This window comes from Macaca nemestrina, chromosome 13, assembly GCF_043159975.1.
Source record: "Macaca nemestrina isolate mMacNem1 chromosome 13, mMacNem.hap1, whole genome shotgun sequence".
NCBI classification, from domain to species: domain Eukaryota; kingdom Metazoa; phylum Chordata; class Mammalia; order Primates; family Cercopithecidae; genus Macaca; species Macaca nemestrina.
Window position 1 is genome coordinate 47,945,854 of NC_092137.1, and position 288,358 is coordinate 48,234,211.

The window sequence follows — 288,358 nt, forward strand, 5'->3', positions numbered from 1 at the left end:
CTGCACTCCAGCCTGGGCAACACAGCAGGATCCTGTTTCTAAACAGGTGAATAAAAGAATTAATACAATCAAGAAAGAAAAAACGACCAGGCGTGGTGGCTCATGCCTGTAATCCCAGCACTTTGGGAAGCCTAGGCAGGCAGATCACAAGGTCAGGAGTTTGAGACCAGCCTGCCCAATATAGCAAAACCCCGTCTCTACTAAAAATACAAAAATTAGCCAGGTGTGGTGGCATGCGCCTGTAGTCCCAGCTACCCAGGAGGCTGAGGTAGGAGAATCATTTGAATCCGGGAGGTGGAGGTTGCAGTGAGCCAAGATCGTGCCACTGCACTCCAGCCTGGGCAACAGTGTGAGACTCCATCTCGAAAGAAAGAAAGAGAGAAAGAGAGAGAGAGAAAGAGAGAAAGAAAAAAAGAAAAGAAAGAAAACACTAAGGGCAGCACTAAGAGGCAACTCATTATTAAAACCAGCCAGGGTGAGTCCCTTTCTGGTGGGGAGGACTGGTGTGAATCTGCTTTTCAGTCGATCGGGTTGATCATACAGGGTCTACATGTACCCCTTCTGGGACACATTCCTTCCCCAGACTTTCACTGTGCCCTCCTGTGCCCCAGGATATTAAGTTCTGAAGGTGTGAAGGTTGTGTAGGGGAGAAAAAGTTATCTTCGCCTCACCCATCGTGAAGTTCATGCCTATAACAAAAGACATTAACTAGAGAAAGGCATCATAAATTTTTGTTGTTGTTGTTGTTTTTTGAGACAGAGTCTCACTCTATCACCCAGGCTGGAGTGCAGTGGCGTGATCTGGACTCAATGCAACCTCTGCCTCCCGGGTTCAAGAGATTCTCCTGCCTCAGTCTCCCAAGTAGCTGGGATTACAGGCATGTGCCACCATGCCCAGCTAAGTTTTGTATTTTTAGTAGAGATGGGGTCTCACCATGTTGGCCAGGCTGGTATTGAACTCCTGACCTCAGGCGATCCACCCACCTCAGCCTCGCAAAGTGCTGGGATTACAGGCGTGAGCCACTGTGCCTGGCCCATAAATTTATTTAACCAAAGTTTTAGTGACATGGAAGCCTTTGGAATGAAGGCCTGAAGGCCAGGGAAGGCCGGAAGTCGTAGCTCACACCTGTAACCCCAGCACTTTGGAAGGCCAAGGCGGGCAGATCACTCGAGGTCAGGAGTTTGGGACCAGACTGGCCAACATGGTGAAACCTCATCTCCACTAAAAATACAAAAATTAGCCGGATGTGGTGGCGAGCATCTGTAATCCTAGCTACTTGGGAGGCTGAAGCAGGAGAATCACTTGAACCCTGGAGGCGGAGGTTGTGGTGAGCTGTAATTGCGCCACTGCACTCCAGCCTGGGCTATAGAGCAAGACTCTGTCTCAAAAACAAAAACAAAAACAAAGACCAGGGAAATCTGTCTATTTTTATGCCACGGTTTGATGAAAAACAGTCACGTAGAGACCAGGCACGGTGGCTCATGCCTGTAATCCCAGCACTTTGGGAGGCCGAGGTGGGCAGATCACGAGGTCAGGAGATCAAGACCATCCTGGCTAACACAGTGAAACCCCGTCTCTGCTAAAAAAAAATACAAAAAAAATTAGCTGGGCATGGTGGCAGGCACCTGTAGTCCCAGCTACTCAGGAGGCCAAGGCAGGAGAATGGCATGAACCTGGGAGGCGGAGCTTGCAGGGAGCCAAGATCGCACCACTGCACTCCAGCCTGGGTGACAGAGCGAGACTCCGTTTCCCGAAAAACAAACAAACAAACAAAAAAAACGGTCACGTAGAAATGTGATTGGACAAAAGGGGGTGTGACCTAAGAGTAACAGATTAGGAGGAGCTCAGCTGGGCCTGTTCAAATTCTTTTGTGTCTTTGTATGATGTTCCTTCTCTCTAGGTATGGGGGAGGACACCTGTCACAGGAGGATCTTCAAGGGAGAAGGGAGGAGGTCAGAGAGTGACCTTGCTAGTTTTTATGGTTTGTTTCCAGGAAGAGGAGTTCTAGTTTCTCTGACCCACTTCAGGAGAGAAAGGGGAATGGGAGAAAGGAGGGCAAGGCAGTTCAGGAGGGCAAGGCAACTTCTTGCTTCTGCAGCCCTCTCAATCTCCTGAAGCTCAAAATACCCTACATTCCAAGGTACCATACTTTGGGGCGTCATGTTCTGAGCCCAGACAGTGGCAAACATGATCCACATGGGCCCCATTTTCTTGGGGCTGTTGAGGAGACAGGGGTGGACAGAAACGGTCACACAGGACCGGGCACAGTGGCTCATGCCTGTAATCCTGGCACTTTGGGAGGCCGAGGTGGGCAGATTGTGAAGCTCAGGAGTTCAAGACCAGCTTGGGTCGGGCACGGTGGCTCACGCCTGTAATCCCAGCACTTTGGGAGGCTGAGGCAGGCGGATCACAAGGTCAGGAAATCGAGACCACGGTGAAACCCCGTCTCTACTAAAAATACAAAAAAAATCAGCCAGGCGCGGAGTGGGTGCCTGTAGTCCCAGCTACTCAGGAGGCTGAGGCAGGAGAATGGCGTGAACCCGGGAGGCGGAGCTTGCAGTGAGCCGAGATCACACCACTGCACTGCGAGACTCCGTCTCCAAAAAAAAAAAAAAAGAAAGACCAGCTTGAGCAACATGGCAAAAACCCATCTCTACAAAAAATACAAAAATTAGCTCGGCATGGTGGCAGGTCCCTGTAATTCCAGCTACTCAGGGCGCTGAGGAAGGAGAATTGCTTGAAACTGGGAGGTGGAGGTTGCGGTGAGCCAAGATCACACCACTGCATTCCACTGGGTGACAAAGTGAGACCCTGTCTCAAATCAAAAACAAAAACAGTCACACAGCACAGAGTGCCAAAGAGGCGTGTCCCACCTCTCACCCCAGGGCCTAAGGAAACCCACCTGCTGGCCCTTTCCTCTGAGAACTGCTGAGGCCAGATTCCTGTAGGATGCACAGTTGGTCTTCCCAGGGCCCTCCTGTATCAGCTGGCTTTTCATCCTCTTTGTTTGTGTGCTTGGTGCTGGACGCCTCACTGGCCATGCCAGCTTGGTCAGAACTCACCCAGCAGTCTCTGTGTATGGCCCAGGGCCCTGCAGAACGCTGAAGGCCCAACACATGGTCCCTAGGATGCTCACCCCCCTTCTGCCCCGCCATATCCACTCACCCTGCCATGGTGTTGGGAAGTGGGGACCTTTTGGGAGGTGTTTAGGCCATGAGGGCTTGGCCCTCCTGGATGGATTAATGACGACTGGATTATAAAAGGGTTTGACAGAGGGAATTCATCTCTTTTTGCTCTTCCACATTCCTCCCTGTGAGGACAGTGTTCCTCCCTTGTGGAGGACGCAGTGTTCCAGGCACCATCTCAGAAGCAGAGATTGGACCTTCACCAGACAATAAACCTGCTGCTGCCCTGATTTTGAACTTACCAGCCTCCAGAACTGTGAGGGATACATTTTAACTGTTTATAAATTAGTCTCTGGTATTCTGTCACAGTAGCACAAAATGGAGTAAGACATAGTGGCCTAAAATAATATTTATTGTTGTGCATAATTCTGTAGGTTGGCTTTATGGTTTCTCTAGTCTCAGGTTTGTTTGTTTTTTTGAGATGGAGTCTCCGTCACCAGGCCAGAGTGCAAGGGCGTGTTCTCAGCTCACTACAACCTCCGTCTCCCAAGCTCAGATGATTCTTGTTCCTCAGTCTCCCTAGTAGCTGGGACTACAAGTGCCTGCCACTACACCTGGCTAATTTTTTGTTTTTGTTTTGACACAGTGTCTCACTCTGTCACCCAGGCTGGAGTGCAGTGGTGTGATCTCGGCTCACTGCAAACTCCGTCTCCCAGGTCCAGGAGATTCTTGTAATTTTTGTATTTTTTAGTAGAGACGGGGGGGGGTTGTCATGTTGGCCAGGCTGGTCTTGAACTCCTGGCCTCAAGTGATCCTCCCGCCTCAGCCTCCCAAAGTGCTGGGATTACAGGTGTGAGCTACCACACCCAGCTGTCAGGTTTCTTATTTATGTGTCTCAGCTGCAGGTCAGGCAGATGGCTTTGCTGATCTTGGTTGGGCTCCTTCACACATCTGAGGGTCAGCTGCTCTGGATGTGCTCTGCTAGGCTGACTCAGATCTCCTCCACATTCCTCTCCCGTTTCTCATCCTTCCAGCAGACTAGTGGGCATGCTCTCATAGCAGTGGCAGGAGGCCAAGAAAGAACAAGCCCAATTGTGTGGGAAGGCAAGAGGGAGCTCACATGTGCTTTTCAAACCTCTGCTAACATCTTATTGGCCAAAGCAAGTCACATGGCAAGCCAGAGACAAAGTGGGAGGGACTTACAAAATTATAGGAAGAAAGAAGGCCATTGAATTGGGGGCCATTAAGGCAATCAACTTGCCATAAGGGCTAAGTATACACAGGCATTGTTCTTGAGTGTTGAGTGTACAGTGGTAAACAAGCCTTTAACACCTGAAGTGCAGTAGAGAAGAGCAATACACAAATAAACAAACAACTAAGTAAAATTAGGAAGTTGATTCCACGAAGAAAAAAGTGTGATTGGTGCTCAGATGAGAGTAACAAGTGAGGCTGGGCCTGGTGGCTCACGCCTGTAATCCCAGCACTTTGGGAGACCAAGGCGGTGGATCACATGAGGTCAGGAGTTGGAGACCAGCCTGGCCAACATGGTGAAACCCCGTCTCTACTACAAATACAAAAATTAGCTGGGCATAGTGGTGGGTGCCTGTAATCCCAGCTACCAGGGAGGCTGAGGCAGGAGAACCGCTTGAACCCAGGAGGCAGAGGTTGCAGTGAGCCAATATTGCACCACTGCACTCCAGCCTGGTCCACAGAGTGAGACTCTGTCTCAAAAAAAAAAAAAAAAAAAAAAAAAAAAAAAGGGGGGGTGGGGTGGGGAGTAACAAAGGAGATTTACTTTAGATTACCGAAGATGTGAAGGTTGAGAAGGAGCCAGTAATGTAAAGTCAGGGACAGACAGCACTGGACAGAAGGCAGAGCCAATGCAGAGGTTCTGAGATGGGAAAGAGGCTCTGAGCCTGGCTAGAGTACCATGAATGAGGAAAGTGAAGGCATAAAATAAGATTGGAGAAGTAACAGGGACCAGCAGTAAGGCGTTTGGATTTTATTCCTTATGGGTGAGAATCCACTGGGAAGTTCTAATGGGAGAGAGAAGTGACACCATCTGATGTGTGCTCTGGCTGTTGTACAGAAGATGGATGAAGGCCGGGTGTGGTGGCTCACACTTGTAATCCCAGCACTTCGGAAGGCCATGGTTGGAGGATTGCTTGAGCCCATGAGTTTGGGACCAGCCTGGGCAACATAGTGAGACCCTGCTTCTACAAAGAATTTAAAAATTAGCCAGGCATGGTGGCTTGTGCCTGTAGTGCCACTACTTGGGAGGCTGAGACAGGAGGAATGCTTGAGCCAGGAGTTTGAGGCTATAGTGAGCTATGATTGCACCAGCCTGGGCAACAGAGTGTGACCCCATCTCTAAAAAAAATTAAAGATTAAAAAAAGAGCCAGGTGTGGTGGCTCATGCCTGTAATCCCAGCACTTGGGGAGGCCGAGGCAGGTGGATCACTCAAGGTCAGGAGTTCGAGACCATCCTGACCAACATGGTGAAATCTCATCTCTACTAAAAAGGCAAAAATATAATCCCAGCTACTTGGGAGGCTGAGGCAGGAGAATTTGCTTGAACCTGGGAGGTGGAGGTTGCAGTGAGCTGAGATTGAGCCATTGCACTCCAGCCTGGGTAACAAGAGCGAAACTTAGTCTCAAAAAAAAAAAAAAAAAAAAGAAAAGAAAATGGAGGAATGTTAGTAAGATGATAGCAAAAGCAGAGAGCCATGTTAGCAGGATTCTGTGAGTAATGGGAGAAGAGAGGAGACAGTTTTATTCTGTGTGTGGAGGTGGAACTGGCAGACATTGCTGAGGCTTTGCATGTGAAGGGCAAGGGAGAGGAGGTATCAAGTCTGACTACTTGGTCTCTGGCTTGAGCAACTGGATGAATAGAGGTGTGTCACTCCTAAGATGGAGAAGATGTGGAGGACAGATTAGAGGAGGGGAGACAAGAGTTCATCTTAAGGCTGGGTGCAGTGGCTCACACCTGTAATCCCAGCACTCTGGGAGACCTAGGTGGGTGGATGGCTTGAGCCCAGGAATTCAAAACCAGCCTGGGCAACCTGATGAAACCCTATCTGTATAAAAAATACAAAAACTAGCCGGGAGTGGTGGCATGCAGCTGTTGTCCCAGCTACTTGGGAGGCTGTGGTGGGAGGATTGCTTGAATCTGGGAGGCGGAAGGCAGAGGTTGCAGTGCACTGAGATTTTACCAATGCACTCCAGCCTGGATGACAAGAGTGAGACCCTGTCTCAAAAAAAAAAAAAAAAGTTCAGCTTAGAATATGTTAAAGTTGAGAAGTTTGAGATGCCAGAGAGATAACCAGGCAGTTGGATCTAGGGGGGTCTGGAACTACCTTCCCCCTCCATGTCATTTGAGGTTGGGTCTTGCAAAGAAGGAAACTAGTTGGATGGGGCAGAATTCATGACATAATGGATTGGTGGGGGTGAGTCCAGCAAGGTAAGGAGCAGATATTTCCTGGAGCAAGCAGCCAAATTATTTTTGTTTGGTCTTCAGTGGTTTTTTGTTTGTTTTGTTTTGTTTTGTTTTTTGAGACGGAGTCTTGCTCTGTCACCCAGGCTGGAGTGCAGTGGCGCGACACTGCAAGCTTCGCCTCCCGGGTTCATGCTATTCTCCTGCCTCAGCCTCCCGAGTAGCTGGAACTACAGGTGCCCATCATCACGCCTGGCTAATTTTTTTTGTATTTTCAGTAGAGGCGGGGTTTCACTGTGTTAGCCAGGATGGTCTCGATTTCCTGACCTCGTGATCCGCACCTCGGCCTCCCAAAGTGCTGGGATTACAGGCGTGAGCCACTGTACCCGGCCTTAAGTATTATTTAATACAGGGAGAAGAAAGTATGTTCATTTCAGTTCTTAATTTTTTTGAGACAGAGTCTCGCTCTGTCACCCAGGCTGGAGTGCAATGGCGTGATCTCAGCTCACTGCAACCTCTGCCTCTGGGGTTCAAGCAATTCTCGTGCCTCAGCCTCCTGAGTAGCTGGGATTACAGGTGTGCACCACCATGCCTGGCTAGTTTTTGTATTTTAAAAATAGAAATGGGGTTTTGCCATGTTGGCCAGGCTGGTCTTGAACTCCTGACCTCAGGTGATCCACCCGCCTTGGCCTCCCAAAGTGCTGGGCTTACAGGCATGAGCCAACGTGCCCGGCCTCATTTCAGTTCTAAGCTTCATTAACTAAGTGTTCTCAGGCAAGAATCTTTTCTTCAGGCAAGCACCCTTTAATAATAAAAATAATGATTATACACTGCTTACTCTATGTCCAACAGCTCTGAGCACTTTATGGGCATTAACTCATTTGATTCGCACAACCCCGTGAGATGAGTACTATTATTTGCCCAATGTCATAGATGTGCCCAAGCACAGACAGGTTAAGTAATCCATTCAAGGTCACACAACTAGTAAGTGGGAAATCTGGGCCCCTCCCTCCCTCACTTAGCTGCTTAACTTCTCATTTTCTCCTTATATTGAAGGGGTTGGCCCAGAGGATAAGGGATGTTGGGGAAAAAGTTTTCCTTTATACTCTTAAGTTCAAGTACTGGATATTTGCAAATTGAACTGACAAAAGACAATTTTGCATATTTGTTTAGACATGCAATGCCCTTAGGCACAGGAGTGCTCTATGATGCACAGCTCAAAGGGCTGGTTAAAATTTGTGGCTTATACACTGTAGTGGGGAAGTGGAAGGGGCAAGAAAAGGCTCCTATGGGAAGAATGCATAGGTTTCTTTATGAAACACAAGTGAGTTTTTAGGAAAACGAACTGGAGAGAAAGTTTGTGATAACATTTGCTTATGCAGGGGCCCATGGTCTTTCTATTATCTCTTCATAGCCATGAAATTCCCCTAGAGAGGGAATTCGAAGTAGGTTTATTCTTGGTCTCTTTCCTGGTAGCTTCTGGAAGAAGAAATACATAGCAGTCTTCATTTCTCAAAGGTTTCTGCTTTTCTTATAAAAATTAGCCTGCACTTGGCTGGGCATGGTGGATCACGCCTGTAATCCCAGCACTTTGGGAAGCCGAGGCAGGTGGATCACTTGAGGCCAGGAGTTTGAGACCAGCCTGACCAACATGGTAAAATTCCATCTCTACTAAAAATACCAAAAATGAGATGGGCGTGGTGGCGGGCACCTATAATCCCAGCTGCTCGGGAGGCTGAGGCAGGAGAATCCCTTGATCCTAGGAAGCAGAGGTTGCAGTGAGCCGAGATCACACCACTGCACTCCAGCCTAGGTGATGGAGTGAGACTCTGTCTCAAACAAACAAACAAACAAAAATTAGCCTGTACCTGTACCTCTCTCTGTCTATTGGGGGTGGAGGTGGGGTGCTGAAGTGGGAGGATGGCTTGAGCCTAGGAGGTCGAGGCTGCAATGAGCAATGATTGTGCCACTGTACTCTAGCCTGGATGACAGCAAGACCCTGTCTCAAAAAAAAAAAAGTTTCTTCTGCTTTTAGTCAGATTTAGGAAGCTCCGAGAAGGCTTCTTTCTGCATCTGTTGAATCTCAAATGTCTTCAGCCTAAAATAATCTTTATACACCAAATCAGGGATTCTGAGTGGGTCCCCACAGGGCTTATCCAGTTCCATCATACTTTGGCTCATTGTGAAATGGCAAAGGGGGCAAAAGCAGCCTGAGGGGAAGGGAAGGATTTATATTTATAGTGCATACATTAGACACCTGACAGCAGTTTTTACTTCATCTCATTCCATCCTCCCAATACCTCCATAAGCAAATATTAGTGAATCCCCGTTTATCAGGAGACCAAGGCTCAAGTGCAAAAAATTTACCCAGGGTGCCCAACATGTACCCAAGGTTGCCAGGATTGAGAACAGGTCTGCATGGCTTCAGAGCGGGGCTGATTCCAGAACAGTGAATGCAGAGGGCAGGAAGGGCCAGTCATTTGGGAAGCAAGACTGGGGCCATACTTTGGAGATCAGAGGCTGAGACCATATTAGGAAAGTACTTGGCAATTCCACCCAGGATGGCTTTGGAGAGTTAGAGAAATGCTGGTGCTAGCCCTCCCCATCTCTCTATCCCCCAGGGCCATTTATGGTCTGAGATAATGGAAGTTTCCAGCCAGTTAGTCAAGGTGGCTCATGTCTGTAATCCCAGCATTTTGGGAGGCTGAGGTGGGAGGATTGCTTGAGCTCAGGAGTTTGAGACCAGCTTGGGCAACATAGGTAGACCCATCTCTACAAAAAAAATTTAAAAATTAGCCAGGCATGGTAGTAGCGTGCCTGTAGTCCCAGCTACTCTAGAGGCTGAGGCAGGAGGACTGCTTGAGCCCAGGAGAGGTTGAGACTGCAATGAGCCATGTTCGCAGCACTGGTGACAGAGCCAGACCCTGGCTCAAAAAATAAAATAATAATGGATGTTAGCCACTGGATGGAGAAGATAGCTGGAGTGGGGGAGGGGAGTGCCTCCAGGCTATGGAAGCCCTCAAGCCCATCTTCCCTTTTTCCAAGTGAATTCTGAGCCTGTCTTCCCCCAGCCAGTCTCCCAGAGCCTCCACCACACCTTGGTACTTAGGGGAGTACACAGGAGGCTTTGATTTCTGTACCCTTGCTAAACAAAGGCAGACTGCAAGTGCTATTTCTTTCCACCTGACTTGCACAAAGTTTCTCCCCTCCTTTTTCCTGAGAATTGAGAAAGTTAAAATAAGCAAGGAATGAGAAATCTGAAACATTCCCTGCTAGTCTTCTGGCTGGGATAACAAAGATAAAGGCAGCTACAAAGTTCAACAGGAAACACAATCTCTCCCAAGGATAAACTGCCATCCCAAAGCCCAAAGTAGCATAAGGAATACTGTTTTTTTACACTTGGCAATTTCAGAAATCTTGTTCTCGAAAGTCATAGGCTTTCAGAAACTTTGCTGGCTGAAATTATTGTTATTATTTATTTATTTAGAGACAGGGTCTCTGTCTGTCACCCAGGCTGGAATGCAATGCTGTTCACTGCAGCCTTGACCTCACAGGTTCAAGTGATTCTTCCACAGCCTCGCCAGTAGTTGAGACTACAGGCATGTGTCACCATGCCCAGCTGGTATCTTTTTAATTTTTTTTTTTTTTTTGGTAGAGAAAGGGTCTCACTCTGCTGCCTAGGCTGGTCTTGTACTCCTGGGCTCAAGCGACACTCCCACCTCAGCCTCCCAAAGTGTTGAGAATACAGGCGTAAGCCACCTCTCCTGGCCTTGCTGTTTGAAATTGTATCAGCAAAAATGAAACATCCCACTCTTGCCTGGAGTGTCTTACTTTGACACAGAAACAGCTGTGATTTACAACCCAGGTGTATAACTTTAGATAAGGGATTTGTGGACACCATTCTACATCTATCTTAACTTTGTTGTTTCCAAGGAAATGGGACCTTGGGTGGACTGCGTAGTCTAGCTTTGTCTTTACACACAGCTAGACTTGAGCTTGCAAAACACTGTTTCAGGTAAATTTATTCTAAACTCCACCCTCCCCCTCCCTTTTTTAGTTTGGTGAGATGCCCCATGGTTCCTCTGCTGTGGAGGCTCCCGCCTTGCAACTACCAAAACAAACCCTTACTTTGGCAGACTACAGGCTTGTCCCTGGTGATCGTGAGCTGCTTGGGCTAGTATGGAACCCTCACAAAACATGCCCCTCCTTTCTTCATCCTTCACTTTATCTCCCAAGGCCCAAGACAAAGACATAGATTGTTGGGTCACGCTGTTCCTTGGACAGGCAGAGAGGGGAACACAGGGCACTGTATTCTTGAGAATACTTGTTTTCTTCTTTCTTCTTTTTTTTTGTGTGTGTGTTTTGTTTTTGTTTTTTTCTGAGACAGGGTCTCAAGGTAGGAGTGCAGTGGCCTGATCATAGCTCACTGCAACCTCAAGCTCCTGGGATCAAGCAATCTTCCTACCTTGAGCCTCCCAAGTAGAGAGTAGCTAGGACTATAGGCACGCACCACCACTCCTGACTAAATTTTTAAAATGTTTTTGTAGAGAAGGGGGTCTCACTATGTTGCTGGCTGGTCTTGAATTCCTGGCCTCAAGTGATCTTTCTGTCTTGGTCTCCCAAAATGTTGGGATTATAAGTGTGAGCCATTGTCCCTGGCCAGTTGATTTCTTTGTATAACTGTCCAATTTATTGAATATGTATGGTGTGCCAGGCAATGGGCTGAGGGCTTCATAATGTCCTTTCACGCAATCCTTAGCACAACCCCATGAAGAAGGTAGTGTTAATATCATCCCTATTTTACAGATATAGAAAGTGAGGCACAGGCTAAATAACTTGCCCAACAAGCACATGCAGTTTAGTAAGCAGCTCAGCTGGGATGCGAACACAAACTTTGAATACAGAGCTCTTAACCAGTAGGCCAGAGGTTCCCAAACACCTAGTATATTTACTACCTTAGTACTTTCCTGCTAATCTCCTAGGCCAAAACAACTCCACTGATTGTTATGCAATTTATTAAGTGTAGCCATTTGAAAAAAAAAAATACATATAAACTAAAATAAAAATATTTTTATTCAATTTTCAAAATAGCCCATATATAGTCATGGAATATACGTATTGGTTGGGCACTGCAGACTAAAGATAGTTTAGGGCTAGGCACGGTGGCTCACGCCTGTAATCCTAGCACTTTGGGAGGCCAAGTAGAGAGAAGAGCTTGAGCCCAAGAGTTGGAGACCAACCTGGGCAACATAGCAAGACCCAGTCTCTACAGAAAATAAAATTATCAGGATGTGAGGATGCACACCTGCAGTCTTAGCTGCTTGGGAGGCTGAGGCAGGAGGATCAGCCTGGGCAACAGAGTGAGACCCTGTCTCAGAAAAAAAAAAAAAAAGACTTTTATTCAGATATGCATACAGGAGTTCAAAGAAAAAAAAATGTGACTCCAGGAGGCTGTTATTTGGCATTTATACATTTTTTTTTTTTCTTGAATCTCTGAATCTACTTTATATATACCATTTAATAGGGGGAAAGGAGGGAGAAGAAGGCTTCTATGGGAAGAACAAACAGGTTTCTGGGGAACAAATGGGATATAAGAATGTTTGTTTTTGCAGGTGCAAGTGGTCTTTGTCTTTTTTTTTCTGGCCACTAAACTCCTCTAGAGAGGAGATTTATGGCAGCTTCACTCCCAGAAATTTCTGCTGTTAGTCACATAAGGGAAGCTTTGAAAAGGTGTCTTTCTGCATCTGTTGGCTCTCAAATGTCTTCAGTTCCAAGTAATATTCATGCCAGTTCTGGGGGTCTGGGTGGTCCCCACATAATATATGTGTTCTCTTGTCTCTTAGTGAAGTTTGTGGGAGGCATCTAACTGTAGCCTCCAAAATTTGGCCCACAGGAACTACTGTCCTCATCAAAGACGAGGAAACAAATTCAGAGAAGTATTAATACAATTGCTGCGAGTTATCTGCTTGGTCAGCTAGCATCAGAGCTCAGTTCTTCATTTAACCCAAAGCACAGGCTCTTAACCTCTTAGAACTGGCGCATCCCCTCTGAACCTCCATTTCCTCCCTGTAAAATAATAATGTCGGCCGGGCGCAGTGGCTCACACCTGTAATCCCAGCACTTTGGGAGGCTGAGATGGGCGGATCACGAGGTCAGGAGTTTGAGACCAGCCTGGCCAACATGGTGAAACCCCATCTCTACTAAAAATATAAAACTTAGCCGGGTGTGGTGGTGCCTGTAATCCCAGCTACTCAGGAGACTGAGGCAGGAGAATTGCTTTAACCTGGGAGGTGGAGGTTGTGGTGAGCCAAGATCGCTCCATTCCACTCCAGCCTTAGTGACAGAGCGGGACTCTGTCTCCCCCGCAAAAACAAACAACAACAAAAAGAGAATAACGTTACATTCAGTTGAACCAAAACGAATATTAATATTTGTATTTCAAAAAAGGTCCAGCTTGGCTGGGAGCAGTGGCTCACATCTATAATCCCAATACTTTGGGAGGCCGAGGCTGGTGGATCATTTAAGGTCAGGAGTTCGAGACCAGCGTGGCCAACATGGGGAAACCTGTCTCTATTAAAAAGACAAAAATTAGCCGGGCAGTAGTGGCGCGTGCCTCTAATCCCAGCTATTCGGGAGGCTGAGGAAGGAGAATTGTTTGAGCCTGGGAGGTGAAAGTTGTGGTGAGCTGAGACTACACTACTGCACACCAGTCTGGGACACAGAGTAAGACCCTGTCTCAAAACAAAACAAACCAAAAACCAAAAAGGTCCAGCTTGGGCAACATAGTGAAACTTCATCTCTACAAAAAATTTTTTAAAAATTAGCAGGGCACCAGGCACAGTGGCTCACACCTGTAATCCCAGCACTTTGGGAGGCTGAGGCAGGCGGATCACTTGTGGTCAGGAGTTCGGGACCAGCCTGGCCAACATGGTGAAACCGTGTCTCTACTAAAAAACAACAATTAGTTGGGCATGGTGGCGGTCACCTGTAATCCCAGCACTCGGGAGGCTGAGGCGTGAGAACTGCCTGAACCCGCGAGGTTGCAGTGAACCAAGGTGGCGTCACTGTACTCCAGCCTGGGTGACAGAGTAAGACTCCTCAAAAAAAAAAAAAAAAAAAAAATTGCTGGGCATGTTGGTGTGGGCCTGTGGTCCCAGGTACTCAGATTGAGGTGGGAGGAATGCTTAAGCCTGGGAGGTTGAGGCTACAATAAGCCAAGATAACGCCACTGTACTCCAGCCTCTGTGACAGAGCCAGACCCTGTCTCAAAAAAATTTTAAAAAGGGCAAATTTTGGCAATTTCATATTGTTCAACCTAGTATAAGTTGGTTGTAATAACTAAATGAGATAAAATGGTGTTAAATTGGAAGCATTATAGTATTTATGTTAACAACATAGGGCTCCAGAACCAGCTTCCTTGAGTTTAAATCCAGACTCCACCATTCTCTAGCTATGTAGTCATGGGCAAGTTACTTGACCCATCTGTGCCTCACCTTCATCCATGACAATGGAGATACAGGATAAACAGCCTCTTCGTGCAATTCTGAAATCCAAAAAGCTCTGCAAAGCTTTTGGGGATAAATTTATTTGGTAGCACATTTTGACCTGAGGCTATTTATGGTCTATATTCTGTATTCTTTCTACTTAGTATGAATAAGCATGTAAGTTTTACTGCATGTCTGATTTCAGGGTATTCCCCCAGACTCTCTGGGGGTGTTACATAAAACGGTGGGGGAAAGAGACCAACTCTCAAATATTACCTGAAACAGTTGGTTTCACTGTGCTTGCTTGGGTAGCACATATACCAAAATTGGAATGACCCCTGCACAGGGATGAAATGCAAATTCGTGAAGTATACCGCATTTTTCTTAGCACACACCATCTTTGGCAATTTTTTTTTTTTTTGAGACAGAGTCTCCCTGTGTTGCCCAGGTTGGAGTGCAGTGGCGCGAGATCTTGGCTCACTGCAAGCTCCGCCTCCCGCATTCATGCCATTCTCCTGCCTCAGGTACAGGCGTGTGCCACCATGCCCAGCTAATTGTTTGTATTTTTAGTAGAGATTGGGTTTCACCATGTTAGCCAGGATGGTCTTGATCTCCTGACCTCGTGATTCGCCCGTCTCGGCCTCCCAAAGTGCTGAGTGCTGGGATTATAGGTGTGAGCCACTGCGTCCCGCTGGGTTTTTTTTTTTTTTTAGGTTGATTTTATTTCTTGCCTAGCAAAGGAGAACCTTCTGGCAAAACAGTCTCCACGAACAAGGCAAAGAACTAATCTTACATAGGTTTTTACCAATGCACAGCTGTTGGTTGGGACTGGTTTCCCGCAATCTGGATTTCATATTTATTTACAGCTTGGGATAAGGGGACAAACAATTGTCTGTCTTCCACTTTCTTTCTTGAATTTGAAGATAAACTTTTTATTCTCATAGTCTCTTAGCTTTCTTTCTTTTCTTTTTCTTTCTTGAGACGGAGTTTCGCTCTTGTCGGCCAGGCTGGAGTGCAGTGGCGCGATCTTGGCTCACTGCAACTGCCGTCTCCTAGGTTCAAGTTATTCTCCTGCCTCAGCCTCCCGAGTAGCTGGGATTACAGGCGCCCGCCGCCACGCCCGGCTAATTTTTGTATTTTTAGTAGAGATGGGGTTTCACCATGTTGACTAGGCTGGTCTTCAACGCCTGACCTCAGGTGATCCACCCGCCTCGGCATCCCAAAGTGTTGGGATTACAGGCGTGAGCCACCGCGCCCGGCCTCATAGTCTCTTGCTTTCTAAAATTTGAAAAATCCTGTAAAGACACACCTGGGTCAAAGGGCTCAGATAACGGACTGTGGCCCTTAAGTACCTACCTCACAGGTTATTCAAAGGATCGATTTAGTTATTAGATGTAAAATACTGGGATCAGTGCCTGGCAAAGGAAAGCTTTGTACAGCTGCAGGTTTTTACCATACACAAGAGTATCGCTAACGAATGCTATTACAATATTCATTTAGCATTTACCAAGTGCCTACTCTGTACGAATCTTGAGAATACAACGTGAAGGTGAACTGCTGACTAAACTTTAGTCCCCATCGCTCCGGCTCCTTGCGAAAGTGCTCTAACGACAGGAGGTCACGCGAGCGCCGGACGCGTTTCTCCCCGCGAGCCCCTTTCCGCGGCCCTTCGGGTCCCCCAGACTACCCGCGCCCAGGCGGTGAGCGTCCCCGCTGTTCCCGCTTCCGCTCCAGAGAGGGAGGGCTTTCCGAGCCCGCTAGCCCCGCAGCCGCAACCAACCTCGGGTCGGAGTGTTCCGGCCCGGCCAGCCCCGCAGGGTAAGGGAAGAGACGCTCAGCAATTCCCCGCGCGGGGCCCAAGCGTCGGCAGCAGCGCTGGCCCCTCCCCGCCAGCGTGCCAGCCCCGCCCCTCCCTACGTTGCCGCGCGCCCGGGGGCGGGGCCTGGCGCGCACGGCCGGCGCACGGCGAGGCGCCTGTTGATTGGCCACTGGGGCCCGGGTTCCTCCGGCGGAGCGCACCTCCCCCCAGGTTTCCCGCCAGCAGGAGCCGCGCGGTAGGTGCGGTGCGTTTCGGCGCTCCGTCCGACAGAACGGTTGGGCCTTGTCGGCTGTCGCTATGTCGCGACAGAGCACCCTGTACAGCTTCTTCCCCAAGTCTCCGGCGCTGAGTGATGCCAACAAGGCCTCGGCCAGGGCCTCTCGCGAAGGCGGCCGTGCCGCCGCTGTCCCCGGGGCCTCTCCTTCCCTAGGCGAGGATGCGGCCTGGAGCGAGGCTGGGCCTGGGCCCAGGCCCTCGGCGCGCTCCGCGTCGCCGCCTAAGGCGAAGAACCTCAACGGAGGGCTGCGGAGATCCGCAGCGCCTGCGGCCCCCACCAGGTAGCGGAGTGGGGGTGGGGTCGAAGGCGGGGGCATAGCGGCGGGGCGCTCGGAACCCGGGGAGGGGAGACTCGCACAGGAGGTTGGGGGCTGCACGGCCTGGCCCTGGGATCGGAGGAGGCGGGACCGCAGAGTTGGCTTGAAGGAGTGCAGGGGTCGAATCTGGAGCGTTTGGGGGTGTAGCTTGTAAACAGGGTCGGAGGAGAAAGGCTGTGCAGGAAGAAGGCTGCAGGGGAGACGCGGAGAGTCCGGGCCTTTTGGAAGGAGGAGACGCGTCCCGCCAGGTGGGGGTGCTGGGCGAAGGAAGGGGCGACCCGCGCAGCTCCGGCTGGGGCGGGGGCCCGGGAGGTGGGAGCACTGGGGGTGGGGCCAGAAGGGGAAGGCGCCGGGCCCGTTTGGTGGGCGGTGCGGGGGGCGGGGTGGCGGGAAGGAGGAATGCCTGCGGGAGGGCGAACGCCGAGAGCCAGGTGATGTGGGGTGCAAAAGGAGGTTCCTCGGCCGGCGCAGAGACAGTGAGTTGGGGCTCCAGTAGTCGATCGAGGTAGACACTTCTGGGTAGTTAAGAGTCGCTGTCGCCTAGACGCCTTGGGGACGGTGGGCCTTCGCCCTAGGTGAGGGGCCGCCGAGGGGGTGGGCCAGGAGCTGTGAGCGCGGGGGGGTGTGTCACCATGGGGACCGTGGGGCCTGATTGGGCGGGGTGCGGGCGGGGCGGGGCCGAGGGGAGCCGAAGTGCCGGGATCGGGCTGGGTCCTGCAGTAGGTAGACCACGTGCACCCACACAAATGAAAATAGAAGCTATATTTTGACGCACGTGGAAATTCGTGTCGAGTGGAAAATACTTTATTTTATGAAACAGTGTAATTTTTATGGGGCATTGTAATTTTTTCGAAGTTGAGGGTGAGTTTTTAGAGGCCTTAATTGGGCCCTGGTCAAAGATGTGTGGACGCGACTCTGGGGAAGCCGGCCGGGAGTTGTCCTCACGTTTTGGGCAGTTCAGTGCTTTTTTGTTTTTCCTTATTGAGACGGAGTTTCTCTTAAGCCCAGACTGGAGTGCAATGGCGCGATCTCAGCTCACCGAAACCTCCGCCTCCCTGGTTCAAGCGATTCCCCATCTTCAGCTTCCCGAGTAGTTGGGATTACAAGAATGCACCACCACACCCAGCTAATTTTGTATTTTTAGTAGAGACGGGGGTTTTTCCTTGTTGGTCGGGCTGGTCTTGGAATTCCCGACCTCAGGTGATCCCTCCGCCTCGGCCTACCAAAGTGCTGGGATTACAGACGCCAGCCACCGCGGCCGGCCTGTTTAGGGCTTTTTATCCGGGCAGCGGGAGACATTTTGAAAAGCTCGCTTTTTGTTTGCCAGATACATATATATATATTTTGAGACGGAGTCTTGCTGTGTTGCCCAGGCTGGAGTGTAGTGGCGTGATCTTGGCTCACCACAACCTCTGCCTCCCGGGATCAAGAGATTATCCTGCCTTAGCTTCCCAAGTAGCCGGGACTACAGGTGCGCGCCACCACGCCTGGCTTATTTTTGTATTTTTAGTAGAGACGGGTTTCACTACGTTGGCCAGGCTGGTCTCGAACTGCTGACCTCTTGATCTGCCCGCCTCTGCCTACCAAAGTGCTGGGATTACAGGCATGAGCCACCGAGCCCGGCCGTTGACCAGATATTAAACACAAAGTTTAATGGTAGCTATTTGGCTATTTGAACAAATGAAGAAATAGAGGCTCAGAAAAAATAACTCATTTAAGAGAGCCAGCTAGTGTTTTTTGTTTTGTTTTTGTTTTGAGATGGAGTCTCGCTCTGTCGCCCAGGCTGTAGGGCTGTGGCGCTTTCTCGGCTCACTGCACCCTCTACTTCCTGCGTTCAAGCGATTCTCCTGCCTCAGCTTCCGGAGTAGCTGGGATTAAGGAAGTGAGCCACCGCCGCCCGGCTAATTTTTCACCATGGGATTTCACCATGTTGGCCAGGCTGGTCTTGGAACTGCTAACCTCAAGTGATCCACCAACCTCAGCCTCCCAAAGTGCTAGGATAACAGGCGTGAGCTACCGTGCCTGGCCGCTAGTTAGTGCTCTTGAATAATGGATTTCAAATCCATTTAAATCCAGTTTAAAGTGTCTTAAAGGAATTCTGAGATTTTTCTAAGTGTAATTATAGTGTTACTCTTGTTTAAGCGACCGGTTCCCGCAGTTTAAATATAGGTAGTTGTACATGAGTAGAATCTGCTTGTGGGGAACAGAGCCAGCATCCGCAATAACAAACTCATGGTTAGAAAAGCATGATGTATTGTTTACCTGAGCATGAATTGATTGTTGAATCCAAACCAAATGGGTCTATTTATTGTAAGGCTGTACTTTACATTCATATTGAATAGCACATGTTATTTGTTTCTTGAGGTTTGAGTTTAAGATACTTGTAAAAATAAAACATTGTATATACTTCACCTCCCATTATGGAGAGGATTCCAGGGTATTCAAGAAAGATGGGCATTTGATACTAGGTTTCTAAAGAAACTACAGTGTCTAGATCATTGCCGAGCCCAGCATTAGGCATTATGGATCCTGGATTCAACCATGAACAGGACAAAGCAAAGAGGCAATTCTAGACTCCCAAGTGGAAAGGGGACGGAGAGGATGTGGGTCAGGCTAGGCTCTCAGCTCTGTAAACCGAAACCAGAAGGACAAAAATAGGGTTAGACAGATTATAGTGAGAGTGGGAAGCTGGTTCAGGAAGAGGAAGGTCTGCAAATGGTGGGTAGGATGAAAGGAGGAGGAGGGAACATTGCAGAAGTTAAGCAGAGATCCAATCATGAACAGTCTGATGAGCTACAGAGACATTTGGACTTGCTCCCTGAATCATTTAAGCCTTAAAACATGTTGAGCATCTTTTTAATTTTTGAGACGGAGTTTCACTCTTGTTGCCCAAGCTGGAGTGCAGTGGTGTGGTCTTGGCTCACTGCAACCTCTGCCTCCCGGGTTCAAGCGATTCTCCTGCCTCAGCCTCCCAAGTAGCTGGTATTACAGGTGCCTGCCACCACATCCAGCTAATTTTTGTTTTTATAGTAGAGATGGGGTTTCACCATGTTGGCCAGGCTGGTCACAAACTCCTGACCTCAGGTGATCCACCCACCTCAGCTTCCCAAAGTGTTGGGATTACAGGCGTGAGCCACCGCGCCTGGCTGAGCATCTTTTAATGTTTGTCATTTAGATTTCCTCTTGTGCTGAAGTGTTTGTCTTTTGCTGTTTCTTTTTTTTCCTAGTTCTTTGTCAGTTGTGTGTGATGTAAATGTCTTCTTCTACAATGAGTTCTTTCATTTAGTTTATAGTTTTGTTGTTGAATAATAGAGGTCTCACTATGTTGCCTAGGCTGGTCTTGAACTCTTGCTCTCAAGCGATGTTCCCACTTCAGCGTCCCAACCTGTTGGGATTACAAGTGTGAGCCACCACACCCAGCCTTATGGCATCTTTTTATGAACAAATTATTGATTATAATGTGGAATTTGTCCTTTTATTTTCTCTGTGGTTAATGTTTCTATAGGTTTTAAGAAATCCACAGGAAGGCTGGGCGCAGTGGCTCATGCGTATTTAATCCCAACACTTAGGGAGGCCAAGGCAAGCCAACATGGCTAGACCCTGTCTCCAAAAAATATGAAAATTAGCCAGGCATGGTGGCGTGTGCCTGTAGTCCCAGGTCTTTGGGAGACTAAGATGGGAGGATCACTTGAGTCCAGGAGGTTGAGCCTGCAGTGAGCCAAAGAGATCATGCCATGCACTCCAGCTAGGGTGGCAGAGTGAGATCCTGTCTGCCAAAAAATAATTAAAAAAAAAAAGTTGGTGAAAATGTTGATTATATATTTTAGGAACAACTAGTAATTGACACCAAAATTATGGACTAAAGAGAAAGCAAAAATAATGTAATTTTAAAACAAAATTCAAAAGGTCTGTTTAGTGTATATTTAGACAAGGTCATTACTTATTATATCAAAGTTTTTACATTTATTTTCTGACCTGTCAGCTGTTCCTCTTAACATTTTTCCCCAGTGTCTTTAAAAACCCCAAGAATACCAGACATTTAAGACATCACTTAAAGCTTTAAAAGCACTTGCAAAATCATAAAATCATAATTTAAGGTGTTTTTAGAGGGCAGGAGCGGTGGCGGCAGGCAGTGTTTTGCTCTGTTGCCCAGGCTGAAGTACAGTGGCAGATCTCAGCTCACTGCACCCTCGATCTATCCAGCTTAAGCGATCCTCCCACCTCAGCTTTCTGAGTAGCTGGGACCCCAGGCGCACACCATCCCATACCTGGCTAATTTTTAAATTTAGAGACAAGGTTTCCCTACGTAGCCCAGACTGGTCTCAAATTCCTGGGCTCTCAAGAGATCCTCTCAAAGTGCTGGAATCATAGGTGTGAGCTGCCACACCTGGCCTGTTTTGGCATTCTTGAAAACTGCAGGATTACCACAGATAAAATTTTAAAATTACCTTTAAAGAATTCAAGTTTACACACAAAAAAAGAATTCCTTTGCTAGCATTGAGTGAAGAAAAATTTTGAGAAATGTTTAAGATTTTAGTTTTGTTACACAATACATTTTACTATCTGTTTAATTATCTTTTTTGGCTTAGAAACCACTGTTTCCTGGGCCCAAGATGTTCAGTAGTACTCTTTTTCTTCAAGCTTTTTAGCATTGGAGGAACTGCATATTACTAAAATTTTTAGTCTTAGCATTTTATAGCTTACTGCTATTCTGCTATTTCTTTTCTTTTCCTTTTTTTTTTTTTTTTAGATGGAGTCTCGCCCTGTTGCCCCAGGCTGGAGTGCAGTGGCGTGATCTGGGCTCACTGCAACCTCCACCTCCTGGGTTCAAGGGATTCTCTTGCTTCAGCCTCCCGAGTAGCTGGGATTACAGGCACCTGCCACCATGCCCAGTTAATTTTTGTATTTTTTAGTAGAGACGGGGTTTCGCCATGTTGACCAGGCTGGTGGTCTTGAACTCTTGACCTCAGGTGATCTGCCTGCCTCATCCTCCCAAAATGCTGGGATTATAGGTGTGAGCCACCACGCCCGGCCCAGCATACTGCTGTTTCTTTCTTTCTTTTTTTTTCTTTTTTTTTGTGAGATGGAGTCTGTTGCCCAGGCTAGAATGCAGTGACATGTTCTGGGCTCACTGCAACCTCTGCTGCTTGGGTTCAAGTGATTCTCCTGCCTCAGGCTCCCGAGTAGCTGGAGATTATAGGCCTCTGCCACCACACCTGGCTAATTTTTGTATTTTTAGTAGAGACGAGGTTTCCCCATCTTGGCCAGGCTGGTCTTGAACTCCTGACCTCGTGATCCACCTGCCTTGGCCTCCCAGAATGCTGAGATTACAGGCCTGAGCCACCGCACCTGGCCCATACTGCTGTTTCTTAACAGCAGAGAAATTATATGTGAAATTCTGTAACTATAATGGTAATAAAGGATAAAATGATGTTGAAAAGCAAAATTTTTTGTTTAAATGCTTATGTTTCTAATAACATTTTATTTCAAAAAGGAATTTATTTCAAAACTGATAATGGTTGGATTCAGCTTTTCACACAAACATTTTTTTCCTAGTGAGGATACACATTTATCTTGTAAACAAATTGAAGACATAATTTTTTTAATTGCTTGCTTAGAAATGAAGTAATTCTTTTCTAGTGATCTTTTATTTTATTATTATTATTTTTTGAGACGGAGTCTTGCTCTGTCGCCCAGGCTGGGGTGCAGTGGCCGGATCTCAGCTCACTGCAAGCTCCACCTCCCGGGTTTACGCCATTCTCCTGCCTCAGCCTCCTGAGTAGCTGGGACTACAGGCGCCCGCCACCTCGCCCGGCTAGTTTTTTGTATTTTTTAGTAGAGATGGGGTTTCACCGTGTTAGCCAGGATGGTCTCGATCTCCTGACCTCGTGATCCACCCGTCTCGGCCTCCCAAAGTGCTGGGATTACAGGCTTGAGCCACCGCGCCCGGCCTTCTAGTGATCTTTTAAAGCATGATACCTCATACATCATTTAAAACAATTTGTACTGCATTTTACACATGACAGAGTTCTAAGGTAACAGCCCTTTTCTAAGACTAAAGTTACAGTTGTCCCTCCTCCCTTTGTATCTGAGGGGGATTGGTTGCAGGACCCTCCTGTGAATACCCAAATCCTTGGATGTCCAAGTCCCTCATGAAATGTAGTATTTGCATATAACCTATACACATCCTCCCCTGTACTTTATCTCTAGATTACTTACAATGCTTAATACACTGTAAATGCCATGAAATCAGTTGTTCAACTATATTTTAAATTTTGTATTTTTTTCCCTTTTTTTGCGACAGAGTCTTGCTCTGTTGCCCAGACTAAAGTGCAGTCCCAGACTAAAGTGCAGTACAGTGGTCACATCTCACTGCACCTTTAACCTCCCAGGCTCAAGCTGTCCTCCTGCCTCAGCCTCCCAAAGTGTTGGAATTACAGGCATGGCCATCACACCTGGCCACTATTTTTTATTGGTTTTAAATTTTTGATTTAAAATTTTTAATCTAGGTTGGTTGAATCTGGACTGGAACCCAAGGATACGTTTGTTGAGCCTACTGTATTTACTTTGGAATAAAACTAGAATGCTTAACTTATATGTTAAAAATACTTTATTTGGCTGGGTGTGGTGGCTTATGCCTGTAATGCTAGCACTTTGAGAGGCCAAGGCGGGTGAATCACTTGAGGTCAGGAGTTTGAGACGAGCCTGGCCAACATGGCAAAACCCTGACTCTACAAAAAAATGCAAAAATAAGCCAGGTGTGATGGCACGTGCCTATAGTCTTGGCTATTCAGGAGGCTGAGACACAAGAATCGCTTGAACCGGGGAGGTGGAGGTTGCAGTGAGCCGAGATAGCGCCGTTGCACTCCAGCCTTGGCGACAGAGCAAAACTGTCTCACAAAAAAAAAAAAAAAAAAAAAAAGAAGAAGAAGGCGGCTGGGTGTGGTGGCTCACGCTGTAATCCCAGCGCTTTGGGAGTCTGAGGCAGGTGGATCATTTGAGGTCAGGAGTTCAAGACCAGCCTGGCCAACATGGTGAAACCCCACCTCTACTGAAAATACAAAAATTAGCTGCAAGGTAGTGATGCACGCCTGTAATCCCAGCTACTCGGGAGGCTGAGACAGGATAATCGCTTGAACCCAGGAGGCAGAGGCTGGTGAGCCAAGATCACGCCACTGCACTCCAGTCTGAGTGACAGAGTAAGAACCTGTCCTGCCCACCGCCCTCCCCCACCCAAAAAAAAGAAAACTTGATTACATATTATAGATATAAAACTTTTAAAATGAGGTCCTTTTTGCACATGCCTTTCAGGTCTCAGTCAGAGACTTGAGTTATTTTATTTTTATTATTAGTTTTTTGGAGATAGGGTCTTGCTGCAGTCTGAACCCCCTCAGGCTAAGGTGATCTTCCTGTCTTAGCCTCCCTAGTGGTTGGGACCACAGGTGCATGCCACCACACTTGGTTAATTTTTTTTTGGATTTTTTTGTACAGTCGAGGTCTCACTATGTTGCCCAGGCTGGTCTCAAACTCGTGGGCTCAAGTGATCCTCCCTCCTTGGCCTCTAAAGTAGCTGGGACTACAGGGGTGTGTGCCACCATAACCAGCTATTTTTTAAAATTTTAAGTAGAGACCATGCCTTACTACATTGCTTAGACGGGTCTTGAATTCCTGGTCCCAAGAGATCTCCCTCTTGGCCCAAATTGCTCACATTACATGCGTGAGCCACTGCGCCCAGCCTATACTTACATTTTTTGAAGAAAGGGAGACTTTATATTTCATGATTGGGTCAAAATCATGTGGTTTCAATTGGCTAATTGTTATTCTAAAATGTCTAAAATGTTCTTGTTGTGTGCCTCTTTTAATTTTGAAGTTATTCAGTGAAACCTTTAAGTAGGCCTAGGTATCTAATACTTAGGCAGGGATTATCAGCAGTTTGTGGCCTCTCCATCACTGACGGGCAGCTCTTCTGTATTTTGTTAGATTCCTCCCCCCTACCCCTGAAAACTCACAGGGCTAAATCTATTTTTGTGAAGATTCAAAATCTGTTTTTGATTTTGTAGCAATATATATACTCTGGCACGTTAGGCACTCACTTGTTGACTTGAGTTTTTCTGCAAAACTAGTTTGTAGGGGGAGGGTAATAGAGTGTTAGGTAGCTTTCAGAATACATAGGATGGTAAGTGAGAAAGATTCCAAGCAAGTCTAATGAATTAGATAATTTACTTAGTAAATTATATAATCAGTATGCTTTATAATAATATTGTGAGTTAGATCCTGTTTCTGATATGTACATACCATATTGTGTAGGAGCTATTAATTTGGAGAGCATATACAGTGAGTCCATGCCTTTTTCCTGCCATCAGCATTATACCAAAATTCTGCCATGGTTTTTAAACTTTGATTCTGAGTAAGTTTCTTACCCTAATAACATAACTATATTTGTGTTTGTCTTCATAGTTAAATATTCACTATGATATCAGCTTGCTTACGTTTTTAAAATGACTTGAATGTGTGACTTTAAAAATTATTCTAGAATTTCTGTGCTTCAATATTAATGCCAGAAGACTTCAAAGGAGTCTTAATGATACCTTTCTTGGAATTGTTTATTTGTAGGTAACTGCCTTTAAGGAAACTTGACCAAATATTAACTAAGTTATGTATTTCCTTTTGGCAACAGTTGTGACTTCTCACCAGGAGATTTGGTTTGGGCCAAGATGGAGGGTTACCCCTGGTGGCCTTGTCTGGTTTACAACCACCCCTTTGATGGAACATTCATCCGCGAGAAAGGGAAATCAGTCCGTGTTCATGTACAGTTTTTTGATGACAGCCCAACAAGGGGCTGGGTTAGCAAAAGACTTTTAAAGCCATATACAGGTAAGAGTCACTACTGCTGTGTGTGTGTGTGTTTGTGTGAGAGAGAGAGAGACAGACTTTTTTCCATATGGTGAAATTAAGTGTATTTTACCCCAGTAAATTGCAAGGGTGGTAGTTGTGAAAGCTTCTGGCATGGGAAAAGGATATAACGTGATCTTTAGCTGTTTTGTTTTGTAGAATGGAATTTTTATTTCTGTCTTTTGAGTGACTTACAGCAGTATTATACCCTTAATATAATAAGGGTAAACTAAACTGTCCCCCCATCTTGAAGAGTCCAAGATAAAGTTAATGTCATTAGGATACATAGCCTATAGATCAGCGACATTCTCTAGGAAAGATGGAGATGCACACTACCTGGCCTCCAAACTATTCACTCATGAGCACATCTGAGTTGAATTTCACACTGAACTCCTGGAACCATAACTTTCTCTTCCCAGGTCTAGTCTTATTTATCACAGACATCAACAGCCCTGCACGTTTAGCTTCACTTGGGCTAGGTGCACCCCATCATCTCTTGCACAAATTCTTTTTTTTTTTTTTTGGAGACAGAGTCTCACTCTGTTGCCCAGGCTGGAGTGCAGCAGCTCGATCTCGGGCCACTGCAACCTCTGCCTCTGGGTTCAAGAGTTTCTCCTACCTCAGCCTCTCGAGTAGCTTGGGATTATAGGCACATGCCACGTTGCCTGGCTATTTTTTTTTTTTTTTTTTGAGATGGAGTTTTGCTCTTTTGGCCCAGGCTGGAGTGCAATGGCGCAATCTCAGCTCACTGAAACCTCCACTTCCTGGGTTCAAGTGATTCTCCTGCCTCAGCCTCCCGAGTAGCTGGGATTACAGGTGCACGCCACCATGCCCAGCTAATTTTATGTATTTTTAGTAGAGACGGGGTTTCACCATGTTGGCCAAGCTGGTCTTGAACTCCTGACCTCCAGTAGTCCACCCACTTCCCCCTCCCAGAGTGCTGGGATTATAGGCGTGAGCCACTGTGCCTGGCTGCCCAGCTAATTTTTGTATTTTTAGTAGAGATGGGTTTTCACCATGTTGGCCAGGCTGGTCTCCAACTTCTGACCTCAGGTGATCCGCGCACTTCGGCCTCCCAGGAGTCTCCAGTCTAGTACGTTGTTGAACTCAGTGTTGTAAAATCCGAACAAGGGTCAGTTTCCCACATAACTGGGAAATTCCCAGAATCATACTCTTTCATCATAGTGCTCATCCTACAAAAAAGGGTTGGGGACATTTTGTCTAAAATTAAATCTAAATGGTGATCTGACATACAGGTGGAAAGAGGATTGGGAAGTTTTGTTCTCTCTTCTACCAACTTGTCATATAATATTGGCCAAGCAAAGTAACTTGTTTTTTCTTTTAATCTTTTTAAAAGAAATAGAGACAGAGTTTTGCCATGTTGCCCAAGCTGGTCTCAAACTCCTGCCTGAGCTCAAGCAGTCCGCCCGCCTCAGCCTCCCAAAGTGCTGAGACTATAGGCATGAGCCACCATGCCCCCGGGCTCAGCCAACTTTTTCGTTTTGTTTTCAATAGATGGGGGTCTCACTTGGTCACCCAGCCTGGAGTATAGTGTTGGGATCATAGCTCACTGGAGCCTTGAACTCCTGGGCTCAAGTGATTCCCCCCTGCTTTAGCCTCCTCAGTAACTGGGACTAGAGGTGTCTGCCACCATACCTGGCTAATTTTTAAATAGTTTTTTTTTTTTTTTTTTTTTTTTAAAAGAGATGAAGGTCTTGCTATGTTGTCCAGGGTGGTTCTTAGCCTCCAGTGATCCTCCTGCATCAGACTCCCAAGTAGTTGGGTGATCTGGCTAAAGTAACTTATTTTCTGATACCGTTTACTTGTATTTAAAATGAATCTCATTGGGGTTGCATTGGGGCTCGGCATAGTGGTTCACACCTGTAATCCCAGCGCTTTGGAAGGCCAAAGTGGGCAGATGACCTCAGGTCAGGAGTTCGAGACTAGCCTGGCAAACATGGTGAAACCCCATCTCTACTAAAAATACAAAAATTAGCTGGGCGTGGTGGCACATGCCTGTAATTGGGAGGCTGAGGCAAGAGAATCGCTTGAACCCAGGAGGTGGAGGTTGCAGTGAGTCGAGATCACACCCCTGCACTCCAATCTGGGCGACAGAGCGAGACTCCGTCTTTAAAAAAAAAAAAAAAAAAAATGTCAGGTGCAGTGGCTCACACCTGTAATCCCAGCACTTTGGGAGGCCCATGCGGGTGGATCACGGGGTCAGATGTTGAAGACCAGCCTGACCAAGATGGTGAAATGCTGTGTCTACTAAAAATACAAAAATAAGCTGTAATCCCAGCTACTCGCGAAGCTGCGGCAGAGAATTGCTTAAACCTGGTAGGTGGAGGTTGCAGTGAGCCAAGATCGCGCCACTGCACTCCAGCCTGGGCAACAGAGTGAGACTTCATCTCAAAAATAAATAAAATAAAATAATAAGTGAATAAAATATAAAATGATCTCTTATTGAACCAGATGATATGTAAAGTTTCTTCTAGGACCAATTTTGAGATTTAAAAAAATATTTGGCAGAACGACTTTTATTTTTTTTTGCAATAGAGTCACGCTTTATCACCCAGCCTGGAGTGGAATGGCACAATCTCAGCTCACTACAATCTCTGCCTCCTGGGTTCAAGCGATTCTCCTGCCTCTGCCTCCTGAGTAGCTGTGAATATGGGTGCCCACCACCAGGCCCTGCTAATTTTTGTATTTTTTAGTAGAGTTGGGGTTTCACCATGTTGGCCAGGCTGGTCTCTAACTCCTGACCTTAAGTGATCCGCCCACCTTAGCCTCCCAAGTGCTGGGATTACAGGCGCGAGCCACTGGGCCGGCCCAGAATGACTTTAAAAAGAGATCAATAAGGCCAGGTGTGGTGGCTCATGCCTGTAATCCCAGCACTTTGGGAGACTGAGGTGGGCAGATGACCTGAGGTCAGGAGTTGGAGACCAACCTGGCCATACATGGTGAAACCCCGTCTCTACTAAAATACAAAAATTAGCTGGTCATGGTGGCGCGTGCCTGTCATCTCAGCTACTCAGGAGGCTGGGGCAGGAGAATTGCTTGAACCTGGGAGGCAGTTTCTTTTTTCTTTTTTTGAGACGGAGTCTCACTTTGTCACCCAGGCTGGAGTGCAGTGGTGCAATCTTGGCTCAATGCAACCTCTGTCTCCTGGGTTCAAGTGGTCCTCCCGCCTCAGTCTCCCTAGTAGCTGAGACTACAGGTATGCACTACCACGCCTGGTTAATTTTTGTATTTTTACGAGAGACGGATGTCACCATGTTGACCAGGCTGCTTTTGAACCCCTGACCTTAAGTGATCCACTCGCCTTGGCCTCCCAAAGTGCTGGGATTACAGTTGTGAGCCACCATGCCCAGCCCTAAAGTTGTATTTTGGTGGAACGAACTGTTTTGAGAAATAAATTTTAACGCATTGAGTCTGAATGGGGCTACTCTTTCAAAATGTGAAGGCCCCTTAAAGTAGCACATTGGTTGGTTATTCTTTTATGTATTTAGATTTATCTGATCTAGTTGTCTTTGGGACAGACTCATATTATCATAGCTGCATGTAACTGCCAGTGTAGTCTTTGTCTTCCTGAAGTGTTTTTTTATTTGTTTTTATTTTTTATTTTATTTTTATTTTTGAGATGGAGTCTTGCTCTGTTGCCCAGGCTGGGATGCAGTGGTGCAATCTTGCCTCACTGCAACCTCCGCCTCCTGAGTTCAAGTGATTCTCCTGCTTCAGCCTCCCGAGTAGCTGGGACTACAGGCATGTGCCACCACACCCAGCTAATTTTTGTATTTTTAGTAGAGACGGGGTTTCACCTTATTAGTCAGGTTGGTCTTGAACTCCTGACCTCATGATCTGCCCACCTCGGCTTCCCAAAGTGCTGGGATTACAGGTACGAGCCATTGTGCCCAGCCAGTAAATTTTTAAGAAAGGTTCTCAAACCTCTTTTAAATCTTCTGCCTCACTTAAAGAGGTATGCCCTACCTGTTTTGGGCTGTACACCCAGGTCATTAGAAGAGAGACTAAGTCCTGGGTGACCCCATAGGGCACCTTCAGGGAAGTAAAATTGATGATTTTAGTTTCACCAGTAGTTTTTCCCTCAATATGTATTCCTTGTATGCTTTATTGATCTATCTATATCAATAAAAAGTAATGGGGCATTACAAATTATACTTAATTGTTGTCATTCTTGTTCATTAGGGCAAATGTTGTAGGTTGAGTCAAGTGTCCACAAGTTGTGTGTGTGTGTGTATGTGTGTATATATATATATATACACACACACACACACAATTTTTTTTTTCCATTGAGACAGGGTCTTGCACTGTTGCCCAGGCTGGAGTGCAGTGGTGCAATCTCGGCTCACTGCAACCTCTGCCTCCCAGGTTTAAGTGATTCTCCCACCTCAGCCTCCCAAATAGCTGGGGCTATAGGTGCATACCACCACCTTCGGCTAATTTTTGTATTTCTTTGGTAGAGATGGGGTTTCACCACATTACCCAGGCTGGTCTCGAATTCCTGACCTCAAGTAGTCTGCCCCCATAAGCCTCCCAAAATGCTGGATTACAGGCGTGAGCCACCGTGCCTGGCATATATATATTTTAAGATAGAAATGGGGTTTGCTATGTTGCTCAGGCTGGTCTTGAACTGCTGGGATTACAGGTGTGAGCCCCTGTACCCAGCCCTTATTATTTATAAATACATTTCTTTCTAGGTTCAAAATCAAAGGAAGCCCAGAAGGGAGGTCATTTTTACAGTGCAAAGCCTGAAATACTGAGAGCAATGCAACGTGCAGATGAAGCCTTAAATAAAGACAAGATTAAGAGGCTTGAATTGGCAGTTTGTGATGAGCCCTCAGAGCCAGAAGAGGAAGAAGAGATGGAGGTGGGACAATTGCAAGCATTCAGTTGTTATTTATGTTAGGGTGATGGGGGAAGAAAGGGGGAGGGTGGATGAACAAGATACCTTGTTTTATATATGTGTGTATATGTTTTTTTTTTTTTTAATGTATTTTTATTATTTATTTATTTTTTGAGACGGAGTCTCACTTTGCCACCCAGGCTGAAGTGCAGTGGCATGATTTAGGCTCACTGCAACTTCCATCTCCCTGGCTTCAGCGATTTTCCTGCCTCAGTCTCCCAAGTGGCTGGGATTACAGGCACACATCACCATGCCCGGCTAATTTTTGTATTTTTAGTAGAAATGGGGTTTCACCATATTGGCCAGGCTGGTCTCGAACTCCTGACCTTGTGATCTGCCCACCTCGGCCTTCCAAAGTGCTGGGATTACAGGCATGAGCCACTGCGCCCAGCTGTATTATTTTATTATATATACATGCATACTTCTGTACTTCCCTGGACTGTAGGATAAGTTAGGTTACTTAGAATCTCAACAGCTAGCATCCTTTTTACTTACGTTTTCTTTTTTTTTTTTTTTTTTTTTTTTTTTTTTTTGAGACGGAGTCTCGCTCTGTCGCCCGGGCTGGAGTGCAGTGGCTGGATCTCAGCTCACTGCAAGCTCCGCCTCCCGGGTTTACGCCATTCTCCTGCCTCAGCCTCCCGAATAGCTGGGACTACAGGCGCCCGCCACCTCGCCCGGCTAGTTTTTTTTTTTTTTTTTTTGTATTTTTTTTAGTAGAGACGGGGTTTCACCGTGTTAGCCAGGATGGTCTCGATCTCCTGACCTCGTGATCCGCTCGCCTCGGCCTCCCAGAGTGCTGGGATTACAGGCTTGAGCCACTGCTCCCGGCCTTTACTTACGTTTTCAAACCTACTGGCAGGGTAAGCAAGAAGTAGTACCATTTTGGTAAGAAGTAGAGAGCTTGGGACAGTAAAGATGGAGTAATACATATATAAGGGTATAGTCAGGCCCTAGAAATTAATTATCCAGTTTTATGCTTTTTATAAAAAAATTGAGATGGGGTCTCGCTATGTTGCCCAGGCTGGTCTCAAACTCCTGAGTTCAAGGGATATGCCTGCCTTGGCCTCCCAAAGTGCTGGGATTACAGGCGTGAGCCCCAGCGCCCAGCCCCAGCTTTATGCTTTTAATTCTAAAACTTTTTTTGTTGTATTTTGCATTGGTAAGAATAGATGTTAAATAAACCTTGAAATACACTTGGCTCAAACCTTAATGGTCATGGATAAAGTGAATTAAAACTTGTTAGGGGCCAGGTGTGGTGGTTAATGCCTGTAATCCCAGCACTTTAGGAAGCTGAGGCAGGTGGATGTCTTGAGGACAGGAGTTCAAGACCAGCCTGGCCAACATAGTGAAACTCTGTTTCTGTAAAAAATACAAAAATTAGCTGGGCGTGGTGGCACACACCTGTAGCCCCAATTACTTAGGAGGCTGAGGCATGAGAATTGCTTGAACTTGGGAGGCAGAGGTTGTAGTGAGCCAAGATCGTGCCAGTGCATTCCAGCCCAGGTAACAGCAAGAAGACTCTGTCACCAAAAAAAAAAAAAAAAAGTTATGGAAGTGAAAAAATAATTAATTTAGAACAAGCTTGTCCAGTCCGTGACCCAGGACGGCGTTTAAATTGGCCCAACACAAATTCGTAAACTTTCTTAAAACATTTTGTGATTTTTTGTTGTTGTTGTTGTTTTTTAGCTCATCAGCTATCGTTAGTGTTAGTGTATTTTATGTGTGGCCTAGATAATTCTTCCAGTGTGGCCCAGGGAAGCCGAAACATCATTATTCTCTGATCTATCAAATTAATGAGCTACATCCTAAAAGACATTCATCTATAACTGAGCTCAGTTTCAAGTTTTGTTCCTCTTTCAGTAGATGAAATAGGGAATAAGCAAGTTGATAAAGTGGATATTTTAATTTTAAGGTTGAAACTAAGGATCATAACGTTATCAGAGGTTTAGAACTGGATGGCAGCTACAGAGATCATCTAGCCTAATACTGGTTTAACAAATGAGGGAGATCATAATAGGTGAATGTGTTAGGCCTGAGTTGAGACAGCCAGTTATGGAAGAGCAAACACTAGAACCAGTATAAGTTGCTTACTTCTTTCTTATGCTATTAATGAGGACATCACCTCCTGATATTTATGATATATGGTCATGCCAACAGCTTTGTCATAAATAGAACTCCCATGACAGCAATCACTTAATCCTGTAGTTAGAGATGGGGTCTCACTGTGTTGCCAGGCTGACCTTGAACTCGGGCTCAGTGATTCTCTCTGCAGGCACCTGCTACTGTGCCCGGTGCAGCACTTTGTGTTTTTGAACATAACCTCAAGATGTTATTGTCTTCATAGTAAAACAAAAGATGAGGCTTAGAACTGGATCATTTTGCCTTCTCTTCTTACCTCCTCCCAGTTCAAAATGCTTGCATCTCTTAATAGCATTCCCTTGGAATCGCACTTGAACTCAAACTCAAGCCTCAGCGCAATCTTTTTTGTAGTTTTAGTCTTTTAGCCAGAGAGTCGACTTACCCCCATACCCACTCTGCTTCCTTCATAATGCTGCTTTCAGTGGGCAGAGAATCCTTACCCTTCTTGTATTATGTCACTTTGTGGGGTGGGGTTGGCGCCTGCCACACTTACAGCAAGTCCAGAGAGTTTTTTCCCACCATGTTTGCAGGAGAACTATTGGCATGGAAAATGACAATTGTTTTAATGTCAGGTGAAACTGAAGTTGATGTTCATTGAGAAGTTTCTAATTTCTGGAGGTGGGTTCTTTTTTTGGTATATGAAGTTGCAGCATATTAAGAGAATTTACAGTAGTACAGATGGCTCCACAACTTATGATGGGGTTACATAAACTAAAAATGTGTTTAATACACCTACCCCACCAAATGTTGTAGCTTGGGCTTAGCCTAACCTATCTCAGACATGCTCAGAACACTTAAATATTATCCTAAAGTTGGGCAAGATCATGTAACACAAAGCCTATTTTATAATAAGGAATTGACCATGTCATGTAATTTATCGAATACTGTACTAAAAATGAAAAACAGAGTGGCTGCATGGGTGCCATTATAAAGTCAAAAAATCATAAGTCTAACTGTCTATATTATGGTTTTCCAAATTTTGATTTGTTTTTAAATACTCCTTCCTTTCCTGGCAGGTAGGCACAACTTATGTAACAGATAAGAGTGAAGAAGATAATGAAATTGAGAGTGAAGAGGAAGTACAGCCTAAGACACAAGGATCTAGGCGAAGTAGCCGCCAAATAAAAAAACGAAGGGTCATATCAGACTCTGAGAGTGACATTGGTGGCTCTGATGTGGAATTTAAGCCAGACACTAAGGAGGAAGGAAGCAGTGATGAAATAAGCAGTGGAGTGGGGGATAGTGAGAGTGAAGGCCCGAACAGCCCTGTCAAAGTTGCTCGGAAGCGGAAGAGAGTGGTCACTGGAAATGGCTCTCTTAAAAGGAAAAGTTCTAGGAAGGAAATGCCCTCAGCCACCAAACGAGCAACTGGCATTTCATCAGAAACCAAGAATACTTTGAGTGCTTTCTCTGCCCCTCAAAATTCTGAATCCCAAGCCCACGTTAGTGGAGGTGGTGATGACAGTAGTCGCCCTACTGTTTGGTATCATGAAACTTTAGAATGGCTTAAGGAGGAAAAGAGAAGAGATGAGCACAGGAGGCGGCCTGATCACCCCGATTTTAATGCATCTACACTCTATGTGCCTGAGGATTTCCTCAATTCCTGTACTCCTGGGATGAGGAAGTGGTGGCAGATTAAGTCTCAGAACTTTGATCTTGTCATCTGTTATAAGGTGGGGAAATTTTATGAACTGTACCACATGGATGCTCTTATTGGAGTCAGTGAACTGGGGCTGGTATTCATGAAAGGCAACTGGGCCCATTCTGGCTTTCCTGAAATTGCATTTGGCCGTTATTCAGACTCCTTGGTGCAGAAGGGCTATAAAGTAGCACGAGTGGAACAGACTGAGACTCCGGAAATGATGGAGGCACGATGCCGAAAGATGGTACATATATCCAAGTATGATAGAGTGGTGAGGAGGGAGATCTGTAGGATCATTACCAAGGGTACACAGACTTACAGTGTGCTGGAAGGTGATCCCTCTGAGAATTACAGTAAGTATCTTCTTAGCCTCAAAGAAAAAGAGGAAGATTCTTCTGGCCATACTCGTGCATATGGTGTGTGCTTTGTTGATACTTCACTGGGAAAGTTTTTCATAGGTCAGTTTTCAGATGATCGCCATTGTTCGAGATTTAGGACTCTAGTGGCACACTATCCCCCAGTACAAGTCTTATTTGAAAAAGGAAATCTCTCAAAGGAAACGAAAACAATTTTAAAGAGTTCATTGTCCTCTTCTCTTCAGGAAGGTCTGATACCTGGCTCCCAGTTTTGGGATGCATCCAAAACTTTGAGAACTCTCCTTGAGGAAGGATATTTTCGGGAAAAGCTAAGTGATGACATTGGGGTGATGTTACCCCAGGTGCTTAAAGGTATGACTTCAGAGTCAGATTCCATTGGGTTGACACCAGGAGAGAAAAGTGAATTGGCCCTCTCTGCTCTAGGTGGTTGTATCTTCTACCTCAAAAAATGCCTTATTGATCAGGAGCTTTTATCAATGGCTAATTTTGAAGAATATATTCCCTTGGATTCTGACATAGTCAGCACTACAAGATCTGGTGCTATCTTCACCAAAGCCTATCAACGAATGGTGCTAGATGCAGTGACATTAAACAACTTGGAGATTTTTCTGAATGGAACAAACGGTTCTACTGAAGGAACGCTGCTAGAGAGGGTTGATACTTGCCATACTCCCTTCGGTAAGCGGCTCCTAAAGCAATGGCTTTGTGCCCCACTCTGTAGCCCTTATGCTATCAATGATCGTCTAGATGCCATAGAAGACCTCATGGTTGTGCCTGACAAAATCTCCGAAGTTGTAGAGCTTCTAAAGAAGCTTCCAGATCTTGAGAGACTACTCAGTAAAATTCATAATGTTGGGTCTCCCCTGAAGAGTCAGAACCATCCAGATAGCAGGGCTATAATGTATGAAGAAACTACATACAGCAAAAAAAAGATCATTGATTTTCTTTCTGCTCTGGAAGGATTCAAAGTAATGTGTAAAATTATAGGGATCATGGAAGAAGTCATTGATGGTTTTAAGTCTAAAATCCTTAAGCAGGTCATCTCTCTGCAGACAAAAAATCCTGAAGGCCGTTTTCCTGATTTGACTACAGAACTGAACCGATGGGATACAGCCTTTGACCATGAAAAGGCTCGAAAGACTGGACTTATTACTCCCAAAGCAGGCTTTGACTCTGATTATGACCAAGCTCTTGCTGACATAAGAGAAAATGAACAGAGCCTCCTGGAATACCTAGAGAAACAGCGCAACAGAATTGGCTGTAGGACCATAGTCTATTGGGGGATTGGTAGGAACCGTTACCAGTTGGAAATTCCTGAGAATTTCACCACTCGCAATTTGCCAGAAGAATACGAATTGAAATCTACCAAGAAGGGCTGTAAACGATACTGGACCAAAACTATTGAGAAGAAGTTGGCTAATCTCATAAATGCTGAAGAACGGAGAGATGTATCATTGAAGGACTGCATGCGGCGACTGTTCTATAACTTTGATAAAAATTACAAGGACTGGCAGTCTGCTGTAGAGTGTATCGCAGTGTTGGGTAAGACTTTGAACAAGCTTGTTCCTCAGGCTTTCATACGTAGTGCTCTATGCCAGCTGTGTATTATCTCTAAACATAAGTAACAAGGTATATATGGTACATATTTTGACATGCATATACATATTTGCATCCTGACTAGGCTGCCCACAGCAATTTTAAGTTACTCACCTGAAACTCGCTTTTATCTTAGTAGCCCTTTGGCCTTTCTTCAGTCTTGAGACGTGGTCTTGCTCTGTCACCCAGGCTAGAGTATGGTGACACAACCACGGCTACTGCAGCCTTGACCTCCCAGGCTTAAATGATCTTTCCACATCAGCCTCCCCAGGTAGCTGAGACTACAGATACGCACCACCATGCATGGCTAATATTTAAACGTTTGTAGAGAGATGGGGTCTCACGGTTTGCCAGGGCTGGTCTTGAACTCCTGGGCTCAAGTGATCCTCCTGCCTCGGCTTCCCAAAGTGCTGAGGTTACAGGCATGACCCATTGCGCCTGGCCCTTTCTTCAGTCTTTAATTAAATTGAATAAAAGGTTTTTGTTTTCAGACAGTGTCTTGCTCTGTTACCCAGGACAGACCTCTCATATCTACCTCCTAGGTAGCTAGGATTTATAGGTAAGCACTTGCCTGCCTCGCTTTATTTTTTTGGTGGGGGAAGGGAGATGAAGCTTCCCTATGTTGCCCAGGCTGGTCTCAAATTCCTGACCTCAGGTGATCCTCCAGTCTCCCAAAAGTGCTAGGATTACAGGCATGAGCCACGGGGCCTGGCCAAAAGATTTGTTGTTTTTAAGATGAAGTCTCGCTCTTGCCCAGGCTGGAGTGAAATGGCACGATCTTGGCTCATTACAACTGCTGCCTCCCAGGTTCAAGTGATTCTCCTGTCTCAGCCTCCGAAGTAGCTAGGACTATGGGCATGAGCCACCACGCCCAGCCATTTTTTGTATTTTTAGTAGAGACAGGGTTTCGCCATGTTGGCCTGGCTGGTCTTGAACTCCTTATCTCAGGTGACCCACCTGCCCTAGCCTCCCAGAGTGCTGGGATTATAGGCATGAGCCACCGCACCTAGCCCAAAAGATTTTTAAATGTGTTATACTTCATGAGACAGACTTTATTTTAGATGAAATTTTATTTTTAGTTGAGCTTTTTATTATTTGGTGAATACTGTTTCAAGGTGCTTTGTTACACTATCTGTTGATCCATCATTTTAAAATTTCATTTTATTACAACCCTTGTATTTCAGTGAGTCCATCTGCTTACAATTTTAAAAGGTCAATCGTTCCTTTTTTCTTTAGCCAAATTGTCGAAGATTCTTTCCTGCAATTGATTTTTCAAAGCCCTGAGTTAGGAATTTACAATTTGGCAACCATCTCAACTTCATAAACAATTTTGTTCTTTAAATGTCATGGCCAACATTACCTGGAACCATTGCTGTTTTACAGTTTAGGTTTATGTTGTATATGTTTTTAAAATTTTTTAGAGATGGGGTCTTGTTCTTTTCAGACGAGTACAATGGGATGACTAGCTCATAGCAGCCTCGAACTGCTGGGTTCAAGCAATTCTCCTGCTTCAGCCTTCTCAGTAGCTGGGACTATAGGTGGTCATCACCACACCTGGCTGATTTATTTTTGGTAGAGACAGGGTTTTTACCATGTTGGCCAGGCTGGTCTTGAACTTCTGACCTCAAAGCGATCTGCCCACCTTGATATCCCAAAGAGCTGGGATCACAGGCATGAGCCACTGCGCCCAGCCCTGTTTTTGTTTTTAAATAACTGTAGTTTACCTGAATTTGTAACACAGTAATACAACACTATTTTGATCTGAACACAAGTATCCAATGGAACAGAATAATACACTTCCTTTTAGTGTGTTGCATTTAGTTACTGGGTAATCTAAAATCCTTCCTCAGCACAGGCGTTCAAAAACCAGTCTTCAGAGATTGTTTTAATATCAGTGTGCCAACTTTGGCACATTCTGCTAAGTAAGAGGCTTAAGTGTAGCATGTCTCTCTGCTTTTTTTTTTTTTTTTTTTTTTTTTTTTTGAGACAGAGTCTCTCTGTTGCCCAGGCTGGAGTACAGTGGTGCGATCTTGACTCACTGCAACCTCTGCCTCCCAGGTTCAAGTGATTCTCCTGCCTCGGCCTCCTGAGTAGCTGGGATTACAGGCATGTGCCACCTGTATTAGGCACCGCTAATTTTTGTATTTTTAGTAGAGACGAGGTTTCACTGTGTTGGTCAGGCTGGTCTCGAACTGCTTACCTCGTGATCTGCCTGCCTCAGCCTCCTGAAGTGCTGGGATTACAGGCGTGAACCACCGTGCCTGGCCTCTGCTCTTTTAGCTTTCCCTTGGCACTTCTCTGGTCCAGATGTTAGACGTATTTTGAGGGGGCAGATCTTTGGACTGTAATTGAAAGTTCTCTCTCTTATAATGAAACGTGTTATGAAGACCTGTAAAACACTTAGGCTGATAAAACCTCCAAAGATGAAGCCTCACTTGTTACCCTCTCTTTTAACAGATGTCTTACTGTGCCTGGCTAACTACAGTCGAGGGGGTGATGGTCCTATGTGTCGCCCAGTAATTCTGTTGCCAGAAGATACCCCCCCCTTCTTAGAGCTTAAAGGATCACGCCATCCTTGCATTACGAAGACTTTTTTTGGAGATGATTTTATTCCTAATGACATTCTAATAGGCTGTGAGGAAGAGGAGCAGGAAAATGGCAAAGCCTATTGTGTGCTTGTTACTGGACCAAATATGGGGGGCAAGTCTACACTCATGAGACAGGTAACTGCTTCTTAAGGTTTTGTTATCAGAAAGTCATTTGTGACATTAGGAACAACATACTTAGGTGATCATTTTCCAAACACAGTTACATAAAATTCAGCCAGTGACTTAATAGAAAGCAAAGGGAAATACTCCCTGTGTTATAAAAGTGAGCATTTACCTGAAACATCTCTGCTTAATGTTAAGGGGAATATATGTTAAAAAGGGGAAGGAGGTCAGTCATTCAGGTCTTGAGACTCTTTGACTTGAATTCATTTCCTCAGAAGGTAGGTATAGTCATAATGAACAAAAATACAAAGGCTGTATGAAAAGATGAAATGTTACAGGTTTATCCTTAAAATTAGACTCATTTGCAGAAATGCTTCATGTGAACAGCCTATGGCCAACTTAGGTAAGAAAGCAAATACAGTTCATGACCTCTAGCAACTGTTGGAAACTGCTCTTTAGGGATGACATGCTGGCCCTTTTTTTTTTTGTTGTTGCCAAGGCTGAAGTGCAGTGATGCCATCACAGCTCACTGCAGCCTCAAACCCCCAGGTTCAACCCATCCTCCTGCTCCCCAGTAGCTGGGACTATAGATGTGCACCACCATGCCTAGCTCATTTTTTAAGAAAATTCTTACGGCATTGTATTTATCTTCCCTTTATAACCAGGGGTTGACCAGCCACAGAACTTGTAAAGTTTTTTTGTATTTTTAAAAGGTTGTAAGAAATAGAGGTAGTAATTGGCTGGTCCCTGCTGCTCTCCTGCATTATAGTATACTTCTGTTCACCTAGTTTGCTAGAGAGAGGCAGAATAGTGTGTATAGTGATTTCCAAATTTTTTCTTTAAATCAGAATCACCTGTGACAATGTTTAAAAAAAAAAGGGTGCAGAGATTCCATCCTGAAATGGATTCTCTTGATTGGAATTGATTCTAGGCATCTCTAGTAGTTTTAAAGAGCTCCTAGGTGATTCTATTCTGGCCGACGTTGAGAATCACTAGGGTAGTGAGGTTAGTAAGCAGGCTCTGATGTTTTAAAGGCCAGTGAGGCCCTATGCCTCTTGTCTCTCTCAGCCTCAACTTTCTCCATTTTAGCAAATGGATTTCAGAATAGAACCAACCTACACAGGATTGTGAAAATTTTTTTAGAGTGCCTAGCTCTTACATAAGGGTTCATAAGAAAGATAAAAGTTTATTGTCTATAAAACTCTTGCTAACAGTCATAAAAGACCTTTTCCTCCCTCATCCACAGGCTGGCTTATTAGCTGTAATGGCCCAGATGGGTTGTTACGTCCCCGCTGAAGTGTGCAGGCTCACACCAATTGATAGAGTGTTTACTAGACTTGGTGCCTCAGATAGAATAATGTCAGGTGAGTTTTTTGTTTTCCACCTAAGTTCTCATTCATTCATTTAGATATGATAAAATACATTTGCTTCTTGTATGTGAGCCTTTTAAATCTAATGTTTGATTTTTCTGGTGTTACTTTAAAAACACCACTTTTTAAGAATTGCATAGTCTCTTTTTTTTTTTTTTTTTTTTTTTGAGATGGAGTTTCGCTCTTGTTGCCCAAGCTGAAGTGCAATGGCATGATCTTGGCTCACTGCAACCTCTGCCTCCAGGTTCGAGTGATTCTCCTACCTCAGCCTCTCCAGTAGCTGGGATTATAGGCGCACGCCATCACACCCAGCTAATTTTTTGTATTTTTAGTAGAAGCGGGGTTTCACCATGTGAGGCTGGTCTCGAACTCCTGACCTCAGGTGATCTGCTTGCCTTGGCCTCCTAAAAGTGCTGGGATTACAGGCGTGAGCCACCGTGCCCGGCCAATCACTGTACAGTCTTTAATGAGATTTAATATTTTATACCAGTATGTGTAGCTCATGATAGCTATATAACCTAAAAGAAGAATTTATATAATATGATTTGCATTTGTGATTTTTTTTTTTTTTTAGGTGAAAGTACATTTTTTGTTGAATTAAGTGAAACTGCCAGCATACTTATGCATGCAACAGCACATTCTCTGGTGCTTGTGGATGAATTAGGTAAGACATTAAACTTTTCATTTGAAGGCTATCTTACAAACATTTGTCCAAAGAATTTTTCTACAAGATTATCTGAAGGATATCTAAACAATATGACTGTCTTTAGAGCATGCACTCACCATTATGGCACAGACCCATAGTTGCAGATAAAAGGTGATATTGTGAAAGGCTTTTGATTATCCATTAATTACTAGGCCTTACGTTGTTCAATTATAATAAATTATAATAAAACATAATACAGGGATGAGAACACTAATAGGAGGACTCACGAAGTTTCTGACCTTGAGCGATACTGTATTTAAAAGAAACCTCACTCCCCATGGGCTGCTAAGCAGACTTGTTTAGCTAAACAAGGTCTATTTATAGAATGCTTTTAGACATGGATATACTAACAGATGCTATTTTTCTGTCCTAGCATTTTTATTTTAATTCCCTTGAGTTACATCCTTATGCATATTTTACTTTAACAGGAAGAGGTACTGCAACATTTGATGGGACAGCAATAGCAAATGCAGTTGTTAAAGAACTTGCTGAGACTATAAAATGTCGTACATTATTTTCAACTCACTACCATTCATTAGTAGAAGATTATTCTCAAAATGTTGCTGTGCGCTTAGGACATATGGTATGTGCAAATAGTTTTTTTCCACAAATTCGGTTTTTTGAGAGGGCCCTTCTGTTGCTAGCACATGTATCGCTAATATTTTTCTTTCTTAAGGCATGCATGGTAGAAAATGAATGTGAAGACCCCAGCCAGGAGACTATTACCTTCCTCTATAAATTCATTAAGGGAGCTTGTCCTAAAAGCTATGGCTTTAATGCAGCAAGGCTTGCTAATCTCCCAGAGGAAGTTATTCAAAAGGGACATAGAAAAGCAAGAGAATTTGAGAAGATGAATCAGTCTCTACGATTATTTCGGTAACTATAATGGAATTATAACTGACCTTAAGTTTCATAAAAACAGTAAAAGTGGGAGGGATGGATGCACTATGAAAAACAAAAAAAAATTTTTTTTTTTTTTTTTAATTTTAAGGGAAGTTTGCCTGGCTAGTGAAAGGTCAACTGTAGATGCTGAAGCTGTCCATAAATTGCTGACTTTGATTAAGGAATTATAGACTACATTGGAAGCTTTGAGTTGACTTCTGACAAACTTGGTAAATTCAGACAACATTATGATCTAATAAACTTTATTTTTTAAAAATGACCATTTTTCCATTTTCTTTCTAGGAAATTAAACCCTTTTAATTCTTATCTACCTTCTACATAATGGTTATTGAATACTCCACAATATATTAAGTCTAGATGTTATGGTACATGCATACACTTTCAGGCTGTTTTATACCCACTGTCACCAATACACATAAATGGGGGAGGGAAAGCTAGGAAACTGTATAGGGCTGTATATATACTTGTCTCAGCTTAATGCAGGAAATTGTTTTAATTTCCAGCAGTTTTGTCTAAACTGTTCAAAAAAAAACTATGAACAGAGTTCAAATACAGGACTGTTTTGAAGAGACTTTCTAAAGTGTACTTTAAAACATAGTAGTTTTTTTACCTTTCACAAAACTGAGTTACAAGAATACTTTTGTTTTACAGTGCATCCCTTCCTAGGAAGTCTCATTAAAACACTCACTTTTTCTAGGGGTGATTTTGAATGCTGCACAGGGAAGGGAAGAAAATAATAGTCTTAACTTTTCTTAAAGGATACCAGAAACATTGCTGGATATAATTTAAGATTAGTGTTTTCTCTTTCATAGAAAGAACGTACATACTGGGACATGAGTACAGTTACAGCAAGTCTAGGTGTGCTAACAAAACAGGGCACATTCAAGTACAATAAGATTTTGCTTGAAATTAAAAACAAACTACATGAGATTAAAGCATTAAAATCATATTTCTCAATCTGAATACATGTTAAAAAAAAAATCAAAAGGAACGCAGAAGTGCTAGCTCACATTTTTACCATATTACAAAAGCAATTGGTACCCATGTCCATAAAGGCAGCAACAAAGCTGCTTGTCTATTGAAGATTACTACTGCAAATTGGACTGCATTCAATGCTAGTTGTAAAAACACCAGCTTTTCAGAAGTTGGTATCTGTACAAAATTGCAGCTTATTTTCTTCACTTCTGTCCCTTCAAGTCTTTACACAGTAATGCTAAAACACCCAGCTTTGAGATCCTGAGTCAATATATTGCCACTTTCTTTTTGGTAGCTTGAGCTTCATAGTGTCAACTGACCTTGTGTATCCATTTTTAATACAGTCTCTTCCTGTAGCATGGGCAAATATGTTAAATCTTTTTCTTCCAAAAAAATGTTTTAAGTTATGATGTTACAATGGCAGGACTTTTTCTTTAGGGAAGGAATTCAGTTGTGCTGCAATGTATTAGATTCTATAGGTGGAGCAGAGTCATATAGTGTATCTGTATCATGTGTAGGCTCACCAGCTAATGTACAAGGATTAGACAGTGTTCCAGCACCACAGTCACAGAAAAACCTAAAGCAAAATAAAAACTCAATTAGAAACGTGAGGGGGAAAGTAATTGGGTAATATAGCAAGCAAGTGTGCTACATACCTATCATGTCTAATAAACTCTACATCATGTCCCTGATGGCACTTCTTAATGCAGTTCACACATATGGCATTTCGATCTGTGGTGTTACAAGTATGACATCTAAAAAGCAAAAGCTTAAATTACTTTTCTCAAACATGTCATTAATGCAAAACAACATTCCATTCTGTTTATATATTACCCTATGACCTTTGGCTTTAAGAGGACCAAAACAAAATTCTTTGTGGCTCCAGCCCAGATTAATTCTGAAAAGGAACTTTAATGGAATAAGTGATATTCCTGTCTTTGTCTTCTGAGGGAAGAGGGATGATTTGTAAGTTGTATAAAGGCAGTTCTTTCCACTTTAAAAGCCTCTCAAATCTTTCTGGGCTGAATCAATTTGGAGGAGTGAAGAGTCAAAACTGTCATGGTGATTGCAATATATCAAACACTTGACATCTTTACCCTGAAATTTCTAGGAAAACAATACGTTACACAACATAAGTTACATGACATCAGTTACTGTAGTATTAGGTTTTTCCAGTTATGGTCTTTGTTTTGTTTTGTAGAGACAGGGTCTCCCTATGTTGCCCAGGCTGGTTTAGTGCTAGGATTACGGGCATAAGCCACCACGCCTAACCATAGTTACAGTCTTAAACACACGATATTTAAGTAGATTGATTATAAAATTTTCAGTTATAGTCTCAACACTGGCAAATAGCCAAAAATGCTAGGCACTGCTAATTTAAAAAGGAAATCAGTCTTCCTCTTTTCAGGACTCACAATATATTTCTAAGTTACCTGTAGAAATCATGCATGGGATAGCTGGTATAACTTGATATTTTATATAAACATTGGCCTCTACTAACAGCCTTTTCTATGGCATCTTGATTGTTCATTATTTTGTTATCTGTAATAAAAAAGAATAAGTAAAAATCCAGAGGACTGTTAATATTTTAAAAACTAAAGATTACAGGATTATTCTAACAGAAGAGCCACTATTTTTAAGAGCTTTAAATGAAGCTAACCAATGAATTGTAAGAAATCAGCTAAGAATAGAATTTTCCTTGTATAAGATACTTCAACCATTTAGAACCAAAGCTCTGTTTTCTTTCAAAATCTCTTAAATTGTTGCTAACTTGGGGAGTGACATAAGGAATCAAGTTGTAAAACGGCCTCTGATATCTTTCATGGCGTACTGCATATATTTATAGGTATAACAGACTCCAACATACCTTTCATTGTCACATTAACACCAGATGCTAAAAATAAGCCTCCAAATCGGTTGTTAAAAATCTGATTGCCTTCTAGTGTTGCAGTTGCGTGATTTGTAATTTCAATACCTGAAGTAAAATTTACAAACAAGTAGATACATCACTTTATACTGCTTCTTAAAAACCTGAAATTAGCATGCAAATGTAAACTGGTTCTTTTATAAAAGTACATTAACCCTCAATGTCTACTGAATAAAATGTAGATATTTATTTCAACCACCAACAGTAACATTCACTTATCGATTATGGTCAAAAGCGCAATTTCGCACTAGCCTGTCTTAAATACATGATACTTGGATTTCATTTGCATCCATTTTAACATCTGTGTTTCTGTTGCAGACTTAAATTGGTAAATTCATCTGAAGAATTGAATTTATCTGTATTCCTAGTGGTAATACAAGCCTGCATTTATTCTATCCCAATAAATGTTTCATAATCATGACTAAGCAATAACAGCAATATTTCTTAGGAGTCTGGCTTATAGTAGAAGAATCCAGAACCTGATTGGGTGCTCTCGTAAGTGAATGAATAAATAGGCATTCAGCCACTTCAGCAGCACACTTTACACATTTTAGTTAATAAGCAAAACAATGAATATACTCCACATCAAACACTTTGCAGAACTATATATAAGCCACAGGTAAGAAAAGAAAATACAAACCTGCAGCAAATCCATCAAATATTCTGTTTTTCCTTAAGATTGGATGACTATTAGTGCTGATGAGAACACCTGCTTGAGCATTCCTGAAAATATCATTTTCTTCAAGGAGACCTATAATAAAATATTTCCTTAGATTAAGGCTAACGCATATAACAGACTCTACTGGCGTTTTTGGGGGTATTTAGGTTTGCTTTTAGTTTCTTATTTAACTGCATTGTAAAATTCACAGGGCTATTTTTTCAGCCAAAAACAGTTTATTATCAGAGGTATTAAGGATCTAACAAAGTTGCTAAAATGACAGGTAAGAGCATTGTGACCAATCTGCCATCTCCATGATGGCAGGGACCATGTCTAAGTTTACTCACCACTTCATCTTCAGTGCCAGGTACACAGTTGATTCTCAATGAGTATTGCTGAATTAAAGTTAATTCCTTTGAAATATTGCTAGAACCTCTGTATCCTCTGTTTTTAGCTCAGGCAAGCAAGCCCTTATTTCTGGCCTTTATTACTATAATCATTTCCTGATGAGTTTCCTTTATTCCAGTTTCATCTGCCGCATAGGAGTTGTAGTTAACTGACTGGGAACTATCTTGCCTTTCTCTCTAACAAACTACTTTCAGAATAAAGTTTAACATCACCTTGCCTTTCAAAATATCCCTCCTACTTGTTTGTCTTAATGTGAGACATGGTTTTATTTCTGTAGACATGTGACCCCTCTGGTATTTCACATTACTGACCTAAACTTTCCCCTGGATGAGTGGGAAAAATCTGACTCAGGGACTTCTTGGGGTCCATTCTCTTCACTCTCTGGGTATTAATATTTCTGGGTTCTGTCCCTCTCATTTCCCTCTGCATACTCTTTGGGTGATCTTACATCTTGCAACTATTACAACACACTGTTGCTTTTTTATTTTTGAGACAGTCTCACTCTGCCACCCAGGCTGGAGTGCCATGGTGCGATCTTGGCTCACTGCAACCCCCGCCTCCAGGTTCAAGCAATTCTGATTCAGCTTCCCAAGTAGCTGGGATTACAAGCACCTGCCAATTTTTTTTTTTTTTTTTTTTTTTTTTGTATTTTTAGATTTCACCATGTTGGCCAGGCTGGTCTCAAACTCCTGACCTCAAGTGATCCACCCACCTGGGCCTCCCCAAAGTGCTGAGATTACAGGCATGAGCCACTACACCCAGCCACTGTTGCTAATTCTTGTATCTATTCATTTAGCTTAGTATAATTAATCACATTCTGGTCATAACCAATTTGGATATTCCAGAAGACAACCTTGGATTCAATGTTTAAAAACTGACCTTACTGTTTTCCAGAAACCATCTCCTATATAACTTACCTCAGTGAAAGGTAGTCACCCAAATCAGAATCCCAAGTATCCATCATATTTCACTTTTCTTTCAACCCCCATATTAAATCAATGACCCAGTCCTGTTGGTTCCACCCTTTTTATAGAGATAGGGTCTTGCTATATTGCCTAGGCTGGTCTCCAACTCCAGACTCAAGTGATACTCCTACCTTAGCCTCTGGAGCAGCTGGAAGTACAGGTGTGAGCCACTGTGCCCAGCTGGTTCTGTCCTTTTAAATATCATTAACATGTTCCACCACCCCCAACCTTTTCATACCCTTATGCTATCATTTTAGTTTAGGCTCTCATTATTTATTGCCTGAGTTATTCCAAGCCCCTGTCTCTAATCTTGATTATTTTCACTACAACCTCAAGTGCTATTGCTAAAATGGAGTCCAAACTCCTTACTGCATATAGAAAACCTCATGATTTGGGCCTTGCCCCTTCTCTAGCCTCAACTTTCAGTACCTCTTCCCTTGTGTTCAATTTCCTCTAGACTTTTGTTTACAATGTGTTCCACTCCATCACACTATACATTTTATGGATGTAGTGCTGTTTCATATAGCATTATATCTCTAGCATCTGTATGACAGTGGTTGGTACAGAGATTTTAAATCAGTATTTAAAGAATAAAAGTGAAATAACATCTGGAATGGTCTGTTCACCTCTCCCACACCCATTTACCAGTAAATATCTACTCATTTTTCAAGACAGCTCAAAAGTGATTTGACTTGCATGAACCGTTTCTCAACACCTTGCAAATAAACCATTCTGTATTGTGTCTTCACTATATTTTGTAAAAACTATCTATGTTACTTTACTGAATTACTAGATTGTAAGCTCCTGGAGAGTCTGTCAATGGATCATCACTGCTTGGTTGTAGTATTAAATTTTGTTCATTAAATCTTGGTATGTTAGAGTAATAACTAGCTATTCTATGTAAGATAGGTACAAATGTTGGGTTATTGACATTTCAGGAACAGTGACAGATTTGCATTACGGCAGCTCTGTGAATCTCTGTATACATGCCTCTGTAAGGGGCAGCCACTATGGAACTTTTGCCTTAATGCAAAGTGAGTTGACCTTTATGAATACCAAACCAGGCACATCTTGGCTTCATTAATTCCATTCTCCAACAAACACAGGTGAAAGCAGTTACAAAAGCAATACCCGTTTACTAAAGACATTTTCAAATATTTACAAATCAATTAATTTCTCACACCTATTTCTATAACTTGACTTTGAAGTTTATTATAATCATATTACTATTCTGAATAAAAGGTCCAGAGAATGTAAACAAATTCTATCTTTAAAAAGGCTTACTGACAACTGCAGACTCAAAGTGTCTACAAAAGGAAAAGTATTGTAAACATTTGTCTCTTAACACTAGGCACTATCTCCTAAACCAGCTCAACTTGATAACAAAAAAGACTTGAGATTCACTCATTTATAACTTAGTTAGCAATGTCATTGATCATTAGAGATATGGAAGAATAATGGAAAATTGGATTTTTCACTAATGCAAAATTAACAACAATACCTCGACCCCCATTAAATATACAGATGCCACCATCTCTTCCATCATGGATTTTATTTCTTCTTAGTGTAGGATTACTATCTGTCTTAATCCAGACTCCAGCCATTGCATTGTCAAATATTTCATTGTCTTCTATACAGCCTAGACCTATAAATGCAAAAATGTAGGTTATCTAGAAGGTATATTTCTTTTTTTTTTTTTTTTTTTTTTGAGAGGGAGTCTCACTCTGTTGCCAGGCTGAGTGCAGTGGCGCGATTTCGGCTCACTGCAACCTCCGCCTTCCGGGGTTCAAGCGATTCTCCTGCCTCAGCCTCCCGAGTAGCTGGGAATACAGGCATGTGCCACCATGCCCAGCTAATTTTTGTAATATTTAGTAGAGATAGGGTTTCACCATGTTGGCCAAGCTGATCTTAAACTCCTGACCTCAGGTGATCCACCCGTCTCGGCCTCCCAAAGTGCTGGGATTACAGGCGTGAGCCACCGTGCCCGGCCTAGAAAGTGTATTTCTAAAGTCTATTAACACAGAGAAAAAGATGACAGATAAAACATACCAGAATTATAAACTAGAATTCCACCATTCTGTCCTCCCCAGATTTTGTTGCGTCTAATTTTGGGGTTGCTTCCAGTCCTGTGAATAGAATAGAAAATAGTATCATTTCAATAGCTTCTACTCCCATATCCTCATGTTACGTGAGGTAAACAGTGGAGAAATCCACGTAAGTCATATAGTAAGAATTAACTATGCAATAGAGTCCTTCAAGATGCCCTAAGAAGAAAGTGGTTTAATTTTGCTTAATCCTGTATTTCCCACAGAACATAATTTACTACAGATTATTATAGTTTCCTAACATGTAAACTAAATGGGGTTATATTAAGTGACTTATATATTCCCCTCATACGTAAAATGAAGGAATGAATTACAGGCATACCTTGGAGATAATTGCAGGTTCCGTTCCAGACCACCATAATAAAGCGAGTATGGCAATAAAGAGAGTTGCACGAATTTTTTGGTTTCCTAGTGTGTTTACATTATATTGTAGTCTATTAAGTATGCAATAGCATTTCATTAAAAAAAAGTACATACCCTAACTTAAAAATACTTTATTCCTAAAAATGCTAATAATAATCTGAGTCTTCAGAGAGTTTACCAAAAAAAAAAATAGATGGGGTCTTGCTCTGTCACCCAGGCTGGAGTTGCAGTGGCATGATCATAGCTCACTGCAGCCTCGAACTCTTGGGCTCAAGCAATCCTCCTGCCTAAGCCTCCCGAGTAGCTGGGACTACAGGTGCATGGCACCATGCCCAGTTAATTTTTGTATTTTTTGTAGAGATGGGTTTTGCCATGTTGCTCAGGCTGTTCTCAAACTCCTGGGTTCAAGTGATCCACCTGCCTCAGTCTCCCAAAGTGTTAGGACTACAGGCATGATCTACTGCACCTGACCAATTGGCAATCTCTTAAAATAAGACAAATTTGCCACATAGACTGATTTCCTTTCATGGAAGATTTCTCTGTAGCATTCCTACATGCAATGTTGTTATAGCATTTTGCTCACAGTAGAATTTCTTTCAAAATTGTCAATCCTTGCCAACCCTGCTACTACTTTATTAACAGGCTTATGCAATATTCTAAATCCTTTGTTGTCATTTCAACCATGTTCACAGCATCTTCAACAGGAACAGACTCCACCTCAAGAAAAACCACTCTTTGCTCATCCGTAAGAAGCGACTCCTCATCTGTCCAAGTTTTATCATGAGGTTGCAGCAATTCAGTCACATCTTCAAGTTCCATTTTCTAATTCTACTTCTCTTGCAATTTCTACCACGCCTGGAATTAGTTCCTCCACCAAAGTCTTACACTACCCTAGTCACCCATGAGGGTTGGAATCAACTTCTTCCAAACTCCTGTTAATGTTGTTATTATTATTTTTTTTGTCCTGGCCATGAAAACCTTTATTTTTATATTTAGGTTTGATGAATGAACAGCCATGCAGAAATGTGACTGGACACAAAGGATCTGGCCTAACGGTGATGGATGGAGTGGGGAAACCCAGCAAAGTCACTCTGTACAATTCCCCTTCCCCTGGGTATGGGGCAGGACCCCCTTGGGAATGAGGATCTTCCAGGGAGAAAGGAAAGAGTGACCTTGCTAGGTTTTATGGCTGGCTTTGAGAGAAAAGAATTCTAGTTTCTAAGACCTGCTTTGGGGAAAAAGAATTCTGGCTTCTGGGACTCAATTTGGGGGAGAAAAGGGGGCAGGAACCAGGAGGGAAGGACAAAGACCTGGCTTCTGAGGCCTTCCAGTCTCCTCTGGGTCAGAGTAGTCTGTATGCCAAGGTGCCATACTTCGGGGTTTAATGAGCCCTGACAGCAGGTCCTTGCAGATTTCACAGGTAACTTGTGATCCAAGTAACTGGCTTTCAGTCCCCCAATTTCACAGAACTTTAGCAAAGCCTGGCTGACATTGGCCAAGTGTTAGAAGAACCTCTTCAAAGCTGAAATTCATCGAGTTCTTCAGCTGAGGGCGTTAAGAATCCCAGATGTAAGGTTAGCAAGAGTTAGAAGTTCTGGAGTTTTCCCTGCACGCCCCAGCTCTTGAGCATCAACAGGCCAGAAGCTCACAATATCTGATCCTCCTGTGGCTCAGCAGGGATGTGTTTTAGAGCAGCATGTTCAGAATGAAACTGGCGCACTTAGTCGAGCCTCGAGGACCTTTTGAAGTCATGCGTGGCCCATGCTGGCCTCATGGGAACACAGGTGCTCCAGCACCCGATGTGTTCAGGACTAGGTGGGGGGGAAACTTCAGCCCTGAAAACATCCCCCTGCTGTCTAGACCAGCCTGCCCCATGGCCAGGGGTGGTGAGAACCCTGGCCACCCCTTGGGTTGCACCCCTGCCAGTACTAGAACTTAGCCCTTTCTGGGCAGAAAAGCTCAACATTTAGCTCAGGGCATAACTGGATTTTTTTTTTTTTTTTTGAGACAGGGTCTCACTCAGTCATCCAGGCTGAAGCACAGTGGTATGATCATAGCTCACTGCAGCCTCGACTTCCTGGGCTCAAGCAATCCTCCCACCTCAGCCTTCTGGGTAGCTGGGACCACAGGTGCATGCCATCATGCCTAGCTAATTTTTTCTATCTTTTACAGAGACAGGGTTTCACTATGTTGTGCAGGCTGGTCTTGAACTCCTGGCCTCAGGTGATCCTTCCACCTCAGCCTCCCAAAATGCTTGGATTACAGCACTTTTTCAGATCTCCTCCCAGGAATCATGAATGTTCTTAATGAAATCTGGAATGGTGAATCCAGAGGTTTTCAATTTACTTTGCCCAGATTCATCAGAGGAATCACTATTTATGGCAACTACTGCTTTCTAAAAATAATTTCTTATATAAAAAGACTTAAAAATTGAAATTACTCCTTGATCCATGGACTGTGGGATGGATGCTGTATTACCAGGCATGAAAACAACATTAATCTAATCTCCTTGTACATCTGCATCAGAATTCTTGGGTTACTGGGTGCATTGTCAATGAGCAGTAATATTTTGAAGTATTTTTTTCTGAGCACTAGGTCTCAATAGTGGACTTAACATATTCAGTAAACTGTACTGTAAATTCATGTGCTATCATCCATGATTTGTTGTTTCCTTTATGATATGTTTTGTGGACTTAACATATTCAGTAAACTGTACTGTAAATTCATGTGCTATCATCCATGATTTGTTGTTCCCTTTATAGAGCACAGGCGGAGTCAATTTAGCATCATTCTTAAGGGCCCTAGGGTTTTCAGAATGGTAAATGAGCACTACTGGCAACTTAAAGTCATCAGCTGAACCAATCCTTAACAAGAGATTGGCGTGCCCTTTGAAGTCAGGCATTGACTTCTCCCCTCTAGCTATGAATGTCCTGGATGTTTCTTCTTCCAATATAAAGCTATTGAGTTTACACTGAAATCTGTTTAGTGTAGCCACCTTCAACAATGATCTTAGCTATATCTTCTGGGATAACTTTCTGTAGCTTCTATCTCAGCATTTGCTGCTTCACCTTGCACTTAGTTTTTTTTCTTAAACCTCACGAATCAACCTCTGCTAGCTTAAAACTTTTCGTCTGCAGCTTCTTCACTTCTTTCAGCCTTCGTAGAACTGAAGAGAGTTGGGGCCTTGCTCTGTATTAGGAATTGGCTTAAGGGAATATTGTGGCTGGTTTGATCTTCTATCCAGATCACTAAAACATTCTCCATATCAGCATAAGTCAATTTTTTTGTTGTTTTATTATTTTGCTTTGAACCCTGAGAAACTAAGCCAATAAGGTTGTTTTGCTTTGCTTTCTTATCATTCGTGTGTTTACTGGAATAGCATTTTTAATTTTTTTCTAGGACTTTTCCTTTGCATTCACAACTTAGCTAACTGGACAAGAGGCCTAGCTTTTGGCCTATTCAGGCTTTTGACATACTTTCCTCACTAACCGTAATCATTTCTAGCTTTTGATTTAAAGAGAGAGATATGCAACTCTTCCTTTCACTTCAACACTTATAGAGGCCATTTTAGGATTACTAATTGGCCTAATTTCGATACTGTTGTGTCTCAAGGCAATAGGGAAGCCTGAGGAGAGGGACAGAGACAGGAATGGCTGCTTGGTGGAACAGTCAGAACACACACAACATTTACAGATTAAGTTTGTTGTCCTGGGCTCAGTTAACGGCATCCCAAAACAATCACAATAGTAACATCAAAGATCACTGATCAGGTTGGGTGCGATGGCTCACACCTGTGATCCCAGCACTTTGGGAGGCCGAGGCGGGCGAATCACCTGAGGTCGGGAGTTTGAGATCGGCCTGACCAATGTGGAAACCCTGTCTCTACTAAAAATACAAAGTCAACCGGGCATGGTGGCGCATGCCTGTAATCCAAGCCACTTGGAAGGCTGAGGCAGGAGAAGGAGAATCACTTGAACCCAGGAGGTGGAGGTTGCGGTAAGCTGAGATCGTGCCATTGCACTCCAAGCCTGAGCAACAAGAGTGAAACTCAATCTCAAAAAAAAAAAAGAAAAAAAAATCACTGAATCACTGATCAGAAATCACCATAGAGATATAATGATAATGAAAAAATCTGAAGTACTCTAAGAATTATAAAAATGAGACAGAGAGGGAGCAGATATGCTGCTGGAAAAAAATGTCACTGAGAGATCTGCTCAACACAGGGTTGCCACAAACCTTCAATTTGTAAAAAAACAAAACAAAACAAAACAAAACAAAACAAAAAAAACCAAACACAGTATCTGTGAAGCACAATAAACTATAAAGTGTAATAAACAGAGGTATGCCAGTATATGATCATTAGGACTGTTAGAGTTCCAAAAACTTAAAATATTAGAAGCTTATCAAAAACTATTAATTTTAAAGAAATACCATAAATCAGAAGCTTCAGTTTATTGAGTGCCAATGATATGCCAGGCATAATGCACAAGTATTTTAATACAGACTTCCACTCTCGAAGTATGAAGGATTATATTGGCAGCTGATGTGACTCTTACAGTGGAAAGCGGAACGGTGCAAGTGAGCTTTTATGGCCCATGTACCACTGGCTTCTGTCCTCACCTAGACCAAGGAAAGCTACATTCTGACAATTTAAGTCAAGATTATTTTAAGAATGTGAATATATATATATATAAAAAACAGGGGGATAAAGATTGGGCATTAAACAATAAGCAAATTTTTTCTCACACCCTACATACTCCTAATTCCCTCCCAAAAGAAAGCCAAATGTGAAAACATTTACCTTATCTGAACCCCTGAATACATGTGATTATAGATATCATTGTCTTCTAGCACTCCGTGTCCATTGTCATAAAAATAAACACCAACCTAAAATTAAAAAAAAAAAAAAGCTTTTTCAAGGGACAATTATTTACAAAACAATATATTTCCCATCCAGGAGCCCAGGCTAATCCTACCTGCTTGCCACTGTGTATCCGGTTTCTTCTCAGTACTGGAGTGCTGCCAGTTGTCACCCAGACTCCAGCCAGAGTGTTACTATAAACTTCATTCTCTTCTATTACTCCTTGTCCCTTTTCATGCTAAATAAAAGTTACACTGGTTATAATACATGTCTTCTATAAGCAAGGTGTTTATAGCCTGTTACCCCCTTTATAGACAGTTAAAAAATTTTCCATTTTTGTTTTTTCATCTGAGTAAGGAGGTAATGGCAACATTCTTTTTTTTTTTTTTTTTTTTTTTTTTTGAGATGGAGTCTCGCTCTGTCGCCCAGGCTGGAGTGCAGTGGCACGATCTCGGCTCACTGCAACCTTCGTCTCCCGGGTTCAAGCAATTCTCTGCCTCAGCCTCCTGAGTAGCTAGGATTACAGGCGCCCGCCACCACGCCCAGCTAATTTTTGTATTTTTAGTAGAGCCGGTGTTTCACCATCTTGGCCAGGGTGGTCTTGAACTCCTGACCTCGTGATCCACCCGCCTCAGCCTCCCAAAGTGGTGGGTGTGAGCCACCGTGCCCGGCCAACATTCTTTTTATGTAGCCTCTACCTGAGTTTTAAGCTTTCAAAAATTTTATACTGTGCTTTAAGTGGTTTTATACTTTTAATATCACAGTAAGAGCAGTAGCAGCATTCAATTTTCTTTAGCAAAATAAATTCACCCTAGGATGTGTAACTAACGACCTCTCATTTAGTAATAAACAAACAGTTACTTCAAACATATTTCTGGTGAAATCAATTCAAAATTATATGGCTTCATATTCACAAAATTTTTACTTTTAGCAAATAATTGAGGACATGTGCATCTCTATAACCATAAATGAAAATTAAATGTCATGCCTTGCGTAACATAAGGACCTTTTTGAAATTTCCTACATTTTCTTACTTGAATCACTTGCAAAAGTTTAGATACTATGAGCAAAGATGATTAATACACAGGTTTCAAAATTTTGAAAGTTAATTATATTTTAACATAAATTTAAATGAAAAAAGTGGCAGAACTTCAGAGACTCATACAGTAGTCATACTCGTAAAATTCTGCTGTAACAAATATAATAGACTGCAAATGAATTGCTGCTGAGGTTATCCCATATTGCCAATAATACAGACTTTAATAAAAAGGTGTATCTCTTATGCCTAAATTTAGTCAGCTGCTGATTAAATTTTACATAATTCAACACAAACTATAAAATCAGAAGTCATTAAGATACTGGCAGGGAGAACAAGAATGTTATTTACCGTTTAACATTAATGACAGTCATGAATTCATACTTCAAAAGTTGAATATGGCCTATCTAAAAGCTTAAAGAGAAACCCTTTATCTCCCTGGTTTTGATGCATGAGTTTATAGAACCATATACATTAACTTACCACATAAATCCCACCATGCTGGCCATCATGAATTTTGTTATGCCGAACAATTGGACAACTGTTTGTCCTAATTTGTATTCCTGCTAATGCATTGCCTATTTAAAAATAAAAGTTACAATGTCAACATTTGTGAGCCTGGGGAATACAGTAAGGGTTTTACATTAGGTAGTGGTTAAAATTCTTACACTAGAATTTTAGTGACCATTACAAGACAATATTAAGAGAACTAGTAGTGTAAATAATGCAGAGAGCTGCAGGCAGTATAGCATAGTGGAGACTCTGGAGCCGAGCTGACACATTTCGAATCTCAGGAATTCTACTTCCTGTGTGATCCTGAATAAGTAATTTAACCTCTTTGTGCCTCTGTATACTGATCAGTAAGTATCTTTGTGCCTCTGTATCATGATCAATATTTAATGGTATCTACCTCACAGTGTTGATGTGAATATATGAGTTAACTCAGTTTAAGATGCTCAGCAGAGCGCCTGACACTTAGTAAAGCTTTATGTAAATATTAACCAGGTTAGTGTTACCAGAAGCGAAAGCCCAGGCACATATTGGTGTCAGACACACAGATATCTACTGATTGTTTGCTGATTTAATGTTCCTAAAACTTTAAAGAGGAATACACATTTTCTTTCTTTAATTAGTACAAAGTATATTAAACTACCACAGAAATAATTTATTAACTATTAAACAACAGAGTGAAACTATGGAAAATGCAGATACACCTTGGGACTAAGGTCTAATTTATATTTTGATCCCTGGTATCTGGCATAGTGCCTGTGAATAAATATCACACAATAATCTTTATTAAGAATTTAGGCTGGGCGTGGTGGCTTATACCTGTAATCCCAGCAATCTGGGAGGCTGACGCTGAAACAGGCAGATCACTTGAGGCCAGGAGTTCGAGACCAGCCTGGTCAACATGGCAAAACCCATCTCTATTAAAAAGGCAAAATTGAGCCGGGCATGGTAGCATGCACCTGTAATCCCAGCTACTCTGGAGGCTGAGGCATGAGAATCGCTTGAACTTGGGAGGCAGAGGTTGCCGTGAGCCAAGATTGCATCGCTGCACTCCAGCCTAGGCAACAGAGTGAGATTCTGTCTCAACAACAACAACAACAACATAAATAAATAAATAAATAAATAAATGGCAGTGCATGAGACTCACACCTGCAATCCCAGAATTTTGGGAGACCAAGGCGGGAAGATCACCTGAGGCCGGGAGTTCAAGACCAGCCCAGGCAACATGGCAAGACCCGGCCTCCACAAATAAATGAGTGGGGCATGGTAGCACATGCCTATAGTCCTAGCTACCAGGGAGGCTGAGGCAGGAAGGTCGCTTTGAGCCCAGAAGTCTGAGGCTGCTGTGAGCCATGTTTGTGCTACTGTGCTCCAGTCTGCACAAGAGAGTAAGACCTCATCTCTTTAAAAAAAAAAAAAAAAAAAAAAAAAAAAAAAATTAAAGAAGCTGGATCAGTGCTTCCACTTGGGTAGTTTCAAAATGTTCCATCATTTTGCTAATATCAAGAAGACATATCAATCTAAGTTTTATAGAACAAAACCATACACTTACCATAAATGTCATTTCCTTCAATAAGGCCTCGTCCATCACCAAAGATGTAAACTCCTCCTTGATTTCCATTAAATATAGAATTTCCCCTATAATTATGTGAAATAATAAAAAAGAAGACATCTATTCAGCCAAACTTACTTGTTTTATATAATTGTAAAGGCCCCTCATGGTCATATAACAAATTATACAACTTCTAAGGCCTCAATTTCTTAGTTATTTCTAAGGCCTAAGACTTTGGAAAAGTCAAACTACTATTTGAGAGAACGTATGTGGCATTCTTAAAAATTCCCCTCAAAACAGCTAATACATTCAAAATAATTTTTTAGCTGATCTAGAAACATTTGATGAATATTAACAAAATGGAAATCCCAAAATCTAACTTCCATAAAGCCAGTGGAAAATAAAATTTGACAAAAATAATTCATAGTGTTTGATTAAATTATAATAGCTCTGGTTCTACAATTCTGGCTTATTAAGGGAAAATGACAGCTTGCATTTTTGACTTTTTGATAATTTTAGTCTTTTTGGCCAAGAATCTTTGAGATATTTTTCCTGAGTTATTCTATTTGCTAACTATCAGAAAAAAAGATAAAGTCCTTCAAGCTCCATGGGGAGGTAATAGCCCTATTTATTCATCTATAATGCAGTTTGATGAATTTAAAATAAAAATCACAGCATCTGCATTTTTCATAAAATAATATCAATATGGCTTATATCACTAAAACAAAAGCGAAAACAAAAAACACTAAAAAATAAATCTGCAATAGCTATGGCTCATTCAGATGCACAGACTTTTACTAGGAAAATCTATTTTATAGTAGTCAGATGTCTAACAAAACTTTCAAGAGTTAAAGCTCAGTATCTTGACTTTTAAGACAAACCTTGAAGTGAAAAAGTAATTTTCACCCATAATTATATGTAAATACCTTATTGTTGGGTCGCTATTTGAGGTAATCCATACACCTGCAAAGTTGTTTGCATAGATTTTATTCTCTATGAATTGTCCTCTTCCTTTTTCATGGACATATATTCCTCCAGTCTGTCCATGGTGAATTTCACATCGAACCACTGTGGGGTTAGCATAGGCTTTTACTTCAAAGCCTGCTATCCTATTTCTGTGTATGTTGCAACTTTCAAAGTAACCCTGAAAAATACAGAAATTAAATCTGCAGGTAAAGGCTACTTTACAAAAAAAGAAATGCCATTTAAAAAACATTTCAATGCATACCTAAAAATTATTAGAAACATTTAAGGCTGGGCGTGGTGACTCACGCCTGTAAACCAGCACTTTGGGAGCCCGAGGAAGGTGGATCACCTGAGGTCAGGAGAAGACCAGCCTGGCCAACATGGTGAAACCCCGTCTCTACTAAAAATACAAAAATTAGCTGGGTGTGGTGGCTCACACCTGTAATCCCAGCTACCTGGGAGGCTGAGGCAGGAGAACTGCTTGAACCCGGGAGTCAGAGGTTGCAGTGAGCTGAGACTGCGCCACCACACTCCAGCCTGGGTGATAAGAGCGACACTCCGTCTCAAAAAAAAAAAAAAAAAAAAAGTTTAAGAGTAAGAATAAAAAACAGGTACATACACTAAGCTTCAAGTAATAATCATGGAAAGAAAAAGAGTTAAATTTTTTTTTTTTTTTTTTTTTTTTTTGAGACGGAGTCTCGCTCTGTTGCCCAGGCTGGAGTGCAGTGGCCGGATCTCAGCTCACTGCAAGCTCCGCCTCCCGGGTTCACGCCATTCTCCTGTCTCAGCCTCCCGAGTAGCTGGGACTATAGGCGCCCGCCACCTCGCCCGGCTAGTTTTTTGTATTTTTTAGTAGAGACGGGGTTTCACCGTGTTAGCCAGGATGGTCTCGATCTCCTGACCTCGTGATCCGCCCGTCTCGGCCTCCCAAAGTGCTGGGATTACAGGCGTGAGCCACCGTGCCCGGCCTTTTTTTTTTTTTTTTAACAGACAAGGTCTCATTCTGTTGTCTGGGCTGGAGTACAGCAGCACAATCATAGCTCATGCAGCCTCAAACTCCTGGATGCAAGCAATCCTCCCGCCTCAGCCTCCTGAGTAGCTAGGACTATAGAAAGGCACACACCACCATGCCTGGCTAATGATTTAAATGTTTTAGCAAAACAAAGAACTATACATCCTCACTAATAAGTCCAAGTACACTCAAAGGCATGAAGAAAAAACAGCAAAAGATCTATTCAATAAATGTAGATGAATACTATTAACTAGTAAGTATATATCCTTCAACAAAAGGTTAAAGTCATTAAGAATATAAACCCTGGCTCCCTTAAAAATGTCCCAACAAGTCAGCTTCTAAAAGTTGTGGCTGGGCCTCCCAGCACTTTGGAAGGTCGATCAGGGAGGACTGCTTGAGCCTAGAAGCTCAAGACCAGCCTGGGTAACATAGTGAGATGTCGTGTCTACAGAAAAAATGAAAAACAAAATACAGGTGTGGTGGCATGTGCCTATAGGCCTAGTTATTCGGGAGGCTGAGGTGGGAGGATTGTTTGAGCCTGGCAGGTTGAGGCTGCAGTGAGCTGTAATCACACCATCACACTCCCGCCTGGGCGAGAGTCTCAAAAATAAATAAAGGTTGACCAAAGAACACAGAGTCCTACAATAAAAGCAATTTAAAAAAAAATTTCACCTTAGCCCAATAATAGAGAACTGGCTAAATACAATGTTTTTGAAGACTTATGTTCATCCTATACAAGTTAAATGAAAAGAACAAGTTTTAAAGTAGTATACATTATGTATAATCTCAATTTTGTTTAAAGGAAATTTGAAGGATGGAACAAAAATGTGAGATGATTATGAGTGGTGGAATTATGGATAATTATGTCTTTCTTCATACTTTGAATTTCTTAAATTTCCTATATAATGTACATGTTTTACTTTTATAATGATAATGGAAGTTACCATAATTCTGATATCCTAAGGCCGAAGACTCAATGCAGACTGTATTAAGAAAAAACTGAATGTGCTTAATCTCTTTCCTCTTTAAAATCCCTTTAGCACTAAGTATTTTTCTAATGTTACTTTCATGTATTGACTTATATTATTTCTATATTTATATATGTCCATTTCTACCCCATCGTAAGCTCCTGTCTGAACTATTCTAACTTCTGGAGCATGTATGTAAGACTTTACACACAGTAAGTACTCAAACAGGATTTGATGAATTTTTTGCCAAATTTAGTAGAGGTTAAAAAGGTGATATTCTGAATACTCTAGTATACTAATGTTTAACTCTTCAAGAAAACAGGCCTCTAAGAATAACATACAGAAGTAGTTTTCAGATTTCATTTTCTAATAAAGAACAAATTATCTATAAATTATCTCTCTACATTTGAATTATAATCTTATTCTTTTTATAAAACAAATCAGGGGCTATATATAAGATAGCACCTTCAAATATAAAACGTCTTCTTTGATTTCATACAGAATAAAAGTGAATACACACTGGGTGTATAAATACACTGTTATGGCAAAACTGACCATCAAAAAAACAAAAAGAGGCTAGACAAAGAGACCTTAATATTAGATTAGGATTATTCACCATTTCAGATGTTTTCACCCATGAGGAGAGGAGGGAGCACAATTAGTTTAACTCTTAGTTTCTCTCTGCCAGGAGTTGAATGACACATCTGGTGGATTTTTTTGTTTGTTTGTTTTTTTGTTTTTTAGACACAGGTTCTCACTTTGTTGCCTGGGTTGGAGTGCAAGGGTGCAATCACTCACTGAAGCCTTAACCTCCTGGGCTCAAACGATCCTCCCCACTCAACCTCCCAAGCAGATAAGACCACAGGTGCATGGCACCAAGCCTGGTCAATTTTTGTGTTTTTAGTAGAGATGGAGTTTCATCATGTTGCCCAGGCTGGTCTCAAACTTTCAGCCTCAAGCAATCCTCCCACCTTGGCCTCTCAAAGTGCTGGGATTACAGGTGTGAGCCACCATGCCAGGCTGACAAATCTGAGTGGTAAACTTTTACAGCGCTGCAAGCAAAATGTGGTTATCTCTGAGTGCAGTGATCCAGCAAAAAAAACAAAAAAAAAAAAAAAAAATTGATATACACTGACTAAACAGTATTCAAATGCAAGGGATAATCTTTTTGTTTTCTTTAGGTTTTGATTTTTCATAGTTAAGAGACTCAACTAGATGCACAAGTTTTTTAAGGCAAATAGCAGCCCTCTCCCTCATTTCCTTTATCCAGAGGCCCCCACTTTTAATTCTTTTAGCTGATTCTTTTGATTCACCTCTATCTTATTAAGTAACACACTGTGTTACCAAATCTTGACTTCCCAGTTTTAGGTATTATCCACTGACTTCTATTATGGAGAGTAGAATTTAGCTCTCCTACCTCTCTATCCCCCACAATATATACTCACACACTGTATCCTTTGAGTGTAGCTGTACCTTAATTTTGGTTAGATTAGTGTGCTATTCAGAGTTGAGCCATAAAATATGACTAGATATTCTTTGCTGCACAATTTTTTAGGTTTTTTTTTCTCCTTTGCTTAGCTTTCTAGCTATCCTAAACTTGCTGCCAGTTGTCCAAATCACTTCTCTTTTTATTTTCTTGAGACAGAGTCTCACTCTGTTGCCCAGGATGGAGTGCAGTGGCCCACTCTTAGCTCACTGCAACCTATGCCTCCCGAGTTCAAGCAATTCTCCTGCATCACCTCCTGTAAATCACCTCTTAAAACATTTACATTTATATTAGGCTTACCAATTTATCTTCCTGAACAGCTTTACTAGACCTTTAACCTGCTCCAATCTGGTTGGCTGCCCTGGTTACAGGCATGCAGTCATTTACCACATTGTATTAATAATTTAGGTTAAGGATTAAAAATGTCACCTAATTCTATCAAATATGGAGTTTATAATCTGTATCTTTTGTTTCAGAGTAACTTTTAAGAAAACAAAGCAGCAAAAAGTTATCTTTTCTCAATGACCTTAAAATGAGAAGCCTCTACATTGCCACAACTATGATTTTACCACCTTTAGAAATGACAAAGATTGATTGACTTATAGTTTTATAATTTTGCAAGGAAACTTATCTTTATTATGGATTCAGTTAATGTAATTTTGTTTCAAGATTTTTTTATTTTTTTGGGGGGGTGGGTGGGGACGGAGTCTCTCTCTGTCACCCAGGCTAGAGTGCAGTGGTGCAATCTTGGCTCACTGCAACCTGTGCCTCCTGGGTTCAAGTGATTCTCCTGCCTCAGTCTCCCGAGGAGCTGGGACTTCAGGTGTGAGCCACCACGCCCAGCTAATGTTTGTATTTTTAGTAGAGATGGGGTTTCACTATGTTGGCCAGGCTGGTCTGGAATTCCTGACCTCAAGTGATCTGCTTCCCTCGGCTTCCTGAAGTGCTGGGATAATAGGCATGAGCCACTGAGCTGGGCCTGCTTCAAGATGTATTTTAATAAAATGCAACCATTTTGTTAAGAGATACCTCTAGTGCAAAATAATTCAATAATACAGAACTGTAAGAAATTAGAATTTTTTTTTTTTTTTGAGGTGGCGTTTCACTGTCTCCCAGGCTGGAGTGCAGTGGTGTGATATTGGCTCACTGCAACCTCCAAATCCCAGGTTCAAGCAATTCTCATGCCTCAGCCTCCAAAGTAGCTGGGATCACAGGCGGGTGCCACCATACCCAGCTAATTTTTGTATTTTTAGTAGAGATGGGGTTTTGCCATTTTGGCCAGGCTAGTCTCGAACTCCTGGCCTCAAGTGATCCACCTGCCTCGGCCTCCCAAAGCGCTGGGATTACAGAGCTACCAAGTCCGGCCGAAAAATTTTTTTTAAGAAGACAGGAATCTCCCTGTCACCCAAGCTGGAGCAATCACAGCTCATTACAACCTTGAACTCCTGGGCTCAATCAATCCTCTTGCCTCAACCTTCCAAGTAGCTAGGACTATAGGTGTGTGCCACCATGCCCAGCCAATTTTTGTAACATTTCTTTAGTAGAGACAGGGTCTGTCTCAAACTCTTGGGCTCATGCATCCTCCTGCCTCGACCTCCCAAAGTGCTGGCATTACAGGTGTGAGCCACTGTGCCCAGCCTCGGCTTTGTCTTTTAATGCAAACCACAAAAGTTCCAACATGTATAAATTTTTTGAAGTAAAACATTCTTTATTAAATATGACAAAGTAGGCCAGGCACGGTGGATCTCTTGAGGTCAGGAGTTCTAGACCATCTTGGCCAACATGGTGAAACCCCGTCTCTACTAAAAACACAAAAGTTAGCTGTGCGTGGTGGCAGGCATCTGTAATCCCACCTACTCGGGAGACTGAGGCATGAGAATTGCCTGAAGCCTGGAAGGTGGAGGTTATAGTGAGCCACGATTGCACCACTGCACACCAGCCTGGGCGACAGAGTGAGACTCTGTCTCAAAAAAAAAAAGACAAAATAAAAGGCATTCAAGAGTTTCACAAGAAACTCTCCAGATTAAAAAAAGAGAAAAATGCTATCTTCATTGAAATAAACTTCCACAACTCTAATCTATAAAAACACTTACCAAATACTGTGAAATCTGTGTAAGAGGAGGGTGCTGTGAGCTAACCAATGTTAGTACCTTAGACTTTCAGTGAAGTATAGTTTTCCCCAAGTAACTAAAGGCTATAATAAGCTTAGCTTATTATTATCTTCTAAAGTGATGAAATACAATGGCATGAATATGCCATGTATTTTTTTATTTTTTGAACAGAGTCTCACTCCTCTGTCGCCCAGGGTGGAGTGCAGTGGCATGATGTTGGCTCACTGCAACCTCTGCCTCCCACCTCCCCACTTCAAGTGATTCTCATACCTCAACCTCCCGAGAAGCTGGGATTACAGGCACAGGCCACCACGAGGCAGTGTTTCACTGTGTTAGCCAAGCTGGTCTTGAATTCCTGGGCTGAAGTGATCTGCCTACCTTGTCCTCCCAAAGCGTTAGGATTACAGGCGTGACCCACCGCACCCAGCCTCAAAAAATTTTATAGCCATTTGGCACTGCTATGACACTTCATTCATTCATTCATTCATTCATTCATTTTTTGAGACAGAGTCTTGCTCTGTCACCCAGGCTGGAGTGCAGTGGTGCGATCTCGGCTCACTGCAACCTCTGCCTCCTGGATTCAAGTGATTCTCTTGCCTTAGCCTCTTGAGTAGCTGGGACTAGAGACATGCACCAACACGCTTGGCTAATTCATGTATTTTTAGTAGACACAGGGTTTCACCATATTGGCCAGGCTGTTCTTGAATTCCTGACCTCAGGTGATCCACCTGCTCAGCCTCCCAAAGCGCTGGGATTACAGGCATGAGCCACCACGCCTGGCCTGCTATGACATTTTAATCTTATTTTACAAAAGTAACAACTCTGCATTGAATTGAATATTAAACAAACAAAAAAACAACTGGAGAACTGTGAACATTAACACAAAATTTGATGATATTAAGGAATTATTCCTAATTATTGAGGAGTGAATTAGCATTATGGTTATGGGAAAGAAAAAAAAAACCACCCATCTTTGAAAGACATATGGTAAAATATTTACAAGAGATGATGAAGTCTGGTATTTACTTCAAAATAAACCAGAGTGTAAAGAAGGTTGTAAGACACATGAGGTATAGATTAAACAAAACTGGCCATGAAATGATAGTTGTTGAAGGCAGACAATAGGTACCTGGAGAGTCATTATATTATTCTCTCTACTTTGGTGTATGTTAGAAAAATTTCATTAAAAAATGTAAAAATTAAAGGCAAGACCCACACTGGAACCAAAATAACAACAGAAAAACAAACAACAGAGACGTGATAAGGAACACGGATTTGAGGAACTCACACAACACTAAACAGAACAGAACATAGCAATATAAATAACAAGAAAGATAGCTAAGTTTCTAAAGAAAGGAACATATGGAACAGAAAAATAGTAAAACAATACGACATCAACAAAAGCCAAAATATGGATACTGAGGTAGAAGAGCAATCTTTCAAGCAAAGAAGAAAGAATAAAACCCAGTGTGATCTCAGAGTTCTCAGCCATGCTCAATGCTAGAATAGAAAAATGTCTACAGAATCGTGAGGGAAAGAAATAAACTCAGCTAAGTTAAAACGCAATGGATAGTGATTCTCACATGGCAAGAATTCAAGCTATAATATCCATAAGCCTTTCTTTAAAAAAAAAAAAAAAAAAAAAGACTGGATGACAAAACCTAGCCATACCAAGAATGAGTCAAAATTTTAAAATTCAAGCATGGAGAAACCATGATAAAATAACAAATGATAAATAAATACAGAATAAATATAGACCAATAACTGTAGGAATGCAAATGTTTTAAACCTTTGCAAAATAAAAATAAAAATGATGGGGTGGGGATAGGTTGAAATACTTTATAAATCTTAAAATTTATAAATCTCATTAATCCTTAATGGAAATATCTACCTATAGCATTGCCTAGACTTATTTTTAAAAATGCTGTAATATTTACAAGCCCAAATCTATTCTTTAAAATGGTATAGGAGCATGTGTGCGATGAGGAGTAACTTACTATGGTGAATTTTAATAAGGGACCATCCATCACCAGAGGTCTTTCAAAAATGACGAACTTGGCCAAGCGTGGTGGCTCACGCCTGAAATTCCATGCAATGGCACACATCTTAACATCTTGGCTCACTGCAACCTCTGCCTCCTGGGCTCAAGCGATCCTCCAGTCTCAGCCCCCCAAGTAGCTGGGACTACAGGTGTGAGCTACCATGCCCAGATTTTTGTATTTTTTTGTAGAGAAGGAGTTTCACCATGTTGTCCAGGCTGGTTTTGAACTCCTGAGCCCAAGCGATCCAACTGCCTTGTCCTCCCAAAGTGCTGGGATCACAGGTGTGAACCACTGCACCCAGCCATGGTCTAGTTTATTTCAATAAAGAATTCTGCATTGGCCAGATGCGGCAGCTCATGCCTGTAATCCCAGGACTTTGGGAGGCTGAGGCAGGTGAATCACTTCAGGCCAGGGGTTCAAGATCAGCCTGACCAACATGGTGAAACCCTGTTTCTACTAAAAATACAAAATTAGGCAGATGTGGTGGTGCATGCCTGTAATCCCAGCTACTTGGGAGGCTGAGAGAGGAGAATTGCTTGAACCAGGAGGTGGAGGTTGCAATGAGCTGAGATCACAACACTGCACTCTAGCCTGGGCAACAAGGGTGAAACTCCGTCTCAAAAAAACCAAAAAGAACAAACAATGAAAATAAAAAATTTTCTTTGTCATTGAAAATTTGTATATATGAATCCAACATTCCTAGGATTGCTTAATGTTGTATAATAGGCAACAAAACCTCACCATAATCCTATTTGCCACAATGTTACGACCCTCTCTCCCATCTCGGCCTCCTCAACAGAAAATTTTACTAATGCTGTATTAGGACTTGACAATTACCTCAAGGAAAATTTGACATTAAATAAAAAAAAAATCTGAATAGACATTCAAAACATTATTTTGAAATGGTGATCTCAAGCTCAAAAAGTCATGTCTCTAGAAAATTATGTAAAACTATATAGTAATATTTAAAACACAGTATACTCCACAAGGATGCCTAATGAAACTGCTGCATAACGTTTTTAAAACTGATATTTTATCATTATATCTCCTATTAAAGTTCTGCCAGTTTAAAAATTTTCAAAAGGAATTAAATGAAAAGCAAAATAACAATGAAACCATTGTATCTCAAAGTATACCCTACAAACTGTGTTAGATTCACTTATGGTGCTTATTAAAAATACATATTCTAGGCCCCATCCTTGGAAATTTTGATTTATTAAATCTGAGGATACAGGAATTTTCATTAAAACAGAAAGCTTTTGGGTGACTTTTATGCACACACATTTGAGAACTAACGGGTTATACCTTACTCCCCTCAAAGATCACATATATTGCCTAAGAACGCTACCACCTCTACATGGATATGTTTGATGCATAAATTTACAGAGTAAATGTTGCATATTGATTTTAAAATATAATGCTGAAATTGCTTTTAAACCTATACGCCTCAATTCAGATAATTTGGTGATGAGAAAATAATGCTGAAACATACTTGAAATTTAACGGATGCAGAAGTCGGTTTTTCTATTAAAAATAAGTGTTCTTACCATGCCATGATCAAATGTGAACACACCAACATCACGTCCATGATGAATATGATTCCGTCTAATAATTGGGTTTCCATGATTTTTAACCCAAATCCCAGCTAATGCATTATTGGAAATTTCATTATCCTCATATATTCCCTACAACAAGTAATCAGAAACAAACGTCAATAGAGCTTTTAAAAAATTTTTTTTTAAAAACCCCACAAAATTGAAAAATACCTGTGCATGATCTGTTATATACAGTCCAACATTTTCACAGTCGCTGATGTTACAGTGCTTGATAGTGGGACATGCTCCTTGACCACTAACACATACTGCAGAACCAACTGTAGAAAAATTATTTATTTATTTAAATACCTACTGGGCAACAATACAGTGACTCCAAATTTTATTGTGAAAGATAAAGAAAACACTAACCTGTACATGTACTTCGGATGATACAGTGATCAATAATAGGGCTACAATTTACCGTAATCTCTAAGCAGTGGTGTGCATTGTGGTGTTGTGCAGATTTGTCATCAGGGTTAAACTGAAAAGTAAACATTTTTTTTTGAAATAAACAATTACTGCCTTTATGATTTCAACGTGTATTTTAAATCTTAACATTTCTTACCCTTATTGTCATATATCCAACATAAGCATCTTCAGAGCCTTCCATAAAAACGAAGGTTGAATCTCTAGTGTTTTCAATTATAACTTTGTCTGCCACTTTCCCAGGTGCTGTGGAGAAGATATTTTAAGCATATTACCTTTATTCGATTTCAACAGATGGGTATCTTTATGGAGGGAGAACTTACTAAAAACATTAGTACTGAGTAGTACGACTAATATTCACTATCAGTTAACTATGTTTCATCATCAGCCTTTGCTATATTCAAATCCATGCACAGTAATACTTCTAATAACATTTAACTATAAATACTACGAATATAAAATGCAATGACATATTAAAAAATGGTTTCTTGTGGAAACAAAAACAAAAAATGGTTTCTTGTGGAAACCATTCTGTTTCTAGCAGCAGCACTGGAAACAGAAGCTCAAGAAGAGAAGAGACCTCTATTTAAATTTATTTCCAACAGTGGCCTCTATTTAGAAAGTAATAAAATCACCAGACAAAAATTTGCTCTACTCTGTCCTCCCCATCTTCATGAGGAGACAGAGGAAGAAAGCAAAAGAGGCTGTAAATGCAAATTTCACTAGCAAATAATAATTAGTAGCTATCTTAAAATGTTCTATGTACTGTATCCTCAAAAATAAAAAAACACAAATCTTCAAATGACTCAGTGTTCGACAGATATTACATTTATTCTTAGAAACTTGACCATAAATAGCTTTGAAATAGTACAAAAGTATTTAAAAATTGTATTTCAGTTCCTTTAAAAACATAGCAATAAAAATATTAGCATCTTTCTTTGTAATTCTCCTGCCTCAGCCTCCAGAGTAGCTGGGATTATAGGTGCACACCACCACACCTGGCTAATTTTTTTGTATTTTTAGTAGAGATGGGGTTTCACCATGTTGGCCAGGCCAGTCTTCAACTCCTGACCTCAAGTGGTCCACCCACCTCAGCCTCCCAAAGTGCTGGGATTACAGGTGTGAGCCACCGCACCCAGCCACATCTTTAATTTTCAAATAAAAGATGAAAAAACTATTTTTTTTGTTTAATGAACAACTGAAGGCAACTGGAGAAAGTACTAACATCAGGAAACATATATGGCCAGGCACAGTGGCTCATGCCTGTTATCTCAGCACTTCGGGAGACCCAGGTGGGCAGATCACTTGAGGCCAGGAGTTTGAGACCAGTCTGGCCAACATGGTGAAACCCTGTCTCTGCTAAAAATACAAAAATTATCCAGGCATGGTGGTGTACGCCTATAATCCCAGCTACTTGAGAGGCTGAGGCATAAGAATTGCTTGAACCCAGGAGGCAGAGGTTGCAGTGAACTGAGGTTGTGCCACTGCACTCTAGTCTGGGTGACACAGCTAGACTCTGTATCAAAAAAAAAAAAAGGGGGGGGGGCAGGGGAGGGAGGTGAAGAAAGAAATTTATATACAGCTATAATTTCTGAACTCTTATGTTTTCATTTCCTTCACTTAAAATATGTGTGATATCTTCATTCCTACTTTACCAGCAGGATATTATAAAGGTTCAACTGGATTTTAAGTCACTAGCATTTTTAAAATCCTATCACATAAATGAGTAAAATATTAAAATTTTAATGACAATGCACTTCAAAATACCTGCACCAATCATGGTGATTGGAGATTCAATATATATCCATTCATCAGTATATATTCCAGAATGAACAAAGATAAGTCCATCAAAATGAGCCTCTTGTACCCCACCAAGGGCATCTTCAATAGTATCATAATACTAGAAAAAAATAAATGTGTCAGTACAGAACTGAAAGATTACCATTTTAAGTCATAAAAATAAAAATCAAACATACCAACATATTTTCTCTTCCTTTATATCTTGCAGGGTTACTGTAGAAATGTTCAGCAAATCCTGGCTTTACATGTGCACCTTTATACTAAAATGTCAAAAACAAAGCAAAACCAATGACTACTAACATAAACCTTATATTTAAATTAATGTACAACTGCATGAACAACTTTTATTAAAAATCAAAAATAATTCTCAGTTATTCCAAATAATTTTGTGTCGTAGAGTACAATGTAAAATCTAAAACAAATTATGATCCAGTAATATCCAGAAACAAAAAACAGGGTTTCTCAATCTCAGCATTACTGATATTTTGGGTCAGTTAATTATTTGTTATGGGGCATTGTAGGATGTTTAGAGGTAAACATCCTGTGCATTGTAGGATGTTTAGAGGTAATCCCTGGCATCTACCCAGCCAAATATCAGCAGCACGCTCTCCTCCCATTGTGACGATCAAAAAATGTCTCCCAACATTGCCAAATGCCCCACAGAAAGCAAAATCATCTCTGGCTGAGACTCATTCATGAAGGACCATATATCAATTAAGCTAAATGTGGAAGTTTAAAACAACTACCGAACACTAATAATTTAAATACTCACTGAAATCACAACTGCTCACAGGCTACTAATGCTTACTGTCACTAACTTATTAACGGATATGTCAGTAGTGAAAAGAATTGTTGAATATTCTGTTGGTTGATAAATGTTCATTGGTTTACCTTTAAAACCTACTCAACTTTTTTTTTCCCCTGAGACAGAGTGTCACTCTGTCGCCCAGGCTGGAGTGCAGCGGTGCGATCTCAGCTCTCTGCAACTCTGCCTCCCGGGTTCAAGCGATTCTCCTGCCTTAGCCTCCCGAGTAGCTGGGATTACAGACGTGAGCTACCACATCCGGCTAATTTTTGTATTTTTAGAAGAGATGGGGTTTCGCCATGTTGGCCAAGCTGGTCTCGAACTCCTGACCTCAGGTAATCTGCCTACCTCGGCCTCTCAAGGTGCTAGGATTACAGGTGTGAGCCACCATGCCCTGCCTAAACTTATTTCTTAAAAGAAAGTTATTTACAAATGTGTAATATAAACCAATATATTCTATTTATATTTCATACCAACTGCTGGAAACTCTCTTTCCAGGGATTTGGATGTTCATACTCTTCTGGATTAATCTGGTAGAATTTACCAGGTTCAGGATGCATCATAGGGCGAGTATATTCAAATACTTCCATATATAATCGTTTCCTGAACAGAGAAAGGAATTAAAATTTTCTTGATAAAATGTCCTTTAGATTAATACAGTTTCGAACAACTATAACAATTATTTGAGGCCTCAAAAACTTGAGTAAGAAAATAAGAATAGACAAAAATGAATATTAAAACACAGGATTTTTCTTTTTTGAGATGGAGTCTCACTGTCATCCAGGCTAGAGTGCAGTGGCACGATCTTGGCTCACTGCAACCTCCCTCTCCCAGGTTCAAGCGATTCTTCAGCCTCAGCCTCCTGAAGTAGTTGAGATTATGGGCATGCGTCACCATGCCCAGCTAAAAACAGGATTTAAAATGTGAAAACGTATTTTTCACATTGAAAATTTTCAGTGTAGTTGCATATGGAAATTAGTTTCTTTTCCTTTTTTTTCCTTTGAGACATTGTCTAGTTCTGTTACCCAGGCTGGAGTGCAGTGGCACGATCTCAGCTCACTGCAACCTCTGCCTCCCAGGCTCAAACGATCCTCCCACCTCTGTCTCCCAAGGAGCTGGGACTATAGGCACATGTCACCCAGGCTGGTCTCAAACTCTGGAGCTCAAGTGATTTACCCACCCCTCAGCCTCCCAAAGTGCTGGGATTACAGGCGTGAGCCACCATGCCTGGCTGAAAATTAGTTTTCCTGTGAAAATTTTCACAATGTAACTGTGTATGAAAATTAGTCCACACAAAAGAACAAAAAGTTTCAATTTCCTTACAAACTGTTCACTCAGGAAGGGGAAAAAAAGTTATTCTTACTGTAAAAACATCATGATTATCACTTAAAAAGATAATTTTCTTTTTCTTTTTGAGACAGGATTTCACTCCTGTTGCCCACACTGGAGTGCAGAGGCGTGATCATGGCTCACTGCAGCCTTGATCTCTGAGGTTCAAGTGATCCTCTTGCCTTATTTTTTCATTTTTTTTGGGTAGAAATGAGGTCCCAGTATGTTGCCCAGGATGGTCTCAAACTCCTGGGCTCAAGTAATCTTCCCACTTCAATCCCCAAAGTGCTAGGATTATAGGCATGAGCCACTTCGACTGGCCAAAAAGATAAGTTTCAGTAAAATACTTTGAACTTAATTTGTCCTATATCTTCAACCCATTTATATCCTATCAAGAACCATCAAATCTTCAAACTGGAGTAATGGTTAACTATTATCATTTTTGGTACAGTGAGCAATGCTGTTTTGTTCTGCTACTCTTCATTTTCATTTCTCCTTTGTAATTTTTCTCTTAAATGTAAGGTGTGGGCCAGGCGCACTGGCTCATGCCTGTAATCCCAGCACTTTGGGAGGCCGAGGCAGGAGGATCACCTGAGGTCAGGAGTTCAAGACCAGCCTAGCCAACATAGTGAAACCCTGCTTCTACTAAAAATACAAAAATTAGCCGAGCATGGTGGCAGGCGTCTGTAATTCCAGCTACTCAGGAGGCTGAGGCAGGAGAATTGCTTGAACCCAGGAGGCAGAGCTTGCATCGAGCCAAGATCGCGCCACTGTACTCCAGCCTGGGCAACAAGAGCGAAACTCCGTCAAAAACAAAAACATATATATATATATATATATATATATATATACACATATATATATATATGGTGCGCCTTTTGTGCATCATAAAAGCAATACATATAACTGTTGTAAAACAAAAGTGTAAAGAACTATAGTTTCAATATATTAACTATTAACAGCCTGCCATATTTCCTTCCACTCATTTTATCTACAGATCATTTATTATAGTTGTGATTATATAGCATATTCAATTTTGTACTCTGTTCTTTTCTTTAAAAAACAGGGTCTCCCACTGTCGTCCAGGCTGGAGTGCAGTGGCACGATCACGGCTCTATGCAGCCTTGACTTCCTGGGCTAACGATCCTCCTGCCTCAGCCTCTGGAGTAGCTGGGACCACAGGCAGAAGCCACCACACCTGGCCTCTTTTGACTTTTTATAACGCATTTTTCCACGTTATTAAAAACTTGGGCTGGGTGTGGTGGCTCATGCCTGTAATCCCAGCACTTTGGGCGGCTGAGGTAGAAGGATCACTTGACCCTAAGAGTTCAAGATCAGATTGAGTAATAGAGTGAGACTCTGTGTCTCCAAAAAAAAAAAAAATTAGCCGGGCATGGTGACACATGCCTGTAGTCCCAGCTATTCAGGAGGCTGAGGTGGGAGAATGGCTTGAGCCCAGAAAGTTGAGGCTGCAGTGAGCTGTGATCGCGCCACTGCACTCCAGCCTCTGTGACAGAGCAAGACCCTGTCTCTCGAAAAACAAATGAAAATCTCTTTGTAAAAATTACTATTAGTGGTTATATCACAACTCTCCAAGTACACATTACAAAGTTTACTTAGTTCATTCCCTTATATCTGGATATTTAGATTATTTATAATTTTTCTCATTAACTAGCCTGTTATGAAAAATTTGTACATAAGGCAAAAAAACATTTTCAGAAGTAGAATTACTGGGTCAAAGGGCATGAATTAAAGATTCATGAATACAACCGTTTTCCAAAAGTGATGTATAAAACCTACATTCTAATCTATCAGATTTAAAATTCATTAGCTATTTTAAATTACACTAAGTTCTGTTTCTAAAAAGCTATTAAAAGAAAAACATTCCCCATAATCACTCAGTTGCTATTAACTGATAAATAGCAGCAAAAATACTTCATTTACTGATTTTATAAATACCACCTGGACTGACAGCCCCCATTTGTAACTTGGAATTGATAAGCATTTTAATTTTGTTCCAACTAATTGTAACTACCAACTCACCACTCCGACTTTCCTACCATGTTTAGCATTTTGGGCAACAAATAATATATCTCAAGTTAATAAGGAATAGGTTTTTACTTACCACAAAATTGGATCATTAGCAAGTTCACTGAAGCGTTTACATACACAAGCTGCTCTACAAAGATCCTGTTCCAGCAAGTAAGAGAAGATTTTTAGAACCACTTCATCTGGCAGTTTCTCCTGAAGATACTGTTCAGCAGGTGCTGCTATGAAGAGATTAACATATAAACTATCATTCGAGCAGTAACTTTCTCATTATTTAAAGAACACAGTTTTCATTTTATCTAATGAATAGCTTTTTTTTTTGGATAATGGTCATTTTATAAGCATGTGGGTTTCATGGGTAACACATATTTATCTCTATCCTGAACTAACAAAAGTACTCCTTCTTTTAGGTATTATGTGCCATCTCAGAAATGGTTAAAATAAATACATAAAAAGCATTTTTATACAACAACAAAAGTCAGAGGGAGCGGTCAGGGTTCTAAAGTTTATTCTGTAATAATCACTTTCCGAATCCCAAAGGTAATACTCGAATACATTTAATGTTCATTTTTTGTATCAAGTAAAATTTTTTAAAAAATTATTTTATCCCATTTCTTACTTTCCCATAGGAAATACCTGATAGATCTTGTGATTTTCCAGACACTCGGGCACGTTTTGCACGATGACCGAAGTTTTCTGTAGTTGAAGTTGAGGCGCCCTTCAAAAACAAAACAGAAACTAGTAAAGCAAATATTCTTATCATCCATAATCATTACTTCTAAAAAAGGATGACGTTCCCTTTTTCGTTTGTTTCCTGAAAATTCTTTCATTACAAAAAGAAAAGCAATTACATTTAAAGTTACCTCCATACTGTTCTTTGTGGGACACGCTGTTCTTTTCGGCAAAAGAGTTTTTCTACGAAGTTGGTATGGACTATTTTGTGCACCAGGACCTGATTCTTCTGCAACCATATCTGCAGGCACATCATCATCTGTTATAAACAAAAGCAATAAGAAAAATTATACCCTTTTAAAAAATAGTTCTATGGATACAGAAAACTTTCTTAAAACTTCAAATTTGGGAGGGAGCAGATGCAAGTTTTATATGAAATTCCAACCAACTGGATAGCCATATGAAAGAAATGTTAGATTTCTATAAAATGTGGAAGACTTTTTTTTTTTTTTTTAGACGGAGTCTCGCTCTGTCGCCCAGGCTGGAGTGCAGTGGCGTGATCTTTGCTCACTGCAAACTCTGCTTCCCGGGTTCACGCCATTCTCCTGCCTCAGCCTCCCAAGTAGCTGGGACGACAGGCACCCACCACAATGCCTGGCTAATTTTTTGTATTTTTAGTAGACATGGGGTTTCATCATGGTAGCCAGGATGGTCTCGATCTCCTGACCTCGTGATCCACCTGCCCGGCCGTCGAAGACTTTTTTTTTTTAAAAACGGTGAGGAGGATGTCCACTTGCTGAGAGGAGTGGCAAGGGAACTGGAACTACATGGTTAGAGACCATACAGGGTGAAGGCAGTTTGGCAAGGAGGGTGTCTATGAAGAGGAATAGCTCAGTATAGGGTATGAGATACCAAGTAGGGTAAAAAGGGTGTCAGAGGGTAGTCTGGTATATAAACATCTTTTTTTTTTTTTTTTTTTTTGGGAGACAGGGTCTCATTCTGTCACCCAGGCTGGAGTGTAGCGGCCCAATCACAGCTCACTGCAGCCTCAACCTCTTGGGCTCAAGAAATCCTCCTGCCTCAGCATCCCAAGCGCTGGGGCTACAGGCGTGCACCACCACCCAGCTATTTGAGAAAAAAAAAAAATTTTTTTTTAAGAGATGGGGTCTCACTATATTGCCCAGGCTGGTCTCAGACTCCTGGGTTCAAGTGATCCTCCCACCTTGGCCTCCAAAGTGCTTTCAATAGGGCACAGCTGCAGTGAGCTGTGATCACACATCTGCACTCCAGCCTGGGTGACAGAGCAAGACCCTGTCTCAAAATCAGTCAGTCAATCCATCCGTCTATGAGTTCATAATAATACTTTAAAAATTAAAAAAAAAAAAAAAAGATTATTTGAAAGATGCTAGTGGAAACAAACCCATCATGTTGAAAACTGGTAAATAACGCAGTGGCTCACACCTGTAATCCCAGCACTTTGGGAGGCCGAGGCGGGCAGATCACGAGGTCAGGAGATCGAGACCATCCGGGCTAACACAGTGAAACCCTGTCTCTACTAAAAATACAAAAAATTAGCCAGACGTGGTAGTGGGCGCCTGTAGTCCCAGCTACTCGGGAGGCTGAGGCAGGAGAATGGCATGGACCCGGGAGGCGGAGCTTGCAGTGAGCCGAGATCGCGCCACTGCACTCCAGCCTGGACAGAGCAAGACTCCATCTCGGAAAAAACAAAAACAAAAACAAAAAAAACCCCAACAAAATTGGTAAATAACAAGAAATAAGCAAACACTTATTCTTCCTCTCTTACATAAATTGAATCACCAGGTAGCTAAGTATTAGATGAGGGGAAGCTTCTCTTTAGAAACATTCCAGTAATGAAGAGATAATAAAATTAGAGAATCACCATTTTGCTATCTCTAATGAGTTAACAGATTTAACCAATGAGTATCAGTAGTCTGTAAATCACAAAAACAACCAGTAGTGTATATGTATCTCCTATACCACTATCTATAAAGTCTGGCCAAAAACATCAAACCTGAATCTGATCAAACTTGTAAGAAACTCTACAGGTCAAACTACCAGTTTCTTAACAAATAAATCGGACAAAAACAGTGGGAGAAAAATAAGGGAAACTTTACAAAACACATTAAGAATGTACACTTTGGTATTCAAATTATTATTTGAGATGGAGTCTCGCTCTGTCGCCAGGCTGCAGTGCAGTGGCGCGATCTCGGCTCACTGTAGTCTCCACCTCCTGGGTTCAAGCCATTCCCCTGTCTCAGCCTCCCGAGTAGCTGGGACTACAGGCACATACCACCATGCCTGGCTAATTTTTTGTATTTTAGTAGAGACGGGGTTTCACCATGTTGGCCAGGATGGTCTCTAGACTCCTCACCTCATGATCCACCCACCTCGGCCTCCCAAAGTGCTGAGATTACAGGCGTGAGCCACTGCACCAGGCCAAAGCATTTTTTAAAAAGCTAGAAAATGATTATAATACAAATGCTTTTAGTGGGGAAGGAGGAGAATATAATTAGAATGGGAAACATAAAAGGCTTAGTGGCCGGCAAAGTTCTATTTCTTGACTTGTTGGTACTACAAAGATAATACCTTAATAATAACTCAACAAACTCTGTATTTGTGTTTTATGTAGGTTTCTCCACCTAGCTATATTTCATAATAACAAAGGTATAAAAAGGGGGTAGAGTTTGTAAAAGTGTAATATTTAAAAGTAGAAATCTCCAGTCAGCTAACCTTGGGTGTAAATAAACATTTTTAAGCCTACAATTTCTCATCTATTAAAGGTGACAATCGTATGTTATAATTGAAAGCTGCTAAAAACTTAAATATATGTAAAACACACAGTATGCCTGGGCTCATATGCAGAGTTCAAGAGGTATTTCAATTACTATTATTTCTTTTAAATATTATTTGATTAATATCACTTTCAAATGAAACTTGGAAAAACAAGGAAATTTTTGTCTTAAAAAAAAAAAAAAGATACAGGGTCTCACTTTGTCACCCAGGCTGGAATACAGTGGCACAATCATGGCTTGCTGCAGCCTGGATCTCTGGGCTCTGGCAGCCCTCCCACCTTGGCCTCCCGAATAGCTGGAACTACAGATGTGAACCACCACACCTGGCTAATTAAAACGAATTTTTTTTTTTAAGACACAAGGTCTCACCATGTTGTGCAGGCTAGTCTCAAAACTCCTGAGCTCAAGTGATCCTCCTACCATGGCCTCCCAAAGTGCTGAGATTATTACAGCTGTGAGTCAACGTGCCCGGCTTGTAAATTTTCCATGTACTGCAGGAATCACAAAAAGTAGCCAGTATATGCTTAGGCATTTGTGGAACTCCCTCCCTTTGAGGTTTAATATGTGTAACTCTCTAAATGTTTGTATATTAATAATACGACTAGTAAATGTCCTATGTGTGCTTGAAAGGAACATCAACACTAATTTTGAGAGTACAGTTTACACACGTCTAAAAGACATAGCTTGTTAATTGTGTTGTTCAAACAGTCTCTATGCTTTCATTTTTCTCACTTTTGTTGAGGGTGGTGGTGGTTTATTCATTGGCTTCTGAAGGAAATGTGCTGAAATCTCCCACTATATTTGTAGGTAGTCTTTTTTTTTTGTCTGCAAATTTTTGCTTTATGTGCTTTGAGACAATATCATTTGGACACACAGATTCAAGATAACTATTTCTTCCTGGTGAATTATTCCATTCTTCATTATGTAATGCCTTTCTTCATCATCTTCATTATGCAACGACTTCCTTCATCACTAACAATGCTTTCTGCCTTAAAAATCTATTTTTGGTCTATTTTTGCTTATTCTTAACCATTTATTGGCCTAGATTTGCTTATTCTTAACCATTTATTGCTAGACTTTTCCTTTTCAGCTAAGGCAAGAGTATCTGTCTAATCTTAAATTTAACCAATCTACTGCCAATTTCCATGATTATATTTTTAAAAACCAAATCTATTTTGGTTTTCTGTTTTGGTTTTTATCAGTCTAGTATTTTTTAAATCCTTTATTTTCAATTTCTTACTTTTATGGATTACATTTTAGATTTGCTGCTTTTTTTTTGAGATGAGTCTTGCTCTGTTGCCCAGGTTGGAGTGCAATGGTGTGATCTCGGCTCACTGCAACCTCCGCCTCCCAAGTTCAGGCTATTCTCCGGCCTCAGCCTTCCGAGTAGCTGGGATTACAGGAATGCACCACCACGCCCAGCTAATTTTTGTATTTTTAATAGAGACGGGGTTTCACTACATTGGCCAGGCTGGTCTCGAATTCCTGACCTCAGGTGATCCGCCTGCCTCAGCCTCCCAAAGTGCTGGGATTACAGGCGTGAGCCACTGTGCCTAGCCTAGATTTGCTTATTCTTAACCATTTATTGCTAGACTTTTCCTTTTCAGCCAAGGCAAGAGTATCTGTCTAATCTGAAATTTAACCCATCTACTGCCAATTTCCATGATTATATTTTTAATTTTGAAAAGTTAATTTTTTCCCAAGTCTTACTGTTTCTTTTTCACACTGATCTATTACATCATTGCTTCATTTCCGTCTTTTATCTCTTCAATCATTTCACTCACATTTTATATTCTCTCTTAGACTGTTCTGTCATTGACTTTGTTCTTGAGTGAGCCTTTGACTAGTGGGTACTTTTTCTAATCTCTATGCATAATTAGGGAAGTTATTTCAGGCTCTATGCCACATGCCTGGGTCTTTGTTCCAGACATAATTTGAAAAGGCCCAAGGTCATATATCCTATCCCCATATGTGCAATAAAATTCAACCCCAGACACCTTAGAATATATGCAGGACCAAAAGTCCCCTATGCTATATACATCAACACTAGCTCCCGCTTACTGTTCTGATTTCTCTGATTTCTGATACCTATGAATTTTCCTCTTCTTTCCTTCCTTAAAAGTTTAGTTATACATTTATAGTTTTGTTCTTAATGCATATTTCTTTTGTTTGTTTTATTTTTGAGACAGGGTCTCACTCTGTTACCCGGCTGGAGTGCAGTGGTGAGATCTTGACTCACTGCAACCTCCGTTTCCCTGGCTCAAGCAATTCTCTCACCTCAGTTTACAGGTGCACACGCCACCAGGCCTGGCTAATTTTTGTATTTTCCTGGAGACACGGTTTTGCCATGTTGCCCAGGATGGGTCTCAAACTCCTGAGCTCAAGTGATCCACCTACCTTGGCCTCCCAAAGTGCTGGGATCACAGGCATGAGCCACTGTACCCAGCCCTTATTGCATATTTCATTTTGATATGTTTGTAGTATGCATGCATGTGGGTTAATGTCTCTATCAGCTTGTTTGCCACACCCTCAGTAGTCAGTCCAATTCCACAATACTCAAAAGTACATTCTCAAACTTTTCATCCTATACAACTCCCTCTTCCCTCCCTCACCTTCACCTTTTTATAATGTTGATCTTATTACTACAGATACCCACCTACCCCACCCTGGAATCCTTTCCTTCTCACCATCAATATAGCAAATAGTAAAGACTGAAAAGTAAGGAATTCAGAGGTAATAACAGGAAAGAGAAGGTGCTAATTCAGCTGCATCCTAAAACGCACAGCAAATAAATTCAAGAAGCTACATGATTTAAGTCATGCATACCACAGAAATCTCAACTTCCTATTTGTAAACACTGTCTTAAAGTGCTCATGAGTTATAAAATTACTGTTTTGAACTCTGCGCTGAAGAATATGTGCTAATTTCTACATAGTTCTCATATTAAATTGCTACTGACTGTTCTGAGAATCAAGTACAGTGCTAGAAGGTACTTAAAAAGGGATCATTCTGGGAAGATTACTTGGCTACCACTGTGATAAGCAGCAAAAGAGAAAGCTTAAAAGAAATCTCTAGTCATTTGAGTTCACTTCATCTTTTGAACTCCTGTAGTACTGAATATATACCATATATCCCTTACTATACCTTAGCTGCCTTTTTTTGTTATATGTCATATTTCCCTAACAAAATTATAAGCTCTGAGGGCAAGGTAGGGTAAAAAGGGTGCCCTCTTTTATATTCTTCAGTGTTTAGCTTGGTGTCCACTAAGCACTCAATAAATACTGATTCTCATCAATGGAGAACCCTTTAATTTTACTCAATTCAGGGAGTTCTTCAGAGAAGCTATCACTAGTGGTAGCTATGATGACCTTATGTCCTACTTTACAGGAAAAATAAAATAAAAGCCAGAGAAGAACTGCCTTAACTTCCTTCCAACATCCAAATCCACAAATGCATTTACATGTAGATCCATTATTTTTTGTTCCCTCCTGAAATTATGGAGAAGTATTTCCCAAGACACACTTAGCATACATGAAACAAAAAATATTTGTTACATTAAAAAAAAAATGAATAAAGCCAAAGATCCATGATAGATGTGGCAAACTGGCTCCAACCCAAGAAACACGAAATCATGGATTAGTTATGGTTTTGCGCCAACAAGTCTAAAAGCAAGACCTTAAAATAATTTTGGCCAGGCGCAGTGGCTCACGCCTGTAAACCCCAGCACTTTGGGAGGCACAGGCGGGCGGATCATCTGAGATCGAGAGTTTGAGACCAGCCTGGCCAACATGGAGAAACCCCGTCTCTACTAAAAATACAAAATTGGCCAGGTGTGGTGGCACATGCCTGTAATCCCAGCTACTTAGGAGGCTGAGGCAGGAGAATCGCTTGAACCTAGGAGGAGGTTGTTGCAGTGAGCCGAGATCATGCCATTGTACTCCAGCCTGGGCAACAAAAGCGAAACTGCCTCAAAAATAAAATAAAATTCATTTTATAATTTTCATTTTTACATCTAATAGAATATTAATGCCAATGATTAAATGTCAAGTTGTAATCAAAGACTTAAAAATAACTATCAAAAATGTTCAATTTTAACCATAATTTACAGAAACATTTATTTTTAGTTAGAAAAAAATGTCCACCAGAAATAGAACGTGATCCACATATGTAATTTAGTTGCATTAAAAAAAAGTGAAATTTTAATATACTTATTTAACATATTAAATCTGAAGTATATCATTTCAACATGTAAATATAAATTATTGAGATAATTTACATTTTTTTCATACTAAATCTTTGAAAATAGTACGTATGTGTAACACAGCATGCCTCTATTCAGACTAGGCATATTTCAAGTGATAAAAAGTCACATGCAGCTAGCAGCTACCCTTAATTGGACAATGCAGACACATACAATCACTTGTCACTTAAAGGTAAGAGCACGTTCTGAGAAGGCTGGTCATGCCGGCTCACAACTGTAATCCCTGCACTTTAGGAGGCCAAGGCGGTGGTACACCTGAGGTCAGGAGTTCAAGACCAGCCTGGCCAACATGGTGAAACCCTGTCTCTACTAAAAATACAAAAATTAGCAAGTCGTGGTGGCACACGCCTGTAGTCCCAGTTACTCAGGAGGATGAGGCAGGAGAACCGCTTGAACCCAGGAGGTTGCAGTGAGCCAAGATCATACCCACTGCACTCCAGCCTGGGTGACAGAGTGAGACTCCACCTCAAAGGAACAAATAAATGAAATATGGTATTATAATGTTTTGGGACCACTGTCATACACAGTCTCTGTTGTTGATGAAAACATCGTTATGTGGCGCATGACTGTGTTAGAGAGACTGTGTGTGTATATAAAAACACACATATGGCCGGGCGCGGTGGCTCACGCCTATAATCCCAGCACTTTGGGAGGTCGAGGCGGGTGGATCATGAGGTCAGGAGATGGTGACCATCCTGGCTAACATGGTGAAACCCCCTCTGTACTAAAAATACAAAAAATGTAGCCGGGCGTGGTGACAGGTGCTTGTAAGTCCCAGCTACTCGGGAGGCTGAGGCAGGAGAATGGTGTGAACCCTGGAGGCAGAGCTTGCAGTGAGCTGAGATGGCACCACTGCACTCCAGCCTGGGTGACAGAATGAGACACCATCTCAATAAAACAAAAAACAGAAAACCACACACATACACATATATATCTTTCACTACACCTTTATCAGTTCTCTTAAAGCAGAAATTCCCAACCCCCAGGGCCAGTTAGGAACTGGGCCACCCAGGAGGTGAGTGGTAGGCGACCAAGCAATACTGCCTGAGCTCTGCCTCCTGTCAGATCAGCCACAGCATTAGATTCTCATAGGAGCGTGAACCCTACTGTGAACTACACATGCAAGGAATCTAGGTTGTATACTTCTTATGAGAATCTAATGTCTGATGATTTGAGGTGAACAGTTTCATCCTGAAACCATCCACCCCTCTGAGTCCGTGGAAAAACTGTCTTCCACAAAACCAGTCGTTGGTGCCAAAAAAGGTTGCGGACCAGTCTTAAAGGACAAAAAGTTAATATACAATTTAAAAGTATGCTATTTGCACACACATACATAATATCAAAATTTATTTTATAATTTCTAGATTTTACTACAAATCCTATGCTATAAATATACTACAATCTTCACTATTAATAGGAACCACAGAAATAAGTAAAGGCTTCTGGAAAATAAACATGTTTCTTTAATTAAAAAATAATCTTTGACATCTTTGATAATAAATGTAGCACTGAAAATTTATTTTAGGATTCAAATAAGATTCCTAAGTGTCTTGACTCTATTTATTCTGAGGCTAGCAGAATACCTTGATTTTTATATACCTTTTACCCTGAAAGTTTGCAAAAAACTATACTATTGATTGGCTGGGGGTTAAAGTCTACACATTCTAAGTTATAAACTAAGGAAGTTTTTTTCCCCACAAAATACAAATTCCAATTTACTTACCCGTAGTCACAGATCAGATTGGAAACTTAGGCAAATCTGTGCTACTAACAACTTTGTGTTTAGAAACAGCTCCCAGTCTCATGGTGTAAAGGAACCACACTTGACAACTGTTTCTAACACAGTTGGAAACTACCACAGCTTTTCTCTAACTGCTAAAAAAATTCACAAATGGAAATCAAGACAAAATTTAAATACTTATAAAGTTAAATGATTTACTTAAAATTTAAGTATTTTATAGTAGAGAGCCCAAAAGTAAAGTTATAATTAAAAAAACTCCTTTTTAAAAGCTTGACTTGCTGTAAGCAAATGTTTCAGATTTTATATATAGTTACATTTTAAAATTATTTATTTAGGATACTGTTACATAATACTTCCATTAATGTATTCAGTTATTAACACACACACTACTCTTACATTGAATTGTTGCCACTACAGGAACCATTATACTTAAAATGACTAAAGAAAAAAAAAAAAATGTGCATTTTTGTTACTCAGTAACAATCTTCAGAAGCCAAATCTAGCCATGTACTGTGCTAGGTATTGGTGAAACAGGTCAATCAAAGAGAATATTGTATTTGCTCTTCAAGAGCCTAAGAGACAGACAACTAAACAGGCAGTAGTAATGGAGTGTGTCACATGCTGATAAGGATAAGCACAAAGTATTGTGGGAATATATAAGAACATCTAATCCAATCTTAGATGATGTGGGTATCGGCATACGGTTTTCTGATGAAGAAAGTCCAAGCTGAGAAGTGGATGATAACTGAAAGTCATGCAGAAGGAACAGCGTATGTGAAGACCTGAAGGTGCTCATCTCCAGCACAGGTATTCAGGAACTGCCAGCTGCTCCATATGTATGGCTATACTATGTAGCAGAGGCCAAATTATAAAGGCTGTTACAAGCACTTAAAAGAATTTAGACTTTATCTTAAAAACAAAATATAGTCACTGAAGGGTATTAAAAAGAACAGTAATGTGTTCTGATTTTGGTTTTAGGAAGATCATCCAAACAATGTAAAAACAACTGGAAATGAATAGCACTGGTGGGAGGAGACCAGTAACAGAACTACAGCACAATACAACTCAGAGAGGAAGATGGCTATAGAGGAAGAAATGGATATATGAGATACATTACAAGATAAAGCTCATAAAACTTGATGAGTGGATATGGTGGGCTGGGGGTGGAGAAGAGGTTGGAACCAAATTAATACTGATTTGGGCAATCCAATGGATGGTGGTGCCATGTACTATAAGGCAGTGACTTTGGAGGCTGAGGGTGGGGAAAAAAGATGAGTTAAGCGTCTGGATTTTGAGTTTTGAGGTACCTGTGAGACATTCAAGTGGAAATGCCCAAGATAAAACTAAATATGTAGATCTCAAGCATTAGTGAATCATTTGGGTTGGAACAGAGAATTTTGTCCCTCTGAAAATACACTATACTAGGAATGGGGAGTCAGAAAGCATAGACTAGCCATCATAGCTATCATAATGTATATACAGGTACAATACTGTTTCATGGTAGACATGCCATTCAATTTTTGAGGGGTAGCCATATGATGTAAAGTGGACTGTTATCTGTTGATGTCAAAATTAACAACACTCTATATAGAAAATGTCCACAGATTCATGAATTTGAAATGAATTTAAAAAATAAGTAAAAAATGCCTGTGAGCCCAGAATTGACAAAAGTTCATAACTTTAGTTTGATTAAAAAGAAAATCTCCAACTGACAACTACTAATTCAAGGATTAAAGTCTCTTGAGAATAGCTTAACTTTATTTTAATTCCTTCCTGTTACATATCACATTCTGTTCTCCCAAGACATTTTCTCTCATTGCTTTTGGGAAAAGGAGTATAAAATAGTCTCGCCCCAGAATGGAACATTTAAAAATGTTTCCTTCCATTCACATATTTGTTCCCCTAGTTTTTCACGTTCAATATTTCCTAAGAGTTTAAAATTCATAAAATACATACAATAATTCTTTTCTATTTTAACAAGCAAGAAAACATTTTTTTAAGTTAGTAACTTCCAAAGATTTAAAATACTTAAGTTCAATCCGAGTTCAATTGGACAAAGTAATTCAAAAGTAGTGTTATACCCAAGTAGAAGCTGATACGGCTAGAGTACCAAATATATCATTAATTCAAGACCAGAATGGCCATAGCCCCAAATTAACAATTAAGTCAAACCTAGCTTTAGCCTAACCTTGGATTCACACATGTTATCAACTAAATGTTATTAATTTTTTCTTTTCTTTTCCTTTTGTTTTTGAGACAAGAGTCTCACTCTGCTGCCCAGGCTGGAGTGCAGTGGTATGATCTCGGCTCACCACAACCTCTGCGTCCCAGGTTCAAGCATTTCTCCTGCCTCAGCCTCCCAAGTAACTGAGACTACAGATGCATGCCACCATGCCTGGCTAATTTTTGTATTTTTAGTAGAGATGGGGTTTCACTATGCTGGCCAGGCTGGTCTCGAATTCCTGACCTCATGATCCGCCCGCCTCGGCCTCCTAAAGTGCTGGGATTATAGGTGTGAGCCACTATGCCTGGCCTATTAATTTTCATCTGTTTGCTAGTCATTGTGAATATAAAGGTCCATCACTAAGGGAACTGTTCTAGTAGGGGAGTGAGATATGTAAACAAAGCAATATAGTAAGTGCCATACCAAGGACACACGCAGGTGTTATAAAAGTATAAAATAGGACATACACATCATCATATGCACACAGCTTAAAAGAAAACAATTTGGCGCCTGTCCCTAATGTATTTTCACATAAAATTCAGAAATTTCTAGAAATGTCTTTAGTTTAATGGCCAAGGAGGGTGAGAGCAAGAGTGTGACGTATGAAGAGCAAAATGAAAATATGGCTATATCCTTATAAGCATTAAATGCTTAACCTTTCCTTTGTGAATTCACATGAGAAACAACTTTTTAAATACAGAATGCTTTATAAATTTGTGTGTCAATCTTGGGCAGGGGCCATGCTAATACTCTCTGCATCAAGCAACCATTTTGTTTATTTGTCTGTTTTTGTTTTTGAGACTGAGTCTCGCTCTATTGCCTAGGTTGGAGTGCAATGGCGCTATCTTGGTGCACTGAGACCTCTGCTTCCCAGGTTCAAGCGATTCTCCTACCTCAGCCTCCTGAATAGCTGGGATTACAGGTGCCTGCCACCACACCCTGCTAATTTTTGTATTTTTAGAAGAGACAGGGTTTTGCCATGTTGGCCAGGCTGGTCTCGAACTCCTGACCTCAGGTGATCCACCTGCCTCGGCCTCCCAAAGTGCTGGGATTACAGGCGTGAGACCCTGCGTCCAGCCAGCAACCATTTTATCAAAAGAAGAAAAATGGACCTCACCAGAGAGAGAAAAGGATGAGGAGGAGGCTCAGCATCATCAGTTCTTTCCCACAGTTTGACTGTAATTTGTGGTACTGCAACATGATTTCTAGGAATGTTTTTTACAAATCAAGAAATCACCTGACAAGAAAGGTATTAATTTGTTCTACTGACAGGCAGTTCAGGCCCTTAAGTGAAATGCTTAAGGTTAGAAAGTCAATAAATGGTAGCAAAATAATTTTTAAGTCAATGGACTCTAGATATAATGTTTTTATTTTTACTTTTCATTACAAAGTAATTTGGGTGTCTTTTAAAAGTTTATTATATCAATACAAATGATGATGGATGATAATGATAGTAATTCAAATAAATAGCACTACTACTGCTAACAGTGTACCTAATACTTACTGAAAACTTACATGTACAGGCACTACTGTTTCAAGTGTTTCATACATGTATCAACTCATTGAATCCGTGCATCAACTTCATAGGGGACATATTATTATTCCTATGTTACAGATGAGAAGACCAGGCAAAGAGAGGTTAGGCAACTCACGCTAGGTCACACAGTATTAAACAGCAGAGGCAGAATTTGAAATCAGATGGTTAAGCTCCAGAGCCCCATACTCTTTATCTCTGTTATCCAGTTAATTTTGCTAAATAATACTGGACATATTTACTAGGAGTATATTAGCCTATAAAATAATACCATGGAACAGGGCATAAAACTTTTGGAAATGTTTAATTTGAAGAATTTTTTCTTTGAGACAGAGTCTTGCTCTGTCACCCAGGCTAGAGTGCAGCAGCACAATCTTGGTTGACTGCAACCTCCACCTCCTGAGTTCAAGCCATTCTCCTGCCTCAGCCCTCCAGTAGTGGGATTACAGGCGCACACCACCAAGCCCAGCCAATATTTGTATTTTTAGTAGAGACAAGGCTTCACCACATTGGCCAGGCTGGTCTTGAACTTCTGACCTTGTGATCCACCTGCCTTGGCCTCCCAAAGTGCTGGGATTATAGGCATGAGCCACCGTGCCTGGCCCAAGAATTTAAAAAAATAATACTTTTCCATGTCATATGGAAAAGTATTTATATACTTATTCAAATATATAAAAATATAACAATATTAAATAAGACCCTTTATTTTATTAATAGGTAGCTCCTCAGATGTTTTAGTATTGTAAATAGTAGTATGTGGAGACAGTATAGCACAATGACTAAGGATTCAGGCTCAAAAAAGACTGGCTCTTGGTCACATTCCTGGCTTAGTAGCCACCCTGTTATCTTGCATAAGTGCCTCAACCTCTTTAACTTAGGCTCCTTCACTGATTTTCAGTTCATCTATAAAATGGAGATAATCATGGTGCCTATCATAAAATTATTGTGACGATTAACTAAGATTGATAATACTTAACAGTACCTGGCAGAGATGACCTCTCAATGTTAGCTATTTTCATAATTGAGATGGGATACTGAAAGTTAGCAAGATCCACTCAAAATATATTTCAAATTCCACCTGGAGGCTTAAAAAAAATTATCCAATTTAATCTTCTAAAAACTCTATGAGGTAGAAATAATGATTCCTATTAGAAAATATTACTCATGACAGGTATTTAGAACGGTTCTAGAAGCTTAGAAGATAATGTTAAATCCACAAATGCCAAGTGCTGACCACAGATCAAAATTAATCCTGTTCCTTTTAAAGTATCAGTAGTCATTTGGAGATGCTATAGAACTATTCCAACAATTCTGCCAGTTTCAATGTATGTATCACATGAATTCTTTCCAAATTATACAAGTATGTTCACTTAGAAAATGTGAATAAAGAAAAATACACAAAAGAGAAAACAGTTACTCAATGTCTCAGTTTAAGAATATTCTTTTTTTTTTAAGACAGAGTCTCACTCTGTCACCCAGGCCGGAGGGCAGTGGCGCGATCTTGGCTCACTACAACCTCCACCTCCCGTGTTCAAGTGATTCTCCTGCCTCAGCCTCCTGATAGCTGGGACTACAGGTGCGTGCCACCACACCCGGCTAATTTTTTCTGTTTTTAGTAGAGATGGGGTTTCACTGTGTTAGCCAGGATGGTCTCAATCTCCTGACCTTGTGATCCGCCCGCCTCGGCCTCCCAAAGTGTTGGGATTACAGGAGTGAGCCACCAAAGAATATGCTCAAATAACACTCTTTGAGCAATGTTTTAAACGAATTATACAATTTGAGACACTATGTACTGCTTGGTATCTTTCCTTTTCATTGTTACTATATCATGAATATGAAATAAGTTCATGATGCACGTCATAGAATTTTTTCTGAAACACAGTTTTCAATGGCTATAGAATATCAATGTCCCATAATTTAATCAGTCCCTTGTTATTAAAGTTTACTTAACTAGTCCCCTGTTATTAAGGTTTTCTGCCTTGGCCATAGTTGTGAACTCTTTTTTTTTTTTTTTTGAGACGGAGTCTCGCTCTGTCGCCCAGGCTGGAGTGCAGTGGCGCGATCTCGGCTCACTGCAAGCTCCGCCTCCCGGGTTCACGCCATTCTCCTGCCTCAGCCTCCTGAGTAGCTGGGACTACAGGCGCCTGCCACCTCGCCCGGCTAATTTTTTGTATTTTTAGTAGAGATGGGGTTTCACCGTGGTCTCGATCTCCTGACCTTGTGATCCGCCCGCCTCGGCCTCCCAAAGTGCTGGGATTACAGGCGTGAGCCACCGCGCCCGGCGAACTCTTTTCAATCATGACAAATTTACCCTTTAAGAATAAATATGATTTTTGACATTATTTAAGTCACTCAGAATCAAATGACTTATCAAGTCAAGACATAAAATAGTTGACATTAATTAAAGTACTTATTATAAAGCAGTCAGAGCATCAGCATACATTTTCTCATTTGTTACAACCACCCTATGAGATTGATACTATTATTCTCATTTTACAAATGTGGATACTGAAGTTTAGGAGAGATTAACTTTCTGGAAATCAAAAAGTAAGTGGCAGGGCTGAGATTCGATTCAGAAACCCATAGTCTTAACCTCGGTTCTGTTTGGCTTCCCTAATAATGGTAACAACAAAATCAACAATACAACCAATAACACCAGCTGACAATAATAATGAGCAGTTAACATTTATTAACACACCAGGTACTGTAATAATTAATTTATTCCTATAAAGGAAAACCTAGCTGTTATTAGTCCAATTTGCCAATTCTGTCCCCAGGACTTTTTCTTTTTTCTTTTTTTTAACCTACCTATCTATACCTTTATTCACTGTGGTCCTACTGCTTAGAACACCCCTCTTTTTTTCCTCTACTTTATGTTTACTGTTCAGTCAAATCTCATGTTCTCCATAAAGTCGTCCACAACTTTCCCATCTTAGACTTATTTGTAATTACAACTTGTAAAAAGTCAAGTCAAATATGGAGTATTAGAAAGAAAACTATGAATACTGGGGGTAAAGTGAATAAAAAAAATAATAATAATAGAAAACTGTACCTAGCTGTATAACTTTGGACAAGTCAATTAACCGCTCTAGAATTCAATTCTTTGCCTGCAAAATGAGAGGGACAAACTAGATCAGCAGTTCTCAAAGCATAAATTAATTAGAATTATGTGGAAGTTTGGTTAAAACACAGATTACTGGGCTCCACCTCTGTAATTTCTGATTCAGAAAATTAGGGAGGAATGAAAATTTGCAATGCTAACACATTCCCAGGGATGCTGATGATGGTGGACCAGGATCACGCTTTGAGAACCATGGGAGTCAAAGAAAAGTCTTTGAATACTAAGGTAAAAGAACTGGTCTTTACTCTTTTTTAGGGGAAAAATTTCAATTACTGTTATAACATTCATCAAACCTTTTATTAAGAGATGGCTTTGGCGGCAATGTGCATAAAGAAACTAAGGCACAATAAAAAAGACTCCTTCAATATCAGCAATAAATTAGAAAAAGGCCTGGATTAGGGTGGTGGTAGTAAGAACAGGAACAAAACAAAATAAAAACCTAAAAACATTACAGCTCAGTCACTCACCCCTGCTAATGTTTTTGCCATTATCCACAGCAAAGTTGTATGTATATATACTCCTTATAGTTATAAAACAGAACATGAAATCAGGAATCACTTTCTGGAATTGTGAGATCACTATATCATTTTTAGGGATTTAGTGTTCAAGTTACTTTCTTAGTACATTTCAATTTCTGATGTTTAAAAATAAAAATATGGGGAAAAATGACCGAATAGGTAGACTCATTTTATTTTATTTTTGTTTTTGAGACAGGGTCTCACTCTGTCGCCCAGGATAGACTGCAGTGGCATGATCAAAGCTCACTGCAGCCTCGACTTCTGGAGCTCAAGTGATACTCCCACACCTCAGCCTCCTTAAGTAGCTGGGACCAAAGGCACACGTGTGTTTTCTGTACAGATGGGGTCTCACCATGTTCCCAGGCTTATAGGTAGACTCATTTTATCTCCAAGACTATTTAATGTAATTAGTAAGAAAATAAAGATATAAACCCCCTACAACAAAGAAAACAGGATGGACACCATCAGTGTACATAAGAAATTTCAACAGATTTCTGGAACACTCAAAAATAAAGGAATGTGGCCAGGTGCAGTGGCTCACGCCTGTAATCCCAGCACTTTGGGAGGCCAAGGTGGGCTGATCACCCAAAGTCAGGAGTTCGAGACTAGCCTGACCAACATGGTGAAACCCCGTCTCTACTAAAAACACAAAATCAGCTGGGTGTGGTGGTGCATGCCTATAATCCCAGCCACTTGAGAGGCTGAGGCAGGAGAACTGCTTGAACCCGGGAGGCAGAGGTTGCGGTGAGCCAAGATTGCGCCATTGCACTCCAGCCTGGGCAACAAGAGCGAAACTCCCCCTCAAACAGTTAAAACAAAACAAAACAAAAGAATGTTGCCTGGTGAAGGAAAGTAGAAAAAGCTATATTGCCTGGTAGACTACAGATGAGCCTACAACAGAAGACAGAGATATCAAGTTCCGTCAAAACCTGAGCGAAAGCCAGGCATGGGGGTGCACACCTGATAGTTCCAGCTACTCAGGAGGCTGAGGTAGGAGGATCACTTAAGCCTAAGAGTTCGAGGCTGCAGTGTGCTATGATTGCACTATGCAGTCCAAGCCTAGGCAACCAGGTGGAATCCCATCTCTAAAGATGAAAAACAAACAAAAACCTCAGTGAAGATTTCAACTTACAAAATGCAAGTATAACGAAGGACACAGTGGTATGTGGATCTCAAAACAAGCCAAATCTCATCGAACCACCCAACAAGCATAAAGGTAGATTGAATTTCTAGACACACAGAGACTTATAAAGTTAATCTTCTCCACAATCTTTCTTAAGAAATTACTTGAAGATATATTTCAGCAAAACTAAGGAGCAAACACCAAAAGCGAAAGGCACAGTATGCAGCAATAAATGGACTATCTCAGGAAAGCAACAAAGAGAAGGAATCTCATGATAAAGGGTATAAAATAGGTCCAAAGAAACCAGTATACATTGGAAGAGGGCTCTGGGAATAAAATTTCCTTGAAAAAAATGGTAATAGATTAGATAGTAGGGAACTTGGAAAAACTTGAGGACATAAGAGGCTGTAAGTGGTATGTAAAAAAGAATCCATCAAAACAGCTAGAAATATCTTTTGAGTGGCCTATGGACAGCAGTATCAGTGGAGAATGAAATATAATTTTAGCACATATTCAGCACTACAGAGGTAGAATGTCCATATTCATAAGGTGAACATTTACTTTTCAACTTCAACATTCAACCTACATATAAATCAATGAAGAAAACTTAACAATAGGATAATTATGTTATCAACTGTGATAATGAAAATGTAGAACTGAAACAGCACAGTGTAAAAGGCAAGAACCATGAACGTCATAATACAAAGGAGGGAGTCTACAGATATTATCCAAGTTGAAGAAACAAAATTAAACTGTTAAGTATATGATTTAAAGCTATACTGGGATGAGTTGGATAGTTAGAACGTTGTATGTAGACCATCACAGCAGAAATCAATAGACAATGTTTAAATGTGATAGTGGAATAAACTCTGAGCAGCCAATACAGACATTACACTATTTATGCACAGAAACTCATCTACTTTATTCAAAGTTCACCACTCAGGATCTTTACTTTGCACACAATTCTTTCAATTAGGGCACCAGATTTCCAAGTCTACATACCTAACAGTGCATGTGGATTTACTAGAGATTACAAAGTCAGTATATAACTTGCCCCATAAACAAAGAACATGCCATTTGTTTGGAGAGAAAAGATACACAAAGCCATTAATGAACAAAAGGTATTTATTTTTATTTTTATTTTTTAATCAGCAGAGACAGGGTTTTGTTTTGTTGCCCAGGCTGGTCTCAAACTCTTGGCTTCAAGTGATCCTCCTGCCTCAGCCTCCCAAAGTGTTGGGATTATAGTCGTGAGCCACCATACCCGGCCAGTAATTTTATGGTCTCAAACAGACATATATATAGCTATACTATACGTACAACCAGACCATGTGAGACAAGTAAAGACTACGAATATAAAATAAGATTCTGTATCTGCAGTACAACTGATCTACATAGAAGCTTAGAAAAATCAATATAACTAATTATGGGGGGTAGATTTCATAGCATGGATAGGGATGTGGGTTAGGGGTAATACTAGACCACAAAAGATGAACAACTACGTGTTCAGAGAGAAGGGACATTAACAAATGAGCAAAGCTAACTCAGGAGCTTTGTCAAGAGAAGCCATAGTAAATTAGAGAAGGAAGTCTTCAGGAACACAAAGTCATTGAATGAATATACAAAACTGGCAGACGCAGGACTACAGAAATATTTTTTAGGCAAGCCTGTTTCTTACCACCAAAATTACAAGATAGCCTTTGCAGCTGGAAATACAAGAATCATAAGGAAGATGCAGCAGACTTTTAAAAATTGCCATTATTTTGTGCTTTACATGGGCAAATATATATATATTACACACACACACACACACACATTTAAAATCTTTACCAACGTAGATGAAATATCACATTAAAGAACAGCAGATGGCGCCAAAATATCTTTTTAAAAAATTCATTGCCTTGGGTCACTATAAATGATAAACTGAAACTAAATGGAAACTAACACAACTGAAGAGTATAAACTAGAAAAAAAAAATACAAATTATTCAAGTTTTCTTTTTATTTTTTTGAGGCGGAGTCTCACTCTGTCGCTCACGCTGGGGTGCAGTGGCGCAATCTCAGTTCACTGCAACCTCCACTTCCCAAGTTCAAGCAATTACCCCTGCCTCCCCCTCTCAAGTAGCTGGGATTACAGGCATCTGCCACCATGCCCGGCTAATTTTTGTATTTTTCGTATTGATAGGGTTTCGCCATGTTGGCCAGGCTGGTCTCGAGCTCTTGACCTCAGGTGGTCCACCCACCTCGGCCTCCCAAAGTGCTGGGATTAAAGACGTGAGCCACCATGCCTGGCCCTATTATCCAAGTTTTCATGTAGTAAATCTACACACTGATGTCAATAACAATGTTCTAAAGCATGAATACTTAATGAAAAACATAACACAGGCCAGGTGCAGTGGCTCGCGCCTGTAATCCCAGTACTTTGCGAGGCCAAGGTGGGCAGATCACCTGAGGTCAGGAGCTCAAGACCAACCTGGCCATCACGGTGTAACCCTGTCTCTATTAAAAATACAAAAATTAGCCAGGCATGGTAGCACGTGCCTGTAATCTCAGCTATTCAAGAGGCTGAGGCTGGAGAATCCCTTGAACCTGGGAGGTGGAGGTTGCAGTGAGCTGAGATTGTGCCATTGCTCTTCAGCCTGGACAACACAGTAAGACTCTGTCTCAAAAAAAAAAAAAAAAAAAGGAAAACACAATGTAAATGCAAAAACCTGAACTGACTTATCTAGAAAAAGGGTCGGGCGTGGTGGCACAGGCCTGTAATCCCAGCACTTTGGGAGGCCAAGATGGGTGGATCACAAGGTCAGGAGTTTGAGACCAGCCTGACCAACATGGTGAAACCCCATCTCTACTAAAAATACAAACATTAGCTGGGAGTGGTAGCATGCGCCTGTAATCCCATCTACTCAGGAGGCTGAGGCAGGAGAACGGCTTGAAACTGGGAGGCGGAGGTTGCAGTGAGCAGAGACTGCTCCATTGCACTCCAGCCTGCGCGACTGAGGGAGGGAAGGGAGGGAAGGGAAGGAAGGGAGGAAAGGGAGGGGAGGGAGGGGGGGAGGGAGGGAGGGAGGGAGGGGGGGAGGGAGGGAGGGAGGGAGGGAGGGAGGGAGGGAGGAAGGAAGGAAGGAAGGAAGGAAGGAAGGAAGGAAGGAAGGAAGGAAGGAAGGAAGGAAGGATTAATAGCTATAAAATTAAAGGAATTCATATCAACATCTACTTAAACTCTTAATGGCACTAACAGAACTGATGAGCAATATAGGTAATTTAAAGCCACTCTTCAGACAAATGTATTTTCTTTCTTGATTCTAGGATGCGATGTGTAAGCAGAAACGCTACAATAAAATACACCCAACTAATCTGAAGATCATCCAGAGTTCAAAATATTAAAATAAAAAAATAAAAAATGAAAAAAAATAAGGATTTGGAGAACTTGTGCCAAAGTCAATGGTTCACTTTTATCATGATATTGGGGTTAAGACTGAATTGAATTTCAGATGTCTTGGAGGATTTTTTTTAAAAAGATTAAACTAGACCGGGCGCGGTGGCTCAAGCCTGTAATCCCAGCACTTTGGGAGGCCGAGACGGGCGGATCACGAGGTCAGGAGATGGAGACCATCCTGGCTAACACGGTGAAACCCCGTCTCTACTAAAAATACAAGAAAATTAGCCGGGCGAGGTGGCGGGCGCCTGTAGTCCCAGCTACTTGGGAGGCTGAGGCAGGAGAATGGCGTGAACCCGGGAGTCGGAGCTTGCAGTGAGCCGAGATCGCGCCACTGCACTCCAGCCTGGGGCACAGAGCAAGACTCCGTCTCAAAAAAAAAAAAAAAAAAAAAAAAAAAGATTAAACTAATTTCACCAGTTGGTGCTGTGAAGGGAGGTGGGGGAAAACTTGGCAAGATTTAAAAGTAACAGGCTCTAGATAATTTACATACATATACAAAAAGAGTACATTTTCATAAATGGATGAGACCTCAAGAAAGATTCTCTTCCAATCCCTTGAATACAAATAACTAAAGCTTTACTCTTGTCTTTCTTATTTGTAGCCCTCAAAGTGTTTTCAGTTAGGCTTTCAAGGTAGCTGGAGGTTTACACCCTTCAAGCACTAAAACAGAATTTTAATTTTAATCATTTTGATTAAAAATATTTTCAAAGTCAATTATGTTATCTTTTAAGACAAGAATATTCTTAAAATAACATTAATACTTATAATCATTAGGATCATGAAATAGTCTGTTGTTTTGTGCTAAGACCTGAGATCCTGAGGCCCCATTTATCAGTACAAAGCTATTTTCTAGAACAAGTTATCCTAAATGCTTAGTTTGATATTCTCATAAAAAGTTTATAGACTTTTTCCCCTTCTTGCTGTCATGTTGCTGTTTCTAGCTGTCCATGGCCTAACTATAAAATCCTCTCTTCTCTGATAAACCGACAAAATAAGCTTACTAGACATGTCTGTTTTTAAAGTAAGAGTAAACAGGCACTAAATGAGAGCTTAAGAGATTTTTTTCCAAGAAAGAACATGGGTTTTAGAACTATGCTATGCTGCTCAGAAGTCTTTATTGCTTCTGTTTTTTAGTGTTAAATGGAATTGCTGGGCACTTTATTCCAAAGAGTTAAACTACTCATTTTTATCACTGTGCCCTGACTAGTTAACTCATATGCCAGAGAGCACACAACCAAAGAATCTCCAACAGCCAGGGCATGAGAAATTGGCTATATTTCACATGGCTGGCTAATAAATTTAAACAACAATTACGAATATAAGTTTTCAATCCTTAGCCTTAAGAATTATTTTACCCTGGATTTTTTTTTGGAGACAGAGTCTCCCTCTGTCGCCCAGGGTGGAGTGCAGGGGCGTGATTTCGGCTTACTGAAACCTCCGCCTCCCGGGTTCAAGCAATTCTCCAGCCTCAGCCTCCCGAGTAGCTGGGACTACAGGTGCACGCCGCCACGCCCAGCTAACTTTTTGTATTTTAGTACAGACAGGGTTTCACCGTGTTGCCTAGGCTGGTCTCGAACTCCTGAACTCGGAAAATTCGCCTGCCTAGGCCTCCCAAAGTGCTAGGATTACAGGTGTGAGCCACTGCGCCCGGCCTACCCTGGATTCTTAACCAAGGCTAATCAAAACTTATTCTCTGCAGGAGACAGAGATAAAGAAAGTCAAACCAAACAGTGACACAGAATAACCGTGTTCCGCTGGAAAAGAGGAAAAAAAAAAATTAGTTGTTTTCCCCTATTATTTTTGAGACGGAGTTTCGCTCTTGTTGCCCAGGATGGAGTACAATGGCGCAATCTCGGCTCACTGCAACCTCCGCCTCCCGGGTTCAAGCGATTCCCCTGCCTCAGCCTCTGGAGTAGCTGGGTTTGTATTTTTCCTAGAGTCACCACGTCCAGCTAAGTTTGTATTTTTAGTAGAGACGGGGTTTCTCCATGTTGGTCAGGCTGGCCTCGAACTCCCAACCTCAGGTGATCTGCCTGCCTCGGCCTCCCAAAGTGCTGGAATTACAGGCACGAACCCAGCCTTCCCCTATTTTTAAGTCTTAAACTGGGAAGTGTAGCCATCCTCAAACTTAGTTGTACACTGAATCACTTATGTATCTTGTAAAAACATATACATCCACACTTCCTATGGAGTAGATATTGTAATTGACTTCATAATATTCATTCTATCCCATATGAATAGTCCGACCATTTTTTTTTTTTTTTTTTTTTGAGACAAGATCTTGCTCTGTTGACCCAGGCTGAAGTGCAGTGGCACAATCACGGCTCACTGCAGCTTCAGTCTCTTGGGCTCAAGCGATCCTCCCACCTCAGCCTCCCAAGTAGCTGAGCCCACAGGTGCATACCACCATGCCCAGCTAATCTAAAAAATTTTTTTTTGGAGAGACGATGTCTTGCTATATTGCCCTGACTGGTCTTGAATTTCTGGTCTCAAGAAATCCTCCCATCTCAGCCTCCTAAAGTGCTGGGATTACAAAAGTGAACCACTGTACCCAGCTCATTTATGGTGACTCTATACCCTAGGATTGGCAGGTCCAAGCCAATGTGGCCCAGTGAGACACAAGAAGTAACTTGCTTAGTCTTGGCTTCTGGGAAAAAGATGTTCTCTCTTTTCTCCTGGTAGATACAAACAAGGATGAAGGATGCATTATTTATAGAAGGCAGCCATCCTAGGTCCTTAAGGAGAACTAACCTAAGGTCCATATTGACACAATGAATAGGGCACACCTAAGACAACAGCAGAAAATCAAAGACAAAACTTCTTGTCATGTAAAGGTGAAGTTTTCTTTTTTTTTTTTTTAAGATAGAATCTTGCTCTGCTTCCCAGGCTGGAGTGCAGTAGCACAATCTTAGCTCACTGTGACCTCCGCCTCCTAGGTTCAGGTGATTCTCATGCCACAGCCCCCTGAATGGCTGGGATTACAGGTGCAGGCTACCATGCCTGGCTAATTTTTTTTATTTTTTATTTTTAGTAGAGATGGGGTTTCAGCATGTTGGCATGGCTGGTCTCAAACTCCTGACCTCAAGTGATCCACCTGTTTTGGCCTCCCAAAGTGCTGGGACTACAGGTGTGAGCCATCGTGCCTGGCCAGTTCTTATAGTATAAGCCAATTTAAATCAGATTTAAGTTACATACAAAAGCATCCTGAAATTTAAAAAAGCTCCACTGTTCAAGATACATAACCAGAGCTGAAAGTCATTGGACTAGAGCAGTAATAGCCTGAAATTAAACGGGGTGATATGAAGAACTGGAAAGGAAAATGAAAATATGAATCAAAATCTAATCTGTGGGGCAAACTCCTTTTTTTTTTTTTTTTTTTTTTAGACATAACGTCTTGCTATGTTGCCCAGACTGGTCTTGAACTCCTGGGCTCAAACGACCCTCCTGCCTCTCAGAGTAGCTAGGACTACTGTGCCACCACGCTTGACTAACAGGGCAAATGTTAAATCATAAAAATGTAAGTGCAAATCTCAAAATATGCACAATGTATAATTCTTTCTCTGGATCATCTTTTAGCAGTGATTATCACAGTACAAGTACATAAATGCTATATAATAACTATAACAAATCTAAGAACAATTAGCCCAAAGACTTACAGCAGCTTCAAAAATGTTTTCACCTGGGTATGGTGGCTCACACCTGTAATCCCAGCGTGTTTGGGAGGCTGAGGTGGACGGATCACCTGAGGTCAGGAGTTTGAGACTAGGTTGGCCAACATGGTGAAACCCCATCTCTACTAAAAATACAGAAATTAGCCGGGAGTGGTGGCGCGTGCCTGTAATCCCACTACTTGGGAGGCTAAGGGAGGAGAATCGCTTGAACCCATTAAGCAGAGGTTGCAGTGAGCCAAGATCATGCCATCACACTCCAGCCTGGGTGACAAGCATAAAACTCTGTCTAAAATACACACACACACACATACACACACACATATACATACACACACACAAAAAACGAAACAAAAGTTTCCCCCTTGCCTTCAAATCTATTTCAATATAGAAAATAAAACCAAAATATTGTTGTTAGGTTAGCTCAACATACAGTAGTCTCAAGTTAAAGATGCTATAGGAGAGCTAATGAGCTAATTATTAAATTAGAATTCTATTTACACTTTCTTGTTAGGAATAATCACTAGTTGATTTTATAAAAGATATTCTGCTTTCAGGCCTATAGAGAAACAGAATTAAATAAAAATATACTTTAATTTCTACAAGTGCTCTTAAACAACTCATTTACATGACTCTGAAACAACCCAGCTAAAGAAAACTTAAGTGAAACCTATAATCAAATCACAAGGGCATTAGTTTAATAAACTCTTCTTTAAAAAATGGTCTACAGACAGCTCCTAATTTATGAAGTACCTAAATAAAAGTGGTAATTTTATTTCAAAAGTTTCCCCTAGTTCTCACTAGACCTAATATTTTGGGGTTATGGTGTAACAATTTTTCAAGGAATTGGTTAAATCTGAAGAAATACAGCATCTTCCTCTAGAACACAAAGGCAGAGCGTGGTGGCTCACGCCTATAATCCCAGCACTTTGGGAGCCTGAGGTGGGCAGATCACTTGAAGTCAGGAGTCTGAGACCAGCCTGGCCAACATGGTGGAACCACATCTCTACTAAAAATATAAAAATAAGCTGGGTATGGTGGCACACGCCTATAATCCCAGCTACCTGGGAGGCTGAGGCAGGAGAATCACTAGAACCCTGGAGGTGGAGGTTGCAGTGAGCTGAGATCGTGCCATTGCACTCCAGCCTGGCGGACAGAGTGAGACTCTGTCTCAAAAAAAAAAAAAAAAAAAGGCCCATAAAGTAAATCGATAAATCTAAAGCTCGATTTATGGTTTTGTTATTTTGAACAGAATGGTAGTCAACTTACAATATGATATATGTGCTGGAATTTTTAATTAATTTCAATTAAAAAGCTGGTAATTTGGTCATGTTTACCAAGGCATGTGACTTCACTGATCTTCACAGTTGTAAGACTAACAAAACTATGGTAGTTAAACAGAATTCCTCCTAATTAAATGTTCCTATTCATTAAATACAAAAAAGCATTTATTAAGTACTCACGGTATTTCATGAGAAACCATATAAAGCTAATGAAAGTGACAGAAACTATCTTTGAACAACTCATAATTAAAGACAGGAATTGGCTGGGCACGGTGGCTCACGCCTATAATCCCAGCACTTTGGGAGGCCAGGGCAGGCAGATCACCTGAGGTCAGGAGTTCAAGACCAGCCTGGCCAACATGGCAAAACCCCATCTCTACTAAAAATACAAAATTAGCCAGGTGTGGTGGTTTATGCCTGTAATCCCAGCTACTCGGGAGGCTGAGGCAGGAGAATTGCTTGAACCCGGAAGGCAGAGGTTGCAGTGAGCCAAGATCTCGCCACTGCACTCCAGCCTAGATGACAAGAGTGAAACTCCATCTCAAAAAAAAAAAAAAAAAAAGACAAAAATAAACAAGAATCTAGATTAAATAACGGTAAATAAGAGCCTAGATTTAATAAATTATTTATGTTATAAACAAACAATAGAGTCTTCTGTCAAGATGAATACAAGTCCACAGAGGTCAGGTAAATCACTAACTTATTCACTAGGGCAATGACACACCTATGAAGTAGGTATTTTCACCCACATCAAGTGATGGAATTGAAAAGAAGCAAAGCCTTGAAATTAGTTTTACTTTTAAGATCCTTAAATTAATCCACATGTATTATAATAGTCTATTTGTTATGTGAGACAAGAACACTCTTTCCTCATTTATTTGCCAACAATACTTTAAGTAAAATATTAGTTTAACACGCAACCAGACTTTCATTCTACATGTACAAACAAAACACCTGGGCACTCGTTAGTTTAAACCTATTTGTAGAGCAATATTTTCTTAAACTAAAAATTTCCTGAACTGTTGTTTCCTGTTTCCATGGGAATTAACAGAGTTGTGTTAATTGTACATATATATGAACCACAGTGTCTGCCAGGTAATAAGTGCTCAATAAATACCTATCAATAAACAAACTGCAGCAAAACTTGATTGTATTTTTGTGACAGAAACTGCTATCATTCCAAATCTACCCCTTCTGTGATAAAACCAAGATTTTATCCTGCACAGATGAACATCTTGAATAAAGTCCACATTTCTCAGCTTCTCTTATTACTGAGTTGGCCATACACGGCCAATGGGCTACATGTGTCCTGCATGACTTCTGAGATATGTTTTAAAAGAAAGGAAGAAGACCCATCTTCACCCTTTCTGCTTCCTGGTAGAAAGAAAGTTGGAGACTGAACACACAGTTTGAACCACACAAGCTGTGTTTAAGGATTGTAGACTAATAAATAAAACAGGGGCCTAGGTCCCTAATGTCATAGTGGAGCCTTCATACCAACTCTAGATGCTTACCTTTAGACTTTCATCACAACAGAGAGGAATAAACTTCTATCTTGTTAAACAACTGTTGTTTTGGGTTTGCTGTCACTCTGGCAGATCTAATTTTAATTAATAGTCATACAAAGTAAAAACATTCTCTACATTTGTGTAAAAATCTTAAACAAATTTAAGACATTAGTGGAACAACATGGGATATTATTAGAGTCAACAGAACGTGTTCAAATACCAGCCCCAATACTTAGTTACATGATTGTGGGCAGACACTCAGCCTCATTGAGCCTCAGTTTCCATATGGGTAAAATGGCGGAAAAATATTTACTTCCGAGAACCTCCCTTTTACTTGTGAGGATTAAATATGATAAGGGGGAAAGAAGGAAGCAAAGGGAAAACAAATAATCAGCAAAGATACTTTTAAAAATATTAGCTGGGGCCAAGTACAGTGGCTCATGCCTATAATCCTAGCACCTTGGTAGGCTGAGGCAGGAAGAATCACTTGCGGCCAGGAGTTCAAAACCAATCTGGGCAACATAGCAAGATCCCCATCTCTACAAAAAAAAAAAAATTGGCTGGGCATGGTGGCACACAACAGTAGTAGCTACTTGAGAAGCTGAAGCAGGAGGAACACCTGAGCTCAGGAGTTTGAGGTTGCAGTGTGCCACTGCACTCCAGCATGGACAATAGTCAGATCCCTTCTGTTTAAAAAAAAAAAAAAGGTGGGAAAAGGAAATAAAAATGATTCAAAGCCCAAAAATAATGTACAAAGCAGGTAATTCAACTATACTCTATCTCATCTTTTATAACATATAACATCTACAAAACGAGGGTGTTGTATTACATGGTATCTAAAAGTTCTTCCAGCACTAAAAAACGGTATCTCAAAATTATGTGTTCTGTTACACATAGCTACACTAGCAAGTTTTCTTTTCTTTTCTTTTTGAGACAGAGTCTCACTCTGTCGCCAGGCTGGAGTACATTGGCATGATCTAAGCTCACTGCAAACTCCGCCTCCTGGGTTCAAGTGATTCTCCTGCCTCGCCGTCCTGAGTAGCTGGGATTACAGGCGCCTGCCACCATGCCCGGCTAATATTTGTATTTTTAGTAGAGACAGGGTTTCACCATGTTGGCCAGGATGGTCTCTATCTCCTGACCTCATGATCCGTCCACCTCAGCCTCCCAAAGTGCTGGGATTACAGGCGTGAGCCACCGCACCCGGCCTACGCTAGCAAGTTTTCTTACAACCTTTCAGCTCCATATCACTTTGAGAAAAAATACCCACCCTCCAAACATACTTTGATAACAGCCAGGATTCTCCATGAGGCTTGATCATCTTCAGAATACTTTTTTTTTTTTTTTTTTGAGACGGAGTCTCGCTCTGTCGCCCAGGCTGGAGTGCAGTGGCCGGATCTCAGCTGACTGCAAGCTCCGCCTCCCGGGTTCACACCATTCTCCTGCCTCAGCCTCCCGAGTAGTTGGGACTACAGGCGCCCGCCACCGCGCCCGGCTAGTTTTTTGTATTTTTTAGTAGAGACAGGGTTTCACCGTGTTAGCCAGGATGGTCTCGATCTCCTGACCTAGTGATCCGCCCGTCTCGGCCTCCCAAAGTGCTGGGATTACAGGCTTGAGCCACCGCGCCCGGCCATCTTCAGAATACTTTTAAGTATGTAACACTGTTCTGACTCTGCAAAATGTTTTGTGTTCTCTGGCATTTTTTATATGTACTCAAAAAACAGAGCTGCAATATCTAAGAATTAAGGCCCTCTGATGATACTCACAACTTACAAATAAGCTACCTGAAACCTAAAAATCTAATTGCTCCCAGGTTCCAGATTGTCTAATACGCTTTCCTTTAATTAACTGCTTTAATTTCATTATTATCTCTTCTTTTATTGGTACAGTGTAGTATCAGTCAGATAGGCTAGTTTAAGCTGCAGTAACAAATCTCCAAAATCTCCTGTCTAGCTTAAAACAATGAAGATTTATTTGCTCTTCACTTTAGATGTTTATCATGAGTTGGTGAAGAGCTGTGCTCCATAGGGGTCATCCTCCACTGGAACTCAGCTTATGGAGCAGCTACTCTTTGAAACACTATTAGTTGCAGCAGCAGAAAGAAAAGAGAGTTCTGTAAGTTCTCATACTGGCAATTAAATGATTGGCCTGGAAGTGACACACTAACTTCCACTCACAACTCTTTGGTCAGAACTGTTCACACGGCCCAATGACAAAGGGGTCAGGAAGTGACAGATGGAGGAGAGCCAAAAATAATTACTAAGCAGTATAAATGATTACTCCAAGTCCCAGTTTAATGACACATATGAAAAAGGTTAAATAAATGTTTTTAGTGATATAGATTTGAGAAACTATTAATTCTAATGGTCATTTGATCACTTAAGATCAGGACCTTAAGCTTCACTGAATTCACAAACATAAACTTCCAGATTCCAGGGGAATCTAAATCAAATGCCTGGAGTAAGTCAATAAAGAACTGACACACATTATCTGTATGTTGTTATCTATGTAGACATGGATACATACATACATAGTCTCCTAAAGACATAGTACATTTCCAGGGAAATAGAGATGACAATGCCAGCCCAAATTTGAGGCTTAAAAAAAACCATTAATTCATCCCATGTTAGTTTCTCATGCCCAAAAATTAAAAATAGCAATTCTTTTTGTAAGTCTCTGAATATGGGCTAAATAGTTAGCAAGGGTCATATATTTAAATGCCTAAAGATCACAGGTAAAGAAAGTGAGTGAAGTAAGACATTAAGAAATATCAGAGGATGCAGAGAACTGAAGAACTTATGGCCCACACAATCCTTACCCAGTGCAAATTCCTGGACAACTATTGCCATGCTAGAATTCAAGCCAGTGTTACTGGATGGTCTGAAATGTACAAAGAAGCTGGGAATCAGCTATTCAGGAGGCTGAGGCAGGATAATCACTTGAACCCGGGAAGTGGAGGTTGCAGTGAGCCGAGATTGCACCACTGCACTACAGCCTGGGGGATAGAGCGAGACTCTGCCTCCAAAAAAAAGAAGCTGGGAATCAAGACTATGTGAAATCTCTGGAAGCTTTCATGTTCTTCTCATTATTCCTGGGTACCCTGAAATTTCACAATATGCCACAGTGTGGGCCTCTTACCATTCATTGTCATGAATGCTTGGTGGGCCCCTCCAACTGCAAATTCATGTACTTTATTTTTGAGAAATTTTCTTGAAATATTTGTTTGAATTACTTCTCAATTTTGTATTTCTGGAACTCCTAATATTTGAGAGTTGGACCTCCCAGACTGACAGCTCTCTAACTGCCCACATTTCACATTTTTGTTTTAAAATTCCAGTTCCCCAACCATTGTTGTCACTGCCCCGTAGGCTCATAAACAAAGTGGCCATGGTGGCAGGAATGGAGGTTATACCTGAGCTTAGCAACAGGAACTTCTACTTGCCAAGGCTGATTTGGCTATGGCTGCTATTGAGCGTCCAATCTGGTAGCAACAGAGGCCAATACTTAGCCCCCAATATAGTACCATTTCCTGGGGTGATTAGCCAGGTACCTAGTGGCAGGTGTATTACACTGGACCATTTCCATCATGAAAAAGGCAGCATTTGTTCTCACTGGCATAGACACTTCACAGCAAATGAAAGGCAGCAATGGGCCCATGTTCATGGAATTTACTGGTTTTACCATGTTCCCTAGCATCCTGAAGCAGTCGGCTTCACAGAACAAGTGACCTTTTGAAGATTCAGTTACAACGTTAGCTAGGTGGCAACACATTGTAGGGTTGAGGCAAAGTTCTACAGAAGACTGTGTGTTCTGAATCAGTGTCCAATATACAGTGTTGTTTCTTCCATAGCCAGAATTCACAGGTCCAGGAAACAAATGGTGGATATAGGAGTGACACCACTTATTACCCATAGTAACTCGCTAACGAAATTTCTGCTTCTTGTCTCTGTGAGCTTATGCTCTGCTGGCCTAGAAGTTTTAGTTCTAGGTTTTATCAAGAGACACAACAATGATTTCACTGGAAGTTAAGACTGCCACCTGGCCACTTTGGACTCCTTATGCCTTTCAATCAACAGGCAAAGAAGGGTGTTACTGGGCTGGCTGGAGTGACTGATCTTGACAACCAAGGGGTAACTGAACTGCTACTCTACAATGAAGGAAAGGAAAAGTTAGGTCTGAAATACAGGAGATATCCTAGGGCAACTCTCTTAGTATTACCATGCCCTGTAATCAAATGCAATGGAAAACTACAACAACCCAATTCAGGTGGGACTACTAATGGCCCAGACCCATCAGGAACGAAGGTTTGGGTTACCCCACCAGGTAAAGATCCATGGCCAGCTGAAGTACATGCTGAAGGCAGAGAGAGTACAGAATGGGTACTGGAAGAAGGTAGTTATAAATACCACACAGTATGTAAGTTATAGGATTTCAAGAAGAGCAAACCCAAGTGTTTTGCTTCCTTTTTTGGGGCAAGGGTTAGTGCACTTTTGGTCATAAACAGGACAGTTATGACATATTAGGTGAAAGTATGACCTGGCTCGTTGTTTTTTAGTAGAGACGGGGGCTTCACCATGCTGGCCACGCTAGTCTCAAACTCCTGACCTTAAGTGATCCACTCACCTCAGTCTCCCAAAGTGCTGGAATTACAGGAGTGAGCCACCGTGCCTGGCCAAGATTAAAATTTAAATTAGTGAACTCTGAGTAAGCTGACTGCCTCCCATGTGAGTGGGCCTCATCCAGTCAGTGGAAGATCTGAATAAAACACAAAGATAGGCCTCTCCAAGCAAGAAGGAATTCTCCAGGCAACTGCCTTTGGTGTTCATCTGTACCATCAGCTCTCCTGAGTCTCTCTCTCTCTCTCTACGTATATATCCTATTGAGTTCTGCTTCTCTGGAGAACCTTAATACATGTGGATTTTTAAATTAGTGTTATTGCCACTTACCATCTCATTCTGCTTATGTTTTCTACTCTGTACTACGCATAAATCTAAAGAGTTGTTTCTGATTGCCACATAAATAGTCTCTGTGTGTGGGCTGAATTGTGCCTGTTAAAATATTATGTCCTAACCCCTGATACCTGTCAACGTGGCCATATTTGGAAATAGGGTCTTTGAAAATGCAAGTTAAGGTGGGGTCTTTAGGGTGGGGTCTAATTCAATAGGACTAGTGTCCTTATAAAAACAGGTAAGTGCCAATGTGAAGACAAACACAGAGGGAGAATGCTATGTGACAAAAGAGGCAGAGACTGAAGTGATGCAGCTGCAAACCAAGGAATACCAAGGATTAACAGCCACCACCATAATCTACAAATAGGCAAGGAAAGATTTTACCCAGATTCTCAAGCATGGTGCTGCTGCTACCTTGATTTTAGACAGAAGTGTGAGAGAATAAACTTCTGTTGTTTCGAGCTCCCAGTGTGTGGCAGTTTGATACGATAGCACTAGAAAAGTTAGTACAATGAGCACTCACAAATTTTACTTATCTACATTCAGACTGATACATGGAACACACAGGCTGTCTCTAACTTCCTGCCACTAGAAATAATATGGCAATGAATACCCATGTACATTATCCCTTTATGAAACTCTTACAAATACTCTGGGATGTCTACAAATGAAATTACTGGATCATAGGACATGCACATACTTACTACTAGTTGAGCTCCAGAATGGCCACAGAGTCTATACTCACTACTAACAATTGGCATTATCCTCCACAGGGTAAGTTTCAGAAAGTCCACAAATGCTTTGATACTCCTCTCCCTTGATGAGGTGAAGCTGTATTCCTCTCCCCTTAAGTACTGGTTGAGTGTAGTGACTTGCTTCTAATGAATGGGAAGTGGTGATAGTATGCAATTTGGGAGAGCAGGTGGTAAGACACAGTAGCTACCTGCTTGCTCTCTTAGATTACTTGCTCTGGACAAAGCCACGTGCCCCATCACCAGAAGCAGCCTTATGAATCCATTCAAGCAGCCCTGTGGACAGGCCCAGGCAACAGAAAATTGAGACCTTCTGCAAACAAAGAGCAAGAAACTGAGGCCTCTTGCCAACAGCTACATGAATGAGACATCCTGAAAGTACATATTCAAGCCTTCAAATGACTATAGCCCTGGTCAACTGTTTGACTGCAACCTAATGAGACTTTGAGAAATATTTTAAATTTGGGGGTAATCTGTCATGAAAGATAACTAAATGCATTCAGTTTTCTGGTTTTTCTTCCCCTTAAACTAACAGGTATAAAATGAGATCTCATCTTAATTTACATTTTTTTCTGACAGCTAATGATTTGAGCATGTCTTCATAGGTTTATGAGCTTTGAGGTTCATCCATAAACCGTCTATTTAGAACCTTTGTGTATTTTTATATTAGGGTGGCTATCTTTTTCCTTTTGACTTCCAGGAGTTCCTTGAATCCTGTAGACATTAAATCCCTTGTCAGATTTCACATTTTGAAAACATCTTCTCCCATTCTATCATGATGTCCCTTCAATGCACAGAACTCTTTAATTCTGATACAAACAAATTCATTCCACTTTTTGACACAAGCAATGTGCTTTCAAAGTTCTGTAAAGTCTTTTCCCACTACTGGGGATAATGGGATAATCTGTCAACATTTCTATACCTTCCACATGTCATATATATTTTGATGTTTTTAATTTACAAGAGCTCATTTTCGTTCTTTGATGCTCCTTATTTATAACGTGAAGGTCTGACTTCACAAATAATTGTAGCTTCTTTTATCCCTCTGAAACTTAGTTTCTTTCACGTTTTCTTCTTCCTGTACCATTTCTGCTGCTTCCAAGTTACTTCCATCTTTCTACTCTGGCTTCCATCTTTCCTGTTATAAGTTTACCTCAATTGCCTGGTAATCTCCAGCTGTCCATAAATACGTTAGAGTTAAGGCACAAAATGCTGTTTAGAAATTCTGTGTGAGGTTTTAACTAGTAGGATTTAGTGTAGAGCTGCTGTTCTCAAAGTGTAGTCTGGGAATTCCTGGTAGTCATCAAGGGATGACTTTCGGGAAGTATCATGGTCAAAACTATTTTCAGTTATTATTATTTGTGTGTGTGTGTGTGTGAGACGGAGTTTTGTTCTTGCTGCACAGGCTGGAGTGCAATGGTACAATCTCAGCTCACTGCAACCTCTGCCTCCCAGGTTCAAGCGATTCTCTGCCTCAGCCTCCCCAGCAGCTGGGACTACAGGCGTGCCCCACCCTGCCTGGCTAATTTTTGTATTTTTAGTAGAGATGGGGTTTCACCATGTTGGCCAGGCTGGTCTACAACTCCTGACCTCAGGTGATCCGCCTGACTCAGCATCCCAAAGTGCTGGGATTACAGGCTTGAGCCACTGTGCCTGGCCTTATTTTCACTATTAACAGACATTAAGACATTATATTTTTTTTGTCCACTTTCTTACAAGTACACAGTAGAGTTTTTCAGAGGCTACATACGTGACATGGGATATCATGACAGCCCAAATGCAGAAGCAGATATTAAAAGTTCCTGTTAAGCTGGACATTAGATTCACAAATACGTAAAACTATTCCACTCTAAATTTTTGTTCTGGAAAAGTTATTTTCCACAAAAATTACGCCATGTAATACATTTAATGGATTACTGTTGCTTTTAAAGGGATATTTAACATTTTAATTAATACAGTAAATATTGATAGCTATAACCCACATTAAAAAAAATCTACCGGGGCACAGGGCTCCACAAGCAGTTAAAAGGGTCTTGTTTAAAAAAGTTTGAGAACTACTACTGTACAGTAATAAAGCAGGAACACAGTAAGTTTCAGTGTCACTACTGGTAAGTCTATGGATTTATTTTTAGACAGGTTTTCCCAGAAGGTACTCTTCTAGCCTCTTCTTGAAAGGTGTATATCTAGAAGCTAGTACTCAAGGAGGCAGAGGTTTAAAGTACTGGGATTCTCAACTTTTCATATGCAGACTTTCCATTTAATCAACATTTTAGGTTTGAAGGCCCTTCCCTTATCTTATCTGTATCTGGTATTTCTCTCCTACAATAAGCCTCAGCTTTCCGCCTTGATGGTAATGGTAAAGAGGCAAATACCTGGTTGCACAGAACACAGAAAGAAAACTAAGAAGTCTAATTGCTCTTTTTAAAGTCTTACAACCAGTGCTCCTGGGTTTTATCCTTGCCCTACACATGGCCCTCAAAGGCACTTGTGTCTCTAATTCCTTAGTCTTTTGGGGTTCTTTGCCTTATTTCTTGTAGCTTCCATACCTGCCAGCTGTTTCAACTTTATTGGGTACACTAAGTTGCTACCCATTCACTCACTTTTCAGTTTCCAAACTGATTTTGTCCCTCTTACCCTTTTCTCTGTTCTAGTGGGTTTACCCCTTTTAAAAATTATGTTACTGTAACATGGTTTCAAGTAAAAAGAAAGATATATATGTGTTCAACTTACCACATTTTCATCCCTTTACATTTAATCTGTGTCCCTCTGCTTTGAGTATAACTATTGTAAGGCGCAGCTGGCTTGTTTTTAAAATGTATAACTTTAAAGCCAGTTGAGCCTGGTGGCTCAGGCCTGTAATCCCAGCCCTTTGAGAGGCTGAAGTGGGTGGATCACGAGGTCAAGTGTTCGAGACCAGCCTGGCCAACATAGTGAAACTCCGTCTCTACTAAAAAGACAAAAAATTAGCCGGCTATGGTGGCAGGCACCTGTAATCCCAGCTACTTGGGAGGCTGAGGCAGGAGAATCACTTGAACCTGGGAGGCGGAGGCTGCAGTGAGCCGAGATTGCGCCGCTGCTATCCAGCCTGGACGAGAGTGCGAGACTCCATCTCAAAAAAATAAATAAATAAATAAAAATAATATATATAATTTTAAAATATACATTTAATCCACTGTAATTATATTTCTATTTTGTCATGTTACATTTATCCTGATTTTCCTTTACTTCCTATTCCCCCTTTTCCTCTCATGCTTTAACCCTCAACATACCATTTACTACCTGGGTCCAAAGGATGCCTTAAAATTTTTTTTTGGTTATTTTACAAATAATTTAAAGAGACAGTGCAAGACAACTTTTAAAATAAATTTTAATAGGAACTTAAACACAGCAAACATCTCTTTCTACTAAGTTTTACACACAAATATCGTACAAAATTAAAAAAAAATTTTTTGAGACAGAGTCTTGCTTGCTCTGTTGACCAAGATGCATTGCAGTGGTGCAATCTCAGCTCACTGCAACCTCCAACTCCTGAGTTGAAGCAATTCCCGTGCCTCAGCCTCCTAAGTAGCTAGGACTACAGACATGCACCACTACACTCAGCAAATTTTTCTATTTTTAGTAGAGATGGGATTTCACCATGTTGGCCAGGCAGGTCTCGAACTCCTGACCTCAAGCGATCCACCTGCCTTGGCCTCCCAACATGCTAGGATTATAGGCATGAGCCACCGTGCCTGGCCACGTACAAAACTTAAAAAACATTGTCTCAGGACTTTTTTTTTTTTTTTTTTAAGCAAAAAGGGATGGCTCAGGTTCATGTTGTAAAATTTTCCTGTTGAATGACTAACTGGATAAAAATACTATCTTTTCTTTTTGTCCTTAAAACATCTTGTGCATTTGATTCTTAAGTCTGAGAAAATTCATACAGGATATGATCATCTCAAGTTATACGCTCGATTTATCATTAGCATATAGAACAGCATATAACTTTCTACAAAAATGAAAATGTTCTGTATCTATGCAGTCCAATATGGTAGCCAGCCACCATGAAGTGAGAGTAATTGAAAGTTGTATTTTTCTCCTAGATAACTCCTAGAAAGTGTGATGAGGAATGGAATTTTAAATTTTATTAATTTTAATTAATTTAAATATACACAGTCACATGTGGCAAGTGGCTACCGTACTGGACAACTCAGGTCTAGAGTGCTACTTCTCTTTGCATTTATATTCTAATTCGTACGTCTCCTAAATTTTTTAATACCTTTTTGAAGTAGGATATAATATTTGAGCAATGCAGTGAGAAAACTGAAAAATGACTATCACATCTTCCATCTTCCTAGGAGAATCTATCATTTTTTTGTCTTTCTTTTTTTTAGCGTAGTATAAATAATTGATAAGTAATGATAAAATTCCTAGAATAGTAAAATATTTCAATATATAGGAAAAGCAAGATTACTAAGATCCCATAATGGATGTTAGGTTTATAAAAAAGGATCTAATAGACTCATATGGTAACTGTAAGATAGAATAATTTTTTAAAATAAATTTTCTCTTTGTTCTTTGGTAGATCTCTAAGAATACAAGTCATAAAATATCTACCCTTCTAAATAGTTAGCACTGTTGAAAAATGAAAATCAAAAATGAAAATTATTCCAACTGACCTTGATGGTATACCAAGAGTTAAGCTTTCTTCATTCTCTTATTTTCATTCCTTTAGTTCTGCTGGTCTGGAAGACATCTATTTTATTTCTATTCCTTTTGTGGTTACTCAAGTTAAAAAACAAAAGCAGCAGCAGCAGCAGCAAACAAGTATAGTAAGTATAGAGTAGTACTAATCAGTGTTCTAATGGCTTTATATGTATTTCACTTAATCCTCCCCACAACAACGAGAGGGTATTATTGTCATCCCAATTTATACATAAGGAAATTCAGATGCAAGAAGTTCAAGCAACTCCTTAATGTCACACAGCTAGTAAGAAATAAGCTAGTCTTTCATTCAGGTAGTCTGGCTGCAGAGCCACAAAATAGCTATTTAGTTTTGGTAAAATACCCTGAAGTTGGTCAGTGTCTCTTTTCGTGCTACCGACTTTTTGTGAACAAAGCAAGAATAGTAGCATTCCTGACTCAATGAACTCTACTTTTTTTCCAACTTTCTTGTTACTGACCAGAGTTTTGATTCTACTTTAAAATATATATATATATATTTGCAATCAACTCACCTGATTTATCAACATATTTTGCCAATTCTTTGTTTGCCACTGTATTCTTTTTTGCAATCCCTCCTTCTCCCTAGTTTACTATTCCTGCTGAAGTACAATCTTTGGTTCTTGCATCAAGCTTCTCTAAGTGAGGAGCTCTCCATTTTGTGTTATTTCCTCACTTTGGGCCTCATTCTTGCTGACAGCTTACTGTTTAAATGAGTATAGAAGTCAAGGTCAACAGTTATATTCCTTATATATGTTCTGAGGAAAGAAGATCCTATTACCTACTGGAAGACATTGTTTTGATAAATATGTTGTTAATTTAACTAATGTTTTGGTGTAGGAACTGTGGCATTTTTCATTTTGAAAAACTTTTATGTTTCATGATCTGCAATTTCACTTTTGAGCATCCAAAAGATTTAAAAAACTTATCCTAGTAAGCAGTTTAGATGTGTGCTAGTTCAATATGAAAACCGAGTTCAATATGAAACCTTCAATTCTGGAAACCTTTTAATCATTATCTCATTGAATACTGTTTCTCAACTACTCTAATCTCTCCTAAAATCTCTTTTGAATATTGAACTTGTTTGAATCTATCAATCTATACTCAATTTTTTTCCCCACTTCTCTCTTACTACATTCTGGGTGAATTCCTTAACACTATTTTCCAAATCACTGTTTCACTGACCATGTTCAGTCTAGTACACATCTAATGACATCTTACTTAATATAGTTGTTGATTTATTTTCTTTAAAGACAGGATCTTGCTCTGTTGTCCTGGCTGTAGTGCACAATCATGGCTCACTGCAGCCTCAACCTCCTGGGCTTTAGCGATCCTCCCACCTCAGCCTCCTGAGTAGCATGGGACCACAGGTGTGCACCACCACACTCAGCAAATTTTTTTTTTTTTTTTTTTGTAGAGAAGAGGTTTGGCTATGTTGCCCAGACTGGTGATTTTGGTTCTTTTTTTTTTTTTTTTTTTGAGAAGGAGTCTCGCTCTGTCGCCCAGGCTGGAGTGCAGTGGCCGGATCTCAGCTCACTGCAAACTCTGCCTCCCGGGTTTACGCCATTCTCCTGCCTCAGCCTCCCGAGTAGCTGGGACCACAGGCGCCCGCCACCTCGCCCGGCTAGTTTTTTGTATTTTTCAGTAAAGACGGGGTTTCACCGTATTAGCCAGGATGGTCTCGATCTCCTGACCTTGTGATCCGCCCGTCTCGGCCTCCCAAAGTGCTGGGATTACAGGCTTGAGCCACCGCGCCCGGCCTAGATTTTGGTTCTTTTACGGCTATTATTCCTTCCTTTACCTCCCTGAGGATCTTAAACATACACTTTAAAATTGTTCTATTATTGACACTTATAGACTAAGGATTCACTTGTATGTTAATTATTCCCACTCCTACAAAAAAGAAAACATACTATAAATACTGTATAATGATTCCCCTTTTTTTCCCCACTAAGCAACAAAACTTAGGAGATATTTCTGTATCAGTACACAGAAAACATTCTTTTCTTTTTGATGAAGGTGTTGACTTGGTTATTTCAGGTTTAGTTTTTCTTGATATATTTTCGAATTTTTGTTTGGCAGGTTCACTAGAACTCCAAGTTGCACGGTGTGTGTATCTTTGTGTGTTTACCTCACCCTAACAATTTTTCATTTTCTACCATCTCTCACTCAAAACTCCCACCCCAGAATAAGGTTTTTTTTTTTTTTTGAGATGAAGTCTTGCTTTGTTGCCCAGGCTGGAATGCAGTGGTGCGATCTCGGCTCACTGCAACCTCCGACTCCCGGGTTCCAGTGATTCTCCTCCCTCAGACTCCCAAGTAGCTGGGATTACAGGCACGCACCAACATACCCAGCTAATTTTTGTATTTTTAGTAGAGACGAGGTTTCACCATGCTAGTCAGGCTGGTCTCGAACTCCTGACCTCATCATCCACCCGCCTCAGCCTCCCAAAGTGCTGGGATTACAGGTGTGAGCCACGGCGCCCAGCCCAGAAAGAGGTCTTATAATTGCTGCAGATGTCTCCTCCTGAAGATCCAGACCCTAAGTCATGGGCAGGTAGGCCCAGCTTTAATCCAGGAGGTTGTCACTGCTTCCTTCCAGCACTCTGGACCTGCAATTTATGTAAGCCATATCCCTAAGCAACAGTCATATATTCTTTTTCAGTTTTTTCCTGATTCAGCCCTTTAGTTTCTGGGGTAATAAAAACAGGCTGTTCATCTTCCTGCTCCAATCTGTCTACCAATATACAGTACAGTTTTGGTCTCTATCCTGCAGGTGACCTCTCAGAGGCATCTTCCTGCTTGCCAAACAGATTTTGACAAATTCATGTATTTAGTCTCTATTTAACACTTTGCCTTTTGTTCTTTTTTTTCTTTTTTTGAGACAGAGTCTCACTCTGTCACCCAGGCTGGAGTGCAGTGGCACAATCTCAGCTCACTGCAATCTCTGCCTCCAGGTTCAAGCGATCCTCCTGCCTCAGCCTTCCGAGTAGCTGGGATTACAGGAACCTGCCACCATGCCTGGTTAATTTTTGTAGTTTTGGTAGAGACAGGGTTTCACCATGTTGGCCAGGCTGGTCTCGAACTCCTGACCTCGAACTCCTCAATCCACCCGCCTTGGCCTCCTAAAGTGCTAGGATTATAGGAGTGAGCCACTGTGCCCAGCCTTTTTTTTTTTTTTTTTTTTTTTTTTAAGGAATGAAAGGTCTCAGCCGGGTGTGGTAGCTCATGCCTGTAATTCCAGCATTTTGGGAGACAGAGGCAGGCAGATCACCTGAGGTCAGGAGTTCAAGACCAGCCTGGTCAACATGGTGAAACCCTGTCCCTATTAAAAATACAGAAATTAGCCCGGCGTGGTGGGGTGCCTGTAATCCCAGCTACTTGAGAAGTTGAGGCAGGAGAATCGCTTGAACTGGGGAGGCAGACATTTCAGTGGGCTGAGATCACGCCACTGCACTCTAAGCAAAGCTCTGTCTCTCAAAAACAAAAAAACAAAAAAAAAAAACCCTCCCTCCCAGTCCTTCTATGTATTAACTTCCTCTCCCCTTTCTCCAGGTAACGCATGTTAAGACTTCCTTGTCCATCCTTTCCAAGTTTCTGAGTGTAAAAAAACATATCAATATAAATTATGTAGCCCAGAATTTTGCCTTTTTTTTTCTTTTTTTTTTTTTTTTTGAGACGGAGTCTCGCTTTGTCATCCAGGCTGGAGCGCAGTGGCCGGATCTCAGCTCACTGCAAGCTCCGACTCCCGGGTTCACGCCATTCTCCTGCCTCAGCCTCCCGAGTAGCTGGGACTACAGGCACCCGCCACCTCGCCCGGCTAGTTTTTGTATTTTTTAGTAGAGACGGGGTTTCACCATGTTAGCCAGGATGGTCTCGATCTCCTGACCTTGTGATCCGCCCTTCTCGGCCTCCCAAAGTGCTGGGATTACAGGTTTGAGCCACCGCGCCCGGCCTGCCTTTTTTTTCTTACAGCTGCTTGCTTATATGGTTTTTCCATAATTTCTTTGACTAATCCCCTACTGATGGACATCTGGATTGTTTCTCACCTTCTGCTATTACAAACCATAATACAAAATAATCTGAGACACATATCATGTGGTAAGTGTGTACGTATAAGATAAATTTCAGAAAATTCAACCTGCTGGGTATTTTTTACTCTGGCAGATATTGACCAATTGCCTCCCACAGGGATTATCTCAATTTGTATTCTCAATAGCAATGTATGAGCAGCTTTTCCCCCAAAGCTCCACAACCATGCCCAACTTTTGTTTTTGCCTAATAGGGTAACTATAATTGTTATAGTTTTAATTTCTCTTACTGTAAATGAGCTACTGGCTTCATCAGCTTAAAACCCACTTATATTTAATTTTCTGTGAATTATCGATTCATATCTTTGCTCACTTTTTATGGGATTGCAAGATCTTTTTCTTATCAAGTTTCCAAGTACTTCTTATATGTATATTAGGAAGGCTACCCTTTGTTTATGATTAAAATTACCAGTAAGTTTTGCTAATTCCTAACTGTAAGTTTTGGTTGCAAATAAGTTTTACCAGTCTGAACAATTCCCTTTTCCCCCTTCCCCTAGCTACCACCATTCTACTTTGTTTCTAAGAGTTTGATTACTTTAGATATCTCATATAAGTGGGGTCATGCAATATTTGTCTTTTTGTGACTGGCTTTCACTTAGTATAACATCCTCAAGGTTCATCTATGTTGTATCACACGACAAAATTTCCTTTTTAAAGTTTGAATAATATTTCATTGTATGTATATACATTTTCTTTATCCACTCAGAGAATGCTTTTTTTTTTTTTTGTGCAGACGGGGTCTCACTCTGTCACCCAGGTTGGAGTGCAGTGGTGCAACCTCCTCGGTTCACTGCAACCTCCGTCTTACAGGCTCAAGACATTCTCATACCTCAGCCTCCCCAGTTGCTGAGACCACAGGCACATGCCATCATGTCCAGCTTTTTTTTTATTTTTGGTAGAGTCGGGGTTGTGCCATGTTGCCAGGCTGATCTCAAACTCCTTGGCTCAGGCAATCCATCCAACTTGGCCTCCCAGAGTGCCCTGAGAGTACTTTTTTTAATGTAATAGAATTTATCAATTATTTCATGACTTCTGGATTGAGTCAGTATAAAAGGTCTTCTCCACACCAAAATTATAAAAAGACTACTATTTTCTTTTGGTATTTTCATGGTTTTATTTTATTAATTGATCCGTTTCGCATTTATGTGAAAAACATCCAATTTCATTTTTTCAGTTTTCCTGGCTCTTCTTCCTTCTTTACTTTTCCTTATGAACTTTGGAATCAGAATGTCCAGTGTTTTAATTTATAAAATTAAAAAACATTGTGTTTCATTTGTTGAAGTTTGTTTTGCGTCTTTCACATAAACATTTCCTGCTATGAATGTATTTCCATTTCTCCTCGTATTTCTGGTAATTTCTGCTTCACCAAGGGTGCTGCTATGTTATCTGACATATTGCTATTCACAACTATTAAATTTTCATTGTGTCCTTTAAGAAATAAGTGCCTCTCTTTATTGTTTTTTAGTATGAACTCCACCTGGTATGTTAAAATCATGACACTCCTAAATTCTTTTCATTTGCATTTGTATCTTATACCTTTTCTCTATCTTTTAAAACACCAACTTTTCACAATCACTGCCCTAAGTGTGTACCTTGTATAAACCACAGAGTGGGTTTTGCCTTGAATCTAAACTAAAAAATACTTTTCTTCTAAAAGTGAGTTAAGCATATTAATATCTTTTGTTAAGAAAGGCATGTTTGGGCCGGGTGCGGTGGTTCACGCCTGTAATACCAGCACTTTGGGAGGCTGAGGTGGGCAGATCACGAAGTCAGGAGTTCAAGATCAGCCTGGCCAACATGGTGAAACCCCGTCTCTACTAAAAATACAAAAATTAGTCGGGCTTGGTGGTGGGCACCTGCAGTCCCAGCTACCTGGGAGGCTGACGCAATAGAATCACTTGAATCCGGGAGTTGGAGGTTGCAGTGAGCCAAGACTGAGCCACTGCACTCCAGCCTGGGCGACACAACGAGACTCTGTCTCAAAAAATAACAATAAAGAAAGAAAGGCATGTTTGGTCTTAGGGTTGTCGTGTTATGTATGTGGTTATATATGAACATTTTTTTGCTAAATGATGTTTTACTTTTAATGGGTTTGCAGTTCTTTCAATATTTAGGAAGGTTTATAGCTTTGTTCTAATGCTTACCTTCATAATTTCTATCTCTTCAGACAACACCTATTAGTTCCTCAATATGAGTAATGTTAAATTAACAAGCTTCCTCTCCCACTATCTGATTTAATCAATAGTATTGAATCTAATAGCATTATCTTTAGTGTTTTAGTTTTCTTTGTTATTTTAATGTTTCTTTTAAAGTGCTGAATATGTTTATATTTCTATTACTTGATCTGTGATGTTTAAACATCTTTTTCAATACCAGTTATTACCATAGGGCAATTCCGTCTCTCAAATTTTTTTAGTTTGATCATTTCTATATCATCAAGGTATACAATATTAACATTATATTGTCATTACGATCGCCATATTTTAGTCTTTTTTTTTTTTTTTTTTTTTTTGAGACAGATTCTCACTCTATCACCCAGGCTGGAATGCAGTGGCATGCACGATCTCTCACTGCAACCATCTACCTCCCAGATTCAAGCGATTCTCATGCCTCAGCCTCCCAAGTAGATGGGACTACAGGTGTGCACCACCATGCCCAGCTAATTTTTGTATTTTTGATAGAGACGGGGTTTCACCATGTTGGCCAGGCTGGTCTTAAACTCCTAGCCTCAAGTGATCTGCCCATCTTGGCCTCCCAAAGTGCTGGGATTACACATGTGAGCCTCCACGCCCAGCCCACATTTTAGTCTTTATGTCTATATATAAATTCACTGCTTACACACCAATCATTTCCCCACGTCTGTCAGCTGAAGTTTATACTCTAGTATTTTCCTCAAGAAGGGCTCACATAAACAATATTCTCTGAGTACTATTTGTTCCTTAAGAACAATGTGACTGGATATAAAATCTTTAGCCAGCACTTTACTTCCTTATCTCTTCCTTGTTCGACTGGGGTTGAACGTTGTGGAGAATTCTAAGGCCGGCCAGATTTTAATGTCTTACAGAGAACTTGGAGTGGGGTAGTCAGGAAGGTTTCTGGCTGTTGAAAGGAATCTTTACGATCTTTCTGGTCAGTTTTCCCTGCCACAGATGCCCTTTCAATATGTAAATTTCATCTCAGTTAGTTTTTCTTCAATTGTGTTTTTAACCACTTGTTTTGTTGTCATGTTTTGGTTTTCTTCTATAGGGGTTTCAATTCTAAGTTTGTTGGATCTACTGTATTTTCTAAAACTTAAAAAAAAAAATTATTTCCATTTTTTAAAATCCCTGTGTCTCTTACTATGTTTTCCTTGGGGCTAGTCTGCTTCTTGTGCTCCTTATTTCACCTGCATTTCTGTACTATTTTTTGAGACAGGGTCTCCCCTCTGTTGCCCAGGCTCACGTGCAGTGGTGCAATTTCGGCTTACTGCAACCTCCGCCTACTGGGCTCAAGCCCTCTTCCCACCTCAGACTCCCAAGTAGCTGGGACTGCAGACGCGAGCCACTATACCTGGCTAATTACGTACTTTTTTTAGAGACAGGGTTTTGCCATGTTGTCTAGGCTGGTTTCGAACTCCTGAGCTCAAGCGATCTCCCTGTCACAGCCTCCCAAAGTGCTGGGATTATAGGTGTGAGCCCCCATGCCCAGCCTTTTGCTTTCTTCTACTTCTTTCCCAAGTTCCCTCAACTCACATTTTATCTCCTCCTGTTGCCCCGCCACCTCTTTTCTGAGTTCTTACCTTTCCTGCTTTGTAATCTTCTTTTGTAGAACTATTTACAAGCTTTACTCAAGTCTAAAAAATAGATGGTGAAATGCTGGGTCACAATTTTCATCTGCTCTGCAGCAACAATTCACTAATGACTGTTTTTTGTGCTTGGGAAGTTCTGCTGCCATATCAGCTTCTTTCGTATTTTGCATAACAGAATAAACTGAATTTTTCTGAAGCAGCTATTTACATAGATTCCCAGGAGTGGCAAGGGAAGGAAATACAGGTTTCACAGTCCAAATACTCTCTACTCCTTTGATGCTATAATAGAGGGAGTGTGTGCTCTTCTGCTGCTCTGCGACCAGTGCCCTGTGCATTGCCTTCTCCTGTCTAATCTAACTCATCTCTTTCTTTCACTCTACCTCAGAGCCGCCACCAAAATGCAGATTTTTGTAAAAACCCTATGGGTAAGACCACCACCCTCAAGATTGAACCCTTGGATGCAACAGAAAATGAAAAGGAAGATCCAGGATAAGGAAGAAGTCTGTACGGATCAGCAAAGACTGATGTTTGATGGCAAGCAACTGGAAGATGAAAGTACTTTAACTACAACATTCAAAAGTAGTCTACTCTTGTGTTGAGACTTTGTGGTGGCATTAAAGAAGAAGTCTTATACGACTCCCAAGAAGAATAAGCACAAGAGAAAGAAGGTTAAGTTGGTTGTCCTTAAACACCGTAAGGTGGATGAGAATGGTAAAATTAGTCGCCTTAGTCGGGAGTGCCCTTCAGATGAATGTGGTGCTGGAATGTTTATAGCAAGCCACTTTGACAGATATTATTGTGGCAAATGTCTGGCTTATTGCTTCAACAAACCAGAAGACAAGTAATTGTGTATGAATTAATAAATTTTTTGGCCAGGCACGGTGGCTCACGCCTGTAATCCCAGCACTTTGGGAGGCTGAGGTGGGTGGATCATGAGGTCAGGAGTTCGAGACCAGCCTGGCCAACATGGTAAAAATCCATCTCTGCTAAAAATAAAAAAGTTAGCCGGGCTTTGTGATGCACACCTATAATCCCAGCTACTTGGCAGGCTGAGATAGGAGAATCACTTGAACCCGGGTGGCAGAAGTTGCAGTGGGCTGAGATCGTGCCATTCATTGCACTCCAGCCTGGGTGACAGAGCAAGACTCCGTCTCAAAAAATAAATAAATAAAAATTTTTTTAAAATACAGAGAAAAGCTGGTTCCTGTACATGTGGCTCTGTGTACACATGTGTACAGCTCTACTTTCTCTTTTCTGAATATAATCAGGCACTTCTGCCACCAACCCGTCATTACAAACAAGAGATTTACCTTCTGAACTTCAACATGAACCTCTTACTGTCAATAAGTATATTTAAACTAATAGCTTCTGTCCCTTTTCTGATGTTTTTGATAGTCTTCAAAAAACAATCTGGAGTTTACATACGTCTTTCAGTTCACTGAAAACAGAGGTTGATAGATTTTTCTTCTTTATGATTTCTAGAGAAGATGCAGATTTATGCATCTACATTCATTCTAAAAGTATGATTATTAATTGTGTGTATGTTTATCATTGCTGTCTTTGAAGAGATAGAGAATCTCAAAGCTAAAACTCACAGCACCATCCTGATGGCTGTTCCTTATAGTGTAACTTCAGATATTTTTGAAGTATTTTTTAAAAGCTTTTACATGGGAGATGATTATTGATGCATTATAGTAATTAAAATTTCATTCTGGCTGTTTAATCAGAAAAACATGGATTCTAATCCTAAGGTTGCCAATTACTAACTCTTGTGAATTAAATTCAGTAAACAGAAGTTTACTGTAAAACAGATTCTTGTTACGCATAATACATGAATTATACATCACTTCTATTGTGCATTATAAGTCCATATACTGATTATCAGACATCTATTAATGAGGAAATACATTCTGGTAAGAATATAAAAACTTCATTACCAAACAGTACTATAAAGAAAGCATTCAGGACAGTGAACAAGATGAGCTTACTATATAAAACATTATCAAACAAATATTAACTGGTAATTCTTCAATAAGCATAAATGGGCCTAACAACAACTATAAATGACAGCAAGCACCTGAGGCTGGGATATGGAAAAGCTATCAAGAAGACAAAAGACACATAAAAGAAGTGATCAGATACTGAAGTCAAGCAACCACTGAGTTCACAGTTTTACTATAGTGTCAAAAAAAAAACTGCAGTAGTACAGCATATAGCTCACTCAAGAACAATGTGTAGGCCAGGTGCTGTGGCTCATGCCTGTAATCCCAGCACTTTGGGAGGCCGAGGTGGGTAAATCACAGGTCAGGAGTTCGAGACCAGTCTGGCCAACATGGCAAACCCTGTCTCTACCAAGGCCGTGGTGGTGCATGCCTGTAATCCCAGCTACTTGGGAAGCTGAAGCATGAGAAACGCTTGAACCCGGGAGGTAGAGGCTGCAGTGAGCCGAGCTCACACCACTGCACTCCAGCCTGGGCAACAGGAGGAGACTCAGTCTCAAAAAAAAAAAAAAAAAAAAAAAAAACAAACAAACAAACAATGCGTAGATAAGTCTGTCTAAGGAAGAATCTTGTAAAAGAAAAACAGTCAAAGCATAAAAGACTTGGAATAGATTGTTCCACAGGTGGTAAAGCCTTGAAGACAAGAGAGTGCCTAGTTCCTTTCCCCTCCCCAACCAAAAAAATGCTAACATAAAGTGAACCAAGAGACGAACAGAGTATGACAACAGAGTAAAAATTCTGTCCTGAGGCCGGGCGCGGTGGCTCAAGCCTGTAATCCCAGCACTTTGGGAGGCCGAGACGGGCGGATCACTAGGTCAGGAGATCGAGACCATCCTGGCTAACACGGTGAAACCCCATCTCTACTAAAAAAAATACAAAAAACTAGCCGGGCGAGGTGGCGGGCGCCTGTAGTCCCAGCTACTCAGGAGGCTGAGACAGGAGAATGGCCCGAACCCGGGAGGCGGAGCTTGCAGTGAGCTGAGATCCGGCCACTGCACTCCAGCCTGGGCGACAGAGCGAGACTCCTTCTCAAAAAAAAAAAAAAAAAAAAATTCTGTCCTGGTAAATCTTCCAAGGCCTTTGCCCCATTCCCTCTCACTAAGAATATCCTTTTTCCCCTATGTTCCTCTATCTGTGGCATACTCGTTCCTCAAGATAATAGTTTAAGTACCCCCACTATCTCTGAACAGTCCTTCCAAATCATTTCAGCCCTAAGACTAGTTGCCACGTTACTCTCAAGTATCTCATGTATTCATTCATTCAATAGTTAACCTCATGCACTAATGATGGGATTATAAATTATGCAACCTTTCTTTGAAAACAAATTCAGCAATATTTACCAAACTTTAAACTGCAAATATCCCTCCAAATCATCAAAATGTATACATTAAACGTGCATTTTAAAATGTATCAATTATACTTCAATAAAGCTTAAAAACAGAAAAACCCTTTGACCAAATAACCCACTTTAAAAAAGTGAATCTTTTGCAAAAGTGAATCTCTCACCGGGCATGGTGCCTCACGCCTGTAATCCCAGCACTCTGGGAGGCCAAGGTGGGCAGATCACAAGGTCAGGAGATCAAGACCAGCCTGACCAACATGGTAAAACCCCCGTCTCTACTAAAAATACAAAAATTAGCCGGGCATGGTGGCGTGTGCCTGTAATCCCAGCTACTCAGGATGCTGAGGCAGAATCACTTGAACCCGGGAGGCAGAGGTTGCAGTGAGCTGAGCTTGCGCCACTGCACTCCAGCATGGGCGACAGAAGGAGACTCTGTCTCAAAAAAAAAAAAAAAATGAATCTTTCTACTAAAATTGTGACATAAACATGTAAAGATATTTGTATAGGGTTGTTTGCTGCAGTTCTATAACAGCATAAAAGAATTTAAATGTTAATAGATGAATATTTAATACATTGTGGTACATTCATGTAAAAGACTACTCTGCAACTATAAAAAAGAATGAGGTCATCCTCTATTTATACAGATACAGAAAAATGCCCAGGGTATCTCTAAGCAAAAAATGAAACTTAGGTTACAAAACAATACATACAGTGTGGTTTGTTTTTAACGAAAAAAAGTGTGTTTATATTCACATGCATTTAAAAAATTAAAAAGAAAAAGCCTGTGCAACACAGTGAGACCCCTGTCTCTACAAAAAAAAGTAACAATTAACTGAGCATGGTGGCACATGCCAGTGGTCCCAGCTAATCGAGAGGCAGAGGTTGAGGCTACAGTAAGCTGTGATCAAGCCACTACACTCTAGTCTGGGTAAAAGAGCGACAAAGCCAGGCACAGTGGCTCATGCCTGTAATCCCAGCACTTTGGGAGACCGAGGTGAGCAGATCACCTGAGGTTGGGAGTTCAAGACCTGCCTGACCAACATGGAGGACCCCATCTCTACTAAAAATACAAACTTACATGGGCGTGGTGGCGCATACCTGTAATCCCAGCAACTCGGGAGGCTAAGGCAGGAGAATCACTTGAACCCAGGAAGGTGGAGTTTGCGGTGAGCTGAGATTGTGCCATTGCACTCCAGCCTGGGCAACAAGAGCGGAACTCTGTCTCCAAAAAAAAAAAAGGGGGGGGGGGTGTGGGGGGTGGCGATGAGACCCCATCTCAAAAAAAAAAAAATTATTATTTTTTCCCCCCAAAAGAACCAACACAAAAGAACAGTTAAGAGTTACCTCGGGGGAATGAAAGAACAGGGAAAACAAAATAACTGGCTTTCCCCCTTAAATTCTATGTCCTGTGCCGGTGGCTCACACCTGTAATCCCAGCACTTCGTGAGGCTGAGGTGGAAGGATCGCTTAAGGTCAAGAGTTCAAGACCAACCTAGGAGACAAAGCAAGACCCTGGCTCTATAAAAGGATTTGTGGGGCCAGGCATGGTGGCTCATGCTTGTAATCCCAGCACTTTGGGAGGCTGAGGTGGGTGAATTGCTGGAGCCCAGGAGTTCAAGGCCAGTCTGGACAACATGGTGAAATCTTGTCTTTACAAAAAATACAAAAATTAGCCGGGTGTGGTGGCACATGCCTGTAGTCCCAGCTACCTGGGGGACTGAGGCAGGAGGATCACTTGAGCCTGGGAAGCAGAGGTTGCAACGAACCGAGATTGTGCTACTGCATTCCAGCCTGAATAACAGACTTTGTCTCAAAAAAGCCAATTAGCGGTCTTGGTGGAACACACCTGTAGTCCTAGCTACTGGGGCAGATGAGGCAGAATGATCTCTTGAGCCTGGCAGTTCGAGGCTGCAGAGAGCAATGACTGTGCCACTGTGTTCCTGCTGGGCGACAGAGTAAGAACTTATCTGAGGGGGGGAACCCTAAAAAATAAAAGATACATATATCTGTATTCTTTAATTCACTTAATTAAAATTTTCTAGGGTGCCAGGCACTCATGATCTATACTGCTCACTTGGCACTTACACATTTATTTTGAGAGAGTATTCCATGCTCCCATCTATCCCTTGGAACCATAAACAGATCAACAGGTCCAACAATTCACTAAAATGAAAAATGACTAGGATGATGATACAATTTTGGAACAAGAACAGGTAACATTATCATTACTGACTGGGAATCTGGAGACTTGGGCTCTAAATCCAAACATCACTTTGAACAAACCTCAAGAATTGGGACAATGGTTCCTTCTATTTCAAACATTCTATAATACCATTCCTGACTAGTTTACTTAACATCTCCAAGATAATTTTAAAGTATCTAAACTAAGCTGACACCAAAAAAGAAAGGATATAATCTTCTTTAGTGCCCCATTTTAGAATTTACCAGAAGTTCTTTGTCAGTCTAATAATTTAAATTCATTTTCTTTAGCTATCTTTTGAGTACATAATACGAAAAAAATAGCTGAGCAACCTTTTTCTTTTAAAAATTACTTTCAACCACTCTGAAAGGTTAACTAACTTTTAGGCTTGTTCCTCTTTGGAATAACATTTTAAATTTCCTATTAGACAGTTTTTCAGCCATTGCAATGTTTTACAAATCTTATTGCTATGATACAGTATCATGTGTTCACACACACCCATGCACCCCCACCACACACACTTCAGAACCTCAACTGTAGCCCCTATCTGCTATATTTGGTCCTAGCTAGCTAGTTTGAAGAGTCTGCTCATTTTTTTTTTTGTTTCCACACAGATTAAAACACATCGGCTTTTTTTTTCTAACAGGTTATTCAAAGTAATTTGATTTGTTCTTGGTTGAGTACTTAACCTCACCCAGTTTTAAATCATCTATGAACATATTTAATATGCTCAATAATGTAAATAAGTAATTATATGAACACACCTTGGACTAGAGAAGAAAGATGAAGGAAAACAATCATTCACTAAGTGTCTATGTGCAAATGGCTAGCGCTATTTTTTAGTAAGTTATAGTTTCCATATAACATAACTTTTAAAAATTTCCCCCAACTGACACAACACCAATATGACTGCTTCATGAAAAAACAAAAGCTTTGTTTAAATCCAGTTATGTTGTTCTTGTTCCTTCTTCAGCTACTAAAAGTCACTGTTTCAGACAAATACATTAAATACATCTGTGATCGGCTCTTCATAAAACCATGTAGACTGCTCCCTAGAATCTATACTTACTGATTTTTCCTTAACCACATCAGTAGCTTCTACTAAAAAAAAAAAAAAAAAAAGCAACAAAATTTAGTTGATCTCATTTAATGAAGGTTTTTTAGTATGCTTTCTCAGGAAAACACTTGTTTTCTCTTGGTTTAGGTTTATAAGAAGCCTGTAAGATGGTCAGACAACTAATCAAGTGAATGTGAGATGAGTCGATTAAAAATCTAAGAACTAAATTTACGTTTCAAAGTCCTACATTTTTTAAAAAATGGTTCCTATTTATTCCCAAACACGTTCTTCTTAGAAATCCTCTTAGAAAGTAAGAGGTGTTTTTTTTCTTTTTTAGCCAATAATGATGAAATTATTTCCCTTAGCAATCTGTTTCAACACTTAATAAACTGACAGTCACTAATTTCTTCACAGGTAATCTCAAGTTTTACGAACAGAAAATATTCCCCACATAAAATTATTAAACAGATGTGAGTCCACACCACTAGGGTACCTTCAGAAAAAATAGCCACCTGTTGCAATCAACAATAAATTTCTCTTTTCTAATTATCCAGTTCATTTGCACACTAAATTTTCCATCTTCCATCATTCAGCAGGCATGTGAGCAAAGTATTTGTACGTATTTACTACCATAATCAAATTATCTGATGCAAAAGGAATTTTATGCTATAGTCACAAACTTATCCTGGAAAGACAGAATCACTGGTTCAGAGTCCCAAATATCAACTTCCTGGGCTCAAACAATCCTCCTGCCTCAATCTCCTGAGTAGCTAGGACTACAGGTACATGCCACCCCAGGCCAGGTGAATTTTATTTATTTATTTAATTAATTTATTTATTTCAGAGACAGGATCTCAGTATGTTGGTAGGCTGGTCTTGAACTCCCGGTCTTAAGGGACCCTCTCACCTCATCCTCCCAAAATGCTAGGACTGCACGCACGAGCCACAGCGCATGGCCTAATTTTAATTCTGAACTGACTTCCTGATTATCAGTTATCCTCATTTACTAGAAATAACAGTCAATTATCATCCTAAAGTTGCTGTGAATAAAAATACAAATGTCTATAAATTAATAAGCACTTAAAGCACACTTCCAGCATTAAAAATATGTAACATTTTAGCTTTTATTCAAATTTTAAGTGCCCTACATATGGACTGTGTCATCAATCAAATAGTATGAGTTCACATCACAACCAGAATTATAAAATTATTGGCAGGGCATAGTGGCTCATGCCTGCAATCCCAGTACTTAGGAGACTGAGGTGGGTGGATCACCTGAGGTCAGGAGTTTGAGACCAGACTGGCCAACTTGACGAAACCCCATCTCTACTAAAAATACAAAAAATTAACTGGACACGGTGGCAGGCGTCTATAATCCCAACTACGTGGGAGGCTGAGGCAGGAGACTGCTTGAACTCAGGAGACAGAGGTTTCAGTGAGCCAAGACTATGCCACTGAGCTCCAGTCTGGGCGACAGAGCAAGACCTCGTCTAAAAAAAAAAAAGAAAATTATTATTATTATTATTATTGAGACAGGGTCTTGGCTCTACTGCTCAGGCTGGAATGCGGTGGTGCTATCATAACTAACTGAAGCCTTGACCTCTAGAGCTTAAGTGATCCTCCTATCTCAGCCTCCTCAGCAGTTGGAACCACAGGCATGTGCCACCACACTGGGATTTTTGTTTTTTAATTTTTTTGTAGAGACAGAGTCTCCCTATGTTGCTCAGACTAGTATCAAACTCCTGGGCTCAAGTGATCCTCCTGCCTCTGCTTCTCAACATGCTGGGATTACAGGCATGAGCCACTGCCAAATTATCACTTTTTAGTTTTACTTTATTCTCATACATGAATACTACCTTCTTAACAAATATTTAAGTGTACGATACAGTACTGTTGACCATAGGTACAATATTGTACAGCGGAACTTATTCATCCTGCTTAACTGAAATTTCATGCCTGCTGACTAGTAACTCCCCATTTCCCCCTCCCCTCCCTTTGGCCCCGGCAACCACGATTCGACTCTTTGATTCTATAAATTTGACTATTTTTGATAACTTCATTTAAGTGAAATCATGCAATATTTGTCTGTGATTGGCTTATTTCATTGCAGAATTCCTTAAGAACGAATAATATTCCATTGTATTTATATGCCACATTTTATTTCTTCAACTGTCAATGGACATGTTGTCGGCTGTTTCCACATCTTGGCTATTGTGAATAGTGCTATTATAAACACTGGAGTGCTAATATTTCTTCAAGTTCCTGATTTCATTTCTTTTGAATAAATACTTGGAAGTGGAATTGCTGGATCATACGGTAGTTCTATTTTTAATTTTTTGAGGACCTCCACACTGTTTTCCATAATAGTTACACCTTTTTGCATTTCTACCAACAGTGTGTAAGGTGTTCAGATTCTCCCTATCTTCACCAACACTTGTCTTTTGTGTTTTTTTTTAACAGTCATCCTAATAGGGGTGAGAAGATACCTCATTGTGGTTTTTATTTGCATTTCCCTGATGATTAATGATGTTGAGGCTTTTTCCATATACCTGCTTACCATCTGTACGTCTTCTCTGGAGAATATCTATTTAAGTTTTTAGTTCATTTTCAAATAGGTTATTAGTTTTTCTGCCACTAAGTTGCCGAAGTTCCTTAAATATTTTGGAGATTAACTCCTTTTTTTTTTTTTTTTTGAGACGGAGTCTCGCTCTGTCGCCCAGGCTGGAGTGCAGTGGCGCGATCTCGGCTCACTGCAAGCTCCGCCTCCCGGGTTCCCGCCATTCTCCTGCCTCAGCCTCCCGAGTAGCTGGGACTACAGGGGCCCACAACCGCGCCCGGCTAATTTTTTGTATTTTTAGTAGAGACGGGGTTTCACTGTGGTCTTGATCTCCTGACCTTGTGATCCGCCCGCCTCGGCCTCCCAAAGTGCTGGGATTACAGGCGTGAGCCACCGCGCCCGGCTGGAGATTAACTCCTTATCAGATATATGGTTTGCAAATATTTTCTCCCATTTCATAGGATGTCCTTTCACTTTGTTGACTGTTTCCTTTGCTGTGTAGAAGTTTTGTAGTTTGATGTCTCACTTGTCTTATTTTTACTTTTGTTGCCTATCCTTTAGGTGTTACATCCATGAAATCACTGCCAAAGACAATGTCACAAAGACTCCCTCCCTGTAGATTCCATAAGCAGTATTTGAAAAGCAAAGAAATGTAAAACAATAACAAAAATCAACTCACCACCACCATCCCAAGACACTAGTTAACATTTCACCAAAAATTTTTAGACATTTCACCCAAAAGGGTATATATTCCCAGTTTCATTGTATCTGTTATTAACGCATGTCTTTGATGGGTACGTAACACTTTCCTAGCCCCCTAAAACCAGGGACTTAACTTTACAGACTCTGGTCGAGCTCCCTATATCCAGATCTTCCAGCCCAGTTTTTCAACTCTAGATATTTCAGCTACAAGGTTCTCACATGATGCAGAAATAGAGTACAGGTTTCCTGTGACATGCTGCAATGCAGAATCAGAAAGATTCATAAAGGCATCCTGGGAGTTACAACTACTACTTGCTATGTGGGATTAAACATGCTTATGAGGAAACAAAGTGTTATTTTATCTTTGCAACTGAGGTGCTTAGATTCTAGCAAGGTATAATTTAAACCTGTCCTCCTACCTTCAATTTCTAGATACACAGCTAAAACAATGAATATAACAGCCAAAACAATGAATATAATGAAAAAAGCTAATACCACAAAAACAAGATTAATTACCGCAACTCTGCAGTTAACTTTCTTATCTAGACTGTTTTTTTTAAGTCACTTACATTAAAATGCTATAACATAATCGCTAGGCTGTAACAACTTTTGAAGTGTGGTCCAAAGGTAATTCACTAAATAACTGCCAGCCTGGCCCACATGGTGAAACCCTATCTCTACTAAAAATACAAAAAAGTGAACCAGCCTTGGTGACATGCGCCTGTAATCCCAGCTACTCGGGAAGCTGAGGCACGAGAACTGCTTGAACCCAGGAGGTGGAGGTTGCAGTGAGTCAACGTTGCACCACTGCACTTGAGCCTGGATGACAGAGTGAGACTCTTTCTCAAAAAAAAATGAATAAAATAAGTAAACAAATGACAGAACATATACCAGACTTTGGGGGTCATAACAAGCCTTCATCTTATTAACATTTCACAGAAAATTCTTTTAACATACTCTGCTGGTCTTGCAAAAAGTCTAAGGCTAAGGTTACAAATGAAACTTCAGTGTTTATAAAACATTGTGTATGTGCATATATATACACATACTGGAGATATGAGGATACACAGATCTATGTATCTCTATCCTTAGAAATATGTATGTATCTTAATCAGGCAGAAAAACATGGGCTGGCTCAGGAGATAAATTATGAATCTATTCAATATAAAAGTTGATTTCTACTTCTTAGAAGAAAAATAAACCAGAAGACAATGAAAATAAAACCAACAAGCTCACTTGCACTTCATACTAATTTCAAATTTTATTTAAACTCAGTTTCTTAATTTTAAGTTCCACAAGGGCAAGAACTACGTTTGTGTGGTAACAAGCTAACAAATTCAAACCTTGCTGATTTACGCTGGCAACCCAAATGATAAAGAATTTTAGAGCATCTCAGAAGTCATCTTATTAAAAAATCCTCTCATTTAGAAATAAGATTAAGAAGAGGCCGGCCGTGGTGGCTCACGCCTATAATCCCAGCACTTTGGGAGGCCGAGACGGGCGGATCACGAGGTCAGGAGATAGAGACCATCCTGGCTAACCTGGTGAAACCCCGTCTCTACTAAAAAATACAAAAAAAACTAGCCGGGCGAGGTGGCGGGCACCTGTAGTCCCAGCTACTCGGGAGGCTGAGACAGGAGAATGGCGGGAACCCGGGAGGCGGAGCTTGCAGTGAGCTGAGATCCGGCCACTGCACTCCAGCCTGGGCGACAGAGCCAGACTCTGTCTCAAAAAAAAAAAAAAAAAAAAAAAAAAGAAATAAGATTAAGAAACCACTCTGGAAAAACGGAAGACATAAAAGTCACCCTGAAGCTCAGGCTCCTTATCCCCAAACTTAGGGATAATGTTCGGTAAATGGCAACATTTACCAAATGTGGCTATGTGTTGAAAAAAGAAAATGGAAAACAAGGGCAGTCTCCTCCACACTGCTTTTTGTGGAAGAAAGATCAACTGTTAGCATTAACACTGGACTGGTTAAGTGCTGAAAGAGCAAATGTGAAATAATGAAATGTTCCTCCTTTGCTATCTAAGGCTACTATATCATCAATTTCAAGTAAGTAGTTCCTGATGAACAGAGCCCCATCTGTCATTCTCAGGGGATATTTGTATCACGAGGAATACAAGTTTATATACCACTAGCACTTTAGTACAAGCTTTCACTTGAGGAACTTATCAAGGATGCTGGGCAAAGGCACTTTTTCACCTTCCTCCTATACACCAGGAATGGAAAGGTGCAGTCAAGGACCAGAAAAACATCTCTAAAAGCAAAATGTGCCCCCACTTTTCTGTGAAAGTTTCACAATTTTAAAATAAGCTTACTGTAAAACAATAAAGGGTAGTCAAGAATACGAGGAAACTAAAAATGAAAGAACTGTCCAAATAATGGCAAAATATTTTCATAAGAGTTAAAGAGATAAGCTTTAAAGGAGTAAGAAACAGGTTCCAAACTTAAGTGGAGAAACAAAATTACTTATCACCACTTCAGCAGCAAAAGGAAGCAAGTTTTCGGAATGAAGGCCCAGAATCACATATTAAAGTCCACAGTACTGTTTTAAATTCTTAAATACAAAAAAGATGTCTTCCCCTCCTCAAAGCAACCCAACCTACAATCTTTGGTGGGAAATCAAAGTGATATCAAGTTAGTGAACAAACTTTCTGACTAGTGGGAAAAAAGTTCCTTAGATTTTGACTGTCTATTTGCAAACACTTAAAATTAAAAGAACTATTAAATGTTTATTTGTCCAAAGTTTAAATGAATCAAATCTGTGGATAAAAAATTTAAGCACAAAAACAGTGTTTACAATAACCCGGCTTGTTTTAATAACAAATATGGCCATCTGCAAAAAATGAAAATGGAAAAGAACATGACAGTCTCCTCCTCTGTATTTTGTGGAAAAGGTTAACACTGTAAGCCTCAAGACTGAACTGTTAAAGGATACCAAGAGACTCAAGAAAAACACCAATATTTAAAATAAAATAATTACCAGTTGATTATTTTAGTAACATAACTATGATATGCCATAGTCATATGCCTTAAAGTTGTTTTAGTTTCCATTTCTTGTAAAGTAAATAGAAATTCTGTCTTTGAGAAAATATCAGCAATGGTATATGCTGAGGTATAAAACTCATACAGAATGTGGCAAGTGTGTAAGAATGCTCACATATGCAAAGAAAAAAATGCAGAAAAATTAAATTTAAAAAAAAAGGAATGCTCACAGTAGCACTACTCCTGACAGCCAAATACAAAAACAATCCTATGTCCATCAGTTGTAGTATACTCATACAATATAATATTAAACAGCAACAAGAATGAACAATGAAAAAACTAATGATACAAGCAACAATATGGATGAAGCTCACAACAAATATTAAGGGAGAATTCTGTCAGACACACAGGAGTACATACTGGGGGGTTACATTTACATAAAGTTCAGAAACAGGTACAGGTAATCCAAGCAATCAGAAAGATGGGGTTGGGAGTAGTGTCTAGGAAGGCCCTTCAAGGGGGACACTTCTGGGTTACTGGTAGTGTTTTATTCCTTGCTCTAGGTGTTTTTGGTTACACAGATGTGTTTACTTCATGAAAAGTAAGCTGTACACTGATGATCTGTGAACTTATATATTTCAATTAAAAGCTTAAAGAAGATTAATAGAAATTATTCCCACAATTTAAATAACTATATAGATCTGTTGTTGCTTTTGAGACAGAGTTTCGCTCTTTTACCCAGGCTGGAGTGCAGTGGCACTATCTGGGCTCACTGCAACGCCTGCCTTCCGTTTTCAGCCGATTCTCCTGCCTCAACCTCCCGAGTAGCTGGGATTACAGGTGCCTGCCACCACACCCGGATAATTTTTGTATTTTTAGTAGAGACGGGGTTTTACCATGTTGGCCAGGCTGGTCTCAAACTCCTCACCTCGTGATCCACCCACCTTGGCCTCGTGCTGGGATTGCAGGCGTGAGCCACCATGCCCGGCTGTAACTATATAGTTTTAAATGTATATAGCCATTTATTTTCTAAAAACTACAGACTGTTTCTAATTCAAACAACTGTTGCTAAAGCAAGCGATCCATACATACTCTACTTCTCTCCCTCACAATCCTCAACCCAAAATTAGTCTTTTGAGTATTTTTTAAAAAGTAAAACTTCAAGAGAAAAATTTAAAAGTCAGAAAAAGATCAGGAAAAGAAATAAACATGTAACATTAAGTGATTCTTGCAGGAATCCTCTACTCTCCCCCTGCTCTACCTTCCCCCTCCCCAATACCTTATTTGCCTCTGAAGCATCACTCCTACTGGAGAAGTCTTTCTCCAAATTGTTTCTTTCTTTCTTTCTTTCTTTTGAGTCTGGGTCTTAAAACTGTCACCCAGGATGGAGTGTAGTGGCTTGATCACAGTTCACTCCAGCCTTGACCTCCCTGGACTCAGGTGATCCTCTCACCTCAACCTCCTGAGTAGCTGGGACTACAGGCATGGGTCACCACCCCCCAGCTAATTTTGTATTTTTTGTAGAGACAGGGTTTCGCCATGTTGCCCAGGCTGGTCTCAAACTCCTGGGCTCAAGCAATCCACCCCACCCGGCCTCCCAAAAAGTGCTAGGATTACAGGTGTGAGCCACCATGCCCAGCCCAATTGTTTGACTTCGCTTCCCCCTTTTACTTGGCCTAAAATACCAAAATTTGACAAATTATCATAATCAGTCTCTTAAAAATGCAAATATCTTTCAGAGAATTATGAAAGTATCAGTCATTCATACACAACTGTGAAGTACTTTAGTGGCTTCTTTTATGTATTGTTGACCTTATATGAAAAAAAGTGAGCGAGTCCGTAATTTCCTTTACCATAAGAACACTTTGCTAAAAACACTAGCTTTCAAAATACAATGCCTTACTCCAACTTGTATTTCTTTCAACAAATCTTTGATCTTTCTTCTTTACTATGATAGAAGTCTGGAAAAACTACTTTTCATTGGTTAAATTTTATTCACTTCTAATTCTCTTTAAAACTTGTTTTTTTCTTTTTTCAAAAAGTTATGATCAATTATGTGGGAAGAAACAATAACTAGTGACATACATACCAATGTTGTCCATCTCAAAATATAACAAGGGAATAAAAAATAGTTATATGCTCTTCCTCTTCCCCATCCCCTTTCCTCCTAAGTGTTAGAATCTCATAAAGCCACATGTTCTTATATACAGTATGTTATATACCATGGATGCAAGATAGAAAAATCAATGCTTGGCTATAAAAAAGAATTACTGTATCTAAACCCAAGTAGAGTTGGCAAATCAGCAAAGGCTAAACTGATTCAAGTCAGTTGGTTATACTACGGTACCAAAGACACCAATATCAAAAGTCAAACCCACATAGTGGCCAGTTAATTTCACACCAAAGAAAAACTTCTGGTCAGGTAAGGTGGCTCACGCTTGTAATCCCAACATTTCGGGAGGCTGAGGCGGGCAAATCACTTCACGTCAGGAGTTTGAGACCAGCTTGCCAACATGGTGAAACTCCGTCTCTATTAAAAATGCAAAAATTAGCCAGGCGTGGTGGTGTGCACCTGTAATCCCAGCTACTCAGGAGGCTGAGGCAGGAGAATCACTTGAACCCAGGAGGCAGAGGCTGCAGTGAGCCAAGATTATACCATTGCACTCCAGTCTGGGTGACAGGGTGAGATTGTGTCTCAAACCAAAAAAAAAAAAAGGAAAAGAAAAGAAAAAGAAAAACTTCCAACAAAGATTTTGCCCCAGTTCAACTCAACCATCTGGAAAAGGAGTGTCGTTCACTAGGGAAAAACAGCAAAAATGAGATTATTACTATTATCAGAAAAATAACTAAAAGTACATATTCTTACTCCATTTCTAGCCTTCAAATAATTTCTAAGCATGAGAAAATAGAAACGCTCTCTTCACACACAAAAAAGGATGAATGACACCTCTTCTCTCATGAGATGTGAAAGTATTCCTTAATGCTTTTTAAGGTTTAGTCACCATATGGAAGAAAACAATTTTCTCCCCTTTTTGAACATAGCCCCATGATCTTCCATTTGTTAAAAAGAACAAAACATTTAACAACTGGGTTTTTAGAAACTGCGAGAGCAAGCAATTAACATATTGAACTCACACTTGCTTTAACATGCTATCTTATTTGGGGTGTTTAAAAATGTTTTAAATGCAATTAATGCGTTCATTTTCAAAGTAAAATAAATATTTTTGATATCTGCCTTCAACTGAAATAAATCATGTAAAGGAAGTTAGTTGGTTTCATTTCTCTATTTTCTAAGGATTAAGTTTAAGCACATTTCTTGTGTTCAACAAACATATATAAAAACTCCAAGCTACACATATAAACAAACACACCAAACTACGGTGAGAAAAGAATATTTAGTCCACAAACCAGTCAAAATTGCCACTGAAGTCTAAAACTAATTTAACTCACATTTTTCCCCTCCTGAAATAGTCCAGCCTATAACCATGAGCTAAAACCAGTTAATACCCTTTATTCATAACTTATGAGTAATTCAGGGGAAATCTACCCTTTTTTGTATAATGAGTGATTAATGATCTCATCAACACACTGGAAAAACACGCTGGTCAATCAATACAGTCTCATCTTGAGACAAATCTACATGAGAGGTAAAATTATAATCAGAAGATTACTTGAAAAATGTGAAACCAGGTAAGTGAACAATCTATAGCATCAGACTAGTGTAGCCATCTCCAATAGGACAGATGGAATAGGGTAGGGGACAGATCTGCTTCAAGGGCCAGGTTATTGCATCCCCTGAAAGTTATACAGGCATTCTGCCAAATGTATTTTGGTATTTTCCCTGGTTTACAGAAAGATTAGGTGATACAAATCAATTCTGAAATTCTTTTTTGCTACTTACTATGCATCTTCATTGTTGCATAGCTGAGCCTCTACTTCTTCATTTATTAAAAAATAAATAAAATCTACCTTATAGAATTGGTATAAGGGTTAAACAAATCAGTTTCTCTGAGGTTATAACAAGTCATACAGATTGAATTTTATCTATTGGGTTTAATTTTATATACAGCTGATACAATCCTTTTTTTTTTTTATAAGACCTATCATTTATTAAATACCAATCATGTGCTAGGTACTTCACTAGCTCTCATCCTTACAAATGTTCTATAAGGCAGGTGTTATCCCCACTTGAAAGATTACAAAGTAAGGCTCAGAGAGGTTAACACTACTCACCAAATGTTAAATAGCTGATCAGATGTGTAGTCAGGATTAGAACCCAGATCTAGCTAGCTTTAACTCTGAGCTCTTTACATTATACTATCTCATTCTTTATAGTGTATCTTCATAATTTTATTTTCAGAAGGTAGCAACTGCAATTTGGGGAATACCTCACCAACAAAGTCACATACTAGAATTCTGTGGAAGATAAGAAGGTCTGATAAATTAGTGAACTGGAAGGTCTACAACAGAATAATACTTCAAAGATAAGTGGGACAAGATAGACACAAAATAAGAGTAACTTTAATATCAGGGATAAATAGGGGGACAGTAAGAGACCACATGTTGAAACAGCTCATTACTGTAGACTGGTTATTTTCAAAGTTAAAACAAATGGCGGTGGGGGAACTTGAGAAAATACTCAAACCAGGGGTTCTCACTAACAGATCAGGAACTACTTGTGGTTCCTTGCCTTACTAGTAGGTCTCCAAGCTGGTTGGTCTTTCCTTGGGTTTCTCAGAATTTCCAGTAAAGGGAGAAAAGCAGGATAAGGAGAGCTCTTAGGCCTGATCAGCATAACTTTAACACTAACAGCAACACTATTTCTATCCCTCAAGTAAGTTCCAAACTTTGAAAAAATAGGCTGTTTTTACAGCTCCCATACTTCCTGCCCCCAAAAGGTTGAGTGGCACTGTCTCCTCTCACGGGATACATTTGGAAGGGTTAGCCACCAGATGAGAGAGTAGTACCCCACAGTACTTACTTCCTAAAACAGGAAAAATCATGTTCCTTGTCCAGAACTCCTCTATTAAGACTGCAGAGGATCCATGAAGGTAAAACATCACGAGCTAGAACAATGCCACAGAAAGTATAACTAGCATTCCTGACTACAACAGCAAGGAGCGTCCTGGCTGCTCTGCATATTATAAATACATAGCTCATTCCTCATTAGTACAGTACCAAGAAAAAAGTAAATATATATCTCCCCACTAGGAATATTTTATGTAATAGTATATGTACTGAATGATTTCAGTTTTTAAAAAACCCTGTAATTCCATTATCATAGGTAAGAAATATGGGATTAGACAGACTAGGTTTTTATTCTACAAGATTAGTTCAGAGTAGAAATGAATAGCAGAATCTATTAATGCATTCATCAAATTTCTTGAACTATAAATATCATAATTAAATTTTCAGCACTTCAAAACAGTCCTGTGACTTTTCCAATAACTAGAAAAAAAATTACATCTATTTTCAAAAACTCCCATGTCAAGATTATTTCTAGAACCCAAATTCATCTTTCATTAAAAGGTAATAAATGAGAAACCAGTAACAGTTATTAGATTCCAGGTAGGAGAATTTAGTAGCTGGAGACAGGTGTACAAAAGGGCCTTTTGAATTTTAAACTATGTGGAAATATTACCTATTCAAAGTAATCAATTGTATTTTATTTACTATTTATTTTTTGAGATGGAGTCTCATTCTATCACCCAGGTTGGAGTGCAGTGGTGCAATCTCAGTTCGAAGTAATTATTTTTTTTTAATTTTATTTCTTCTGAGATGGAGTCTGGCTCAGTCGCCCAGCTCTGTCGCCCAGGCTGGAGTGCAGTGGCACGATCTCGGCTGTCTGCAAGCTCCGCCTCCCGGGTTCATGCCATTCTCCTGCCTCAGACTCCTGAGTAGCTGGGACTACAGGCGGCCGCCACCACACCTGGCCAATTTTTTGTATTTTTAATAGAGATGGAGTTTCACTGTGTTAGCCAGGATGGTCTCAATCTCCTGACCTTGTGATCTGCCTGCCTCAGCCTCCCAAAGTGCTGGGATTACAGGCGTGAGCCACCGCGCCTGGCCCAAAGTAATTAATTTTAACAACTAAAAATTACTGATGAGAACACACAGCACTTCTGTAGACTTGCAAGCTTTCCCCAAACGTCTAAAAATATTACAAAATATTTTTACAAAATTCCTACAATAAAGACAATAAAATTAATCCGAACAGGTTGCAAAAGCCAACTCCTTTTAGAATTTTAAAACAAAACAAATATCAAAAATCCAATCCCACACTACTGTTTCATTTAATCATGGACCATATTACCAAAATGTCACTGGGTGAAATACAATAATTCTTCTGTGTGTGTGTGTGTGTGTGTGTGTGTGAGAGAGAGAGAGAGAGAATCTCGCACTGTCACCTGGGCTGGAGTGCAATGGTGTGATCTCAGCTCACTGCAACCTCAGCCTCCCAGGTTCAAGCGATTCTCCTGCCTCAGCCTCCTGAGTAGCTGGGATTACAGGCGTGTGCCACCATGCCCGGCTCATTTTTGTATTTTTAGTAAAGACGAGGTTTCACTATGTTGGCCAGCCTGGTCTTGAATTCCTAACCTCGTGATTCGCCTGCCTCAACCTCCCAGTGCTGGGATTACAGGGGTGAGCCACTGCTCCGGGCCTGTAAAACACAATTCTACTAGCTTAATGTGGTACATGAAATCCCAATCTCAGGAATTTAAGAAATTAAAAAAGCTAATGATGAGGCTAGTATTTAGTCTTAGGATAGCTGATCATTTCAGATAATGAGTGAAAACAACATTCCATGAAATATCCAGGCCAATATTTCCTTACATGGGATGTAAGAAATGCTCCCTCATGGAAAGCTTTGAAAAATCCTAAGATTTTAATCTATAGGGTCTAGTTTTTTTCTTCTTCAAACACTGGCCATTATAGATAAGACAAAGCGTATAGACTATACACATACATAATGTATGCACAAACACATATATACACAAATATACACACACACATACACACATACACACGTGTGTTATGTAAATATATTTAAAAGCAGTGTCAAAGAAGTTTTTATACCAATTAACCTGTGGGCAAAGAAGCAGCTAAAGACCACTCTGACAGACTTTTTGCCTGAAAACATATTATACTGTAACTATTTTATTACCACTAAAGAACCTAAGATGCATCGTTATATAAAACAAAATGATTTTATATACAGTCTGAACTAGTTTGTCTTAAAACAGTGAGTCTCACTTTGATTCCCTATCTGGAAAGTTGTCTGATCCACTATTAAGTAACTCTATCCAAGATCCTAAAGCAAACGTTACATATCCATTAAGAGTTAGTAAAAGGTAAAAAAACAAATAATAACAAAAATACCACACATACACTCTTAGCTTTAGTTCTTTAATTATCTTGTAATAATTAAACCCGCATATTCTTAAACTAGCAACAACAAAATCCCTCCTTTCTTTCCAAACTACAAAGTGACACTTTGCCTACTCCATAAAACTTTCGAAATAGAGTATTCTTAGCTAACTTCTCTTCATTATATGAATCGGACATTTAAAAAAATGTAATTAAAATGTCAGTTTTTCAAAGAATAACATATTTTTACATGTGGCTGGCAACATCTTTATTATTTTAGTTTACGAATGCAACTTAATGTATTCATTTTAAGGCTATTTATGTGCCCTCTTTAAGACTCATACTATTTTCCCTAAAGTTCTTTTCCCCTCTGTGCCAACACAGAATCTCCAGAACGGTTTCTACTAGCTGCAGAGAAGCAACAATTCTACAGTGAATTTCATTTACCATTTGGTTGGGTACATCTGAAATTTGGATTCAAGAATATTTTTGACAGTTTATGGACATCAGTGAGAAGAAAACTGACACTCTGGCATGTGACCGCCGACAACCAAGTCACTTTACTTCAAATAGAAATGGAAATAGACCTCAGTAGCTAATAATTTTGAACATATGAATAAAAGTGTTCAAAAGAAAATTACATCAATTAAGTTCGAAATTACACACAAATCTTGAAATGAAAATTCACAGTAAACATTTTAAAATACACAATGGGACTAAAATAAGTTTGCCTGACACGTTTTGATCCAATGCTAATATTATTAACCGCATCTTGAAAAAGCTTACTGTAGCAATGGAATCCTTAATATTAAATGCTAGAATTTCAAACGAGTGTCACTATTTTCTCAAAAATATTTGTCAACTGTACTACATATAGCGCCAATTCTGGAAGAAGACGAACATGATTTGAACGGAACATCAGAAACACACTGATATACATACGTGAAAGGAAATAACGAGACTACAGATTTTTAAAATTTACCCCCAAAATGGCAAATGTATCAAAGAAACAAAACACATTTGCCAATTATGTTGCACAAGATCTCTGTCTTGAAACATCACATTCTTTCAAGCAACATATAGCAAACTGCTTTCTCTAAGACTATCTTTAACACTGGTGAGAAAGCCTTTTAAACTATTTTCCGATTAACATCTCCCTCCTCAATTTGTTAAATATTTTGGTCAAGTACAACAATGAAACCGTTTTTAAGGAAATAATGTCTAACTTAAAAAAACATTTAATCTCAATCTCTTTAATCAATGGAGGTGTGACAACCAACGCATGTAAAATTAACCTTAATCCACCAACTAAAACACGCAAAATGTCTCCTAACAATTCTCCTCCTTAAAACAACAACCGTACACATAAATACGGTTCTGACCTCCACCACTACTGCGAACAGCTAATTAATAAAGAGAATGGTTGTTTGGAGACCAAGGTGCAACACCCCACCTCATAAACCTCCCAAAATAACCATATCATCCGAGTAGAACTGAACATTATTTTTGCTAAAGCAGGATTTCAATCCCGGGGAGCCTCAGCCCTCAGACAATGGTGGTTACCAGACAGTGCTGCACAGTTGGGTCCAAATGACACATTTCACTAGGCCTTGGACACAACACACACACATGCGCGCGCGCGCGCGCACACACACACGCACACACACACAATATCCCAAGGGGCCAGTTCTAAGGAAGGGGCGTTCAAACCCCACTAGGAGACGGAGAGCAGCACCGCGGCATGGGGGGTCGCTAGGGGAGGACAGGCAAGGGGGTGTCGATAGAGCGGAAGGGTAACTGCACTGCACACGAGGGAGGGGGCTGGAAATGGCCGATGGATTCTATATTTATTTATTTAAAGGTCTTGATTTAACGGGTCCTTCCCAGGGGTTCTGTAACTAAAGGCAAACTGCGCAGCAAACATTGTGGGCTTGGGAGAGGAGTCGCTGCTCCCCCTACCCCGTGACCAGGGACGGGGGGGCGGGGGAAACAAGTTCCCCGGCCAACACCACAGACCACCCCGATTCCCCTCTCCCGCTCCTCCCCAGGAAGGGGTAGGCTAACACAGAAAAATGGGGGAAAACAAGTTCCCCAGCCAACCCCACCGCCCGATTGCTCCCAGTTGCTCCCCCCAACCTACCATTAGAAAGAGACAGACTAAACCATGGAAGGCAGCAGAAAAGAGAGAAATCACGCCGCTCGCCTTCCCCCCCGGCCAACAGACTTCCGCGGGGTCCGTGAGCGAGCCGAGAAGCCAAAGGGATGGGTGGGGGTGGAGGGTGCCGAGCCCCCGAAACCAAACAAAGCGCGGCCTGAGCAAGAGCCCGGGCGAGTAGGGAAGCCGCGGCTTTTCCTGCCGGCCCGGCCCCGGCTGACACTGCGGCACCGGGGGACCCGCCTCCGCTCAGCTTGGGTCTCCCACCCCTAGGGCGCGCAGGCCGCCCCCGCCCGCCCCTGCCTCCCTTCCCGCGGTGCCCCGGCCGGCTGGCGGCTGGGAGGGAGCCCGGCCTTACCCCGCTCGCCGACGTTGTTCCGCTCCTGAGGCAGCGGCGGAGGCGGCGGTGGCGGCGGCGGAGGCTGCTGCTGCTGCTGTGGCGGCGGCGGAGGCTGCTGCTGGGGCGGCTGCTGCTGCTGGGGTGGCTGCGGCGGCGGCTGCTGCGGGGGCTGCTGCTGCTGTTGCTGCACCGGGCGCGGCCGCGACACTCGCCTGGGTCTCCGGTTGGCGGCTCGGACGGAGTTCATTTGCCGGGCTGAGGTGGCGGCGTTGGCGGAGGGACACACACACGCACACGCACAGCGAGCTTCGGGGCAGGAGAAGGGGGTGGGGAGAGTGGGAGAGGGAGGAGGAAGGAGAAGGGGCGAGGGGAAGGGGAGACGCTGAGGGCGGAGGGGGCGAGCGGGACCCCGAGTCCGGAGAAAGGCCTGGGTACACAGACGGAGACCGAGGGAGGCCGGCCGGGCGGGCCTGACGCACGGGGAAGGCCGAGGCCGCCGGGCGGGGCGGCCGCGAGGGACGAAGGCAGAAAGACGGGCAGAGCGAGAGAAAGAAAGAAAGGGCGTCCGCCGCTTGGGGATCCCGAGGCGAAGCGCGGCGGCGGCGGCGGCGGCGGCGGCTGAGGAGACAGATCCCGGTCCCGCCGACTCGCGAGCGGCGTCTCCGGCAGCGGGGGGAGTGGGCGGGCGGGTGAGGAAGGGAGAAGAAGAGAGGGAGAGAAGGGAGGGAGGGAGCAGGGGGCGCCCGGCTCTTTTTTTTTCCCTCTTCCTCCCCCCCACACCCCCTGAAAGAGATTTCTGTGAGGAATTTTTCTCTTTCTTCGGCCTCTTCTCTCTCCTCCCCCCCTTCTCTCCTCGGCGAAGGGGAAATGAGTGTGAAGGGAGGAGATAGGGAGAAAAAGAGGCGTCGTCGTTCCTCCTCCTTAAAGGAACCTTTTCTCCTCCTCCTCCTCAGCCCTGTCGCCGCTGCTTCTGCTGCTGCTCCGTGGCAGGAGGAGCCATTGACACCGCCGGAGCCTCCACTCGCCCAGTGGGTCCCTCCCCGCCGCGGGGCTGGCCGGGGGCGCGGGGGAGGGCCGCGAGGCGGCGGGGGGAGGGGTGAATGGGCGGGGAGAAGAGGGGCGGGGAATCCGTCCAGGCGGCCAATCTAAGGCTCCCGTACAACCTTCCGGCCAATGGGGCCTCCGCTCTTATCGCGAAGTTCCTTCAACGCCCCGTTTCCTCTCTCGGGTTTCCTCCCTCCCCCGCCTAGGAGGGGGAAAGAGGAAAGGGGGAGTGTGGCGGGGCGGGTGATAATGGGAGGTATCAGGGCAAATAATAGAGCAGGGGGTGGGCGAAGAGAGCGCCAGTGCGTAGCGACGATTCTGGGAGAGGAGGTGCTCGGAGGAAAGGGCGGGGGTTGCTGATGTAATGGGGAGAAGTGATTAATCCTTCGGTTCGCCGTTTCAGCTTCCCCCTCTACCCCAGCCTTCACCCAATTTTGTTGAGCTGAAAAAAAAGTGGAACGAGGGAGCCAATCTTTGGTAACTCGGGTTTTCTGTGGTAGGTGGGTTCAAAATCTGAGCTGTAGGGAGCGCTAGAGATTTCGTGCCCTTTAGCGAAGCTGAGGGTATTTGCAAACCCTGGAGATTTCCTTCTCCGAGCTTTGGGCTTGGTAACCGAAGTTTGGAGTCGGTGCCTAATCGTAGATCATCTAAACCTTGAAAAAGCTTTGACTTTTGGCCAGTTTGATTTGTTCTCTGAAGAAGTGTGTACAATGTGTGGGAAACTAATATGTGAGAGGAGAGAAGTAAATGAGTTGATGTTGTGATTGTTTATGTGATTTACTTTTTAAATTTTTGTTTTAGGTACCACAAACTACAAGGAAAAGAAAAACCCTCAAGAGGAATTACCTTTATACCTGATGCCCCCAACATAATCTCTCCAAGGGAAACTTGTTTTTATTCCCTCGCTTCTGTTACGATGACTGAAAATGTACTCTTTCTCGATTCTCCCCCTTCTGTCTTTTGTTTTGTATTTTTTTGGATGTGGTAAAACTGTCAGTTTATCTGATTCTCTGGTTTTCAGAACTTTGGGCAATGTCTCTGGTTTGAGTGTCATCAGTTGCTGTCTAGGTTTGACATCGATAATTAAGCAACTACAAAGCGTGATAAAGCTTTTGAGAGGGAGGAAAGTGTATTTTGGAAGGAGGAAGAGACGCAAAGAGGCGAGCCTGTATCTTGTACTGTGTTGAGTCCCAGACTTGGTGTGTGACTACAGGCAAAATACTTCACCTTTCTAGATGTCACCCCCCCTACCTCCCGAGTTTAAATAAGAACTTATTTTAGACGGCATGATCCTGTTTTCAGTTTTTAAGAATTCTGTGATTTTGAGATGATCTCTCCATAGTCCAGAAAAAATAGAGAAACGTAGATCTATGTTTCTCAAAAAAATATTTTGAGGATGACAGCTGTTACAAAACAGCTGGAGAACTCCAAATTTTTATGGTTGTTAGCTAGGTGCAAATGGGTACAATTTTAGGTTTGTTCAAATAAACATAGGGGAAAAGTAAAAGTACAGGAAAATTACATTATACTATAAGTGTGTCCATCATTTCTGATTTTTCTAAAAATTTCCTTTTTTATTTAACAAGTACTTATTGGCTCCTTCTGTGTGTGCATTAATATGTATGTAAGGTGTTATGGGAAATACTAATAAAAGGAAAATATTGGGCATAAAGAGTTTGTATTTTGGTGTGGCAGAGTTGAAAGTTTACTTACAATAATTCAGATGTAAAGAAAATGTAGCTTGTTTATTTTCTGTAATTTTAACTTCAAGTGCCCACATCACCTCAATTTTTAAAAAAACATAACTGCTTTCACCTTTTATTTCGCCAACTCTCCTTTCAATATATTAATGGCGGGGGGCAGGGTTTAGAGTTGTTGTATGTGGTATAAGGGGTATCTTTTACATACCCTAGATTTTTCTTTTTTTTTTTTTTTTTTTTTTTGAGACGGAGTCTGGCTCTGTCGCCCAGGCTGGAGTGCAGTGGCTGGATCTTGGCTCACTGCAAGCTCCACCTCCCGGGTTTATGCCATTCTCCTGCCTCAGCCTCCCGAGTAGCTGGGACTACAGGCGCCCGCCACCTCGCCCGGCTAGTTTCTTTGTATTTTTTTAGTAGAGACGGGGTTTCACTGTGTTAGCCAGGATGGTCTCGATCTCCTGACCTCGTGAACCGCCCGTCTCGACCTCCCAAAGTGCTGGGATTACAGGCTTGAGCCACCGCGCCTGGCCTACCCTAGATTTCTAAGTTAATTGCAACAGTTCTCTGACATATGGCAGTAAAATGCCTTGTTTTAGCAAAATTGGTATATTATGACAATTTCCTGATAGATGGTAGTAAAGTGTCTTGAGAAAGGGAGCACCTTTTTCAAATTCACACAGTAACTGGTAGGGTGGTAGCATCCCTGAGGGATAGGGAGGTTTACAAGGGCATCTAAGCCACTAATGCCAGTCCTTATGTTGTCTTCTGGCATGGAGTGGCTGGTATTGTCTGATGGCAGCCACTGTCATTTATCATTTATTACTGATAAAACTGGTCATTTCTGTACTTTTGAGGCTGATTTCTTTTGCTGAAATCCATACGTGAGCCATGTGCCCTATACACTATAACCTCTTTGTACTGACCCCAAGTCTCCACAGGTCCCTTGATCCTTGTGGTTCCCACTGAGACACATGGGTACTTCTAGATTCCCCGAATACCACATGTAGGCCTTGATGAGCCAGGAGCCTGGCTTTGGGCTTATTAGTTGTTGAGCCACTGTCCAACAATGTTGCATTTTGCTGCCTATGTTATATTGAACATACTGGCAGGCTGAAAGTAGAACTCCTAGAGGTCTTGGTGTTTCACAGACATGTCCAGGGAAGCAATCCACTATCTCCCAACTTTCTTGGATTTCCCTATGTCTCTGCGCATATGTGAACTACATACCTTCAATTCTAGTTTCCACCCTGAGAGGGGATGGAAAGTAAGCACACTGGGTCTGATTACCTCTTCCTTGTACCCTTTTGTTCTTTCCATCATCCCTCAGGGTTTTAAGGAATGGATTTTTCTCCTTCCTGTATGTCAGGAACTTTCCTTATGTAGTGTATCTTCTTCATTTTTGAGATTTGGCATTTCTTCTCCCTTTCTTGGAGCTGTGATGGCTGATGAAGTGCTCAAGAGAGAACCCAGTTTAACAATAATGGAACATCTATTGGGAGATATTAAAAAATCTTATCCTATCCCCACATCACTGGTTTCTACATATGTTTAGTTTATTTCTTGGGATTAAATGTTAAAGTCATCTTTGTGCAAAAGTGTTCAAACTCAACTCAGTTGTGGAACTTGAGAGTTGTTAGGACCAACCTTGGAGATCATTAAATCTCATTTCTGTATTCAATAGACTAGGAAACTAAACTCCAAAGAAGGGAGGTGACAAAACCTTAACTATTTGGTAGCAAAGCCACTGTCTGCCAATGCAGGGCCCTTTCCATTCAGAAGCATTGTAGACAATAATTTTGAGTTCTGGTGAGAACCCAAAATATCCTGGAAGGTTTTATCCATAGGCAGATCCACCTATATTAGTAAATAATTCTGTCAACTAGCTTTCATAAAAGGTATATATGTTAGAAAACAGGAGAAAAATTTAAAGGGATTTCTTTTGGGGGTGGGAGCCACCTAGAATTATTTCAGTAATACTTAGCATAATTTCAGAGGACTGAACTCCCTCAGGGTTTGCTCTCTCTTCAAGAACATTTGTGTTTGTTTTTCTCAGCTAATTACTGGTGCTTAAAAGGTTGGTGTACTTAAAATTATTTGTTTATAAAACCTATCACAATAGCAGTGTGGAAAAAATAAGCTCTTTAATCATTTCAATACCTGGCAGGTGATATTTACTGTGATTCTTAAATTATAATTTTACCATTTCAAAGATTCAGCTTTCCTTTCCTCTGTCATTCTATCATCTAGTCCCAAGCCATCAGCACTTAGTCAGTTACATAAGACACCTCAAAGCTGCTCACTCCTTTTATGTCATTTAATAAATTAGTTTGATCTGAATATGGTTTCCCTGCAGGAATAACCAGCTCTGTTTAAAATATTCTTGTTAGAGTATGAATGACTTATCTCACTAAGCTGCAAAAATTTATTCTTCAGTACATGCCCAGATAATTTTTTATCAGTTAGGTAGTGAAAATTAACTCGGAACTAAGGATTTAAATTTAATGTATATGTGGGAAAACCTGGTAAGCACACAATCCAATGAACCCAGAAGTTATCTTTAAAGAATTATAGAATCTAACTTTAATACCTTTCCCTGTGAAATAATACAGACAGAGCACTATTAAAAGAAATTAATTATGTTCAAGTGTTAGGATGGACTGTGATAGACAGTGGTAAATCTTTATTTTTGGTTTTTAAGAGCAGAACCAATTTCTAAGTGTTGAGAGAAGAGTAGGCCAAAACAATAAAAGCTTGTTATATTAGGGAAGGACTGGTAGGTGATAGAAGTTTGGGCAGATGTGAAAGTGGAAAACCAACAGGGAGCTTTGCTACTTACCTTGGGCAAATTCCTTAACCTATCTGTGCTTATTTCTGCATCTGTAAAACAGAGGTGATAATAGTCCTCATTTTGTGGGATTGCTGTGAGGATCAAGCAAATTAATACCTATAAAGTGCTTAGAACAGTGTTTGGTGCATAGTCAGGACTCAGTAAACTGCTGGCCATTATTGTTACTGTTGGTGGTGGTAGTGTTATTTCAGGCTTTGATGATTTTTTTTTTTTTTTTTTTAAACAAAGTCTCACTGTGTTACCCAGGCCGGAGTGCAGTGGCGCGATCTTGGCTCACTGCAATCTCCCAAGTCTTAATGAATTTTTAGATTACATGGACATTGTATGTGGGGAAGCAGATATGCTTTTTTTGTTTTTTGAAAGGGAGTCTTGCTGTGTCACCCAGGCTGGAGTGCAGTGGTGCGATTTCAGCTCACTGCAGCCTCTACCTCCTGGGTTCAAGTGATACTCCTGTCTCAGCCTCCTGAGTAGTCAGGAATACAGGCGCATGCCACCATACCCGGCTAATTTTTAAATTTAATTTAATTATTTTTTTTGAGACCGAGTCTCACTCTGTCACCCAGGCTGCAGTGCAGTGACACGATCTTGGCTCACTGCAACCTCTGCCTCCTCAGTAGCTGGGATTACAGGTGCGTGCCACCACATCCAGTTAATTTTTGTATTTTTATTGGTGACAGGATTTCCCCATGTTGGCCAGGCTGGTCTCGAACTCCTGGTCTCAAGTGATCCACCCACGTCAGCCTCCCAAAGTGCTGGGGTTACAGGAGTGAGCCACCATGCCTGGTCAGGTATGCTTTTGTTATAAGAAAAAACGACTAGAAAATGAACAGCATTAGAAAAACTTAAAAAAACAGAAGAAAGACACCACCAAAGGAAAGAGGCAGAACAACAATAGGTAGTGATTAGACATGGGTTGAAACCGATGGGAGGAGACCTCTTGTGCAGGATTTCTCCACTCAGTATTTTAGCTGAGGATCTTGTGGTAGATGCAGATTTTTTTTTGTTTGTTTTAATGGGAGATTCTCAAGAATCTATGGAGTAGGTAAGAACACCAATGCATAGGCCTGGGGGAAAAAAAGACAAAAAGGTAACAGTTGAAAGTTACCTGTGCTAGATGAATAATTGGATTCACTTAAGTAGCAGGTTAAAATTTAAAAACTCATCTGGGCCTCCTTGAAAGGAGTAGTGAATGATAGAGAGAAATGGAACAGGAGTCAGCAGTAGAGAAAGAAATGGCAGAAAGTAATGCACGACGCAGCACAAGTAACTCAAGGGCTGGAGAATCTGAAAGCTAAAGGAAGTGGGACTTTACGGGGACAGCACATGTCAGAGGAAACATTAGACCCCACTATGATCCTGACTCAAAAGGGAAATGGAAATAGAAATATTCAAAACATGGAAAGGATACTGAGAAAAAGAGGCAGACTTCGATAAGTTACAGACATTGGAGATGCTACCACTGAAAACCTCCTCAAATCTCTTTGTAACTAACTAGGCCCTATTCCCATCCTTGAATTAACCTCTGGCAAGGGTGAGGGGGATCATTCTTAGACCAATCTGACTTGCTCTTGTAGCTTCAGATGGGGTGAACTTGATGGAGGGGATATAGGTCCCTAGAAAAAAATGGGGCTTTTGGGGAAAGGATGAACATGTTTTATAGGAAGTCAGCTATGTCCTTATTGAAAACATAGTGTCACAATTAACCTCTTGATGAGAAATTTATCCCAACTAAATTTAAATTCACATGTAGCAGTTAGAAAATGGACATGTTCTAAAAGGCATCCTGGCAATAAGGAAAACGAGAAGATGTTCTCTCTTCATTTTTGCTTCCTCTACATTATTCTTCCTACCCAAGAGAACACTAAGCCTACTGAAGTCTTTGATAGGCCACAGCAACAAGGGTTTAAACACTGGGTTCTAGGAACATCATTTTGTTTGTACAATGCTGTTACTACAGGAGTCACATCTGCTTCTACATTTTTGAGACATGAGACATGTGGGCGGATTACTTCAATTTTGAAGGTACTAAAGGTGCTACACCCATTGTAATGGAAGAAGATGCAGTGGCTGCTAAAGGACTCTGAACCCCAAGGCCTTTGAGGGAGAGCCCTCTGACAGGTACTGAAAAGATCAGAAAAATAGAGAGAAGAGTATCTTGAGCTTTTAAGGTCTTTGGAGTTCAGTTGACAATAGGAAGAGGAATTCATTTTGGACTTGAATTTCCCTGGGAATTTAATAATGGGGAGGGCTTCACATTGTTCCATTTTCAGCCACTCTGTTGTTTTATTTGGACTTTCAAAAGTAATCTCTGTTGACCAATTTTGGACAATATGATGACATAATTTCTGATGGAAAATAGACTGGGGAGTGAATATTTGGCCTAGGATGCAGTATGGTCTTGAAGTTAAGTTGATTAATGACCTATCCTGACCCATAAGAAAATCTTGGGAAGAACAGCTTAACTGTGCATCTCATTGGTCCCAGGAAGTTACAGTGGAGCATTGGTAATAACTGAGGGAACTGCTAATCTCTCCTAGTTGGACAGACTTAGTTGAACAGGTTTGATTATTTAGTGCATTTGTTAAAGAGAGAATAAGAGGGCCTGGAGAGTGGGGGGCTGGTGGGTATTCAGCTTTTCTCCCTGCATTTCTGCCAGAGCTCATAAAGAAGGAAACCCCCACCTAGGCTTCTGCCCCTCTATCTACCCTCTTATTAAATCCTCCACATGGAAGAAGTGACTAGTCTGGTCAGAGACACTGGGGACAGTTCACTAGAGAAAGGGATCATGACATTGAAAGGCACTCACTTTCATCTCCGACAGGCCCTAATGCCTGCTGTTTCATCTCATACTCCTAGGAGCAGCAGGCTGTTTTGCACATTCCCCGCCTTGTACTAGGTAAATAAAGAGGCCATGGGGGTAAAAGGGGAAGAGGCAGACGGGTCACCTCTAATGAGAAGGTCCAATCTTCCTCCTCTCCCCTTTCTCTTCCCAACTCCAGGGGTCTGGCAGGCCAACCTCATCCTGATACCTGGTCAGGTAGGTGGACTTGTGCTCAGCTCTTGATACTTCTCTACTTGAGTCTTGTTTTTATCTTATCCTCACTCTCACTCGGAGTTCTGGCACACTTGAAGGGGTCTAAAGATTTTGTTTTGGAGTTGGAAAAGTAAGAGGCCTCACGTAGGCTTTCTAGCCTCTACCCAGCTATGACCCAAGCTTCACTTTAAATTTGGTCGTCCGACTGCTTACTAATAAAATGGTACTGGAGTTCTCTCACTGGGGTATAGATACAGGTGTGCATGCTCCCTCAAGAAAGCTGGTTAGAAAAAGAAGTGGTGGTAGGATTTGTGTTTGGAATTCTACCCAAAACTGTAACACTATTTTGGGGGACAGTTGGTGGTTTTCTACATTTTAAAGCCAGAACATGTCTCCGTGAGATTGTCTGGCTCAGAAATTCCCGAAAGAAAAATGAAGAAAGAATAAGTACTTTGGAAAAGTTAGAACTGTTTTTATGGCATAAAAACTAGAGGAAAAAAAGAACTTGTAAACTGATTTTGAGCAAGATTTTGAAAGTATAATTTACCACTCTGCTTGGTGAGTGAGTAACTATTGCTATTTGAGTGATCAGTGATGGGACAAATGTTAAATGAAAGGTAATTCCAAATAAGTGGAAATATTGTGATATTCAGTGCATATAATAAATTCTTTATTTTGACCATAAAGAGCTATACATTTTATATTAATAGAAAATGAATTTCTCTCTGCCCTCAGCTATTTAAAGAATATTGGTTTGAAGGAGTGCCAGATCACTTCTTTTCCCAAGACTCCTGCATGACTTGAGTCAGTCCATTCTCAACTTCTCTTTTATCCTGTTGCTTAGTTTGGGCTACCTGCTGTGCGGCATGGCCCAGTCCTCATCTCCCATGGCTGCTAACAAGATAGGCTACTGCAAGGAGTGGTGGTCCTGGAGAGGAAGGAAAGGGTGAAAACTGAAAAGATAAGGAGAAAAAAATTAAGATTTCTATGTTTTGTTTTCCAGAAAAACTGTATTACTGAAGAGACTATTTACACATATGATGGACATTCACTCCCCAAATGCTGCTCTAGAGGAAGAAGGCTGATTAGCCACATACATGTGGCAACCTTGTCAAATGGCATCAGCTCCATAGGGTTCTTTTTTTTTTTTTTTTTTTTTTTTTTTGAGACAGAGTTTTGCTCTTGTTTCCCAGCCTGGAGTGCAGTGGCACGATCTTGGCTCACCGCAACCTCCGCCTCCTGGGTTCAAGTGATTCTCCTGCCTCAGCCTCCTGAGTAGCTGGGATTACAGGCATGCACTACCATGGCTGGCTAATTTTGTATTTTTAGTAGAGATGCGGTTTCTCCACGTTGGTCAGTTTGGTCTTGAACTCTCAACCTCAGGTGATCTGCCCACCTCAGCCTCCCCAAATGCTGGGATTACAGGCATGAGCCACCATGCCCGGCAGCTCCATAGGATTCTTGTCTCTGTCTCCTAGCTATTCAGTGGGCAGTGAGTGAATCATTAAGGTAAGTACCTATATTTGTATATAAAATAATTTTTGAGAAAATATTAGTAGTTTTTGTACACAGCTGGAGAAGAGGCCTTGGTATACAGTTCCAGGTTTGGGGGTATGAAAACATCAAGGTGTCTTACCCAATCCATTCTCATAACTTCCCCTCCCCCATTTCAAGACAGCCTCTGACACTGTAGAAATTTACACTTGCGGAAAGTGAAAATTAGGGAACTGATCTTTTTGTCTAAGTAAAACGCTTTAAGCTGCTACTTACCCAGAATCACAAATGAAAGGAGTCAGACTTTTGAAAACAAACAGATCAACAGATTAAACACCTTCTAGAGTTATAATAACTTTAGTTACAAAGTAAATAATTATGAGATACTCATCAAAGATGGATAGCTTTTAGCCCAGAAGCTTCTGACTTGGGGTGGGTAGGGGGACAGTGAGGGAGGTGGGGAAACTCTATTTGGATCCATCTTGTCCTAACAAGAAGGAAATGGAGCTCTCTAGTCATTACAGACCACATTTAAAGGGCCAGGCCCCACCATAGGATGTGTCTCCCTCTTGATACAGATCAACTTTATTAAGTGACTTATTTTAATGAATGCTTAACATAAAATTGAGGGTGTTTTTGTTTTAAAATATAGTTTGTCATTAGACTTCAGGTCAGGATCCTTTGGGGAAGTAAGCAGGCAGGGCAACAATTGTTCACTTACAAACCAGAGTAGGGTGAACAAGTACAACCAGATATTCTTGAAGCTGCCACTGATGAGGCCCCTTTCTAACTACTTCATGAACCTAAATGGTTTCCCTTCTCCCCTGACTCCAGCCTCTTGTGTCCTACCTTTGATGACTTGGATTCTGATCACTTTTTATTCCTTACCTTGTTTCCTATTTGCTGTATCTGCTCCTCCCAAGATCCTAATCTCTATATTGTGGACCCTGAGCTGGTAACTTGATCAAGATTTCCTGTTTCCTTGCTTGATAATTTAATTTGGCACTAGAATGAAGCAGAAAAACATGGGCTTTGCAGGCAGACTTGGGTTTAAATCAGACTATACTACTAACTGGTGGTCTGACTTGGGTAATGCACTTCTCTGAGGAAGTTCCTTTTTAGTAAAATGAGGATAATTATACCTGCCTCAAAATATGACTGTGATTGGAAATAGTAGTGATGGTTCTACAACATTGTGAATGTATTTAATGCCACAGAATTGTACACTTAAAAATTATTACAATGGAAAATTTCATGTTATGTGTATTTTGCCACAATTGGGGCCTGATAGCTCATGCCTATAATCCTAGCTCTTTAGGAGGCTGAGGTGGGAGGATCACTTGAGCCTGGGAGTTCAAGGCTGCAGTGAATTGAGATTGTGCCACTGCACTCTCCAGCCTGGGCAACAGAGCAAGACCTTGACAGAAAAAAAAAAAAAAAAAAAAAAAAAAAAGCCAAAATACCAAAATGGTTGTGAGAATTACTCTTTTTTTTTTTTTTTTTTTTTTGAGACGGAGTCTCACGCTGTTGCCCAGGCTGGAGTGCAGTGGCGCGATCTCGGCTCACTGCAAGCTCCGCCTCCCGGGTTCCCACCATTCTCCTGCCTCAGCCTCCTGAGTAGCTGGGACTACAGGCGCCCGCCACCGCGCCCGGCTAATTTTTTGTATTTTTAGTAGAGACGGGGTTTCACTGTGGTCTCGATCTCCTGACCTTGTGATCCGCCCGCCTCGGCCTCCCAAAGTGCTGGGATTACAGGCTTGAGCCACCGCGCCCAGCCCGAGAATTACTCTTTGTAGAACACTCATTACAATGCCTAGCACATAGTAGGCTCTCAACAAATAGTAACTATATAGCATAAGATATTTTATATTACAAGTAACAGAAAAAGTAGAACTTAAACTGGCTTAAACGATAAGAGAATATGTTCGTTCATAAAATTGAAAAGTCAAGAGGTAGGGTACACTTTGGTGTTAGTTTATGTTACTAAGAATTCAGATTCTTTAAGTCTTACATCGCTAAAGACTCAGCCATATCACTAAGGACTCAATTTCTTTCCATCTCTACTTTGCCTTCTGTAGCAACAGCTTTATTCTAAAGCCAGCAATCCTCATGATCACAAGATGGCTGCCAACAGCTCCATAGAAGTGCACGTTCCCTTGTCCATACCTAGAGAGAATAACTTGGTCCCAAAAGTATCCTGACATTTACTTGATTAAATCACATGCCTTCCCTGGAACCAAAAGTCGTGCATAGGAGGATGGAATATGATGATTAGTTTTAACGAACCGGCTTCTCTGGAAGCACATGGGCTGCATGGGGAGGAGTGGATTCCCTGAACGAAATAAAAATACCATGGAGAAGAGAAGGCAGGACTAATACACTGAGGAAGCAACGAACAAATGTCCACTATCGTAGCTATTATCATTGTTATTGGCTTTCTTGGTCCTTAGCCCTTGGTTCTCGGCAATTTTTTAAAAATCATTTTTTTAACCCAAAAACTAAGAGAGTGCTTATTTTGAGTAACTGAAGTCTTTCTAGCAAAGAAAGATGAACAGGTATAAAACTAAGTTTAACTAGATGTTAGCTACCTGGACCACTGGCCAAACAAGCAACAAAATGCACTGAATGGAGCCATTTAACAGGAATGAATATCAGGAATGGAGTACAGGAAGAAAGCTAGAAAGATAGTGACTTGCCAAAAAGCCAAACCCAGAAAAATGAGGTTAGTTATTGACTCGTTCTTTACTGAAGCCAGGTTAGAAGTCATGACATGTGTTAAGACAAAGGGACCAATTAATGAGAGGAAGGAATATTCCCCAAAACTGAATTAACAGAAGCTTTCTGATGGAACCTGATTAAACATGATTTTGACTGCTCTATTCACCCCTTCACAGCTTCTACCTGCTCATCTATGAGATTCCTCTTTCTCTTTTTGCCTCAGCCCCCATCTGAAGACTTGCCAATTTCTGCCTATTTTATTCTGTTCCTCCTACCAAGAAGGCTCTTCCACACTCCTTTGCCACACTTCATCTTGCTAATTTCTATTCATTAGTTAAGACTTTAAATTCTGACTTTTCCTTTGCAGGAAGGCCTTCTTGTGTACCACTGCCATCCCATCTTCCACCTCCAAGACACACACTGCAGACTGATTTAAGTAATTCTGTTTTGTACTCCCTGCTGGTAATCAATACCTGGTAGCCTAATGATTTGTTTACTCATCTGAACCCAACCTCTGACTCCTCCCCCACCATCACATTAAAGCTTCTGAAAAGCAAGGACTTTTTAAGTTGTTTTTGGTTCCATGATGCCGAGCACAGTGCCTGTTGCATAGTGTGAGCTCAGTGAATGGAGGCAGTTCCTTTGGTTACTATCTGGTATCATCTTACCTAAAGCTTCAGAATAGAATGATACATAAAACCCAAAGTGTTTCTCAACTCATGGACAGTCTGGCCTCTCTATCTAGAAAGGGGCTTGGAAAGAGACATCCAGAGACACACTGAAGATGTTTTATAACAGTTTGTATCCACTTACGTCTTTGAAAGTAGATTCCAAAGTGAATTCTGAAGGCAGAATCAAAACTGCCAAAAATATTCAAAATGCCGCTTTTCCTTTCTGGTGTTTTTTGTTTGTTTGTTTGGGAGACGGAGTCTTGCCCTGTTGCTTAGGCTGGAGTGCAGTGGTGAGATCACTGCTCACTGCAGCCTCAACTGGCTGGGCTCAAGTGATCCTTGAACCTTAGCCTCCTGAGCAGCTGGGACTGCAGGCACACACCGCCATGACTGCCTATTTTTTTTATTTTTGTTTTTTTGCAGGGACGAGGTCTCACTATGTTGCCCAGGCTGGTCTTGAACTCCTGGCCTCAAGCAATCCTCCCACCTTTTCCTCCCAAATTGCTGGAATTACAGGCATGAACCACCGTGCCCAGCCAAAACGCCTCTTTTTTTTTTTTTTCCTGTTTTCATCTTCAAACACTGTTCTTACTCCCAGACTGTTAAAAGATATTTGTTTCACTTATTTAGTCACATAGTACCCACAATTTTTATGGTGTTGATTCCAGTTAGAGAATAAGGATGTGATTATTACATGAAAGTGACCATTATAATAGTTCAGACTTGCAAACACTAGTTATTGGCATTTACAGAGTGAAGCAAGCCACCAGAACTAAATACCAGGTGCTCAGTAAACTTCTTGTAATACCTCATTCCTCTTTACAAAGAGCTCATATGACCTTTATGTAGATAATTTGTTTTCTGTTTATTTTTTCCATTCTGAAGCAGATTCATTAATTACAGGAAAGGAGCCAATTATTGGGCTAACACAGTAACACTTAATGACTATACCCTCTGATGTTTAGTCTCAAAACATTTTGCATTTCTTAATACATAGAATTAAAAATATTTTAACATTACACTAAAACATGATTGAATATAATTTAAAGTGTTCAAGGAGGTGGAACACTCAACCCTATTTCTCAAGGAGGATAACTGAAAGGTCATGTGCTTTTGCCTGTTATATTAACAAGAAGCCAGGAAAAGTTTCAGATGTGAGAGCCCACCCTAGTAACTTCTTGTAGTTTCTGGTTATTTTTGATGATTTGGGGTCAGAGCCAGACCCAGACCAGTTTCCTGATGTCATGTATCTTTGTGCCCCACCCTTGCATGACCCATGGCTGCCTTCAAGCTCCCTTTCCCTGCTTTTAGGAGTCTTCCCCCATGTCCTTGAGCTTGAATGCTACACCTTTGTGACCAGAGCTGAGGGCCACCATACTATCCCTACATAATGACCCACATGTATACCTTTCTCTGACTCCTGTCACTCCCTAAGGCCTTCATAAGAATAATAACTTTCCTAATTCTAATGCATACTTAAATACTTTTAGTGTTTTCTCAATTCTAAGACATTTAGTACATACTTTTTTCACATTTAGGTGTTTCTGAAATTAGAATTAACTTTAGAGTCTTGTTGTTTTTCTCCTAAAAAAGTGATTACTACATTTTGGCCAATGCTATGATCAAAAGTATCTTGGAACTAGAGATATGCAATATTAATGTACTTCACTGGAGATAACTAGTTTTTTCGAGTCAGAAAATATTGCCTTGCATGCAGATTTTAGTTATCATGCAGCAGAAAAAGGGTTTTAGGGGTATGAATATATGAATAGTTTAGGTAAAACAAACTAACTAGTTGTTCATTGGTTATCTGGACAAACTGTTGTCCAGATAATTACCTTGACCTCTTTATACCTTGCATTTTCTAATTTGGGGATCGCACGCAAAGGAAACATGATTCTAAATGTCTCCATCATATAGAAGATGAGGGATCTCAAACTCTCTCTCTACATTAATGTCCTAAGGCCTAATGTTTGTATTGAACATGAGACTGGGATTATAAACAGAATTATCTACAGAACATTCTTTGTTTTGGTTGGTTTGTTTTTTCAGAGAGTGTCTTGCTCTGTTGTCCAGGCTGGAGTGCAGTGGCGAGATCACAGGTCAATGTAGCCATGACCTCCTGGCCTCAAGGGGTCCTCCCACCTCAGCCTCCTGAGTAGCTAGGACTATAGGCATGCACCACCATACCCAACGAATTTTTAATTTTTTTCATAGAGATAGAGACTTACTATGTTGCACAGGCTGGTCTCAAACTCCTGGCCTCAAACAATCCTCTCGCCTCAGCTTCCCAAAGTGTTGGGATTATAGGCATGAGCCACCACTTCTAGCCCTTTACAGAACATTCTTGATGTGGATGACCAGTTATCTCAAATCCCCCCTATTGTCTTCCCTGACAGGATTGTAACTTGATCTCATCTGTTCTTGCTAAAGAGATGATGGCTGTTTGGGGGGTAAAAAGGGGGTAGAGTATCAACACAACCATGAATATACATGATTCCTGCTGAGGGTAAAATATTCAGAGATATCTGAGATCCAGATATCTCAGAAATGGATCTAATATCCAGTAAAATTATACAATGTTTTTCTAAAATATTTTGGGGAAGACAAATTTAAGTTAAATAAAATTATTATACTGGGAATCCTCACCAAAACGTTCTTAGTTGTTAAAATTAAGAATAAAAGGGAAAATCTGAGAATAACATGCATGTCCGTAACATTTGCAGTACCCAGGATAAGAGTTCAAGTAGAGGGCTATGTACAGTAGGTCTAAATCATTAAAGTTATAAATGAAGCTAACAAACCTTGAAATAAATATGTTCTATCCACCTTCCTTGACAAACTGTCAAGTATACCTTTATGATGACAAAATCTTTTTTTTTTTTCTTTTTGAGAAAGAGTCTCACTCTTGTTGCCTAGGCTGGATTGAAGTGGCGCAGTCTCAGCTCACTGCAACGTCCGCCTCCCAGGTTCAAGTGATTCTCCTGCCTCAGCCTCTAGAGTAGCTGGGATTACAGGTACCCACAACCATGCCCAGCTAATTTTTGTATTTTTAGTAGAGATGGGGTTTTACCATGTTTGCCAGGCTGGTCTCGAACTCCTGACCTCAGGTGATCTGCCTGCCTCGGCCTCCCAAAGTACTGGGATTATAGGCGTGAGCCACTGCGCCCGGCCTCAAAATCTTAAAAAATATGTGTAAAGCAATAGTTTTCATATAACTGAAAGTCAGCTAGACAGCAAAAATAATTGGACTTAGTTATTATTGTGCATTTGGGTGTTCCATTGATGGATTGGTGATGTTGGATGACTAATAAGATAAATATGCACATAATTCATAAATTGTATACTAATTACATAATAAAATATTGTATTTTGTTTTTTAGCAAAATAATCATATTGTTATAATTCAGATTTTCATGTACTTTGTGTTCTGTTGACAATAATAGCAAAACAAACAACTTTTCTTGAATCGGTGTACTTGAAGGGGATTAGAATATGCCACCAAAAACATGCTACTTTGGCATAAGGATTTATTTTGAGCTGAAGGCAATTAAGCAGCAGCAAACACAAAAAGAGTTCTTTGTCCTCCTATCTTCCTAAAATAGGGCATAAATTTCCCTTTGTGAAGGTATTCTCCCTCCCCTTTTCCATACCAGCAGGAGAATAACATCACTGGAGATAGAAAGCACTGAAATGGATCTGTACAAACTTTGCTAAAATAACCTTATCCTCCATTAGTTTCCCCCATATATTTTCCTTCTCACAATTTACAGCTCTTAGAAGACAAACCCCTTTTCACAATTTATTACTCTTTGTTAAAATGATATATAAGCCCCAGGTTATAATCACTTCTTTAGGCCTTCACTTCTTTTCTGTGAAGGCCTCCATGCATGTAAAAAGTAAACGATTAACATCAGATGATGTCTGTATGTCTTTTCTCCTGTTAATCTGTCTTTTGGCAGTTTCATTGGCAGTCTCCAGTTACAGAACCTGTGAGGGTAGAGGAGAATATTTTTTTCCTCTTCCATATGCTTCTTAAATTTTTGTTTAACATTTTATTATGGGAAATTTCAAACATTCACAAATGTATGTAGTAGAGTATAAAGAACTCCCATGTACCTACAGTCCAGCCCCAATAATTATTAACTCATGGTCAATGTTGCTTCATTTATATTCCCCATGTTTCTCTACCCAATTACTTTTTTTTTTTTGAAGCACAGTCTCACTCTGTTGCCCAGGCTGGAGTGCAGTGGTGCCATCTTGGCTCACTGCATCCCTGCCTCCTGGGTTCAAGCAATTCTCCCACCTCAGCCTCCTGAGTAGCTGGGATTACAGGCATGTGACACAACACCCCACTAATGTTTGTATTTTTAGTAGAGATGGGGTTTCACTATGTTGGCCAGGCTGGTCTCGAACTCCTGACCTCCAGTGATCTACCAGCCTTGGCCTCCCAAAATGCTGGGATTACAGACATGAGCCACTGTGCCCAGCCTTCTCAATAACTTTGAAGTAAATCCTAGATATCTTATAATTTTATCTGCGAGCATATCAATATACATTTCTAGCAAAGAAAAACTCTTAAAAATTTCCCTTAATAATATTTTCACATAAAAAAACTACTAAAGCTGAGCTGGGCATGGTGGCTCACACCTATAATCCTAGCACTTTGGGAGGCTGAGGTGGGCAGATCACCTGAGGTCAGGAGTTCGAGACTAGCCTGGCCAACATAGGGAAACCCCCTCTCTACTAAAAATACAAAAAATAAGCTGGGCATGGTGACATGTGCCTGTAATCCCAGCTACTCAGGAGGCTGAGGCAGGAGAATCACTCCAACCTGGGTAGTGGAGGTTGCAGTAAGCTGAGATTGCACCACTGCACCCTAGCCTGAGTAACAGAGCAAGACTCCATCTAAAAAGTGAAAGAAAGAAAAAGAAAGAAAGGAGGAAAGGAGGAAAGGAGGAAAGGAGGAAAGAAGGAAAGAAAGAAAGAAAGAAGGAAAGAAAGAAAGAAAGAAAGAAAGAAAGAAAGAAAGAAAGAAAGAAAGAAAGAAAGAGAGAGAGAGAGAAAGAGAGAGAGAGAGAGAGAGAAAGAAAGAAAGAAAGAAAGAAAGAAAGAAAGAAAGAAAGAAAGAAAGAGAAAGAAAGAAAGAAAGAAAGAAAGGAAGAAAAAGAAAGAAAGAAGGAAGGAAGGAAAGGAAGGAAGGAAGGAAGGAAGGAAGGGAAGGAAGGGAAAGAAAGAAGGAAGGAAGGAAGGAGGGAAGGAAGGAGAGAAAGAAAGCAAGAAAGGAAGGAAGGAAGGAAAGAAGGAAGGAAGGAAGGAAGGAAGGAAGGAAAAGAAAGAAAGAAGAAAGAAAAAGTACTGAAGTTGGGCACAGTGGTGTGTGCCCATAATCTCAGCTACTCAGAGGCTGAGGTGAGAGGATCACTTGAGTCCGTGAGTTTGAGGCCACTCTGGGCAGCATAGTGAGATCTTGTCTCCAAAAAATAATCCTTAATATTAGATGTTTTTAAAATGATTTTTTAAAAAGTAAAAACCAGTTTATTAAGAAAGTAAAGAAATAAAAGGATGGCTACTCCATAGACAAAGTAGCCCCAAGGGCTGCTAGTTGCCCATTTTTATGGTTATTTCTTGATTTAAAAATGATTTTCAATGGGATTGAAAGTATTTTATTCTTGGAGGCAGTAGCAACAGGCATTGTTAATAGAATGTCTAAATCAATACTTATATTTGGAAATGAACATTAATTTTACATATTATATTCAGACATTGTAATAGGACTGTAATAATGATAGTTGTCATAGAAAATGTTATAAATTTTTAATTTTATCGCATTAATTCTGTTACTCATATTGTGATTTTTTTTTGCCAGCCCTTAAAGCAATATCATTTATATAGTATTAAGTTGTACTTTCAATTTTTCCAATACTGGGATATCATAAAGAAAAATAGAGGGAACAATACGTGGTTCAGTTTGTTCAAATCTCTCTTTAAGGAGACTATACTGCTATCTGGAAAGAATAGAAAATATGTATATATAATACATATATACCGATTTGTATGTGAACTTCTTTATAATCATGCAATCATTTTCGTTTTCTTGTTTCTATTTTGTAGAATATTTCATTGTATATGCTATATTTAGTATCTTTCTATTTAGAAAAATCATTTTCTGCCAAAATTTAAAAAGCACTTTTTAAAAATTGTGCTTTTCTTTTGTTCTTTTATGTTTTTCTTTCATTTCATAGAACAGCCAAATGCAATAAAAAGTATTTTAAATGATTAAAAAAGCAAATTAGGCAAACTTAGGTAAGTCTATGTATTTTGTAAGCTTTTGCTAACATTATTAATAGCAAGCAATAGTCCACACCAAATAACTGTGGTTAGCCCAAAATCAAAAGTATTTCCCACCACAGACCACAATTTCTTTGTTTTTTGAAGATCCTCTATTGTTTCACGTAACTGTCCTAGTGCAGCTCACTATCTTGTTTAAATTAAACCTAACTGCTCTAACAGCATTTAAATGACATCTCCATTGTTAACCAAGAGTGGCTATGAAAATATTTGCTATGTGTTTAAACAAGTTGGTCTATTTTGAGGCATATCTAGAAAATATTATATATAATCACTGAATCACTTCAAAGAATGTGTCAGAGTTGAGGCCATGTCTCCTAGGAACATATTGGCAGATGTTTAATCAATTTGTGGACATTTGTGTTTGTGCTATGCAGGGCCTTCTGAAGTACAAGGCTCAGGGCAGGCACCTCTCTTGCCGAAGTCTAAGAGTGGCATTGCAGACCAATAATAAATATAAGTATTAATAATACCTTATAATATGCATGTGCTACATTTTTTTGAAGTGCTTCCATACATATGATTCCTTTTGATCTTCATTATAACCTACAGACTAGATTAATTAGAGATGAGAAACAGAGGTCTAGAGAGGTTAAGTGATTTATCTAAAATTACACATCTAATTAGTGGTAGAACTAAGAGTAGAACCTACGTCTCTCCATACACAGGTCTTCCTGTTTTTTGTTTTGTTTTGTTTTGTTTTTGAGACGGAGTCTTGCTCTGTCGCCTAGGCTGGAGTACAGTGGTGTGATCTCGGTTCACTGCAACCTTTGCCTCCCGGGTTCGAGTGATTCTCCTGCCTCAGCCTCCTGAGTAGCTGGAACTACAGGCGCACACCACCATGCCCAGCCAATTTTTGTATTTTTAGTAGAGACAGGGTTTTACCATGTTGGATTAGGATGGTCTCAATCTCTTGACCTGGTGATCCACCCGCCTCGGCCTCCCAAAGTGCTGGAATTACAGGCATGAGCCACCATGCCCCGCCAGGTCTTCCTGTTATACTATGCTATACGTAATGCTTCTGAAACAAAGAGACTCGCTAGTTGGACAGGTTGCATCCAACATTTTTTAATTCCTTAAACCCCCTGGGATTTTAGTAGAGAAAATAAATACAGCACAATGAATGAAAAGAAAGCCTTATGCTCTGTCATATCTTTTCAGCCCATGTGGGACCAATATATATATATTGACCAATGTTTCAGAAACTAGAGATTTATCTTCTTCCAGGCAAAGGTTCATTTGAGTAATACAGAATAAATCTTCCAAAAGGTGAGGATCATATTTTGTAACCTACTCATAAGGTACTAAGTACAACTTCGGGAATATAAACAGTATCTTCTAAGAGCCAGAGCTCTTAGAAGTTTTACCTTCTACCTCATAGTTTGATATACTTAGAAGTACACCTGGAAGTACAAAACATTAGCATGAAAATGAATAGAATCCTCTTTTCTTGCTGATTCCCCTGTACGATTTGCTCAGGCCTACCTCATTGCTTCTACTTTTTGCTCATACAGATTCAAGACTTCAAATGCTTACAAAAGTCCTTTTTGTTCTCTACTTTTCAGCATCCTTGAATTTAGAATGCATCTTATAGTCAATGGCATCTTAGATGAAATAGAATATAGGAAACTGTTAATGATGGCTGCTTCTGGGGAATTCTGTACTGTTTACACCTTCTGCAATAAGAGTACTTTGGGAGGCCAAGGCAGGAGAGTCACTTCAGCTCAGAAGTTCAAGACCAGCCTGGGCAAAATGGTGAAACCCCACCTCTACAACAAATACAAAAACTAGCCAGGTGTGGTGGTGCACACCTGTAGTTCTAGCTACGTGGGAGGATCTCTTGAGCCTGAGAGGTTGAGGTTGCAGTGAGCTGATTGTGCCACTGCACTTCAGCCTGGGTGACAGAGTGACAGCCTGTCTCAAAGCAAAAAATAAATAAATAAATAAAAGGAAAAAAAAAAGAAAAAATTTAAATTTGCATTAAATGAATTTTTATTTTAAATAAAAAATTAAAAAGAATGCATTACTTTTATAATGAAAACAAATTTTTAAAATTTTAGACACAAAATCTTAGGTGGTTTAAGTACCTTGTCTCTTAGTACTAAAGGAGTACTGAGACTGTAATAACAGTCATTAATATTTTATGAAGTTTTATATTCATAATGGATTTTATAAGCCCCTACATGTTAGCAGTTGGCATGATATGCAGAGGTAATCTTCACAGCACTTAGCTGTGAATTATCCATGATGGAAACATTCATTAGAGCTCCTTGGTACTCACGATATTGTGCTGTAACTATTTAGTCATTTTTCCTACCAGAGCGAGAGCTCCTTGAAGGTAGGAACTGCTTACTCATTTTTGTGTCTCCAGGCCCTGCCTAACACAAAGCCTATCATGTTTGTAAAATAAAGGAATGAATGAAAGACCTGTAGGTACTCAATATTTTTTTATTTGTTATTTCCACTTATACACTTTAACAGTTTGCCGCTGGAGAGGGTCTTTATTCTCTGCTAGGACATGGCTTGTTGGCTTTTCATTTGTGTATGATGAATGAATAGGCACAAGCAGGAAATACTATTTTTTAAAAAATGTCTCTATATTCTCCCCTTGGGCATATTCAGTTTTAGCTTTCTGTTGTCAAATCTGTTAATCTACATAATTTTTATGTAAGGAGGTAGAGAAAAACCACTTTCCAGCTTGCTACTAAATTAAATATCTTACTGAGACAAATTGTAAATAGGGGAAGTTTGAGATTTTTTTTCTTATTACTTAACCCTGAAGAAGAAATTTTGCCAATGATTTCTTTTCTTTCTTTTCTTTTTTTTTTTTTTTTAGACAGAGTCTCCTTCTATTACCCAGGCTAGAGTGCAGTGGCACGATCTCAACTCACTGCAATCTCTGCCTCCCAGGTTCAAGCAATTCTCTGTTTCTTGTGCCTCAGCTTCCTAAGTAGCTGGGACTACAGGCGTGCACCACCATGCTTGGCTAATTTTTGTATTGTTAGTAGAGATGGCGTTTCACCATGTTGGCCAGGCTGTTCTCAAACTCCTGACCTCAATGATCTGCCTGCCTCAGCCTCCCAAAGTGCTGGGATTACAGGTGGGAACTACAGCACCAGCTGCCAATGATTTCTTAACTGGACTTTAGGCTGTGGTATCATGTTTATGTGATACCATAGAGGAAGCCTGTTCAAGGGGTATTCTTAGTTCCTAAAGCTCCATAGTGAAGGGTTGAGTATAATTTTTTATAGGATCTGATACGTGAATAAAAATAAAAATACTTGGCAACACATGTAATGGGAGAAAATGTTTGCAAATCATCTGTCAGATAATGGATTAATATCCATAATATATAAAGAATACCTACAGCTCAACAACAACAAAACCAACTCAATTTAAAAATAGGCAAAAGTCTTAATAGAAATTTCTCCAAGAAGAAAAACCGATGGCCAATAAGCACATGAAAAGACATTCAATATTACTAATTATTAGAGAGATGCAAATCAAAATTACAATGAGATACCACTTCACAACCATTAGGATGGTTGTTATTAAGACAAAAATAAAATCGAAACTAGAAAATAACAAGTGTTGACAGGATTTGGAGAAATAGGACACCTTGTGGGATGCATTGATGGGATTGTAAAATGGTGCAACCGTTGTGTAAAACAATATGACAGTTTCTCAAAAAAATTAAACATAGAATTACCATATGATCCAGAAATATGACTATTGGATATATACCCAAAACAATTGAAAGCAGCAACTTTAACAGATATTGGCACATCAATGTTCATAGCAGCATTATTCACAATAGTCAAAAGGGGAAAACAATACAAATATTCACTGACAGATGAATGGACAAAATATGGTATATACAGTTAATGGAATGTTTTTCAGCCTTAAAAAGAAAGGATATTCTGACATATGCTACAACATGGGTGAACCGTGAAGATATTTTGCTACGTTAAATAAACCAGACACAAAAGGACAAATACTGATGAGTCCACTTATATGACGTACCTAGAGCAGTCAAATTCTTAGAGACAGAAAGTAGAATGGTGGTCTCCAGGGGATAGGAAGAGGGAGGAATAGGGAGTTATTGTTTAATTAATTTACAGTTTGGGAGGATGAAAAAGCTATAGAGATGGATGCTGGTGATGGTTGCACCACGACGTGACAGTATTTAATACCACAGGACTATATACCTAAAAATGGCTAAAATGGTGAATTTTATGTTAAAAATATTTTGCTACAATAAAAAAGTAAAAATAGGCTGGATGTGGTGCCTCACGCCTGTAATCCCAGCACTTTGGGAGGCCAAGGCAGGCAGATCACCTGAGGTCAGGAGTTTGAGACCATCTTGGCCAACATGGTGAAACCCAGTCTCTATTAAAAATACAAAAATTAGCCAGGCATGGTGGTGTGCACCTGTAATCCAGCTACTTGGGAGGCTGAAGCATGAGAATTGCTTGAACCTGGGAGGTGAAGGTTGTGATGAGCCAAGATCACGCCACTGCAATCCAGCCTGGGTGACAGAGTGAGACTCCATCTCAAAAAAAAAAAAAAAAAAAAGAAAGTAAATATAAAAGTACTTGGTAGTTACTTAGCACTTTACAGTTTGTAAAGCACTTTTCACTTGCATTATTTGTTCCATACAACTCGGCAAGGTAGGCAAGGCAATTATTATTTTCTTCATTTTACAGATAAGAAAATGAAAGCTCATTTAGTTTAAGTGAATTGCCAAGAGACACTAAGCTAAAAAGTGACAGGGTCGGAATTAAGACCCAGTGCTCTTTTCTCTATATCAACCTGCCTTTCACAGAAGGGTTCCCAGCCGGTGACAATTGACAAAATTTCACTTGCAGTGCACATGTAAAATCTGATTCCAAAGAATGGTCTTGAAAGGGTTTTCTGGAGAATATGGGCAAAACAACAGGCACATAAATCATTAACTGGGTGCACCTTTCCCCATCACAACAAAAATATTGTGAAGGGGAAAACAGAAATATGAGAACTGAAACAACAGCTGGGAAATGCTCAATAGCCTCTTTTTTTTTTTTTTTTTTGAGACAGAGTCTCACTCTGTTGCCCAGGCTGGAGTGCAGTGGCGCAATCTCGGCTCACTGCAACCTCCACCTCCCGGGTGCAAGCAATTCTCTTGCCTCAGCCTACCGAGTAGCTGGGATTACAGGCATGCACCACCATGCCCGGCTAATTTTGTATTTTTAGTAGAGACGGGGTTTCTCCATGTTGGTCAGTCTGGTCTCGAACTCCGGACCTCAGATGATCTGCCCGCCTCAGCCTCCCAAAGTGCTGAGATTACAGGTGTGAGTCACCACATCCAGACATTTTAAAATAATATTTAAGGGACAATATCTTGCTGGACTGGAATTTTTATTTTGTCAAATATTCCTTAAAGTTCATCTGCAGGCTGTCGGATGATTCTTGAGAATGTTTTTATTGTTGTTAAAGAGGGGTTTTACAGCTACCCTGTAATATAATTTGATCTGTATCTAATAGCCTTTTTGAAAGATAGTTATGATTTTAAAAAATATGGAGACATGAAAAATAACAAAACAGACTTTTATCGTACGACTCTGTGTTTGCATTGTTAATTCAGTCCCGTAAAATCTTTCCAGTAAATTAATTACAGCTAAGAATCAGAAGGGACCATAAACTAAAAACTGCAGAGGAGTCACAGCCAGCTGTTCTTTAAAAATGGAATGCTGATTTTTATTTTTAAGTATTCGACAAACATTCCTGAAGCACATCCTCAAGAATCTTAATCATATATTGTTGGTGACTATGAGGTTTTTGTTTTGTGTACTGAAGAAGAAATATGTGTTATAGAATTTTAATATATCCTAGTGTTTTCAGGTTATTTTTATGGCAAGATGAGAGCTGAAAGTCTGTGGTGGCAAAAACTTTGGAAACTTAAAATGTAATAATTATAGAAAGAAGGACGGGCATGGTGGCTCATGCCTGTAATCCCAGCACTTTGGGTGGCCAAGGTGGGCAGATCACCTGAGGTCAGGAGTTTGAGACCAGCCTGGCCAACATGGAGAAACCTTGTCTCTGCTAAAAATATAAAAATTAGCTCGGTTTGGTGGTGGGTGCCTATAGTCCTAGCTACTCAGGAGGCTGAGGCAGGAGAATCACTTGACCCTGGGAGGCAGAGGTTGCAGTGAACCAAGATTGTGCCACTGTACTCCAGCCTGGGTGACACAGCAAGACTCTGTCTCAAAAAAATAAAATGAGATAAAATAAAATAAAATAAAATATAAATAAAATAATTATAGAAAGGTAAAGATCAAATACTTCAACATTTTAATAGTGAGTTTCTTGGAGTATGGAGTTGATTCTCCACTCCATGTGACCATACTTCTTTTTTTCAGTATTTTCCAAATTTTCTAAATGAGTATATCTTACATCTGTAATAGAATAAAACATGTGGGGCATGGTCACTCACACCTGTAACCGCAGCACTTTGAGAGGGAAGAGGATTGCTTGAGGCCAAGAGTTTAAGAACAGCCTGGACAACATGATGAGAACCCCCATCTATACAAAAAATAAAAAATATTAGCTGGGTGTGGTGGCACACACCTATGGTCCCAGCTACTATGGAGGCTGAGGCAGGAGGATTGCTTGAGCCCAGGAAGTTGAGGCTGATGTGAGCCATGTTGGTGCAACTGCACTGCAGCCTGGGAGACAGAACAAGACACAGTCTTGAAAAAAAAAAAAGAATTTTATTTTAAAATAATGGCAATTAGAGGATCATGCAGGCCAGGTCACTGGGCAGGGTTTTGTTTGTTTATTTTCTTAATTAAAATTAACTGAAAGGGGCCGGGTTCGGTGGCTCACACCTTTAATCCCAGCACTTTGGGAGGCCAAGGCAGGTGGATCACCTGAGGTTGGGAGTTTGAGACCAGCCTGATCAACATGGAGAAACCCCGTCTCTACTAAAAATACAAAATTAGCTGGGCGTGTTGGTGCAGGCCTATAATCCCAGCTACTCAGTAGGCTGAGGCGAGAGAATTGCTTGAACCCAGGTGGCAGAGGTTGCAGTGAACCAAGATCACGCCATTGCACTCCAGCCTGGGCAACAAGAGTGAAACACCATCTAAAAAAAAAAAAAAAAAATTAACTGAAAGGAACCAAAAGGTAAATAATTTAGTCTCTGGCTGTCAAATGAGTAAATACATTATTAATTTCGTTTTACAGAAGAAAAGACTGAGGCTCTATAAAGTTAAGAGCTTGGGCTAAGATCACCCAGCCACTAAGCCACAGAACAATAGTAAACGTAACCTTCGGCCCATTGGTGGAGAGGTAGTTTAGGGGTAAAAATTGGTAGTTCGTTTTACTGCACAATCTATATCCTGCCTGGTAATTCTGAGCAGGCTGGGAACACTTTAAGTCAAACATCAGTACACCATGATGATCTCTGGTTTGACAAGCTTGCATATAACTTTTTTGGTGGGGGTGGACAGGGTCTTTCTCTGTCACCCAGGCTGGAGTGCAACGGCCTGATCATGGCTTGCTGCAGCCTTGACATCCTGGGCTCAAGCAATCTTCCCACCTCAGCCTCCTGAGTAGCTGGGACCACAGGCGTGCACCACCATTCCTGGCAAATTTTTCTATTTTCTGTAGAGACAGGGTTTTGCCATGTTGCCCGGGCTGTTCTCAAACTCTTGGGCTCAAGCGATCTGCCCCTGTCTCAGCTTTCCAAAGTGTTACAATTATAGGTGTTAGCCGCCGTGCCTGGCCAGCTTCAGTATTATGAAAGAAGCTCCTATATCACAGAAACATGATTCATTCGCTCTGAAGTATCTTTCTGTTTAATGATTTAAGATCTGAGTTCATGGACTGCAAATGGATCATGCCTGCAACCCCAATGAGCTTCCATGCATGTTTTGCAAAATTAACGTATCAATACATCTCATCATCCATGTGTGCATTTATATAGTACCTATCACCAGAGATATCTTGCTGATACTTTCGGGGCCCTTCAAGTCATCCTCTGTCCCCTCTCAGTGAAGGCCCCATTTATCCTCTTCCTTCCCTTGGTTGAGTTATTGCTACACCCTATGATTGTAGGTCCCAGTTTAGACTATAAATCTCACTTCCTCAAAGTTGTCCTCTAGTTCTCTGTCTATGACACATCAAATTAATAATGATGTCTACCATTTATTAAGTGCATATCATGTACTAGTGACTTTAGACCTAATATTTCTTTTCTCTTTTTCTTTTTTTTTTTTGTTTTTGAGATGGAGTTTCACTCTTGTTGCCCAGGTTGGAGTGCAATGGCGCAATCTTGGCTTATTGCAATGATTTTTTGTATTTTTAGTAGAGGCCAGGTTTCACCATGTTGGCCAGAATGGTCTTGATCTCCGGATCTCGTGATCCGCCTGCCTCGGCCTCCCAAAGTGCTGGGATTACAAGCATGAGCCACCGCGCCTGGCCACTTATCTTCTTTATTGTTTACACAAGATCATAAATTTCATGACAGCAGGGATTTTGATGTTTTGTTCACTACTATACTCCTAGTACCTAGAACTAGGTACTACTGCAACCTCCCCCTCCCAGGTTCAAGCAAGTCTCCTGCCTCAGCCCCCCTAGTAGCTGGGATTACAGGCAACTGCCACCAGGCTCAGCTAATTTTTTGTATTTTTAGTAGAGGCAGGGTTCCACTATGTTAGCCAGGCTGGTTTTGAACTCCTGACCTCAGGTGATCCACCCGCCTCGGCCTCCCAAAGTGCTGGGATTACAGGTGTGAGTCACCACGCCCCCCCCTTTTTTTTTTTTTTTTTTTGGTCAGGGTCTCACTGCAACCTCAATTTTGTGAGCTCAGGTGGTTCTCCTACCTCAGCCTCCCAAGTAGCTGGGATTATAGGCCTGCTTCATCACACCTGGCTATTTTTGTTGCTGCTGTTGTTATATTTTTTTGTAGAGTCGGGGTTTTGCCATGTGGCCCAGGCTAGTCTTGAACTCCTGGCTCAAACCTGATCTCCTGGGCTCAAGCCATCCTCCTGTCTAAGCCTCCCAAAGTGCTGGATTGCAGGCGTGAGCCACTGCGCCCAGTCTAATACCTAATATTTCTAAGCCTTGACATAAAGTCTGACTACTTCTGCAACTTCATTTCCCACTATTTCCTAATTTACCTTATATTTGAGCTCAGAGGTTGGTAAACTATAGCGTGTGGCCTATTGCCTGATTTTGTATGACCTGCAAGCTAAGAATAGTTTTTAGATTTTTCATAATGGTTGAAAAAATCAAAAGATTACATGTGAAATTTATGTTAAATTCAACACTCAGTGTCCATAAATAAAATTTTATTTGAACACAACCACTCATTCATTTACAAATGAGTGGTGGCTAATTTTATGTGTCAACTTAACTGGCCATGAGGTGCCCAGATTAAACATTATTTCTGGATGTGTCTGTGAGGATGTGTCTCTTTCCAGAAGAGATTAGCATTTGAATCAGTAGACTAAGGAAGATCACCCTTACCAACATTGGGTGGGCATCGTCCAATCCACTGAGGGTTGAATAAAACAGAAAGGCAGAGGGAGGGCAAATTTGCTATGCCTGAGCTGGGACATCCATCTTCTTCCCTTGGACACTGGCGATCCTGGTTCTTGGACTTTCAGACTTGGAGCTGGACTTAAACTATTGACTCCCCTGGTTCTCAGTCCTTCAAGTGTTCAAGTGTGGTTCATGGGACCTTTCAGCCTTCATATTGTGTGAGCTGGTCTCTCTCTTTACACATACACACACACACTCACACACACACACATAGAGCACATCCTATAGGTTCTGTTTCTCTGGAGAACCCTAATACAGGTGTTGTCTATGGCTGTTTTTGTGCTATGATGACAGAGAATCTGTGGGTTTTGCACCCATGAATTCAACCCACCTTAGATGGGAAATATTTGAAAAAGATCATTAAAAAATAACAATACATCACTAAAATACAAAAAATAAAAAAAATAAAAAATAAAAAAACCCAAAAAAACCAGGCCAGGCGCAGTGGCTTGCGCCTATAATCCCAGCATTTGGGGAGGTTGAGGTGGGTGGATTGCTTGAGTCCAGGAGTTTGAAACCAGCCTGGGAAATCTGGTGAAACCCTATCTCTACATGAAATACAAAAATTAGCTGTGTGTGGTGGTGCATGCCTGTAGTCCCAGCTACTTGGGAGACTGAGGTGGGAGAATTGCTTGAGTCCAGGAGGCAGAGGTTGCAGTGAGCTGAGATTCCACTACTGCCCTCCAGCCTTGATGATGGAGCCTCATGTCAAAGAAACAAACAACAACAACAGCAAAACAAAAAACCAATACAATATAACAACTATTTACATAGCATTTACATTATATTAGGTATTATAAGTGATCTCAAGATGATTTAAAGCATATGAGAGGATGTCTACAGGTTATACCAAATACTATGCCATTTTATATAAGGGACTTGAATATCCATGAATTTTGGTATCTAATGAGGGTCCTGAAACCAATCCCCCATGGATACCAAGGGATGACTGTAGTTGTAATGGAGATACTATAAAATCTAAAATATTTATTATCTGGCCTTTTACAGAAAAGCCTGTTATTAGCCTTTATTAACTCCTGTTCCAGCTTAACCAAACTAATTTCTGTACTTACCCTCTTGTCCTTATATATGTTTTCCCCTCTGTCTGGAATGCTTTTCTTTTTCTTTCTTTTTTTTTTTTTTTTTTTTTTTTTGAGTTGGAGCCTCACTCTGTCATCCAGGCTGGAGTGCAGTGTTGCGATCTTGACTCACTGCAACCTCCGCTTCCCGGGTTCAAACGATTCTCATGCCTCAGCTTCTCAAGTAGCTGGGATTATAGGTGCCCGTCACCATGCCCAGCTAATTTTTGTATTTTTAGTAAAGATGGAGTTTTGCCATGTTGGCCAGGCTGGTCTTGAACTCCTGACCTCAGGTGATCCGCCACCTCGGCCTCTCAAAGTGCTGGGATTACAGGCGTGAACTGCTGTACCCAGACTGGAATGCTTTTCTTTTCTTTCTTTATTGCTCTTTATCCTCTTTTATATCCTCATTCTCTCCAGGTGATTTTATCCAAACTCATGGTGTTAAATTCGATCTATGTGCTGATGATGCCCAAATTTATATGTTCAAACCCAGTTTCAGCTCTGAACTCCAGACCAAAATATACAACTGTCTATTTGACAACACTAGTTTGATATCATAATAAATATGTTCAAAGTTATCCTCTAGATCTAGCCCCCAAACCAATTCTTCATAGTCTGTCCCATTTCAGTTGATGGCAACTCCATCTTTGCAGTTGGCCAGGCCCAAAGCCTTGGTAGTTTTTTTACTCCTTTTTTTGGTCTCACATTTCACGTTTAATCTATGCACAAATTATATCAGCTCTATCTTCAAAATATATCCAGAATGTAACCATTTCTCACCATCCCCATTGCTATTACCCTTGGACAGTGGTCCAAGCCACTGTCTCTACTGCAATGACCTCCCACCTGGTCTTGTTTTCTCTTGCCTGGTGATCATATCATAAAGTGTCATCTTGTCAGATCATATTACTCCTTGCTAAGAACCTTCCAATGACTTCCTATTCAAAGTCCGCCCTCCCCATCATCAGTTGCTTCTCCAATCCCATTTCCTAATACTCTTCCTTCGTTCACTCTACTCTAGAGACACTGACCTTCTTGTTCTTCCTCAAACTCTCCAGGCACATGTCTACTTCAGGGCCTTTGTGGTTGCTCTTCCCTCTCCCATATCCTGCTATCCCTAAGGCTTGTTCCAACATGTCCTTCAGATATTGAATCCTCTTCTCAGTGAGAACTTCCATGGCCTTCTCATCTACAATTTCAAATCCATATTCACTGCTTAATTTTTCTTTCTTGGCAATTATCAATAGTTAGATACATAGGCAATCTATTTACTTATCTTCTTTTTTTGTTTGTTTGTTTTTTTTGGTTGTTGTTTTTTATGAGATGTAGTCTCACTCTGTCACCAGGCTGGAATGCAGTGGCGCGGTCTTGGCTCACTGCAACCTCCCCCTCCAGGGTTCAAGGGATTCCCCTGCTTCAGTCTCCTGAGTAGCTGGGACTACAGACACGCACCACCACGCCTGGTTAATTTTTTGTATTTTTAGTAGAGGCGGGGTTTCACCATGTTGGCCAGAATGGTCTCGATCTCCTGATCTCGTGATCGCCCGCCTCGGCCTCCCAAAGTGCTGGGATTACAAGCATGAGCCACCGTGCCCGGCCACTTATCTTCTTTATTGTTTACACAAGATCATAAATTTCATAAGAGCAAGGATTTTGATGTTTTGTTCGCTACTGTACTCCTAGTATCTAGAACAGTACCTGATGCAGAGAGTGCAGTAAATATTTGTGGAATGAGTGAATGAATGAAAAATCTCACTCAAGGGCCTCCTCCATGAAACATTTCCTGCAGCACCCAAGTTGAATTATTCCCTCCTTCCTCTATGCCAGTGAACATCTATTACCGCATTTACTACAGTGAAGATCAAAGGCTGGTTTGTGGTCACATGGCGGTGGCTCAGGCCTATAATCCTAACACTTCGGGAGGCCAAGGCAGGTGGATTGCCTGAGCTCAGGAGTTTGAGATCAGTTTGGGCAACATGGCAAAACCCCATCTCTACTGAAAATACAGAAAATTATCTGGGCATGGTCGTGCGTGCCTATAATCCCACCTACTTTGGAAACTGAGGCAGGAGAATCACTTGAACCCAAAAGTGAAGGTTGCAGTGAGCCAAGATCTCGCCACTGCACTCCAGCCTGCGCAAAAGAGCAAGACTCTGTCTCAAAAAAAAACCAAAAACCAAAAACCAAAACACAAAAAAAAACCCAGATTGGTTTGACATGTCTATTTGCCCTTCTAATCCGAACTTGGTTTATTTTGGTATCCCAGTGTCTATCTAGCACAGATCTTGGCACGTGATAGATAAATACTCATTTAATGTTTCCTAAGTGAATGAATAATTGCTCAACATTAAAAAGTATTTCTATTTTTTAAGAAGATACTTCTCAGAGATTGATTTAAACAGTAAATGATACTTAAATTGTAATTTGATTGAAAACAACAAAAACAATCATGCTTGCTTTAGACTGTAAAATCACTGGAGGCAGGCTTGGTTTTTTTGTTTCTTTTTCTTTTTTGAGACAAGGTCTTGCTCTGTCACTCAGGCTGGAGTACAGTGGTGCGATCTCGGCTCACTGCAGTCTCGACCTCCTGAGCTCAGGTGCTTCTCCTGCCTCAGCCTCCTGAGCAGCTGGGACCACAGGTGTGCGCTACCATACCCAACTAATTTTTCTGATTTCTAGTAGAGACAAGGTCTCACTGTATTGTCCAGGCTGGTCTTGAACTCCTGGGCTCAAGTGATCCCTGCCTTGGCCTCTCAAAGTGTTGGGATTACAGGCATGAGCCATCATGCACAGCCAGGCTCTGGGTTTTATTGAGACTTTAGCACCATTTTCCACATGTCATAGAACATGACAGGGAGGGCTCCTGGTCAGTTATCAAGGTGCAGTGTTTGCCTGGTGATCTCCCAGCTACACAGCTTGCTCACGTCATAATGAAGACTATTGGTGTGTAGAGAAAAATCCCTATTTTTATTTGTTTTCTATCATGCCCTGCAAGCCCTGCTACTTGGTGAAGTGGAAAAGAGTAAAGATCTTTAATCACCGTTTGAATGTAAAATGCCCTTATTGGTTTCCTAACTTTAAATAACATTTTTCCATCAGTGTCCAGGAAGTAGTCAGATGTCAACTAAATAAAACTCCTGCCAGACGCGGTGGCTCACGCCTGTAATCCCAGCACTTTGGGAGGCTGAGGCAGGCGGATCACGAGGTCAGGAGATCGAGACCATCCTGGCTAACATGGTGAAATCCCATTTCTACTAAAAATACAAAAAAATTAGCCGGGCGTGGTGGTGGGCGCCTGTAGTCCCAGCTACTTGGGAGGCTGAGGCAGGAGAATGGCGTAAAGCCAGGAGGTGGAGCTCGCAGGGAGTGAGATTGCGCCACTGCACTCCAGCCTGAGCAACAGAGCGAGACTCCACCTCAAACAAACAAACAAACAAACAAAAACTCTTTCAGTTGTTCACTAAAAACAAATATTTACTGAGAGATCATTGATTAGGGTCTGGCTGGGGCAGTCAGAGAGAGCTGATGGTGGTTGTTGGGTGGGAGCGGGGGATGCTGTAGTAGCAGATTTGGAAGGAAGATTGTGCAAGGAGGGAAGCTGCAAAAAAAAGCCAGATCTCAGGCACGTCAGGATTCTAGTCAGGGGTCACTATTAAAATTATATTGGGGTTAAACATTATATTTGATAATTTTGCATTCTCTTCTAAATTTTTGTGTACTTTTCCTTATTTGAGTTCCATGAAATTCAAGTAAGGTAGTGAGGACACTATTTCCAATTTACAGGTGAAGAAAATGAGACAGCAAAAGGAGAAGTGGGTGGCTTGCCTAAAGTCAGTGACTGATCATGATGAGAACTGGGTACCTGTTGCATTGGCCCTTTCTACCAAACTATCTTCTGCTTGCTTCAAGGATTTTTTGTTTTGTTTTTGTTTTACTGTTGTTGCTATCATTTAATTGCATGTGTATAGAGAAATAGAGAAAGAACTAGAAATGTTTTACATGGCAGTGATATGGAGTGTCTGCTTTGTGCTCAAGCACTGAGGTAGATTCAAAGAAAGGTAAAACAGAGTCCTAGTCCTCCAGATATTTGTAGCCTAGTTGGGAGAAAGACAATATACACAAACAAAAAAATTAAACAATATTGTAAAGTGAAAAACAAGTTACAAAAGTGTATATGCTAAAAATATTTATGAATTTTTATTCATTTATTTCATTTTGCTAAAAATATTTATACGATCAGTAGTGGGAACATAGACTATTCACTAATCTACTCAGAAGCAAGGACATATGGGTTCTTTATTTTTCTTAACTGATCTAATCTTCTCCTACCCTTCTAATTAAAGTTATCTGAGTCTCCTCTAGATAAATAATCTCTGTTGATTTAACCGTCTATTTTGATTTAAAAGATCTCTATTGGGTAAATATTCAGTCAATTCAAAATTCAATTTCCTAACAAGGCTGTCTCGCCCCTCCTCTTCCTCTTTCCCAAGCTGGCTTCTATGCTTGGGGTTACTTACCAGTCTTCCTGGCGCTGGAGTCAGGGAGGTGGGGGTTGGTGAGGGGTGGGGGGTTGGGGCAGAGCTGGTTTTCACAGTGGGAGGCTAATCTGGTCGATGTGCACTAGCTACTTCCCAACTGAGGCTGGACTAATTTTTTTTTTTTTTTTGAGATGGAGTCTCACTTTGTTGCCCAGGCTGGAGCGACACCTCCGCCTCTTGGGCTCAAGTGATTTTCCTGCCTCAGCCTCCCAAGTAGCTGGGATTACAGGCACCTACCACCACACCTGGCTAATTTTGTATTTTTAGTAGGGACGGGTTTTCACCATGTTGACCAGGCTGGTCTCAAACTCCTGACCTCAAGTGATCTGCCCTCCTCGGCTTCCCAAAGTGCTGGGATTACAGGTGTGAGCCACCATGAGCAGTCTGGGCTGATTTTAGATTCCCCTGGAGGGGTTCCTTCTACTGCACTGCCTCATTCTCCCAAGTAGCTGGGGGCCAGTTTAGGATTGCTATTCGGCCTCATCTGTCTAGCCTCTCCCATTGTTGCTTTGTCACTGCTAACCCCACCCCCATTCTGGCCTGGGCCAGTTTCCTCTGGCATTTCTTTCAGGGAGCGAGGCAAAGGCTCCTTTGCCTTTTAATGTACCCCTTAATCTTTCCAACATGATTTCCCCTTTCAGGTATTCAGTCCAGAAAGTGGCAGTCAGATATGTGTCTATCTGGTTCCCCTTTCTGCATTTCCTTCTTTTTCACCATAATCCCCCGAGCCAAAAGCTACAACCTCCTGACACAGTACATTTCCTACATCTTGAGATTTCTCTACTCCTGGCTTTTAGTAAAACTATGATTTAGTTGATTGGTTCTGCCTTTTCTTATGTAAATGGGAAATAAAGTCATTTTAAACATTATTTTCTCTGTTCTCAAAGTTTAGCTTTCAGAATTCTTTTTGTTAGTTTTTATATCATAATCATAAACTTAACTCTGTAATTCAGCTAGACATGGAAGGGAATAAGAAAAATATGAAACTCAAAGAACTGCAGTGACAGCACAAAGATTATAGGATTTTACAAGCAAATGGGGTAGAGGGGTGCTCTCCTGAGCTACAGAAGGAATGGTCTGGTGGTTATGATAAAACACAGGTCAACTTTATTAGAGTTGCCTATAGTCAGTAATGGTGATTTTCTTTCTGGTCTTGCCATTCCTGGACCCAAAGTAGTCCATGGCTTCCATGAAATTTATGCCCTCCTTCACCTTTCCAAGACCACATGTTGCCATCCAACCACTCAGTCTTGGCAGTGTAGATTAAAAACTGCAAACCATTTGTATTGGGTCCAGCAGTTGCCATGGACAAGAGGCTAGGACCTGTATGTTTCAGGATGAAGTTCTCGTCATCAAATTTCTCCTGTAGATGGACTTGCTGCCAGTGCCATTATGGTGTGTGAAGTCACCACCCTGGCACAGAAACCCTGGAATAATTCCGTGAAAGCAGAAACCCTTATAACCAAATCCTTTTTCTCCAGTGCTCAGAGCACAAAAGTTTCTGCTGTCTTTGGAAGTTTGTCTGCAAACAGCTCAAAGGAGACACAGCCCAGGGATTTGCCATTGACCACAATGTCAAAGAGCACAGTGGGGTTGACCACAGCTGGTGCCAGGGGGTTCTGGGCAGCAGCATCTGCAAAGCACTTACAACTCTTAATGTTTGCTCAAAATATCTTATTCTTGAAGTAAAATCTGAATATTGGCTCTTTTTCCCCTTTGTATTTCTGCTTTAAGAAAAAAGGATGCCTCATATAGAATGAGAGGTGGTAACATACAAGGAAGAGCAACAGAGAAAATCACATTAATATAGTTCAAAAATATTTTCCCTGTTACATATGTATAGAAAAATAACCTGGAAAAATATACACCAAAATGTTAATAGTAGTCTTCTTTGGGTGGTGGCTTTTCAAGTTATTTTATTCCTTATATCCTCTTGGACTTTTTGTTTTATTTTGTTTTTGTTTTTGTGGGTTTTTTTGGTGGTGGTTTGTTATTTAAAATTATGGTGTCACCCAAGCTGTAACTCCTGGACTCAAGCAGTTCTTCTGCATCAGCCTCCCAAGTAGCTGGGTCTATAGACACATACCACTGTGCCCAGCTTTATCTTCTTGTATTTTCTGAATTTTAAAAATATATATATACACACACATATATATGTGTATATATATGAATATGTGTGTATATATGTGTGTGTGTATATATATTCATATATATATATATATTTATGTATATAATTTTTGTAAACAGAAAAGCCAGTAAAATAATATCCATTGGCTGGGGTGGAATCAGGGAGTTTAAGCAGCATGGACCTATACATAGAACTATCTCAAGACTGTGCCCCCAAATCAATTGCCAAGTAAGTGATTGAGCCATAACTGTGAGGAATCCTTTTTGAATCACATCTTTTCTTTTTTCTTCTTTTTAAAAACTGAAATATATTTCATATATGATAAAATTCAGCCTTCAAAAATGTACAACTCAGTGGTTTTTAGTATAGTCACAGAGTTGTATACCACTACCACTATCTAATTTCAAAATGTTTTCATTATCCCAAAAAGAGAGCTTATGTCCATTAGCAGTGACTTCCCTCTCTCTTTTCCCTTATCCCCTGGCCACCACTCATCTACTTTTGTTTCTTTGGATTTGCCTATTTTTGATATTTCATGTAAATGGAATCATACAATGTGTGGTCTTTCATGTTTGATTTCTTTCACTTAGCATAATGTTTTCAAGGTTCATTCATGTTGAGTCACATTTTTCTTGATCTCTTCTGAAAATGTTTTCTCTCAGTGCCCCAGTAATACCCATATTGGTCCCTTGACCTTTGCTGTGCAGTCTATATGATGCAAAAATAAGTTAGACTACCTTTTTTTCCCCAAAGTTACATCGCTTGTTCTATTGATAGGCTCAGTGGAACAGAAATTAATCACAACAAGTCACCAAAAAATTATATTTGGCTTTGGAATACATCATAATACTGGAGGGGAAGTGGGGAGAAAATCGGTGGTAGTGTTAGGCCCAGTGATTTAGGTTTCTTGGAATCTAAGGTTGATATTATTAAAAGCTTATAGGAAACAGTACAAGTGCATGCTAAGGATCATGGTGTACAGACTGGATTCCACATTTTATTATGGATAATAAGCTCTCAGGCGGATATTAGCAACACTGGACAAAGCAACACTGGACAAAGAAAATGTATCCTCTTGAACCTTTCTTATTTCATCATATTTGTTAGTACTCTTAGATGTTGGTCATGCAAGTAGGGAATGAAGGCCAGGAGTAGGATCCCCAATCCTCAAGCTTCCTGTGGTCCTACAGAATAAGAACACAAGGGCCATTCTGTCAGTGGTATATAATCTTCTGGGAGTCATAGATTTGGTCTTTTGACTCTCCGATGAGAGTTATGGCCCCTTTTTGGAAAAATAGTACTTATAATGATCAAGGATGTGCAAGCCTCCCAGACATGCAAGGTATCCACAGTGTCTTAGTCAGCTTGGGCTACTATAACAAAATACCATAGATGGGATTGCTTAAACAGCAAAGATTTCTCACAGTCCTAGAGGCTGGGAAGCCCAAGATAAAAGTGCCAGCAGATTTAGTACTCGAGGGACCTCTTCCTGGTTTGCAGACAGCCATCTTCCTGAAGTATCCCAGATGGTGGAGAGAGAAACTGAGAGAGAGGAGAGTTCGCGTAATTGATAGAGAGCGCTTGTGTCTCTTCTTGTATGCGTACTAATCCCATCAGGAGGGCTTCACCTTCATGAACTAATCTAACCCTAATCACCTCCCAAAGCCCCACCTCCAAATACAACCACAATGGGGATTAGGGCTTCAATGTCTGAATTTTCGGAGGACACAAAATTCAGTACATGGCACATTCAGTCAGCCCCCCAGATTGAGAACTTCTGCTTTAGGAAACTTCCCCTCTTTATTACTCACTGGAGTTTCAACTCCAGGTCACAATTTTATGTCTTGTTTTGGTAGCTGGGTGGGACAACACAGCCTTTGAAATCCTCTTGACCCTATGGAGGAGCCTATATATCCTCCCTTGAATCTTACTCTAGAGGCAGGAGGCACCGCTAGGTGTCTCTTCATTATATACCATCCAGATGAGGTAAAGAGGAAGAAGCTACTGAATAGCAAGGAGGCTGAGAATTTTGACATCATCCCCTTATATGGTTACCATATGTTCTGCATGTACATTTGATTCTGTCTTTGCTCTTCATCAGGGCTTCTATCCCTTGAGAGTAGAGTGAGGTAGGAGAAAGCATTAGTCCTTTAGTGTGGGTTGTAGAAAGTCTCTTGGTAAACAGCGGATGCCTCCAACCAGATCCATTAATAAATTGAGGGCAGATTCAAGTTCAACAAGAAGGCAGTGACCCTGAAGGATGGGGGAAACATCTGGAGGACATGAACTTGAACTTAAGCAGCAGATCTTTCTCAATGGACAGTTCAAGTCTTTGAAATCCCTTTGTTGCAGGGTCTGGCAAAATCAAGTTGGTTAATCTTTTTTTTTTTTTTTTTTTTTTTTTTTTTTAAGAGACTGGGTCTCTGAGTGTTGTGGCACGATCATGGCTCACTGCAGCCTCAATCTCTCAGGCTCAACTAGTCCTCCTGCCTCAGCCTCCGAGTAGCTGGGACTATAGGTGCATGCCACCATGCTCAGCTAATTAAAAAAAAAAAATCACTGTAGAGATGGGGTTCTCACTATGTTGCCCAGGCTGGTCTTGAACTCCTGAACTCAAGTGATCCTCCTGCCTGGGTCTCTGAAAGTGCTGGGATTATAGGTGTGAGCCACCACCCTTGGCCTCAAGTTTGCTAATCTTTAAAGTATTATATAAATTAAGCATTTGTTTGTTATTGTTCCAGGGAAGAGAGAGGGCATTTTCTCAAATAAAAAACAAGGAGGGGTTCTGTTTTCTTAGTGTCTGCTTTGGCTTGTCCTATTTATATGTAGTCCTCTTCTACCTTATTTTAACTTGGCTTCTTGGAGTGGCTGGATGGATTTACCATCCCATCTCCTTGGTAATCAAGTTCAACTATTCCCTCTTCATTTTAGCTCAGAGAAGAAAATGCAGAATCATGTCATTTTCAGGAGACTCAGGCTCAAATCACCAACTGACCTTGTCCTGAATATTGAGTTATAGGTGATGCTGTCACAAGACACAGCAGGACAAACACCTTCTAATGAGCTCTGATGTTCAAAGATGCTATTTTAAATTACAAGATGTTATTATTATTATTATTATTCTTTTTGAGACAGGGTCTTGCTCTGTCATCCAGGCTGGAGTGCAGTGGTGTTATCTCAGCTCACTGTAGCCTCAACATTCCCGGGCTCAGGTGATCTTCCCATCTCAGCCTCCCAAGTAACTGGGACTACAGGTGTGCACCATCATGTCCATCTAATTTTTGTATTTTTTGTAGAGACAGGGCTTCACCATGTTGCCCAGGCTGGTCTCAAACTCCTGGACTCAAGTGATCCACCCATCTTGGCCTCCCAAAGTGCTGGGATTACAGGCATGAGCTACCACACCAGGCTGAGATATTTTTAGTATAAATAAACTTGATAATGCCCATCAATATAAAATCTCTCTTGACCCTATCCCAAGAGGAGTTGTCAGGAAAAAGTTATTTACATTTTACTAAGTTTGGTAATCATTCTTTAGTCTCCATCTTACTTGGCCCATCAGTAGCATCTGACACAGTTTATTACTGTCTTCTAGAAATACTCTTTGCACTCGAGTTTCAGGACATCTTGCTCATCTGGTTTCCTCCTATTTTATAGGCTGTTTCTTTTCTAATTCCTTTATAGCTTCTCTTCATCTTCCTGAGTCTAAACACTCAGTAATTTGTTGAAAATTCTGGTAGTCCCTACCCAAATAAATTCTGATTCCATTGATCTGGGTTGTTGCTCAGGCTTTCTCTCTCTCTCTCTCTCTCTCTCTCTCTCTCTTTAAGAAAAAGCTCCTTAGGTGCTTAGATTTTTATGAGCACCCAGGATAGAAGCTTCTGATCTATCTGTTGATAATATTAAAGTTTATATCTCTAGTCTATACCTCTTCCATAAATGCCAGAATCTTCTATCCAACTGCCAACTTGACATTTTTCCTTGAACATCTAATAGCAAGGAGGCTGAGACTTTTGAGAATTGAATAGGCTTCTCAAACTTAACCAAAACCAAATTCCTGATTCCGCACATCTGCTTCTCCCACAATCCTCCCCCAAAACTTTGGCATCATTCTTGACTCTTCTCCATTCTACACTCAAACCATCAGCACATTTTGTTGGCTGTCTTCAAAATATATCCTGAATCTGACAGTCTTTCACCACCTCCACTGCTGCCAGCCTGGCCCAAGCCACCATTATCTCTCGCCCAGATTATTGCAATGGCCTTCTAATCTCTCTGCCTCGGCCCTTACCCTTATGCAGTCTTTGTAATAGTCAAAACAAATCACTTTATTTATCTGTTTGACATTCTCCAATTGGCTTCCCCTGTCACTCTGAAAAAAACTGTCAGTCCTTAAAATAGCCCACAGGACCTATACAATCTGCCTCTCAACACTCACCTCTCTCATCTCCTTCCACACCCTTCCTACTCTGTGCTGCAGTCACGCTGGCTGCTTTGCTCTGTGAACATGCGATGATGAGCATGTTCCTATGCCAGGGCCTCACTGCAGCCTCTGAAACTTCAAGTGGTTAACCTGTCCAAGATCACACAACTAGTCAGTGGCAGAGCTGGGATTCCAACCCACCTCTGATTCTAAATTAAGTGTTTTAATTATTGTACCATATGGCCTTTCTACTGCAAACAATATTCATTCAGTCATTTACCAATTGCTGTTCTGGGTCCTAAAGGATATAGTAACTGACAAGACAAAGCTCTTAACTTTGTGGAGCTCATATTCTAGTTAGTGGAGACAAGCAATAAATAAATTCAAAACATGGTACAGTAAGTCTTAATGTGTCCATCAGTTCTTGGAAACTGCAACTTTAAGCAAAATGTTGTATAACAAAATCAATTTTACTATAGGCTAACTGATGTAAACAGGAGTGTGCATCAGTTAAGTTCCCATGGCATATTTCTGGTTACAAAAACATCACCAAACTTTCATTTTTTTATTTATATAAAAATAAATGTTTACAAAATAGAGAGAGTGTCTCACCATGTTGCCCAGGCTGGTCTCAAACTCCTAGGCTCAAGTGATCCTCCCTCCTCAGCCTCCCAAAGTGCTGCAATTATAGGCGTGAGCCACCGTGCCCTGCCCAAACTTTTACATAAGGACCAAAACGCTTCTGATGTCAAACATTGAAATAAATGTGAGCTATACATACACTTAAGAAAGAATAAGAACAAGTAAGACATTTACTCAGTTATTCCAGTTCAGGGTTGCTGGTGACTGGAGTCCATCATGGCAGCTCAGGACACATGGTGGGAACCAGCCCTGGACAGGACCCCATTCTATCGCAGTACACACAATACACACACACACACACACACACACACACACACACACACACACACACACACGCTCACTCAGACTGGGACACTTTAAAAATATCAATGAACCTAACATGCACATCTTTGGGATGTGAGAAGAAGCCAGAGCACCTGGAGAAAACCCACATAGACATGGGGAGAACTTGCAAACTCCATACAGACAATGACCCAGGCTGGGAAACATTTTTTTTTCTCAGTAATGTTGCAATGAAATGACATTGAAATAAATTACTCAAGGATCTGATGTATAACAGATGGTGTTACATGCTATGGAGAAAAATAAAGCAAGGCAAGAGAGAAAGAGAGATAAAAAGTGCAGGGCAGGGGGTGCTATTTTATTAATCTGTTGGTAGTCAAGAAGCCCTCACAGTAAGACATTTGAGCAGAAACCCGAGCAGAGAAGGAAGTGTGGGAATAAGCCATTAGGGATAGAAAAGGAGAAAAACTCAAGTTAGAGGAAGTCAAAGGAATTCACATTTTCCTTCAATTTATTTTCAATGTAAGTATTAACATACTGAAATATTTCTAAACTATCATGGCTCACCTGTGTTTTGAATATTTTTGGAAATGGTGTGAACAGATTGCTCTTAGCAAGACATGCTTGTGATTGAACAGCTGGTAGGGGCTTACACATGCATCTGTAGCAAAATCTCTCGGGCCTACAGCAGCATGTATCAGGTGGTTGAGAATGTGGGCTCTAGAGTTAGACTGCATGCATGAAACGCCCAGCTCTACTATGTGTACTGTTTGTATTTCCAGGTTAATTTACACCCCTATTCTAAGCCCCAGTTCCCAAATCTATAACGTGGGGATCACAGCAATCTGATTTTCAACTGTATACATCTATTCTATGCGTGTTCTGATTGGTCATATCAATTGTTAATTATTTTCAATATCATCCCTTTATATAAGAATTTACTTCATGGGAGTTCATTGTAATAATTAAATGAGGCAAATACTCATTATTGTTATATTTATTATCATTATTATATTTATCATTATCATTATAGTTTAAATCAGGGGTCAATAAACTATGGCCTATAGGCTAAACCCAAGCCCCCTTCCATCTTTATAATCTTTGTAGGTAAAGTTTTATTGGGACTCAGCTATGCCCATTCATTTATATATTGTCTGTCCATGGCTGCTTTCACACTGCAAAGGTAGAGTTTATTGGTGAAGATGAGCTGACCTTTTGCAGAACATGTTTGGTGACTCCTGGCCTAAATGGAGATTGAACCCTACTTTAGCTTTATCACAACATAATCTAAACAGCTTTGCTTTGTATCAAGATATCGTATTTTCAAATGGTTCCCAGAAAGGAGTTGTACTTTGCCAAACTTTTCAGGACAATTCGCTAGGATCTACTTGGAAATGAAGGAATCTTCTTTCCCATTCCAAGATGAGGATGCTGAGGATGGGCATCCCTGATTAGTTCTGAGATTAAATTCTCAGAAATAAAAAGCCACATCTGGCGATGTGATGTTCATACATATAGTGAGATGCATTAGTGTGTTTGCTTTCTGTTTTTCCCTTGCCCTCTAGTCTCCCCTTCCAGTGTCAGTTTTTACCTTGCAATGCTGGGTCAAGGCAGGGGATAGAAGAATGCTTCCAGGGAAGGCAGAGGGAAAAGACGTTCTCTGCCACCTTAAGTGAGGGTCAGGGCCATACTTACTCCTCACAGAAACTGGGACCTTCTAAAAAATTATTCAGGCCTTAGTTTTGATTTTGTTTCTTTAGAATGAGTAAGAAAGTTTAAGAATTTTAGTATTTTTAAAAATAGTTAATTAGTTTTTTAAAAAAGTGATCATTGACTGGGCGCAGTGGCTCATGCCTATAATCCCAGCACTTTGGGAGGCCAAGGCGGGCAGATCACTTGAGGTCAGGAGTTCAAGACCAGCCTGGCCAACATGGTGAAACCCCGTCTCTACCAAAAATACAAAAATTGGTCGGGTGTGATGGTGCACACCTGTAATCCCAGCTACCAGGAGGCTGAGGCAGAATAATTGCTTGAACCCGGGTGGCAGAAGTTGTAGTGAGCTGAGATCATGCCACTGTACTCCAGCCTGGGTGACAGAGTGAGACTCCGTTCCAAAAAAGAAAAAAGTGATCATAGTTTCAAGTATTTGAAGAAATCAGGCCGAACCCAAAGGAGATCAGGCAGTGAGATCATAAAATAATAGACAGAAAAAATCCAGCCCTTACTCACCTGAAGTGTTTCCGCATGTGTGTATGCTGTGAGGGGTAGAGGAGAGGATTAAAAACAAAACAAAACAAAACAACAACAAAAAACAAAATACCAAACCAAACCAAATTAAAAAATCCAAAATATTAAAAATTCGCATAGTCCTTTCTATCTAATTCAATTTGACCCTTTTGGGAGTTTGTGCCTCTTGTAAAGCCAACAGTGTAATTGAGCTTTGGGTAATGCTCTCACTTTCCTTCAGAAACATGTAGCACAGTGAGAGGGAATGGAGTCAATCAACGTGCTTAATCAATTAATCTCAAGTGAACGCTTGCTATGGGCAAAGCACTGTGATCATCTAGATAGTTTATACGGATCCAAAGAGTTTTCAAACATACATGCAAAGTATATCAACTCTATGTTCGTAATTCAGGCTTTCAAGAATTATGACTTTGGCTGGGCATGGTGGTTCACACTTGAAATCCCAGCACTTTGGAAGGTTGAGGTGGGAGGATTGCTTGAGCCCAGGAGACCAGCCTGAGCAACATAATGAGACCTTATCTCTACAAAAAATGTAAACATTAACTGGGCATGGTGGCACACACCTGTAGTCCCAGCTACTCAGGAGGCCAAGGAGGGAGGATTGCTTCAGTTTGGGAAGCAGAGGTGGCTGTGAGCTGAGGAGAAAAGGAAAACCTTTTTTCCCCCTAAGTGTCATTGCAACCCAGCCTGGGCAACAGAGCAAGACTGTCTCAAAAAAAAAAAAAAAAAAAAAAAAAAAGACTTATGACTTCAGTTTTTTAAAAAGAAAACCTTGAGCTGTTTCTTAATTAATACTTAGTTTCAGGAGAAGACCAAATGTATTTTATATTTAACCAAAGACTCTTATCCTTAGTATACAAAAATCTTTTTTTTTTTTTGAGACAGAATCTTGCTCTGTTGCCCAGGCTGAAGTGCAGTCGCGCGATCCGCTCACTGCAACTTCCGCCTCCCGGGTTCAAGCAATTCTCCTGCCTCAGCCTCCCGAGTAGCTGGGATTACAGGCACCTGCCATTACATCCAGCTAATTATTATATTTTCAGTAGAGATGAGGTTTCACCATGTTGGCCAGGATGGTCTCAAACTCCTGACCTCAAGTGTGATTACAGGTGTGAGCCACCATGCCCAGCCAGTATATAAAAACCTTGTAATCTTGGTTTACTAGGAAATATCCAATTAGAAATCAATTGTTTCTTATAGAACATCAATTGTTTCATAGGAGTTGAGAGAGAGTGGGCCGGACGCGGTGGCTCAAGCCTGTAATCCCAGCACTTTGGGAGGCCGAGACGGGCGGATCACGAGGTCAGGAAATCGAGACCATCCTGGCTGACGCGGTGAAACCCCGTCTCTACTAAAAAGATACAAAAAACTAGCCGGGCGAGGTGGCGGCGCCTGTAGTCCCAACTACTCGGAAGGCTGAGGCAGGAGAATGGCGTGAACCCGGGGGGCGGAGCTTGCAGTGAGCTGAGATCCAGCCACTGCACTCCAGCCTGGGCGACAGAGCGAGACTCCGTCTCAAAAAAAAAAAAAAAAAAAAGGAAGTTGAGAAAGAGTGATGTGTAGTAAAAACACTCACAGTGGCAGAAGCTGAGTTTTGCCTTTGCCTAGATAAGGAGACAAGCTAAGCCCCAACGGTTGACCTGATGTACAAGGCCCAGGGTGGGCGGAGCAACTGGGCCAAGATGTGACTCAACACAATCTTTGGAAGCCTTTGGCTCCCTCTGTAAAGGCAATGCAAGATGACTTCCCTGTCTTAAGGAACCCTGAGTGTGTGTCTCCAGCCAAGAGATGTTTCCTTGTCTCTCATTTTCCCAGCCTTTTCCCTTCCAAAATATGGTTGTCTTTCCTTACCCCAATGTTACCCTTGCTGAGAAAAATCAATTTATCATGTTGGAAGAAGAAAGGAGGCATAAAACACAGAAGTGTTTTGCAGGGGTGTAGTGCAGGCTGCCATTGTGCCTGTTTTCTGGTTGTGTCACAGGCTCTGTACCTTCTTCCCAGCTGCTTCCTTCTTCCTTTGTGATCCCTTAAGTTGAGGCTGGCTTCTAGCAGAGTGTGTAACTTCTTACCGTCAAAGCTAGCCCTGGGTACTAGGAAAAGGAGATGGAAGCAAAAATAAAGAAGGAGAAGGAGGAGGAGGAGGAGGAGGAGGAGGAGGAGAAGAAGGAGAAGAAGGAGAAGGAGAAGGAGGAGGAGGAGGAGGAGGAGAAGGAGAAGGAGAAGGAGAAGGAGAAGGAGAAGAAGAAGAAGAAGAAGAAGAAGAAGAAGAAGAAGAAGAAGAAGAAGAAGAAGAAGGAAGAAGAAGAAGAAGAAGAAGAAGAAGAAGAAGAAGAAGAAGAAGAAGAAGAAGAAGAAGAAGAAGAAGAAGAAGAAGAAGAAGAAGAAAAAGAAAAAACAACCAGTAGCCCTGGAGAGAATGCCTGGTAAAACCATTCATGCAGAAGTAACAATAATTAGTATTAACCTTTGAGAATATTGCATTTTGTCCCAGGAAAACCCTGTTAAAAGGCAAAACTCCAGTAGAGACTCTCAGGTTTTAGATAGTAGATAGGGAAGTCATCCAAGGGCAGTAGAGCTCCCTCTGCACCATTAAAATAACCATCTACCAAGGCTGCAGTTAATCTCAAATATGAGACCGTATGTGAATATATGAACATAATTTACCATAACTTTAAGAAGAAGGAAAAATCTGTCACCATCTAAACTGGCTTATTCTAGCTTTTTCGAAAGCTAGATCTTTAGAGAGTCAAATAGTAAAGCCAAAGGAGATAATCATCTTTTAGCTTTGCAGAAGATTATTTCAGTCCCTTTTGGCTTTCTTCCAAGGATATCTGAACAGGACACTAAGTTACTGAAAAGTCAGAGTTTTCAATGTTTCATAACTGCAATCAGTCCTATGCATTAATTTTTGGGAAAGATTAAACTATGAAAAGTTTCGTATTAGTGCAAGTACTTCTATGGGTTTTCTTCTTTTTCTTTTTGGAGGCGGCGGCAGACTTTGTTTTAGTTAATGTTTTTGTTTTTGTTTTTAAAACTACGGATGGAGGAAAAGAAAATGCTTTGCTGGCACACGGCAAACTTTCCCATAAAACTCTCTTTGGCCATGGACTAAATACAACACACGTAGTGCCAAGAGGGGTTTTATGCCTTTCCTTTTTTTCCTCCTGCAAAGAAAAAAATGAGCACGGGATCAAAATAAATCTAGAATGAAAACCATATTTCCATCACATCAGCTGGGATTCTATCCTGCCCGCCTTTTATTTTGAGATGGAGTTTCACTCTGTTGCCCAGGCTGGAGTACAGTGGCCTGATCTTGGCTTACTGCAACCTACACCTCCTGGGCTCAAGCGATTCTCCTGCCTCAGCCTCCCAAGTAGTTGGGACCACAGGCCCCTGCCACTACACTGGCGAATTTTTGTATTTTTAGTAGAGACAAGGTTTCACTATGTTGGCCAGGCAATCCTGACCTCAGGTGATCCACCCGCCTTGGCCTCCCAAAGTACTGGGATTACAGGTGTGAGCCACTGCTCCCAGCCCCCAAATGATACTTTTTACTGAAGGTTTTGTAGGAAAGACAGAGGAAAATTTTACAGTCCAGGGCAATTCCTGTATTTCCTTCAGTTGTGTCTCATCTCTCAATTCTTTCAAGCTACAAGCCAAACAAGGCTTTCCCTTTGTTTTCCTTCTTTTGGGCAGCACCTAGACAGGCTGGTTTCTGGCTTCCTCTGTTCCAGACAGTCTTGCTCTGTTGACCAGGCTGGAGTGCAGTAGTGTGATCTCAGCTCACTGCAACCTCAGCCTCCCGGGTTCAAGTGATTCTCTTCCCTCAGCCTGCCGAGTAGCTGGGATTACAGGTGCACACCACCACGCCAGACAGTCTTGCTCTGTTGCCCAGGCTGGAGTGCAGTAACCTGCCTGCCTTGGCCTTCCAAAGTGCTGGGATTACAGGTGTGAGCCACCGTGCCCAACTGGCTCTTCCTTTCTTAATGGAGTACAATGCACTTCTCCATATATGAATACATCTATCACTCCACTCAGCAAAAACAAAAATTTTTGTTATAAGCAATTTCCAAATTTTCTATAGTAAGTTCATATTACTTTTAGAATCAGAAAATTATGAATACTCATAGCAGTTCAGTTTGGGGAAATTTTTCTCTAGGCAGCAGAAGTATTGATTTGCAAGACCAAGTCCACTGGTTAAAATTAACCTTAGGGCTAGAAATTCCTCAATCTAAAAGGAATATGCATATCAGGTACAAATGTATCTGATATTTTGAATTATCTGTGCAGTAGTTCCTCTTAGTAAGAACAGAGATGGAAGGATTATTTGTATTAGTACATAGCATTGATCAATAACTAGATGAAAGTTAATTCTGAACTCTGAGAAAATAGTGGCATTAGCAAACATAAGACATAGATGGTTAGAAACAAATTCCTGCTTGGTTTTATAATTTTTTAGTAACAGCATAATTGACTTCCTAGAGTCACTCAGAACTGATGTGGGATGAGGTTGTGCTCCATCCATACCCCAACCCAGGAAACAGGGATGCCCTTTCCATGTGCCAGGCACTGCTGTAGGAGCTGGGGTGCAGCAATAAACAAGGTGCACGAAGCCCCTCATTTACAGAATATATGGGGAAGAGAGAATGAAACAGAGGAGACGTTTTGGAAATATTGTCAGATATATTTCTTTATTCTGTGAATCTTACTGCCATGGGACTCCCACCCACTGCAGCAGTGAGTTTCAGAGCCTAAGGAAAATAATAGATACCTACTTTTCTCCCCCCAAGTCATTACTCGGCCTTTTTTCCTCCAGCAAGAAAATTGTGGTAAAAGCCTTGTGTCATTAAAAAAAAAAAAAAGATTTTTCGAAATTACTTTATACATCAATGGCAAGGAAGGACTCATACACCATACTACTTTTTCCATAATGCAAAGAATACTTCTACCTAAAGCTTGCTGCCTTAGAGTAAGGAGCCCAGAGAACACCAATGCCAGTGTTTTGGGAGGTGGGGAGTGGGGTGGGGAAAGAGAGGGGTTGGGAGAATTGTATTTAAGAAGAATGGAGGGTGGAATAAAAAGAGCCCCAGCAGGTGGGACCAAGAGCACATGGTTGGGACCTGGGACTCCAGTTATAGCTGTCAGCATATCAGCCCCAAGAGTCAGATAGGACTAGTTTTCCCTTTGCTATTATCTCCAGTCTAGGAAACTGTCTGGTCTAGTCACTCTACAACCAAGACCAACAAGGAGCCAAAGGACATCGCAGCCAGGCACGGTGGCTCACGTCTGTAATCCCAGCACTTTGGGCGGCCAAGGCAGGTGGATTACTTGAGTCCAGGAGTTTGAGACCAGCTTGGGCAATATGGCAAAACCCTATCTGTACTAAAAACACAAAAATTAGTCAGGCATGGTGGTACACACCTGTGGTTCCAGCTACTTGAGAGGCTGAGACACGAGAATCGCTTGAACCTGGGAGGCAGAGGTTCAGGGAGCTGAGATCATACCACTGCACTCCAGTCCAGGTGACAAACTGAGACTCTGTCTCAAAAAAACCCAAATGGCAACAAAAACCAAACAAAGGACATCACGTGGATCCCAGTAATGCCTCCACTGCCATGTGGTCATGTAAGTTATACCCCAGCTTGGCATGCCATTTGTTATCTTAGAAGGGAGCAGGAGGAAGGAGAAGAAATCTGAAATACTGAACATTTCTCCCCGCAAAACTCAACATTTACTAAACGAGCTCTGACTAGAAAAGGTTTGGCCCTAAGAATCCTCTTCCTTCTGGACCTGAAAGAGTGGGCTTGGTTGTGTCCATTGTACCCCTAATGTCCTCTCTGTTACCTAGGATATGCCCTTTACTCCCCAATTTCTTCTCTTTCTATCTGAACCCCATTCTCAAGCAAAATTCTCATTTTCTCTTTGACCTGATTTCAGTTAATAGTCCAAAGGAAAAAGAACAAGCAAATTTAATCCAAAATGTAATGAATTCTGATAAAAATTTTAAAGTTATAGGTACACGTAGACTGGATAATGGTCAAACCCTAACTGGAACAATACTAAGAATTATGAGACTGGAACTAAGTATTAACAGAAATTAAAAGCTAAAAGGACTTCATAACGAAAATATTCTAAACCTGAATTGTGATGATAGTTTTACAACTGTCTAAATTAACTAAAAATCATGTAATTCTGTGTTGTCTAGTAGTGGTAGCCACTAGCCACACGTGGTTATTTAAATTTATTAAAATTGGCTGGGTGCAGTGGCTCATGCCTGTAATCCCAGCACTTTGGGAGGCTGAGGCAGGTAGATCACGAGGCCAGGAGTTAGAGACCAAGCCTGCCCAACATGGCGAAACCCTGTGTCTACTAAAAATACAAAAATTAGCCAGGTGTGGTGGTGGGCACCTGTAATCCCAGCCACCCGGGAGGCTGATGCAGGAGAATCACTTGAACCCGGCAGGTGGAGGTTGCAGTGAGCCAAGATCATGCCATTGCACTCCAGCCTGGGAGACAAGAGCAAGACCCCATCTAAAAACAAAAAACAAACAAACAAAAAAAATCTACAAAAAAACAAAAACAAATAAATTTATTAAAATTATATTACTACAAAACTACAGTAATCAAAACAGTGTGGTACTTGGCATAAGAATATACACATAGACCAGTGAAAGAGAATTGAGTGTTCAGAAATAAACTGAAAAACCTATGGTCAACTGATTTTCAACAAAAATGCCAGGGCCATTCAATGAAGAAAGAATAGTTTCTTCAACAAATGATGCTGGGACATCATCATTTGTGAATAGCCACCTGTGAACAAATGAAGTTGAACCCTTTCTTAATACTATATACAGAAAGGAACTCAAAAATGGATAAAAGACCTAAATGTAAAGTGAAAACCATAAAGCCCTTAGAAGAAAACATAGGTGTACATCTTCATGACTCTTTATTTGGCAGTGGAGTTTTAGATATAATTCCAAAGCACAAGTGACAAAAGAAAAAATAGATAAATTGGGCATCATAAATGTAAAACTTTTGTGCATCAAAGGACACCATCAAGAGTGAAAAGACAAACAACGGGAGAAAATATTTGCAAATCATATATCTGATAAGGTGTAGTAATTAGGAGATATAACAAACACTTAAAATTCAACGACAAAAAGACAACCCAATTCCAAAATGGGCAAAAAGCCAAACAGACATTTCTCCAAAGACATTAAAAATGGCCAAAAAGCACATGAAAGTTGCTCATGATTAGTCATCAGGGAAATGAAAATCAGAACCGCAATGAGATACTACTTCACACCCTCTAGGAAGACTATAATTTTTTTTTAAAGGAAAATGACAAGTGTTAGTGAGGATGTGGAGAACTTAGAATTCTTGTACATTGCTGGGAACATAAACTGGTACAATCACTGTGGAGAACAGTTTGGCTGTTCTTCAAAAATTTAAACACAAAATTACCATATTGACCCAGGAATTTCACTCCTATACATATAGTATATCCAAAAGAATTGAAAACAAGCATTCAAATAAAAGTTGTACACATATGTTCATAGCACCACTATTTACAACAGCCAAAAAGGTGGAAATGACCCAAATGTTCAACTGATGAATGGATAAACAAAATGAGATATATCCATATAATAGAATACTGTTCGACCATATAAAAGAGCAGAGTACTGACGTGTGACAACATGGATGAACCTTAAAAACATTATGCTAAGTGGAAGATGTCAGTCACAAAAGGTCACATCTTGTATGATTCCATTTATATAAAATTTCCAAAATAGGCAAATCAAAAGAGACAGGAAGCAGATTAGTGGTACAGGGACTAGGGGAAGGAAGGAATGGAGAGTGCTTTTTGAGTGCAGGGTTTCCCTTTAGGGTGATGAAAATGTTTTGGAACAAGATAGAGATTACCATGGTTTGGATATTTGTCCTCTCCAAAACTCATGTTGGAATTTAATTCCCAATTTGGCAGTATTGACAGGTGAGGCCTTTAAGGGGTGATCGGATCATGACAGCTCTGCCCATAAATGGGTTAATCCATGTATGCTTTAATGAATTAATAGGTTATCATGGGAGAGGAACTAGTGGCTTTATAGGAAGAGAAAGAGAGACCTGAGCTAGTATGTTAGCATGCGCAGCCACCTTGCAATGTGATACCCTGCACCGCCTTGTAACTAAGACTCTCACCAGATGCACACCCTTCACCATGGACTTCTCATCTTTCATAACTGTGAGAAATATATTCTTTTTCTTTAGAAATTACTCAGTTTCAAGTATTCTGTTATAAGCAACAGGAAACAGACTAAGACAGAGGTGATGGTTACCCAGCATTGGGAATGCAAAAAATGCCATTCAATTGCACACTTTAAAATGATTGAAATGATACATTTTATGTTATATGAATTTTTTTTGGTGGGGGGTGTGGTCTCTGTCACCTAGGCTGGAGTGCAGTGGCATGATCTTGGCTTACTGCAACCTCTGCCTCCTAGGCTCAGCTCAAGCGATTCTCCCGCCTCAGCCTCCCTAATGGCTGGGACTACAGGCACGTGCTACCACGTCTAACTAATTTTTTTCAGTATTTTTGGTAGAGATGGGGTTTCACCATGTTGCCCAGGCTGGTCTCAAACTCCTGAGCTCAAGTGATCCGCCCACCTCAGCCTCCCAAAGTGCTGGGAATACAGGTGTAAGCCACCATGCCTAGCCAATATTATATGAATTTTATCTCAATAAAAAATGTACAAGTAAAAAATACATTTCCTAGGCTACACTAACTACATTTTCAGTGTTCACTAGCCACATGTGGCTAGTGTTACTGATTATACTTTGCATAGAATATTTCTACCATCACAAAATTCTATTGGAAGTGCTGATATAACTGTACACTAACAATGGTACATTTATCATATGTAAACTATCCTTTGACAAAAAGAAGAGCTTACAAAGAAACATTCCAAAGGCAAATATTGATCTTTTCAAAGAATCAGCTTTTTAAAAATTTGCTCTATTGTTTTCATGTCTTTAATTTCATTGATTTCTGCCCTAATTGTTATTATTTTTGTCTTCTGTCTGCTTTAGGTTTATATTGCCCTTTTTTTCCTACTGCCTTAAAATGGGAACTTGGATTATTGATTTTAGACCTTTCTTCTTTTTTATTTTTTATTTTTATTTATTTATTTATTTTTTGAGATGGAGTCTCGCTCTGTTGCCCAGGCTGGAGTGCAGTGGCGTGATCTCGGCTCACTGCAAGCTCCACCTTCCAGGTTCACACCACTCTCCTGTCTCAGCCTCCCGAGCAGCTGGGACTACAGGCGCCTGCCACCATGCCCGGCTAATTTTTTGTATTTTTTGGTAGAGACGGGGTTTCACCATGTTAGCCAGGATGGTCTTGATCTTCTGACTTTGTGATCCACCCGCCTCGGCCTCCCAAAGTCCTGGCCCCTTTCTTCTTTTTGAAGTATAAATTCAATGTTATAAATTTTCCTCTGAGCATTGCTTTTGCTGCATTCCACAAATTTTGATAAGTTGTACTTTCATTTAATTCATAATATTTTTAATTTTTTTGAGATTTTAAAATGTTTTGTTTAATCTAGAAACATTTTGGGATTTCCACCTGTCTTTCTTTTATTGATTTCTAGTTTAATTCCACTGTGGCTTGAGGGCATATTTTGGAAGACTTATATTCTTTAAAATTTGGTAGTGTGTGTTTCACGGCCCTGAATGTGGTCTATCTTGGTGACTGCTCCATATGAGCCTGAAAACAATATCTATTATGCTGTTGTTAGGTGTAGTTTTTAATAAATATAAATTAAGTGCAGTTAATTGATGGTGGTGTTCTATTCAACAATATCTTTATTGATTTTGTCTACCTGATATGTCAATTACTGACAGAATAGTGTTCAAGTCTCCAACTATAATAGTGGGTTCATCTATTTCTCCTTGCAATTGTTTTAGTTTTTGCCTCATGTATTTTGATGCTGTTTTGCTAGGTATATTCACATTAAGGTTGTTAGGTCTTCTTAGAGAATTGACACCTTTATCATTATGTAATGCCCCTCTTCCCTGTTATTTCCCTTGTGCCAAAATCTGCTTTGTTTGAAATTAATATAGCTATGCCAACTTTCTTTTCATTAATAGTACCACAGTGTGTCTTTCTCCATTCCTTTAAATCTGTCTGCATCTTTGTATTTAAAGTGTGCTTCATGTAGACAAGAAACAGTTTTAATCACTCTGTCAGTATGTCTTTTAATTGATGTGTTCAGACCATTCACATGTAAAGCAATTATTGGTACAGTTGGAATAATATCTACCATATTTTTTAACAGTTTTCTATTCATTGCATTTGCTTTTTTGTTTCCCTTTTGTCTTCTCCTCCTTTTCTGTCTTTTCTGTTTAATTGGGTATTCGATGTGATTCCATTTTCTCTTTCCTTCTAGCACATCAATTACATTTCCTAAAATTTTTTTTTTAGTGGTTGCCCTAGAGTTTGCAATATACATCTACAATTAATCTAAGTCAACTTTCAAATAACATTGTACTGCTTCACAGGTCGAATAGGTACCTTATACTAGAATTTTCCCAATTCTGCCTTCCTATCTCTTATAATATTGCTGTCATTCATTTCACTTATTCATAAGCTATAATCACTCAATACATTGTTGGTGTTGTTATTTTGGAACCAGTAGCTATCTATTAGATCAATTAAGAATATCAAAAAATAGGATAGAGGATGGAGCAAGATGGCGAAATAGAAGGTTCCACTGATCATCCCCCCAACAAGGATACCAAGTTAACAACTATCAACACAGAAAAAATACTTTCATAAGAACCAAAAATCAGGTGAGCACTCATATTACCTGGTTTTAACTTCATATTGCTGACAGAGGCACTGAAGATAGAAAAAACAGTCCTGGATCACTGACACCACTCTTCCCCCATGCCCGGCAGAGACAGCCTTGTTGGAGAGCATCCTGGGCACTGGTGGAGGGGGAACACAGCAATTGTGAGGCATCAAACTCAGTGCTGTCCTGTTAGAGTAGAAAGGAAAACCGGACCAAACTCAGCCGGCACCTGCTCATGGAGGAAACATTTAAACCCACCCTAGCCAGAGGGGACTCCTGGATCCCAGTGTCTGAACTTGAGTGTCTGCAAATCTCGCCACCAAGGACTACAGTGCTCTGTGTCCCCAAGCAAATTTGAAAGGCATTCTAGGCCATAAGGACTGCAACTCAGGCGAGTCCTAGTGCTGAACTAGGCCAAGAGACAGTGGACTTGGGGGGCATGTGACATATTGAGACACCAGCTGGAGCAGCCAAGGGAGTGCTGGCATCAAAACAGTGAAGACCCAGAAACATCCCATGCTCATGGATAGGAAAAACCAATATCATTAAATGGTCATACTGCCCAAAGTAATCTACAGATTCAATACTATTCATATCAAACTACCAATGACATTCTTCATAGAACTAGAAAAAAACTATTTTAAAATTTACAGGGAATGGCTGGGCATGGTGGCTTACACCTGTAATCCCTGCACTTTGGGAGGCTGAGGCAGGCAGATCACCTGAGGTTGGGAGTTTGAGACCAGCCTGACCAACATGAAGAAACCCCGTCTCTACTAAATATACAAAATTAGCCGGGTGTGGTGGCACATGCCTATAATCCCAGCTACTTAGGAGGCTGAGATGGGAGAATCGCTTGAACCCGGGAGGCAGAGGTTGCAATGAGCCGAGATTGCACCATTGCACTCCAGCCTGGGCAACAAGAGTGAAACTCTGTTTCAAAACAAAAAAAATTTTTTTTTTTTAACAGGAAATCAAAAAAAGAGCCTGAACAGCCAAGGCAATCCTAAGCAAAAAGAACAAAACTGGAAGCATTATGTTACCTGACTTCAAACTATACTACAGGGCTGCAGTAACCAAAAAAGCATGGTACTGCTACAAAAACAGGCACATAGACCAATGGAACAGAATAGAAAGCCCAGAAATAAGGCCACAAACCTATGCCCCTCTGATCTTCAACAAAGTGACAAAAATAAGCCATGGGGAAAAGACTCTCTATTCAATAAATGGTGCTGGGATAACTGGCTAGCCATATGCAGAAAATCAAAGCTAGACTCCTTCCTTACACCATATACAAAAAATCAGCTGAAGGTGGATTAAAGACTTAAATGTAGAACCCCAAGGTATAAAAACCCTGGAAGACAACCTAGGCAATACCATCTTGGACATAGGAATGGGCAAAAATTTAACGACAAACACACCAAAAGCAATTGCAATGAAAGCAAAAATGGACAAATGGGATCTAATTAAACTTAAGAGCTCCTGCACAGCAAAAGAAACTATTAACATAGTAAACAGATAACCTACAGAATGGGAGAAAATATTTGCAAACTATGCATTTGACAAAGGGTTAATATCCAGCTTTTTTTTTTTTTCCTTTTTAGATAGACTCTTGCTCTGTTGCCCACGCTGGAGTGCAGTGGCATGATTTTGGCTCACTGCAACCTCCGCCTCCCATGTTCAACTGATTAATCTGCCTCAGCTTCCAAAGTAGCTGGGATTACAGGTGCCCACCACCATGCCCAGCTAACTTTTGTATTTTTAGTACAGGCAGGGTTTCACTATGTTGGCCAGACTGGTCTCCAACTCCTGACCTCAAGTGATCTGCCCACCTCAGCCTCCCAACGTGCTGGGATTACAGGTGTGAGCCACTGCACCCAGCCTAATATCCAGCATCTATAAGCAACTTAAATAAATTTATAAGAGAAAAACAAACAACACCATTAAAAAGTGGGCAAAGGACATGAACAGACACTTTTCAAAAAGACATACCTGTAGCCAAAAACATGAAAAAAAGTTCAATATCACTGATAATTAGAAAAATGCAAATCAAAACCACAATGGGGCAGGGCATGGTCGCTCATCCCTGTAATCCCAGCACTTTGGGAGGCTGAGGCAGGTGGATCATTTGAGGTCAGGAGTTCGAGACCAGCCTGGCCGACATGGTAAAACCCCATCTCTACTAAAAATACAAAAATTAGCTGGGCATGGTGACACATGCCTATAGTTCCAGCTACTTGGGAGGCTGAGGTAGGAGAATTGCTTGAACTGGGGAGGTGGAGGTTGCAGTGAACTGAGATCATACCATTGCACTCCAGCCTGGGCAACAGAGTCAGACTCCATCTCAAAAGAAACAAACAAACAAAAAACCAAAACCACATTGGGATACTATCTCACACCAATCAGAATGGCTATTATTAAAAAGTCAAGAAATAACACATGCTGGTGAGATTGCAGAGAAAAGGGAACACTTATACACTGTTGGTGGGAGTGTAAATTAGTTCAACCATTGCAGAAAGCAGTATGGTTATTTTTCAAAGAGCTAAAAGCAGAACTACCATCCAATTCAGCAATTCCATTAATGGGTATATACCAGAAGAATATAAATCATTCTAAAGACACCTGCACATGAATGTTCATTGCAGCACTATTGACAGTAGCAAAGATATGGAATCAACCTAAATGTCCATCAGTGACAGACTGGATAAAGAAAATGTGACTGACTGGATAAAGAAACACCATGGAATACTAGGCAGCCATAGAAAAGAATGAGATCATGTCTTCTGTGGGAACACGGATGGATTCGGAGGCTATTCGTTTTAGCAAACTAACACAGGAACAGAAAATCCAATACTGCATGTTCTCCCTTTTAAGTGGGAGCTAAATGATGAGAACTCATGAACACAAAGAAGGGAACAACAGACTCTGGGGTCTACTTGAGAGTAGGGGGCGAGAGGCAGGAGAGAAGCAGAAAATATTATTATTGGGCAATGGGCTTAATACCTGGGTGATGAAATAATCTGTAAAACAAGCCCCCATGATACGAGTTCACCTATGTAACAAACCTTCACATGTACCCGAAATCTAAAATAAAAGTGAAAAAAAAAACACCCATGAAAATACATCGTCAGAGGAGACAAAAGAAAAAAGAATAAAGAACAATGAAGCATGCCTACAGAATGTAGAAAATAGCCTCAAAAGGGCGAATCTAAGTGTTACTGGCCTTAAAGAGGAGGTAGAGAAAGAGATAGGGGTAGAAAGTTCATTCCAAGCAGTAACTTCCCAAACCTAGAGAAAGATATCAATATCCAAGTACAAAAGATTATAGAACACCAGGCAGATTTAACTCAAAGCAACTACCTGAAGGCATTTAATGATCAAACTCCCAAAGGTCAAGGATAAAGAAAGAATCCTAAAAGCAGCAAGAGAAAAGAAACAAATAACATACAATGGAGCTTCATTATGTTTGGCAGCAGACTTTTCAGTGGAAACCTTACAGGCCAGGAAAGAGGGGCATGACCTATTTAAAGTGCTGAAGGAAAAAAACTTTCACCCCATCCAGTAAAAGTATCCTTCAAACGTGAAGGAGAAATAAAGATTTTCCCAGACAAACAAAAGCTGAGGGATTTTAGCAACACCAGACCTGTCTTGCAAGAAACGATAAATGGAGTACTTCAATCAGAAAGAAAACGCCGTTAATGAGCAATAAATAATCACCTAAAAAGGCCATTAATGAGAAATAAATAATCACCTGAGGTATAATACTTACTGGTAACAGTAAGTACACAGAAAAACATAGAATATTATAACATTGTAACTGTGGTGTGTAAACTACCCTTATCCTAAGTAGAGAGACTAAATGATGAACCAATCAAAAATAATAACTTCAACAACTTTTTAAGACATAGTTAATACAATAAGATATAAATAGAAACAACAAAATGTTAAAAAGTGGAGAAACGAAGTTAAGGCATAAGGTATTTTTTAGTTTTCTTTTTGTTTGTTTATGCAAATAGTTTTAAGTTGTTATCAGGTTAAAATAATGGGTTATAAGATAGTATTTGCACACCTCATGGTAACCTCAAACCAAAAAACATACAATGGATACACAAAAAATAAAAAGCAAGAAACTATATCATATCATCAGAGGAAATCACCCTTAAGACAGGAAGGAAATAAACAAAGAAGAGAAGACCACAACGCAACCAGAAAACAAATAACAAAATGGCAGGAGTAAAGTCCTTACTTAGCAATAATAACACTGAATGTAAATGGATGAAACTCTCCAGTGAAAAGACATAGATTGGCAGAATGGATGAAAAAAACAAGATCCACTGACCTGTTGCCTACAAAAAACAAAAACAAAAAAAACAAGAACCACACACACTTCACCTATAAAGACACACATAGACTGAAAATAAAGGGATGGAAAAAATATTCCATGCCAACGGAAAACTGAAAAAGAGCAGGAGTCACTACACTTACATTAGGTGAAATAGATTTCAAGACAAAAACTATAAGAAGAAACAAAGAAGGTCACTATATAATGATAAAGGGGATGATTCAGCAAGAGGATGTAACAATTTTAAATATATATGCACCCAATACTGGAGCACCCAGATGTATAAATAAAATATTATTAGAGTTAAAGAGAGAGATAGGCCCCAATACAATAATAGCTGGAGACTTCAACACCCCATTTTAATCATTAGATAGGTCGTCCAGACAGAAAATCAACAAAGAAACATCAAACTTAACCTGCACTACAGACCAAAACGACCTGATAGATATTTACAGAACATTTCATCCAAGAGCTGCAAATACACATTATTTTCATCAGCACCTGGATCATTCTCAAGGATAGAGCATATGTTAGGTTACAAAACAAATCTTAAAACATTCAAAATATAGAAATAATATCAAGCATCTTCTTTGACCACAATGGAATAAAACAAAAAATTAATACAAGAGGAATTTTGGAAACTATACAAATACGTGGAAATTAAACAATATGCTGCTAAATAACCAGCGAGTTAATGAAAAAATTAAGAAGGAAATTAAAAAATTTATTGAAACAAATGATAATGGAAGCACAACATATCAAAACTGATGTGATACAGCAGTAGCTATATTCAAGGGGAAGTTTATAGCTATAAATGCCTGCACCAAAAAAGAAGAAAAGCTTCAAATAAACAAGCTAATGATGCATCTCAAAGAACTAGACAAGCAAGAGCAAACCAAACCCAAAACTAGTATAAAAAGAAAAATCATAAAGATGAGAGCAGAAATCAATGGAATTGAAATTAAAAAAGCAATACAAAAGATCAATGAAACAAGAAGTTGGTTTTTTAAAAAGTTAAACAAAATTGACAAACCTTTAGCCAGACTGAGAAAACAGAAGATCCAGATAAATAAAATCAGGAATGAGAAAGGAGACATCACAACTGATACTGCAGAAATTCAAAGGATCATTAGTGGCTACTATGAGCAACTATATGCCAATACATTGGAAAATCTAGAAGAAATAGGCAGATTTCTAGACACGTATAACCTACCACGTTTGAACCAGGAAGAAATCCAAAACGTGAACAGACCAATAAAAAGTAATGAGATTGGAGCCATGAAAAAAAAATCTCTCAGCAAAGAAAAGCCTGGGACCCTGTGGCTTCACAACTGGATTCTACCAAACATTTAAAGAAGAACTAATACCAATTTTACTCAAACTATTCTGAAAAAATAGAGGATGAGGGAATACTTCCAAACTCATTCTATGAGGCCAGTAATACCCTTGTACCAAAACCAAAGACACATCAATAAAAGAAATATATCTGAAGAATATACCAATATATCTGAAGAATATTGATGCAAACATCCTCAACAAAATACTAGCACATCAAATTCCATAATACATTAGAAATATCATTCAGTATGACCCAGTGGGATTTTTCCCTGGGATGCTAGGGTAGTTCAACATATGTAAATCAATCAATATGATGCATCATATCAACAGAATGAAGGATAAAAATCATATGATCATTTCAATTGATGCTGAAAAAGCATTTGATAAAATTCAATATCTCTTTATGATAAAAACCCTCAGCCTGGGCGTGGTGGCTCACGCCTGTAATCCCAGCACTTTGGGAGGCTGAGGTCAGGAGTTCGAAACCAGCCTGGTCAACATGGCGAAACCCTGTATCTACTAAATATACAAAAATTAGCCAGGCGTGGTGGCAGACACCTGTAATCCCAGCTACTCGGGAGGTTGAGGCAGGAGAATTGCTTGAACCCCAGAGTTGGAGGTTGCAGTGAGCTGAGATCACGCCACTGCATTCCAACCTGGGCGACAGAGCAAGACTCCATGTCAAAAACAAACAACAACAAGAAACAAAACAAGCAAACAAAAACTTCTAAAAACAACTGGGTATAGAAGGAACATACCTCAGCATAATAAAAGCCATATATAACAGACCCAAAGCTAGTATCATATTGAATGGGGAAAACCTGAAAGCCTTTCCTCTAAGATCTGAAACATGACAAGGATGTCCACCATCACCACTGTTATTCAGCACAGTACTAGAAGTCCTAGCTAGAGCAATCAGACAAGAGAAAGACATAAAGGGTATGCAAATTGAAAAGAAAGAAGTCAAATTATCCTTTTTTGCTGATGATATAATCTTATTTTTGAAAATATCTAAAGACTGCACAAGAAATTGACTAAAATTGATAAATTCAGTAAAGTTGAAGGATGCAAAATCAACGTACAAAATCAGTAGCATTTCTATATGCCAACAGTGAACAATGTGAAAAAGAAATTAAAAAGTAATCCTATTTACAATAGCCACACATAAAATAAAATATCTAGGAATTAACCAAAGAAGTGAAAGATATCTATAATGAAAACTATAAAACACTGATGAAGGAAATTGAAGAGAACACCACAAAAATGGAATAATACTCCATGTTCGTGGATTGGAAGAACCAATATTGTTAAAATGTCCATACTATCAAAAGTAATCTACAAATTCAATGCAATCCCTGTCAAAATACCAATGAAATTCTTCACAGAAATAGAAAAAACAATCCTAAAATTTATATGGAACAACCAAAAACCTAAAATAGTCAAAGCTTTCCTAAGCAAAAATAATAAAATTGGAGGAATCACACTACCTGATTTCAAATTATACTACATAGCTATAGTAACCAAAATGGCATGATCCTGGCATAAAAGCAGAGACATAGACCAATGAAACAGAACAGAGAACCGTGAAACAAATCCATGCACCTATAGTGAACTCATTTTCATCAAAGTTGCCAAGAACGTACACTGGGGAAAAGATAGTCTTGTCAATAAATGGTGCTGGGAAAACAGGATATCCTTATGCAAAGGATGAAACTAGACTCCTATCTCACTATATACAAAAATCAAATCAAAATGAATTAAAGACTTAACTCTTAAGATCTCAGCCTATGAAACTACTACAAGAAAATATTAGGGAAAATCTCCGGGACATTGGACTGGGCAAAAATTTCTTGAGCAATACCCCACAAGTGTAGGAAACCAAAGCAAAAATAGACAAAATGAGATCACATCAAGTTTCTTCACAGCAAAGAATACAGTCAACAAAGTGAACAGACAACTCACACAATGGGAGATAATATTTGCAAACTACCCATCTGACAAAGAATTCATAATCAGAATATGTAAGGAGTTTAAACAACTCTATAGGAAAAAAAATCTAATAATCCGATAAAAAATGGGCAAATTATTTGAATAGACATTTCTCAAAAGAAAACATACAAATGGAAAACAGGCATATGAAAAGGTGCTCAACATTACTGATCATCAGAGAAATGTGAATCAAAACCACAATGAGATATTATCTCATCCTAGTTAAAATGGTTTATATCCAAAAGACAGGCAATAACAAATGCTGGAGAGAATGTGGGAGAAAAGGAAACCCTCGCACAATGTTAATGGGAATGTAAATTAGTAAAGCTGCTATAGAGAGTAGTTTGGAGGTTCCTTAAAAAACTAAAAATTGAGCTACCATATGATCCAGCAATCCCACTGCTGGGTATAGACCTGAAATAAAGGAAATCAGCATATTGCAGAGATCTCTACACGCCCATGTTTGTTGCAGCACTGTTTACAACAGCTAAGATTTGGAAGCAACCTAAGTGTTCATCAATAGATAAATGGCTAAAGAAAATGTGGTACTTACATACAATGGAATACTATTCAGTTATAAAAAGAATGAGATCCAATCATTTGCAACAACATGGATAGAACTGGAGATTATTACGTTAAGTGAAATAAGCCAGGCACAGAGAGACAAACATCACATTTTCTCACTTATTTGTGGGATCTAAAAATAAAAATAATTGAACTCATGAATACAGACAGTAGAAGGAGGGTTACCAGAGGCTGGGATAAATAGTGCAGAGCTTGGGGAGGGAGGAGGTGGGAATGGCTAATGGGCACAAAAAAAGTGAGAAAGAATGAGTAAGATCTATTCTTTGATAGCACAATGGGGTTACTATAGTTAATAATAAATTAATTGTATATTTTAAAAGGACTTAAAATGTAATTGGATTGTATTAAATTGTATATTTTAAAATGACTTAAAATGTAATTGGATTGTTTCTATCACAAAGATAAATGCTTGAGGTGATGGATACCTCATTCACCACGATGTGCTTATTTCACATTGCATGTCTTTATCAAAACATCTCATGTACCCCATAAATATACACACTTACTCTGTACCCACAAAAAATTTAAAAAAGAATATCAAAATTTTATTTTACCTTCATTAATTCTTTTCTAACAGTTTTTGTTTTTTAAACCTAGATCTGAGTTTCTGACATAACTTTTCTCTTTGCTGAAGAACTTCTGCTAACATTTCTTGCAAGATAGGTCTAATAGTGACAGATTGCCTCAGTTTTTATTTGCCTGAAAAAAAATTTTATTTATCTTTTACTTTGGAAAGATAATTTCACTGGATACAGAATTCCAGGTTTGTGGGTTTTTTTCCCCCAACACTTCAAACATTTCACTCCACTCTCTTCTTGCTTGCATGGTTTCTGAAGAGAAGTCCAATGTAATTCTTATTTTTGTTCATCATTAGTAAGTTTTTTCACCCCTAGCTTCTTTCAAGATTTTCTCTTCTAAAGGCAAATATCAAATAGACTTGTCTAAACAAAAATAATACATTTTTATATGATCAACATACAAAGCAAAACAAATACCACAAAGACATAGACAAAAGAGAAACTAAAAAAATACCTGCAACACACATGGTTGACAAAGGGTTAATATAATAGTCTCAATAGATAAAAGCTCTTATTAATAAACAAGGTAATTGTTTATAAAATAAGAAAAAGAAAAACAGGCAAATAACATGGAAAGGAAACTCACAAAAATTAAAGTGGTCAATAAACATATCTAACAAAAAATCTTTGATAACTGAAAATGAAATTAATTCAAGAAAAAGATACATTTTTAACCTCTTCAGATTAGCAAAGATTTGAAAAGTTTGTTACATATGAGGTAAAGGTACCGTCAGAATTGGTTGATGAGCATATATATTGTTACAGTCTTGGGGTTAGCGTGACAAATTTTACTAAATTCTTTCCATTTCTTTTGATTCAGCAATTCTGTTTCTAGAAATTTATCCTCAGGAAATAATTGGACAAATATATACGGATATATTTATAGACATGTTTATCATGGCGGTGTTTGTAATAGTGAAAAATTGGTAATAGCCTGAATGTCCAAAAAATGTTTTTTTAAAAGATGACTTAAAAAAAATGAAAGAATGAGAGATGAGATATAAGAAGGAAAAAAACTATTTTGAGATAGGCAAAGAGTAGTTGTTTATTAAAAAAAGACTTGTCTTCCTAAGTGGCAACATCCTTCACAGACAGGGAATAGTAGGAGCGGAATGTCATATGACAACTTGTACATGTGACGCCTTCACATCTCTGAAGGCTTAGAAGGTTGCATTTCTGACAAATGACCACTTTCCCTGTGAAGATGGGGCCTGGCTCCTTGGTTCCACAAACACACATCACCCTATTCCCTTTCTCAAATAGCATCATCCATCATTCTCTTTGAAGGCTGGGAATTTAGCTCCTTCATTAAAAAACACCCAGTTGAGACAGTGGGTGAGGGTCTCCAGCTGCACCAGTCTGACCCTGGGAGGATTGATAACAGCAGAATTGTTACTTCTCTGGGCACAGAGGTTGGGGAAGAAAAATCAGGTATATAGTTGATACTTAATAAACCCTAAGAGACACCCAGAATATGACCTCAGCCTGCCCATACCCACCCTGGCTCCTTCAAATGGAATTGATTACCTACACAAGCAGGGACTAGAAACTTTGGGGAAAGCCCTATATCCCTGAAATTTTCCCATATCACTTTCTATTTTTATTCTGACTCTGCTGCTTATGACTTTTATGTTCCCAAATCCTCTGACCTTCATTTGGCTCCAGATCTTGACTCCCAGGTCTCACATCAGGTGCCTGTGGCTATGGAGACCCTCTTCAGGCAAACCACTATAGCCTGACCACACCACCTGGTCTCCTGGCCTTCCCTCCCCATTATCACCCAGAGAAAATAGAATATGCCACTCCCAAGTTTCTCCCCAGTCTTGGTGGGCACTTCCCACCCGCAACCTCTTTTCTGTCTCAGGGCAGAGGGATCTGAAACAAGGCAATATATTTACTAGATCAAAGAATGTTAGAGTTAGAAGGGAAAATAGCCTTTTCCCTCGCTCCCTCCCTCCCTCCCTCCCTCCCTCCCTCCCTCCCTCCCTTCCTCCCTTCCTCTTTCATTCTCTTTCTATCTCTTTCTGTCAATTAATTCCCAAGATTCCATAGGAAGATGATGTTCTCTTTGATCTGTAAGTGGGGATTGACCCAGGTGTGATTCAGCCTAAATGGAAATGGACCACGGGTCTAGTCCATGTCTTAGTTTATCTTATAGGGAGGAAGGAAATGTTCATCTGTTCTTTAAAGCTCTCTCCTACATGCTTGTGTCATCCTCCTGGGGAGAACCAAGCTGGTTTGGTGAGCTCCCAGCTTAGAAGTTGATGCCCAGGGTGGCCAGGAGCAGAGGGAGGGAGGCAGAATGAAAGTCCAGACACATTTCTGAGAGGATGCTCAGGGTTACGGCAGGAGAAGTCTCACCCCTCTGAGAAAGGGAGGCAGGGCCCAAAGGTCAAGGGCCAAGTAAATATAGGAATGGATTGTGGTGGTTCTCAGGGTGGGATAGGTGGATTGTGGAGAGGAGGGATTTGAAAGGTGTAAGGAGGGATTGAGCGGAGAGGAGTTAGGGTGTACTTGATATGTGGGTGAATGAGGCTGAAGTACACACTCCTTTGTGGGTGGCAACTAAAGGCGTGAGGTGAGATGACCTAATTAAAAGCTCAAAGGAGAAAATGTGGACTTGTCCATACCTCCTAGCTGCCAACTTCCCACCTGCAGTCAGAGAATACAGCACGACCTGATGACCAGATTGAACGTCACACAGAGCTCGATTTTGTAGATAGTTACAGAAAGGATTTATAGCCATGAAAAGTTTCTCCAGACTTCTTCCTGCTACTGTCCCAGCCATAATGCTCTACATAGAGAGGTGCACTCACAGATTTCCCTGTAATCCCTAGGGCATTGCACATCTCACTGAACAAAGAGAATAGGGTCTGGAGGCAGAGAACCTAAGGATGATTCACACTGACTTCCTAGAACTAAATTAAAAGGAAACCCAACTTTTGACACCCAAGTAACAAAAGAACAGAGGCTACTCCCCTTTGCAATCTCCTGCTTTCTCAGTCACAGATGAGAAAAGGAAAGTACCTCTGATTGGTCCCCTCTGGCAACCAATCAGACTGGTCATGGGCCTAGTCTTCATTTGCATAGAGGTATAACTTTTTAACTTCACTTCGGCTTCTGATTGGTCCCCTCCCATAGCCAATCAGATGTTTGCATCAAGTGTAATTTTGAAATTTCACTTCAACCTCTGATTGTTTCCTGTTTCAGACTGGTGCCAGGCCATGCCTTCATTTAAATAGGGTGTAAACCAAGTAACCAATGGGAAACCTCTAGAGGGTATTTAAATCCCAGAAAATTCTATAGCCAGTGCTCTTGAGCTGCTTGCTTGAGCCTCCTCCCACTCTGTGGAGTGTACTTTTATTTCAATAAATCTATGCTTTTTTACTTTGTTCTTTTGTTGCTTTGTGTGTTTTGTCCAATCCTTTGTTCAAAACACCAGTAGCCTGGACTACTCTCAGTCAAGATCCTCCACTGGTAACATCTCTATCTTTTTCATTCAACCATGGAAATCTATCTCATTATTTTTCCTGAAACCAGATTCCCTACATGTCTGTACCACAAGTTAAAGTCACACTACTCAAACCCCTGGCATCAGCTTTGACATTCTCTCATTTATTCATTCACTCATGCATTTTTCCTTTCATTCAGCAAACATTATTGAGCCTTACTACATCCCATACACTGTTCAAGGTTCTGGGATACCCTGTAGTTAACCAAATAGACTGATAATTGTCTCACAGGACATACTATCAAGCATTCATCAAATCTTATTGACTCTGCCACAGATCTATATGTCTACTCTTTCAACAACAGCACACTGCCTTGATTTCTGTAGCTTAAAAATAACCCTATAAATTAGGGTTATATAAGTTTTTTGTTTGTTTGTTTGTTGGTTTTTGAGACAGAGTCTCACTCTGTTGCCCAGGCTGGAGTCCAGTGGCATGATCTCAGCTCACTGCAACCTCCGCCTCCTGGGTTGAAGCGATTCTCCCGCCTCAGCCTTCTGAGTAGCTGGTGTTACAGGCACAAGCTGCCATGCCAGGCTAATTTTTGTATTTTTAGTAGAGACAGGGTTTCATCATGTTGGCCAGGATGGTCGTGAACTCCTGACCTCAAATGATCCGCCTACCTTGGCCTCCCAAAGTGCTGGGAATGCAGGTGTGAGCTACTGTGCCTGGCTAATATTAATATTTTAATTTTTGCTTCATATACTGTGGTTATATTAATCCTTTCTTTTCTACCACCATTCCAGTTCAGTAGTCCAGCACACTGGGCCACAACTTTTCCAGAGGCCTCCGGTCTCCCTGTCTGCATCATTTCCTATACTCTAATCCATCCTATATTTCACCCATTCCTAAAGTGGTAGAGCATCAGAGACATGTAAGATTTACAAATGCAGATAAAGCCTTGGACCCCAGCCTCCAGCCCAAACATACTGAATAAGAAGGGTGGCAGGCCTAAGAAATCGATATATCTTTAAATTTAGTTCTATTATTCTGATACACAGCCAGGTTTGAGAACGGCTTCTATACGTTAGTACCAAATACAATTCTGCTTGCTAAAAATTCTTTGAGAAAATCTCATTCTCTAGAGAATAAACTAAAATATTAGCCAGGTATTCAGTATTCCAATACATGTATTCCAATTTTTTTTTTTTTTTAACTAAAATTCTAGTTTACCTTCAGGTTGTAACCTTGATAAAAATCACTTAACCCTTTTTCTGTTTGCCCCGAGAATACTTGCCAGCAGTGCTCGTGGCTACAGCTTTTACTCCGTGATAACTTTGTCATGAAATATCTTGCTTTTATTATTTTCACATCGCTCTAGTATATCGACTTTGGAAATGAAAGACCTCATTCTATTCATAGCATTCTGTTTTCAATAGTGGTATTTCCATTTAAAAAATATAGTAATTCTCGATCACTGAAAATGTCAAATCCTACAAAACGCAGCATTTCTACTCGTGATGTTAACATTGTTCTCAAACAGTTGTTGGCTGAAGATTCATTTGATGAATCTTATTTTTCTGAAATAGACGATTCTGATGATTCAGGCAATTCTGGTGTTCTGTTTAGAAATAGCTCCAAGAACAGTTTTTATATTTTATTTTCACGTTGAAAATCAGTCAGATTTGCTTCTGCCTCAGAGCGTGTTTATGTAAAATTATATGAACTCTGGCAGTGAGCTGCACTTTTTTTTTTTTTCCTAAATGGGAAAAGGGTTAAATAAGCAAGTATGAAATAAAGGATACAGTCTTTATTAGTTACTCTGTGCTACAAAAACTCTTCTGGAACTAGTTTTAAAACATTTGAAGTCATAATGTATTTACTTGTTTCTCCTAATACCTTTTTGATGGTAATTGTTGTCCTCCACCCTATGTTCTTTTTCTTTCCTATCTCTCTTCCTTTCTGCTTCTTGGTTCTCTTCCAAATCTTTTTCTCATTTAAATAGTCATACTCACACTTGCCAAAGCAAATTAGTTCATTTTTTTGTTGTTAATCACAAAGTAATACATATTGTTGTAAAGAATTTTGATGACATAGAAGAAAAATACAATAAAAAGTAGAAGTGCTCTCTCCCCTTCCACCCCAAATTCACTTCTTGGAGGCAACTCCTATTCACAGTTCTCATGCAAAGCTCTTAAACATGCCTTACATTTGCACTTTCCACAGGAATTTTGCACCTGCTCTCTGGATTGGTTCTACCATGCCAACCACATTTGTCTCTGTTGGCTTTTTCTCCCTGTCTAAAACACTTGGGTATCACAACACACCCAGGACAATTTTTGCCCATGACCTTCTTTCTGACCATAGAAAACAAATTGACCAGTTGTACGCTATTATTTTTCCAACTTTGTCTCAAAATAGTATTTTAATTGCCACTACCTCTTCTTTCTGCTATCACATACTTTGGGACTCCCTGTCGCACTTAGTACCATGCATTTCTGAAGTGCCCTTTAACAACCAGCAGAAGAGGTGACTGACTACATGAGATGATTTCCTGAGCTCTAGAAAGATTGTTCATCACTCTTCCTACCAGATATTTCCTCTGCCAGAAGCCAAGATTTGGAATCCGTCCAAATTTTTTTTATTGCAGCTTTATTGAAATATAATTCACATACCATAACTTTAAAGTGTATAGTTCAATGGATTTTAGGATATTCACAGATCTGTGCAACCATGAATACAGTCAATTTTAGAACACTTTCATCACCCCAAAATAAATCCCATACCCATTAGTAGCCATTCCCTATTTCTCCCCAACTCTCTAAGTCCTAGGCAACCACTGATGTATTTTCTCGCTTTATAGATTCATCTATTCTGGATATCTCACATAGTGGATTCATAAAATATGTGTCCTTTGTGACTGGCTTCTTTCACTTAGAGCAATTTTTTTTTATTTTTTTTAATTTTTAGTTGGAGTTTACTTCTTGTTGCCCCAGCTGGAGTGCAAAGGCACGATCCCAGCTCACTGCAACCTCCACCTCCCGGGTTCAAGTGATTCTCCTGCCTCAGCCTCCTGAGTAGCTGGGATTACAGGCATGCACCACCACGCTTAGCTAATTTTGTATTTTCAGTAGAGATGGGGTTTCTCCATATTAGTCAGGCTGGTCTCGAACTCTCAACCTCAGATGATCTGCCCGCCTCAGCCTCCCAAAGTGCTGGGATTACAGGTATGAGCCACCGTGCCCGGCCACTTAGTGTAATTTTTAAAAAGTTCAGGCCAGGCGCGGTGGCTCACGCCTGTAAACCCAGCACTTTGGGAGGCCGAGGCAGGTGGATCATGAGGTCAGGAGTTCAAGACCAGTCTGGCCAACATGGTGAAACCCTACTCTACTAAAAAGATACAAAAAATTAGCCAGGCGTGGTGGCACACACCTGTAATCCCAGCTACTTGGGAGGCTGAGGCAGGAGAATTGTTTGAACCTGGGAGGTGGAGGTTGCAGTGAGCTGAGATCATGCCATTGCACTCCAGCCTGGGTAACAGAGCAAGAATCTGTCTCAAATAATAATAATAATAATAATAATAATAATAATAACAACAACAACAACAACAACTTCATATATGTCATAGCATGTATCAGTGCTTCATTCTTTTTTATTGCTAAATCATATTCCATTGTAGGAATACACCACATTTTATTCATTTATTCATCAGTTGATGGACATTTGGGTTGTTTCCACTTTTTGCCTATGACGAATAATGCTGTTATGAACGTTCACATAAAAGTTTGTGTATGGACATATGTTTTCATTTCTTTTGGGCATATACCAAGGAGTGAAATTTCTGGGTCACATAGCAACTCTACATTTAATGCTTTTAACTACTACATTGATTTCCAACATTGCTGCACCATTTTATAGTCCCACTAATAGTTTATGAGGGTTTCAATTTTTCTGTATTCTTACCAACACTTGTTATTTTTCATTGTTTTTATAGCCATCCAAGTGGTATCTCATTATGGTTTTAATTTGCACTTCCCTAGTGACATGATGTTGACCATATTTTCATGTGTTTTTTAGATATTTTTATATATTCCTTGGAGAAATGTCTATTCAGATCCTTTGACTGTTTCAATTGGGTTATTTATTTTTTTATTGTTGAATTGTAATAATTATTTATATATTTTGGATACAAGTCCCCTATTACATATATAATTTGCAATTTTTTTCATTTTATGTGTTTTTTTTTTCACTTTCTTGATGATGTCCTTTGAGGCACAAAAGCTTTTTACTTCTGATGGTGCCCATTTTATCTATTTTTTCTTTTGTTGCTTGTGATTTTTGTGTCATATGCAAGAAACCGTTGACAAATCCAAGGTTAAGATGAATTATATCTATTACTTCTTCTAATAATTTTATAATTTAGTTCTTACATTTAGGTCTTTGATCCATTTTGAGTTAATTTTTGTATACAGTGTTAGGTAGGGGTCCAACTTCATTCTTTCGGCTATTCAGTTGTCCTAGGACCATGTGTTTAAGTGACTACTTTTCCTCATTGAATTTTCTTGGTACTCCTTTAACAATTTGAAAAGACGGAGCACCATAAAATCCTATGTTTTCAGAGTTGGAAAAGACCTTGGGAATCTGTATTGATCATACTTCTTAGGTGCAGACAACTGAATAGTTGGACTGAATAGGACTACAGACACATAGCACCACAGCTAATTATTTTAATTTTTTAAAGTAGAGATGAGTTCTTTCTATGTTGCCTAGGCTGGTATTGAACCCCTGGCCTCAAGTGATCCTCCTGCCCTGGACTACCAAAGTACTGGGTGATAGGTGTGAGCCACCATGCCCAGCATACTATAGCTATTTTAATTGGGAAAAAATTTATAAATTGTTGTTGTAACAAAGAAAGACAGAGGCTTAAGTCTATTCTCAAATTTGGCTACACATTGGAATCACCTGGGAGCTAATGCCCATGCCTCGCCTCATATCATAAATCAGATGTTTGCAATAGAACCCAGGCATTGATATATTAAATAGTCTCCTCAGGTGATTCCCATAAACAGCTAAGATTGAGAATCAGTACTCTAGACTGAGCCCTTAGGAGTAACATCTAGACCCACATTGCTGAACTGGCCCAATGAGGAAGCTTTTTGGCAAGCTGCAGCCACTACTGACAACCCCAGAAACACTGCCACTGTGGTTATCTGTGCTAGCAAAAAATGTACAGTCATTGGCCAGGCTATTCCCTTAGGCAGCTCTTTCTGAATCAAAGTCTTACATAGGTGCATCTGAATGGTAGATCCTATCACATGCCCTCACCCTAATGGTAAAGTAACCTTGGAAAATAGTTTATTTATATTTTTCAATTGGAAGGTGAGATTCACAATATGAACTATTAAAATGTGATGAGAATGTTAAAAAATTTTTTTCTGGAGCAAATAAGAAAAGTAGAGTCAATTGGTTGGTTACAAACCTGGATGTGAAGAATTCGATATCCTGAGCAGACCAATAACAAGCATCGAGATTGAAATGGTAACTTAAAAATTACCAACACAAAAAAGCCCAGGACCAGATGGATTCACAGCAGAATTCTACCAGACATTCAAAGAAGAATCGGTACCAATCCTTTTGACACTATTCCACAAGATAGAGAAAGAAGGAACGCTTCCTAATTCATTCTGTGAAGCTGCATCACTCTAATACGAAAACCAGGAAAGGACATGACCAAAAAAGAAAACTACAGACCGATATGCTTGGTGAACATAGATGCTAAAACCCTTAACAAAATACAAGCTAACTGAAACTAACAACATATCAAAAAGATAATCCTCCATGATAAAGTGGGCTTTACACCAGGGATGCAGGGATAGTTTAACATATGCAAGTCAATAAATGTGATACACCACATAAATAGAATTAAAAACAAAAATCACACGATCATCTCAATAGATGCAGAAAAAACATTCAACTAAATACAGCATCGCTTTATAATTAAAATCCTCAGCAAAATTGGCATACAAGGGACATACCTTAATGTAATAAAAGCCATCTGTGACAAACCCACAGTCAACATAATACTGAATGGGGAAAAGTTGAAAGCATTTCCTGAGAATGAGAACAAAACAAGGATGCCCACTCTCACCACTCCTCTTCAATATAGTACTGGAAGTCCTAGCCAGAGCAGTCAGACAAGAGAAAGAAATAAAAGGTATCCAAATCGGTAAAGAGAAAGTCAAATTATCCTTCTTTACTGACAATATGATTGTTTACCTTGAAAACCCTAAGGGCTCCTCCTGAAAGCTCCTAGAACTGATAAAAGAATTCAGCAAAGTTTCAGGATACCAGGTTAATGTACACAAATCAGTAGCTCTTTTATATGCCAACAGCAACCAAGCAGAGAATCAAATCAAGAACTCAACCCTTTTACAATAGGTTAAACAAACAAACAACTTAGGGATATACCTAAAAAGGAGTTGAAAGACTTTTACAAGGAAAACTACAAAACACTGCTGAAAGAAATTATAGATGACACAAACAAATGGAAACACATTCCATGCTCATGGATGAGTAGAATTAATATTGTGCAAACGTCCATACTGCTAAAAGCAATCTACAAATTCAACACTATCCCCATCAAAATACCACCATCATTCTTCACACAGTTAGAAAAAACAATTCTAAAATTCATATGGAACAAAAACAGAGCTCACATAGCCAAAGCAAGACTAAGAAAAATAACAAAGCTGGAGGCATCACACTACCTGATTTCAAACTATACTATAAGGCCATAGTCACCAAAACAGTGTGGTACTGGTATAAAAATAGCCACATAGACCAATGGAACAGAAGAGAGAAACCAGAAATAAACCCAAATACTTATAGCCAACTGATCTTCGACAAAGCAAACAAAAACATAAAGTGGGGAAAGGACACCCTTTTCAACAAATGATGCTGAGATAACTGGCTAGCCACAGTAGGAAAATGAAACCAGATCCTCATCTCTCACCTTATACAAAAATCAACTCAAGATGGATTAAGGACTTAAACCTAAGACCTGAAACCATAACAATTCTAGAAGATAACATTGGAAAAATCCTTTTAGCCATTGGCTTAGGCAAGGATTTCATGATCAAGAACCCAAGAGCAAATGCAATAACAACATAGATAAATAGCTGGAACCTAATTAAACTAAAGAGCTTTTGCATGGCAAAAGGAACAAAAAAGCAGAGTAAACAGACAATCCACTGAGTTGGAGAAAATCTTCATAATCTATACACTTGACAAAGGACTAATATCCAGAATCTACAACAAACTCAAAACAGTAAGAAAAAACAAACAATCCCATCAAAAAGTGGGCTAAGGACATGAATAGACAATTCTCAAAAGAAGATATACAAATGGCCAACAAACATATGAAAAAATGCTCAACATCACTAATGATCAGGGAAATGCAAATCAAAACCACAATGCAATACTACCTTACACCTGCAAGAATGGCCATAATCAAAAAATAAAAAAAACAGTAGATGTTGCCATGGATGTGGTGATCAGGGAACACTTATACACTGCTGGTAGGAATGTGAACTAGTGCAGCCACTATGGAAAACAGTGTGGAGATTCCTTAAAGAACTAAAAGTAGAACTACCACTTGATCCAGCAATCTCACTACTGGGTTTCTGCCCAGAAGAAAAGAAATCGTTATTTGAAAAAGATACTTGCACATGCATGTTTATAGCACAATTCACAATTGCAAAATTGTGGAACCAACCCAAATGCCCATCAATCAAAGAGTGGATAAAGAAACTGGCATGGGGGTCTGTTCCAAGATGGCCGAATAGGAACAGCTCCGGTCTGCAGCTCCCATCATGATCAATGCAGAAGATGGGTGAGTTCTACATTTCCAACTGAGGTACCTGGTTCATCTCACTGGGACTAGTTGGACACTGGGTGCAGCCCATGGAGGGCAAGCCAAAGCAGGGCAGGGTGTTGCCTCACCGAGGAAGCACAAGGAGTTGGGGGATTTCCCTTTCCTAACCAAGGGAAGCCATGACAGACTGTACCTGGAAAAACGGGACACTTCCGCCCAAATACTAAGCTTTTCCCATGGTCTTAGCAACTGGCAGACCAGGAGATTCTCTCCTATGCCTGGCTTGGCAGGTCCCACGCCCACAGAGTCTTGCTCACTGCTAGTGCAGCAGTCTGAGATTGATCTGCGAGGCTGCAGCCTGGTGGGGGGAGGGGAATCTACCATTGCTGAGGCTTGAGTAGGTAAACAAAGCAGCTGGGGAGCTTGAAATGGGCAGAGCCCACCACATATCAGCAAGGCCTACTGCCTCTATAGACTCCGCCTCTGTGGGCAGGGCATAGCTGAACAAAAGGCAGCAGAAACTTCTGCAGATTTTAAAGTTCCTGTCTAACAGCTCTGAAGAGAGTAGTGGTTCTCCCAGCATGGCGTTTGAGCTCTGAGAACGGACAGATTGCCTCCTCAGTGGGTCCCTGACCCCTCTGTAGCCTAACTGGGAGGCACCTTCCAATAGGGGCCGACAGACACCTCATACAGGTGGGTGACTCTCTGGGAACGAAGCTTCCAGAGGAAGGATCAGGCAGCAATATTTGCTATTCTGCAATCTTTGCTGTTCTGCAATTCCGCTGGTGATGCCCAGGCAAACAGGCTCTGGAGTGGACCTCCAGCAAACTCCAACAGATATGAAGCTGAGGGACGTGACTGTTAGAAGGAAAACTAACAAACAGAAAGCAATAGAATCAGCATCAACAAAAAGGACACCCACACCAAAACCCCATCTGTAGGTCACCAACATCAAAGACCAAAGGTAGATAAAACCACAAAGATGGGGAGAAACCATAGCAGAAAAACTGATAATTCTAAAAACCAGAGTGCCTCTTCTCCTCCAAAGTATTGCAGCCCCTCGCCAGCAATGGAACAAAGCTGGATGGAGAATGACTTTGACGAGTTGGCAGAAGTAGGCTTCAGAAGGTTGGTAATAACAAACTTCTCTGAGCTAAAGGAGCATGTTCTAACCTATCACAAGGAAGCTAAAAACATTGAAAAAAGGGTAGACGAATGGCTAACTAGAATACAGTGTAGAGAAGACCTTAAATGACCTGATGGAGCCGAAAACTACGGCATGAGAACTTCGTGACACATGCACATGCGTCAGTAATTGATTTGATCAAGTGGAAGAAAGGATATCTTTCCACTTCACTGACTGAAGATCAAATTAATGAATTAAATGAGAAAACAAGATTCAAGAAAAAAGAGTATAAAGAAATGAACAAACCTCCAAGAAATATGGGACTATGTGAAAAGACCAAATCTATGTTTGATTGGTGTACCTGAAAGTGACAGGGAGAATGGGAACCAAGTTGGAAAACACTCTTCAGGATATAATCCAGGAGAACTTCCCCAACCTAGTAAGGCAGGCCAACATTCAAATTCAGGAAATACAGAGAACACCACAAAGATACTCCTTGAGAAGAGCAACTCCAAGATACACAACTGTCAGATTCACCAAAGTTGAAATGAAGGAAAAAATGTTAAGGGCAGTCAGAGAGAAAGGTCAGGTTACCCACAAAGAGAAGCCCATCAGACTAACAGCGGATCTCTCGGCAGAAACTCTACAAACCAGAAGAGAGTGGGGGCCAATATTCGATATTTTAAAAGAAAAGAATTTTCAACCCAGAATTTCATATCCAGCCAAACTAAGCTTCATAAGTGAAGAAGAAATAAAATCCTTTACACACAAGCAAATGCTGAGAGATTTTGTCACCACCAGGCCTGCCTTACAAGAACTCCTGAAGGAAGCATTAAACATGGAAAGGAACAACTGGTACCTGCCACTGCAAAAACATGCCAAATTGTAAAGACCATTGAAGCTAGGAAGGAACTGCATCAATTAATGGGCAAAATAACAAATGAACATCATAATGACGGATCAAATTCACACATAACAATTTTTTTTTTTTTTTTTTTTTTTTTGAGACGGAGTCTTGCTCTGTCACCCAGGCTGGAGTGCAGTGGCTGGATCACAGCTCACTGCAAGCTCCGCCTCCTGGGTTTACGCCATTCTCCTGCCTCAGCCTCCCGAGTAGCTGGGACTACGGGCGCCTGCCACCTTGCCTGGCTAGTTTTTTGTATTTTTTAGTAGAGACGGGGTTTCACCATGTTAGCCAGGATGGTCTCGATCTCCTGACCTCGTGATCTGCCCATCTCAGCCTCTCAAAGTGCTGGGATTACAGGCTTGAGCCACCGCGCCCGACCTACACACATAACAATATTAACATTAAATGTAAATGGGCTTAATGCCCCAGTTAAAAGACACAGACTGGCCAATTGGATAAAGAGTCAAGACCCATCAGTGTGCTGTATTCAGGAGACCCATCTCATGTGCAGAGACACATATAGGCTCAAAATAAAGGGATGGAGGAAGCTCTACCAAGCAAATGGAAAACTAAAAAAAACCAGGGGTTGCAATCCTAGTCTCTGATAAAACAGATGTTAAACTAGCAAAGATCAAAAGAGACAAAGAAGGCCATTACATAATGGTAAAGGGATCAATTCAACAAGAAGAGCTAACTATCCTAAATATATGTGCACCCAATACGGGAGCAACCAGATTCATAAAGCAAGTCCTTAGAGACCTACAAAGAGACTTAGACTCTCACACAATAATAATGGGAGACTTTAACACCCCACTGTCAATATTAGATCAATGAGACAGAAGGTTAACAAGGATATGAACAAGGACTTAAACTCAGCTCTGCACCAAGTGGACCTAATAGACATCTACAGAACTTTCCACCCCAAATCAACAGAATATACATTCTTCTCAGCACCACATTGTACTTACTCTAAAACTGACCACATGATTGGAAGTAAAGCACTCCTCAGCAAATGTAAAAGAACAGAAATTTTAACAAATTGTCTCTCAGACCGCAGTGCAATCAAATTAGAACTCAGGATTAAGAAACTCATTCAAACCCACACTACTATATGGAAACTGAACAATCTGCTCCTGAATGACTACTGGGTACATAACGAAATGAAGGCAGAAATAAAGATGTTCTTTGAAATCAATGAGAACAAAGATACAACGTGCCAGAATCTCTGGGACACATTTAAAGCACCGTGTAGAGGGAAATTTATAGCACTTAATGCCCAAAGAGAAAGCAGGAAAGATCTAAAATTGACACCTTAACATCACAATTAAAAGAACTAGAGAAGTGAGAGCAAACACATTCAAAAGCTAGCAGAAGGCAAGAAATAACTAAGATCAGAGCAGAACTGAAGGAGATAGAGACACAAAAAAACCTTCCAAAAATAAATGAATCCAGGAGCCGTTTTTTTGAAAAGATCAACAAAATTGATAGACCACTAGCAAGAGTAATAAAGAAGAAGAGAGAAGAATCAAATAGATGCAATAAAAAAATGATAAAGGGGATCTCACTACTGATCCCACAGAAATACAAACTACCATCAGAGAATACTACAAACACCTCTATGCAAATAAACTAGACAATCTAGAAGAAATGGATAAATTCCTGGACACATACACCCTCCCAAGACTAAACCAGGAAGAAGTTGAATCTCTGAATAGACCAATAACAGGTTCTGAAATCGGGGCAATAACAGCCTACCAACCAAAAATGTCCAGGACCAGATGGATTCACAGCCAAATTCGACCAGAGGTACAAAGAGGAGCTGGTACCATTCCCTCTGAAACTATTCCAAACAATAGAAAAAGAGGGAATCCTCCCTCACTCATTTTATGAGACCAGCATCATCCTGATACCAAAGCCTGGTAAAGACACAACAAAAAAAGAGAATTTTAGACCAATATCCCTAATGAACATCGATGCAAAAATCCTCAATAAAATACTGGCAAACCGAATCCAGCAGCACATCAAAAAGCTTATCCACCAAGATCAAGTCAGCTTCATCTCTGGGATGCAAGGTTGGTTCAACATACAGAAATCAATAAATGTAACCCATGACATAAACACAACCAATGACAAAAACCACATGATTATCTCAATAGATGCAGAAAATGCCTTCAACAAAATTCAACAACCCTTCATGCTAAAATCTCTTAATAAATTAGGTATTGATGGGACATATCTCAAAATAATACACGCTATTTATGACAAACCCACAGTCAATATCATACTGAATGGGCAAAAACTGGAAGCATTCCCCTTGAAAACTGGCACAACACAGGGATGCTGTCTCTCACCACTCCTATTCAACATAGTGTTGGAAGTTCTGGCCAGGGCAATCAGGCAGGAGAAAGAAATAAAGGGTATTCAATTAGGAAAAGAGGAAGTCAAATTGTCCCTGTTTGCAGATGACATGATTGTATAGTTAGAAAACCCCATTGTCTCAGCCCAAAATCTCCTTAAGCTGATAAGCAACTTCAGCAAATTCTCAGGATACAAAATCAACGTGCAAAAATCACAAGCATTGCTATACACCAATAACAGACAAACAGAGAGCCAAATCATGAGTGAACTCCCATTCACAATTGCTTCAAAGAGAATAAAATACCTAGGAATTCAACTTACAAGGGATGTGAAGGACCTCTTCACAGAGAACTATAAACCACTGCTCAACGAAATAAAAGAGGACACAAACAAATGTAAGAACATTCCATGCTCATGGATAGGAGGAATCAATATTGTGAAAGTGGCCATACTGCCCCAGGTAATTTATAAATTCATTGCCATCCCCATCAAGCTACCAATGACTTTCTTCACAGAATTGGAAAAACGACTTTAAAGTTCATGTGGAACCAAAAAAGAGCCTGCATAGCCAAGACAATCCTAAGGCAAAAGAACAAAGCTGGAGGCATCATGCTACCTGACTTCAAACTATACTACAAGGCTACAGTAACCAAAACAGCATGGTACTGGTACCAAAACAGAGATATAGACCAATGGAACAAAACAGTGGCCTCAGAAATAATACCACACATCTACAAACATCTGATCTTTGACAAAACTGACTAAAACAAGAAATGGGGAAAGGATTCCCTATTTAATAAATGGTGCTGGGAAAACTGGCTGGCCATATGTAGAAAGCTGAAACTGGATGCCTTCCTTACACCTTATACAAAAATTAATTCAAGATGGATTAAAGACTTAAATATAAGACCTAAAACCATAAACATCCTAGAAGAAAACCTAGGCAATACCATTTAGGACACAAGGCATGGGCAAAGACTCCATGACTAAATCACCAAAAGCAATGGCAACAAAAACCAAAATGAACAAATGAGATCTAATTAAACTGAAGAGCTTCTGCATGGCAAAAGAAACTACTATCAGAGTGAACAGGCAATCTACAGAATGGGAGAAAATTTTTGCAATCTACCCATCTGACAAAGACCTAATATCCGGATTCTACAAATAACTTTTACAAATTTACAAGAAAAAAAAAAAAAAACAACCCCATCAAAAGTGGGCAAAGGATATGAACAGACACTTCTCAAAAGTAGACATTTATGCAACCAAGAGACACACGAAAAAATGCTTATCATTAATGGTCATCAGAGAAATGCAAATCAAAGCCACAATGATACCATCTCACACCAGTTAGAATGGGGATCATTAAAAAGTCAGGAAACGAGAGATGCTGGAGAGGATGTGGAGAAATAGGAAGGCGTTTACGCTGTTGGTGGGAGTGTAAATTAGTTCGACCATTGTGGAAGACAGTGTGGCGATTCCTCAAGGATCTAGAACCAGAAATACCATTTGACTCAGCAATCCCATTACTGGGTATATACCCAAAGGATTATAAATCATGCTACTATAAAGACATGTGCACATGTATGTTTATTGCAGCACTATTCACAATAGCAAAGACTTGGAACCAACCCAAATGTCCATCAATGATAGACTAGATTAAGAAAACGTGGCACATATACACCATGGAATACTTTGCAGCCATAAAAACGGATGAGTTCATGTCCTTTGCAGGGACATGGATGAAGCTGGAAACCATCATTCTCAGCAAACTATCACAAGGACAGAAAACCAAACCCTGCATATTCTCACTCATAGGTGGGACTTGAACAATGAGAACACTTGGAGACAGGGTGGGGAACATCACACACCAAGGCCTGTTGGGGAGTACGGGACTGGGGGAGGGGTAGCGTTAGGAGAAATACCTAATGTAAATGATGAGTTGATGAGTGCAGCAAACCAATATGGCGCATGTATACCTATGTAAGAAACTTGCACGCTGTGCACATGTACTCTATAACTTAAAGTATAATAATAACAAAAAAGAAACTGTGGGCCGGGCGCGGTGGCTCACGCCTGTAATCCCAGCACTTTGGGAGGCCGAGGCGGGCGGATCACAAGGTCAGGAGATCGAGACCATGGTGAAACCCCGTCTCTACTAAAAATACAAAAAATGAGCCAGGCGCGGTGGCGGGTGCCTGTAGTTCCAGCTACTCGGGAGGCTGAGGCAGGAGAATGGCGTGAACCCGGGAGGCGGAGCTTGCAGTGAGCCAGGATAGCGCCACTGCACTCCAGCTTGGGCGACAGAGCGAGACTCTGTCTCAAAAAAAAAAAAAAAAAAAAAGAAACTGTGGTATGTATGTATATACATATATACATGTATATATGAAGGAATACTACTCACCCATAAACAGGGATGAATTACAGCATTTGCAGTGACCTGGATGAGATGGCAGACTATTATTCGAAGCAAAGTAACTCAGGAAAGGAAAACCAAACATTTTATGTTCTTACTGATATGTGGGAGCTAAGCTATGAGGACACAAAAGCATAAGAATGACACAACGGACTTTGGGGACTTGGGTGGAAGAGTGGGAGAGGGGCAAGGAATAAAACACTACAAATACAGTGCAGTGTATACTGCTCGGGTGATGGGTGCACCAAAAGCTCACGAATCACCACTAAAGAACTTACTCATGTAACCAAATACCACCTGTACCCCAATAACTTATGGAAAAATAAAATAAAAAAATAAAAATAAAGAAAAAACCTGGATGTGCATCAGAGTTACCTGGAAAAATTTGCAATAATAAAGATTCCCAGGCCACATCTCTGGAGAAGTTGATTCAGTAGGTGTGGGTGGGTTCTGGGTTCTGTAAGATTTGGAAATTCTGGGAGTCCAGTCTTCCACTTTGAATATCTATTTCCGCAAGCAGAAGTCTTTCACTTCTAATCAGGGATAAAGCTTTCTGTTTACATATTTACAGAGAAGCAACAGAGTGACAGATTCATACTAAAGCATAAATGACCGGGATCTTAAATACAAGCATGGTGCACAGGAGGAGGGCAGGAAAAGGGGTCTAGATTGGTGAATGTCAGGAATATGGTATTTCTTGATCTTCTGGGATGGCCATTATTCACCCTTGGAAGAAACATACAGTTAGAAAAATCATTTTCAATATTTGGAAACATTTATTTGGCAAATAAAAACAATCCCTTTTTCTTTTTTCTGTTTTTTTTTTTTTTTTTTGAGGCGGAGTCTCACTCTGTCACCCAGGCTGGAGTGCAGTGGTGTGATCTTGGCTCACTACAACCTCCACCTCCTGGGTTCAAGTGATTCCCGTGCCTTAGCCTCCTGAGTAGCTGGGATTACAGGTGTACGCCACCACACCCAGCTAATTTTTGTATTTCTTAGTAGAGATGGGGTTTTGCCATGCTGACCAGGCTGGTCTCGAACTCCTGACCTCAGGTGATCTGCCTGCCTCGGCCTCCCAAAGTGCTGAGATTACAGGCATGAGCCACCGCACCTGGCCACCCTTATTATTTTCGTGATAAAACAACTGCAAATAAAGCTAAATAGAATCTTTCAGCTGGTGGGGGATGCAGAAGGTAGTGATTTTTGTTGTTTTTGAGTCAGAGTCTCGCTCTGTTGCCCAGGCTAGAATGCAGTGGCATGATCTTGGCTCACTGCAACGTCTGCCTCCCAGGTTCAAGTGATTCTTAGGCTTCAACCTCCCGAGTAGCTAGAATTGCAGGTGCCTGCCATCATGCCCAGCTAATGTTTGTATTTTTAGTAGAAATGGGGTTTCACTGTGTTGGCCAGGCTGGTCTTGAACTCCTGACCTTATGTGATCCACCTGCCTCTGCCTCCCAAAGTACTGGGATTATAGGCATGAGCCACTGAACTCAGCCAGAAGGTAGTGATTTCTAAGCTGAGTATGTGTAGAGGCCATCAGAATCTCTGTGGGGGTATGTGTATGAGATTTTCATATTTATCTGAATAAGGCGTGTCTTAAAAAAAGTTGAATAACACTGCCCTAAACCAACTGGATCTTTCTTTCTGGGGAAGAGAAGGTGTGAATTCAAAGCAAAGCAGGAGGAGGTGAGTCCTCTGTTGGCCACAGATTCTAGCAGCTTCCCCTGGTGCATGGCAAATGAAGGGCTTTCTCCAAAAGATTGTAATTTTAAAGTACTCCCTGGTGTCTTCAACATAAAACTTAAAAAAAATTATTGGAGCCACTCGGCTGTAGCCCAGGTGATCGTGGCCTCTTATTTAATGCGCTGTATGTTCACCATGTCCTAGGTCAGGCCTACTTCAAATCGCACCTTCCGGGAAAGCTCATTGCTTTTTATCAACAGCTTGATTTACGACCAGCGAAAATCCATAGCCCTCTGTGACCCTTCTAAAAAGCTTGCCTTTCACATCTTGTCCTCTTCAGAGGGAATAAAACACTCTAATTTCTTCTATCAGTGCATTGGCTAGAAACACTACCTTCACCAGTAGTTTATTTGAGAGAGACTTGGGCTGAGGGTGAGAGACCCCAGAGATAGGGCTGGTCTCACAATGTACTGAGACCAATATGTAAGAGCCTGTTCTCTGCAGAGAAAACAGAAACAGGAATTTGTACACAATCACAAAGGCAGCTTAGGCTGGCAGACAGTATGTTCTGAACCTTATTGGTTCTCATAACCTGTCTCCATATGTTTTCATAACCTTAGGACTGTTATGTCATGAGGGGGAAGGTGGGGGAGGAAAGATTGGCCAAAAAAAAAAAAAAAAAATCAGTTAGGTATTTAATTTGTTGGAAATTGTTCCCTACCAGTATGATAAATCATTGCTAACAATTATTAATCCAATTGAATCTTTTAAGACTGAAAAATGGAGTTACCTATGGTGTGGTGTTTCCTCTGTGTTTGTCTAACTATACGTCAGGCAGCTAGCAGGAAATCATAATGGAAAGGAATCCAAATGAAACAGAATCTCCTCTATCCCTCTCTCAATCTCCTTTATCACTAGTCTAGTCAAATTATACCGAAAAATCAAGTGTTAATTACAGAATTAAGGTGCGGAAAGACTATTTTACATAGCCAAAACCAGGAGCAGTGATGAATTAACTTTAGTTGCTTGGGATTAAAAAGAGAATTTGAATGAATACCTGCTAAAGCTGGAAATGCAGTATTTAATTGGAAAGCCAGCTTCCTACAGCAGAAGGATGAAGAGAGGGAGCAGCTGTGGCTGGCTGTGTCCTCCCAACTGCTGCTCTGACAGCTAGGAGGCACAGGCTTATAGTGATAGGTTCCCATCCCCTCAGAAATGGGGGAAGGGGCTTGTCATGGCATCTCATGTCTGTAATCCCAGCACTTTGGGAGGCTGAGGCGGAAGGATTGCTTGAAGCCAGGAGTTTGAGACTAGCCTGGGGCAACATAGCAAGACCATGTCTCTACCAAAAAAAAAAAAAAAAACAGGAAAAGGAAGCTGCTACCTCTGGAAATACTGAAATGGTGGTAGAGCACCTCTCAGGTATAGAAATGCAAACATAGCATTATAGGAGATCCTGTAAAATGTCAGGAAGGATTGATTGGCAAAGACTGAAATAAACGCCAACGCTTATGTTGGGAAGGAAGAATGCAGTGACGGACATTTTCATATAGCGCTAGTGGGAGTACAGATTGCTGTGATCTTTCTGGAGGGCACTTAAACTGTTTTATCAAAACTTCAAATGTGCATTTCCTTTGATCCAGAAATTTCATTTGTAGAAATTTCTTGAACAAATAAAGATGTATGTCCAAGGATGTTCATTCCAGTATTTTTACAGTAGGGAACTAACTATGGAAAGAATTGTTAAGTTAGTTATAGTGCATTCATACACAGGCATACTACATAACCATTATAAATGATATCTGGAAAGATGTAGAGAAAAATGTTATCAGACGTTTTCTTCCATATAGAAAAATTTCAGGGTTTTTTTAAATAAGAGGAAAAGAAATTCAGGAGAACTCCTTACCCTTCAATGATTGCAAAATAAAGCTATTTCCCTTCTTTAATATTAGGGCTACACTGTGAGGCACGTATGCTAAGGATTAAGAAAGGTACTTGTTATAGTTTTCCCATTTAGAGGAGAAGCCTTGAGTAATTAACTCTCAACTCTTGGAGTCAAGAGACCATTAGAGAGTTCTGCTCAGGGAAAACTCTAGCAATTATGTGTTTAACAAAGCCTTAGAGTGCTTTGCTAACAGTGGACATATTAAAGTTATTTATAGAATAAATGTACCTGCAATGAATGAATGAATGAATGCAGTGAATGCCTTGCAGGGATAGAAGGGACAAGATAAACCATCAAAACTCTCATTCTACAAATGAGATACTGAGAGTGGGCAACTAGAGACTTGCACAGGTGCACACAGCTAGTAGGTGGCAGTGACAGAACTAGAGTCCAGGGCCCCTGACCCTTAGCACTCAACACTGCTAACATCTGTTGTGACTTCACAGCATCAAGAAGGAGCTGTGGTATGTCAGATCCCTTCTGTCTCCAAGCCAAGTCCAGTAAGGGCCACTTGGATGCAATCACTAGCTGTTGGCAGGACACTGTTTAAGGCTGTGGTTCAACTTAGGGCTGCTGATAACCACAGTATTTCGTGCGTGGATGATTCCCAGTAAACATTGATGGTAATAGTGGTGGGAATGCTGTTTCTTCTGCCCTGGGAAGAGACACACTGAATATCTCCTATACATCATCCAGGTCACCTGTGACTGCAGCCACTGAAAGCAGTCAGGGTGCGCTGAGGTTTGCAGCTGAGGAAGTGCAGTATTCTCTTTCCTCTTGAAGGATATACCCCTAGCAAAGTCCTAGAGAACGTAGTTTTCTACTGTTTTAATATTCCTTCCCGTTATTCCCCTTTTCCACCTGTTACATTTCCTTCTCCTTACCTCTTTCTTCCCATGTTTTCCAAAAACCTCCCAGCACATATATCAAAGGACTATAAATGGCATCAAATAAATCTATGGTTCTTAAACCGTATTAAAGTGTTTTATTATGGAAAATTTCAAATGTACACAAAAGTAGCAATCATGCCTATGTCCATATTACTTACCCTCATCAATTGCCCAAAATTTGCCAAACTTGTTTCAACTATTCCCCCTTTGAACTCTTCCTTTTGAGTATTTTAAAGCACATCCTAGGCACCATTGAATCTCTGAGAAGAAATTTTTAAAAAACACAATCTCTATGCCATTAGCAAACAAACAAATTAACAATAATTCCATAATATCATCTAACGTTCAATTCATGTTCAAGTTTCTCCAGCTACCTCAGAAATGTATTTTTATAATTGCTTTGACTCAAACAAAACAAGGTGTAGGTCTATTGCACTTGGTTGATATATTTCTCAAGTTTTTTTAAAAAAATCTATCAATCATGAACTTACCTATTTTATTGAGTAAAATTTACATAACATAAAATTAGCCTATTTATTTATTTATTTTTGAGACAAAGTTTTGCTCTTGTTGCCCAGGCTGGCGTACAATGGTGCAATCTCAACTCACTGCAAGTTCTGCCTCATGGGTTCAAGTGATTCTCCCACCTCAGCCTTCAGAGTAACTGGGACTACAGGTGTGTGTCACCACGCCTGGCTAATTTTGTATTTTTAGTAGATACAGGGTTTCACCATGTTGATCAGGCTGGTCTTGAACTCCTGACATCAGGTGATCCATCCACCTTGGCCTCCCAAAATGCTGGGATACAGGTGTGAGCCACTGCACCCAGTCAAAATTAGCCATTTTAAGGAGAACAGTTCAGTGGCATTTAGTATACCCACAAAGTTGTACAAATACCACTTATTTCTAGTTCCAAAACATTTTCCTCACACCAAAAGGAAACCCAAAGCCCTATTCATTAAGCAGTTGCTTTTCATTCTCCCCTTCCACCAGCTCCTGGCAACCATCAATCTGCCTTTTGTTTCTACGGATTTACCTATTCTGAATATTTCATAAAATAGAATTATAAAATACACGTCTTTTTGTCTGGCTTTTTTTCCCTTAGCATGCTTTTGAAGTTCATCAATATTGTAGCATGAATCAGTACTTCATTCCTTTTTATGGCTGAATATTTCACTGTGTATATATACCACACTTAATACATTAATTTGTTGATGGATGTTCTCACACTGCTATAAGGGCGTAATTTATAAAGGAAAGAGGTTTAATTGACTCACAGTTCTGCATGACTGGGGAGGCCACAGGAAACTTACAATCATGGCAGAAGGGGAAGAAAACACGCTCTTCTTCACATGGCAACAGAGAGAAGAAGAATGAGTGCCCAGTGAAGGGGGAAGTCCCTTATAAAACCATCAGCTCTCGTGAGAACTCAGTCACTATCATGAGAACAGGATGGGGGAAATGGCCCTCATGATTCAATTATCTCCACCTGGTCCTTCCCAGGACACGTGGAAATTATGGAAACTACAATTCAAGATGAGATTTGAGTGGGGACACAGTCAAACAATATCAATGGACATTTGGGCTGTTTCCATCTTTTGGCTATGGTGAACAGTGCTGCTATAACATGCATATACATGTATTTGTTTGAATACCAGTTTTCAATTATTTTGGTTATATACCCCAAAGTGGAATTGCTGGGTCATATGGTAACCTTGTTTAGCTGTTTGAGGAGCCACCAAACTGTTTTCCACAGAGGTGGTACTATTTTACATTCCCATCAGCAATGTATGAGGGTTCCAAATGTCTCCACATCCTTGCCAGCACCTGTTATTTTCTGTATTTTTGAGCATAGGAATCATACTGTGTGGAGTGGTGTGAAGTGGTACCTCCTTGTGGTTTTGATGTGCATTTCCCTAATGAGTAATGATGCTGGGCATCTTTCATGTGCTACTTGGCCATTTATATATCTTATTTGCAGAGATGTCTATTCAAGTCCTTTGTCCATTTTAGAAATGGACTGGGTTGTTTGTCTTTTTGTTATTGCTGCCTTTTAAAATCTAATAGTTTTCCTGACTCCTCTCCTTTCTCATGCTATTTATTTACTGAAAGAACCAGGTCATTTGTCCTATAGAATTTCCCTCATTCCCCACTTGGCTGTTTACTCATGTTATTTGTGGTGTAATTTAACTAGTTTTTCTATCCTCTTACTTCCTGTAAAGAGATAATTTAGAAGCAGAGGCTTGATTAGATGTGTGTTGTTATTTTGTGGGGGTACTTCACAGATGGTAAAGGTCCATGCCATTTCTAGAGCATTACAGTGAGAGGCACATAATACCTAGTTGTCCACTTTTTAATTATCCCCACTGTATGCTGAGGAACCTAAGGTTCTGCAGGGTTGCTTAAGGACCCTGAAAATGTTTAATTCGAATTTTGTTTTAAAAACACACAATTGACCATTGTCTTCTGGACTTCCTTAGGCTGGAGAGGAAGCCGAGTAGGTGAACCCCTGCCCTCCAACCTCCTTCAGAGTTGCTATGCATTTGTGTATTTGGGTTCTAGGTAAGATTTCATCAGAAAAAGTACTACACTAATTTTTAAAAATATAAAATAAAATGAACATATAATAAAGTGCATCCCTTCTAAAACGTTAGCTGATTATGTAATTCCATCATAACTGGGGACTTTGGAAGACAGCAAGACCTTGAACTCAAAGGGAAGAAAGTTATTTAATGAAGGAATAGGTACATTTAATGGGAGACATGGTGGAATCTTTTTGGTGTCCCTGAAATCATACAACAAGGGAATCATAGTCTTCCCAGATTATACTCCCCAGATTGCCTCCCATTCATATCATATGTTCCTGCCTCATTAAATGAAAGTGGACTTTTAATAAAAGCAATTCACATTTTACAGTACAGCCCAAAGTTTTATGAGAGAACCACAATAAAAAATGGAAGATGATGTGGTAAGAATGTCTGAGAACCTGGCAATTGCCTCTAGTGTAGTATACAGTTGCCCTTCAGACGTCTTTTGCTGGAAAGATCTCTAATTCTGGTCACAAGAAAAGATCCTCTATCTTTCTGACACAGAATATACACACTTTTTGTAATACCTTAAATCAAAACCTGATAGTCCACTAGGCTCTTCCCTTGGCATTCTATTAAAATTGAGCTCCTCTCTGTAACTGAATGTTGAACACATCAAGGTGATGGATAGCGCATCAGTCCCTGTCCCCAGGATTTTGGAGGCAAAGTCTCCAACCTTCTTGTGGCTAGAAGGAGATTTATGAATCTTTGCCTCAATTCCAGTTTAATCCTCAAGTGTCTGCTTTTAAATTGTCGAAGGCCTGTAAAGTCTGTCCTTCATGAAAATAGGAACAGCAGGATGGACACAGAACTGGATCACATTGTAAGGAGACAGAGTGATCACTGAGTCCCCGTATTTCTTCTGGGATGAGAAGACTTCAGTTCTAATTACCCTGTTCTTCTGCTCTGTAGTATTGTTTTCAGACTAGAAGATTTTGCTAGTAGAAGGAACACTTTAGCCAGAGTCACTGCTTATTCACTGAATACAGTTATGCACCATGCAATGATATTTTGGTCAACAATGAACCCCATATATGAGGATGGTCCCATAGGATTATAATTGAGCTGACAACTTCTTATCATCTAGCAACATTGTAGCCGTTGTAACATCTAGTGCAACACATTACTCATGTGTTTGTGATGATGCTGGCATAAACAAACCTACTGCCATGCCAGCTGTATAAAAGTATAGCACATACAATTCTGTAAAGTACATAATACTTGATAATGATAATTAACTAGGTTACTGGTTTATATATTTACTATACTATATATTTTTTACTATTAGAGTATACTCCTATTTTTTAAAAAAAGTTAGCTGTAAAACAGCCTCAGGCAAGTTCTTCAGGAGATATTCTAGAAGAAGGCATTGTTATCACAGGTGACGGCAGCTCCATGTGTGTCATTGCCCCTGAAGACCTGCCAGGGGGACAAGATGTGAAGGAGGAAGACAGTGAAATTGCTGTGTAGGCCTAGACTAATGTGTGTTGCTTGTGTCTTAGTTTTTTTTTTAAAAAAAACAAAGTTTAAAAAGTAAAAAACAAAAATAAAAAATTTAAAAATTAGAACAAAGCGGTCAGGCGCGGTGGCTCACGCCTATAATCCCAACACTTTGGGAGGCCGAGGCAGGCAGATCAAGAGGTCAGGAGATCGAGACCATCCTGGCTGACACGGTGAAACCCCGTCTCTACTAAAAATACAAAAAAATTAGCCAGGCGTGGTGGCGAGCCCTGTAGTCCCAGCTACTCGGGAGGCTGAGGCAGAAGAATGGCGGGAACCTGGAAGGTGGAGCTTGCAGTGAGCCGAGATTGCACCACTGCACTCCAGCCTGGGCAACAGAGTGAGACTCCGTCTCAAAAAAAAAAAAAAAAAAAAAAAAGAAATTAGAACAAAGATTATAAAATAAGGATATAAAGAAATAAAATATTTTTTGTACAGCCGTATATGTGTGTTTTGAGCTAAATGTTACTGCAAAAAAGAGAGATACATTTTTTTAAGTTTCTAAGGTAAAAATGTTACAGTAAGCTAAGGTGAATTTATTATTGAAAAAAATTTAAAAATCAATTTAGTGTCGCCTAAATGTACAATGTTTATAAAGTCTACAGTAACGTACAGTATGTCCCAGGCTTTCCCATCCACTCACCCTCACTCACTCACTCACCCAGAGCAAATTCCAGCCTGCAAGCTCCATTCCTGGTAAGTGCCCTATACAGGTGTGCCATTTAAAAAAGCTTTTTATAAATGTTACCATACCTTTTCTATGTTTAGATATGTTTAGATACAAAAATATTTACCATTGTGTTACCGTTGCCTATGGTATTCAGTACAGTAATACGCTGTACAGGTTTGTAGCCTAGGAGAAATGGCTATATCATACCATCTAGGTCTGTCCTCACTCAGACAGGATCAAATCCCCACTGTACCCCTTGGTCACTGTCTGATTTTAGACCAATCACTTACGCTCTCTGTGCTTAAGTTCTTATCGTTATAATGGCAGCGGCTGCCTCACAGATTTGTGAAGAGTAAAAACGTTACCCCACGCCTACTCTTCGTAGCAGCGATGAATACATTGTAAGTACACTTTAAATGGTACACATTCATATATTGGAAACATGTTAATAACAGAAAAAACTTCAGCTAATATTTCTAAGTGTGAAACTAATGGTCAGTGAGGAATACCGGATTTTAGTTGACATTTTAAGTGTAGCACATGCCTCACTCACGTTCCCCTGCGGGTCCTCTGGCTCGGATGATAAATATCGGTCTGTGGGAACTGACAGAATGGCTGCCAAAGATCTGGCAATAGGAAGGATCTTCTTATCACAGGCTGTGCTTCGAATCCTGGGGAATTTCTGTTTTCTTTACCGTTATCTCTTCCTTTACTTCACTGGGCTCAGGTTAAGGTCTACAGAGTTGATTATCAAGCACCTGACTGTAGTCAACTCTTTATTCTTAACCCTCTCAAAGAGTTTGGCAGACAATAGCAGCTTTGGAGTGGAAACCTTCCCTAAGTGATTTCAGATGCAAACTTCTTTTCTATGTTCACAGAGTAGGTAGGGGCGTTTCCACTGGCACCACCTGCTTCTGAGTGTCTTCCAAGGGATCACAATCAGTCCCAGGAACTCCAGGTGGGCAGACTTGAAAGTAAAAGCCCCTAAGTACATTGGTTGCTCCATATTCCTGTGGTGGATCCTGTAAATTCTGGTAAATATCTTTTTTCCTATGTATGTGACTGGCAAATTGAGTAACAGAAACATCACAAAGACAAAAGATTTAGGATACTACTCTCCTGTTCGTCCTGACAAAAGCAGAGAGTCACTCCATGCCACATGGCTGCTGTTCCCAGATGTTTTATGTTTGGGAATCATGCCAGTGGCTCCATGGTTTTCATTCTTTACAGGCACGAGCAGCAAGTCCAATACATACATAGGACCAATATCCCCCCCAGATTCTTCCCTGAGTCCAGAGCTATCAAAATCATGCTCCTTCTGGTGACCAATTTTAAAAAAAATCATTTTATGCCCCCTTCTTCACCTTTCACGTTTAGCTCTTTTTAATACTCCTAGTTGGCTGATGGTGCACTTTTCTGTAACAACCAAGTCAAGTTTCCCAAATGTCAGCCCTTTGTTCTTAGGAGTAGAGACTCCCCAGTGTATTCAAGCTTTGCTTTTTCTGGGTAAGTAAACCCCCTAATCTCAGAAATATGTGAATTATATGTGTTTGTACAATCTGCGTCTGTATAGGTACACTCTATGATGTTCACACAATGATGAAATGACACCTAACCATGCATTGCTGAGAATGTATCCCCAACATTAAGTGACATATGACTGAAGTTCTATTATCATTGCTGACATCATCATCATCACTGTCCTCCTCATCATCATCACCATCATCATCATTATGCCTGTATTCCAACATAATGTTGGAAGAGAGGACAATTAATGCCTCTGTTAACCTTCTGTAACTCAGAAGAAAAGGGCTGAGAAGCAAAGGAAGAAAAAGCAGCCAGTCCAAGGCTCAGACCAGCTGCTGGCCCCACAAACTCCATATGTACTGTAGGAACTTAATTGCCTTTTTAATTGCCCAGACAGAATTCTCATGGATTGGCCATGAGAATTTGGGCTTGATTTCACCAGCTTTTATTGAAGCTGATAAAAAGAACTATATACAATAAAAGTGAATTTTTAGACACAAATATCAAGGTTCATCAGCCCCCAAGCCCTTTCTCCAAGTCAGTCCCCAACTATGACTGTAAGCCAAGGTGAGCAGATACTGTTAAAAGAAAGGTCACCTCAGGCACACACACAAAATAAAACTGCATAGCAGGCCTTCTAGGGGCCTCCTCCCTATTCACCAAGGCTGTGTTCCTTATAATATAGAAATCATGCTTTGTGTGTACAGAGTTAGGTGTAAAATGTTCAATATGTCCAACAACTGGAGAAAACCTAAATGCTCAACAGTGGGAAGACAGGGAAGTATAAGTGAATTTTGAAACATTAAAAAGGATGCTGCAGAAAATGGATTGATGGGGAAAGATTTTCATGATAAATTACTTACAAAATAAGGCAGGGGGCATTTTACATATTTATACTATTTCTTTTAAGTTTTGGGTATGTTTAGTCTTGAAGGAACTATGTGTAGTTTATATGGGAAGAGAAAGGAGTTTCTACTATAAACCTTTGATATATTTGCATGGATTGGCTTATCAGGCTAGCTAACTGTAGAAGGCACAGACATTTTGGAGCAATGGGAATGAAGCAGAGAGTGAGAATGGCTCCACTTGGGAAGAGGAGAGAAAGGGCTTGGGGAACAAGCCTAGATCACACTTGGGAAGAAGAGGGAAAGGGCTTGGGGAACAAGCCTAGATCACATAGAAGCAGTACTGCCTGGTTAATGGGGGAAGGTGCAGATGGAAAAATTAGTGGAGTAAATGAAGGCTTGGTGTGATGCACCAAACTCCACACTTTGAGCCTTTCTTAGTTTGGTCTAAGTATGTGGGGTAGTAGGGTAATGTCAGGGCCTGGGCTCCAGCTGACATGAAGTGGGATAGGAGTGACCCTGTGATGTTTCTATTTTGTTGTTATTGTTTTGACCTTTTTATTCTTTCTTTAACCTACTTGGTTCTGAGTGGGGAGACTTGACTGTCCCCTCTTGAGTATCTTAAAGCCCAGGAGTGATGCAACAAACATCAGCTAAAAGAAAACAAGTGGGTTCAGAGGGAGAGTGATAATGCGGACAACACATACGTGGATCCTTTTCTTCTTTTTTTTTTTTTTTTATTATACTTTAAGTTCTAGGGTACATGTGGATAACGTGCAGGTTTGTTACATATGTATACTTGTGCCATGTTGGCGTGCTGCACCCATCAACTCGTCATTTACGTCAGGTATAACTCCCAATGCAAGTAGCAGTTCACTGCCCTCAATGTACTGCCCCAGGTAGAAGATGGGTTAGGATTCAGAGCCTAACATCAAACATTGGGTACTTTGTTTCAACAGGTTAAAAAGAAACTCATGGTGTCACTGCAAATATATCTGAAAGGTGTTGGCAGCTTCAAAGGGATTCATTAAGAGATTTTCCCATTAAAATACTTGGAAGTTTACTAAACTGCATAAAGGTGCTTTTATAAAAGCAGGCCCAGGAGGCATTTTAATAAAGACCTCCAGTTAGATAACTGGACCAAGAGAGCTGTGTTAAAGGCTTGGAAGGGAGAGCAGTTTGCTGTAACACATCTTCAAGGGTGAAGTTCCTAACCCTTCTCACCTTGACTTTCCCTTCTTTAAAATGGTAATAATAATAGCCAGCCTAAACTTGGTGCTGTGTGGAGTGCCTGTAGTCCCAGATACTCAGGAGGCTGAGGCAGGAGGATTGCTTGAGCCCAGGAGTCCAGCCTGGGCAACATAATGCAGACCTTTGCTCTAACAATAAATAAATAAATAAATAAACAGACAAATCAAATACTCAGCCTTACAGTGATGTTGAAAGGATTAAATACTATTTTTATTTATTTGTGAAAAAAGTCTATTATTAAATTGCAACTAATTAATGTTAATTCTTTTTTTTTTTTTTTTTTTTTTGAGACGGAGTCTCGCTGTGTCTCCCAGGCTGGAGTGCAGTGGCCGGATCTCCACTCACTGCAAGCTCCTCCTCCCGGGTTCACGCCATTCTCCTGCCTCAGCCTCCCGAGTAGCTGGGACTACAGGCGCCTGCCACCTCGCCCGGCTAGTTTTTTGTATTTTTTTAGTAGAGAGGCGGTTTCACCGTGTTAGCCAGGATGGCCTTGATCTCCTGACCTCGTGATCCGCCTGTCTCGGCCTCCCAATGTTAGTTCTTTTATAGGTAATACAAAAGGTACTCAACATTACCATCTGAACCAAAATCTGTGGCACTTGGTTTAGAAAGATCCTAGGTTTTCTCTCGGTGACTCATACCTAAAAGACAAGTGATAGAAGAGGAAGGTTCAACTCAGCCCACTCCTCAAGGCTCAGAATGATGAAAATGGTGGGATGTTCAAGGAAGGAGGTAGTCAGAAGGTCAGAATTTGAATAAGAACGGAAATATTTTCTCATCCCCATCATGTTCAAGTGATACTTGGTCTTAAGAAGTGAAACCTATAAGGGCTGATAAAATTTTGGAGCTTTCTGAAAGAGTGCTCAAAAAGATAAGAAAGAAGAGAGGAGCCATTGTTGAAATGACATATACACACTGTAATAGTGAACCCTGGACAAAGAGATACACCATTATTGCAATTTGGCTTTCAGTCCAGAGACCAGTTCAGCCAAATACTTTGTTCATGCTTTTTAAAACTCAGTGGCGAGTACATAAAAATGTCTGCAACCCCGAAGAGGTTGTTAAATTCTTTCTTAAGAACAAGACAGAAAGGAGAAGTGATTTACTGGAGTAGGTTGCTGGGTTTGTTTTTTATTTTTATTTTTGCTCTTCTAATTCCCAAGCCCACAGCAGCCCGTCTAGTTGAATCTTGATTTGTTTTTGTCTCATATGAATGTGAACATCCATCCTCCCAGCAGAAATGGTAAATAGCTGTACACGTCTCTGTCATGAAGTAGTCATAAATAACCATCATTTATGGGGCTGGTGGGAGGGCAACTTTTGAGCTTACAGAACTACCTGCAGAAACACTGTTCTGTGAAGTTTTTTTGTAACTGAAGGAGAGAAAACATTGATTTTTGTTGAGGTTGCTTAAAAGTATTATTTTAAAGTAATACATATATGCAGTTAAAAAAAAGAAGCTGCCATGTCATAGAATGGCATTAAATGAAAAGACTGTGTCCTGTGTGGCATCCACTTCTCTGCCCAGTGGTATCCACTTATGGATTATAAGTTTTAGGTTACACAAATCATGCATGAATATGATTGTAAAAATTTCAAACCATACAGCATACAGATAAGCTTGAGTCCCTCTAGACCATCACTCCAATTACATTGCCCTTCTCAGAGGTAACTGCCATTGTTAACACTGGTTGGTTTTCTCCCAGATCTCTATGATCTTTATAAGTATGCATGTTTTGGTTTTTATTTTACAGAAATGGTATACCACATTTGTTATCTAGCGTCTTGCTTTTTTGACTTAACAATACATTTTGAATATCTTTCCATGTCAGTAAATATATCTTCATTTTGCTTCTTTAAACTGCTGTATACTATGAATGTGGGATAATTTATTTCTGTACAATAAACACTTAGATATTTCCAATTCTTCATTATTACAACATGGAGCTGCAATGAACATCATTGTCCCTACTTTTTGGTATATACGTGAAAGTTTTTCTCTGAAATAGATAAAAAGTATCAATTTTCAGCTTGTAATCCCGGCTACTCAGGAGGCTGAGGCGGTAGAATCATTTGAACCCAGGAGTCAGAGGTTGCAGTGAGCCGAGATGGCGCCACTGCACTCTAGCCTGGTCGACAGAGTGAGACTCCATTCCCCGTCACCCCCCAAATTATCAGTTTTCAGCGATTTCTATTTTTAGTTCTGTGGTTTTTTTTTTTTTGAGACAGGGTCTCACTGTTGCCCAGGCTGGAGTGCAGTCGCGCAATCTCAGCTCAACCTCTGCCTCCCAGGCTCAAGTGATTCTCCTGCCTCGGCCTCCCAAATAGCTGGGACTATAGGCACGTGCCACCACGCCCAGCTAATTTTTTTGTATTTTTGGTAGAGACAGGGTTTCGCCATGTTGGCTAGGCTGGTCTCGAATTCCTGGCCTCAAGTGATCCGCCTGCCTTGGGCTCCCAAAGTGTTGGTATTACAGGCATGAGCCACTGCAGCTGGCCTATTTTTAGTTCTTTTGTTGGCTAGTTATCGTGATCATTTAGAACAATATGCTAATTATTTCTTGATTTACCAAATATAGATCTTATCAATTGACTTTTTACTATGAAAGATGAGGAATTTAGCTATATATATGACTTTTCATTCCCAAGTTTTATTAAATATATTTTTATTATTGGCTTTTCTGTTGATTACCACTTTATATAACACACTTAAGTGTCTAGTTCTTACACAGTCAACTTTAGACAATATCTTTTCATTCTCTACGATTAACAATGACGATACTAATATTTCTACTTCATCTGCTCTTCTCTTCTCCCAACCTGGGTCAGTTATAGTACTACTTTTCCTCTGTCCAGGTGTATAAATTTTCCATTCTATTCTATAATTATTTCATTATATATTATACAACCCTGCCTTCATCTTTTATGTGCTTTTGGGGCTACCAAATGCGCTGCTTTTACCTGTAAATTAAATCTTAATCACTCTCTTTTTTCCAGAAAGTCATCAAATTCACTACTGTATTAATGGATTCTCCCTTCTGTTCTTTTTGTCTATCTTTAATATTGTTTCAGTAAGAATTTGGATGAAGGGATTGTAAATGCATGAGTCCAGACATCCATCTTGAACCACACAAAGTAGGAACATTTAAAAGATCCTCTTCAGTGTCACTGTTTCTTTTAAGGCATTTTCAACATTTCATAGCAGCCAGTTTCAGCAAACAAGGCAATTCGTAGTTTTTAATTAGCTAAAGACAAGTGAAAGTGATCTATAAACAAAACCACAGAACCAAACCTTAAAACCCAGCAAAAATGGTGTTCATCACTGATTCTGTTACAAGATACCTAATTGAAAAACTTACCTCTAACTCTTATCTGTCATCTTGGATAACAAGGGGAGGGACTGGGGGAAACCCCAGTGATCATAACGGAGCTACGAAGATAGGTTGTTTAATGGCGCATGCTGTGCTGGGGCTGCCTCTGGGAACTGGCACTGCTCGCAGTCCATGGCAAGGCAGTGATTCCAAATTTGGAATCCAGGAATTCTGACACTTCAGAGCTGCATGAGTTTTCGCTACTTAATTTCTTAAGTTTCAGCTTCCTTGTCTATAAAGTAGGAGTAATAATAGTGTCGACCTCATAGGGTTGTTATGTGTATTAAACGAAAATACATGTAAATCATTTGGTTCAATGCCAACACGTACTAAGCATTCAATAAATGTTAGTTGTTTTTATAATGGACCTTGCATTCTGATTATCACAGTCCTCTGTGGAATTCCAGAAGGAAACAATATGATCCCGTCCCTCCATGGAGCTCCTAGTCTAAGATGGAGATGTGGCCAATATTTTCACTCTATAGTGCTGCACACATGGCAGGAGTTTAATGGATATCTATTGATAAGGAATTGAAAAACCTACTGGTCCAGATGGAAGAGATAGCTCTTCCTTTCAGCGAATACTATCTCAGGGAATTTCTATTTCTTAGGGAATATGTGAGAAATAAGGCACATGTTGTATAAACAAATATGGAGTACATTTAATCACAGTTCACTCAAATAATTCTTTCAACCAATATTTGTTACTCCTTTCTATGTGAATAAATTATGTTAGGAAATGTAACAAGATATGCTTCCTGCCTTCAAAGGGATTATAGTCTAGTAGATAAGATTTATACACAGAGCTAAATACATCAATGTGAGGACATTACTGATTAACTGGGGTAAGGCAATTTTCCAATTTTTCACCTCATTCCCATGTCCAAGTCCTCCCTCCCCTTTTTGGTCACCACCTATCTCTCATGATGTGTCTGTAGCAATGTTTATTTCAGAAGTTATAAAAAAATCATGTGACCTGTGTCTGAAAAAAAAAAATGGGATAGGTACATAGCTTCCTACTTCCCTAGATAAATGCATGGGTTTAATCTCCTTGCAGGCCAATGAGTTTCCCAGAGACTGTACATTCATATTGACCTCCTAACCCTAACCATTCATTGATTTCTTTTCTATGTGATAGAAACCTTTTACTTCATTAGTTATTTTATTAATACATACCTATGGAGAAGTTGGAAAAAATCTTCTGCTTGTACTTTTTCTCCACCATCACCTCAAAGTCAGTGTGTTATATTTCTGGAGGGACAAAATTGTGTGAAGAAAAAAAAATTGAAGCCAGACACACACGGGTCCAAATCCAGTCTATTCCTTGCCATAGTAATAGAATTTTTAGCTAGCTATGAGGTTACTTGGAGTAGAACAAGCCCTCCTTGTCTAGGTAAATAAATTCTGATCAAAGAGATGTAGGTGGAAGCAGTGGTATGCTGGTAAATGTGTAACTGGCTCTACACACACACACACACACACACAATGATCGCACAGTGGTGTGATCATGACTCCTGCAGCCTTGGCTTTCTGGCCTCAAGTGATCCTCCCACCTTAGCTTGCTAGGTAGCTGGGACTACAGGCAAGTGCCACCATGCCCAGCTAATTTTTACAAAATTTGTGTAGAGGCAAGGTCTTGCTTTCTTGCCCAGGCTGGTCTTGAACTCTTGGGGTCAAACAATTCTCTCTTCTTGACCTCTCAAAGGTGCTAGGATTATAGGCATGAGCCACAATGTATTGCCCAGAATGGTTTGATTAATTTTTGCTGAACTCTTATATCTGCATGCAACCTATGCAGTTCCACCATGGCTTGACAGATGGAGTTGCATTCCAATTCACTATCTCTTTCCCTAATAGTTGTATTGTTATTAAACCTGAAATGTGATCTACAATTAAACTATTTTTCACCCTTGTACAAATTATATTCATTAAACAGAAATCTCAGCTTCAACACTATATATCAGAACTTCACTTATTTATCAGTGAGGGAAGTCATTTCTTTGCTGAATTTAATAACAATTTTTAAATACTGGAATAATATTTCCTTAATGTTTTGTTCTATTCATAATGTAATTGTTACAGACACACCATGCTTTTAAGTTGAATCTACATTTTTAACATTTTTCTCTATCACATTCTTAAGTTTAGACCATCAATAAAGTAGTAAATCCAACCCTGACCTGTAGCAATTGCTGATTTCTATGGTGCAAATATTCCCATCATGGTTATGTTCAAACTGCCAGGAGGTCACTGAACGCAGAGTTGGGAAGAAATATGCAGTGTTTCCACCATATGAATGCAACAGATCTTTTGTATCTTTATGGTTATTTGGAATTCTTCTCTGAATTGTCTATTCATATTTTCTTATCATTTTTCAATTAGGTTGTTTCTTTTTCTCTCACTTGTAAGAACTCTTTGTGTATTACCAGTCATATGTATCATTTGTCAATAGAATGTAAACTCCATGAATGCAGGGATCTTGTTTGCTTTATTCAGCACTGAAATCCCATAGCACCTATCACATAAAAGTTATTCAAGCAAATATTTGTTAACTGAATAAATGTGTTGCAAATATTTCCCCAGATAATCACTTGTCTTTTTATTTTTATGCTTATGTTTTTTGCTATACAAAAATGTTAAATTGTATGTTGTCAAATATGTCTGCCTTTTTCATTTATTGCATCTGAGTTTTCTGTGCTATTTAAAAATATTTCTCTCATCCCAAGGTTGATTATTCTCCTAAATTTTCTAAAAATTTTATTTACTCTTTTGCTACATTCAAATCTGGAATCCATCTGGAATTTATTTTTGTATACGACATGCATTTCTTCCAGATGGCTGGCCCATTGTGCCACTTCTGTAAATAAATTACTTTTCTCCACTAAACTAAAATTCTACCTTTATGGCACATTAAGTTTCCATGTATACTGGACTCTATTTATGGTTCTTTACTTTGTTCTGTTATATATTTGCTTACTTCTGGACCTTTGCGGTACTCTTTTGATGCACCAGCTTTACGGTACTTGTAATATAATAACATGCCACAAATTGTAGTATTTGCCATATATTATTCTGAGGAATTTACATTAAATCCTCACACAAACTCTATGAGGTAGGTACTATAAATATCCCCATTTTATTGATAATGAAATTAAGGGACAGAGAGGTTAAGAAACTTGCCCAGCATCATATCACCACTAACAAGCAGAGCCTTAGTTTAATCCATGCATTGTAGTTCCAGAGTCCATGCTCTTAACCATTATGCCAAAGTGCTTCCCTGTACAGCCTGTGACCCTTTACTTATCTTTTTATTTTCTTGTTTTAATTTTAATTTTAATTTTTTTGAGGCAGGGTCTGGCTCTGTCACCCAGGCTGGAATGCAGTGGCATGAACACAGCTCATTGCAGCCTTGAGTTCCTGGGCTTAAGTAATCCTCTCACTTAAGCCTCTCATGTAGCTGGGACCATGGATGCGTGCCACCATGCCTGGATAATTTTTATTTTATTTTTACTTAATTTTTAATTTTGAAAATGGATGTGATCTCGCTGTGTTGACCAAGCTGGTCTTGAACTTTTGGCCTCAAGTGATCCTTCCATCTCCGCCTCCCAAAGTGCTGGGATTACAGGTGTGAGCCATCATGCCTGGCCTAATTTTTAAATTTTTGGTAGAGATAGGGTCTCACCTTGTTGTCCAGACTGGTCTTGAACTCCTGGGCTCAAGCGATCCTCCTGTCTTGGTCTCCCAAAATGTTGGAATTACAGGCCTGAGTCACTGTGCCAGCCTTATCTTTTCAAAAAATATATTATTTTTTACCTTTTCTTGGTACTTATTCTTACATGTTCTACTTTAAAATAATTTTGTTCAGTTCAAAAATAAAAAAACCTCTCTATTGGAATTCTGATTAGAATTGCATTAACTTTATATATTAATTTTGAGAGGCACATATTTTTATAAATTAGGTTTTCCATTTAGGTACATGATAAAATTTTCTGTATGTTCAAGTCTTATTTTATGTATTCTTCATTAAGATTTTATAGCGTCTATTATACAGGTCCTATACCTAATAATATCTTATCAAAATATTTTTTAAGTTTTGTCATTGTGAATGAAATTTTTCCACACTGTTAAAAGTATAGAAGAAAACTTATCGATCTTTTGTTCCTGTGTGTAATGTGTGTACGTGTATATACACTGCTCACTGATTAAATTCTCTCATTAATTCTACAGTGTTTTAAATTTTATCACTTAAGTTTTCTAGGTACACAATTATATCCCTTGTAGTCGAAATAATACTGTTCTCTGCCTATCTTTTCCTTCCTTCCTTCCTTCTCTCCTTCCTTCCAACTTTTCATGTGAGAATATAATCCCAGGTTGCCATATCATTCAGTCTTTTAAAAAGAACTAGATAGTCTCTTAGCAGGATCTGGAAAAAAATAATAATAAATGGAACTTAAAAACTTGATGTTAATATTAGATCTTCTAATTTAAATATTGTTTTGCATTTTTCAAAAGTACTTTTCAGGTCAAACAACAAAAGGCTAGAAGATGCCCGTTTTAAAAAAAATTTTATTTTTATTTGAGATATTGTCCTTTATTTTAAAATATTTGCTGTAACTCTATATTTTTTTGCACTCTATGCCATTAGCTATGACCTCCAAAATATTGAGTTGTAATGGTGATAGCACTACTATTTGGTTTTGCTTTTAATAGCAATGGCTTAGTAAATTCACTTTTTAGCATGATTATTGCTATTCACTTTTGGTAATAGGGCTTATGATAATTAAGTAGTTTTCCTTAAGTCTTTATTAGAAATAGATGTTGATATTTTTCTCTTTTACTTGTTAATAACATTAATTACATTGATACATTTGCTACACTTAAACCAGTCTTGAATTTTTAGAATAAACCTAACCCACTTGGCCGGGCGCTGTGGCTCAAGCCTGTAATCCCAGCACTTTGGGAGGCTGAGACTGGCAGATCACGAGGTCAGGAGATCGAGACCATCCTGGCTGACATGGTAAAACCCCGTCTCTACTAAAAAATACAAAAAACTAGCCGGACAAGGTGGCGGGCGCCTGTAGTCCCAGCTATTCGGGAGGCTGAGGCAGGAGAATGGTGTAAACCCGGGAGGCGGAGCTTGCAGTGAGCTGAGATCCAGCCACTGCACTCCAGCCTGGGTGACAGAGCGAGACTCCGTCTCAAAAAAAAAAAAAAAAACAAAAACCTAACCCACCATGGTGTATTATATTTTTTAATATACTGATAAATTTAATTTTTCATATTTTATTTAGATTTTAAAAATCTTCCTCATAAGTAAGATTGGTCTATTATGGTCATTTGGGGGAGGAGTTCTATTTGTATGAGGTTTAAGTATTAAAGTTATGTTAGCTTCATAAAATAATGATTTTTACATATTTTTAATTTGTCACCACTAGACCAACCCTACAAGAAATGCTAAAAGAAGTTCTAAATATTGAAATGAAGGTTTGATATGCATCAGTATAAAAACCCTTGAAAGCATGAAACTCACAGGGCTTATAAAACAGTAACACAATGAAGAAAATAAAGCAGCCAGGTAACAATCAACATGATGACTGGAACAGTACTTAACATATCAATATGAATGTTGAATGTAAATGTTTCTACATGCCCCAATTAAAAGATACAGATTGGCAGAATGAATTAAAAAAAACACACACAAGCCAAATATCTGCTGTCTTCAAGAGACCCACCCAATGTGTAAAGATTCTTACAGGCTCAAGGTAAAGGGAAAAAATATTCCATGCAAATGCAAACCAAAGGCAAGCAGGAATAGCTATTCTTGTATCAGATAAAACAGACTTTAAAGCAACAATGGTTAAAAAAAAAAAGAGAGAAAGATAAGGTTGTTATATAATGATAAAGGGATCGATACAACAAGAAAATATAACAATCCTAAATATATATGCACCTAAATCTGGAGATCCTAGATTCATAAAACAATTACTACTAGACCTAAGAAAAGAGATAGACAGAAACACAATAGTAGTGGGAGACTTCAACACTCCACTGACAGCACTAGGCAGATCATTGAGGCAGAAAGTCAACAAAGAAACACTGGATTTAAACTGGACTCTAGAAGAAATAAACTTTACAGACTTTTATAAAAATTCTACTGACAAATTGCAGAATATACATTCTTCTCATTAGCACATGGAACATTTTCCAAGATAGATCATATGATAGGCCACAAAACAAGTCTCAATAAATTTTAAAACTGAAATCATATCAAGTATCTTCTCAGACCACAGTGAAATTAAACTAGAAATCAATTCCAAGAAAACCCCTACAAACTTTACAAATACATGGAAATTAAACAATTCACTCCTGAATGATCTTTGGTTCAACAATGAAATCAAGATGGAGATTAAAACAATTTTCAAAATGAACAACATTGAGACAAATTATCAAAACCTCTGGGATATAGCAAAAGCAGTGCTAAGAGGAAAGTTTATTGCACTAAATGCCTGCACCAAAAAGACAGAAAGATCACAGATTGACAAACCTAACATCACATGCCAAGGAACTAGAGAAACAAGAACAAACCAAACCCAGAGCTAGCAAAAGAAAATAAATAACAAAGATCAGAGCAGAACTAAATGAAATTGAAACAAAAAAAATATGAAGGATCAATGAAACAAAAAGTTGGTTCTCTGAAAATAAAAACAAAATGGATAGACCACTGGCTAGATTAACCAAGTAAAGAACAGGGAAGATTCAAATACACTCAATCAGAAATTAAAATGGAGACATTACAGCTGACACCACAGAAATACAAAGATCATTTGAGACCACAGTGAACACCTCTATGCACACCGACTAGAAAATCTAGAGGAAATGGATAAATTCTTGGAACCATACAACCCTCCAAGCTTGAATCTGGTATGAGATCATTTAAATAGCATTGGAATAACTGATTATTTAAAAGTTAGCTATAATTTAATTGTAAGACTGTTAGAACCCACTGACTTAAAAAATATAGACCCTTAATTACCTTTAAAACTTTAAAAAAGTATAATGGTTTATATGAATTTCCTGTTTCTTCTTGGGACAATTTATATTTTTATTACCAGTACATTGCACAAAAACTCCTGAGTGAAATTTCGCCTTTCAACTGTCCCTTTAATCCTGCCCAGTGGGGTCGTCTTGGATAGGTCTAACTTAGGCAGCTCTTGGAAAATAGAAAGTTCAAAATCACCCACAGTCACAAAAACAATCCCAATTGTTTAATTACACTAGTTCAAAACACTAATTAACACTTCAGTCCTCATTAAGAGGCATGACTTTTCCCCAGTTTTCCATCTGGGGTAGGCGCTAAATAGGAGAATGTGCTCAGCTTTCTTTGGTTGCTGTAGCTGCTGCTGCCACTTTGTTCTTTTCTTCTTTTTTTTTTTTTTCCCCAGGGGAAAATATATAACTTTATTCTAACATAATGATTAAATTCCTCCACAGAATAGGGACACTATGGGATTTGTTTTTCCATTTAATAAATACAAATGAATAAAAATACTTTGTTTTGTAAAGAGAATGCTTCTCCTCCCTCTCCATATCTCACAGAAGCCTCCAGGCAATTACCTGCCCCTCTGGGGCCTATGATCACAGCCCCGTCTACTCACACAAACCACTTTTCCTCACTCCGTGGGCTACATCTTATTTGCCTGCAAATATTACTCAGGTACAATAACTCTCCTTTCCACATCTTCCAAATACAAGTTCTTGTACTGCATTTCAAATTTTCAGGGCTGGGCATGGTGGCTCACGCCTGTAATCCCAGCACTTTGGGAGGCTGAGGCAGGCAGATCACCTGAGGTCAGGAGTTGGAGACCAGCCTGGCCAACATGGTGAAACCCTGTCTCTACTAAAAATACAAAAATTAATGGAGTATGGTGGCACTCACCTGTAATCCCAGCTACTCAGGAGACTGAGGCAGGAGAATCACTCAAACCCAGGAGGTGGAGGTTGCAGTGAGCCAAGATCACACCTCTGCACTCCAGCCTGGTGACAGAGTGAGACTGTCTCAAAACAAACAAATGAACAAACAAAACAAAACAAAACAAAAGCCCACAAATTTTCAGTGATTCCCTTCTCAGAAGGAAAGAATCTGGCATCCACAGAAGCTCAACATGGATTTCCTTCAACCAGTAACTGTCAACCGTGACGTTATGCGTGAGGTCTCAGTCAAACAGACTACAGTCCACTGGATCCATTCTGAAAGAGAAGAAAAGGATCATGTAAAATCTACTGTATGCTTCATAAACCATCCAGTATTTGAAAAATAGAAAATCCTATTTAAATTTAACCTGTTTGAAATAGGCCAAATATTTGATTCTGCATGCAATAGATCTGTTGTTGCTTAGAACTCCTGACCCTGTGCTGCTCAACTGGCCATGTTAGAGAACATTAGAACCACATCATAAGTCACAAAAAAGTGATCTGTCTCCAGCCTGGGGCCAGGGGACCCCGCAGGCCTACCTCCACAAGCCCATTTACGTTTGGGGACAAGGCACTCCTCTGTGCTCTGAGCCAAGTAATGGCAGAGTCCCTCTGACTTTGAGTTTTGAAGAATGATTTTGTGCCAATAGTTAAACTTCCAGCGCAACAGCAAAAAATGTACAAAATGCTAGAGCTTCCAGTTTTTAGACTGGAAAAGAAAAATTCCTGTAGATCCAGAAGAAACTTTTACTGAAACCTTAAAGATCTCACCTGTACCTGCTCTAGTAAAGCACTAGTAACTAAGACACAAATGTAAATTTTTGATAAATATGATCAGGAAAATACTACCAGTCATTCTGACTAGCAATAAATTTCTTTTCCATATACCCCATTTCTTATTAGTCCACATTAAATAAAAAAGCATTTCCTGAAAGTATTTCTAAGTGTGATGGTTTGTAATACAAAACAAATGAAAAAGATGTAATTTGATTATAAGACATTTGCTTGTAAAATATGAAATAAGAAAGGGGCCGGGCACAGTGGCTCACACCTGTAATCCCAGCACTTTGGGAGGCTGAGGCGGGCAGATCACCTGAGGTCAGGAGTTCAAAACCAACCTGGTCAACATGATGAAACCCCGTCTCTACTAAAAATAAAAATTAAAAAAAAAAAAATTAGCCAGGCGTGGTGGCGGGCACCCGTAATCCCAGCTACTCAGGAGGCTGAGGGAGGAGAATCACTTGAACCTGATGGTTCAAGGTGGAAGTTGCAGTGAGCCGAGATGGCACCACTGCACTCCAGCCTTGGTGACAGAGTGAGACTCTGTCTCCAAAAACAAAAACAAAAACAAAAACAAAACAAACAAACCAAAAAAGAATAAAAAGGAAGCAATGGATTCCTCATGTATGCACAGAGGGAACTAGGAGGGACGTACAAAGAGCACCCCAGCCCTTTCCCTGCGATGTAGCTACAAGGCCTCATTTCTTCGGAGGGAACACGGTTGGTATTCCATTATCTTCTGGAAGCCTGGCAGGTACAGCCCCTCAACACTCCAGGCAGGAAGAGAATTCACAAGAAGTCATGAACTGCTGGGTTTGCTGGTGCTTCAGCTGAGAGAGGTAGTGCTAATAGCTTTGACAGTCTACCTGAACCACCTTGTGAGGAATGCTGTAAAATTGCAGTAAGCTGTCAGTATTCTACATAAGCTGCTTTGTTCTTGTTCTTGTTGTCTTCCTCCCTCTCCTCCTCCTGCTCTTCTTCCTCTTCTTCTTTTTAACATTTCTTATTGTAAAATAAAACACAAATACAGAAATCTGCATCAAATAAATGCATTAATTAATGAATTATTTGTAAGACAAACACCCTTGAGACAATCACCCAAGTCAGGAAGTAGGACTTTGTCAGCCATCCCAGAAACCTCATCCATGTGTCTCATTGCAGTCACACCTCTCTTTCTCCCTGCAACCACCATCCTGACTTTTAGAGTAATCACTTTCTTGTAGTTTTCATAGTTTCATCACCTATGGTGCATCCGTAGACATGATAGATAAGTCTTGCCTATTTAACATTTTTTGCATGCTTTAAAGGTAACTTTTAAACTATAGTTCCTCCTCCATGTCTTTCTTTTTCTTACAATTTGTCTTTTAAACACCCAAGATGTTTCATTTGTAGCATTTCCCAAGGTCTGGATGTTGCTGATTGCAAAGTCATGTGCAGGTCAACATGTTCCTCTGGTCTCTGTATTTTCTGAAAATTGGAAACTGTATTCATATATTTGTGGTTTCTATATCAACATTCCAGGTGGTGGCATTTTCTTTCACCAAGTGACACACAATTGCAGGTTGCTTTTTCTCTTGTGATATTAGGAGTATCAATGACCAATGCCTGTATCTATTAGTTCAGTGTGGGTTTGAAAATGGTGATATTCTAATTCTACCATTCTCTTTTCATTGTCACCTGCAATACTTTATGAAAAAATGCTTCCCCTAACTACTTTTTGCTTATCCAGTGGTAAAAATTTATATAGGTAAGACAGAATAAATGCTTGCTTCTTTCTCTTTTATTTACTAGCTTTCAAGATAATGAATTAGTTTCCTATAATTCTCTGAAGGTTATCAATTAGCTTTTTCCCGTTTTTTAAAAGTTGTGTTAAAATACACATAACATACAATGTACCGTTAGTGACATTTAGTACATTCACAATGTTGTGCAACCATCACCACTGTACAGTTCAGAACATTTATCATCCCAAGAGGGACTCCTGTGAACAAAAGATTTGTGCGAAGGAATTTGGAAGACAGAGACTTTATTCCAATGAACCGTTTGCAAACCAGGGAGACACAGCCTTCAGTGTAAAGCAAAGGTGCATTCCAGAGAACAAAGAGAGGGTTTGGGTATTACAGCAAAAGCTCCCTCCCAGGTTCCCACTCAGGTTCCTTTATTTAACTGAAAAATTCAAACTTGCTTCATTCTGATTGGTTGATGCAGCTGAGTTCTGATTGGTAGATAAAGCCAAACCCTGGTTGGCTGAGGCAGATGAGTTGTGATTGGTTGATTGAGGTAAGCTCTGAAAGTCCCAAAGTTTAAAAGTATGAGACTAAGTGGAACTCAGAGTACTTGTGTAACCTTTGGTCAGCAAATGGCCACTTGGCTCTGTTTTAAATTTAGGCCCAGTTAGTTACTCAGGATCTATCTCGAAGGACTGGCTTTTCCAGGTTCACCTTCCTTCAAAATCCCTGCTCTTTCAGCAGTCATTTCACTTTCCTCCTGGCCCCTAGACACTGGCAACCACTCACCTGCTTTCTGTCTATATGCATTTACACACTCTGGATATTTTATATAAATCACATAACATGTGGCCTTTAGTGTCTGGCTTGATCAATTAGTTTTTTAAAAATATTATAAATTTTTGAATTTAGACATATTTGATGGATTTCAATCAATTACAATTATTATCTTTTGAAGCTCCAATTTTCTTATGGTCGGTCAGCATAAGTCTCTTCAAGGTGGCTTCTGGGTCCTTTCCATGTGATCATACTATTCCTTGGTAAATGGCGTCACAGGATATTCTAGGCTTATCTTGCATATTTGTTGCTGCAGACTCGTAATCAGCCGTTTCTCTAAGAAACACAGGTTTCTTTTAGTGAGAAATGGTATTTCAAGACTACATTTTGGGTACTAGATTAGCTCATTGCTATAGGATTAGTTATTGTTTTCAGGTCTTTTCAGTGGACAAAGTTAGATGGTATCTATGTCTAAATCTATATTTTCCAAGATAAAATATTCCATGAGTTTATAGTGCTATTTCCAATTCAAATTCAGGTCTACAGGTTTTTACTTACCCTCTTTTATGTTATAATTGTATCTATTGATTTCCACATTAAGAATCCTGCTTCTCAAGGTCACAGGGGATAACAAAATTAGAACACCCCATGATTACTCATTTGCTTTATCCCACATATCACACATACAATCTCAGTAAAACAATATTTAGTGAGAACAATTAAAATGTTTTGTTTTACATTGTGTAATCCCTATTCTCCCTCATTGTTTTTTTACAATTGTACTGTAAGTACATTGCTTAAGCCTATAAGCATTACATGCTATACCTGCTTCCTTGTAACTCTCATTTAATCTTAGCTCCATAGATAATTATATATTGTATATTTAATGTTCACCAAAAGTCCTAATGTTGATATTTCTCCAATCATTTTGCTTGTCTGAAGTTCATTCTCTAGTAGATTTTTGGGGAAGCGCTCATGGGTACAATATTGCCTGAATTGTTGCTTGTCAAAATATTTTGTCTATGTCTTTTGTACTTGAAAGTCTGTTTTTCTGAATACAAAATACTTGGCTTAAATTTTTTCTTTTTGAGTATCTTAAATATGTTACATCACTTTTTTCTGCTGTTGAAAGGTTTGATGTTAATCTAATTTTCCTTACCTAATAGGCCACTTGCTGTTTTTGCCCAGATAACCAAGGGATGTTTTATTTTCTTTTTTCTTTTCTTCTTTTCTTTTCCCTCCCCTCCCCTCCCCTCCCTCCCTCCCTCTTTCTTTCTCTCTTTCTCTTTCTTTCTTTCTTTCCTTCCTTCCTTCCTTCCTTCCCTTTCCTTTCCTTTCTCTCTTCCTTTCTCCTTCCCTTCTCCTTCCCTTCTCCTTCCCTTCTCCTTCCTTCCTTCCTTCTCTCTCTTTCTTTTCTTTTCTCTCTTATTTTTCTTTTCTTTCTCTTTTCTTTCTTCTTTCTCCTTCCTTTCTTTCTATCATTCTAGAATATATATTGGTGTTGGTTGTTCTGAGATGATATTCTCAGGAACAGATGAGTCCTGTAGTTTCAAATCTTTTTGCACTTCAGGGAAGTTTTTTTCAATTAGATTTTTTGATAGTTGTTCTGCTCCCTTGCTTTGGTTTTCTTCCCCAGGATTTTTATTTTGTGTACATAGAATCTTCTTTGTCTATCTTCTTCTTTTTTTTTCCTTTTTGAGATAGGTTCTCACTTTGTGTCCAGGCCGAAGTGCAGTGGCATGATCACTGCTTACTGCAGCCTTGACCTCCTCAGCTCAAGCAATCCTCCCACCTCAGCCTCCCGAGAAGCTGGCTGGACTAGAGGCACACACCACCATGCCTAGCTAATTAGAATTTTTATTTATTTATTTATTTATTTTTTTTGTAGAGAAGGTATCTCATTGTGTGCCCAGGCTGGTTTCAAACTCTTGGACTTGAAGTGATCCTCCTGCCTTGGTCTCCCAAAGTGCTGGGATTATAGGCATGAGCCACTGCTCCCAGCCTCTTGTCTATCTTCAATATGTGTTACTTTCTCTCCAATCCTTTTTAAAGTTTCTTCATTTATCATTCATCTTTAAAAATTAGAAAAACTTCCTTTTCTTCACCTTCTATTTTCCTGGAAGCATAATATATTGTTTTTATTAGTTCTAGGTTAGTGTTTACTTTTGGAATTTTTTTTCTTTCATTTCTAATTATTTCCTGAGATCTGTTACCTCCTGTCTGATTCTTTTCTATGTTTTATTTATGTTGTTTTTTCAAATATTGTATTCTTTTCTTTATGTCCTTTAGCTCATTTTGAAATAGTTTCAACAGTTTTGATCTGTTCTGTGAGCATAACTGAGTGCTTTCATTGTGGATAGCAGTGGATCTTGAAGTGTGGTTCAAGACCCTTTCAGATGCTCTGTGAGGTAAAAACTGATGTTATTTCTTTCACTGTGTTGACATTTGCAATGATAGCTCAAAGCAAGAAGACAGAAAATGGCTTGTGTTTTATCATGAGTATAGATAGTGGCATCAAAATGTACTACTAGTCATTTTACACAGTTTTTTTTTGAAAGTCAGTTTCCCTTAATGAGACAGTAAAAGTTAACAATTTTATTAAATTTTGATCGTTTAATAGACATCTTTTTAATGTTCTATGTGACAAAATGGGAAGTACACATAAAACACTAGCTTCATACTAACATATGAGGTTGTTTCAGAAAAAATATTGTAACTGCTTGAATTGTTAGCTGAACTAACCACTTTTTTTTTTTTTTTTTTTTTAATTGGAATATCACCTTTACTTGAAAGAATGACTATCGATAAACTCTGGTTACTCAGTTGGGGCATTTGGTAGACACAGTTTGAAAATGAACTAATTGAGCCTGAAACTTCAAGGGAAACTGTGATAGTATTTGTTGCCAATAATAAATTTTGAGCTTTCAAGTAAAAATTAGAATTTTGGAAAATGTGTATTCGGCACTGTGACCTAAAATGTCACCTGGTGACATTGGTGGTAGTATTTACAATGTGACTTTTTGCTATTGGAGAATGAAATGTGTCAACATTTGGAAGTTCCAAATAATTCAATGAACCAATATTCTCCAAGTAATCAACACATTGTTAAAAAGTCATGCAAAAGGTAAAAGATACATTTAAAGATAAACCAATTAATTTTAATAAAATTAAGTTTGAAAAGTTATTTGACAGAATTTTGTATTCCATGTTGCAACTAACTTCAAGCATCTACCAGTTGTCAAAGTTTGATATAATGTCAAAAAACATTGTAATCAGAGTACTTTGGGAGGCTGAGACGGGCAGATCATGAGGTCAAGAGATCGAGACCATCCTGGCCAACATGGTGAAACCTCGTCTCTAGTAAAAACACAAAAATTAGCTGGGCGTGGTGGTGTATGCCTGTAGTCCCAGCTACTTGGGAGGCTAAGGCAGGAGAATCTCTTGAACCTGGGAGGCGGAGGTGGCAGCGAGCCAAGATCGTGCCACTGCACCACAGCCTGGTGACAGAGTGAGATTCCATCTCGGGAAAAAAAAAAAAAAAATCACAATTATCTGAAAAGGCTAAGATACTTCTTCCTTTTCCAAATATATATATCTGTAAAAGTTGTATATTTCAATGAAAACAGCATATCACAACAGGTGGAATGCAGAAACAGATGTGAAAATCCAGTTATTTTCTATTGAGCTCAATATTAAAATGATTTGCATAAATGTAAAACAATGCTATTCTTCTTAAATTACCTTCTATTATTTTGAAAAATATAAGTTTTTTCATAAAATATATTACTAATGTTAACATATGATGGGTAAATTATAATTTTAAATGCAATAATAAATATTTTAAACATCACTCAATTTTAATTTTAAAGAGGGTAATGAATATCAGCAGATATAACCCATATATACGAAAGCTTTCTGAGTTGTCACAATTTTTTAAGAGTATGAAGCAACACTGAGAACAAATGTTTGCGAGCCAATGATCATGGAGATGCTATCCTATTTCTTATTTTCTTTTATCATATAATATTATAATTTTGTGTGAAATATGATCACAATTCCTTTTTGTGTTTTTTTGGTAAGAAAGGTTCTTATTCTTTAATATAAAACTAATTTTTCTGAACTTTTGCAAGAAAGTATAATTGAGCATAACTTCTGTTGTTTTCATGTAACATTAAAAATGATGGCAGCATGTTTTCTGAAATTTTAATAGAAAAATATTGATTTCTTCTATTTTCAAATATATAGCCATAGAGTTCAAATTAATATTCACTCACAATATATTCTCATAATATCTGTTTTCTTATTCCCAATCTTGTGTTTCTCTCTTCTATATTTTTTCCCTTAATTAGGTTTGGGGAACATTTACCTATTAAGCTTGGTGACTTTATTTATACTTCCATAATTTTAGAAACATTTCAATAATTTTAACATTTGTCTTTATTAATTCATTTCTTTTACTTTCTTTTGGTTTGTTCATTGTTATTTTGCTATTTTACTACTTTCTTGAAAGTGAAACTCATTTACTTTTGGTACTCAGGCTATAAATTTTCCTTGGAGTACAGTTTTAGCTGTTCCCCATTGGTTTTCTTATAAAATACTCTCCTTTTCATGATTTTCTATAAAATTTGTAATTTCAGTTTTAATTTCCTCATTGATCAAGAAAATTTCATATAAGAATTAATGGGATATGAAATAAAAGCCATACAGATGAGCAATTACACCACAAAGTGAATTTGACCCCCCAAATTTTAGATCATATCAAAGCAGTACAGTAATTCACTAAGAGGAAGGGATACATTTTGAATAGAATTAGTGAATACATTGTTGGATTGTTTGATAATTCAATTAATGAAGGTCACAAAATCATATAACATAATGGAAAAGCATGTGTGTTACTTAGTGATTTGACATAAAATATTGTAGAAAAAATAATTATGTAAAACCTATGTAAGTCTTGTAATGAGGGCAATGATGACAAATTAGCTAATAAAGATCATCAATCCAAAGAGAACTTAAGGTTAGTCATCGAACAAGGAAAATCGAAATGACCTGAAATCTTAGTTCATACATGAAGGAAACTTGATAGAAAGTTCCCCAAATTTAACAAAAATCCTACAAAGTTACATGACAATAGCAATATCACACTGTAATGCTGCAGGAAACTTTTCTAAACCATTATTAATAAAAAGCAAATTTTAATCAACCATGCTAGAAGAAAAACTAAATTATCTCTCTATTTTTTCTATGAAAAATAATATAAAATCATTGCCACATAAAGATACAAAGAATCTGTGGGAAAAATATTATAGGGGTATATCGATATTAATTGCCTATGTCAGGCAGTTAATAAAAATATTATTTTCTTTTACTATTTTATTTTTCTGTATTTTCTAATGTTTGCAGAATGCACTAGCTTTATAAAATTTTAGTTTACTATTATTTCTCTTTTCATTCAAGATAAATATTCATGTTTATATCTAGTTTTGTATTTGGAATTTTACATTATGTTTCTTAAAGAATACCCCTTCTTTTCCCTTCCACACATTTACATGCTTTAGGCCTCATGGAGCTTGATGCCCAGACTTGGACTAATCCCAGTTTCTCTGCTTCTCATTCATAAACATACTACTTATACTAGCTTTTTTCTTGAGGGATAATGATGGTGATTTCCATGTATTACTTGGGCTGGGTTTTCCAGGAGATCTGAAGCTGAAGATAATACCAATTTAGTTTTCTTACTATGCTTCCAAGCGTTGTCTAAAAAAGATAATATGCAAAATGGCTTTTGAACCACTTGGCAGCCATTTGGAAAACTAAAATGAAATTGGATCACTATGTTGCTCTTTGTATCTAATACATTCCAGGTGGATCAAATATCTAAACATAAAAAATGAAGTTATAAAATGTTAGCAAAAACATAGGAGAATTTCTATATAATAACAATGTGGGAAAAGGCTTTTTATGTTTGATACAAATCCCAGTGGCCATAAAAAAAGATTGATAAATTTTAATGCAAAAAAATGAAAAAGTTTTACTTGCCAAGAAATAATAAAGTTAAAAGACTAACAACAAGTTGAAAAATGACTATAACGCATATCCCATCGGGCTTATCTCCTTAACATAAAAAGAATTCCAAGCCAGGTGCGGTGGCTCACACCTGTAATCCCAGCACTTTGGGAGGCCAAGGTGGGCGGATCACCTGGGGTCAGGAGTTCGAGACCAGCCTGACCAACATGCAGAAAACCCAACTCTACCAAAAATATAAAATTAGCCAGACATGGTGGCACATGCCTGTAATCACAGCTACTTGGGAGGCTGAGGCAGGAGAATAGCTTGAACTCGGGAGGCAGAGGTTGTGGTGAGCTGAGATCGCGCCCCTGCACTCCACCCTGGGCAACAAGAGCAAAACTCCATCTCAAAAAAAAAAAAAAAAGAATTCCAACACATTAACAAGAAAAAGGACAAGCAGCCTAATAGAAAAATAGGCAAAAGAGATTAACAGATAGTTTACAGAAATGGAAATAAATATAAATTGTAAACATAGGAAAAGTTGTTCAATCACTCTTATTATAAGAGAAATGAAAATTGGAACTGACAATCAGATTGAGGAAGATCCCAAAGTTTGTAACACATTGTATAGGTGAGGATATTGGGAAGTAAGTACACTATTGGTATAAGTGTAAACTGATACAACTTCTGGAAAGGGCAGATTAAATTTGACACAACAACTTCATTTCTCAGAATTAATATTATAGGTACATTTGTAAATTGTTACAAGTAGAAGGACATTCACTGTAGCATTGTTTATAATAGCAAAATGTCAAAACAACCTCAATCTCTATCAAAAGGGGACTTGTTAAATACATTTTGGTATATCTATCAATGAAACATTACATAGTCATAAAAAAATAAAGTAACTCTATATATGCAGATATGAAATCTGGTATGGTTTGAATGTGTCTCCCCAAAAGCAGGTGTTGGAAACTTAATCTCTAATGCAACAGCATTAGGAGGTAGAACCTAATGGGAGGTGTTTAGGCCATGAGGGCTCTAACCTCATCAATGAATTGATGTCAATTATAAAAGGGCTTGAGGCTTTGAGTTTGATCTCTGGCTATCTGTTTTTCATGAGTGCCCTCTTGCCTTTCTATCTTCTGCCATGCAATGTGCTCTCTTGCCCTTCCATTTTTCCACTAGGAAGGCTCTAGCCAGATGTGGACACTTTAACCTTGGACTTTCCAGCCTCTAGAACTCTGAGTAATACACTTCTTTTCTTTGTAAATTACCCAGACTGTGGTGTTTTGTTATAGCAAGACAAAATGAACTAAGACACCACCTTAAAGACATATTGTTAAAAATGCAATATTCAGGGTATGACACTGACATTTAAATGGATAAATTCAAGGCTTAAAGGTAGTGGTTGCCTCCAGCAGAGAACTAGGGAGTGGGGGCTGGGGGGCGGGTAATGAGGTGGGTAGGTGGGTGGGAAGACTTACTTTTCACTACATATCTTTTTGTACTTTTGAATATTCTTTCAAGTACCTATATTACTTATCAAAATGATATAATTATTTATTAAAAATAAGAGATACCCAGTAACTAGGCTAGTTCCTGGCCTAGACGATATATCCTGTGTGTATCTGAGCGCTGTTGGTAGTTCTTTCCCTGAAAATACATATTTAGCACATGGAGAAAAAAGCAAGGTAGCCCCAGGCTGAAATATAAGGTTATCCTCTGTAAAGAAGATCATCACTCCAACAGTGATCTGTGAATGATTGCTTAGGAGTTTCTTAGCTGTTGAAATACCAGTCATGGTCTAAGTTCAGGAGAATATAGAAAGCTTAGCATATCTAAAGTGGGAGGCTATTCAGCTCTCCAATGTGGAGGAAGACTGAGCTGATAGATGGGAGCTGGGCAGTGTGTGATCTAGAAAAGGGAGTCAAGAATAGAATTTGACAGTATTCATCTAGTACGGACTGAGGGAGAGGATGCTCTCTGTAGTGTACAGTTACGTCTTTTAGTTTTCCTGTAAAATCAGTAACTACCATTTCAGTGATCTTTGAGTAGTGGCTAAGAACATGGCTTTTAGAGACAAACAGATCTGAGTTCAAATCCCAGTTTTTTTTTCTATCAGCTAGATGATTTTAGGCAAATGCTAATTCTCTGAGCTCCAGTTTATGTATTATTAAAATGCAGATAATAACCTCTACCTCGAATACTCTCATGCATTTAAAAAAAACAACATAGAAAAAGTCTAACACAGTGTCCAGCATAGAGTTGGTGCTCACTAAATAATAACTATTATTTTTTCTTCACAGATGGCTTTTATCCTCTCTACCACTTAAGTGCCTAAAGATCAATTAATAATCGGAATGAATTAAATTGAATCAAACATTTAACATCTTGCTATTAGCAAGATAAACATAGCCTTCAGACAGGGTCTCTCAGACGAAGACGGAAGCTTAGACCTTTTTCTTTCTTTCTTTTGTTCCTTTATTTATTTGGAGGCTTTTAGTATAAAAAATAAATGAAAAATTTCAAAACTGTGTTCCAAAAAATCATGGTGTCTTTTAAGTATTGTTTACATGAAATGTAATAAAATATATTTGTGTTATTCACATGAAAATAATATTTGAAATATGAAATGTATAGTGCACCACAGGTAGGACACAAGATAGATGAAAGTTTCTTTTAGTCACTGTGTGCCTCTGGGACTGGATGAATGGTCTCCTTCGATGATAAAGTCAAATGTCAAAAGTTGAAGTTCTTCATGGAGATGAGAACCAGCCAAATGGCCATCTTGAATCTCCAGGCCCTGTTCTACAGAGCAAAGCAAAATAGAAAGGCAAACTCCTCTAATGGGCTGCAAAACTTCCATTCACATTTTTCTCTTCCACTTGCTCAGCATTTCTAAGTTGCTAATGACAAAAGCCCAGCATTTGTGTCTCATGTCTTCCTTTCGGCTGGTGTGACATAGTTTTTAACACGAATCTGGGCAGGTTGCCACTTGGGGGCCGGGATAATGCCCTTGTAATGCAGGGAACACTCAATACACTCACATTTCCCTGTATCATGGTGAGCTGCTTCAGCCCAGTTAAAAATCAAGAAATGATACAGTTAAAAGACTCTTCAAGAACCAAGAAATAGCTCCTAAGTGGGGTCTTCAGTTGGATGCCAAAGAGAAATGGCTCATTTTCTCCTTGGTTGAGTGAATTTTTGCTGCTGACCTGTAAATTCTAAACTATTTGAAAGTTACTGGCTGGGAAATTAATGGAAACTGAGCTGGAAATTTTTCCTTTCTTACCCTTATGTGTGATGCCTTATTTAAAATAATTCAGACTCAAAGTGAATTTCTAGCAAATGGTGCTATGGCTGCTATTAAATTTATTGATGGTGAATACATCATCCTTGCTTTTTATGTATGATGTCGCTGATGTGGTGATTTTTTTTAAAGCTTCATGGTGAGACTTTTTAAAAATTCACCTCTTCCATCTGCCCCATAGTGCTAAGTGACTTCAGGTTAAGATGCCATTTAGCAAATTAATTTACCATGTTGATGTTTTATGGTAAAGCTTTGGAAAACCATTAAAGAAACCACACTTATTTTGTATATATTGGGATGTTTTTTATGTGCTAAGATTTTATATAAATTTGTTATTTATCTTGATGAAAGCCAGATAAATAAATGCTCCTATTGTGCCTAATAACTCAACTCTTTGCTTTCACAAGGCCAGAGCAAGGCTGAAAGGAAATTCATCTCAAAGCTATTAAGAAAAGCCAGATAGAAGGAGAGCATAAAAATGAAATGAACTATGGTGAAAAGGCCAGACCCTCTTCCAGCCTGCTCTACATCATCCCAGCTACCCAGATGGAACAAAGATTTAGAGTTCCAAACAGAATGCAAGAATAGAAAGAAATGATGCCGGATGGTCTGAGAAAGGGATCAATCCATCCTGTGTTCATTAGGAGACACAGGGAGAAAAAGAAATCATTTGGTGAAAAGTCTCAGCAGCCCAAAGCAGAAATAATATGACCACCCCCAAACTGCCACCATGGCCCCCATTTGAATACACCTCAAAAGCAGCCCTTGCTTCTATTACTCTCTTTATTTCCCATATGTGTGAGGAGATGAAACAAAGGAATGAAGAAACTACCTGGGTGCCTCCTCCTTCATACTTGGGGGAGGGTTTGGTCCCAACGTTCAAATTTACCGAAGCCCCTGGTGGCCAGAATGTAAAGAACATGATGGGTGATATGGACTTTGAGGATTTTCTCTAATAACCTACGGTAAGTGAGCTTTCTTTTTTCTTTTTCTTTTTCTGCTTTTTGAGATGGAGTCTCATTCTGTCACCCAGGTTGGAGTGCGGTGGAGCAATCTCAGTCACTGTAGCCTCCACCTCCTGGGTTCAAGCAATTCTCCTGCCTCAGTCTTCCAAGTAGCTGGAACTACAGGCAGGCACCACCACGCCATGATAATTTTTGTATTTTTAGTAGAGACGGGGTTTCCCAATGTCTGGCAGCCTGGTCTCGAACTCCTAACCTCAAGTGATCCACCCGCTTTGGCCTCCCAAAATGCTGGGATTACAGGTGTGAGCCACTGCATCTGGCCAACCTTTCTTTTTAAAATCCCTGCAACTGCACAGCTCAGAGCACAATCTCACTCTCCTGTATCATGTGATTGAGTCTGCATATCTTATCTTTCCATCAAGTTGGATGTCATTCCAAATTCCTGAAGGATCCAGTTTTTAACTCCCACCTACCTAATGCTATTCACTCAGCTGTCATGTTCTTCCCATTTTTCTTGGTCCAAATCCTGTCCACCCCTCAAGAGTAGCTAAAGTTATTTCCACTTTGAGAAACCTTTTGTAACAGCATAGATCATTCATTGTGGCCACCTTTTTCCTATGTTTGGAGAATGACTCTAATAAGGCACGTCTACTTTTCCCTACCACCCTAACGATGCTGGATACCCATGTCCTTGGCTTCCTTTGCAGGTAGGGTGTGGTCATGTGACCTAGACTCTCCCAGTGAAATGCCCACACCCTAAACTAGCTGTGAGAAGAAGGTGGGAAATTGTAGACTCCTTTCTGGTGGCCAGTGGGGCCAGCAGCAGTGGCAGACCACCTGGCTCCCAGAAGCAGTAAATAGCTGTGTTTCCTGCAGCTGCATTCTGCTTTGGTGGTAGTTTCTTGGTAAGCAGCCACAGTGTGTGCTCAGCAGTAGTGGCTGTGATATCTTTGCTGTTCCAGTTGCCTGCATAATTTGGAGCATTGTTTCTGTCTGCACAATCTAAGAGTGGTTCTCCAGCTTCTCAGAGATTCTGTAATATACCCTCTAGGTTTTTGAAAACAGTTTTATTGTAATATAATTCACATGCCAGATAATTCACCTATTTAAAGTATGCAATTCACTGTTTTTAAGTAAATTCATAGAATTGTGTAATGATCACCACAGTGCAATTTTTAGGACGTTTTTGTCCTCTAACTGCCCCCCCACCACACACACAAAAAACATACTCATTAACCACCAGTCACTTTCCATTCCTCTCTCAACTCCCAGCTTCTTAGGCAACTGCTAATCTACTTACATCTCTAGGTTTGCCTATTCTGGGCATTTCATACAAATAGAATCATTGTGTGTGTGTGTGTGTGTGTGTGTGTGTGTGTGTGTGTGTGTATGACTGGCTTCTTTCACTGAGTATGTTTTCAAGGTTCATCCATGTTGTAGCATGTATTAGAATTTTGTTCCTTTTTATGATTGAATAATGTTCCATTGCATGGATATACCACATTTTCTTTATCCATTCATTAGGTGATGGACATTTGGGCTGTTTCTACTTTCTGACTGCTATGAATAATGGCTCAATGAATATTTATAGGTATTTGTATAGATGTTGTATTTTGATTTCTCTTGGGTATATACCTAGGAGTGGAATTACTATGTCATATGGTAGTTATGCTTAACCTTTTGGGGAACTGCAAAACTTTTAAAAAGTGGCTGCACCACTTTGCATTACCACCAGTAAGGTGTGAGAATTCCAATTTCTCCATTTCCTTGCCAACACTTGTTATTATCTGTCTTTTTTATTATGCCATCCCAGTAGGTATGAAGCGATATCTCCTTGTGGTTTTGTCCACTATTTTTTTATTTTTTTAAGACAGAATCTTGCTTTGTCGCCCAGACTGGAGTGCAGTGGCACAATCTTGGCTCACTGCAGCCTTGACCTCCCAGGCTCAGGTGATCCTCCCATTTCAGCCTCCCGAGTAGCTGGGACTACAGGTGCATGCCACCATGCCTGGCTAATTTTTTGTATTTTTAGTAGAGATGGGGTCTTGCCATGTTGCCCAGGCTGGTCTTGAACTCCTGGGCTCATGTGATCCTCCCGCCTTAGCCTCCCAAAGTGCTGAGATTACAGGGATGAGGCTCCATAACTGGCCTGTCCACTAATTTTTAAATAAATTCTTTCTGCTTAAATTTATTTTCCTACAACTAGAAACCTCACTGATCCATTCCTTATTCAGTCCACTGAGTTTATCCAAGTGTGGCTAAATCCCTGGATGTAAGATGAATTTCTCCTTTCCTGGGTTGTAACCTACTGGGAATCAGAGAGCTGATCACCTACTTCTGTGTGTTTCCCATAGTGCCTAACCTGGAGGTGAGCAGTTAGAAGGCTTTAAATGCACACTTGTTCATTGGGGGATTGTTGATTGGTTAATCAAAACAGTTCCTTACTTACTTCAAAATTCTGGAAACTTGTCTTTTATTCTCTCATTAAGCAGACTCAATAATGGAGATATGTAGCAGGTGCTAAGGACATGGATTTTGGAGACTGGTCAAATTTGATTCTAATTCTATCTCTACTTATTACTAGCTGTGGAACCCAGGACTAATTAATTAACCCCTCTGAGCTTTGGCTTTCCTATTTACAAAGAGAGATAACAGGTATCTCAGATAAGTGTTATGGGAATTAAACTATATCCTGTATGTAAAATAATAGAACAATGATGCATGAAAATTGCTCGATAAATGTTAGCTTCCTCTGCACCCCCACATCTCCCCCAATCCTGTTCCTAGTTATCTGGCTGAGAGATGCACCCTAGCTAAATTTGCTGTTTTACATTGAGTACACAAGGACACAAAGAAGGAAGTGATAGGCACTGGGGCCTACTTGAGGGTGGAGGGTGGGAGGAGGGTGAAGATCGAAAAACTACCTGTTGGATACTATGCTCATTATCTGGGTGACAAAATAATCTGCACACCAAACCCCTGCGACACACAATTTCCCTGTGTAACAAACCTGCACATACACTTCCTGAACCTAAAATACAAGTTGGAAAAACAATTTGCTGTTTTACAGCATTATCAGGAGGATAGAGCAATGCTGCTGCTTACATGACTTAATGTTCTTGCAAATGAGTATTATGTCAAGGGATTATAACCATCAGGGGGAGAGAGGGAAAGACCTTACCCAAACCCAGCATAGAGAGCAGAAAGCTGTTGATTTTAGAGAGCGCAAAGGTAAAGTTGCCACTGGGAAGGAAGGAACAGGCTGCAAGGGAGGCCTGAGCTCTGCTGTTTACATGTCCTGTTTCCCCAGAGCACTCTTTTTTTGGGCTATGACCACATAGGCATAGAATCTTTTCGAAGCAAAGTTGATGTTTATTTCAGATGACCTATTTCTAGGGGGCATTGTGGGATCTGACTTGAAGAAGCCATGTGTATACCACAGGCTGAAGGATTAATTGTGAGGTGTCTTGCAGGAATGTTGGTGTGTTTTGTGAAGATTGTTGTCTGTCACAGCTGTCTTTATCCATAGTACATTCAGAGAAAGTTTCCATCCTGGGGGGCTTAAAATAAAGCATCTAATTGAGTGAAACTTTTCCTGTAACGATTGTGAGAGGGTTGAGCTACATATTTGTGACAAACTAATGGCAGTTGAATCTGGCTTTTGAATGAAGCTTACCTGGAGTACAATATAACCTGATATTTAGTGTTAAAATTTTCTTTATCTTTTACCAAGTAATTTAAATTCCTTCAGCAGAGGTCAAAATGATGCTACAGATTCCTCAGTGAGAACTCAATAAATAAATCTAGAGGAGTTAACAGATGAATTTTTTTTAAAATTAATGTGTAAATTACTGCATGGAAGGCCTATGTGAGAGTGGGTTTTAGTAGTGATCAGAGGGAAGTGATCATGGCGGGGAACCAGATTTCTAAACAGGACACAGTGAATGAGAAAACAGCAGGCAGGATGGAGAGGCTGCAGATACAGAAGTTAATTTAATGTCTTGGTTTCCCAAAGACAGCTCTATCTGGTTTCATTCAATCATTCAACATTTAGTGAGCACCTACTATAGAACAGGTTCTGTGCTGGGAACTTCGATGACAAAGCAGGGCCTTTATTGTGAAAATCTTTTTGTTGTGTACAGATCTGAACCTAATCTTCCTCCCGTAGATTGGATCCTGGAACTCAGGAGCCCGAATTCTAGCTTAACACTTGAGCTGTAGCCAGCCTTTAGATCTGTGAGCGTGAGTATAAGGGACTGTTGTTGTAAGCCTCTGGGTTTTGGGGTAGTTTGTTACATAGCATCATTGTGGCAATAGCTGATTAATATATTATAATAGATTTGGATTGTCTTCTGAAAGCATTAAGGAGCCACTAAAGAATATTAATCAAGGGAGAAGTAGATAACTTTTACCTTTCAGAATGATCAGCCAGAGAGGCTGCAATGGTCTCCTGGGTAGCCACTGCTCCTCCATCTTGGGTACCAGCATGAGATACGTGGAGCAGTACTCAAGCCCAAAGTAGCTGCTGGTCCAAAGACAATGAGAGCCAAGCAGAGCATATCCTAACCAACCTGTAGCTTGCAGCCTAAAGAACGGATTGAAGATGGCAAGACTAGACAGAGACAGACCATCAAGGAGACTGTTGCAATTATGTAGGCTTCAACTTGGGAAGTGACAGTGGGAGAGAGGGGACTATTTAGGAGATAGAATTCACTGGCTGTGGTGATGATCAGATGTGAGAGTTGCAGGAGAGAAAGGTCAAGGATAACTTGGTTGTCAATCGGGCAGACAACAGTGCCCTTCACTGAGATATAACACTCAGGGGAACATATTGTTTTCTAGGGGGAGATGGCAGGAGAGGCAAACAGCAGATTCATTTTAGAGCATGTTGAATTTGTGTGTTCATGAGATGTCCAAGTTATGTCCAGAAGACAATTAGATATTCAGTTGATGTTATCAGCAAACAACAGCAAAAGGACCCCAGCAAATAGATGAACCTTCCCAAGGAGATTATGTAGTCTGAGAGTAAAAGAAGTCCAAGGACAGAACTCCAGAGAGCATGGACATTTAAAACATGGATCAAAAAAGAGGAGACTGAGAAGATGTTGCAGAAAGGAGGAGACAGTGGAATCATGCAAATTGACAGAGTAAAGAGTTATACAAAGGAGGGAGTGGTAATGAGCAATTTTATGTATGTATGCATGTATTTATTTATTTATTTTTAGATAGAATCTCTCTCTGTTGCCCAGGCTAGAGTTCAGTGGCATGATCTCGGCTCACTATAACCTCTGCCTCCTGGGTTCAAGTGATTCTCCTGCCTCAGCCTCCTGAGCAGCTGAGACTACAGGCATGCGCCACCACACCCAGTTAATTTTTGTATTTTTAGTAGAGATGGGTTTCGCCATGTTGGCCAGGCTGGTCTCGAACTCCTGACCTCAAATGATCTGCCTACCTTAGCCTCCCAGAGTACTGGGATCACAGGTATGAGCCACCACACCCAGCTATGGGCAAATTTTCCAGAGAGACAGAATGTATTTATTAGTACATGAGCTAAAGTGATTCAATTACTGGTACTGGAGTAAAAACGAATTGGGTTTGAGTCCTGGTTCAGCAGTTTATAGCTATGTTATCCTTATCTTACTTTTCAAAGGCTATTTTCTCATATATAAGTTGGGAACAACCTCAGTATCTATCTCATATGGCTGCTGAAAGGACAAACGAGATTGTGGATATATGAGTACTGACCTAGAACAGTATCTGATGTATAATGAGCCCTCATTAAATCCTAAATATTATTGTTATTGTTGGTTGTTACTTAGCAAAAGCAGGTCATTGGTGACCAAGATGAGGGCAGTTTCAATGACATGATGAGGCAGAAGTCAGGACACAGTGGGTCAGGGAGTGAATAGGAGCTGAGGAATTAAAGAAACTCTTGTAGAAAATTCTATTGCCTGATATGAAGCAGAGAAAATATGTAGGATAGTAATTTGAAGAGAGGCACAATTGAAGACAATTTTGCTTTGTTTTGTTTGTTTCTTTTACAAGAAATGAAGTTGGCATGCTTATAAGCTGTGGAGAGAGTTTCAAGAAAGGAAAGAGAAAGACAATTGGCAAAGTAGGGTCTTATAGGAAAAAAACAAATAGAACCCCAGGAACGAGTGGTGAAATAAGCCTTTAATTAGTGAAGACAAAAACAAAAACCACCCAGGCTTTCCACTGCAAATGGAAATAAAGAAAAGTTTTTTAAAAGGTAAGTACAATGAAGTGTTAAATTTTTGTTTTTTTGTTTTTGTCTTCTTGTTTTGTTTTGCTTTTTTTGAGACAGAGTCTTGCTGGAGTGCAGTGGCATGATCTTGGCTCACTGCAACCTCCACCTTTCAGGTTCAAGAGATTCTCATTCCTCAGCCTCCTGAGTAGCTGGGGCTACAGACATACGCCAACACACTGGGCTAATTTTTGTATTTTTGGTAGAGATAAAGTTTTGCCATGTTGGCCAGGCTGGTCTTGAACTCCTCCTTGAACCTGCCTGAGCCCTCTCAAAGTGCTGGGGTTACAGGCGTGAGCTACCAGGCGTGGCCCTGAAATTTTTATTTTCCAAATCCTAGAAAAGCTGGAGACGGTCATCTGGCCAGGCAGGGCTGCACCTGCCTTAGGAAGTGGGCTGCACTTCCCAGAAGGCTGTTCATGGATGTGAAGGTAATCTCAGGAACAGGGGTTTTGGATGACTCCTGGGATAGGAGGCTGGGTATAAGGACACTGTCTTGGTGAGAAGCAGTGTGTGTTCCATATGATCCCATCCCACAACTCCTCAAGCCTTCAGTGAAGTTATGAAATTCACAGAATCGCTACTGTAATAGAATTTCCTGCAGAAAATGATGAGAGGAGTTAAGGTGAGCCTCCTAGCTGCCTCAGCCTTCTGACAAAACACATGCAGAAGGAATAGACAAGCCCAAGGCAAGTAATTGTTATATTTGCATAAGCCTTAAGGAGAGTCTTCAGATTCATACTGGGAGGGAAGCTGAGAGTTTGGGTTAGGTTAAGTTACTTAAGTCTCTGCTGGGCAGAGGGACACCCAAAGTGACATCTCAGTCATATAAGTTTGTTGGGAAGGGTTGAACAATTTTGTCGAGGTTGAACCTATCTTACTATACCCCCCCATGCTATATAATTTTTTTTGTATTTTCCAGCTAAGTGGAAGACAAAGTCATTCAGGGTTTTTAGGCAGGGTCTTTATTTCAAGTCAGGTTAATCTGACCAAGGTTTTTTTCCCTTCTTTTCCAGTCCCTACTGTATATTTAATTTCACAAGTGACAAACCCATATTAAACTTTAAATCATGAAATTCTAAAAAACTCGATTGATGAAAACTCATTTTCATCCAAGTTTCAGGACCATGTCATTTGTGTAAAGTGAGGTGCACCTGTGCCAATAATTTACAGTAAGCTTTTATTTAAAGACATTTATATCACATATAATTAAAAAAAAAAAAAAAAAACAACAGCAACAACAACCACCTTCTCATCTCCCAGTGTAGCAGAGACCAGCAAGTATGACTGTCTCCATCTTGCAGGTGAGAAGCTGAAGCACGGTGAGATTGAATCACTTCTTCAAGGGTCCTTTGTATTCCAGAGCATCACAGCTACTGAATATGTGGTAAATCACGTAAACTCCCAAACAAGAACAGTGAACAAATAAGCTATCATCTGTTAATATTTATGGAGCCCTTGTGTCATACTCATCCTATGGTGATGCTATAAATTATTAAAATAAAGATGTGAAATGCACATTCCTGGACCTAAAAATCCTATAATTTGGTTAGGGAGACCAAACTTCAACACTTAAAAGTTTACAAAGAATTTGAGAAAGAAATAACCTTTGGAGACAATAGCAGGAAAAATCCTGAGGCATTTGTGATGTGAGTAAAAAATAGAATAAAAAATAAATTGGAGGTCAAAAGAAAGGAGAGGCCAGAATGGGCTGGAGTTGACAGAGAAGACATCATGTGGGGGAGGGAATTTAACTGGACCTTGGAGAATGGAGAGTGGTTGTAGGGTCATCTTGTCATTATCATCTTGCTTATGCAAGAGCAGATGTATAAACATGGAACCTCATGAGTTTTCATCTGAGAGGACACTTTCAGACCTGTCTGAAAACAATTCAGACTTCTGAATTAGCGTCAGTAAGTGTTAAGGTGGGGAGGAGATGGGAAGAAATGCACTGAAAGCTAACTTTCCTAAGATCCCATCTCCGCCCGTGGCAAGAACCAGCTCTTGGGATTAGAGGAGTTTCCTTAGGATTCTCACAACCCTGGATCTCACACATGTTCCCCTGTGCCTCAAATCTCTGGACTTGTGACATGAATGAATCCTCTAGCTGCCCTAGTTCTTGATGATCTATTCTAGTTTGCTCTTCCATGAGGTAAAAGTAAGAGAACTCTTTCCTAAACCCGTGCATTTTCCAAAATGTTCACTTCAGAGTTTTCTGAGACAGCCTCCTGGGATTGGCAAACATTGTGGCCTGCATAGAATATGGCAGGGCAGGGTGTTGCTACCACTCATTTCTCAACTGGAAATCTGGTGGGCAAGAGCTATAAGAATAGACAGCTTAGAGACTCTACCCATCTGAAGACTGGATGGTCAGTTGATGGGTATAAAATGGTCGTTGAGTCCTCTGGACTCACTTGGTCCATTCTGGGCAGTAGACTCACATTGGAACAACTTTTTAATAATAGGTCCCTGGCATCCATAACCTGAACTCAGCAGGCTCTGAACTTGTCCATTCTCTCCCTGGCTTTCCCAAACACACACCCATGCCCTTTGTTATTCCTGAACACAAAAGCCTTATTCTCTTATTATCTCATACAGTGGAGGTTAGGTGACCCATAGAACTTATTTGTAAGTATGTAGCCAACCTTGTTAGTAAGAAATAAAAATGCTGGTGTCAGAAATTAAGAGAATCTACAGAGGTGGAGGTATTTACATTTCATGAGCAATCTCATTACCTTAGGGTATGGATTTTAACAGCTGGCAAGGAGGATGGTCAAGTGTCGAAGTCTCTTATACATGGAGACAGGTTATACCTGGGCCTCCTACAGAGCATGGGTCAGGCTTTCATCCCTGGGTTATGAATGTCAAAAGAGTCAGCTAAGAGAAACCAAAATCCTTATTCTGTGCTACCGATGCGGGCTCGATTTCTCACAATATTCTCATGATATAGAAGCCCTGAGCCAAGCTTATAAACTAAATACTTGCATGGAATCAGAGAATCCTGTTGAAACCACAGCAAAGGAAGCTATGGAAAAGCTCCATGGAGTCATCTTCACAATCCAGGACACAAAGCAAAACAGACTTCAAGTGTGTTTTAAAACGTTCAAAGAAAGAGAGGAAGGAATAGAACTTGTAAGGGAAGAATAGAACATTATTTTTATTTTTATTTTTTGAGACAGTCTCACTCTGTCACCCAGGCTGGAGTTCAGTGGCGCCATCTTGGCTCACTGCAACCTCTGCCTCCCAAGTTCAAGCAAATCTCATGCCTTGGCCTCCCCCGTAGCTGGGACTAAAGGAACCCACCACCAATGCCCAGCTTATTTTTTGTGTTTTTAGTAGAGATGGGGTTTCACCATGCTGCCCAGGTGGTCTCGAACTCCTTAATTCAGGCAATCTGCCTGCCTTGGCCTCCCAGAGCGCTGAGATTACAGGCGTGAGCCACTGCCCCCGGCCAGGACATTATTTTTTTTTAAAGGAGGGATTTGAAAAAGAATCATGGTAGATTGTATCTTCAAAGGTTTGTTGCAGATAGTGGGCCACAACAAAGCTTTCCTATCTCACATGCTTTTCTTACAATGTGTACTTATATTCTTTCCATTAAGAGGTAGGGTCCCTTCCCCTGAGGGACATGCTTATGACTCTCTTGTGATTAATAGAATGTGGTATAAGTGATGCTGTGTGATTTCTGAGGCTAGATAGAAATGTGAGTCCGTTTTTGCCTGCTTACTGGATCACTTGTGCTGGAGCTCTAAACTACTGTGTGAGGAGTCCACCTGCTTGGAGGCCGTCACGTGTGAGGAAGCCAAAATTAGCCCGTGCAAAGAGACCACATGTAGAGAGGTGCTGTAACTGCAGAGAGGAAAAGAGCTATCTGGCCCTTCCCCAACTTCTCCAGTCCTCTGCTGTTCCCGCTGTAGCCACAGTCTGACTGCAATTACTTAAGAGACCCTAAGGCAAAACCTCTGGTTGAGCCCTTTTTGAATTCCTAACCCAAAAAATCATGAGCAAAATAAAATGATTGTTTTGGGCTGGCAAAATTTTGAGGTCATTTGTTATGCAGTAATAAATAATTGGAACATAAAGAAATTCTAGAAGTTAAAATTTTGAGGAAACCAGTGAATGGATTAAATAGTAATTTAGATTAGTTGAAGAAAAATGACAGAATTAGATATATTCTAATCACACAGACCGGAGAGAGAAAAGATAGAAAAAATTAAAAGGAAATTAAGAGACATGGAGTTTGAAATAAAAGGTTACATTATACTTCTAGTAGGGATTGCAGAGAAAGATAGTAGAGAAAGGAGGAGAGAAAGTTTTGAAGCGATAATGGCTGAAAATTTTCCTGAATCAAAAACATGATTCCTCAGGCAGAAATTGCACAAATAATTGAGTAGAATAAGTAAAAATAAATCGAGATCTAGACATGGTGTAGTAGACATATAGAAAGTCAAGTGAAAAGAGAAAATTTTAAAGCTTTATGACGGAAAGCACAGATTATCTATTGAGTTGGGCAATACGAAATATAGATCAATTGGAATTCAAAAATGATTGAGTAGGACTTCTACTTATGCGTATGAAGGATTAACTGCTATGGGAATTGCCCTCCCTACATAAATAGCTAGAAAACCAGATAAAATGTATTAACCCAAATGTTCAATAATTTGTGAACAAATAAACAGATTGTGATTTATCCACACTGTGGAATAATAGTCTGCCATAAAAAGGCAGTAAATAACATGAACGAACCTCAAAAGCATTATGCTAAACGAAAGGAACAAGATACAAAAGAGCATATGCTGTATCAGTCCATGTATGTGAAATTCCAGAAAATTCAATCTAATCTTTAATGACTAAAAGACTAGTGATTGAACTCGGTGGTGGCCACTGTGCAGACCAGACTTTGCTCGTTCTCGCGCGCCTCACTCTGCTTTTCCTCTGCAACCACGTCTGACAAACCCGATATGGCTGAGATCGAGAATTCGGTAAGTCGAAACTGAAGAAGACAGAGACACAAGAGAAAAATCCACTGCCTTCCAAAGAAACGACTGAACGGGAGAAACAAGCAGGCGAATTGTAATGAGGCGTGCGCCGCCAGTATGCACTGTACATTCCACAAGCATTGCCTTCTTATTTTACTTCTTTTAGCTGTGAAACTTTGTAAGATGCAAAGAGGCTGGATCAAGTTTAAATGACTGTGCTGCCCCTTTCACATCAAAGAACTGCTGATAAGGAAGGCCGCGCCTGCCTCTCCCATCTGTCTATCTGGCTGGCAGGGAAGGAAATAACTTGCATGTTGGTGAAGGAAGAAGTGAGGTGGAAGAAATGGGGGTGGGACGACAGTGAAATCTAGAGTAAAACCAAGCTGGCCCAAGGTGTCCTGCAGGCTGTAATGCAGTTTAATCAGATTTAAACTGTAATGCAGTTTAATCATTTTTTTTTGTTCAAATGATTTTAATTATTGGAATGCACAATTTTTTAAATATGCAAATAAAAAGTTTAAAAACTTAAAAAAAAAAAAAAAATTAGTGGTTGCCAGGAGCCAGAGGGGAGAAGAGGGACTAGAATATAAAGAGTCCGGAGGGAATATTTTTGGATGATGGAAATATTTTATACCTTGATTGTGATGGTGGTTACTTTACTGTACATTTATCAAAACTCACTGAATTGCATACTTAAAATTGGTAAATTTTGTCTGGGTGTGGTGGCTCACACCTGTTGTAATCCCAGCACTTTGGGAGGCCAAGGTGGGTGGATCACTTGAGGCCAGGAGTTGGAGACCACCCTGGCCAACTTGGTGAAACCCTGTCTCTACTAAAATCAGCCAGGCATGATGGTGCACATCTGTAATTCCAGCTACTCAGGAGGCTGACGTACATGAATTGCTTGAACCCAGGAGGCAGGGGCTGCAGGAGCCAAGATCCCAGCACTGCACTCCAGCCTGGGCGGCAGAGTGAGACTCTTTTACCTTTTTAAAAAAGGTAAATTTTATTGTTCGTAAATTTATCTCAATAAAACATGGTCAGATACTAGAAATTTTATATGGATCAACTGGATAGAAACACAGAATGACAGCAGACTTTTCATCTGTAACAATAGATGCTGAGAGACCATAAATAATATTTTCAAAGTACTAAGAAAAAAAATAGTATGCATGTAGGAGTCTTTAGCTAGTTAAATGAGTAGTTTTCCAACATTAGTGATTTTGCATCAAAATCACCTGGAGGGTTTATAAAAACGCAGATTGCAGAGGCAATCCCTGAAATTTCTGCTTCAGTAGGTCTTGGGTGGGCTGAGAATATACCTGTCTAATAAGTTCCCCTGTATTTCAGATTCTGCTATGAAAGGAGCTATACTTGAGAACCACCAAGATAAACCATCACGTGAGAGGGCTAAGAAAGAAAAACTTCAGCCTTACAACAACTAAGAGAGTTTAGCACCTACACACCCTCTCTGAAAGAACTAGTAAGAGCTTCTTCAGTATAAAAAAGACCAAATCAGAGCCGGTGAATGGGACGTAAGAAGCCCTTCTTTAAATATTACCGACACATCTCTCCCACCAAATTGCCAAAACAGCATTCTCTGGAGGAGAGAGTCTCTTTTATTCCATCCCGTGGAAGGTTCCCTCCCACTTGCCAAGAATATGTTGAATCACTTCTTATGGCAATAAAAAAGCAGAAAGGAACGGAAGATTTGTTCTCTTACCCTTAATAGACTGAGAATTATTTTCTTGCTATAAATGTAAGAAGCAGTTAGCCATCAGTAGGAGAGACCAATCAGGGTACACATTATAGAAGCCAGGCCTTTTATGTAGTGGCAAAGCAAATGTGGGGTGGCGGGAGTGATCCCTGGGTGCAGGCCATAAGAGATGCATTTTCTCTAGGGAATCAAAACAATAATAGAGTCAAGCGAAAGTACATATACTTTCTATTATCACTACATGCCATCAGTTCTAAATAACGTCAGTGATAAGATACTCTTCTCCAATAAAATCTTTTGTTTTGTCTAAGTTCTAAACAATTGCTGAAGTTACGTGTTAAATTTTAATAATATATGCAAACTTCAAATTAACACATTTTTATTACTTATCATTTATTATTATATTGTACAGGATAGTTAATATGGAGAATTGCCAGTTATACAGTTGGCTCCAAATATATTCAGACTTAAGTACATGCTTTTGTTTTAAGAGTAAGTTAGTAATGGTTCAAAATCATGTGAACTTGCTTTGTGTCTCCAACTCTAGAGATATTACATATTCCAAATTTAAGCAGCAGATTAGAAATAAGTGCTCATACCAAAGTGATTATAAAAACAAAGAAACAAACTTGAGTTACTAAAATTCCATCTTTCTATGTAACCATTTAGACTTTTAAATGATTTTGGAAATTTAAATCAGTGGAACAAGATATAAAATTTGAGGTGATATATTTTGTTTAATAAGTGCAAATTTTAGTTCATTAATTTTTCTTTTACCAACTAATATCTTTAAAATGAAAATTTCTGCCTTTTGAGTTTGTCTGTTGTTTTAAACTATGTCATTATTCATTATTGTAAAACACCAATATGTAAGTATAAACTTTTCTAAATCTTTGACTCCAAAAATGCATTATAATCAAAAAGTGTTAATCTATTACTGATTTCCTTTTATGCATTGCAATATTTATATGCAGTATTTACTTTTTTACTGTCATGTATGTGCATATATCCATACATATATCCATACACATTTAAATAAAATAAAACCCCCATTATCTGTGTTTCTTTTCTAGCCATCATGATTATTTGTTCAATTTCATGATTATTACTGAAAGCAATTTTGTCATATAGAGGAGATGTTAAAAATGACCTGCTCTGGTGTGGGCAGATAGGAGTAGGTGTATGTGCCTTCTGGAATGGTCTTCTGGACACTGGGCCCAACTCCTTCAACAAAAAGGACAGAAAAATGGAAATAAATTTAATTTTGTGGTTTTAACTCACTGCATTAAGTGAGAAAGCATCCCTTTAACTCCAGGGAATATGGGGTGGCGGCAGTGTTGGGGTGGAAATGGAGAGCTGATACTGTAGCAATGGTGGTGATGTACTGGCCGCTGCACAGGGAGGCTGTGCACAGAGAACAGCAACGGGAGACTCACAAAAACTGAACAAACACCATTTTTACAATGGAGAATTGACTAGATGAGGGCATACACCACCTATAATCTCTGGAAGAGAAGAGACAGGGAGGTTTGGAGGGAAATCAAAGCCAAATATTATTTCACCTGTCCTTCAAGCCTATAAATGCCACTAAAGCAGATGAGGCTTCAGTAAACAAAAGTTATCTTGGCTTGAAAGTAGTCTTCTCTAAGTATAGTCCTATGACATGAATCAATTATATTTTGAGTAGCAGTAGCATGAAAGATATATTGTATTTAAGAGTATATACGTGTTGGCCTATTAAGAAATTACGCAGGCCAGGTACAGTGGCTCACGCCTGTAATCCCAGCACTTTGGCAGGCCGAAGTGGGTGGATCACTTGAGGTTAGGAGTTTGAGACCAGCCTGGCCAACATGGTGAAACCTTGTCTCTACTAAAAATACAAAAATTAGCCGGGTGTGGTAGTGGGCACCTATAATCCCAGCTACTCGAGAGGCTGAGGCAGGAGAACTGCCCAAACCTGGGAGGCGGACGTTGTGGAGGGCCGAGATCGTGCCACTGCACTCCATCTAGCCTGGAGACAGAGTAAGACTCTGGGGGAAAAAAAAAAAAAAAGAAAGAAAGAAGGAAAGAAAGAAAGAAAAGACAGAGAAAGAAAGAAAGAAAAGAAGAGAAATGAAAAGAAAAGAGAAAGAAAAGAAAGAGAAAGAGAGAAAGAGAGAAAGGAAGAAAGGAAGAAAGGAAGGAAGGAAGGAAGGAAGGAAGGAAGGAAGGAAGGAAGGAAGGAAGGAAGAAAGAAAGAAAGAAAGAAAGAAAGAAAGAAAGAAAGAAAGAAAGAAAGAAAGAAAGAAAGAAAGAAAGAAAGAAAGAAAGAAATTATGCAAAGGGAACTGCCAGAGGCAGCTCTCAACTTAATTTAAAAGTTGGTGAAGTTCAGCTTCTGTATCTGGCCTCATTCTGGTGCTTTTAACCTCTGTTGTGTGCCCACTTTCTTTTCACAAGGCACCCAGGGTCATCCTGTTCTCCCTGAAGGATCGTTCATCAGAATATTTTTTACACTAAGGTCTAAAAGACTAAAAAAAGCCAAATATGATCTCATCTGGTATATTCATTTTTTTAAAAAATAAGCTTTTTATCTTGCAATAATTGTACTTTCACAGTTGTAAGAAATAAAACAGAGATCTGGTGCACCCTCTACTCAATTTCTTGCAAAACTAGAGAACAATATTACAACCAGTTATTGAATTTGATTATCAAGATACAGAACTTTTCCATCAACACAAATATCCCTCATGTTTGTCCTTTGAGAGCTTCACCCACTTCCCTCCTGCCCCATCCCTTACTTAACTCCTGGCAACCACAGATCTGTTCTCCATTTCTGCAATTTTGTCATGTCAGGAATGTTATATAAATAGAATTATATGGTATGTAGCCTGTGGGGATTGGCTTGTTTCACTCAGTATAATTCTCTGGAGATACATCCAGGTTGTATGTGTCAGTAGTTTACTCCTTTTTATTGCTGAGTAGTATCCATGGTATGGATATATCACATTTTGTTGAACTATTTATTTATTTTACTTTAAGTTCTGGGATACACGTGCAGAACGCGCGGTTTTATTACATAGGTATACATGTGCCATGGTGGTTTGCTGCACCTATCAACCTGTTATCTAGGTTTTAAGCCCTGCATTCATTAGGTATTTGTCCTAATGTTCTTCCTTCCCTTGTCCCCCACCCCCTGACAGGCCCCATGTGTAATGCTCTCCTCTCTGTGTCCATGTGTTCTCATTGTTTAACTCTCACTTATGAGTGAGAACATGCAGTGTTTGGTTTTCTGTTCCTATGTTAGTTTGCTGAGAATGATGGTTTCCAGCTTCATCCATGTCCCTGCAAAGGACATGAACTCATTCTTTTTATGGCTGCATAGTGTTCCATGGTATATATGTGCCACATTTTCTTTATCCAGTCTATCATTGATGGGCATTTGGGTGGGTTACAAGTCTTTGCTATTGTAAATAGTGCTGCAATAAACATACGTGTGCATGTGTCTTTATAGGAGAATGATTTATAATCCTTTGGGTATATACCCAGTAATGAGATTGCTGGGTCATATGGTATTTCTGGTTCTAGATCCTTGAGGAATCACCACACTGTCTTCCACAATGGTTGAACTAATTTATACTCCCACCAACAGCATAGAAGCATTCCTACTTCACAGCCTCACCAGCATCTGTTGTTGTTGAACTATTTACTTGTTGAAAGACATTTGTGTTCTTCCAGTTTTTGACCATTATGAATACAGTTGTTAGAAACATTCATGTGACAGTTTTTATGTAGACATACGTTTTCATTTCACTGGAACAAATGAGCAAGAGTTCAATTTTTTGGTCATGTGATATTTGCGTGTTTTGGTTTTTTTTTTTAAGAAACTGCCAAATTATTTTCCAGAGTGGCTGTGCCATTTTGCTTTCTCACCAGCAATGTATGAGTCATCCAGTTGCTCCACATCTTTAGCAGAATTTAGTGTTGCCACTTTTTTGTTTCAGTCATTCTGATAGATGTGTAATGGTATTTCATTGTGGTTTTAAAATGCACTTAATGGCTAATGCAGTAGAGCATCTTTTCATGCGTTTATGTGCCATCTGTATATCCTCTTCTGTGAAATGTCCGACCGTTCATGTCTTCTCTTTTTTTTTTTGAGACGGAATCTCACTCTGTCGCCCAGGCTGGAGTCCAGTGGTGCGATCTCGGCTCACTGCAACCTCTACCTCCCGGGTTCAAGCAATTCTCCTCCTGTCTCAGCCTCCCAAGTAGCTGGAATTACAGGCACCCACCACCATGTCCAGCTAAATTTTGTATTTTTGGTAGAGACGGGATTTCGTTATTGGCTAGGCTGGTCTCAAACTCCTGAGTTTGAGATGATTCACCTGCCTTGGCCTCCCAAGGTACCGAGATTACAGGCATGGGCCACTGCACCCGGCCTCTCCTGTTCATTTTCTGATTGGATTGTTGGTTTATTTACTGTTCAGTTTTGAGAGTTTTTTTATTTTTATTTTTATTTTGAGACAGATTTTCCTTCTGTCGCACAGGCTGGAGTGCAGTGGCGTGATCTCGGCTCACTGCAACCTCTGCCTCTGGGGTTCAAGCAATTCTTGCGCCTCAGCCTCCTGAGTAGCTGGGATTACAGGCATGCGCCATGATGCCTGGATAATTTTTGTATTGTTTTGAGAGTTCTTTGTAGTTCTAGATATTAATCTCTTGTCAGGTATGTGGTTTGCAAATATATTCTCCCAGCATGAGGACTACCTTTTCATCCTCTTAACAGAGTCTTTCACAGAGCATATGTGTTAAAATTTTTATGAATTTCAATTTATCACATTTTCCTTTTATGGATTGTGCTGGTGGGAGCTCTAGGATAGGGCCAGGGTTTTGTTTTTTCCTGAGGTGTTTGGCTGCAGCACAGCACTTATTGTCTAAAAGTTTTATATCTTCCTAGTCCTTAGCTAGGTTTTTCTCGGCACATCTTACGTCTGTGCTCTTTGGCATTTCCACATTGCCATTGTCTTTAGTATCCTGGGACATATAAGGCAAAAAGAAAACTGAGGGAACTCACCCCCATGTCACCCCTTGGGTCTTGAGTTCCCTAGTCTCTACCTTCTTCTCCCTACCACTCAGAGTTCTTTTGTTTTTTTATACACTATCCAGAGTTTTAGTTGTACTTAATGGGAAGAATAGGGAAAAGTGTGTCTACTCCATCTTCCCCCAAAGAAAACATTCTGCATATGGCCGGGCGCGGTGGCTCAAGCCTGTAATCCCAGCACTTTGGGAGGCCGAGACGGGCGGATCACGAGGTCAGGAGATCGAGACCATCCTGGCTAACACGGTGAAACCCCGTCTCTACTAAAAAATACAAAAAAAACTAGCCGGGCGAGGTGGCGGCGCCTGTAGTCCCAGCTACTCGGGAGGCTGAGGCAGGAGAATGGCGTAAACCCGGGAGGCGGAGCTTGCAGTGAGCTGAGATCCGGCCACTGCATTCCAGCCTGGGCGACAGAGAGAGACTCCGTCTCCAAAAAAAAAAAAAAAAAAAAGAAAAAGAAAAAGAAAACATTCTGCATTTAATTTTTATTAGGGATTTAGAAGTAAAGTCAGATATAGGAATTTGGGATGTCAGATTTTTAAAAATAATAAGGCCAGTCTTAGTAAACTCTAAGAACACAGTTCCTTTGAAGTCAAAGTCAGGTTCACGGAGATGGATGTACACATAGAGGATTCACAGATCTAACTTAACATATTAAGACAAGCCACAGATAAGCAGGGAAATGTGTATGTTAATACAGGTCAAGACTAGTTGCTTTTAAGGCAGGCTGAACCAAGTCAAAATAGAGGAAGTAACTACAGGAGTGTCATGAGCAGAGCTCTTTCTTTGCATCAATCTGGGAAGGCTATCTAGAGGAAATAATGTTTCAAGAGTTGCTTTCCAGTATGGGAAAAAGATTTGCCAACCGGATGATTAAAAAATCTGCAAGATGTGATATTTTCTAGTGCATTTCAAATTTCAGATATTTTGGGTTTTTGTCTCTTAAAGTTTCACTTATTATTATTATTTTTTTTTCAGTTTTCTACTACTTTTAATTTTATTCAGGTTTTCAACTACCTTACTTAATGAATGGAACATATTTATAACACTGTTTCTCTGTGGAAAAAGCACTGAGTAGAAAATGGGTTGTGGAGGAGCTTTGAGGTAAGTTGAAGAAGGTGATTGGGATGTAAAAGATGAGAGAAAAAAGATAAAATTAGACTCAGAAGTTTTCAGATGAAAGTCCATGTGTGTGCACACATACACATACATTTTTTTGCAGAACCACTTGAGAACATAAAGACAGTGCCCTTTATCCCTAAATATTTCAGCCTGTCTTTTCTCAGCAAAATATATAATTACCATCCAATAATCAAATTCAGGAATTTAATATTGATAACAATACTATTATCTAATATTCAGCATATATTCAAAAGTTGAACATTCAAATTTTGCCAGTTTCTCCAATAATGTTCTTTATAGTAATTTCGTTTTCCCTCTAATTTACCATCCAATCTATGACTGTGTGTTGCATTTAATTATCAGGTTTCTCTAGTCTTTAATCTGTAACAACTTCTTAACCTTTCTTTGTCTTTTATGACATTAATATTTTTGAAGACTATGATGAGCAACTTGTTTTGTAGAATGTCTTTCAGTTGAGGTTTGTTTCCATATAATTACATACAAGTAATATATCTTTGACTTGCATACTACATAAGTGACGTGTGTCCTTTTTAGTGTCAAGAAATGCATAATGTCTGTCAATTTATCTGATTATTGACGATAACTTTGATCACTTGGTTAAGATAATTTTCAGGAAGCCGTAAAGTTACCATTTCTCCCTTTATAATTAATGAGTACTCATTTCTGGCATTCTTTTTTCTCTTGTGTAAATCCAAATTTCCACCTCTTACCATTTTCCATCTTCCTGAAAATTTTTCTTTATCATTTTTTATAGGAAAGATCTGCTGTAAATAAATTGTCTCAACTTTGTGTAAAAATGTCTTTATTGGCTGGATGCAGTGGCTCATGCCTGTAATCCCAGCACTTTGGGAGGCTGAGGCAGGTGGATCACTTGAGGTCAAAAGTTCAAGACCAACCTGGCCAACATGGGGAAACCCTGTCTCTACTAAAAATACAAAAATTAGCCAGTCATGATGGTGCACAACTCTAATTCCAGCTATGCGGGAGGCTGAAGCATGAGAATTGCTTGAACCTGGGAAGCAGAGGTGGCAGTGACCCAAGATCGCATGACTGCACTGCAGGCTGGGTGATGAAGTGAGGCTCTGTCTCAAAAAAATAAAAATAAAAATAAAAAAAAATTTAAAAACTAAAAATGTCTTTACCTTCATTTTTGAAATACAGCTTTGTTGGAGAAATAATTCACTTTGGGAGGCTGAGGCAGGTGGATCACTTGTGGTCAAAAGTTCAAGACCAGCCTGGCCAACATGGCGAAATCCCTCTCTACTAAAAATACAAACATTAGCCAGTTTCGGTGGTGCACACCTCTAATTCCAGCTACTTGGGAGGCTGAAGCATGAGAATCGGATGAACCTGGGAAGTGGAGGTTGCAGTGAGCTGAGATCGCATGACTGCACTGCAGCCTGGGTGATGGAGTGACTCTGTGTCAAAAAAATAAAAATAAAAATAAAAAACACTTTTTAAAATAAAAAGGTCTTTACCTTCAATTTTGAAATGCAGTTTTGCCGGAGAAAGAATTCTAGGTTTTTAGTTTTCTTCTTTCAGTAAAGATGCTTCTCCATTGTCTTCTGGATTGCATAGTTTCTGATATATGTTGTAATTCTTAGTATGTATCATGCCTTTCCTTTTTTTTCCTTTTTTTGAGATGGAGTCTTACTCTGCCACTCAGGCTGGAGTGCAGTAGTGCAATCTTGGCTCACTGCAACCTCCAACTCCCGGGTTCTTGGGATTACAGGTGTGCGCCACCACGCCTGGCTGATTTTTGTAATTTTAGTAGAGGCGGGGTTTTGCCAGGTTGGCCAGGCTGGTCTCAAACTTCTGAACTAAAGTGATCTGCCCACCTCAGCCTCCCAAAGTGCTGGGATTATAGGCATGAGCCACTGTTCCTGGCCATACCATGCCTTTTCTGAATTCATTTGAAATTTTCTCTTTATTTCTAGTTTTCAGAAATTTGATTATAATGTTCTTTGGCATGGTTTTCTTCAGGTTTATACTGCTTCTGGAGGTGGTGGCTTAGATTATTTTAGATTTTTCTGCCTTCTAACATAAGTAATGAAAGCCATGAATTTCTCTCCAAGCATTGCTTTGTCTTCATACCATAAATTTTGATATGTTATGTTTAATTTTCATCCAAACCAAGATGTTTTCCAAGTTCCCTTGTGATTTCTTCAATTACCCATGGGTTATTTAGAAGTATGCTGTTTATTTTCTAACAATTGGAGATTTTCACAATTTCTTTCTGTTGACTTCTAATTGAATTCTGTTGCGATCAAGTAACATACTTCGAATAATTTCAGTCTTTTTAAATTTATTGAAACTTGTTTTATGGCCTAACATATTGTCTATCCTGGAGAATGTTCCATAGGCACTTGAAAAAAAATGTGTATTCTGCTGTTGTTGGGGTTGTGTTTTACAAATGTCAGTTAGGTAAGTTGGTTGATAGTGTTCAAGTATTCTATATTCTTACTTGTTTACTGTTTAGCTCTATCAATTGCTGAGAAGGGAGTATTGAAGTCTCCGACTATCACTGCTGAACTGTCTATTTTTTCTTTCAATTCTGTTAGTTTTTGCTTCATGTATTTTAGAGCGCTATTATTAGGTGCATTTATACTTTTATAATTCTTGTATCTTCTTACTGATGTATTTTATCCTAATACAATCTCTTTTCTAATAATATTTCTTGTCTGAGTGTTTGTTTTGTCTGATATTAATATGACCACTCAAGTTTCTTGTGGTTACTGTAAGTATAGTATGCCTTTCATCATCTGTATTAGCTGGGTTCTCCAGAAAACAGGATATATATACACATACATATACCTAGATATATGTGCTATATAATACATCTTAATTATCACAATCTACTTCAGATTAATACTGATTTAATTTCAGGAAAATATAACAACCACGCTCAAATATAACTCAATTTTCACCTCTTTCTTTTGTGGTAGTATTGTCATATATTTTAATGTATATGTATTATAAACCCAGTAATAGTGTTATAATTATTGTTTTATACAATCTTATATTTTCAAAGAAATTTAGAGAAGAGAAAGTATATTTATGTATATATTATATTTTATATATTTATGAAAATATATTTATTGTATTATATTTTAATTATATTATATTTCTTTATCTTTTTAATTCGTGCACATATTTACTATTGCTGTGCTCTTTGCCCTGTGAATTTAATTTACCACCTGGTATCATCTTCTTTTAGCCTGAAGGACTTCCTTTGGTATTTCTTGTATGAAAGGTCAGTTAGCAACACATTCTCTGAGTTTTTGATAATCTGGAAATGTCCTTATTTTTAGTTTTGATGGATAGAGAATTCTTGATTAAAAGGTTTTTCTTTCAGCATTTTGAATATGTCACTCTACTACTGCCTTCGGTCCTCTATTATGTCTAATGAGAAGTCAACTATTAATCACACCTTTGTTCCTGTGTAAAAGATGAGTCATTTTGCTATTACTTATTCCAAGATTTGTTTTCTTTGGTTTCAACCTTTTTTTTTTTTTTTTCGAGACGGGATCTTGCTCCGTAGCCCAGGCTGGGGTGCAGTGGTGCGGTCTTGGCTCACTGCAAGCTCCACCTCCCAGGTTCACGCCATTCTCCTGCCTCAGCCTCCTGAGTACCTGGGACTACAGGTGCCCGCCACCACCCCTGGCTAAGTTTTTGTATATATATATATTTTTAAATAGAGACGGGATTTCACCATGTTAGCCAGGATGGTCTCGATTTGCTGACCTCATGATCCACCCGCCTCAGTCTCCCAAAGTACTGGGATTACAGGTGTGAGCTGTGAGCCACTGCGCCTGGCAGTTTCAACTTTTTTTACTATGATGTTTCTAGTGGTGTATCTTTTTTATTTTATCGTAATTGGGGTTTGTTGAACTTCTTGGATTTGAAGATTAATATTTGTAATCAATCCTGGAGAATTGAGATTATTGTTAGTTATTTCTTTAAAAGTTTTTTTCTGAATCTCTCTCTCTCCTTACCTTCTGGTGCTCCTATTACAGGTACATGGGTATGCTTGATGCTGTCCCACAGATCTTTGAGACTGGTAATTTTTCATCAATTTTTTTTCTTTTTATTCTTCAGATTAAAAAATTTCTATTAATCTATCTTCAAGTTGCTCATCTGCTAATTAAATTTTGCTGTTGAGCCCATTTGAGGAATCTTTCATTTTAATTATTGTACTTCTCAACTCTAGAATTTCCATTTCTTTTTTTAATAGATACTATTCTTTTATTGAGAGTTACTTTTAGACATTTTCATATTTTCTTTTAATTCTTTAAACATGTTTTCTTTAATTACTTGAATATATTTACAATAGCTTCTTAGAATGCTTTACTCAATACAACATCTGGGCCTATAAAGTTAGTTTCTACTGATTGATTTTTTTCCCCCTGAGTGTGGGCCACATTTTCTTTTTCCCTTTTCTTTTGTTTTGTTTTCTTTCTTTCTTTTCTTCTTCTTTCTTTTCTTTTCTTTTTCTTTCTCTCCTCTTTCTTTTCTCTTTTCTTTCCTTCCTTCCTTCCTTCTTCCTTTCCTTTCCTCTCTTTCTCTTTCTCTCTCTCTCCCTTTCTTTCTTTCTCCTTCCTTCCTTCCTTCTCTCCATTTCTTTCTTTCTTTCTTTCTTTCTTTCTTTCTTTCTTTCTTTCTTTCTTTCTTTCTTTCTTTCTTTCTTTCTTTCTTTCTTTCTTTCTTTCTTTCTTTCTCTTTCTTTCTCCCTTCCTTTCATCCTTTCTTTTTTCCTCCTTTCTTCCTTTCTTCCCCTCCCTTCCTCCCTTACTCCCTTCCTCCATTTCTCCCTTTCTTTCTTTCCTTTTTTTTTTTTTTTTTTTTTTGAGACAGGATCTTGCTTTGTCATCTAGGCTGAAGTGCAGTGGCACGATCAGGGCTCACTGCAGCCTTAACCTCCCAGGCTCAATTGATCCTCCCGCCTCCGCCTCCCAAGTAGCTGGGACTATAGGCGCATGCCACCATGCCCAGCTCATTTTTGTATTTTCTGTAGAGAGAGGGTTTCACCATATTGCCCAGGCTGGGCTCAAGTGATCTAGCCACCTTGGTCTCCCAAAGTGCTGGGATTATAGGTGTGAGCCACCAAGCCCGGTCTTCTTGCATTCTTATCATTCTTGGTTGATAACTGGGCATTGTCAATGCTATACTGTAGCAACTCTGCATTCTGGTTTTTTCCCCTGATTAAAAAGAAATTTGTTTGAACTTAAATGGTGGAATAATTTTCCCCTGTGGGTGTCAGGCCACTGCTGATGTCTCTGCTCAGATTTTTTATTCTGATTTTTATTTTTTATCCAGGCGAACTAGAGTTTATCACTGTATCAGTATAGCTTAGTGGTCAGTCAATGATTTGAGCAGAGATTTTGCTTAAACACCTTAAGCACACAGGCATTCCCTTACCCCTCTGCTGGCCTATCTATCTGTAGATTGAGGAGTGGGTACATTCAAAGTTCAGCTAGTTCTCAAGTGTGCCTTGACTTTTTTCTTTCCACTGGGGCTCCCTTGGGTTTTCCCTGTGTATGTGTATTGTTTTCTAGTCAGTCAGGGATGGGTGGAGAGCTAATCTAGATCATCTGTGACTATGTCATTTCTAGGATCTCCTTGTCTACCTGTTCTCACTGATTGACCCAACTTCTTCACAAACTCAGGCTAACAGAGTTGTGAGTTTCATCTCTTCATTTCCTACCAAACTTGCTTTTTTTTTTTTTTTTTTTTTTTTGACTGACAATGCTGCCATGCTTCCAATGCCTTTTGCTTCCTGTCCCAAGTCTAGTCTGCCCTCTCTGGCAGCAAAGCTTCTAATTTTTACAATCTGCCTCACCATTTTAAGGTTATCATTCTCAGCAACTAAACTGGGAATGGGAGAATGGGAGTGGACCCAGGCAGGAAGACCACAGACTCCTGAGGTTCTGATCTGAGGTCCCAGCAATTAAAAAAAATCAATAAATGCCTCATAATTTATTTCCCTTTGGTCATTTTTCAGGGTCCTGAAATAGTTGTTTTTGACAATTTTGTCCAGATTATACTTGTTTTGTGAAGAGAGGACTTACCTACCTCTTAATTCTGCTATAGCCAGAAGCCCTGTCTACATGTTTGACAATTTTTTAATTGGATGCCAGACATTGTGTATTTACCTTGTTTGTTGCTGGATTTTGTTTTATCTCTTTAACTAATGATGGATTTTGTTCTGGTGCACAGTTGTTAC

At 40.2% G+C, this 288,358-nt stretch overlaps 2 protein-coding genes, 2 long non-coding RNA genes and 1 pseudogene across 8 annotated transcripts; 3 read left to right on the forward strand and 2 right to left on the reverse strand.

Annotated features, from left to right (window-relative positions):
* The first annotated feature begins 16,058 nt into the window (after positions 1 to 16,058).
* Positions 16,059 to 41,970, forward strand: LOC105464990 (mutS homolog 6). Of its 2 annotated transcripts, none has more exons than XM_011713160.3 (10): positions 16,059 to 16,418; positions 25,132 to 25,328; positions 30,062 to 30,231; positions 33,423 to 35,967; positions 38,479 to 38,744; positions 39,979 to 40,096; positions 40,677 to 40,766; positions 41,237 to 41,391; positions 41,485 to 41,684; positions 41,800 to 41,970. In XM_011713160.3, exons 1-10 carry the CDS (start codon positions 16,159 to 16,161, stop codon positions 41,879 to 41,881), a joined length of 4,083 nt encoding a protein of 1,360 aa, XP_011711462.1. In that variant the 5' UTR covers positions 16,059 to 16,158; the 3' UTR covers positions 41,882 to 41,970. The 2 variants fall into 2 exon arrangements, with proteins under 2 accessions (XP_011711462.1, XP_011711465.1); XM_011713163.3 differs by having other exon boundaries at positions 16,081 to 16,096.
* A 522-nt stretch (positions 41,971 to 42,492) lies between these two features.
* On the reverse strand, positions 42,493 to 143,580 carry LOC105464989 (F-box protein 11). Of its 3 annotated transcripts, none has more exons than XM_011713159.3 (23): positions 142,572 to 143,580; positions 74,524 to 74,651; positions 74,297 to 74,378; positions 73,737 to 73,881; positions 70,756 to 70,885; positions 69,654 to 69,737; positions 69,445 to 69,577; positions 67,817 to 67,923; positions 67,621 to 67,732; positions 67,423 to 67,529; positions 67,204 to 67,341; positions 57,998 to 58,215; positions 57,072 to 57,157; positions 55,493 to 55,587; positions 54,089 to 54,211; positions 53,914 to 53,999; positions 48,694 to 48,770; positions 48,146 to 48,289; positions 45,254 to 45,364; positions 44,554 to 44,661; positions 44,120 to 44,228; positions 43,343 to 43,441; positions 42,493 to 43,263 (listed from the first exon to the last, which is right to left on the reverse strand). In XM_011713159.3, the coding sequence occupies exons 1-23, from the start codon at positions 142,798 to 142,800 to the stop codon at positions 43,134 to 43,136; spliced, it is 2,781 nt and encodes a 926-aa protein (XP_011711461.2). In that variant the 5' UTR covers positions 142,801 to 143,580; the 3' UTR covers positions 42,493 to 43,133. The 3 variants fall into 3 exon arrangements, with proteins under 3 accessions (XP_011711461.2, XP_070932765.1, XP_070932766.1); XM_071076664.1 differs by having other exon boundaries at positions 73,737 to 73,878; positions 142,572 to 142,949; XM_071076665.1 differs by lacking the exon at positions 142,572 to 143,580 and adding an exon at positions 142,199 to 142,438.
* On the forward strand, positions 120,245 to 120,691 carry LOC105464988 (ubiquitin-ribosomal protein eS31 fusion protein-like; annotated as a pseudogene).
* A 279-nt stretch (positions 143,581 to 143,859) lies between the features above and the next one.
* Positions 143,860 to 152,316, forward strand: LOC112423703 (uncharacterized). Its single transcript, XR_003014227.2, has 3 exons — positions 143,860 to 144,074; positions 144,399 to 151,179; positions 152,180 to 152,316. It is a non-coding gene; the product is annotated as an uncharacterized lncRNA (long non-coding RNA).
* Positions 151,834 to 241,541, reverse strand: LOC105464991 (uncharacterized). Of its 2 annotated transcripts, XR_003014229.2 has the most exons (4): positions 241,404 to 241,541; positions 238,620 to 238,685; positions 198,200 to 198,370; positions 151,834 to 152,129 (listed from the first exon to the last, which is right to left on the reverse strand). It is a non-coding gene; the product is annotated as an uncharacterized lncRNA (long non-coding RNA). The 2 variants fall into 2 exon arrangements; XR_003014232.2 differs by lacking the exon at positions 238,620 to 238,685 and having other exon boundaries at positions 151,836 to 152,129; positions 241,404 to 241,539.
* Between the last annotated feature and the right edge of the window lie 46,817 nt (positions 241,542 to 288,358).

Bases quoted from the DNA above. Each gene is read 5' to 3' on its own strand.
- LOC105464990 (XM_011713160.3), top strand. From the start codon at position 16,159: ATGTCGCGACAGAGCACCCTGTACAGCTTCTTCCCCAAGTCTCCGGCG. The intron at 25,329-30,061 runs GTAAGAGTCACT...ATTTCTTTCTAG, and splicing joins ACTTTTAAAGCCATATACAG to GTTCAAAATCAAAGGAAGCC. The intron at 35,968-38,478 runs GTAAGACTTTGA...CTCTTTTAACAG, and splicing joins AGAGTGTATCGCAGTGTTGG to ATGTCTTACTGTGCCTGGCT.
- LOC105464989 (XM_011713159.3), bottom strand. From the start codon at position 142,800: ATGAACTCCGTCCGAGCCGCCAACCGGAGACCCAGGCGAGTGTCGCGG. The intron at 73,882-74,296 runs GTATTTCCTATG...ATCTCTTCATAG, and splicing joins AAAATCACAAGATCTATCAG to CAGCACCTGCTGAACAGTAT. The intron at 67,342-67,422 runs GTATTTTTCAAT...TACTTGTTGTAG, and splicing joins ATATAACAGATCATGCACAG to GGAATATATGAGGATAATGA.